The sequence below is a fragment of the Capricornis sumatraensis genome, chromosome 13, assembly GCF_032405125.1.
Source record: "Capricornis sumatraensis isolate serow.1 chromosome 13, serow.2, whole genome shotgun sequence".
Classification (NCBI taxonomy): Eukaryota; Metazoa; Chordata; class Mammalia; order Artiodactyla; family Bovidae; genus Capricornis; species Capricornis sumatraensis.
Window position 1 is genome coordinate 71889248 of NC_091081.1, and position 226123 is coordinate 72115370.

The window sequence follows — 226123 nt, forward strand, 5'->3', positions numbered from 1 at the left end:
CATAGTAACCACTACTTTTAACCATTCCAAGCCTCCATTTGCTTGCTGGGCTACTGTAGTAGCCTGTTAATTGTAGGCAGAATTGTGAGTATAAACTAAAAAGGGCAGTGAAAAATGGCTACAATATCTCCACATTCCTTTACATTTGGGGCAGGTTGTACCTAAATTTCTGTCCAGAATATTTGATTGCAAGAACCAGAAACCTATTAGAACTCATGAACACAAAGAAAGAAAGTATTGCCAGATTTCCCAAGGAATAAGGATTGGAAACTGGAAAGTCAGGAATGGAGACTTTCCACCTCACTAGAGTCACTTCTCTGGTATAGTTTGTGTGTCTGCTTGGTTCTCCTAGGTTCCATAGATGTCTGGGAACTCTCAGCTTTAATCCCAGTTCTACATGACTTCTTAGTTTGAGACTAATTGGCATCTTTATGACTCAATTCCAGATTCCCAGAAGAAGGTGATATTTTGGTTTGGCTTACTTCAGGTGTCTGCCTTTGAACCAATCAGTTTAGACCAAGACACATGGTCATGAGATCAAAACAGAGGTGCCCAGTTCTAGCATTTCAGCAGGGCCTAGGGGACCCATTCAGAAAAGGGGACGTGAACCAGGCAAACTAATTAACATCTCTACTGCAATTTACAGATAATTTAAATTCAATATTCTGTTAAATGGTGTAGTGAATCAATTATTGTCATGCACACATCCTTTGGGACTCAATAAATGAAAATTAAGTCAATACAAATGAATGCTTAGCAGGTGAGGTAAAGTTTGTCTACCTTCCAGAAAGCTTTTGCCAATAACATAATTTCTTTTTAAAATATTTATTGTCAGTTTCTACTTTATTCTTATCAATCAGTATCCAGCTGCCCGTGTGAGACCAATGACAGAGCCTTTGTTAGCCTGGTAGCCTTTAAACAAGATAATGAAGATGGGCAGATTCAGGAATGTTATGAATTCTTGGTCTTTGGCCTTTCATGACAAATAATTGAATAAGCTGCCTTTCCTCCTATGTATCAATTTTTTAACCTTTTAATTTCTATTGAATTAACTGAGTATTTCTTAGAGCTGTCCTAACTCAGCTAAATGTATTAATAATACAGCTATTTATAATTTGTCAGTGGTATATATTATTATGTCATCATCTCCTGGTCCCTTCTCCAATAAGCAGGTAAGAAAGAATTCCATTTGGGAGAACATCATAGAAAGCCACTGAATTCTCCCAAAGGCAGAAAGATATTCAATTGTTTGGAATTGATATACTGAGTCATTCAAGCAAACAAAACAAGAATAAATAAATAAAATTTTGTTGTGAGATTACTATGGGTAAAACTACCCCATGTGCTAAATTTTTAAGTGAATAATATAAACTATTGATTTTTAGTCATTTTTATTATAAACTTTAAATTTCTAATTAATTTTAATTTTAAAATAAAATCCTAATTTAAAACCAGTTGATTAGTTGAAACTGAGATGAAATATCATGCGTTTGAGGATCTCTTATTTTATCTTTGCCATCACAAAAGTAGATATTTGGGAGTGTTGTTGCTTTTTACCCAACAGAATTCTAGATATGTCTCTGAAACAGGAGAAGATAGATTGCAAGTGTACAAAGCTAACCTACAGTAGCAGATATGCTCAATATTCATCTTAAATTGTTTAAAGTCCTCTGGGAACCAAAGTTTTGTGAGTTTTGAGAATGTCAGGATGAGTTCATGATCTGATGAGAGGGATGAAGTGTAAAAATCAAAACAAAATTCCAAAAGTCCCCGCCCCTTAAATTGGTGGGGTACTGGCCTAAACTGGTGATTTGTTGAAGGTCTCCCCAAGGACCCTGATAGCAGTTTTTGCATTTTACTATGTATACCTCATGAGAAGAGTTAACTCATTGGAAAAGACTCTGATGCTGGGAGGGATTGGGGGCAGGAGGAGAAGGGGACGACAGAGGATGAGATGGCTGGATGGCATCACTGACTCCATGGACGTGAGTCTGAGTGAACTCTGGGAGTTGATGATGGACAGGGAGACCTGCCGTGCTGCAATTCATGGGGTCGCAAAGAGTCGGACACAACTGAGCGACTGAACTGAACTGAACTGAATGTGTACCTAATTAGTGCAAACTTTACATTTTTCTTCCCCAGTTTATCCTCCAAAACCCAGGGAAGAAGGTAGTATTAATCTCATTTTACACATGAGGAATCTGACCCTTAGGAAAAGTAAGGAATTTGTCCAAGGTTGCCCATGTTACCAAGGTCTGGATTGAAATCCATGTCTGGCAGACAATGGAGTCTAGGATTTTTCCACTATACCACAAAGCCTCTCAGCAAGAAATTGTCTCTTCTCCAAACAGTTTCATAATCCAGTGATGACAAATCATCCAACAGATATATTTTCAAACTAGGTGAAAAGGTGGATCATAAAATTCTGTGGGGAAGTGATCTCTCTTTTTCGCAATTTACAGAGGTTAAAGCGTCTGCCTCCAATGTGGGAGACCTGGGTTCAATCCCTGGGTCAGGAAGATCCCCTGGAGAAGGAAATGGTAACCCACTCCAGTATTCTCATCTGGAGAATCCCATGGACGGAGAAGCCTGGTAGGCTACAGTCCACGGGGTCACAAAGAGTCGGACACGACTGAGTGACTTCACCCTTCACCCTATGGAGATATACCTATTTTTTAAAAAGCTCTCCAGGTAATTCTGACCGTCTCCCAGCTGGCTTCTAATGCTTTTCTCCCTCCTCTTCACCTAGCCAACTCCTCCTCACCTGGACTCAACTATGATGAGTTCCCCATCTCCAGGCCTTCTCCTGCCTTCCCTTAACCCTCTTCAGTCCTTCTCTTGCATGATTCCCTCAATGAACTCATCACATTGTTTCACAATTATTTATTTACTTGAGGTTTGCTCCTATTTGACTGGCGAGCTCGTTGAAAGCTTTGAGTCTTCAGTACCTAGCAAAGTTCGACACTCAAAAAATGTAATCAGTAAACAAAATTTTCAGAGCCACTTAGAAATGGCCTGAAAAAAATCTTAAAACTTGTTTTTATCGCTGGTTACGCCTAGTGAATTAACTAGGTAATTCAATAAATATTAAATTCAATACATATTAAAACAATTTTAAAGGTTTCTAGTGTAAGACAGCGTTCTTGGATGCGGAAGCTCCAGAGTACTACATTTCCCGAAATTCCTGAGGCTCAGTCGCTACTGGTTTGTTGAGTGTTCTTGACAGCCTGTCATTTCAACCAATACCCTGACGAGAATTTCCCTGCACCGGGCGGGAGGCGACCAATCATAAGGAAGAGGGCGGGAACTTCTTATTTGGGCTCAGAAAACCCTCTGTAACTCAGAAGCGTCAGGGGCTGGGAGTTGCTAGCTTGGGGAGAGTATACTTCTTGCCACTTCCACCTCACTAATTAGAACTCGTCTTTATGGGTTTCCAACCTTTTCTTTACGTTTTTCCTAGTTTCCACTCCTTCCTAATCAGTACCTCTGCTTCCCATCTACCTTTCCGTGTTAAACTCACTCTCCGGAAAAGGTAACCGCAGCATAAATCTATCTTTTCAAACTTGAGCTAGACATCTGTCTGTGAGCATCCAAGTGAGACTGTGACAGTGAAGCAATGGAAAGATTCGAGCTTAAACTTCCTTCTTTCCCCCTTTCTCCTTGCAAGAGTGAAGAAGCTACTGGAGATTGCTTAGTGGACAACAGCATTACAGGACGGATTGAAGATTCTGAAATGAGTGCCCGCGCTCTTTACTTCTACCCTCTCTCCCACCCCCATCTCCACCACCTTAGCGTACGGACTGAATCCAGGGCTGGTGTGTCACTGGTTGGGGCAGACACCCAGCCCTGGAACCGGTTCCCTTTGGCAGCCTATCCCATTCTAGCAGCTACCTGCCAGGTCCACGCTTTCATCCTACCAATAGTAAGAGCTTCAGGAAAGAATTCATTTCCCCCGCTCTAGGTTCATCTCCTTTCCTAGTACCTTTGTAAGTCTGTCATACTCTTGCCACAGAAATAACCGTTGTCTAGACGCTCTTTTTCCAAAATCCAAATCCAAATCAACCCAAAACAAAGACCATCAATAAAGCAGCAACAATTATTTTGCAGCCAGCAGCCGGGAATGTGTGCCTCGTTAAAGGGTGAGAATATAAACCCTCGCTTTAATGACCGATTTTGAAATAAAGGTTTCCTGCTGCTTGGTAGTCATCAACATTTTTACTACCCCAGCTGCAGGAGAACCAGCTGCATCCACTGGCAGGGCGATTGAGATGGGAGAAATTTAGCCACGGTCTGGGATTTTCGCAGAGGATAATTTAAGCCCCAGCTCCACTCCGACGGCGGAGGGGGTGGGTACGCGCGGTGCGCATGCTCAGCAGCCCGGCTCCGCCGAGGCCCAGCTGCCGCCACCGCCGCGGCCAGCGCTGTAATCGCGGCTGCCGCTGCTGCTCGGAGCGGGCGTTGGTGCCCTGTGCCGAGGCGCCCTGTCAGACGGGAGGGAGCGGCCGGGCGGGACCGCGGGCGGCGGCGACGGCGGTGCCTGAGGAGGGCAGCCGGGGCTCTGAAGGAGCGAGCGAGGGCGGGCCGAACCAGCCGCGGAGAAGCGAGGCAGAGAGCGCGGGGACCCACCCCGGCGCCCTGCGTGCGATGCCCGGCGGGCAGCGGCGCTGAGCGGCAAGGAGGCCAAGCGGCGAACGCGGAGAGCCTGCGACCCCCGGGAGGAAGAGGAGGAGGAGGCGGCTGATCCGGAGCAGGAGGAAGCGCTGAGGGACTGCGGGGGCCCGGGCGGGCGAGCGGCGGAGCCGCTGGCCATGGACGCGGCGGCGGCGGGGGCGAGCCGGGGCGGCGGCGCGGCGCAGAGTCAGCCCGCCGCCAGGTGAGGCTGGGCGGCGCGGGCTCGGGGCGCCGCCGCCACTGCTGTGCCGCCGGGCCGCGGAGCGAGGCGGCGGCGGCGGCGGCGGCTGAAGCGGCGGCCTCAGAGCGAGAGGGGTCGCCGGCGGGGCTTCTGGTCGCCGCTGCGCTCTCTCGTCGTCGCAGCATTTCCTGTTCGGATTATCTCTCGCTTCTCCCCAGCTGCCTCCTTCCCCTCACACTCCCACTCGCGCCTGCTCCTCTGCGTCCTCGGTCGAAGCTGCTCTCGGCCCGGGCCGGTTCCCCCCCGCCTGGGGACGCCCCTTACCTCGGCTCCCGGGGTGCGGGGGAGCCCCGCCGCGACCATGAGGAAATTCAACATCAGGAAGGTGCTGGACGGCCTGACCGCCGGCTCGTCCTCGGCCTCGCAGCAGCAGCAGCAGCAGCAGCAGCACCCACCTGGGAACCGGGAGCCCGAGATCCAGGAAACGCTCCAGTCCGAGCACTTTCAGCTCTGCAAGGTGAACGGAGCGCGCAGCCCCGCGAAAATTGGGGTCGTTCTAGGGGCACCTCGGGCTTTAAGCCTGAGTGCCAGGGTTAGAACGCCAATAATACTCAATACCGCGAATAAAAGGGCTCGCTCCCCCAGCACACATTTGCTTGGTGGGCTATTTTGGAGATTGACATCATCTTACTCCTCTTTTCGTTGATTTTCACATGCGGCAATCATTTCAGGATTGCTTCCAGCATACTGACCTTTAATTCGTATTCTTAATCAACGACGTTTATATTCCAGCATTTTGATAGATCTTTCACCGACTTCCAAGTTTCCTTTGGGAACAGTGTCTAACGAATATTGTTTATGAAAAAGATAGACGTGTTCAACTGGATGTTGGCTCATTTTCACCTTAAAATGTGGTAGGAGACTTCACATATGAAATCACAGGGTCTTGTTAGCCTTGTGTTTGGTGGAAAAGTTAGAAGTGGAATTTTTGCCTGTTAATTGTACGGCAATTGCCATAGTGATGTGTAATTCAGAAAGAATGATGCAGCGAATTAATTCACCAGCTGCTCAGTGAGAAATACAAACTTGTGTCTGTATTAATACCTGCCTTCTTCATAAATACCAGGCGTTCGTAAGTCAGAGTTTAAGTGTGTATTATACTTTTTGCTTCAGTAGCCTAAAATTAAGGATTTAATACCAAGATGCAAAAATAGATGCTGTATTTATTTTCATTCTGTTACGGTTGCAACATGATGAGATAGATTTTTGCTAATTCCTTTGCTGAATCCTTAATTAATTATGACAGCGTTTCCGTAAACGTACTTGCATTTAACATAGAAATAAAGTAAGGCTGAAGTTATCACACTTGAAATAAGCATGAATTGCATTTTTAAATGAATTTATAGAATTTTTTACCACTGCCAACTTTAATAATTTATTCTCAGACATAAGAGTAAAAAGAATGTTAAATTTTTTTCTAGAGTACCTCTGTGATGAGAAAGTAGAAATGTAACACTGGGACCGATTTTTTTTTTTTTGGTTTCAGTTTTTACTTGCATAAGTTTTTATGTGATGTAGAATTCATAGTTTTCATAGTTTTTTTTTAAATAGCAGTGCATGTATGTGTGTTTTGTTTCAGTTATAATAGGTTCTTAATTGGTTCTAGGTTCTAATGTCTCTGTTGACTTTTCTGTTTTAAAACTTTGCTTCCTGCCCTGGCTGCTGTGATGTCACTTGCCCATGCCTAGACTGTTCGCCATGGATTTCCCTATCAACCCTCGGCCCTGGCCTTTGATCCTGTACAGAAGATCCTGGCAGTGGGAACTCAGACTGGTGCTTTAAGGCTGTATCCTTTCATTTAATTTAATTGAACTTTTCCCCAGTCATTCTCTTTGCTGATTAGTTGCTTTTCCTATGTAATTCCAAAGAAATGGTATGATCAGGTATTAATGTGAAATCCTGTGATTGTTTTTCCCCTTGATTATACATACGTTCAGGTTGTGTGTTGCCTTGTTGTGTCTTGACTCTCAATTTATACATAGCTAAAAACATGTGAAAAGAGTTCTAAAGGTTTGTAATAATAATTACTGTCTTTGCAAGGAGGTAGAAGTTTCTAAGGGGAAATATATCTGCTTATAGTAGTGGTCTATTGAACAGACTATGTTGAGGATGAAGCTTAAAGACAATTGCACGAGGCACATTTTATTTGCTTTTTAAAAATATTGTTCATAGTAGATGTTCCAGTTATGACCTATTTATTATTCTATTGAATTAGAGATTGAATTTGAATTTGTTTCTGACCTGATCATCTAAAAAAATTAGAAAACAAATGTAAATTTTATAAGTTACGAAGTGTTGCTGTTTTCTAGAAGTTTTAGAGCATTTTCTTAGTATAATGCAAATAGAGAAGTATACTATCTTGATATGTTTCCCCATCATGATCTACATTTGTGATGTATATGTAAATACTGTGAGGTTAACTGTACTCTGAAGTATAGACATTTTTCCTAGTTATGCATGAATTATAATTTTATCATAGCATGTTTTTCCAAATATCTACTCATTCTTCGAGATCATTTTTTCAGTCTGAACAATGGAGAATATTTAACAATTCCTCTCAAACTATTAAAACTTGAAGTAAAATTGTGTTTACTTTTACTGTGACATTTACCTACATTGCCCTTATTTTTAAACTTAAGCTTAAGATTTTAAAAAGAAAATGCTTTGTTCACCATCAATAGGGTATCTGCTTCCTATATATTAGTGAGGTAATGTGTTGGTAATAAATAGCAAAATACACCAGATAATAAACAGAGACCCAAGGAACGCTGCTCTCCACATTTTAGATTTATCTGCCTCCTGAGAAGGGGGAGGGGGTGGGAAGCTTGCGTTTGATTTAACATGTATTTTGCATTTCCTTACCTTTCAAAGTCTTCATTTCAAAGTAGGGCTATATATGGTATCAGGATATGCCTCGTTTCCTTTGTGATTAATGTGCTATGTTCAAAATGCTTACAAAAGTTTTCATTGAATTGTGTTACTAAGTGAAGACTATCATTCATAGTAAATATCAATAGTACTCTCATACCTAGTAAAATGGTAATATCTGACCAGGCTAGATCTCAGTTTGTGAGTTTCTAAGACGGTATGTCTAAATGGTTCTTGTCCAAATATCTAGTTGATTCTGAAATATTTTTTACTTCATTTGTTTAGATATTCCTATAGTGGAATAGGAAACCTTCTAGTGGAGGGTTCCTGTTTTAGTCTTGTGAAGATGGGATTTAAATTTTGGCAGTGTGGGTACTAGTTGTCCAGCACAGCTCTGTGTAGTGGCAAAAGCAGTGCGTTGTTGATCTAGATGGACTGTTCAGAATGAAAAGCCAATTTTTTTTGTTCACAAAGAGAGTATCGCCTGGACTCAAAGGGGGAAAAGTGTGGAACTAAATTAGTTATTTTTAGATTATTTTGGTTTTCTTTTCAGTGGGTTTAATTTTTACTGTTTTCCCAGTTGAGACCCAATGTGGTCTCAATTTTTTTATGTACATAACTGTTTTTAACAGCCAGTCTGCTTCTTTTATAACTTAATATAGTAAGTACTGCAAGCAAGGCTGACTTTATAAAACCAAATATTTTTCTTAAACAAGACTTTTTACCCCTAATGCATTTGAGTAATTAGCATATTATTAATACGCAAGGGGAGAGGTTAAAGTGTTAGGCCTAATGTTAATTGCCAAATGACAGCAGGGATCAGGTGTACAAACTCATCACTTAGGTCAGTCTTTTGCTATTGTACATGTTTAATAGTTAAATACTATATGAAAAGGAAACCTATAATTTACATTTACACTTAATTCTTTTTAGAACTTTTCTTACTATATTTAGAATGAAATTAAGGAAGGAATTTATCAAATATATTTCTGCTTTCCCTTTTATGAGATTTATATGAACATTCCAGAGTGATAAATTGGTTTGCCTACCAGTAATACCACCTAGTCATTCCTCCTGTCAAGTTTAGGTGGAAGATAAGCTCATGAGCTTTATTATGGCTTATATTTGTAGAAAGTGACTAAGATCTTTTTATTCTTATATAATTTCTACCATATGTGGTTTAAAATTTGTTCATTTCTCCATTTGTTTTGAAAACTGGGCAGCTATAGTTTATTTCCAAGCTCCATATTGATTTAATGTGCAGACTTATTCTAAGTCTGTTCTTTTGCCCTAGCTATGTTTTTCACTATTTTATTCAGTTTCTTTTAGTCCTTTGTTTTTTTCTCATATTAGACTCTTATAGCCTATAATACATTTGTTCTAAAAGATGTCTTTAGGACAGAAATATACTTGTAAATCAAAGTCTTTACTTTCATTTAACTGTGGAGCAGAGTAGGAGATTTTTAAAAGTGGGATTGGGCTGTTAGAATTTGAATTGGATATCTAATTTAACTAATAGAATATCTTCCTAAATGTTGAAGGACTATATTAAGTACTGTTTTGAGATTAGGAATAAAATATGGAATTTATATCTGATATCTAATGTTTGTAGATAAGAACTGTGGAAATCTGAATCCTTAAATAGTATCTAACCAATAATGATGCAAGATAAATTGAATGTATTTGCAGCATTAACGTATAGCGAATGACTAATCTAATTATATAAACGTGCTTTATGTTCAGCCTTCTTGGCTTCTGGAGAGTGAATATGAAGTTGGAGTGAACTTACTGATAGGAAGCAGGAGAGCATAATTTTATATGCCAAGTCATAGTAATGATTTAATTATCTTAATTCTCCTCTTGCCATGTAGAAGAGGGTGCAGTTTGCTTCTTCCAAGTAATCTAGGCATCAGAACTGTTGGGATAAAATAATCATCTGTCCCCAAATGGAACACCGAAAAGGGAGAAAAAAGGTTCTAACTGAAGAATGAAGGCATTGCTAGGAATGCTGCCATTGTCCTTATCTAGACTCCTGGTTTACTAGTATAATTTTGAATTGGATCATAGTCTGTTGTAACCATGGTCTACCCTGATCTTATTTTTAAGGTATTTTTTCCTAAACACAGTGAGGTCATTTTACATACGAATATTTCAAGGACTGTGCCAAAAAATGGAAAATTTACTGAAGTTTTGTAAAAACTCATGAGTTTTTTAAGTATCAAACTTATCAAAGGACCTCATTTTTGTCTTCCTGACTTGTGGAAAACATGGTCGGCAGTGTCTGCTTTGATAAGGTGTAGACCTGTCTTTCAAATTTCAGTGTAAAGTTATTGAATGCAGAGTTACAAAAGGCTTTCTGTACATTGGAGTTCATTTAATAAGCACTTACTAAGTGTTAACATTTGATTATGAATTGTGCCCTTATCTCTTGTTCATGTCTTGCCACTAAAGAATTATGTGTCCTTGAGTTAGGTTTTTTTCCTTACTTTTAAAATGAAGGTGCTGTATTAGATGATTTCTTCAAGAAGCAACTTTTTGATTCTAAGTAGTTATATATTGTCCTGAATGGGGAAAAGAAGTGAAAATGTTCCTTACTTTCAAGGATTAAAACTACACATAGTTGAAATTAGAATTATTTAGGGGTCTACTTCCCAGGTGGTGCTAGAGAAAGAACATCCCTGCCAATGTAGAAGACATAAGAGATGCAGGTTCATTCCCTAGGTGGGAAATATCCCTTGGAGGAGGACATGGCAACCCACTCCAGTATCCTTGCCTGGAGAATCCCATGGACGGAGGAGCCTGGTGGGCTATGGTCCATAGGGTTGCAAAGACACGGCTGAAGCATTTTAGCTGCAGCAGCAGCTACTGGCATAACACAAAGTGAAACTACAGTTGAATTTATTGCATTTGCTGACATTTCTGCACATTAGTAGATGAGGATTCAGAATGGTAGAAAAGAAGTTGGATAATTATTCTAGGCTAACAAGTCAAAAGTAGAGAAAAGAGAGTTATGGTAGTTTGGAAGGATACTAAAGAGACTGGTTGAAATTGTGATCCTAATTGAGTTGGGAGAAATAAGGAACCAATTGATGGAAAAACTTTAGTGTCAACCTGAGTTGCCTGGCTGTTACTCAGTAAGGAATCATTGTAGCTGTGTGAGAGAGATGCTGTCAGGTAGACTGTGACCTTTCGGATGATTAGCAGGGCAGTGTGTCATGGATGAAAAAAATAGAACCAAGGCAACCTTTGTATGTCACTATTAATCCGTATGGGTAGTAAAGTGGATCCAAAGCAGGGGAAGTAGAATGGGAACTGGAGAAGGACTTGAGGATTTCTTTGTATCAGATCTTAGAGGGAGTAGCTGCAGATAAAGTTCAAATACTGCCCCGAAGCAATTACAAGACAGAAAAGGAAAACTTGATAAAGAAGGTGGCAGAGTAGTATTGAGTTTGGAATTATGTCATCTTTTTTAGTTTATTCCTCTTGCCATTTTGAGAAGGTAGCCTAGACCTATTTTAGCTTAAGAAGTGGATACAGTTTTATATTTGATTGCCTTTGGGTTGGTCCCCAGTGATTTCTTGGATTTTGTTATTGAGCTAGTGTGAAGTCACTGTTAGCTGTTTGGCTTTGTCCGTTTATTCTCGGTCAGTGTCTCTCAGTAATGCTAGCATTTGAGGCTGGTAATTGTGTGGGTTTGTCCAGGATGTTGTAGTCTGTTTGGTATCCATGGTTCCTGCTTACTAAATGCTACGTTACCTCTGCTGTCAGTGTGCGACCAGATGCCCTCATGCTTCCAGATGCCCTTACACTTCCAGATGCTCCTGGTTGAGAGCCACTATACTCTGTCTTAGGTCTTCCACCAGTTAAGTTGGAATAACCCTCCTAGCTCATGAAGTGAGAATCAGAATTAAATGCAGTAATGTAAATGTATAGTTTTTAAGAGCATACCAGTGACTGTTTCAGTGACTGTTCAATATGATATTATTATAATTATGAGTTTCTCCTGTGGTTTTAATTTTCAGTTCTTTCATTTATTTCAGCAAATACTTGCTGAGAGGCAACTCGGTGCCAGGCACTGTGTAGGAAGGCCTTAATTTCATTTACTTTTATAGCTGACACAGTCTTCGAAGAAAAGATCTTAAAGTACTATTTTGTCTTTTTAAAGATGGTTGTGTTTCTTTCAACCACAGGTTTGCAAAATTGTTACTTAGATGTGATAAGATAATATGTGAAGATTTGTTATACACACTGGTTGATAAATGACTGCTTAAAGATTTTGTACAATAAGTTAGCATTGCAGTGTTTGACTTGCTGCTTATTTATTTTACAGAACATAATCACAATATTGGAAAAATTTGGAAATAAATTTTTGTTCAAAGTAGTTAAAAGTGAAACCGTTTAGCTAGAAACTGTTTTTTAAAAACCACATTTTTATTACTCTTCTTCCTCACCATCCTTTTTGTTCATAGAGGAATTCTAGTCATTTGAAATTCTAGCTATAGAGGAGAAACAAGGACTTTGAAACACTTTTATTCCTCAACTCTTAACTCATTAAAGAGGACTTTGTATAAAAGGAAGAATGAGTACTGTGTCAGCTATAGGTTGTGATTCTCAGCATGGATTTTGGCAGCAGGAAAAAAAGACACATTGACTTTAGAAACTACCAGAAAAGCTGTCTGCCTGAAAGCAGTTATTTTACAATGAATTTCTTGTGGAGGGGGAAAAAAAGTATGATAGAATGTGAATGGAACTGAAAAGGGATATGTTAGTTACTGGTGAATCAAATTTGTGGTTGGTAAGCACTTTAGGCTTTAAGTAAGATAGGCTTTTTTTTTTTTTTTTTTCTGTTAGGTATTCTCTTTGTTTTCCTTTTTTTTTTTTTTAGTATAATTTGTTTTTAAAATTATAACCTGACTTTGCCATTCTGGTGGAGAAAGGTAAAGGAATGTTGGAGGACTTACCTCATTAAAAGTTTATGCTCTGGTCTTCAGGCTAATTTTGGATAAACCAATTAAAATCTCTAGGCTTCTAGTTTCCTTCTCTGTAAAACTAGAAAATAGGGATTGGTGATTTCTAAGAGTCCTTCCAGCTCTATGATCTTGAATTTCTGCAGAGGATTTGGGAATGCTGTGGACCACCTCTGTCTAGAGTATCTTCTGATTGGTTGTTCTGAGTACCTGTTACAGAGGGTGAAGTGTTGGACTCACTTCCATTGTGGGTTCCTTTACTTTGTACCCATTGACTGCATTCATAAGTCAGCAGATACAGAGTTGTAATCTTTTGTTTACAAAAGGGAGCAAGGAATAACATTTTCTTTTATTGTTGAAACAACAGCTCACATTGAATAAGATGGTGAATTGTTGCTTTTCCTTGTATAATCAGTAAGTGCTCAAGATGACATGGGAAAGTTAGGGAATTTTTAATATTGTTAACAAAGTTTGCTTTCCTTTCTTGAGTGTTAGTGGTCAGGTTGTAAAATTAAAATGAGATTACTTAAAAATAATGCTGGGTTCCTAATTATATGATTTAATTAAATTTTATATAAGAAATTTAATAGAGACTAATTTCATTGACTTGCTAGCATGTAATTTGAATAGCAAATCTGGTAATTGTATAGTACTTGGAATAGTAATAACTAGCAATGTACATGTAAATAAGTGAACTATAGTGGTGATTATACTTTAAAAAAAAGATAAGCTTTGGTTGTCTTTCTTTGACTTTAACTTCATGCATTGGGAGTGACACCTTATTTACAAGAAGGAAATTAATAATCAGAGTGTCAGCATTGATTTGTAATGTTTAAATGAGAATATCCGTCCTGATTTGGCATTATCATCATTGGAAGGTATTTTAAGATTGTGGATCAATGAAATGTCTTTGGTTTGAACTAAACAGATGTCTGTTTAAGGATATAGCAAAATGATAACAGAGAAAAGGACCTTTGCCTGTATACTATCTTTTAAATTTGGGGCTTCCCTGGTAACTCAGCTAGTAAAGAATCCACCTACAATGCGGGAAACCCTGGTTTGATTACTGGGTCAGGAAGGTCCCCTGGAGAAGGGATTGTCTCACTCCACTCCAGTATTCCTGGGCTTCCCTGTGGCTCAGATGGTACAGAATCCACCTGCAGTGCGGGAGACCTGGATCCTACCCCTGGGTTGGGAAGATCCTCTGGAGGAGGGCATGGCAATCCACTCCAGTCAGTATTCTTGGCCTGGAGAATCCCCATAGACAAAGGAGCCTGGTGGGCTATAGTCCATGGGGTCCCAAAGACTGAGACACGACTGAGCAACTAAGCATACCTTTAATATTTGAATACCTTTTGTTAAACATAATATAGTAGTATAAAACTTTGGAGGAAGTAGAACAGAGTAGCTGACTTGATTTCTATTAAATAAACAGAGTTCATAAAACTATCATCGTCAAAAGACTACCAAAAGGTACTTGATATATCTCCCTTGCCTTAATCACTTGTGAGATAAGTCACTCTAAGAAGAAAATAGTACCTTCAGATTTAAATACTCAGACTTCTTACTATGAAAATGTTCAGGCTTCCATATAATGTCTTGTACTTTTAATTTGAACCCATTTCTGATTTTTATTTGTAACATCAAAGAGGAAAGACAAGTTAGTTATCTTCCATATATCATTATTACAACTTTTAACATTTTTGAAGAATTTAAAGAGTAGTCATCTACTTCTGGATTTGGTGATCCCAGTTGCTTTAATCTCTCACTCTTTTGCATTCATTTTAAAGAAATTTTGAATTTTGTTAATCGCTCCATTCAATGTGTTACTTTTGTTTCTTGGTCGGGGGGAGTGCGTGAGTGGAAGGAGGGTTAGGGGAAAGAATCATTGACACAGTGACTCCTTACTACTAGTGCTCCACAGTGGGCCATGTGTTTAATGATTCCTTAAGTCTAGAATCTTTTTTTTTTTCCCCCATTAAATAATTCTTTAAAGCTGAGTGCTTTTGTTTTTGTGATGTATTTTTGGTTTTAATTTCATGCCTACTTCTCATGTAGCCATCTTTTTCTTACTTCACCATTGAAAATCTAAATTTCTATATTACCATCCTTTTATATGTAATATGATATAGTCATTATCTAAAAATAGGCCTTTAGGAATTTATTAACTGTCAGAAATGTTATGAGAAGATGCAGTAGAGTCCAAAGCAGTGCAAATTAGAATCAACCAATATCCTCTGCCTTATGAAAAGTTCAGAAATTTGGACGGAGGTCAGTATACAATTATAAAATCAAAACAGAAGGAAGATGCAGATTCTTAAATGATTAGCTTAGTATGGTCTCTACTAAAGATCATATAAAAGATGAGTGTATGTGTACATGCAAATGAAGTAATGAAGATCTAAATCTTTAATTCAGGAGTCAGCAATTTTTTTTGGTAAAGTGCTAGGTAGTAAACATTTTGGCTTTATCATCTCTGACCCAGCAACTCAACTCTGCTTGTGTAGCACAAAAGCAGCATAGACAGTATTTGCAGGAAAGAATGTAGATACTTCACTATATAACTTTATTTATAAAATCAGGCAGTGGGCTAGATTCAGCCCGCAAGCTGAAGTTTGCCAACCCTTGCCCTAGTTTATTAGGCTTCCTTGCTCTTAAATTAGGGAGGAATGCTCAGGAAGGAATTATTGGGATTCCTGGGTGGCTCAGACAGTAAAGAATCTGTCTGCAATGCAGGAGATCCAAGTTCAGTCCCTGGGTTGGGAGGATCCTCTGGAGAAGGCAATAAACCCACTCCAGTTTATTCAGCTTCCTTGCTTTTAAATTACGGAGGAATGTTCAGGAAGGAATGACTACAGAGATTTTTATAGTTAAGTCTCATAAATTACACTTGGACACTCAAATTTAATCTTTTAGTCATAAATAGAAAAATACTGTGAAGAACCAATGATACATGGTACCATTATATACCAAGTTAATTTATTTTCATAAGTTTTTTTTGACCCTGTGAAAGATGCATTATTTTTCTGGTCAATTATAATTACTATGATAATGAAGATGACTTATCAGGCATCCTTTGGGGACAGTTCAGTCATCAGTTCTATTATTGAAGTATTCAGCTTGTTTGAGACCTTTTCTTCCTAATTTTAATTTAAAATATATTGATATTTGTAGTTTTTTCTTAATATTTTCATTAATCTTATATTGAGATAAGTAGGAGCATTTAGATACTTCTAAAAATAGAAATGAATGTAAACATTTTGTTAAGGTTTGTGATTTCTTCAGTTCAGTTGAGTCACTCAGTCGTGTCCGACTCTTTGCGACCCCATCAGTCGCAGCACGCCAGGCCTCCCTGCCCATCACCAACTCCCGGAGTTCACTCAGACTCATGTCCATCGAGTCCATGATGCCATCCAGCTATCTCATCCTCTTTTGTCTCCTTCTCCTCCTGCCCCCAATCCCTCCCAGCATCAGAGTCTTTTCCAATGAGTTAACTCTTCACATGAGGTGGCCAAAGTACTGGAGTTTCAGCGTTGGCATCATTCCTTCCAAAGAAATCCCAGGGCTGATCTCCTTCAGAATGGACTGGTTGGATCTCCTTGCAGTCCAAGGGACTTTCAAGAGTCTTCTCCAACACCACAGTTCAAAAACATCAATTCTTCGGCACTCAGCCTTCTTCACAGTCCAACTCTCACATCCATACATGACCACAGGAAAAACCATAGCCTTCACTAGACGGACCTTAGTCGACAAAGTAATGTCTCTGCTTTTGAATATGCTGTCTAGGTTGGTCATAACTTTTCTTCCAAGGAGTAAGCGTCTATTAATTTCATGGCTGCAGTCACCATCTGCAGTGATTTTGGAGCCCAAAAAAATAGTCTGACACTGTTTCCACTGTTTCCCCATCTATTTCCCATGGAGTGATGGGACCGGATGCCATGATCTTTGTTTTCTGAATGTTGAGCTTTAAGCCAACTTTTTCACTCTCCTCTTTCACTTTTATCAAGAGGCTTTTTAGTTTCTCTTCACTTTGTGCCATAAGGGTGGTGTCATCTGCATATCTGAGATTATTGATATTTCTCCCAGCAATCTTGATTCCAGCTTGTGTTTCTTCCAGCCCAGCATTTCTCATGATGTACTCTGCATACACGTTAAATAAGCAGGGTGACAATATATAGCCTTGACGTACTCCTTTTCCTATTTGGAACCAGTCTGTTGTTCCATGTCCAGTTCTAACTGCTGCTTCCTGACCTGCATACAGATTCCTCAAGAGGCAGGTTAGGTGGTCTGGTATTCCCATCTCTTTTAGAATTTTCCACAGTTTCTTGTGATCCACACAGTCAAAGGCTTTGGCATAGTCAATAAAGCAGAAATAGATATTTTTATGGAATTCTCTTGCTTTTTTGAGGATACATCGGATGTTGGCAATTTGATCTCTGGTACGTCTGCCTTTTCTAAAACAAGCTTGAGTATCTGGAAGTTCATGGTTCACGTATTGCTGAAGCCTGGCTTGGAGAATTTTGAGCATTACTTTACTAGCGTGTGAGATGAGTGCAATTGTGCAGTAGTTTGAGCATTCTTTGACATTGCCTTTCTTTGGGATTGGAATGAAAACTGACCTTTTCCAGTTCTGTGGCCACTGCTGAGTTTTCCAAATTTGCTGACATATTGAGTGCAGCATTTTCACAGCATCATCTTTCAGGATTTGAAACAGCTCAACTGGAATTCCATCACGTCCACTAGCTTTGTTCGTCATGATGCTTGATTTCTTAGATGTCTGCAAATTTTGATGAAAAATAAATCATTTTCATTTGTGGAAGAAAACCTGAAAAAATGTATTAACAACAAAAACCCATAAAGCTCTTAGACGTAAATTTATGTGCGTGGTTACCTTCTTTAAGAGTCAGATAGGTTCCTCGCCTTTTCTTGGAATGAATATACATGGTACTTAAATTGAAAAATTATATCTACTTTGAAAAATTTTTATCATTGTTCGCTGTCTATATAACTTTTTCCTAGCAGTAACTACAAACTTTATTCAGTAAATAAAGCTAATTTCTACTTAGTTTCACTTTTCCAACTGGTGTCTAAAGGTTATTATATAAAGACAAATGAAATGATGACATACTGAACATACTGTGTATTTTTACTGGTGCTGTGATGTAAAAACGAACATTGATCTAGATTACCATTCCCTTAATCTGGGCATGAATACAAAGAAAAAAAATTAGCTAATGCTTTTGACTTCAATACAGTCTTCATTGGGAAATAAGAATTTGCTAAGCACATGATGCTGTTTGCAAAATAATGTAGACTTAGAAATTATACATAGTTACTATTGAATAATGTTTATTTTTTTAACTAGGAATGTTTTTATAACAGTTTTTGGTTGTGTTTCCCTTTCAGTAAGGGCTGTCTAGAACTTTTGAAGCTTTTCCTGGTGAGGTTGTCTGTTGAAGAGTGATTAATCCTACCTTTTCTTGAAAGTACATAATCTTTTGTAGTAATAGCAGTTACCTCGGCTTTTTCACAACAGTACTCTGCCAAACGTGACTAAATCTAGTGGCATCAACTATTGCAGTACTTTCTGCCAAATTGCTTTCCTTTTGTGTGTGTGTGTGTATAATATATATATATTAATATATATATATTTTGTCTTTTGAAAGGGACAAAAAGTATTGAAACAGATTTTCCATATTTGTAGTCTTTGTACTCTATTTTTCATAATGTGTTTTGTTTTTATTCTAAAATTCACTTGGTCATACATACTTAAGAACTTAACCATTAAGCATCTGAGAATGAATGCTGGGTAAAGACTGTTACTTGATACGTGAGAATGTATGTTCCTTCTTGTTTCTTTAACCCAGACCACGATTATTTATGACTGTATTTCACAGATGACTGAACAAATGGTTCATTTGAAAGTATATTTATGTATCAAAAGCCATTCTAAAGAACTGCCTGTGATAGTAAATATCATTTATTTTGACCCCTTTAGAGATAGTCCTAACTCCAAAGCTGTAAATAATAAGTGGATATTTTTCAACCACTCTGTTCAAAAATAATAAATTCTCATTCAAAACAATAGTGGACGATGTAGCTCGAGACCTATTTCAACCAGTTAATGCTATAATTGGGGCTTCCCAGGTGGCACTAGTGGAAAAGAATCCCCCTGTCAGTGTAGGAGATGTGAGACACGGGTTAAATCCCTGGGGTCAGGAAGATCCCCGGAAGTAGGAAATGGTAACCCACTCCAGTATTCTTGCCTGGAATATTCCATGGTTAGCGGAGCCTGGCAGACTACAGTCCATGGGGTCACAGAGTCAGATGTGACTGAGCACAAGCACTATGCTGTAATTATACTTTAGTCTAGACGCTGCAGTCACTTTGAGTTAATGTGTCACTCACAAGAAAAGCAGTCAAACACATTGGACATTTACTATAAATTACTAAAAATTGTGTTAAGAGAGTTTTAAATGTTGACCTGTGTATCTTTCGTGGTTAATTTTAACATTTTGTTTTACTGTAGAAATAGTGCACAATATAGTTTTGCTTAGGTAGCAGACTAGCAGAATGTTAGCATTGTGAGTAAGAAGTAAAAATTACGTCCACCTTTATGAGAGTGTGGCTAGTTTCACTTCTTAACGTATTAATTTTTTTGGTAGACTTTACTCTTCAGAGCAGTTTTGGCTTCACAGCACAATTGAACAGACAGTACAGAGCTTTCCTATATATCTCTATTTCCATTTGGCACAGACTCCCCCATTGTCAGCATCCCCCCCAGAGCAATACATTTGTTACAGTTGATGAACCTAGACTGACACATTGTCACTCAAAGTCCATAGTTACGTAAGGGTTCCTTCTTGGTCTTATACATACAGTAGGTTTTGACAACTGGATATTGACACGTATCCACCTTTATAGCATCATACAGAATAGTTTCACTGCCCTAAACATTTTCTGCACTTTACCTATTCATCTCTCCCCTTCCCGTACCTCTTGGTAACCAGTGATCTTACTGTTTCCATAATTTTGCCTTTTTTTTCAGAATGTTATATAGTTGGTGTCATAGTCAGCAGCCTTTTTAGATCATCTTTCATTCAGTAATATGCATTTGAGTTTTCCTTATCTCTTAATAGTTGATAACTCATTTCTTTTTTTTTGTTAAATATTATTCCATTGGCCAAATGTACTGCAGTTTATTTATCCATTCACCTACTGAAGGACATCTTTAGTTGCTTCCAAGTTTTGAAAAAATAGGTATACACATCCATGCATGGTTTTATGTGTGGATATAAATTTTCACCTCCTTTGGGTAAATACCAAGGAATAAGACTACTAGATTGTATGAGTATGTTTAGTTTTATAAGAAACTGCCAAACTGTCTTCCACAGTGGCTGTACCATTTTGTATTCCCACCCAGCAGTGAACAAGAGCTATTTGACCGCATGTCATCATCATCATTCGGTGTTGTCGGTTCTGAATTTTGGCTCTTCCAATACATTTGTAGTAATATCTCCTTGTACTAATTTGCATTCCTCCAGTGACCTGTGTGTGGCATCTTTTCATATGCTTATACGCCGTCTGTATATCTTCTTTGGTGAAGTGTCTCTTAAGGTCTTTGGCTCATTTTTAATTGGGTTGTTTGTTTGCTTATTGTTGAATTTTAGAAGTTCTTTATATATTTTGGATAATGGTCCTTTATCAGTCATCTTTTGCAAATTTTTTCTTCAAGTCTGTGGTTTGTCTTGTTATTCTCTGATACTGTGTTTTACAGAGCAGAAGTTTTAAATTAAGTCCTGTTTATCATTATTTTTTTTTTCTTTAATGAATGGTGCCTTGGATGTATGTGAAGTCATCTAGGTTTTCTCCTATGTTATAAGAATTTGATAGTTTGACATTTTACATTTAGGTCTGCCATCCATTTTGAGTTCATTTTTATGAAGGATGTAAGGTCTGTGTCTAGATTAATTTTTGGTGGTAAGGGGAGGAGAAGCATTCTGTAGGCCTGTGTGTAGATCGTAGTCTTTTTATGAGCCTGTGCTTCTGGACTGTGAACGTCTCAACTGTTCTCAATTCCCTGCTCCTGCCATTTCTGCCAAAGGAGTTAGGGTGGCTGGAGAGGGCTGAAGGTGATTTCCCTTCCTTCAGGCCAGTTAGGCTCTGATAAACCCCGAGCAGTTTAGGCTCTGTTTATTGCTCCCAAGGGTAGACCTTGTTATGAACAGAACACTCCGGTATATTTTAAAATGGTTGCCTTTCCCTTTCCAAGAGGGCATTTTTCTCAGACAGAACATAGTAGAGCTCTTGGAGGTGAAACGCACAGAAGTGTGGGAAATCCCCTCTCCCCTTGACTGGGTCCACCTGGGGTTTCTCTCAAACTTGGCTACGTTAAGCCTCTAGCAGTTCATCATCAAGTGTAATCGAGGTTTCTGTGCCCCAGCACTGATTCCTGCAAATGTGTCTGCTGGTCGGTTTGTTTTGGTATGTTGTTCTTCTCTGTACTGGCCTGTCTCTGCAGTTTTGGGAGCAGTCATTTGCCTGTGAATTCTTTTAAATCTAAGATAAGTTGTTGATCTTTCATTTGTTCAGCTTTTTATTTGTTGTTAGGATGAAATGACAACTTGCAAGTGTCTTATGTGCTGGACCAGAAATCAGAAGTCTGTATTAATTTTCATAGGTGAAAAATACATGATCTTTAATTTTTAAAAAGGTGTTTAAATTGATGTTTGTCAAGTCAATGAAACTATAAAGTTAGAGGTACTGTACTATAAAAGTGGAAATAATTGCTATTTGACAAAAATTTTAGTATTGTAAATATATTCAAAGGTCATAAAATACAAAATGAAATATTCTTCCCTATCTTAAACCTATCAAGTTGATTAGAACTAGTTCAAATGGAAGTAGCAAATTTTTAGAAGTTTAAAAAGTAAGACCTACAATGAGATTAAGGGGATTCATAATTTTTCAGATTTTTTTTTCAAATGAAACAGTTTAATTTGTTGTTCTTTAATCACTAAGTTGTGTCTCACTCTTTGTGACCCTGTTGTCTGCAGCAGGTCAGGCTCCTCTGTCCTGCACTGTTTCCTGGGGTTTGCTCAGATTCATGTCTATTGAATTGGTGATGCTAACCATCTCATTCTCTGCCACGCCCTTCTCCTTTTGCCTTAAATGTTTCCCAGCATGAGGGTCTTTTCCAGTGAGTCAGCTCGTCGCATCAGATGGCCAGAGTAATTATTCATATATAAATAAATACCTTGTGTCTATGTGTGTGTGTATCTATATAAATTTCATAGAAGATAATGCTTAATTATGCTTTTGCCACAAGGTTTTCCAGTTTTTCTCAGCCATGGCTACACATTAGAATGATTTGTGGCACTGGAGGGAAAAAATGAAATAAAACAATGCCCAAACATGTGCTTAGATTTCCACTCTAGATAGAAAATTCTGATTTAGTGAGTCTGGCATGGAGTTTGACATTTGTAATTTCTTTTTTGTTGTAATTGTTCGTGGCTGCTTATGATGTAGAGCCAGAATTAAAGACTGGTTAAATGTTTGGTAGACAGGGTAATAGTACTCTTTGTGAGGCAAATGGTAGATAAGAAACACATTCAATACAGTGTATGTAGAGAGGATGTCATTTTAAAGCAGTCATAACATCTTGAGATTTGTGGTATAACCATGAGGAAACAAGCTGACACTTTGTTCTGTCATTGCCTTTGGAGACATTGCTGTGAAACTGAGGTACGGAGTATTTATGAAGGTGAAAAGGAACTGGAATTCTGGGTGTGCCTTACTCATCTTCCTAGCAGTGTATCACTGGACATGAGAAACGGTAGTGAAAGACCATGGAGTCTGATTAAGAGGTTGGAAAGTCTAATCTTAGATTTGCAGGTGATGCTTAAACCGATCAGATGAGGCAGGCAGGGGCACGGTTCACAGGTGAGAACGCTGCAGCCCACATAGGTTGTCTTAGTTATCACGGTTCAGTTTGCATATTTCCCATTTTTTTTTCTGGTTATCTGCTACCTTTTAGAACTTTCTTTGAGAACAGATTGTATGTATTGTTTGCCCTTTTATTTGTTGCCCCATTTATTCCTCATAACAGTACAGAATAACAGAATTGAAAGCTTTCACATGCAACATGATTTGTTTATGTTCACACAGAGTAAATGGTAGGCTAAAGCTCATTCTCTTTTCATTTTCGGAATCCTTTTGTCAATATTCTTTGACCACACTATGGCGGTATTTGGAATTTATCTTTGTTACTGAGAAATAATCACATTACAGTTGAAGACTTAGGCCATTAAAAGTAAAAAATCATCCACTGACCTTTTCTTCACAGAAGAGTATGCTGGTTCAGAGTAGACACCTTGAAGTCTTACTGGAATCCTTGAAGAAGTATGAATTACCCTGTTTGCTGAAAGTCTAAGGATGTACTAAAAGAAGTGGTAACAGAAGTTAGTGGAAATCTTCTGGCTTTTTGATGGATTCAAATGCTGCGCCTGGGCTTACTGTTTTTAATGGCATCAGGGAAGAACAGTTTACTCTTAAAAGTCTTTCTGGGTTTGTTGGCAGAATATCTGCTCAAAGTTACATTCACAGAATGTTACATAATTAAACATGGGATAATTTATTAGTTACTAATTTATGAGTTCATGAAAAATATGGTTATCTACACCCTCGTTTTAAACTTTGCAGCATATAAATGTATTTTCCGATACTGCACAGGATATCAAAGTCCTCCAGTTGCTTTCTACTGTATTAATACTTGAGTCTTCTGTTTCTGGTTGCAAAATTGAATATGTCACTTCTGTTGCTGTTGGAACAATACTGATACTTTCTTTGACCTTTTCTTGGTTGACAGGAATTGATGAACAGATTCTTTAAGAAGATAAATAATTAAAAGATCTTAATAGTTTACTAAGTACTTTATGTAGCACTGATCATTACCACACTCTTCATAAAAGCAGAGGTTGTCCAAGCATGTGTATAGCGCATAGTGGCAATGACGGTAGTGAAGTTTGCTGAGGAATTATTCTTTCAGAACGTGAGATTGGCTGAGGTCCCGTTGCCTGCTTCTTTTACCATTTTCTATTCTATTTTGCTGACAGTACAGTGGAAAAATCCCAGAAGAAAGAAGCAGCAATAAGAGGAGCTATTGCTATGATTGTAATACCGACCTAACAAATGACTGGAAGGTCAAATGAATAGGCTGGAAATATAGATTTCCTTGAATTTTGAGCTATAATTGCCCCTAAAGACAATCTAGTCTTGTCTCCTGATAGAAATAAGAACTTTGAACGTGTTTCTAGTATCCTGTACTTTTGGTTGACTTTCTGGAAAATGAGCTTAATTTTACCTAAGCAGATATGACAGGACGTAAACAGGTTTCTTAGATTTTATAAAGTCATTCATTCATAGATATTTATTAAATGCCTGCTATGTGCCAAACACTATTGCAGGTTCTGGGAGTGAAGAGAGAAGATCACCATATTCCTATTACCTGAAACTCTTAAAAGCCTAGGTAGGCTGTAAGGAGGGCTTTCAAACCTTTATTGGTTTTATGGTATTTACTTGCTACTAAAAGTTACATTTGGTCTGGTTTTATTGTTTCAGATTAGTCTGACTTTCCTAGTCTCAACTATAAGTGTTTCCTCTATATTCTCAGTTTTTAAATGACTTGAAATAAGTCAGGTGATGTTTAGATGTGAAAATTGGTCCTTTCTTTCTGGGAAGTGAGGTTTGATGATGGTGTGTTCGTGTTTGTGTCTCTGTGTATGTCCTGGAGTTATTAATAGACTGCATGAGTTCAAACCCCAGCTTCCTTACTAACTAGCTCTATGGCTTTGGGTAACTTATTTAACCTTGCGTATAAGTTTCCTCATTTGTAAAAATGTTGCTTATAATAGAGGGTGCTTTTTGTGAGGTGATACATGTATAGTGCTTGACACATTGTTTTCAACAAATGTTAGCTGCTATGATGATACTAATGATGCATTTACTTCTTTACTCCCTCCATTACCAACGACATATATGTGTTTGTGTGTGTGTGTGTGTGTGTATAAAACCGTTTAGGCAACTGAATGAATGCTTATTTTGAATTTAAATTTGGTACGGTAGTATAAAAGATTCTCCTAGATCTAGTAGATCTTTGTTTCTGCTTATGTGTCCTTGTCCTTACATATATCTTCCTGATTATTCTTCATTAATAGCTAGTTTTATTATATTACTTATTCCTGTAAATATTTCTCTCTCCCCCTCCCCCCCACCCATTGCTTTCTTAGAGAATTCCCTGTAGGACATCTGGGCCTATCTAAAACATTCATAAGATATTTGGTCCATGCCAAAAGCTTATTGAATTTGGTCCTGTCTAAAATATCTGTGAGCATACTTGATCTATGCAAAATGGCTTTGGACAGGACCAAATTTCAGGAACCTGATGGTATGGACCCAATGTCTTAATGGTCATTTGAGACAGGATTCAATGTCTACTCACCTTGAGGGTCACGTCTACTCACCTTGAGGGTCATGTCTACATTCAGAGATCATGTCTGTATTCAGAGACTCTGCTCCCAGTCAAACAGCCTCATCTTTTGAAGTTCCTCTTCAGGAGTCTTGCTGGTTGATACTTGTCTGGACAAGAACCACGAGTGTAGCTGTGCAGGAAGTGTCTGGCATATGTCATAGGTCAGGTATATTGTTGGTTTACTCCAGAAACAAAGATGACTGGTAGGATTAGGTAGATATTAAAGCCTTTGATGTTCAAGCTGGTTTTAGAAAAGGCAGAGGAACCAGAGATCAAATTGCCAACATCCACTGGATCATGGAAAAACCAAGAAAGTTCCAGAAAAACATCTATTTCTGCTTTATTGACTATGCCAAAGCCTTTGTGTGGATCACAATAAACTGTGGAAAATTTTGAGAGAGATGGGAATATCAGACCACCTGACCTGCCTCTTGAGAAACCTGTATGCAGCTCAGGAAGCAACAGTTAGAACTGGACATGGAACAACAGACTGGTTTTAAATAGGAAAAGGAGTTCGTCAAGGCTGTATTTTGTCACCCTGCTTATTTAACTTCTATGCAGAGTACATCATGAGAAACGCTGGACTGGAAAAAACACAAGCTGGAATCAAGATTGCTGGGAGAAATATCAATAACCTCAGATATGCAGATGACATCACCCTTATGGCAGAAAGTGAAGAGGAACTCAAAAGCCTCTTGATGAAAGTGAAAAAGGAGAGTGAAAAAGTTGGCTTAAAGCTCAACATTCAGAAAACGAAGATCATGGCATCCGGTCCCATCACTTCATGGGAAATAGATGGGGAAACAGTAGAAACAGTGTCAGACTTTATTTTTTTGGGCTCCAAAATCACTGCAGATGGTGATTGCAGCCATGAAATTAAAAGACGCTTACTCCTTGCAAGAAAAGTTATGACCAACCTAGATAGAGCATATTGAAAAGCAGAGACATTACTTTGCTGACTAAGGTCCATCTAGTCAAGGCTATGGTTTCTCCAGTAGTCATGTATGGATGTGAGAGTTGGACTGTGAAGAAGGCTGAGCGCCGAAGAATTGATGCTTTTGAACTGTTGTGTTGGAGAAGACTCTTGAGAGTCCCTTGGACTGCAAGGAGATCCAACCAGTCCATTCTAAAGGAGATCAGCCCTGGGATTTCTTTGGAAGGAATTATGCTGAAGCTGAAACTCCAGTACTTTGGCCACCTCATGTGAAGAGTTGACCCATTGGAAAAGACTCTGATGCTGGGAGGGATTGGGGGCAGGAGAAGGGGACAACAGAGGATGAGATGGCTGGATGGCATCACTGACTCGATGGACGTGAGCCTGAGTGAACTCCGGGAGTTGGTGATGGACAGGGAGGCCTGCCGTGCTGCAATTCATGGGGTCGCAAAGAGTTGGACACGACTGAGTGACTGAACTGAACTGAAGGGAAAGCCTTTGATAGGTAAGCTGTAGACAAATTGAGACTAAATGTATCTAAGGTACAAAGATTGCAACATTTTAAAAAGAATACATTGGAGTTCAGAATTAGAAGGTAAGATAAATTGACAAAAAAGGAATATCAGTGTAGCGTTATCTCAGCTATACTTTCTAGTTGTGACTTGAGAGAAGTCATTTTCTCTGTGCTTCAGTTTCCTTATCTGTATGTGTGCTATCACTTCAGTTGTGTCTGACTGTATGAGACCCTATGGTCTCTAACCTGCCAGGCTCCTCTGTCCGTGGGATTCTCCAGGCAAGAATACTAGATTAAGTTGCTGTGCCCTCCTCCAGGGGATCTTCCAGTCCAGGGATCGAACCCACATCTCATGTCTCTTGCATTGGCAGGAGGGTTCTTTACCACTAGCGTCACCTGGGAAGCCCCCTTATATGTTTATATGAGGGATGTTTTATATTCTTAATGGTTGTGAGGATTGAATGAATTAATATGTATACTAAGTTTAATATAATGCCCGACATACAGAAAATGCTCTCCGTTTCCTGTTATTACATGGAATTAATAGATATTTACATTTTAATCTGTATTCTAGTATATTGTAAGAGACTGATAGCATTCATTGGTGATATAACTTGCCACAGTTACAAACATATTTATGTGGTTCTTCATTATATTTTTAGCCTATGGTATTTAAAAATGACAGTACAGGAATAAAAATACTAGAGAAAAGATAGTTGTTTCTAAAAGCAGTATTCCAGAATGACATACGTCTACTTTTCAGATTTGTTTAGTGACTTGGGAAAAATTGGGTGCTCTATAGATCAACTACCTTTCACTTTAAATGAAAGAAAAAGACTAGGGCCAGAATAAAGCATATTAAATATATGTAGCTTGGTTCTGTATATTGCTGTTTTTAACTTTTTTTTCTAGAAGAGATAGCTGTCTTATTTCTTTTAGATCTGAAATCTCTGAGATTTCTGACTATCAACAGAAAGTAGCTGATTAGATCGATGCATAATCTAATTCTAAATCTCAGCCTAAGTAAATAGCTTGTATTGAATATCAGGCCAAGGAAATATTTGTCTGTTATATAACTTTATCAATTGCTATAAAAAGCCCACACATACCATAAACTCCTTAATGAAATTCATGACAGCTTTGGTCGTCCGGGAGTAGAATGTTACTGCCAACATGACAGTGGAGCTGCGGTAATTCAGCTTCAGTTCCTGATAAATGAGGTTAGTGAGTTGCTTTAATCTCTCTTTGCTTACCTATGAAATAGGGCCATATCCCATCTTTCAGAATTCTTGCATGCAATTATATTTTAATATTTGAGTAAAACCAAATTTCTTGTAGGCCAGTGCTAATAGTAATTCACTTTAAGGCATCATCGTGGACAATTACATAAATAATGTAAGATGTTTCTCTAAAGAGTGTTGAAAATAGAATGACATAAGGTAAGATCTTTTTGGTACAATGTGCTTGATTTAAATTTTATTCCACAGATATTGAAAGTTATGTAACTTATAAAAATCTGCATTAATTTTTTTCAAAGATTGATCTTATTATAAATAACAAAATGTACTTCTTGCCAATGAGTTGTTTTGACATACAACCAGGAAAGCAAAATCCATTAGACACTGGTTATTGTCCAGAGTTCTTGCTGTATCACTTATTGGGTGAAGTAATTGATATCTTTCTTTCCAATACAGTGTAAAGTTGGGAGGGAATTAGAGATACATCATTTTATTAACAGAATAAACAATGTGTTTGCAGATTTTAAACAAGTTTGAGCAGCTCTGACAATAGATGTTTTCAGATGTAGGGACAGGCAGGAAAAGTTCGTCATAGAACAAAAGCAAATTACTCTAGAAAAGATTCTGCTGTACTTGGATGTGAGGGTAGTTTGTGGGCATTCCTTTTGCCCCTGGGTCCTTGGGTTCCATGGAATGAATTTTTAGATGTAAATAAGAGAAAGAAAATATTTTCCTTCATATCAGAGGATTTAAGTGAGGCAGTAGGAATATACAGAGCTAAAGAGAGTAATATAAAGATTTTAGTAAAACTAAAAAGGGTAATATATTTTAATAAAACTGTGATCCAAATGATACACAGTTGTGTAGGTTTTTCAAGGTCAGAAGGAAAAACTTCAGTATTCAATTCAGTATTCTGTGTAAGATTGAGTAATAGGCCTTATAAAATGTTAAGATACACATAAAAAATCACTATGTAGAAAGGTGTTGAATCCATATGTGAGATTTTTTTCCTTTTTTAAAAAAATTATGAAATAATTAGAATGGTCACTAGCTTCAAGATAGAGACCCTATGTACGCTCTCCCCTTTCCCCCTTAGTAATGTTTTACATAACAATAGTAAAATATTAAGCCAGGAGAATGACATCAATACTATTAACTAGACTACAAGCCTTATTTTGATTTCACCACCAGTTTCTACACTCTATTGTGTGTATGCGTGTATGAAGTGAAGTGAAGTGAAGGTGTTCAGTCATGTCTGACTCTTTGCGACCCCGTGGACTGTAGCCCACCAGGCTCCTCTGTCCATGGCATTCTCCAGACAAGAATACTGGAGTGGGTTGCCATTTCCTCCTCCAGGGGATCTTCCCAACCCAGGGATTGAACCCAGGTCTCCCGCACTGCAGGCAGATGCTTTAACCTCTGAGCCACCAGGGAAGCCCTGTATGCGTGTATAGTTTCGTGCAATTTTATTGCATACATACATTTCATGTAATGACCAACAGGAACAAGGTACAGGTCAGTACCGGCACATAAAGGAATGCCCTCAGGCTACCTCTTTATACTTGCAGCCCTTACTGCTCTCAGTCCCTAATACTTGGCAACTGCTAACCTATTCTCCGTCTTTATATTTCTGTGAAGATCACTGTTTTTTACAGCAATATGAGCAATGTAAATAACATTGCAAATTGATTAACTATGCACCTAAATTTGGTGTACCCTGGTAGCTCAGGTAAAGAATCCACCTGCAATGCAGGAGACCCCGGTTCAATTCCTGAATCAGGAAGATCCCCTGGAGAAGGGACAGGCTACCCTCTCCTGTATTCTTGGGCTTCCTTTGTGACTCAGCTGGTAAAGAATCTGCCTGCAATGTGGGAGACCTGGGCTTGATCCCTGGATTAGAAAGATCCCCTGGAGGAGGGCATGGAAACCGACTCCAGTATTCTTGCCAGGGAAATTCCTGTGGACAGAGGAGCCTGGTGGGCTACAGTCTGTGGGGTCGCAAACAGTCAGGCACGAGTGAGCAACTAAACACAGCTCACCTAAATTTTAGAAGTCTTAACTAGTCGATTACAAATCTTATAATCTTATTAGTTGATTATATATCTGAATTGATCTTAACTAGGAAGGCGATGGCACCCCACTCCAGTACTCTTGCCTGGGAAATCCCACGGGCAGAGGAGACTGATTGGCTACAGTCTGTGGGGTCGCTAAGAGTCAGACACGACTGACCGACATCACTTTCACTTTTCACTTTTCACTTTCATGCATTGGAGAAGGAAATGGCAACCCACTCCAGTGTTCTTGCCTGGAAAATCCCAGGGACAGAGGAGCCTGGTGGGCTGCCATCTATGGGGTTGCACAGAGTCAGACATGACTGAAGTGACTTAGCAGCAGCAGCAGTCATTATTCATAATGCAGGATTGTTTTCTGTAGAATTTATCATAAAGTTCTTTGATATTTTACATGTTTAAATGTTACACTTTAAGTACTTCAAAATGACAGTTTTAAAACAAGCTTAGGAAATATGACTGTTTAAATGGGAGTGGCTATGGAAATGTGAAAATTGAGAGTAGCTGTTTGCTTTCAGTTTTGGAAAACCATTATGTAGGTACATGAGCCACCATAGACAGTCAGCTGTGTTTTGGCTCTACATTTTCTCTTCTTCCTTGAGATACTGACATGGGACAGACATCTTGAGAAAGAAGATAACCCGGTCTGAAACTATGGTGGAAGTAAGAAGGAAGAGTACAAATCTTGGATACTCTGAATCCTTTGAGTTTTCTGCTTCAGAGTGATGAAGATGCCTTCTAGTGAAAAGGAGAGTATATGGACTTCTGCTTTCCAATTAGTTATATTGGGGCAATAGGCGTAGTTTACCCAGTAGAGTAGCCCTCATCGAATTTCAAAGGTAGAAAGGACTTGGTGAGATCATTGAATGTAAATCATCTTCAGAGCTGTTTTAGTTCTCTTGGATAAATGATAAACTCTTCCTATTTTAAAAGAGATATTTTAAGATTTCTCATCATAACCTGAAGGATTGGAATTGCAAATCTTTTTTGAAATTAAAATAAGTTCTTCATGCTGCATCTATTATCTTCTTCTCTATGAGATGAAGAGTATCTTCTTCCTCTTTTGAGGAAAAACATTCATATGTTTTAATAAATCAGCCTTAGTCTATAGATTTTTAATCCAGTTTACACATCAAATCACTGCTGGCGATTGAAAAAATAAATCTGCAGTAGTTCTTGCTCTAAAAATTCTGATTTGTCAGGTTGGAGGTGAGACTGAGTCACCTGCATGATTCTCACACAGTGCCAAAGGTTTTCTTTTTCAGACCTGATAGAATAGCCAAAACTATTAAACACTAACTTTCTAAATTAGTCAGATTCTTCAAAAATCTAAGAGTACATTCATTTGTCTTAAGCCAAATCAAAGTTACCTCATACCATATATTTTAGTCAAGGGAGTATGTATGATAAGGACAAAATAACTTAAAATGGTCTGACTTCTAATTTTACATAACTAGTTGTTGATAGCTGTGTCCAACTAGATCCTAGTATCAGTTCAGTTCAGTTGCTCAATCATGTCTGATTCTTTGTTACCCCATGGACTTTAGCACACCAGGCTTCCCTGTCCATCACCAGCTTCCAGAACTTGCTCCAGTTCATGTCTATCGAGTCAGTGATGCCATCCAGCCATCTCATCCTCTGTCATCCCCTTCACTTCCTGCCTTCAGTCTTTCCCAGCATCACGGTCTTTTCTAATCAGTCAGCCGTTTGCATCAAGTGGCCAAAGTATTGGAGCTTCAGCATCAGTCCATCCCAATGAGTATTCAGGACTGATTTCCTTTAGGATTGACTGGTTTGATCTCCTTGCAGTCCAAGGGACTCTCAAGGGTCTTCTCCTACACCACAGTTCAAAAGTATTGATTGTTTGGGGCTCAGTTTTCTTTATAGTCCACCTCTCACATCCATACATGACCACTGGGAAAATCATGGCTTTGACTAAGCGGACCTTTGTCAGTAAAGATCCTAGTATACTTTTAGTTTATAAGATATTAAATTGTACTTTAATTAATTGTTGAAGTTTAAATGTAATTTTTATACATCCATATACACATAATACACTCTTCTACGTCTGAGGCTTAGAATTTGGGTGAGGCAAATGTTTCACAGAACTAAAGCTAATATTGGCAAAAAGCTTTGAAATTTGAGAAGAAGATTTTTTGGCAGCTCTTTTAGTAGCATTAATGTTTGTAAATATATTCTATATAAAGTATATTGCACTTTATTTTTAAGGGAGCTCTTGTGAGTGCCTTGGCTGATGACACCTTACATTTATGGAATTTACGTCAAAAGAGACCTGCCATACTACATTCACTTAAATTTTGCAGGGAAAGGTAAGAATTTCCTCAGTTATTTTATGTATATGCTATTTTTCACTTCTTGAAATTGTTTTTGAATATTATTCTTTAATTTTTTGTGCATGTGATGGATTTTGTATGCAATCTAAAAAATAATTCAAAAACTTAAGCTGCTATACAGTAAAAAGCAAATTTCCTTCCTTTTCATACCCATCTTCCTCTACAGAGGTACCCACAGAAATTTCTTTTGTGTCCCTCTAGAACTATATAAATACATAAGCAAAAGTCTCTGTATATAGCTTTTTTATTTGCATAAAGGTAAGGCATTACATATTCTCCGTGTAACTTGTGTTCATTTAATAAAGCTGATCGATTTTTTTCATGTTGCTATATTTAAATCTTTAGTCATTTTTATAACTGCATAATACTTCACTGTATGGAATTGCCATAATTTATTCAGACTGTCTTCATGAATTAACTGGAAGTTTGATATATCTAAGACTGGGTTTAATATGAATGAACATTTCTATCATGTTCAGTTTGTGGTTCATTATGCTCTGTGATGTTACATATTTCTGTGTCCACTTAGGCAAGTATATCTATAATATAAATTTGTAGAGGTGAAATGACTTAGTTATAAAAATCTCACATGACTTGTGAATTTTGTGGGTGATTAGAAAGGGCTTTTTCACTTCAATTTTGTTAAACATTCTCCCATGTTTTTTTTAAATGCTCTGAAAGCTGCATTTTTGTGCTTAAACTTTGATTCATGTGGAACTTCCTTTGGCATGAACTGTGCATAAGAAATGCAGTCTCCCCTCCCCATTGTTATGAGGTGTATTTTTTTGGTGTGTATATGTGTATTTGCTATGCTGTGCTTAGTCGCCCAGTTGTGTCATACTCTTTGTGACCCATGGTCTGTAGCCCACCAGGCTCCTCTGGTCCATGGGGATTCTCCAGGCAAGAATACTAGAGTGGGGTGCCATGCCCTACTCCAGGGACCTTCCCAACCCAGGGATCGAACCCAGGTCTCCCACATTGCAGGAGGATTCTTTACCATCTGAGCCCAGGAATATGGGAGTGGGTAGCCTGTCCCTTCTCCAAGGGATCTTCCCGACCCAAGAATCGAACCGGGGTCTCCTACGTTGCAGGTGAATTCTTTACCACTTGAGCTACCAGGGAAGCCCGTATATGTGTGTGTGTGTGTGTGTGTATATATGTATATCTGTGTGTATATATATATGTGCCTGTGTGTTAAGGTTAAGAAATCTGAATCTAGCTAGCATCTGAATGCAGTGGAGTTAGTGTCACGCCATGTCTATAAGAAGATAGGCATTAGACTCCCCAATCCATGTCCAAGAATCAGGCCATGTCCCTGCCTTGATAAATATCAATCCATTCAGATTATATAAACTGATCAGTCTGTTTGTGAATTTGGGCTTCTGCCCACAGTGGCCTTCCAAAGTAGACAAGCTAAAGAGGCTGCTGGGAATATAGCATAGACTTTTCTAGCCAACACCAGAGCATGTCTGCACTGTATGCCAGACCAGAGCTGGCAGGTGGTCAGTAGCATAGTTAGCTATTGGGCTACATCTCGTCTGGGAAGATAAATCCCTAAATGGATTGGAATCATGGTTCTACTACTAGAAGAGGGCAAATATGGTAGAGGAGTTTATGGAAGGAGGGAGCAGTGAGATAAGGGAGGAGGAGCAAGGAAAAAGTCAAGGTTCAGTTCTTCTCCACCCAACGGGAGTAGAGCCAGCCTATCAACTTGCTGGGCAGAGTGTCTTAGTCTGTTTGCCAGTGGGATCTCAGAAGAGGCTCTCCATCAGCCTCAAATGCCACTGGGCTGGTGAAAGTAGTTGTGGGCATCTTAGTACTCATCTTCTTGGTGTTGGTCTCAAAGCAACTACTGGCAATGGAAGTGTAGGTATATCAGAGTTGTTGTCAACCTGGTGCATTTTTACCCTCCAGAGGGCATTTGACACTGTCTGGAGACATTTTTTGTGCACTTGAATTGGGTTGGGTGAGCAGTGCTACTGTTATCTAGTGGATAAAACCACAGTTACTGTCAAACATATTAAAATGCACAAGACAGTCCCCCATAACAGAGAATTATCTGGTCCAAAACATCACTAGTGTCCTAGTTCATAAAAGCCTGCACTCTAGCACATCAAAGTGATATCATTTGATCACTGTGGGGTGCTGTGCAAGTTCTCTTAATCCACCACCCACTGAAGGGATTCTTCCAGGATGTAGAATTCTAGTAGAAGAATACCTCTGATAATTCATTTACCGGTGGCATGCCCATATTGCTCGCTGGGACACAGGAACGTGGCAGTATGTCATCCAAGTTCACAAACATACACTCCAGGTTATCATGGTAATCTTCATACAAGAAGGATCAGGCCTCAAGGAGTCCCACAGTGGTCAGAGTCCCATGATTGTCTGGTATGTAGCAAAGTCTCCTCTGTAGTACCCCTAAGGTTGGTTTCCAAAAAATTCTAATAAATGTGGATAAGGAGCTATAAGCTAGTCAGTAAGGTGCCTGTAGGCACATATATTGGCAAATGGATGGCACCTTTGTGTGAAATATGAAAAAGTAGCTCTTTTTGGTGGATACGACTTCAGAGTCCACCATTCTCCTCCTTAGTGGGGTGCCGTTGTGCAGGGTGCAGCCGATACAGTTGTATGAAGTGATCCTAAAAGTTACAAATCAAATCAGCTGATGGAGTTCCCCATTTTCAGTTCTGTAGTATACTCTACCCACCTCACCAGTAGAGACTTGTTGGTTCTGATCAGAGTTCAGCTTCCCCTCAGCCTTTATTGTGCTGTGCTTAATCACTCAGTCGTGTCTGACTCTGCGATCCCGTGGACTGTAGCTGGCCAGGCTTCTCTGTCCATGGGGATTCTCCAGGCAAGAATACTGGAGTGGGTCACCATGCCCTTCTCCAGGGGATCTTCCCGACCCAGGGCCTTTATTAGGACAACAAAAAGCAAGCCATGGTAGCATGGGTAACTTGGTTCTTGAGTATTCTCTCTGGATGAAATCCTCTAGGATGGCCACAAACCTCTATAGCAGCTGTTGTACCTCAGTGCTGAGGAATGGGCCCGATGCCTCATGGTAGAACTTTGTTGAGTTCTCTTGAGACTAAAGTTCAGATTTCCTCAAAAGGTAGGAAGGGGCGAGGTGCCCTTTGGGAGTTTGCTATTATGCAGCATTTGGTCTCAGGTGGGGAGGGGAAGGCATACTACTATGCCTACTACAGCTCTAGGAACCTGCCCTTGGTGGTAAGACTTATTCTGCCCCTCATCCTGAACTCTCTCATTTACGACTTTTGACTTTTCATCATGCCCTGTAATCTCTGGAAGCCTTCTGTAGGAGCAGCTGCCCCAGGCAGGAGGAGGGATGGAATCCTATCACTTCCTGCCCATCCTTCCATTTCCCTCATTTGCAGGTATCCGTTTTTATCTTTATACAACTGCTTTGCCTTCCGTTTTTATATCTGTATCAGTCAGAATAGTCTGGCATTATAAAATACTCTGAAAAATCTTAGAGTTAAAGGAACAACAGTTTATTTTTATTTATGCTATATGTTCTTTATGGATTTGCTGGAACACTCTTTATTATCATTATCATTTTTATTCCAGAATCTTGGCTGAGGAACAGCCAGTCTTTAGAGCATTACCAGTCAGTGTAGTAAAGAAAAAAAGAATATGGAGAAAAACGCTTGGCTCTTAAAACTTCTGCCTGGACGTGATATATATCTCTTCCATTCTCATTTCTTGGGCCAGAGCAAGGCACATGACCATCCCTAGTTTTACTCATCTCAATTAGAAGAAAAAAAGCTGGAATATTTATGAATACTTTTAACTAGTATGCTGCTGATTTTTATTATTGACATTGAAGTACAATAAACAGTAACCTAGTTAATTTTCCCCTCATTCCACAATGGATGTGGGCTAGCTTAATAGTTAAGTTACTCTGTTCAGTTCAGTTCAGTTGCTCAGTCGTGTCTGACTCTTTGCAACCCCGTGAATCGCAGCACCATCACCAACTCCCGGAGTTCACTCAGACTCACGTCCATCGAGTCCGTGATGCCATCCAGCCATCTCATCCTCGGTCGTCCCTTTCTCCTACTGCCCCCAATGCTTCCCAGCATCAGAGTCTTTTCTAATGAGTCAACTCTTCGCATGAGGTGGCCAAAGTACTGGAGTTTCAGCTTCAGCATCATTCCTTCCAAAGAAATCCCAGGGTTGATCTCCTTCAGAATGGACTGGTTGGATCTCCTTGCAGTCCAAGGGACTCTCAAGACTCTTCTCCAACACCACAGTTCAAAAGCATCAATTCTTCGGCACTCAGCCTTCTTCATAGTCCAACTCTCACATCCATACATGACCACTGGAAAAACCATAGCCTTGACTAGACGGACCTTAGTCGGCAAAGTAACGTCTCTGCTTTTGAATATGCTATCTAGGTTGGTCATAACTTTTCTTGCAAGGAGTAAGCGTCTTTTAATTTCATGGCTGCAGTCACCATCTGCGGTGATTTTGGAGCCCAAAAAAATAAAGTCTGACACTGTTTCCACTGTTTCCCCATCTATTTCCCATGGAGTGATGGGACTGGATGCCATGATCTTCGTTTTCTGAATGTTGAGCTTTAAGCCAACTTTTTCACTCTCCTCTTTCACTTTCATCAAGAGGCTTTTGAGTTCCTCTTCACTTTGTGCCATAAGGGTGATGTCATCTGCATATCTGAGGTTATTGATATTTCTCCCAGCAATCTTGATTCCAGCTTGTGTTTCTTCCAGTCCAGCGTTTCTCATGATGTACTCTGCATAGAAGTTAAATAAGCAGGGTGACAATATACAGCCTTGACGAACTCCTTTTCCTATTTGGAACCAGTCTGTTGTTCCATGTCCAGTTCTAACTGTTGCTTCCTGACCTGCATACAGATTTCTCAAGAGGCAGGTTAGGTGGTCTGTTATTCCCATCTCTTTCAGAATTTTCCACAGTTTCTTGTGATCCACACAGTCAAAGGCTTTGGCATAGTCAATAAAGCAGAAATAGATGTTTTTCTGGAACTCTCTTGCTTTTTCCATGATCCAGCAGATGTTGGCAATTTGATCTCTGGTTCTTCTGCCTTTTCTAAAACCAGCTTGAACATCAGGGAGTTCACGGTTCACGTATTGCTGAAGCCTGGCTTGGAGAATTTTGAGCATTGCTTTACTAGCATGTGAGATGAGTGCTATTTCATCTTTATTCTATGTATTTTTATTCTGAAACTAGGAAAGGCAGCAAAAGTATGAAAATTTTATAAATCTATTTTATTACATTCTGAACAATTGTTAAATGCATCAAAGTTTTTATTGTAATATAGTCTTATTTTAATAAATAGTTAAAATTTCTTATTTTAGTAGAAATTTACATAGGAATTACAATGATTTAATTGTAATTTTTCATAATGTGGATATTTTCTGGTTTTAACTTTTTGAAATTATGCTATAATATGTTTGGCCACTAAGTTGTGTCTGGCTCCTTTGCAACCCCAGAGACTGTGCTACAATATACATAACATAAAATTTACTATCTTAACCATTTTTAGATGCACAGTTCAGTTGTGTTAAGCAACCATATAATGTGGATATTTTGATAAGATTTCACTTCTATGATTAAGAAAAAAATGAAGAAATTGAAGTCTCAAATTTTGGTTTAACTATATGAATTTAGACATTACATCACTGCTTTGGTTTTTGGTTTTGGTAGAAACTTTGAATTTGACAAGTAAAATTCTATCTGGCAGTTGCCTTATCAGAATATGTTCAGTTTAGCTTCTGTGTTTCTTTTTTTCCTTTAAAGAAAGTTTAACTGGGAGAAAGTTGTGGTTTTATAATTACAACTATCTGCTAATCATTTTTCATCACCTTGAACTATCATGGCCAGGATTCTTTTTTTAAAAAGTTTCTATTGGAGTATAATTGATTTATAATGTTGTGTTAGTTTCTGCTGTACAACAAAGTAAATAGCCTGTATGTCTACATATATCCCTCCTTCTGAAACCTCCCTCCCATTTATCACTCCTCTAGGTCCTCACAGAGCACCAAGTTGAGTTCCCCTTGCTATAGAGCAGGTTCCCACTGTCTATTTCACACATGATAGTGTATATATGAGCATGACCAATATTCTTAACTACATTAAATTTTTTCATAATGGTTTTGAAGTAACAGTATATGAAACATTTCAAGATTAAAGAATAAATTTATATACCTATGCTTTCTTATGTAGGATCTGTTATTCTGTTAATGAAATTTCAAAGGCTAGAATTTTTCTCCATAAATATATTAGACACCTCAATAGCCAAGTCTTTATATTGAAACTAAAATATTTGTCTTAAAGGTACGTTTTCTTTTATTCTAACACTCTGATTTACAGTTTACTCTCTTATTTAAAGCTTTTCCATTTGATGATAGATATATATTTTTAGAGAATAAAATAAGCATGCATTCTAAACTAATGGTTAGGAAAATATATGGATTGATAGTCAATTAATAATCAAAATTTCATCTTAGCAATTATCAGTGGAGCATCAGTGACCAAAGTCCTCTAAAGAAAAAAAAAAAAGTAACCAATAATAAAGTAACCAATTCAGATACCAACATAGCAGTAGAGAGAGTTGATGCCTGTAATACTTTAGGAACTGACTGCTGCCATAGTGTCGGATTTTCTTAGTAGCATCAATAAAATAATGTAGGGACAAAAACTAATTTGTCTCATTATGTTCTTATTATAGTATTACCTAAATACTATTTTTGCATATTTATGAGGCTTAAAATTTGCTTAGTTTGCACAAGAACAAAGCATAGCTATAAAAGAAAATTTGGCTGGGTATCAGCCCTCAAAGTTTCTAGAGGTCTTCCAAATACTTTAAATTAATTCATTGCACATATTTAATGAGAAAAATATCATAATATTGGGACAGATTCTATACCTGGAATTACAGTTTTTGTGGTAATTGCAAAATATCAGCAAAATATTTTTCTTTGAAAGCAGCTTAATGAAAAGTATACATATGTTAGATTTGAAAGCAATTTGGTGAGAGGAAATTCAGAACTAGAACAAAGGAATGGAATGAAAGCCAGACCTGTTAGGGAGGCAGGCAGAGATCTACCGCTCTGGACAAATGCGTCCACAGAGAAAATTGCTTGCTCATATGGAAGTGATGAGTCACCTTGGGAATTCTCAGTGTAGAGAACCACACAATGAGACAAAATTTAAAAAGGGAACAGACATTCTCAGTGTTCAGAGAAAAAACAGTTGTGGACTGGTGACCTTGAGACTATAAAAGTCAGGAAGCGTTGGATAACTTCCTAGAGTAAATTTATAACTAAGGAATTCTGACAAGGAAATTGAGGCAGCCGAAGAGACCGATATACTTGCACCAGGGGTTTATAATGTACTCAGGTGACAGTGGTAAAGAATCCATTTGGCCAATGCAGAAGACACAAGAGACTCAGATGCAATCCTTGGGTCAGGAAGATCCCCTGGAGGAGGAAATAGTGACCCTCTCTAGTATTCTTGCCTGGGAAATGCCATGGACAGAGATGCCTGGTGGACTGCAGTCCATGGGGTCGCAGAAAAGTCAGACAAGACTGAGCATGCTTGCGCGCAGGTACAAAAAAGATGTAGAAGGAGAGGATCCCTGTAACGGATACCTAAAAATGTAGAAATCACTTTGGAGTCAAGCAGTAGGTAGAGTTGGAAGAATTGGGGGAAACATGATAGAAAAGCCTAAACTGCTTTGACTGGCTGTTTGTAGGACTCTGGACTCAGACTGCTGCCAGAGAGAGCTCAGAAAGAAGAGAGGAACATGACTTTGGAAACTGAAGGAAGAAGTTCCTTGTGCTATAGCAGCAGAAAGCTTAACAGAAGTGTCTCTTTGTACCATGTTTAAATGTTAACTTGTATATTTAGCTGAAGAGATTTCCAAGGAAAGGCTTAGAGGTGTGATCTGACTTTTTCTTGCTGCTTTATAGTAAAATTCAAGAGGAGAGGAATAAATTGAGAGAAAGCATTTTTAAATGAACTAGGACTTGATTTGGGAAATTCTTAACCTTGATCTATTTGGCACAAGACTGCTTCTGAAAGTGTGGCATAGGGAAAAACCTGAGGATGTGGCTGAACAACTTTTCGTTAAAAATCTTCAGCAGAACAAAAGGTCACAGTACTTAATTACATAAAGAGTTCTTTTAAGAGACTGAAAGTATGCCTTATAGACCTTCTCAACCAAACTAAACAGCTTGTAGGAAGTTTGAGTATCATTCTTCGGCCCTCTCAGCAGGAGCCTAGATAGAGAAGGTATTGCCTCCAGAAGATTTGTGGGTATGACTTTTTGTAACGCAAAAAACCCAGTGAAAGGTATTCAGGTCCACAACTTTCTTGAGAAAATTGTCTAAAAGAGCTATTGCCAGCTTGGACTTAAAGAGAGTATAGAATGAAAGGAGGCTACAGCAAAAGTACTTGGCTGTGAAAGTGAAGTTGCTCAGTCGTGTCCAACTCTTTGCAACCCCGTGGACTGTAGTCCACCAGGCTCCTCCGTCCATGGGATTCTCCAAGCAAGAATACTGGAGTGGGTTGCCATTCACTTCTTCAGGGGATCTTCCAACCCAGGGATCAAACCCAGGTCTCCCACAATGTGGGCAGAGGCTTTAACCTCTGAGCCACCAGCGAAGCCCTTTCATGAGAAAGGATGATTAAGAGGGCAGAACTGGGGTACATGGAGGCTTACTCCCAGGCCTTGAAGCCTTATTAAGAAAAATCCAACATTTGGCCAGTTGGACTTCAGAAATGTTATGGACTCATTTTCACCTTCCCCTTCCCCCTATCTTGCACAGGAATTCCTACAATTGCTACGCTATGCCTGTTCAACCATGAATCCTTGAGGTGCTGGGAGCAGATAATCGGTCTCTTTAGTTTCAGATGTGGAATTGTGCCCAAGATCAAGACTGAATAGTTACACTCAGGACCCTCATCTGCTACAAATTTAGATAATGAGATTTGAATTTTTGAGTTGATGTTTGGATGAGATTTTGAAGTTGAATTAATGCAGTAATTGGTTGAGACTTTGGGGATATTGAGATAGGTAAATGTATTGCATTTCGTGGGGATGAATCTTTGAAGGTTGAAGGACAGATGATTAGAGGCAAAATTCTAAGATGGCCTCCAAGATTTTCACTCTTTGGTAAACACACACCTTCTCCTAATTATTCAGTTCTAATCTAAGTATTCTGCCATGAAGGAATTTTGCAAATGTAGTTGAGATCCCAAATCAGTTGCCCTTCATACAGGAAATTTATCTGATTGGCTTGGATTATCTGACTTAAAATGGCAATAAGTGAGTGGAATTACCCACATTGATTTGGCCTATCTCTGGAATTGAGTTTGGTTTAAGTGTCTCCCAGAGTATGTGGGTAACTTGAGGAAGATATGGGCACACTGATGAACCTCTGACTAGTGTTAGAAAGGAATGTACTGAAGAGTGGATGGTAGATAGGTAAAAAACCGTGTCCACGATACTTTCCACTGCCTTCAAAATGAAGTTGAAACGTCTACTCAGCATGCCCTAAAAGGTCTTGCAAGATCTGCAACCCTTCTTTTTACTCACTGTAGTTTCATTTCACTACATTTGTCCCTCGCTTTATGCATTATAATCCAGCCACCCTGTTTTTTCAGCTTTTTAATGAATTATCCTCTCTTCTGCTTATTTGTATGAGCTGACCGCCCTGCTCAAAAATCACCTACGATTCTCTTTCCATGGCCCACCAATGCCTTTTTATCTTTAAAATCTTGTCATTTCCTTTACAGATTTTTCTGTAAGTTCCCAAGTCTGGATTTTGTATTGCCACATAGTATGGAAAAGGAAATGGCAACCCACTCCAGTGTTCTTGCCTGGAGAATCCCAGGGATGGGGGAGCCTGGTGGGCTGCCGTCTCTGGGGTCACACAGAGTCGGACACGACTGAAGTGCCTTAACAGCATGGTGGGTGCTCTTTCCCTAAAACAGCACAAACCATTGTTGTTGTCTAGTCATTCAGTCATGTTCAACTCTTTGTGACTCCATGGACAGTAGCCCACCAGTCTCCTCTGTCCATGGGGATTCTTCAGGCAAGAGTACGGGAGTATTTTGCTCTTTCCTTCTCCAGGGGTATTCCCGACCCAGGGACTGAACCCACGTCTCCTGCATGGGCAGGCTGATTCTTCACAGGGAGCCACCAGGGAACTCCAGACTTACTCCTGTGGCCTTGGTTTCTTAATTGTCTTCTCAATTAGAAAATAAACTGTATGTATTTTCCTTATTTTTTTCTCAGCAGCAGTCTCAATGCCTAATATTCAGTAAATACTCAAAAAAAGTTTGATTCTTACTTCATTGCCTTTGCAGAAACAGAGGAATCTCTTTTCTCTTGAAGGCATGACCCTCCACACTCTGTTACTGTGTGGGAGATAGGTTCCAACTCCAGGCTAATTAGATATAATCTTTATTCCTCCCACTAATCCAAAACTTGCTAGGTTGTTTGATTATCCTTCAAGTGCTATTTGGTCCATAGGTCCATAGCAAAGCTTTTACATTTTTTCCTTTTTTTGTAAAAAGAGTGAAATGGGAGAATAGAGCTTTGAGCATTATATTTCTTTTTCCTAAACCAGCATGCCTGGGAGTTAAAGCACACTTCAATCTGTAATAATCTGGCAGTGATTTTAAAAATGAAGATGGTTTTATTTTTCATTTTTTCTGCCTTATTGTATTAGCAAGAATTTTCAGGACAGTGTTCAATGATATTGTTGATAGCAAGTAGCTTTTTCTTTTTAATAATTATAATAGTACTGCTTCTAGAGTTTTATTGTTTGCATAATATAGGATCTTGATTTAAGATAAGAGTTTTTCCCCTTAAGAATTGGTTGTCAATTATGGAAGTTAAAAAATCCACCTTCAATGCAGGAGACGTGGGTTTAATCCATGGGTCAGGAAGATCCCCTGGAGAAGGGAATGGCAACCCACTCCAGTATTCTTGCCTGGAAAATCCCTTGGACAGAGAAGCCTGGTGGGCCACAGTCCATGGGATCACAAAGAGTTGGACACAGCTGAGCAACTAACACTTTTATGGAAGTTGCATTTTATTTTAATGCCTTTATAACATATTTTTAGATTACCATATGATTTTTCACCTCCGTTCTCCCTGTGGATTTAATCTGTGACATTAATAGATTTCCTAACACTAAGTTTTGGAGTTTTATGCTTTAGAAGACAGGAGAAAACAGAACAATGGGAAGAGAAGTAGTGATTGGAGGCATAAGTGAAGAAAATTTTGTGGAGTTAAAATACCTGTGTTAGGAGTTAGCCCTTTCAGCCTAACCAGTAGAATTAGAAATACCTTAGTGAGCTGTATTGTAATACTGTCAGCTTGGAAAGAACCAAAAAAATTTAATGCTTATCTGACACTAAACCCCTACAAATACTCAACCTTTTAGACTTTGTTGGAAAGCTATGAAGTTAAATGTCTTAGATGTGGAGTTACTGCTAAAATAGAAAATATATAGTATTAAAACCATTAGAGAAGGAAATGAAGAAAATAAATAGGGGTCAGGAAAAGAGATAAAACATTAGAAAAACAGATGTTTAAGAAAAAAATTGGTTCAACTAAATCAGTCATCAGAATCATTAAGTATTCAACTAAATCAACTACTAAAATCAACTACTGAAATTTGGGGGTTTTGAGACTGGATTTAAAAACAACAAAATATAGCTGTTAAAACTGTTTATACAAGATATACCTAAAACATAATTACACAAAGTTTGAAAGTAAATGGAAGGAAAAAGGGAAGAAAAGCACAGATCATGGAACAAAGGTTACAGTGTTTATAGAAATACCATTAGCAAAAGTAAAAACTTCATTCCAGGAATAAAAGACAAGTTTTAACAAATGGAAAGCTTCACACTAAGGAATACTCAAGTTTTAAAATGTCACTCATCTCCATGTGTATAAATTCAGTACTGTTTGAATCAGAATTTTAGCAGCATTGCTCATTGGACCTAATAAGGTGATCTGCAGTACATTTGGAAAAAAGAAAGTCTCAGAGAAACCAAGACAGTTTTGAAAAAGAAATATGAGACAATAGGGCTTATTTATTAAATATCAAAAATCATAAAAGTATAGATTAAAATGGCTCAGTAATTACAAGGGGAAGACAGAGGAATCAAAACACAGTAAATGGACTCCAGAAATTTGTATATGAAGAGAAAGAAAGATACATACGCGCTTGATATATGACAAAGGTGTCATTGCAGAAAGAAGATGCTGCAGTAAACAAAAGACGCTGTGACGGCTTTTATCTAAATGGGGAAAAGTGGTTCCTACTTCGTGACTAAAATAAATTGCATGCCAGTTAAAAACCTAAATGCAAAATGAACACAGAAAATGTAAAACTTAAAAGAAAATGACAGGGAGTATCTGTAAGACCTGAGCAAGGTGTGCTTAAGTAGCATGAATAAAAAACACAAGCTAAAAATGAAAGGATTAAAAGTTCTGTACAATACACTTACCATAAAGTTAAAAGACAAACCTCATTCACCAGGTACTGATGGATAAGAACAGGAAATTCAGAACGATTTGTACAGTACTCTTTTTAGAAACAATTACTCCCTCCCCAGTCCGAATTCATGTTGTCTTATGTGTATGTTATGAACACAGAGCAAAAATATGGAAGAGTATGCAGTTCCAGGCTATTACTATGACTTACAGACTAAATTTTAGAGAAGATGAACATAATAAAAAACTATTAAATGACTTCAGTTCAGTCCAGTCGCTCAGTCGTGTCCGACTCTTTGCAACCCCATGAATTGCAGCATGCCAGGCCTCCCTGTCCATCACCAACTCCCGGAGTTCACTCAAACTCACCTCCATCGAGTCAGTGATGCCATCCAGCCATCTCATCCTCTGTCATCCCCTTCTCCTCCTGCCCCCAATCCCTCCCAGCATCAGAGTCTTTTCCAATGTCAAAAAGTACTGGAGTTTCAGCTTTAGCATCAGTCCTTCCAATGAATATTCAGAACTTCTTTGCTTTAGAATGGACTGGTTGGATCTCCTTGCAGTCCAAGGGACTCGCAAGAGTCTTCTCCAACACCACAGTTCAAAAGCATCAATTCTTCGGCGCTCAGCTTTCTTCACAGTCCAACTCTCACATCCATACATGACTACTGGAAAAACCATAGCCTTGACTAGGTGGACCTTTGCTGGCAAATGATTTAAGTCTGCATAAATGTACAAATAGAATAATATTTATGCATGTGTGTATGCATATATATATATCTGTATAATATTTATGCACTCTTGTGTGTGTATATATATATAGAGAGAGAGAAAGAAACTTCTTCATTAATCAAGCCATAGACTCAAGATATTTAGAGTATGCCCTTTACTCTTTAAGTAATCTAATATAGAAATGGAAAAGTATAGTTAACAAGTCAGTTGCGCATGAGTTGTTCATTCACTATATTGTGTCCGACTTTTTGCTACCCTAAGGACTGCAGCATGCCATGCTTTCCTGACCTTTACTATCTCCCAGAGTTTCCTAAAAGTCTTGTCCATTGAGTTGGTGATGTCATCCAACCGTCTCATCCTCTGTCACCTCCTTCTCCTCCTGCCCCAATCTTTCCCAGCATGAAGGTCTTTTCCAGTGAGCCGGTTCTTCTCATGAGTACCAGATAGTTTTTGTTTATTGTACCATTTGTTATATAATAATACTTTGACACCTTCATTCCTAAAGGTGAGTAATACTAGTAAAAACAGAACTGTAAGAAACCCAGAAACCCTCCATACAACAAGGAACAGTGTTTTTCAGATGTTGGTTATTTCTGTAGTTGACATACACTGTTTTCCTATATGATAGTCACTGTTTTACTTACTGAAGCTCAGTTTTTTTACATCTATTGATGATGTTAAGGTCTCATTTCACAGGAAGGGTTATTAATAGCATGATTTATTTGGACATGTTTCCAAGTTCTTAAATGTTTTGTAAAAATTGAGATGCAATTGATAAAGAATATAGTAAATCAATGCAAATGTAAAATGACCTTCAAAGATCTCTGAGGCTTATTTTTTGAAACTTTTATTACATTTTACTTCTGTGTTACAGATATGATGAAGATTTTTCTAAAGTAGCTGTGACAGTTTATCAGAAAAGATATGTGGGACTACAAATAGAAAAGAAGTCCTTTGGACAGATTTATAAATTGCTTTCAGCTGACTCTGCTGTTTTGAGCATATTTGAACATTTCCATGTCATTAATGCAAACTTAAATTTTCATCTAATAACAGGACAGTATAAGGTACAATTGATTTAAGAAAAATATCAAATAACATTTGCTTTTTTATTTTCTTTTGCATTAATTCACTTGGTAAACAATGATTAAGATCCTGACTCATGCAAATACTATAATAAATTCTGGAGAGACATGGAAGTTATAATTGTCTAAGGGAGATGGAAAAGCTAATTACAATGCAATGGAAAATGTGATATAAATGTAGTGAAGTTTTCTTATGAAATTATAAAGATTAAAATTAACCAGAAAAGGGGTGTATCACCATGTTTGGGGAATTTTATATAAAGCATTACAAAGGAGCCCATATGAACAGATTTGTAGGGTTAGTAGGAATTTTCTACAATGGCACAGGGGAAAGGGAATTTCCATAATGTTCAGATGTTCTGATTTATAAAGCAATCTCACATGTTTCAGGAACTACATCTTGTTAGACATTGTTAGGTATATAATCCATAAAGGATAATTTTGGAAAGATGAACAGGGTCTACTTCCTGAAAAGCTGTATGCAATTATAAGAAAGTTATTTTCAACCTTTTTCCAACTTTTAATCATTAAATGAATAATGTTGTCTGAACAAGATATGTTATTAAGTAGGTATTTTTTGATTACTTTATATGATTATATGGTATGTCTATATGTATCATATATGATACTATGGTTATGTGTATCATGTACATGTATCATGTATGTGTACATATATGTATGTATCACTTTATCATATAGATAAGTAGCTGATTAGGTACATCTCTTTGTTGTGTTAGCCAGGGTTCAACATAAGAACAGAAAGCACTGTAGATATTTTTAGCATAAAGGAATTTAATTTAAGGATATAACTGTTAATAATATGTTTGGAAGTGTGCTGAAACTGTTAAGTTTTAGAACTTACTATTACTGACATACAGCTGCCTTTTGCCTTGTAAACCTAGGAGCAGATCTTGGAGTGCCGTGTTCAGTTTCCACTGCTTTTACACTCAGGTTTCCATGAACATTCTTGTCAGCAGAAACAGCAGCAGAAAAATGGTCTTCACCTCACTTCTACCTACAAATCTTAAGCACATTCAGTTACTAGAAACATAATATCATCTAGAATTCCAGCTATAGGAGAGTTTGGCAAATATAAGTTTTAGCTTTCTAGCATCTCAAAGACAAGAAAACCTATAGGAGGATATAGGTAGAAGGATATAGGAAGAGAATGCTGAGTAGCAGTTGACCAAATCCAGACTATAACCTCCTTTCTCAGACATTTATACCACAAAGTGTCAGTAAATATTGCCTAAGAAGCATCATGGTAGAAGATAGAAAGCCATTAGAGTCTTTCAAGCAAGTTAATGGTGTCTGTGACCTCTCTTAGTGTTGAAAAGATAACTCTTGGGGCAGCTTGGAATTGATTTAACAATCAGTGGTAATGGTTTAAATTAGGCCCAGGCCACAAGGCTAGAGAGAGATTAAGTCAAGAATATCTGATTGTTTTGTTAACTAACTTAATAAATTCTCACAACTTTTTATAGTTCATTTGTCCGTTTAATGACTATTTATTGAGTATTAGGTGCATGACAGTGTAATATTTGCAAAGACTGTAAAAATGATGACATATTTCTTGTCATGTTGGGCTGATCGAATGGTGGTCTAAGCATGTAGAGGAGTTTATTGGCTCATATTTCTTTTATGGATTAAATTGTAAAGTTGTAATCATCTGTGTATTATGCCCTTCTTTATGGGTGGTTAATTTCAGTATAGGAGGCTGTGTGTGTTCTCCTGTTAAAGAAAATTGGTAATAGTAAATCTTCCTTACAGTGCTTATTGACTACATAGTATTTGATAGATTGCTGCTAAGGATAGTGAATAGAATATTTGTATCACTCCCTAAACAGTTAACATATTGCACATTTTTTTAAAGTTCTTCAAGCAAATATAAAAATTGTTGTGTTCCCAGTAATACTTTGTGTACATTAAATATATTTATGTGTAAGTTCAGTATAGGGAGTTAGAATACAGCTCCATTTAGTGACACACTGAAGGAATTCAACTTTATTATCTGTGTATTTCTAATGTATTAGTTTCATTCACACTTTTTATTTTTTTGGCTCAACTTGTTCATTTTAAAGTTTCTTTTCAGCCTCAAGTTAATATTCCATTCTTATTTAACCTTATTAGTGTTTTCTGAGTTTTAATGTTTCCCATGTGGTCTCAACTATATGTAGTATTATAAATTATTTTTGGTATAACCTTTTCCCTTAATAATGTCAGCACATAAACTTAACTTGGTCTCCTGGTATTAGTAAAAATTGAAGTCATTGTCATTTATTATGATGTTTATCACCTGAAAATAAATCTTTTATGATAAAAGTACATGAAAAAAATAGTTAGGAATTTGATTTTAATCACAGGTAATGTTTTAGCTTCATGATAAATACACTTACATTCCTAACAAGTTTTCCTGAGGCCCTTTTAACATAACTCTAGCGCTTTAAGAATTGGTTTGCCCATGTTTTATGACTTCATTTTCAACTAAAACTTTTAGTTGAATAGATTATATTATGTAATAGATCAGTTATCTATTCCTGAATATCAAAACATCCCAAAATTTAAGAGGCTAAAATAATGATTATTTTGTTTGCTTACCATTCTCTGCATCAGCCACTTGAGTTGGGCCTAGCAGGAGTCGTTTCTCTTGTAGTCGATGTACCACACTCATGTGGTTGCTCTACAGACTTGGGTCATCTAGGCTTGTCTTCTCACATATCTGATGGTTGATGCTTGCTATGGACTGGGCCATTGTCTCCAAAAGTTTCTTCTGGGTTTCATCACATGGCATCTGGGTTCCAAAAGTGTAAGGAAGAGGGAAGGCCTAATGTGCAAGTTCTTTTCAGTCTCTGCTTGTGGCACAACAACTAATGTTCCATTGCTCAGTGCAAGTCACATTGCCAATCCTATCATTAGTGTTGGGGAGATTATGCAAGAGAGAGCGTGTGGTGGGTGGAGATGAGATCTTCTGGAGCTATCACTGTAGTATTTTCCGTATGTGATATTTGGTTCATTGTAGAAACCTTATTTCCACTATTTTTCACATCTTTTGATCAGAACTGTTTTTGAAATGATTGTTCAGTCCCCTTTGTTTCATGACTACTTTTCCTGAAAAAAATTAGATTCCATCATGAATTGTTTTCTTCAGTCCAGTCACTCAGTTGTATCCAACCCTTTGCAACCCCATGGACTGCAGCACACTATGCTTCCCTTGCTCAAACTCGTGTCGCTTGAGTTGGTGATGCCATCCAACAATCTCATCCTCTGTCATCCCCTTCTCCCATCTTCAATCTTTCTCAGCATTGGGGTCTTTTCCAATGAGTCAGTTCTTCACATCAGGTGGCCCAAGTATAGGAGCTTCAGCATCAGTCCTTCCAGTGAGTATTCAGGACTGATCTCCTTTAGGATGGACTGGTTGGATCTCCTTGCAGTCCTGGGGACTCTTCAAGAGTCTTCGCCAACACCACAGTTCAAAAACATCAATTCTTCAGCACTCAACTTTCTTCATGGTACAACACTCACGTCCGTCCATACATGACCACTGGAAAAACCATAGCTTTGACTAGTTGGACCTTTGTTGGCAAAGTAATGTCTCTGCTTTTTAATATGCTGTCTAGTTTGGTCATAGCTTTTCTTCCAAGGAATGAGCGTCTTTTAATTTCATGGCTTCAGTCACCATCTGCAGTGATTTTGGAGCCCCAAAAAATAAAGTCTGTCACTGTTTTCATTGTTTACCCATCTGTTTGCCATGAAGTGATGGGACCAGATGCCATGATCTTAGTTTTTGAACGTTGAGTTTTAAGCCAGCTTTTTCACTCTCCTCTTTCACTTTCATCAAGAGGCTCTTCAGTTCCTCTTCACTTTCTGCCATAAGGGTGGTGTCATCTGCGTATCTGAGGTTATTGATATTTCTCCCAGCAATCTTGATTCCAACTTGTGCTTCATCCAGCCTAGCATTTTGCATGATGTACTCAGCGTAGAAGTTAAATAAGCAGGGTGACAGTAAACAGCGTTGATGTACTCCTTTCCCAATTTGGAACCAGTCTGTTGTTCCATGTCCAGTTCTAACTGTTGCTTCTTGACCTGCATACAGATTTCTAGGAGGCAGGTAAGGTGGTCTGGTATTACCTTCTCTTGAATTTTCTGCAGTTTGTTGTGACCTACACAGTCAAAGGCTTTTGCATAATCAATAAAGCAAAAGTAGATGTTTTTCTGGAATTTTCTTTTTCGATGATCCAGCAGGTGTTGGCAGTTTGATCTCTTGTTCCTCTGCCCTTTCTAAATCCAGCTTGAACATCTGAAAGTTCATGGTTCATAGACTGTTGAAGCCTGGCTTGGAGAATTTTGAGCTTTATTTTGCTAGTGTGTGAAATGAGTGCAATTGTGTGTTAGTTTGAACATTGTTTGGCATTGCCCTTCTTTGGGATTGGAATGAAAACTGACCTTTCTCATTGCTTTCTTAGATTCATTAAATAGCAAAAATCTCTCTCTAAATGTACATATCAAACATGTACATAATATGTGCATATAGTTTTCAGTATGCCAATACATGTTATTCTTTTTAAGTAACCAATTAATATAATTTTTCACCAATTTAATTATCTAATAAAAAGCTTCCTTAGTTATATATCTTAATTTCCAACAGAGAAGACTAAGATTCTTATTTTGTAACAAGGAAATAAGGTCATGTTTGTATAACAAATTTAAAGGACACTAGCTCATTATAGTAAGTCAAGTCCAGTTTGTGTTAACCACCAGCTTCATATTTTGGTAACTGACATTAAATTGCCCCAAATTTTAGAATCTTGCATTTCTTCGTAAAGCATGTTGATTGACTTGCTTCATTTTAGTAGTGCATTTCGGGGAACCATATTTTCTTATTGGCCTGTCCCTAAAACACTGGCATGGTATTGTTTTATTTGATTGCAACATGGAATTTTATTTTTCTCATTATATTCCTAATCCAACATGTTCATGAAAATTTGCTAGTTAAGAAATTATCAAGTTAGTTGTGATGAAAAAAAAAAAAATTGACTTTCCTCCTTCTCAAATGACTTAAATAATCAAGATAGTTTTGGAACAGAGTAAATTTTAGATTTGGTGGGACATTGTACAAATATACCCCTATGGTTCATATTGTTTTTAAGTATACAAGACTCATTCTAGGGATAATATTAAAGTCTTTGTGCCAGATCAGTAAGTAAACACTTTAAGTTCCTTCTTAAATTGTTAGACATTACATAGGATAAAGATTAAAAGATAAAGATGCTTAAAATTTCCCAGCAATGTAAGTTGGTTTTATAGTTGACTGGAGGGAAAAAAAACCTTACTATAGTAACTAATATTGAAAAATTGAGTCTAGGGAAAAATTCTAGATTTCTTTCTGAACAGTAAAGAATTTGTTCTGACTTCACTTTAAATATTTGAGAAACAGCTGTAGTATGGTGTTGCTGTGCTAGGAACAGAATATATTCTATGATATATCCAAAATCTCTACCATTAAGGAGATAAGTTTAGACTTTGTAAACATATTACTTAAATAGTGTTGTTAGTATTAAAATCAATGGTGGATCATGTAATTGTATTAAGCCAGTAACTACTGCTTTTTTGAAGAATAATGGATAATTGCAAAAAAGCAGTACAGATCAGGAAGTTGGATATTTCTGTTTTTTTTTTTTTTTTTTAAGGTCCAACTCATGATTTTGGCTTATTTTGAAATTATTTTTTTTTAATTTGCTTGTTTATTTATGATTAATTTTCTCTTTTTTTTAATGTTTACTTTATTTTACTTTACAATACTGTATTGGTTGTGGCATACATTGACGTGAATCTGCCACAGGTGTCCATGAGCTCCCAAACATAAACCCCCCTCCCACCCCCACATCATCCCTCCGGATCATCCCCGTGTACCAGCCCCAAGCATCCTGCATCCTGCATCGAACATAGACTGGTGATTTGTTTCTTACGTGATAGTATACATGTTTCAATGCCATTCTCCCAAATCATCCCACCCTCTCCCTCAGAGTCCAAAAGTCCGCTCTACACATCTGTGTCTCTTGCTGTCTTGCATACAGGGTCATCATTACCATCTTTCTAAATTCCATATATATGTGTTAGTATACTCTATTGGTGTTTTTCTTTCTGGCTTACTTCACTCTGTATAATCGGCTCCAGTTTCATCCATCTCATTAGAACTGATTCAAATGTATTCTTTTTAATAGCTGAGCAATACTCTCTTGTGTATATGTACCACAGCTTTCTTATCCATTCATCTGCTGATGGACATCTAGGTTGTTTCCATGTTCTGGCTATTATAAACAGTGCTGTGATGAACGTTGGGGTACATGTGTCTCTTTCAATTCTGGTTTCCTCAGTGTGTATGCCCAGCAGTGGGAGTGCTGGGTCATAAGGCAGTTCTATTTGCAACTTTTTAAGGAATCTCCACACTGTTCTCCATAGTGGCTGTACTAGTTTGCATTCCCACCAACAGTGTAAGAGGGTTCCCTTTTCGCCACACCCTCTCCAGCATTTATTGCTTGTAGACTTTTGGATCACAGCCATTCTGACTGGTGTGAAGTGGTACCTCATTGTGGTCTTGATTTGCATTTCTCTAATAATGAGTGATGTTGAGCATCTTTTCATGTGTTTGTTAGCCATCCGTATGTCTTCTTTGGAGAAATGTCTATTTAGTTCTTTGGCCCATTTTTTGATTGGGTCGTTTATTTTTCTGGAATTGAGCTGCAGGAGTTTCTTGTATATTTCTGAGATTAGTTGTTTGTCAGTTGCTTCATTTGCTATTACTTTCTCCCATTCTGAAGGCTGTCTTTTCACCTTGCTTATATTTTCCTTTGTTGTGCAGAAGCTTTTAATTTTAATTCGGTCCCATTTGTTTATTTTTGCTTTTATTTCCAGTATTCTGGGAGGTGGATCATAGAGGATCCTGCTGTGATTTATGTCGGAGAGTGTTTTGCGTATGTTCTCCTCTAGGAGTTTTATAGTTTCTGGTCTTACATTTAGATCTTTAATCCATTTTGAGTTTATTTTTGTGTGTGGTGTTAGAAAGTGTTCTAGTTTCATTCTTTTACAAGTGGTTGACCAGTTTTCCCAGCACCACTTGTTAAAGAGATTGTCTTTACTCCATTGTATATTCTTGCCTCCTTGGTCGAAGATAAGGTGTCCAGAGGTGTGTGGATTTATCTCTGGGCTTTCTATTTTGTTCCATTGATCTATATTTCTGTCTTTGTGCCAGTACCATACTGTCTTGATGACTGTGGCTTTGTAGTAGAGCCTGAAGTCAGGCAGGTTGATTCCTCCAGTTCCATTCTTCTTTCTCAAGATTGCTTTGGCTATTCGAGGTCTTTTGTATTTCCATACAAACCTGAAATTATTTTTGAATTTTCAGAATGTTTAAGCTATACTCATGTTTCACTTCAGGGTACATTTCAGATGAGATAGTTTATGATGTTTATCACATTGCTCATTTTGTACCTGGCATGCTATTAGTGTAATTTACTTTCTTCATGTTGTTAAAATTTGCCTATAACTTAATTGGTAGAGTATCATTTAGTTTTTTATAATAATTAGCTAACATTTATTGAGCACTTACATATGTCAAGGCCCCATTTTAAGCATCTACCATGCTTTGTCTATTTGGTCCTGTCACTGAGGCTCTGCTGCTTAGACACTAAAGCTCTGAGAGGTTCAATGGGTTCCTGAAGGTCATGCTAGTGAGTGTTGGAGCTAGAAGTTAAACCAAGGCAGTTGTATTAGAGTCACAATCTTGTTTTCATAATTCCTAAACCACACAGCTCTGAAAAATTAATTTTAAAAAGTTTGATTTAAGTATAATGGACATACAGTAAACTGTACACATTCAACATGTGCAGTTTGATAAGTTTTGACACATACGTACACTCATGAAACTGCCACCATAATCCAAATAATGAACCTGCCCCTCATCCCAGAATGTTTCCTGTGGTAATCTCTCCTGTCTTCCGTTGCTGGTCCCTACCCCACAATTCCAGGCAAGCACTGACTTGTTTTCTGTTACAGTAGATTAGTTTGCATTTTTCTATTGCATATAAATTGTACGCAGAACCATGTAGTATATCTTTTTTGTTTGGTTTTCCCTCATCTTCAGTACTTTGAGATTAGTTGGTATTGTTGCATGTATGGTTTATTTTTGTTTACTTTGGCGTGCTGCGATTCATGGGGTCACAAAGAGTTGGACACGACTGAGCAACTGAACTGAACTGAATATTCTAAGTGTATAAGTTTGTTCATTTACCTGTTGAAGGACCTTTGGTTTATTTCCACTTTAGGGCTCTTGCAAAGTTGCAGTGACCATTTGTGTACAGGTCTTGTATAGACCTGTACGTATGCTTTCCTTCTTCTGGTTAAATACCTAGGAATGGCATGGGTGGTTCATATGCTGGGTGTACATTTAGCTTTTTAAGCAACCACCAGTGATTATAGGTAATAACGCAGTGTTATATATTTGAACTTTTCTGAGAGAGTAGGTGTTAAACGTCCTCATCACAGGAAAAAAATTCTTACTATACCTGTATCTATGGAGGATAACTAGATTTATTGTGGTGATCATTGTATAGTATTTACATATATTGAAGTATTATGTTGTACACCCAAAACTACTTTCATATGATGATTATGTCTCAAGTAAACACAATTGCCAGAAATTATTCCTCAAAAATAGTCAGTGCGTTCACCAGATGTTACCACATAAAGAAGCCACCTGCCAGAGCAGGATATGTAAGAGACATGGGTTCAATCCCTCGGTCAGGAAGATCCCCTGGAGAAGGGCATGGCAACTGACTCCAGTGTTCTTTTCTGGAGAATCCTATGAACAGATAAGCCTGGAAGGCTACAGTCTGTGGGGTCGCACAGAATCAGACACGGCTAAATGACTTACCACCCATGTACTACCATACTCAGGAAAATCCTCTGGAGAAGGAAACGCCAACCCACTCCAGTAATCTTGCCTGGAAAATACCTTGGATGGAGGAGCCTGGTGGGCTACACCCTATGGGGTCACAAATAGTTTGATACAGCTGAGCAACTAACACACCACCATACTGGGTAATACACAAAATACTCATTATGTACCTTTCTAAAATGTGGAAAATTCTGAAACCCATATAGCCCTAAGTTTTCGTAAAAGTACTGTGGACTTACTGCCTTGTGGAGTAATGTGTGTCTGCTTAGTTGCTAAGTCATGTCCAACTCTTTGAAACACTATGGACTGGAATCCACCAGGGTCCTCTGTTCATGGGATTCTCCAGGCAAGAATACTGGAGTGGGTTGCTAGACCCTCCTCCAGGGGATCTTTCCATTCCAGGGATCGAACCCAGGTCTCCCACATTGCAGGCAGATTGTGTACTGTCTGAGCCACCAAGGAAGCCCAAAAAGTAATAAGATAGTATAAGATTTTTTTTTTGATTCAGGAGTCATTTCTTTGCTTTGTTCAGTTTACACATAAATCCTTTGGAAAGATGACATGCTGACATATAACACACTTAACAAAAACTATAGATGATGAACCTTAAGTAATTATCTATTACCTTTGGGAAATAGTGAGACCATGAGTTGCATGTATTTGAAGTGTTTTCATCTTGAAATTTCTCTGTGATGAAATTATGTTAACAGGAATAACAAATGTTCGGTATGCTGTATCTTGTCTAATGCTTAGTGTCAGTTAAAGAGTTCAGCAGTGATTATCTTCATTGTATATTATTTGAAGGGCTATTCCATTAAAATCTTAAATAGTATATTTTGAAAGACACAACACGTCTGAAAAAAATGAGTTTATATGGTTTCATAACATACTATGTTTTACTAAGAATAAGTTCTACAAAAAGGACAAGGTAGGTTCCATTCTTTACCTTGTAATCAATTGAGCTTATTTAGAAAATGTTTGAAATTGTTTGAATGATATAAACTTTAATTCATGCCTGTAAATTTTTATAATGTGTCAATGAATATCTCTTACATCATCGGAAAGAGATCATTTGAGCATATTCCAGTATCATTATCTCAGCCTGAGTGCAGAGGATCTTTGCCCTCCAGAGGCTTACAAGTTAGTGAGAAAAGTAGACTGTTTCATAAGGCAAGCCAGAGAGAGATACAAAGTATTGGGGTATCGATTTAAATGAAGGTGGTATTTTAACTAGATCTTGAGCAGAAGAAAATTGAGCAGGAGGAGCATTTTGCATGGAAGGAATAGTCAGCACAGGTATTGAGATGGATTAGTGTGTTTAGTAACTTCTGAGAAATATGGTAGTGCCTAGGAGTGATGAGTGTTAACTCAGTTTGTGGCTTTACAGATTCAGTTTTTGATGAGCCTGAAGTGACACAATGGGTTTGAAATAGCCAGATATGAAACCACACAGTAATGTCAAAACTCGTCTTTTCTGTTTTGCTATTTATTTTCATAATGACTTATATTTGACATTAAAGTAGAATTAGCATAATTGAATATTAACTGCAGTGAGGTAAACATGATGGTTGTATCTTTTTTTGTTTCCTAAATTGTATATATCAGTATTACTCCTCTAATACAGTTAATAAAATTTGCCAGGTATTTATCTAATTTCCCTTGGATATATTTTGTTTTGCAGGGTTACATTTTGCCATCTGCCTTTCCAGAGTAAGTGGCTCTATGTGGGCACTGAACGAGGTAACATACATATTGTCAATGTGGAGTCCTTCACACTCTCAGGCTACGTCATTATGTGGAATAAAGCCATTGAATTGTGAGTTTGAGCAAATGTTGCATATCTGTTTCTACTCTGTAGGCCTCAGTTTAGCTGAATGACTAAACTGTGTGACTTCTTTTTCTCTGAGTAAATATTAGTAGAACTTTTTTTTTAAAAGCATAATGCAACTTTTATTTTTGACATGAGCTGTAGAATTGAATGACATACCCCAATTGAGGCTAGAATTGAGTAAAATAAAGATAGCAATCATTTACTGAAATGTTTTCAGCCTTTGTAAATATATCTTTATTTTCCAGTCATTATTTCTGTTGGAATGAATCTGTAGTTGTATTGCAATTTTTGGTTGAGAAAAAAAAAAAATCTTCACTTTTTTTCTTTCAGGTCATCTAAATCTCACCCAGGGCCTGTTGTCCATATAAGTGATAATCCAATGGATGAAGGAAAGGTAGATTGTTTCAAATAAATATATTTATTATTTAAATGCATTAATTCCATTATTTTACATATGCAAACTATTCTGGAATCACACTTACTCTATTGTAATCACACTTACAATTTGAGATTGCTAAGAAAGGTTGTCTATCATATAAACAATTGCTTATTTATAGATTATAAGGAACAAGTGAAAGAGTTAAAATCATTTACATTTTAAAGAAGAAAACCCTAAAACAAGTAAAATTTAATAAATACAATTAAAGCTCATTAACTTGGTTTTTGCTTATTTGTAATAATTCCCCCGATTCTCTGATAATCCTGACAAAACCCATTTTCTACTGGTTTTGAATTCTTTTTTATACTTTGTAGTTATAAAATTTTTATAATACTTACCACATAATCCCTCTCTCTCCTAAATTTTTCTTCATAAAATCTCAGGTTAATCAGTTCAGTTCAGTCACTCAGTTGTGTCCGACTCTTTGCAACCCCATGAACTGCAGCACGCCAGGCTTCCCTGTCCATCACCAACTCTTAGCACTTGCTCAAATTCATGTCCATCGAGTCAGTGATACCATCCAACCATCTCATCTTCTGTCCTCTCCTTCTGCTCCTGCCTTCAATCTTTCCCAGCATCAGGGTCTTTTCCAATGAGTCAGTTCTTTGCATCAGATGGCCAAAAGTATTGGAGCTTCAGCTTCAGCATCAGTCCTTCCCGAGAATACTCAGGACTGATCTCCTTTAGGATGGACTGGTTGGATCTCCTTGCAGTCCCAGGGACTCTCAAGAGTCTTCTCCAACAACACAGTTTAAAAGCATCAATTCTTCAGCACTCAACTTTCTCTATGGTCCAACTCTCACATCCATACATTACTACTGAAAAACCATAGCTTTGACTAGATGGACCTTTGTTGGCAAAGTAATGTCTCTGCTTTTTAATATGCTGTCTAAGTTTGTCATAGCTTTTCTTCCAAGGAGCAAGCGTCTTTTAATTTCATGGCTGCAGTCACCATCTGCAGTGATTTTGGAGGCCCCCAAAATAAAGTTTCTCACTGTTTCCCCATCTGTTTGCCATGAAGTGATGGGACCAGATGCCATGATCTTAGTCTTTTCAATGTTGAGTTCTAAGCCAACTTTTTCACTCTCCTCTTTCACTTTCATCAAGAGGCTCTTCAGTTCCTCTTCGCTTTCTGCTATAAGGGTGGTGTCATCTGCGTATCTGAGGTTATTGATATTTCTCCCGGTAATCTTGATTCCAGCTTGTGCTTTATCCAGCCAGCCATTTTGCATGGTATACTCTGCATATAAGTTAAATAAGTAGGGTGACAATATACAACCTTGACATACTCCTTTCCTGATTTGGAACCAGTCTATTGTTCTGTGTCCAGTTCTAAGTTCTACTTCTTGACCTGCATACAGATTTCTCAGGAGGCAGGTAAGGTGGTGTGCTATTCTCTTTAAGAATTTTCCAGTTTGTTGTGGTCCACACAGTCAAAGGCTTTGGCATTTTTATTTTATTAGCAAAAGTTAATATTAACCAAAGGCTCATGTTAAAAGGTATTTTTGAAAATAATACTTTTTTTATACTCAAAACCAGTTCCATACAGTCATTATCTAGCTGTTGTTAATTTAGGTTCTTTAATACCCTGAAAAGCAATAAAATTTAGTTTAGGTTCTTTAATACACTAAAAAAACAGTAAAATTTTCTTTTCGTGAATCTGTTTCATAATTTAAACCAGTCTCCATTCTTTTTAATTATGTTTTTTCTGCTTATAAAGTTTCATGATAATTAGTCTGCATAAATACCAGGAAGTTAATCACTATCAGAAATCAGTGAAATGAAACTTCTGGATTTTGTGAAGCAGTTTACTCAGGTTTTTCCTTTCCTTAATTACTGGAAGTGGTGATGCCTCTATGTTGTGTTAACACTGTTCTCTTATTTGACACTGGGAAAACAAAAGGATGGCTGTACTGTTTGGAGCTGACTTAATCATGCCATTGTATGTTTTGAGAGAAACTTTCCATGAAGCAAGTTACAGTAACCTGTATCTTCACTTATTTATTTTTGGTATAAGATAATTGTCTAAAAGCCAGCCTTTAGATAGGGGACCTGGTAGAAGAGTTGAAAACTTCCCTTTCTTTTACACTGAATCAGCCACTGAATCATTTCAGTCCTTCCACTGCAGTGTCTCTTGGCCATTCAGTCTCCTTCCCCCACTGCAGTTCAAGGCATTCCAACCCATTCTTGAGTCATCTCCAGACCAGTCTTCCTGGAGTGCCATTTTAATCTTCTTGTTCTCCTGTTCCAAAGCTTTCAGTGGTTCTGTATTATCAAACAAACAAAGCAGTGTTTCTGTAAAACATAACCTTAGATTTCATTATCTTTGAGAACATCATTACCTGAACACTGTGCTGAAGCAAATAGTTACTGTTGCCCAAATGTGAGCTGCTCATTACTGTCTCCATGACTTATTTATGTAAGACCTTTTGTTCAGAATTCCTTCTCATTGTTCTTTCTCTACTGAATTCCTACTCAAATCTTAAGGCTCAGATTAAAATAACATAACTTTCATGATACCTTTCTGGATAATCCTGACATAAAATGCTTTCTGTCACTTCCAAATTTATTAGCACCTTAGTTGTGCAAGTTTTACAGTATTTACTACATATTGCCTTGAATTAGAAATGTGTTAACTCCCCTGAACTTGAAGGACTCCTTGAGCACAAAGATAATATTTATGCAAGTTTATATTTCCTATAGCACTCAACATACAATAAAATAACAACTGTTCAACATGTTTGTGCTAAGTCACTTCAGTCACATATGACTTTTTACAACTCTGTGGATGATAACCCACCAGGCTCCTCTATCCATGGGATTCTCCAGGCAAGAAATCTGGAATGGGTTGCCATTTCCTTCTTGGGGCATCTTCTCAACCCAGGGATCAGACCCATATCTCTTCCGTCTCTTGCATTCACAGGCAGTTCTTTACCGCTAGCACCACCTGGGAATCCTGGTTCAATATGTACTTAATTGAAAAAATTTGTTTCATCCTCATTTTTTGAAAAGTGGCATTATATTATCCTCCTTAGTTCCCAGAATTAATCTTTCAAACATTTTTACATTTTAGGGTACTAGAATAGATGATATTATCTAACTTTTGGTTTCTAATAGAAAAATTTCCTTCACGCTACTGACTCCTATTTCTAAAGATCTCTTTGACATTGTGTCACTGAAAAAAGAGGTAAGGTGATAGGATGTGTCCTTTCAAAGCTAACCTTATGGTGGATGATGCTGCTACATTAAGCACAGGTCCTGGCCAAAGAAAGTTAAGTGTTCGTGTCAAATTCCTTACTTAACAGTAATAATAACTACCATTTATTGACCCCTACTATGTCGGGGTGTGTGGATCACAATAAACTGTGGAAAATTCTGAAAGAGGTGGGAATACCAGACCACCTAACCTGCCTCTTGAGAAACCTATATGCAGGTCAGGAAGCAACAGTTAGAACTGGACATGGAACAACAGACTGGTTCCAAATAGGAAAAGGAGTATGTCAAGGCTGTATATTGTCACCCTGCTTATTTAACTTATATGCAGAGTACATCATGAGAAACACTGGGCTGGAAGAAGCACAAGCTGGAATCAAGATTGCCGGGAGAAATATCAATCACCTTAGATATGCAGATGACACCACCCTTATGGCAGAAAGTGAAGAGGAACTAAAAAGCCTCTTGATGAAAGTGAAAAAGGAGAGTGAAAAAGTTGGCTTAAAGCTCAACATTCAGAAAACGCAGATCGTGGCATCCAGTCCCATCACTACATGGCAAATAGATGGGGAAACAGTGGAAACAGTGTCAGACTTTATTTTGGGGGGCTCCAAAATCATTGCAGATGGTGATTGCAGCCATGAAATTAAAAGACGCTTACTCCTTGCAGGAGAAGTTATGACCAACCTAGACAGCATATTCAAAAGCAGAGACATGACTTTGCTGACTAAGGTCCATCTAGTCAAGGCTATGGTTTTTCCACTGGTCATGTATGGATGTGAGAGTTGGACTGTGAAGAAAGCTGAGTGCCGAAGAATTGATGTTTTTGAACTGTGGTGTTGGAGAAGACTCTTGAGAGTCCCTTGGACTGCAAGGAGATCCAACCAGTCCATTCTAAAGGAGATCAGCCCTGGGAATTCTTTGGAAGGAATGATGCTAAAGCTGAAACTCCAGTACTTTGGCCACCTCATGGGAAGAGTTGACTCATTGTAAAAGACTCCGATGCTGGGAGGGATTGGGGGCAGGAGGAGAAGGGGACGACCGAGGATGAGATGGCTGGATGGCATCACTGACTCAATGGATGTGAGTCTGAGTGAACTCCGGGAGTTGGTGATGGACAGGGAGGCCTGGCATGCTGCGATTCATGGGGTCACAAAGAGTCGGACACGACTGAGCAACTGAACTGAACTTTGTCGGGCACTGCTTTCCACTTTATGTGCACTATTTTTATTTGATCCTCCCAACAAATCTCAAGTGAGCTGTTTTCCCTGTTTTATAGATAATCAGGCAGAGACTTGATCCAGTTATGTATTCCAGAGGTACAAAGCCAGATATTGGTGGAGCTGGGATTTTGAATAGTGATTTCTCTGATTTCAGCCTCAGAGTACTCTCCATCATGCTACATTTCTTCTGTAAGATGTATATCACGTATTAATGTGAAGAGCTGTATCAGTATACCTGATGAATGCTTTTTATGAGAGGAAAAATTCAAAGAAAATTCATTAACAGTACTGTTAAAATATTAACATTTCTGTGAGTTATAGAAGATGCTAGTGGGAATAAGCTTTCAATTTTCTGTTTATAAGTACCACATCCTTCAGTTCTTTTTTTTTTACTGTTTAGGAGATTATAGGGGTTAAATTCTAACTTGTTGGTACAGATTTCTGATATTTGTAGGAAGGTAGAGCTGGCTGGAAGTGTTAAAGTTTACTATAATCCTCTTATGTTGTTAACGTCTGGATGGGTAAAATATTTAAGTTGAATAGTTACTATTGGTAGATCTGGGCCTAGAGTGTAAGTTACCTGTGTCCTGAACAATCCAGTGTTGTTTTACACTATACATAAAATATACACTATACATTGATTCTTAAATGTTATCTGTTTCCATCTCTTTCCTTATTCCTGAAGTTCCTCTCTTACTTCCCCCATCAGAAAATGCCATACACATGTCCAGGATGCTTAGAAGAATTAAAAAGTGTAAAGGAAACAGATAACAGTTTTTTTCCCAGAAGGAGTATGTATTACAGATGGTCAAGGAAAGAAGAGTTTATGTTAGGAAAATTAGCTATACTTCCTACCAAGATGTAAATTTGTTTTGTTAGTTTCAGTGACTGGGTCTTCTAAGTGCCCCTATACACTGAAAATACGCTAAGTTACTATTTAGTGAAAATTACTGGGCTTCCCTCCAAATTTGGTCATATCTCCAGATTACGTGAATGATTATTGACTAGTTGCTGATTATTCATGTACTTATTAAACAAATATTTATTGAATATCTACTATGTGTTAGTATATTAGATACTAGAGACATCTATAGAGACTAGAGATGAAAATCCATGTATTAATATGGAGAAGGATCATCTTTGTCCAGAGGAACTGGGTAGACTTACCCCAGGAAGCAACATGAAAAGTGAAGAAAAAGGGAGGAGCTTACAAGCAGACAAACACTATTATTTATAAAATGCCAGTGTAGACAGTAGGCAGTTTGTGAGGCAAGAACATGGATTTCATTCTGGAACTTATTTATTCACAAAAAATGGATTAAGGACCTATATTAGACTGTATGTCTTATGTTAAAAGTATAGTAGCAAATAAGATAAAACCAATTCTTGCTTAAATAAACCAATGTTATAGTCTGCAAGAGAATTCAGATAAGGAAAAGGACATTACTAAATTGTATAGTGACCTTTCAGGCTAAAAAATGTACAAGTTGCTGTTGGAGCATATAAGAAGGGCACTGACTTACATTTGGTAGGTCAAGGAAGGCTTCCACGAGGAAGTGATAGCTAAAATGACCTGAAGGATTAGTAGGATTAGTCAGGCAAAAAGGATGACTTCAGATGAAGTGGTCCAGTTAGGACGACAGCATGTGCAGAGGCCTAAAGGTAAGAGAGAACATGACCTAAAAGATGTACTGGAATGCACTGGGTAATGGGAATGTGGAACAGCATGAAGCTGAGGGGTTAAGCAGAGGTCAGACCATGATATACCTTGTAGGTCCGATTATTCAGTTTGGACTTGATCCTAAAAATAAGCATAAAGCATTAGCAAGTTTTAAATAAAAGCGTACATTACATGATCAGACTAGCTACGATATGGAATGAAGTAAATAAGGAACAAGGCTAGCGAGTCAGAGAGACCAGAAACTGGAAAGGAGATCTTTTGTATTGAACCAGGAGAGATGTATTGAAAGTGGAAAAAAATAAATCATATATGAGTGTAATTTTTTAATTACTTGAGGATTTTACCTGGTGGGAGGATGATGCCAAAGTTTTTACTTGAGCCTCTTAAAGAATATTTTTAAAAATACTGAGAAAGCCTCTGTAACAGGAAATAACCAGATAAAGACAGTAGGGAAGAAAATAATGAATTCTCTTATGGATATATTTGCTTTGAGGTTCTTGTGGAATAAATATGTGAACATGTGACCATTAGAATTATAAGTCTGAATCTCACAAGAGAGGTCTAGGCTAGATATAATTTGGAACTAATCAGTAGATGGATAAATAATATTGCCTGATAGTGTGTTAAATTAGAGAAGTTTGTAAACTTTAAAGCACATGTAAATTTTAATTTTTATTAGTAAGTTAATGAATGAAAATGTACACTCTGGACTTCAAAGCGGTACTGTTTTCATTTTCAATAATCGGTTGTATGATGTATGTTGAAATCCTAATGATCAAAGGCGTATAAATATGCAGTGCAGTATTCCCATATGTCATCCATGTGATTAGCTATTAGCAATGCAGATGTTTAACGATGCTATAATTTTGTAGCCAAAGCATATGAATGATAATAGTTATCTTTATTGTCAGCAAGTAAATGTTTCACATGATTAATGTCAATCCTAGGTAATGTGGCATTTTCTTTTATTACAGCTTTTGATTGGCTTTGAATCTGGAACAGTAGTGTTATGGGACCTCAAGTCAAAGAAAGCAGACTATAGATACACCTACGATGAGGTAATAACATTATTTTGTCATTTCTCCAGTTCACAATGGCTTCTCTAAGAACTTCTTTAATTAATGACTTTAGGCAATCTTTGTAGTTAACTGTAACACACATTTTTGCATATGTATCATATAATATATTCACATAGCTCAAAAGACACAAAAATGATCTCTCCGGCTCCTGTCATTTGACCATCCAATTCCCTTACCTCATCCCAATGTTAGTTTCTCATGTATTCTTCCAGAGGTATTTTCTGCATTTATAAGCAAATTAAGAAATGTATGCTAGCTTTTTATTTTATACAAATGATAGTGAACTGGAAATAATTATAGCTTGCTTGCTTTAGAATCCAAATAAAGATTGTGATTAATAAAAAAAAAGACTTTTATTGCCTTCAGATTTCCTATAAATTGGATGGTTTACTGAGATGACCAAATTTAGGTTAATTTTTTTGTTTTGTTTTTAGCAAGACTATTTCTTAGATGATGTTGATGCTCTTCTCCCAGATTGAACAGTAGTGTCTGTGATATTAGCAGTCAGTTATGTTCAAGGCCTAAATCGATTACCACATAGTTGTTGCAAAGTAGAGAAGTTCTAATTTTATGATTCCTTCTCTATCGATTATCTGGGATACTTCTGTAAAGAGAAGCTTCTCACCTGCTCTTTTGATTATGTAGCTGTACAATTTGGATAGGAAAGGCAGGATAAATGCTTGTTTCTTTTATTTCAGTAAAAGGGGCTCTTCTCTAGTAATCTTAATGATAAGCAATTTGATCTTGTTTCCCATTTCACTGTGTACTAAAAGATTTAAACATTAGTTCATGTGCTTCAGTACACTACAGTTATTAGCCTTATTGATTTTCAAATTGTCCCATCTTTCATCAGTGAATCTCTTCCATTTGTTTCCTAAGTCCTTTGACAATAGTCTTGGATAGCTTCCTTGCCATCTGTTAGAACAAAGCATACCTATTACACTTGAATATTTCTGTCCCAAATTTAGAGCATCTTTCTCCATGAAACTGGGTTCTTTAGGTGAGAAATGGTGTCTGGTGACCATAATTTGGTTACCAGGAGTGTTCACAATTTCTAATTCCGAGAATAGATCTAGGAAATGGGGGGGGGGGGTTGTTTATTTTTAAGAAATGTCATGTGTTCATATTGATGCTTTCAGTTAGTCAAACAGATTACATTGAGTAACTATAGCAAAACTAGAAATACTTTGTAAATGTCTGCATGTTATCTTTATAAGTCTGACTGAAAGAGAATTTTGTTTTCATAACTGTATACTTTTTTTTTGTATTTTAAAGCCTTTTAGTTAGTAAATATTCTGTTGTTTACCAGTCAAGATCTTGAATTTATTTTAAAAGAGTATTTTTAATAAAGAGTTCTTGTCATTTCTCTGGAAGCTTTGGCCTGTAGAGATGTTTCTTGTGTCAAAATGAAAGCATATTTTAGGCATATTTGACTCTTTTATTTTGCTTTTGTAATTTAAATAGTTACCTTGCCTTTAGCCACTATTGAATCACAGGGAATTTACCCTCTCCGGTTAAACAAACACACGGGGAAAATATATGTAAGAACAGTTTATAGAAATTAACAGATAGTATAGAACAGGGATTCCTTAGGGGATAAAGGTGAGCCTTTCAGTTGCATTAGCTTATGGTCTGGAGGTATTTCCCTGGTGGCTCAGACAGTAAAGCACCTGTACAATGTGGGAGACCCAGGTTCGATCCCTGGGTCGGGAAGATCCTCTGGAGAAGGAAATGGCAATCCACTCCAGTACTATTCCCTGAAAAGTCCATGGGGTCACAAAGAGTCGGACACGACTGAGGCACTTCACTTCACTTAACTTCATGGTCTGGAGAGATTTTCCAGATCTCAATCCATGAAGGAAGGTGGGCAAGGGGGAATCTACATTAAACCCAGCAGTCTCCCTAAATTGAGGAAACAGAGTTGGGAAATTGGGAAAGATATTCATAACTTATAAAACACGGTAACAGAATGTAGGGACCTGCCTTGTGAGAGAGTTTTAAAAATCCACAAGGAGCCCTTAGTCTTAAGTTGAACTGAATTAGTGCACGAGTGTGAGGTTTAGAATAGATCCATTGGAAAGGAGTAGGTAAAACAATTCTTATAGCACACACAGGACTAAGAATAGGTCACATTCCCAACAGAACAGAGAATGCTTGTAATGGACAGGGCATCAAGAATACTCAAAAAGGTATTGCCTTGTCGTAGGGATAGACTAGCTCTGCATTAAAGACTGGCTTAGCTAGCCTAACAGAGCTTAAGCAAGCCTGTTTCCAGGCTGTTTCCGAGTAGTATTTTTAACTACATACCAGAAAAAAAGGTGAAAAGTATTTAAAAGAGTATAATTGGGCTTCCCTTGTGGCTCAGTGGTAAAGAATCTGCCTGCCAATGCAGGAGACACGGGTTTGGTCCCTGATCTGGGAAAATTCACACATGAGTGAAGCCATTAAGCCCTTGCCCCACAACTTCTGAGCTTGTGCTCTAGAGCCTGGGAGCTGTACCTACTGAAATCTGCACACCCTAGGAGCTCATGCTCTGCCACAAGAGAAGCCACTGCAATGAGAAGGCTGCTCACTGCAACTAGAGAAAAGCCTGCACAGCCACAAAGACCCAGCACAAGCAAAAATAAATACTTTTTTAAGCTAATGTCATGATTTATGAGACTGTTCTCCTATAATGAAACATTTGATAAAAAATAAGAGTAGAATTTATGTATACCTGCATATCTACCATTCTGGTATTCTTCATTCCTTTGAGTAGATCCAGATTTCCATCTTGTATCATTTACCTTCTGCATGAAGGACTTCTTGTAACATGTTTTATAATGAAAATCTGCAAATGATCTATTCTTTGAGTTCTTTATGTGTGTAAATGTGTTTATTTTATCTTTGTTTTTGAGAAGATATTTGTGATGGATGATATCCTAGGTTGACAGTTTTTTCTTTCAGAACTGTAAAGGTATTATTCAGCTGTGTTCTTGCATTGTTTCTAAGGAAATATCTGCTGTCATCTTTGCTTTTCTATATTTAATGTGTTCCCCTCCCGTCCCCACCCTCTGGTTGCTTTTAAGGATTTCTTATCACTAAAGTTCCAGTTTTAAGCATTTGAAATATGTACTTTTATGTAGTTTTCTTCCAGTTTCTTTTGCTTTGAGTTCATTGAATTTCTAAGATATCTGTGTATTCTAGAAGTTTATAAAGTTTAAAGTTCTCATCAGATTTGGGAAACTTTGCAATATATTTTCTGTCCATAGGCTCCCTTCTGAGACACCTATGACACACATATTAGTCTTCTTGAAGTTGTACCATAGTTTACTGATGTTCTGCTTATTCTTTGCCCATCTTCCACATTGAGCAGTTTCTGCTGCTGTGTGTCTTCAAGTTAATCAAGCTTTCTTTCTGCTGTATCAAATCTGTTGGCACACCCATTTGGAAACCATTTTTCATCTTAGACATTTTCATCTCTAGAAATTCCACTTGTGTTTTTGAAAGCTTGCATGTCTTTCCTCAACATTTTCATGTTTTCACTTACCTTTTAGAGCAGGTGGAGTCTGTTTAAAATATTTGTTTTAATATTCTTGTCTGCTAATTCTCCTATCAGTATCATTTCTGAGTCTGTTTCTATTGACTACATTTCTTCTCATTTTGCATTGTATTTCCTGGTTTCTTTGCATGCCTTATAGATTTTTGTCACCTGTCTTGAAGTTCAATATGAGGTATTTTCAATCAATCTTAATTCTAAATCTGCATTCTTGTCTTCTAGAATTTTAGTTAATTTATAAAATTTTTTCTGAACAGTCAATGCAACTAGTTTTTCCAGTGGCATATTGATCATAATTACTTGGTAATTTATGTTTGCTGCTAAGTCACTTCAGTCGTGTCCGACTCTGTGCGACCCCATAGACGGCAGCCCACCAGGCTCCCCCGTCCCTGGGATTCTCCAGGCAAGAACACTGGAACGAGTTGCCATTTCCTTCTCCAATGCATGAAAGGGAAAAGTGAAAGTGAAGTCGCTCAGTCATGTTCGACTCTTCGCGACCCCACAGACTCCAGCCCCCCCAGGCTCCTCCGTCCATGGGATTTTCCAGGCAAGAGTGCTGGAGTGGGTGCCATTGCCTTCTCCAATTTATGTTTAGTTATTGTTTATTCTAAGAAACGGAAGATCAGACCTGGGATTTCTCTGGAAAGAATGATGCTAAAGCTGAAACTCCAGTACTTTGGCCACCTCATGTGAAGAGTTGACTCATTGGAAAAGACTCTGATGCTGGGAGGGATTGGGGGCAGGAGGAGAAGGGGACGACAGAGGATGAGATGGCTGGATGCCATCACTGACTCGATGTATTTGAGTCTGAGTGAACTCCGGGAGTTGGTGATGGACAGGGAGGCCTGGCATGCTGCTGATTCATGGGGTCGCAAAGAGTCGGACACGACTGAGCGACTGAACTGAACTGAACTGAAGAAACTACAAGAACGCATTTTGTTTTCTTGAACTTGTCGATAATACATAATCACTATTATATTATTATCATGCTCCCTTGAGTAAATCAAATTTTGAAAGTTGAAAGAGTATTAGAACCAAATTAAATCTCATTTTTTTTGGCAGGACAATTAACTTATGGGAATTTAATATTAACATATGGACTTCAGCTTGGGAAATAAGAAAAAGGTTAATATGAAAAATTAATTCCAGTTCCAATTATGAATAACTTGGTGTTTAAATTAGTTTTTGTTTTTAAAGGTGGAATTCTTTACCCCTCATTTATAGGCTATCCACTCTGTTGCTTGGCATCATGAAGGAAAACAATTTATTTGCAGTCATTCAGATGGCACCTTGACTATATGGAATGTGAGATCCCCTGCGAAGCCTGTGCAGACCATAACTCCACATGGTAAGAACGGATCCCTTTTAAACACTACCTAAATTGTGATGGACAGAAAACTGTTTTTGAGTTTGCAGTTGGGTTTGTTTGTTTTTGATGACAAGGATGGGTTCTATTTTGAATTTAAAATTTTAGTTTAATTTGAAATTTCTATGTTTACACATAGAGAAATAATTTGTAGCAACTGGGTAAATGAAATCTCAAATAACTATTTGCAGTTGAGATTGCAAATTTGATCTTTCAGAAAATGAAAGTTACAAAATATTCTGAGTAATTTTTCTCTAATAGTCCAGAAAGTTGATAATTTTGTGAGTGATGTAGGACTTATTTTGAACTTTCGTCATCTTAATGTTATCAACTGCAGGTTGCTAGTCTACATATAATATGTATTAAAACACTTGGCACCCTACAGAAGGTAATTTTATACGTTAAAATATTGTCTTCAGAAACCCCTAAATGACCCCAAGTTTGATTCACTAGGAATACTCATAGGACTCAGCAAAAGGATACAAAGTGAAATCAGCAAAGGGAAAAGGCACAAGGGATGGAGTCTAGAGGAAGCCAGGCTCAAGCTTCCAGCAGCCTTCTTCCAGTGGAGCCACACAGGACATGCTTGTTTCCTCTTGCAAAGAGTTATTACCACGTGTATGAAATGTCCTGTACTAGGACAGCTCACCTGAACCTGATGTCCAGGGTTCGTATTGATGTCAGTCTATACATACCCTCTGCTTTAGTTAGCCGGAGAAGGCAATGGCACCCCACTCCAGTACTCTTGCCTGGAAAATCCCATGGACAGAGGAGCCTGGTAGACTGCAGTCCATGGGATTGTGAAGAGTCAGACACGACTGAGCGACTTCACTTTCACTTTTCACTTTCATGCATTGGAGAAGGAAATGGCAACCCACTCCAGTGTTCTTGCCTGGAGAATCCCAGGGATGGCAGAGCCTGGTGGGCTGCCATCTGTGGGGTCACACAGAGTCGGACACGACTGAAGCAACTTAGCAGCAGCAGCAGGAGCTTTAGTTAGCATGTATCAAAATTTCAGATGCTTAGAAGGAAAACAGAGATTGGTCGTAAACCATATTGTTTGTGCAAGTAGTACAGACATCGTGTGCCACCCTTTTCAGTCTGGGAGTGGTGGAAGCTGTCTTGAAAGTCAGGTTACCGGTTGTTAACCAAGAGAGCTAATCCTGCAAGCTGCCATTTCTAGGGATGATGATCTCAAGCTGTGTTAACGCTTAGTCTACAAGTAATGTATATAAAACCTCCTTGAAAGTTTTATTAGGGTGGCTTATCTGGTGGATCAGATGATAAAGAATCTGCCCTGCAATGTGGGAGACCCGTGTTTGATTGATCCCTGGGTCTGAAAGATCCCTTGGAGAAGGGAATGGATACTCCAGTATTCTTGCCTGGAGAATCCCATGGACTGAGAAGCCTGGCGGGATACAGTTCATGGGTTTGCAAAGAGTGGGATACAACTGAGTAACTAACAGTTTCACTTTTTATGAATAGATTATGAAGGACTTTGATTTCTGGATGAAGCCTGGAAATTTGCATTCCTTTACTAATCTGCATTCTCACGATTCTACGCTAAGAAATTCTTAACCAGCAAATTTAGGGAAATGAAAGGAACTGTTGTTTGCATTAGTAGCATACGAAAAGAGTATTTTTATAGTTATTGTGTTTCATTGTTCACTTTAAAATATGACTGCCCATTTTCTTTAAAAATTGGTACATTCTCAATTATTGCAATGTAAAAAATAAGCAGTCAAATTAAAAACTTATTTTGTCTGTCGTAGTACAAGTTTTTAGACTTGCTTGTTTCCTGGTAAAAATAACAATTCTTTTAGCCACATATTGTAATATATTTTACCACTGTTATTTGGTTGCAGTCAGAGACTTTTCTGGAAAGGCACTTATTTTAAATTTGCTACAGTTCTGTTTATGTGTGCCTCCAGAAGATAGCCCTTTTCATAATGGGTTCCAGTTTTCCCTAAGATATTTTTGTTCTTCCTTCTCTTAATGCCTACGTCCCTAATCTTTGTGGTATTCCTGAGTATTTCATACATTTTAGAATCTCCTATCGCCACTGGAATCTAGGAATTCAGAAAACCAAAAAAGTTGAAGATTAGTTTAGAAACCTTTAATTTCAAATCCAGAAGTATAAATATTGAAGTTAGTAGAAATATGTATATTGGTTTTAAAGTTTTAAGTTTATCTAAATTTTCATCTTTTTTTGTAAGTATAGTTCAAAGAGGTTTTTTTAACCACTTGAGAGTAAGTTGTCAGCATATTGCTTAATCACCCCGAAATATTTCAGTATTAGTATCTTACAGAGATTTTCTCCCATATCACCAGGTTTTGCCTTTTGTTGAAAGGGTCTATATGCAGATTAGATTTAGTTACCATACTTCCTCAGTCTCTTTCAAACTAGAACTCTTCTTGAGCCTTTCCTTGACTTTCCTAACAGATAAATTTTGAATGTTGCAGGTCAGTTATTTTATAGAATGTGCTTCCATTTGGTTTTGTCTGATGTTTTCATGATTAGATTCGTGTTGCGCATTTTCAGCAGGACCATCCCAAAAGGATTGCTGTGTTCTTTTAACAGCCTCGAGTGGAGCTTGTTTGATTTGTCATGGTGATGTCTCATACCCTGATTCCTTGATTAAGCTTCTGTCTACTAGGTCTCTCCAGTATAGCGTTATTTTTTCCTTTTGAAGTTAATAATTTTTTTTGATTTGTTATTGTAATCAATAAGTGTTTTGATTTGAAGGAAATAGTTGAGACTTTATAAACATACTGTTCCTCATCAAAATTTATACCCCCTGGTTTTAGCATCTGTTGATGTTTCTTTGAAGGATTACTTATTACTGTAATGGTTGCCAAATGGTGATTTTTCTGTTTTAATCTTGATTCTCTTTTAATACTAAAAATGTAAATTTTTGAGAGCAGGCTTTTAGAAGTAGCATAATTATATTTCTGCAGAATTTGTAGTATCTTAGTAAAAAAGGCAACCATACACATATTGGTGGTATGTAGTTTTCAGTATACTAAATATCTACTTTGATGGATTAAAATAGGGATTTTTTTTATTACTATCTGTGTTGTGGGCTCTCGCTCTTCCTTTCCTACCAGAAGGAAGGAAGGATTTATGGTAAATCATGGGGTTTTTTCATATCTAAATCCATGTAATGTAATGGTTAAGTATCCTATTCTTAAAAACATTCATAAGCATTACCTTGGTAATTGATTGGAACTGATTGTACTTTTATTCATTCAACAAATATTGGTTCTACCATGAGATAAACACCATTCTATACCTTGGATCAAGTAAGCAAAATTTAAGTAAAAGTATTTGAAAATCATGACATGCTATATACATATGTGATTATAATAAATGTAAATTTGGATATCTTATTTACTTGGTAGGATAGCACAAAAGATACTTAGATAAATTTTCCCCAAAATATATTTTATAATACTAATAGGGGCTTCCCTGGTGGCTCAGAGGTTAAAGCGTCTGCCTGCAATGCGGGAGGCCTGAGTTCGATCCCTGGGTCGGGAAGATCCCCTGGAGAAGGAAATGGCAACCCACTCCAGTATTCTTGCCTGGAAAATCCCATGGACAGAGAATCCCATGGAGGAGCCTGGTGGGCTATAGTTCATGGGGTCACAAAGAGTTGGACACGACTGAGTGACTTGACTTAACTTAATGTTTCCTATGTTAATGAGTTATTTGGTGAAAAGGCATGTTATGATCAAAGGGGTTCTAGAAATGCTGAAATAAAGTTGAACGTTTTCTTCACTGAAAGAAGTCTTAGTTTTCAATGTACACTATGAATTTCTAAAGGGAAAATATGTATAAGCATACATACATATATACATTTGACTCTTGAAAAGAGCAGAAAGTTAGCGGCCCTCATTGCTGCATATTAGAAAATCTGCACATAACATTAAATCAGCCCCCAGTATCTGTAGATACAAATCTGTGCATTCAACCAACCACAGACTGTGTAGTCATCTACAGTCTATAGTATTTACTACTGAAAAAATTTTGCCCTAAAGTGAACCCACGCAGCTCAAACTCCTGTTGTTCAGGGGTTAACAGTATATTAATTATTTGGGCCAGTTTATATATTTTATGTGGCTTTTTCAAAATTTACTTGACTTTAGCATCTTTTATTCACAGAGCGTCTTACAGTACTCAAGTGTTCCTCAAAATAGCACTTTGAGAAATGATGGCCTGGTGCTTGAACTATAATTGAATTATAGGTTCAATATTCAGTTTACCCTCAAATGGAATCATTCATTGCCAAAGTTGTTAGATAGTAGATTCTTATCCTGAGAGTCGTGACAGTTATCTAGACAATGATGATAAAATGGCCAGTAAAGGAGAATAATTTGAATTCACTTAAGATAATTTTCTCATATAATATTGGATAATTTTATATGTATCAAGATGGTTGACAGTCATATTTTTTCAGAAATTTTCTATTTGGGTGTCTAAAATTAATCAAATGGTGATTTTTTGACTAAAATAAAAAATGATACTTCCCTTTAATCTAGTTTTAATGATTATCAGAGAACACTTTCCCAGTAATCAGACAATCTGGTATGTAATTCTAGCTTTGCTGTTTGTGAAATACTTTGTAGAATTAATTACTGTTTTCTTGGACTTAGTTTCATCATATGTAAAATGGAAGGATTGAATAGGTGATTTTTAAGGTAAAAGTTTTTTGATTATGTAGAAATTAATGAACCAGGATTAGAGAACTTTTATTAAGGGCTGCTAAAGGGAAAAATATATTCATACTTCACATAAATAAAAGTGAATTTATAATATTTTAAGGATGTGACATATTAAAAATTAAATTAATCTACTTTTAAGATTTACTTGAAGCCTAAAACACTCAGTGAATCGTAAATCCATACTGCAATTACAAAAGTTTTTTCCCTAGTTTTTCTATTTGAAAGAACTTACCAGACTCCACAGAATATACTCAAATAAGGCTTTTGTTTAAAGGCAAAGGATACTAAGCAGCAAGAGAAAAAGAATGTGTGTAAGCATTCTAAGAGATACCCCGTATGAGTCTCCCACTCTGCACTTTTGCTCACAAGGACTCTGCTGAGTCACCAGCTCCAGTCCCCAAACTCTGGCTTCTGAGAAACTCTCAGAGTGATCCTTTAAATGAACAAGCCAGTATTGCCAGTTAGGCCAGTTGTCAGCCATCCAAAACTACTATACCGAGAGTCACCAAGGGGAGTTTGGGGAATTTTGGATCTTGAAGAAACACATCATAAATCCCACTGCTCTTGGCCATGATCCAAAAACTAGATATCCCACTGGTCATCTGTCCAGCTATAAATCAGCTCTCTCCACACTCATCAAGGAAAGAACACCTTCCCCATTTCAGACTAATGTTATTAACAATGTGATTCTCCGATTTAATCATCTTATTTTCTAGAGCATCATTGTTCAATAGAAATATGAGATCTGCATGTGTAATTTTAAATTTACTAGTAACCATATTAATAACAGTAAAAAACGTAAAATTAATTTTAGTAACAAATATTATTTACCCCAAATATGCAAAATATTACTACTTTAACGTGTAATCAGCATACAGAATTGAAGTGTTTTGCATTCTTTCTCTGTACTCTTTGAAATCTAGTGTATATTACAGCACGTCTTAATGTGGAGTAGCTACATTTCAAGGGGTCAATAGCCATGTGTGAGTGGTGGCTGTCATACTGTGCAGCCCACTCTTGAGTGAGCCCATAGCTGCTGTGTAGCAACAAATGTGTTCTACATTCTAAGTGGCATTCTACTTCCCTAATTAGAAACTAGGGAAGCACTTGTTTTTTGACAGCGATCCTCACTTATTTGTTAATACATCTCATTCATTCATTCATTTATTCTTTCAATAGACATTTATTGAGCACCTCCTCAGTACCAGAGATTAAATACTAGAAATATATTGCTCTTGGAAAACTCATAGTCCAGTGAGTGAAAATGATATATAAACTAAACACATACGCTGAGTGCTGATAAAGGCCTGCATAGTATGATGTAGAAACAAAAGTGATGAGTATGTTTTAGGTGAAGGCTATAGGAAGATTTCACAAATTCAGGCTGGATGAACTTGGTCTTAAAGGATCAGTGGGGAGTTAAAGAACAGAACAAGGTTATTTTAGTCAGAAGGTACAAAGACATAATCAAAAGCAGGGTATTTTTGGAAAACCGCTAGTTTAATATGACCAGTATTTAAAATTCCTTTGAGCGAGTAGCCAGAAACTAATAACTGCATACAGAGGCGAAAATATACATCATAGTATGCTAAAGAGTTTGGACTTCATGAAGGGAGACCTAGGAAATGATTTCACAGTGAGAAACATAAAATTTACATTTGGAAATACATTTGGTAGTGCATCAGATGAGCCAGGAGTAGAAAAGAGAAGCCAATTAGGATGCTAATATCAACAATAAATAAGAAGGACTTCAAATATGACTATAAATGGAAAAAAGTGGGCATAAAGGAATAAAATTCTGGAGTTAGAATCAACAGGACTTTGATTGTGTCTGAGTAGTTTTGGGGATGTGAGAAATAGGGAAGACATAAGAGACATGAAGAAATCACATGTTACATGGAGGTTTGTATGATTTATTAAGCCAAGTTTTATATTTAACCAGATGTTTTCAGTGATTTATCAAAGTCGTTCACAGGTAGTTGAAAGAGTAAATACAAGTTTTTCTACTGAGGTGACTTAGCAGTTAAGAAGTCAGATGACAGTTAGTGGTGAAATCCAGTGATCCTCTAAATGTCCTTTAGTTACATGAGCTTTGTAAAATCTTAGCTAGTGCCTTATTACTTGATTTGACTTAGAAAATGGTTAGTCTAGGATTATCAGTTCAGTCGTTCAGTCGTGTCCAACTCTTTGCAATCCCATGGACTGCAGCACACCAGGCTTCCCTGTCCCTCACCAGCTCCTGGAGCTTGCTCAAACTCATGTCCATCAAGTGGGTGATGCTATCCAACCATCTCATCCTCTGTCCTCCCCTTCTCCTGCCTTCAATCTTTCCCAGCATCAGGATTGTAGATGAATAATCTAGGACGTGAGCAACAAATAGTGACATAATTTTTAAAATCTGAGTTAAAAAAAAAGATCAGAGTATGCAAATCAAAAGGACTCACTAATTTCCAAGCAAGATTAATGAAGAAAGATCACTGTAAAAACAGCAGCATTTTTACTTTACAAAGATAATGAAACTACTGTTAACATCCATGCAGGGGGTGGACAGAAAGTATATAAAGAATTAAAAATCAGACTAGCTTTACATTTTATTGTAAGTATAAATATTGGACACAATAAAGCAGTAACAAAAGTCTATATTGAGCAAGACAAAAGTCAAGAATTTCGTACCTGGCTAGGTTTTATGCAAAATATATAAGCTGAAACTTAAGAAGGCTCACTAATTATTCCACCCAACGCCTGCCCTTTTTCAAGATTGTTCCAGCCACTGAAAGATTAGTGGTGAATATTAAAATAGATTAAATTGAGTGATACCTGAATAATTGTTTTGCTTCATAAAATAAAATGCATACAAAGTAATTTTTTAAAATAAATGTAAAAAATTTTACCTATAATCTCACATTATATCAATCTGCCACTCCTATTAGAACTTTGAGTGGTAGAGGAAGGCTGAAGGTCTGATGGTAGTCTTCTTCAGAACAGACTTTTAAATTCTTCACTGAAAGGTCATATATCTCTAAACAGATTGAAATAGAGGTTGAAATTCTTAGTTTGTTCCTTGTACAGCATGAGAGACTAGTTTTCAGATTTAAGACTCCTTTTTCCCACACCTTTTTTTTATTTCCTCATTCTCTCTCCCACCTCAAAAATCCAGTCTCCTGCCCTGGCAGTCCTTTCCAGCCTCTTGATCTGATGTTCTCTGCTTAACTCTCTCTCTAGTCACTTGTTGGTTCTAATAAATTAGGATGCAAGAGGCTCAGGGTTCCATTGCAATATTATTTTCTGCATAAAGAGGGGAAGAGATGTTTCTCTAGGATCTTAAGGCAGGAGTATATGCTCTAATACCAGTTGACTGGTGTGTATTTATGAAAACGTAATGTAATAAAGGTGAATTTCACATTAGTGGGGAAGGCTCTGGTGGTTCAGTGAGAATGCTGGCAGTTGTTTTTGTTGTTTAGTTGCTAAGTTGTGCCTGACTCTTCTGTAATCCCCATGGACTATAGCCCTCCAGGTTTCTCTGTCCATGCCATTTCTCAGGTAAGAATGCTGGAATGGGTTGGGATGCGTCCATCTTCCCGACCCAGGGACTGAACCCACATCTCCTGCATTGCAGATGGTTTCTTTACCACTGAGCCACCTGGGACACCAATGCTGGCAGACACATAACTGTATCACAGCTCATTACATTATACACTTTAAACACTTGGTCTTTATTGTCTGGCAATTATAGGTCAATAGAACTACACAAATAGTGCTGAAACTATTAGAGAAAAAAAATCTTACCTATACCAAAGTATACTTCAGAAAATTAATGTAATAAATGAAACTATAAAGCATTTACAAGAAAATGCTTCCCAAAGTTGTAATGATATTTGTGTAGGAAGAACTTCCTAACCATGAAACCACAGAAGTAGTGACAAAAAAAGACAGTTTTTTATACACATAAACATACATACATATGTCATTGTAGATAAACAGGATCGTATAATACCAGCCTCTTCTCCATAAACCTTCCTCTACATCAGCAGCCCCTTCCCCTTTCCTGCCTCACCTGATAAGCTATGTCAAAAATCTTGCAGATGTTCTTCCAAAACACATGTATTTCTAAAATCATACATATTTATAGGCATATATAAGAGCATATGAGATTTTTTTGGTCATTGTTTTACATAAAAATAGAATTATATTATTCTTTCTTGCATCTTTTCTTAATCCTCTGTACTTGAGGAAAATCCCTGCTTTCATCTGGCATAGCTCTTAATTCCTTTGTTTTAATGCTTGTGTATCAACCAGTTGTTTGTCTCACAATTCTTCATAATTTATTCAGCCATGCCTAATTGATGGATCACTACAAATTAGGCTGTAGTGATAAATTTGAAACTTTCAAATAAAGCTTCAAATTTGAAACTGTATTTTCAATTTCAGATCACTACAAATTATGCTGCCTTTACCTTTCTTGTACATATTCAGTAGGAATTGATCCTTTTATTCCTATGGAATAAATGCTTAAGAATAGAATTGCTGCTCCTGAAAATGGACTAGTTTTATATGTTTCTATTTTTCATAAATGCCCTCAGCCTGCTTTTCAAAGAAACTGTACCCTTTGCATTTTTACCAGCCAGTTTATCTCCGTTCCATTGTTCTTGCCAGCAGTGGTAGTACAGTTCATTTTACTTTTCTTACTTTTTTTTTTTTTAACTTCAAATTTGCTCAGGGTCTCAGAGTTGGCCAGAGATGAATGACAGGGGCCTTTTCCTTTCCCAGGTCTTTCCTGGGCATGCACACTGCCTTAAGTACAGCCTGGAGTATGTCTAGTTAAGGATTTTTTTTTTTTAATTCCTGTCCAGCCTCTTATTTGCCTCAACTAAAACCGCAGCCTTAGGCAGGCACCATATTGCCAGCAGATTACTGTTATTTCTGTGATGCCTGGAGATAGGGCTTTTGGTCTCCCTGAGCGGATGTCTGTTGTGTCAAATGAAATTGCCACAACATCTTGGGATTAGAGTTTTTCAGGAAGCTGCAATTGGGGATAATATACTGATTGGGCTCTAGGGAAACTGGTTTTAATGGAACTGCAAATAAACTTCAGTCCTATCTCTTGGCTGATGCTATTGCCTTTTTAATAGCACCATGCCACAGAGCTAAGGAGCATAGGGGATGGAAATAGCCCTTCATCAAAACATGTTGGGCCTGCCCCCCACCCCAGGTCTTAACAAGGTTCGGTCATTTCCATTGAGTAGGCTGTGTTGTGCTCATTTTGTGGCTTCCAGTTAGTTGGCAGAGTTCTGAAGTGATTACCCTTAGTTATTTTGCTAGTATTTCAATTTTACTAAGTGAGTGAGTTCACAGAGGTCTCACTTGATCACTCCAGAAATCATCTCCTTTTTAGTTTCTTTAGCAGTTCATAAGCATTGAGTCCACTGTGTGAACTTTAAGGTCATTTTGTCAAAATTCAAGTAAAGCTGTTGGAATTCTTAATTCCATTAAATTTATAATGTAGTTTTGGAAGAGTGCCATTTTAGGATTTTAAGTTTTCTTAAATGGAAGCATGATTAGGACTGACAGACTCGATTATTTAAATGTACACTTCTGTGCAATTTTTTTGGAATTCACAAGTGACACTAGGAAAAGTGGTTGCAACATATGGACACAGTGTTAATGAATTTTGAATGTTAAATTTATTTTTAAATATAAAGAAGATAGCGTATAACCATGGGTAAAAGATATAAGCTATTTTTAAAGAGGAAATACAGATGACTAGAAAGCCAAAGAATTTTCACAGAGATTAAACAATACAATTAGCAAATCAGAAAAAAATAATAGCATTGTTCAGGAAAGGTGGGACAAAGTACTCACATACTTTCTTCATCCTTTCTGGAATACAGTTCTACCTAAATATCTTTTTTTCTCGGAATTAATCCTAAAGAAAAATCATTAATTTATTCACTTATTAAATTGGTATTGAGTGTCCACTCTATGCCAAACAATGTCACCATGGATACATAAACAAAAAACACATACACACTTAAAAATCTTTACTTTCGTGGAGTTTACATTCTTGTTGGTGAGGCAAACAGCAAACAAAAGAAAATTAAAAATACGTTAGAATGAGCTACTTCCTGGGAGGAAAAAGCTGGGAAAGAGGATAAGAAGTGTTGGGTTAGGAGTGTGTGTTTGGGACCTTCACTAATAACATAATGGTGACACTGATTAATCTCTAAGAAACAGGAATTAGTATGTCTTATTTTCTTTTAACTTTTTCTGAATTATTAATACAGTGAACATTTAAAACTTGATAATAGAAATCAACCTTTTTAAAAATAATCAAAATTCTGTAACAGTATGAGTTTGACACATTTTACAGAGGTTGGTTTATTTTAGCAGTCTCTTGGACAATACAATGGATGGATTTTACTTTAAGAGAGTAAATATAATTGACTTTATTAGCAGAGGAATTAATTTTGCAGCCTGTCACTTTGGGTTAAAATATGATTTAGACCTATTTTCCTCAAATAAGCTATATTAAAACTTGAATTCATTTAGCAAATTGAAATCCTATTTTCCATATCTTTAAAACATTGCAAACACTGAATTTCTCTTACTAGAATTTTGTCACAAATATTGTTGACAAGTTATTCATTTTATTTACTTTTTAGCACTAGATTTCAGACACTAAATTGATCATTTAAAATATCTTATTTTGTATTAAATACTTCTTTCAAAATCACTTTAAAATATTTCATGATGGATTTCATTATATTTCATTTTATAAACTGTCAATGTATAAGAATTTAGAGTAACTTAGAATTTTAGAATTTAATGCAGAAAACTGTATTTTAGGAAAACAGTTAAAGGATGGGAAGAAGCCAGAACCATGCAAACCTATCCTCAAGGTGGAATTCAAAACGACTAGATCTGGGTAAGATTTTATTTCATTGACAATATTCATTGTATACAATTACTGAAATAGCACTGAAGACTATCATTACTTTTAAAAGCTTTTACAATGGTCCAGCGAGTTTTTAAATTTTATTCTTGCTTTATTTAACAAAATAACTAATATTGGCAATTTCAGGATAAAATATTTCATGTATTCTCTGTCTTTAGTAGTTTTACAATATATCTTGGAAAGCTTGAATTACTTTTCTTGTCAAACTTCATATGTTCTGTTAGTCTTCAATAACCGTTTATCCACTAGGAAAAATTGTGGAATAAGCAATGAAGAAAAAAACTTAAAATTTAACCTGTTAATGCAATATGTGTTAATTATGAAAATTATATGTATTCTTCACAAATTAAATATTATTTTAAGAATATTTGGCAATTTCAATAATAAGTACAGCTTAATATTAAAGGAAGAGTGTCAGTTGTATTTGAATAGATTAATTGACACTGTGACTCAGGGATAAGATTTATATGGTTTTTACAGTTTACATATCTTACACATAGTTTTTTGTATATCTGTGTATGTGCATGCTCAGTCTTTCTGACTCTTTGTGACCCCATGGACTGTAGGCCCACAGACTCCTCTGTCCATGGAATCTTCCAGGATACTGGAGTGGGATACTGCCACTTTTACAGGATACTGCCAGGGAATCGTCCTCCTGGAGATCTTCCCAACTCAGGGATCAAACCTGCCAAATGTTATATTTTAAAATATAATAATGAAAACAAATAAACATTTCTTTGAAAATTCTAACCTCTAAAGGAGACTCTTTATGTTCAGGTTTTCTAGGAAAAGTGTATGGTTTTATTTACTAGAACTGTGTAAGAGAGTGAATTTAGGTAGTGTATATAGTGCAGTGGTTCTCAAACTGTGACCCCTGGAGCAACAGGGGGCTGCAGTCTTGGATGCTGAGTCGCTTCGGTCGTGTCTGACTGTGTGACCCCATAGATGGCAGCCTACCGTCCCTAAGATTCTCCAGGCAAGAACACTGGAGTGGGTTGCCATTGCCTTCTCGCTTGGAAGAGAACTCATTAGAAATATACATTATCACAATTTACCCCAGACCTCTGAATCACAAAGTCTGTGTTGTGTGGGTGGAGCTCCACAGTTAGTGTGGGTGGAGCCCCGCAGTTGGTGTGGGTGGAAACTGGCAGGTGGTGTGGGTGGAGCCCAAACTGTGGTGTGGGTGGAGCCCCACAGTTGGTGTGGGTGGAACCCGGCAGGTGGTGTGGGTGGAGCCCCGCAGTGCTGTGGGTGGAGCCCAGCAGTTGGTTCTCACTAGACTGCAGGATCCACACTTAAGTTTAGAACCACTGGGACATTTTTTTCATATGCCAGTTTAGAACCACTGGTTATTATAACTGGCTTGCTTTTCTTTTTAATCTGTTCTTTTCTCAGTCTAATTCTAGTCAACCTTTTTTATCAAGAGTTCTGTTCAGTCACTCAGTCTTGTCCGACTCTTAGCAACCCCATGGACTGCAGCACGTGAGGCTTCCCTGTCCATCACCAACTCCCAGAGTTTACTCAAACTCATATTCATCTAGTCGTTGATGCCATCCAACCGTCTCATCCTCTGTCATCCCCTCTCCTCTCTCCTTCAATCTTTCCCAGCATCAAGGACTTTTCAAATGAGTCAGTTCTTCGCATCAGGTGGCCAAAGTATTGGAATTTCAGCTTCAACATTAGTCTTTCCAATGAATATTCAGGACTGATCTCCTTTAGGATGGACTGGTTGTATCTTCTTGCAGTCCAAGGGACTCTCAAGCATCTTCTCCAACACCACAGTTCAAAAGCATCAATTCTTCAGTGCTCACCTTTCTTTATAGTCCAACTCTCACATCCATACATGACTACTGGAAAAACCACAGCTTTGACTAGATGGACCTTTGTCGACAAAATGTCTCTGCTTTTTAAAATGCTGTGTAGGTTGGTCATAGCTTTCCTTCCAAGGAGCAAGTGTCTTTTAATTTCATGGCTGCAGTCACCATCTGTGGTGATTTTGGAGCCCAAAAAAGTAAAGTCTCTCACTGTTTCCATTGTTTCCCCATCTGTTTCCCATGAAGTGATCGAACTGGTTGCCATGATCTTAGTTTTCTGAACACTGAGTTTTAAGCCAGCTTTTTCACTCTCCTCTTTCACTTTCGTCAAGAGTCTCTTTAGTTCTTCTTCGCTTTCTGCCTTAAGGGTGGTGTCATCTGCGTATCTGAGGTTATTGATATTTCTCCTGGCAATCTTGATTCCAGCTTGTGCTTTATCCATCCTGGCATTTCTCATGATGTACTCTGCATAGAAGTTAAATAAGCAGAGTGACAATATATAGCCTTGACGTGCTCCTTTCCCAATTTGAAACAAGTTTGTTCTTCCATGTCCAGTTCTAACTGTAGCTTCTTGACCTGCATACAGATTTCTAGGTCACGTGGTCTGGTATTCCCATCTCCTGAAGAATGTTCCAGTTTGTTGTAATCCACACAGTCTAAGGCTTTGGTGTAGTCAATAAAGCAGAAGTAGATGTTTTTCTGGAACAATTGCTTTTTCGATGATCCAATGGATGTTGGCAATTTGATCTCTGGTTCCTCCTACTTTTCTAAATCCAGCTTGAACATCTGGAAGTTCATGGTTAATGTACTGTAGAGGCCTGGCCTAGAAAATTTTGAGCATTACTTTCCTAGTGTGTGAGATGAGTACATTTGTGTCGTAGTTTGAGCATTCTTTGACATAGCCTTTCTTTGGGATTGAAATGAAAACTGACCTTTTCCAGTCCTGTGATCACTGCTGAGTTTTCCAAATTTACTGGCATATTGAGTGTGGCACTTTCACAGCATTATCTTTTAGAATTTGAAATAGCTCAGCTGGAATTCCATCACCTCCACTAGCTTTGTTCATAGTGATGCTTCCTCAGGCCCACTTGACTTCACATTCCAGGATTCTAGGTGAGTGATCACACCATTGTGGTTATCCCAGTCATGAAGATCTTTTTTGTATAGTTTGCATATGTATTCTTGCCACCTCTTCTAAATATCTTCTTCTTATGTTAGGTCCATACTATTTCTGTCCTTTATTGTGCCTATGTTTGCATGAAATGTTCCTTTGATATCTCTGCTTTTCTTGAAGAGATCTCTAGTCTTTCCCATTCAATTGTTTTCCTCTATTTCTTTGCATTTTCTCGGAGTAGGATGAAGAATCTTAAGATTGCTGTTATTTCTCCTTGATCCTCTTTAGCCTTCCTCTGGGACCCAGAACATGTATTGTGCTCAGACAAAAGGTTGAGTGACCTCCAAGAGGAATAGCATCTGTTTAATTAACTCTGACATCCCTCACTGTGTGACCTTTGACACTGAGTTCTTTGACTTCTTTGTGCTGATTTCTTCATTTAGGACATAGATGAGATAATAGGTCAAAGGTTTGTTGTAATGAATTGAGTGAGATGATCATGTTTTCAAAACATTACACACAGTGCCTGGCACATCATAAATTTTCTATGAGGGGTTGCCCTTATTTTTATGGGAAACCTCCTACCACAGGTTGCCTTTTTTTTTTGCTGTATTTGTCTTGTGGCAAAAGTATGTGAATAGATAACATGACAGTGAAAGAGGATGGGGTGGGGAACCAGGAAAAAAAAAACAAACCCTCTGCTTGTAATACAACGTAAAATGAATTGTCTAAACATTTAAACTAACAGTTCTGCTTGTTCTCTGAATTATCTAATCATATTAACAGCTGTGGTTTGGCAACAGAGGCAGACATCCTGGGAAGCTTTTTCTCTTTGTGTGTTCTACCTGTTTTCATGTTCATTCCTATATATTGGGAGTATTTGTAAGTTCTTGGTTTCTTCAGGATGGCAGGGATAATTCTCCTTTCTTAGGATCAGAAACATAAAGCAGTCTGACTCTTTTATATGCATTCATGGTGGTGGTTTAGTTGCTAAGTCATGTCTAACTCTTTGCAACCCCATAGACTGTACCTCTTTAATCTTTTCTGTCCATGGGATTTCCCAGGCATGAATACTGGAGTGGTTGCCATTTCTTTCTCTGGGGAATCTTCCCAACCCAAGGATCAAGCTCAGGTGTCATGCATTACAGGTGCCACCAGTATGCATTTGTAAGTGCTGTTAATACAAGATAAATCGATAGGGTAGCCATCTGGTATCAGTTCTCTCCAGCTTTCCAGTGTCTTTTTCCACCTGGGATAAAATTTTCAGTAAATTAAATGAGCTCTTTCCTTAACTCCATGACTTGTTTCCTTGTGATAGCTCCCCAGAATTCCAGAATGTACCCAACACTGAGAACTGCTGCACGGAGAGAAGGCTCACCTCATTTAAGCAAGCTGGGCAGCACTCAGCCTTTCCTGTTCCTGGCGAGTGTCTTGGGCAGGTGCCCACAGAATATGTTCTGTCAGTTTATGTTGGAAAATCACCAGATTTTGTTAGAAGGGCTGTCCTCCCCTGCTCAGGATCTACCACATCATCTTCTCTTTACCTGGAAATAATTTGAGGCTGAAAGATTCCCTCACATCCTCTGTAACTCCGCATGATGTCACTGCTTTTCAGGCTGTCTTGGCCGTGCGGACTGGATCGTGTCTGCTAGTAATACTCTAAAATCATGCTGTATTTTTGTCATTAATAATGAACTTATTTACTTGATGCATGCCTTTCCCATTAAATATTCAGCTTGATGAAAACATGGGACATACCTGTCTCAATTTTAATTGTCCAGGCACAGCACTATTGAATATAAGGAAGTAGACAGGTGTATAGAAAAGTGCAGCCATGAAGAATTAGCTGTTACCTATTAACGATAAGAGCTAGCTGTTACTTTTAAAGATAAACTCTGACAGAAAAATGAGTGAAGATGTTGTATGCCTTTTATTTTCTAGTAAAGCGTATATTACTCCAGGAGAGACAAGATTTTTCCCTTACATAGAGAACAGTGACAATTTAATTAACATAACATTTTAATAGCACTTTTATTAAAGACATGCAGCTGTTCTTTACAGGGCTTCCCTGATGGCGGTAAAGCATCTGCCCGCAATGCAGGAGACCTGGGTTCGATTCCTGGGTCGGGAAAGTCCCCTGGAGAAGGAAATGGCAATCCACTCCAGCACTCTTCCCTGGAAAATCCCATGGACGGAGGAGCCTCATAGGCTACAGTCCATGGGGTCACAAAGAGTCAGACACGACTGAGCGACTTCACTTCACTTCACTTTATTAAAGACATGCAGCTGTTCTTTACATGTGCTTGCTTAGTTGCTCAGTTGTGTCCAACTCTTTGTGACCCTGTGGACTGTAGCTTTCCAGGCTCCTCTGTCCATGGGAATTCTCCAGCAGGAATACTGGAGTGGGTTGCCATGCCCACCTCCAAGGGACCTTCCCAACCTAGGGATCGAACCTAGGTCTTCCACATTGAGGTGGATTCTTTACTGTGAACCACTGCCCTTGACCATTCTTAATAAAATTTCAGAAATTAAATGGTAAGTCAATTCTGTTGAAGTTATTTCTTTGAAAATCTAATGTGACTCAGGTGTGAATTCATGCAGCCAGTGGTGCTTGACCAGTGAGTGTGAGTGAGCGAGCTCTTGAGCCAGACCTCCTGGGTCCGAATCTGGCCTCGGCTCCCCACTGGTGTGCAGTCATCAGCTAGGTTTCCTGTGCTTGTTCTTTCTCTGTAAGATGGGGATAATGGTAGTATGTATGTCAGAATTGTGAAGATTAGAGACTTCCCTGGCAGCAGAGTGGTTACTACTTGCCTGCCAAAGCAAGGCATGTGGATTCAACCCCTGGTCAAGGAGCTGACATCCTGCATGCATTGTGGCCAAAAAAGCAAAACATAAAACAGAAGCAATATTGTGACAAATCAATAAATAGTTTTAAAATAATTAAAATAAATTTTTAAAAAATTTATGAAGACTCAACAATATATATAAAGCACCATTCATAGTACCACCAGGTTGCGGGAAAGCCTCTCTTGTTAGGGAACCTAAAAGTGAATATTACCACAGTCAAATATGGCAGTTACATTTGGAAAAGCACATCTAAGAGATTCATTGAATCCCTTTTGTCATAACACATGCTATGACCAGCCTTTTGTGTACAGGGTCAGAGAGTAAATACTTTAGGCATTACAAATTGTTTGCGTCTCTTGCAGTTATTCAGCTCTGCCACCATAGTCCCAAAGAAGCTCTGGACACTCATAAATGAATGAATGAAGAAGTGTTACAGTAAAATTTCACAGACTTGAAAATTTAAACTTCCATAAAATAATTTTCACAAAATTAAAATTTTTCACATAATTTTCAAAAAATATCATTATTACTTTGTGTGATTTTTTTTCAACTTTTAAAAAACATAAAAACCATTCTTAGTTTGCAGGCCATACAAAAGCAGGCAGTGGGTCATGGTTTGATGACCCTTGATAAGCACACATACACACACATGATATATTTGTTAACCTTTAAGGAAAAGTTGGGATTTTGTGTTTGATTATTCCCTTACTCTATTCCTCATTCCCATGCCTGGTTCCAGAATGTGTTTTGTAGATATGGTGATTTAATTTACTGAGTGTGCTAAAACCTATAGGTCAATTACCTGTATAATATAAAAGACCAGATTATAATAAAAATTCAAGATACGCTGGTGATATTCTGGTTCTAAAATTATCTAAAGATCCTTTTTGGTAACTCCCACAAACTTGATGCCACTGAGTCCCACTACTAACAAGGCTGTCCTTCTAATGAGAGAATCCTAACTTTGAGAAGTCCCAAAACAAACTCCTTGTACATGACATAATTTCCCCAGAACATGGGCTCACTTTTTATGATTTTTAATCCTTCCAAACTTTTTTTTCTGCTGGAAATTCATTTTATTATTAATAAGTCACATGATACAAAAGGATAAGGATATTCAAGTGGAACTTAGGAAAAGGGCAGGCAGAAAAAGTAGAGGCATAGAAAACTGGAAAAAGAGGGTACAGAATCAAAACAAGCAATTTGTGCACACACACGCATACACCCCCCACACCCCTCAAGCCCTCAGCCCATCAGATAAGAAGTCACCTAGCATTAAAACAGTGCGTGGGACCAGATAACCCGAGGTCTGGGAGCCAGTGAGGACTCTAGGAGAGATTAGGTTGTTCTTAAATAACTACATCTATTAACACTCATACGGGGCTATGTATGTGCTGCCCAACACTGTTCTAAGTGCATTACACATATGTATTTAATCTCTGCAACTACCCTGTGAGGTAGGTATTATCTTACAGTTGATGAAACTAGAGCAGAGAGGTTGAGTAACTCGCTCAAAATTATAGCTGAAAAAACCCAGAATTAAGTCAGTACTCTTAACCATACTCGACTGCTGCCTACTCTGTTTGCATTAATGGCCAACCCCAACAATCATGCTTTACAGATAGACTGAACATTGAGAACAATGTTTTGGGATCCAGGTTTGGTAATAGTCTTTCAGTTTAGTACAGTCGCTCAGTTGTGTCCAATTCTTTGTGACCCCAGGAACTGCATCAGGCCAACACCACAGTTCAAAAGCATCAATTCCTCGGGGCTCAGCTGTCTTTATAGTCCAACTCTCAATCCATACATGACTACTGGAAAAACCATAGCCTTAACTAGACGGACCTTTGTTGACAAAGTAATGTCTCTGCTTTTTAATATGCTGTGTAGGTTGGTCATAACTTTCCTTCCAAGGAGTAAGCGTCTTTTAATTTCATGGCTGCAATCACCATCTGCAGTGATTTTGGAGCCCCAACAAATAAAGTCAGCCACTGTTTCCAATGATTCCCCATCTATTTACCATGAAGTGATGGGACCAGATGCCATGATCTTCGTTTTCTGAATGTTGAGCTTTAAGCCAACTTTTTTACTCGCCTCTTTCACTTTCATCAAGAGGCTCTTTAGTGCTTCTTCACTTTCTGACATAAGAATGGTGTCATCTGCACGTCTGAGGTTATTGATATTTCTCCCGGCAATCTTGATTGCAGCTTGTGCTTCTTCCAGGCCAGCGTTTCTCATAATGTGTCTGCACATAAGTTAAATAATCAGGGTGACAATATACAGCCTTGACGTACTCCTTTGGAACCAGTCTGAGTTCCATGTCCAGTTCTAACTGTTGCTTCCTGACCTGCATACAGGTTTCTCAAGAGGCAGGTCAGGTGACCTGGTATGTGCATCTCTTTCAGAATTTTCCACAGTTTATTGTGATCCACACAGACAAAGGCTTTGGCATAGTCAATAAAGATGTTTTTCTGGAACTCTCTTGCTTTTTCCATGATCCAGCGGATGTTGGCAATTTGATCTCTGGTTCCTCTGCCTTTTCTAAAACCAGCTTGAACATCAGGAAGTTCACAGTTCATGTATTGCTGAAGTCTGGCTTGGAGAATTTTGATCATTACTTTACTAGCATGTGAGATGAGTGCAATTGTGCGGTAGTTTGAGCATTCTTTGGCATTGCCTTTCTTTGGGATTACAATGAAAACTGACCTTTTCCAGTCCTGTGGCCACTGCTGAGTTTTCCAAATTTGCTGACATATTGAGTGCAACACTTTCACAGCATCGTCTTTCAGGATTTGAAGTAGCTCAACTGGAATTCCATCACTTCCACTAACTGTTCGTAGTGATGCTTCCTAAGGTCCACTTGACTTCACATTCCAGGATGCCTGGCTCTAGCTGAGTGATCACACCATCATGATTATCTGGGTCGTGAAGGTCTCTTTTGTACAGTTCTTCTGTGTTATCTTCCCTGGTGGCTCAGAAGCGTCTGCCTGCAATGTGGGAGACGTGGGTTCGATCCCTGCATCAGGGAGATCCCTGGAGAAGGAAATGGGAACCCACTGCACTATTCTTGCCTGGAAAATCCCATGGATGGAGGAGCCTGGTGGGCTACAGTCCATGGGGTCACAAAGAATCAGACTCTACTGAGCGACTTCACTTTCACTTTCTGTGTATTCTTGCCACCTCCTCTTAATATCTTCTGCTTCTTTTAGGTCCCTACCATTTCTGTCCTTTATTTAGCCCATCTTTGCATGAAATCTTCCCTTGTCATCTCTAATTTTCTTGAGATCTCTAGTCTTCCCCATTCTGTTGTTTTCCTCTATTTCTTTGCGTTGATCACTGAGAAAGGCTTTCTTCTCTCTCCTTGCTATTTTTTGGAACTCTGCGTTCGAATGGGTATATCTTTCCTTTTCTTCTTTGCTTTTCGCTTCCCTTCTTTTCACAGCTGTTTGTAAGGCCTCCTCAGACAGCCATTTTGCTTTTTTGCATTTCTTTTCCATGGGGATGGTCTTGATTCGTGTTTCCTGTACAGTGTCACTAACCTCCATCCATAGTTCATCAGGCACTCTGTCTATCAGATCTAGTTCCTTAAATCTATTTCTCACTTCCACTGTATAGTCACAAGGGATTTGATTTAGGTCATACCTGAATGGTCTAGTGGTTTCCTCCACTTTCTTCAATTTCAGTCTGACTTTGGCAACAAGGAGTTCATGATCTGAGCCACAGTCAGCTCCCGGTCTATTTTTTGCTAACTGTATAGAGCTTCTCCATCTTTGGCTGCAAAGGATATAATCAGTCTGATTTCGGCATCGTCCATCTGGTGGTGTCCATGTGTAGAGTCTTCTCTTGTGTTGTTGGAAGAGGGTGTTTACTATGACCAGTGCCTTCTCTTTGCAGAACTCTATTAGCGTTTGCCTCCTTCATTCTGTACTCCAAGGCCAAATTTGCCTGTTACTCCAGGTGTTTCTTGACTTCCTACTTTTGCGTTCCAGTCCCCTTTAATGAAAAGGACATCTTTTTTGGGTGTTAGTTCTAAAAGATCTTGTAGGTCTTTGTAAAACTGTTCAACTTCAGCTTCTTCAGCATTACTGCTCAGGGCATAGACTTTGATTACTGTAATATTGAATGGTTTGCCTTGGAAATGAACAGAGATCATTCTGTCATTTTTGAGATTGCATCCACGTACTGCATTTTGGACTCTTGTTGACTATGATGGCTACTCCATTTCTTCTGAGGGATTCCTGCCCGCAGTAATAGATATAATGGTCATCTGAGTTAAATTCACCCATTCCAGTCCATTTGAGTTCGCTGAACCCTAGAATGTCAATGTTCACTCTTGCCATCTCCTGTTTGACCACTTCCAATTTGCCTTGATTCATGGACCTGGCATTCCAGGTTCCTATGCAATATTGCTCTTTACAGAACCTTGCTTCTATCACCAGTCCCATCCACAACTGGGTGTTGTTTTTGCTTTGGCTCCATCCCTTCATTCTTTCTGGAGTTATTTCTCCACTGATCTCCAGTAGCATATTGTGCACCTACCGACCTGGGGCATTCATCTTTCAGTGTCCTGTCTTTTTGCCTTTTCATCCTGTTCAGTAGTCTTTACATTTTTTTTAAATATTTACATCAATGAATGCATCATCTTAGTTACTCATTCGTAGAGCCCCTGCTTTTCTCTGAACTCTTGCCACCCAAGCACTATTCAGCAGATGTTCCCTATTCATTCTCTCTCCTCCGCTTCAGTTCTTGCTAAGCCATAGCAACGAGAAGAGAAACTCATTTGAATAGCACACCCTCATTCCAAATCAAAAGGAGTTTCCTTTTGTCTTGTTCAGTCGCTCAGTTGTGTCCATCTCTTTGCGACCCCATGGACCATGGACTGCAGCATACCATGCTTCCCTGTCCTTCACCATCTCCTGGAGCTTGCTCAAACTCATGTCAGTTGAGTCAGTGATACCATCCAACCATGTCGTTCTCTGTCATCCCCTTCTCCTCCTGCCTTCAGGCTTTCCCTGCATCACAGTATTTTCTAATGAGTCGGCTCTTCACATCAGGTGACCAAAGTATTGGAGCTTCATCTTCAACATCAGTTCTTCTAATGAATATTCAGAACTGATTTCCTTTAGGATTGACTGGTTGGATCTCCTTGCAGTCCAAGGGGTGCTTAAGAGTCTTCTCCAACACACAGTTCAAAAGCACCAATTCTTCGGTACTCAGACTTCCTTATGGTCCAGCTCTCATATCCGTACATTACTGCTGGAAAAACCATAGCTTTGACTAGGTGGACCTTTGTCGGCAAAGTAATGTCTCTGCTTTTTAATATGCTATCTAAGTTTGTCATAGCTTTTCATCCCAGGAGCAAGTGTCTTTTAATTTCATGGCTGCAGTCACCATCTGCAGTGATTTTGGAGCCCAAGAAAATAGTCTGTCACTGTTTCCCCATCTATTTCCCATGAAGTGATGAGACCAGATGCCATGATCTTCATTTTTTGAATATTGAGTTTCAAGCCAGCTTTTTCAGTCTCCTCTTTAACCTTCATCAAGAGACCCTTTAGTTCCTCTTCACTTTCTGCTCTCAAGGTAGTATCATCTGTGTATATGACGTTATTGATATTTCTCCTGGCAGTCTTGATTCCAGTGTGTGCTTCATCCAGCCTGGCATTTCTCATCATGTACTCTGCATATAAGTTAAATAAGCAAGATTACAATATACACCCTTGATGTACTCCTCTCCCAGTTTGGAACCAGTTCATTGTTCCATGTCCGTTTCTAACTGTTTCTTCTTCACCTGCATCAGGTTTCACAGGAAGCAGGTAAGGTTGTCTGGTATTCCCATCTCTTTCAGAATTTTCCACAGTTTGTTTTGATCTACACAGTCAAAGGCTTTAGTGAAGTCAGTGAAGCAGAAGTCCTAACAATCCTTATATACTTACTTGAGATAAAAATAGCATCTTAGATCTTACTGTTCTCAATACCCTACTTAGATGGCTTGGCGTTAAAGCACCAAGAAGAAACGAATTAGTAGATACAGTGAACATTTGTTACTTACTTACTATGTGTCAGATATTCTCCTGTGCAATTTGAATGTATTATCTTTAATAATTCTCCTAGCAGCACTATGACTGGGGTACTTTTATTGTCTGCATTTAGGATTATAGATAATGAGCCATGGAAAGCTTAACTAGCTTGACCCATGAAGTAATAGAGCCAATTTTGAGCCCCGGTTGACCCCAGAGCTGGAGCTCTTAATCAGTTTACTGGACATGCTCACAGATAGCCTGGGTTAGGATTGGACTATCCTAATCACTCATAAGTCACTCAGTTCACCAAGAACTGCATTCTTTTTTATATTTGCTAGTTTATCAGATTGTCTTTTTAAATTTAGTGTTAAATCATACTTGGTACACATAATCACACTAATGTGAGCTGAGGAATCTGTCTGTGCCTCTTAGCCTAGATAACTTAATGCAGGTAACCCTAGCTACTCATGACCAGAGAGCTTTTTAGGTTGCTTCCAGGCTGCAGATTTAATTCTAACCTGATGATGCCCACTGTTTTTTATAGTATCCATGCATGATCATAGCACTTGGTCATATACCCATACTGTGGAAAATTCCCCAAGCAGATTTATATTTAATTGTACCTAATGGGAAAAGACCTTTCTGAATCCATGGACTCTTAAAATTTCAAGTGTCTCATCAGATAACCTTCCCTATATACTTGTTATTTTTACAAGTAAAGTTTCAATCAAGTCAGCAAGTTTTAATCTCAGATTGGCTGATTTTCATCTTATCACTGTCTTCAGAGACATTCTTATGACCCACTGCAGATTTATCTATATTATTTTCATTCTCTCAAAAGTAGAACATTCTTTCCCAGCCTTACTCTTTAAACCTCATACCTAACTAGTATAAGTTATTATTCACTTTCTTGATTATAAGATAACTTTTGACTTGCAGTGCCTTAACATTATTGTATAATCCCCTGTAGCTAGAACACTGAGACTACTGGATTGATAGCTGTTTCCTCTGACATCAGAACACTTCATTTAGTAGTTATATAAGGATATGCTCAAGATTGGGGTTTGTCCATGGCATCTATCAATTTAAAGTAGTAAGATTTTTCTATTTTTAAGCATCTTTATTAATATTTAATTTATTACAGCTAAATTAAAAATTATATCCATATTTAATTAAGTCTACTGATATCCAAATCCATTTTTCTATCATTAGCAAATTTTACTTGTTAACTTTTTTGGAAAGTAGATGTGTTATCAAGCCTTCAAAGTATATTTAACCAGTGGCAGTTGCTAAAATGGAGGTGATGTTGCTTCAGTATGAAACAGAGCAACATATGCAGGATGCTTCCCTGACAGCTCAGAACCCTGTAGCACCAACGCTCCCAGCACTGGTGTTTTACCTTGAAAGATGCTAAAATAAAATAGGAATGAAGACTAGCAGACTCCAAACAGGAAGAATGGAAATATAAGGTAATCATAATTTTGAACTGTTTCTAGGAAAGAGTAAGCAAGCATTATTTACTTCTGTAGAAAGATAACAGAAGAAAAATTAGGAGATATATATTGTAGGAAAGACTAACTTGTGAAAAGGTGCTTGAATAGTACATTTCAAAGATGAACCAGAATGTAGGGATGTTAAAAGAAAGAAAAAGAAATGAATGGATTCATAATGGAAAACCCTCATGTAGAACATGTATTTAGTGAATTCACCAGTAGATATAAGTAGCAATTATGTGTCATCAAGAAGAGTAAGGTACAGATTCTTTTTTTTTTTTTTTTTGAGAGTAGAAAGCAGTATTTATTTATTTTGGCCATAATGCATAACATGTGGGATGTTAGTTCCCCAACCAGTGATCAAACCCTTGCTGCCTGCGTCAGAAGCGAGGCGTCTTAACCGCTGGTACACCATGGAAGTCCCAAGATGCAGATTTTTATTTTCACTTTAAATTAGAGAAGACCTCCATATGACTAATGACAGAAAAGTAAGAGCCTTTGGAATAGGAGACACTGAAAATGAAACATGTTTAGAAAAAAGTTTTAGAGTGGATTTCTAATAATGATTCCAAAGTACAGATGGAGAAGATAACCTTTCTTAAATTTTGAAAGCATTTTTATATGATCATGTGATCTATTCTTTTAGAAAATTTTTTGGTGTCGGATGTGACTTAGCAACTAAACAGTGAACAAAACCAAAAATCTTAGAATTATATATATTTTAGATCCTGAAATGTAACACTGAAGTAGGTGAAGTAGATGATAACAATAAACAGTGTGGCAGAGGGGAGTGCACAAGTTGAAAAATGGAACAAAACTAGGGAAATTAAAGGATGGAAAAGCATTCTTAGCCCCTGCTACAGTGACTTCCACACATAAAGCTCTCAGTAAAATGATAGTTGAATGAATAAAACATAATAATATCATGACTTAATTTGCTTTTTCTTGAGTGATCTAGAAAGCAGAAAAATTTTCTGCATAAGCTACATTTTAGCAGGACCTTAATACAAAGTATAATAACAGATATGAACATGACATTAAAAATTGGCAAGCTCTTCAGATATTTCACAGGAAAAATGCACTTTTAAAAAGTTTAATTAGTCACGAAAACTTAACTTCATTTTAACCACTGTTATTATCTTATTCTCTGAAATGTTTTTGAAAGTATCTAGATTTTTTTTTAATTTGTGACATTAAATAAAATCCTAACAAGAGAAACATAGGACCTGTAATTCCACTATTCTAAAACAATTTTTTTTCATGGGTTCATTTTCCCTAAGTCTTTTTTCAAATGCATATCCATTTTCACTTTACTTTATTCTTTGAGGATATTCAGTTTGGTAATTTTTGTCCTCTTACTCTATCTAAAGTATCCTAGTTTTATCAGTGTTTAAAATTAAGTTTCAAAGGCTGTATAGTTTACTCAGACATGCCTCCCTTTTTTCAAACATTTAGTTTTTCACATTATAGATAATCAAATTTTAATATTACTAATATAGTAGTAAACATATTCTCTCATGATTCTATAGAGAATTCAACAGAAGATTTTTGCTATTATACTGTTTCTTTACAGTAAATTTCCAGTGATAAAATTTTGAAGATAAAATATTTTTAGGAACCTTAACAAATAGACAGATTTCTTTTTGAAATTATACTTTAAAGAAGTATAAAATATAATAATTTCATAGTCATATCAATGCATTATGACTTTGTTTTTTAATTTACTACCTTAAAATCAGCATTTATGCTTTAGAATTATCTTTAATTCTCTAACCATAATGTGAACTCCTAAATGAAAGCTGTTAATGGAAAGGCAGCGTGCTGCCATAATTGGGGGTTGAAGTTACATTTATTTCTATCTGCAGGCAAAGCAGCAATGATTCATAGAAACTTTCCACTTTAATTTTTTGTAAGCATTTGTCCAGCTAAGCTTTTACGTTTTGACAGGGACCAGAAATTATTCATAAACTTGTCTGTAGTTTTGTATATGTATTATTTATTAAAATACAAATTTTATTTCAAACCTAGTCATTTTCAAAATTGTTGCTTATTTGTTATGGCTATTAAGACATTCCCTTCTTATACTGCCTCTAGTTGATTTTTTCTACTTTTGCCTACTACTGAAGTTCATTCTGAGCTTTCCTACAGTTTCTTTTAGAGCCATGCTTACTTTTCATGTAAGTTGGTTCTCTGTGGGTAGTCGCTCATGTCCAACTCTTTCCAATCCCATGGGCTGTAGCCTGCCAGGCTCCTCTGTCCATGGAGATTCTCCAGATAAGAATTTTGGAGTGAGTTGCCATTTCCTTCTTTAGGAGATCTTCCCAACCCAAGGATCGAACCCAGATCTCCCACATTGCAGATGGATTCTTTACCTTCTGAGCCACCAGGGAAGCCAAAAAAAAAATTGGTTCTCTAGTGCATTCTTAAAGCCTTATGTATTATTCAAGCTAATCTAAGAGTATATTTCCCATCTTTATTCATCATCCTAATCTACAATTTTTCCTATCCCTAAGATGACTTCACTGTGATCTGTACATACACTCAATGTCTTAGTGATAGTTCACTGGTTGTTGTTTCTGTTCAGTTGCTAAGTCGTGTCCAACTCTTTGTGACTCCATGGCCTGCAGCAGCATGCCAAGCTTCCCCATCCTTCACTATCTCCCTGAGCTGGCTCAGATTCATGTCCATTGAGTCAGTAATGCTATCTAACCATCTCATCCTCTGCTGTCCTCTTTTCCTTTTGCCTTCAATCTTTCCCAGCATGAGGGTCTTTTCAAATGAGTTGACACAATGCATCAGGTGGCCAAAATATTGGAGTTTCAGCTTTAGTGTCAGTCCTTCCAGTGAATAATCAGGACTGATTTCCTTTAGGATGGACTGGTTTGATCTCCTTGCAGTCTAAGGGACTCTCAAGTCTTCTCTAGCACCACAATTCAGAAGCATCAATTATTCAACACTCAGCTTTCTTCATGGCCAACTCTCACATCCATACATGACTACTGGACCTTTGACTATATGGACCTGTGTCAGCAAAGTCATGTCTCTGCTTTCTAATACTCTGTCTAGGTTTGTCATAGCTTTTCTTCCAAGGAGCAAGTGTCTTTTAATTTCATGACTGCAGTTACCTTCCACAGTGATTTTGGAGCCCACTACTTGGATGTTTATAATATATATTGATACTAGCTTACATAATTTAGGTTATATTTTCCTAGATGACAACAATAAAATCCATGTAAGACTGTTTGCAGTAAATGACTTTTAAATGTTGTTTTATAAATAAGCTTTGAAATTATATTTGTGACACTGTGAACCACATATACAATTCATTTCATCTTAATTTAATTCCATATGGCAAAGACTACATTAAAATGTTTAGATTTCTTTTTGGGGAAAAAAGAAAGTCTAATTGTTACATAGTCAAATTTTTCTATGTATATTGATACAAGAAAAAACCAGAGTATTACACTGATATGTATTACTGTTATGTCCTTATAAATCTTATGTATCCTAACGAATCTGTATGTAAAAACTGTAAAATCCACAGCATACGTTTTGTAGAATTTGTATAGTTAGGATAGGTCTACTAAACTCTGTATCTTTATCTCACTGATTTACCATATGGTGCTTACTGTTTTGCTTTCTGTTTAACTTCACACTACAACTGATGCTCTGTCCTAAAAAGCACAGGTGGAGAAAAGTTATGTTGCCATTGCATGGCAACTTCATCATACTAGCTTTTATTATCATTATCAATCTTTATGGGCTACTAGAGAATTATTGTAATTCTTCTGAAGTTTTTATGGTTCATGAAATTTTCAGTTCACAGTAGCACTTAAGGAAGTTTTTGCCTCCAATGTAGGAATGGTGTTCTGAGATCCTATTTCCCTTTCATAATTAAGCAAGGAATTTAGAATTCATGGATTTTTCTGCCTTTATCTTTAAATTTGTGATTTGTGGGCAGTTATTTAAATGAAAGTTTCAGATATTAGAGGACCAATGCTAAATAACTCTTAAAAATTCTTAAATGATTAAGGAAGACTTTAAAATTTGACTAGTATAAAGAGAAGTCATTTTCCTTCGTTGCGTAGATCCCCTGGAGGAGGGCATGGCAAACCATACCAGTATTCTTGCCAGGAAAATCCCCATGGACAGAGGGGCCTGGCATTCTACAGTCTGTGGGGTCACAGAGAGTCTGACATGACTGAGTGACTAAGCACAGAAGTCATAGGACTTTGATAAGTATCACTATACTAATGGTCAAAAGAAGATAATTTAGAGAAGATGCCACTTTCATTTCTTTGTATTGTGCTAATAGAATCCGCTAATAAACCCAAGCCCACTACTAATACCTCTTTAATTATAATACCATTTATATAATTATATAATCTCTTAGTAATTATAATAACCCATTAACTGTTACTACCTTTATTAAAATGAAAACCTGTCATTGCTTATTTTCTTTTGTGTGGGCTTAATTTTTAGATGTATACTTACTATCTGCAAGCTAATCTCAGGATCCTTTACACTTTTAATTATGAAGAACCGAAAAGAACTTTTATTTTTGTGGGTTTTTATCTTTTGATATTTACCATATCAGAAATAAAGTTTAGAATTTTAAAAATATGTATTAATATATTTTAAAATAACTTTAACATTCTAAAAAAATTAGGGGAATTGTTTTATTTTGGACATCTTTAACGTGTAAAATAATAAACTACAGCTCTTATACTATTCCTTGGGAGGAAGGCTATAACAAACCTAGACAGCAGTTTAAAAAGAAGAGATATCACTTTGCCAACAAAGGTTCTTATAGTCAAAGCTGTGGTTTTTCCAGTAGTCATGTATGAATGTGAGAGTTGGACCATAGAGGCTGAGCACTGAAGAATTGATGCTTTTGAACTGTGATGTTGGAGAAGACTCTTGAGAGTCCCTTGGACAGCAAGGAAATCAAGCCAGTCAATCCTAAAGGAAATCAACCCTGAGTATTCATTGGAAGGACTGATGCTAAAGCTGAAGCTCTAATACATTGGCCATCTGATGCGAAGAGTCAGCTCATTGGAACTGATGCTGGGAAAGACTGAAGGCAGGAGAAGGGGGAGACAGAGGATGAGATGGTTGGATGGCGTCACCGACTCAATGGACGTGAGTTTGAGCAAATCCCAGGAGATGGTGAAGAACAAGGAAGACTGGAGTGTTGCAGTCCATGGCATCTCAAAGAGTCAGACACGACTTAGCAACTGAACGACAACAACTTACATACTACCACTCAGATACTACTCAGATCTGCTCCCATTTTCTCAGCACAGTGTTGGACATTTCTTTCCATGGTACTAATAGAACTCCTTTTAATAAACTAAAGCCCTAGGGTCAGGATGCAAAATTTAAAAGTAGTCATTTTACTGCTTCATCAAGGACACTTTAAAGTGAGGGGGAAAAACGTCCTCCTTGTCTTGTGGCAGTAAAGACTATAACTAGTAGAGTTTGGTGCCGCTGTTTTAATTCATGCTGATTCAGTTCAGTCTGAGGTACACGAGTTTTGTCCAATTACTGTTACTTTTTTGCTGTCAGTACAAATATCAACATAGTAAAAAAAGGCAAGTGATGTCTTAATGTCACAATGAAAATAGTTTCACCCATAATGATTTTTTGGAAAGAGTCTTGGGAACCCCTAGCAGTCACAGACCATAGTAAGAATCACTGTTGCATGTCACATAGGCATTTAGAGGACTTATCCAAAAGGAAATATTTTGAGATTCCATATTTTTATTACCTTAAAGGATGTGTATTAAATCCAATTATTCTTAACAACTTAACATAACAAAAATTATAAAAATATTTGACTCAAAGTTAAAATCTTGTATTTTATGCAAATACTGTAGTATAACAGACCCACTCTACCAAAACTGTATTATCATTGTTAAATTATTCATGTTAAATTCTGTTCATGAAATGAACAGAAACTTGCTTAAATGTTACCTTCTTTTATTTTTACTCCAAAATCATAACTTTTTATCTATATTAGCAAAAGATTCTTAGGGTTAGTCACTAGTGAAACATGGTCTGGAAGTGTCTCCCTTGGCTCCAAAGGGTCCTCTTAAAATTGGCAGATGTACAGATGTGAACTGGAAATATAATTGAACATCATCTTCATCATACTAGCAAATTATGTCATTATCATAGTGATTTATTCTTATGGTACCCAGGTATTTCTCTGTTCAGTCAAATGATACCCTGATGAAAACTTCTTATAACTAAGTAGTAGTTCTCTTTTTATCAAAGAATTGTTCTTGTGATGAGCCTCTCTATCCATCCAGGCCCAGCTAAAGAGTTCTATGGTTTCTGATTGAGGTCTGCAGAGTGTAAGGGGTGTGGGGTCTTATAGTGAGATCCTTAATGACGCTAAGTCAAGTAGTGCCAGTCATTAGGAGGCTCAGCTTTCAGTGCTCCACTACTCAAAGTGTGATGTATGAATGAGTCCACTCTGCTAACTGATCTGAGACAAAATTAGTATAGAAATCAAGAGTAGATCATAGAAACTTTCATCTCATTTGACATTGCCACAACATCTACACACACTTTAGTTGTTTTTCTTATAAAAAGCATAGATTTCCAGTGAATTTTATAATTTCTAAATAGTTCTTGACCACAGATAGTTTGAACAGCATTGTTTGAGACTGTAACATTATATGATTAGAAATTCATCTCCCAATGTTTTCTTCTTTTATTTTTATTTTGTATTATTTTTTGCCCATGCCAACCACATACCAGAATCTTAGTTCACCCACTAGGAATCAAACCCACATCTTCTTCATTGGAAGCCCCTGGACTGCCAAGGAAGTCCCATTTCCCTGTATTTTCAATTTTATTTTATTTTCTGCTTCCTGGACCTTACATTAAAATTCATATTTTTGAAACCTTTGTTTTTGCTTATTCCATTTTGATTTCTTGGCTCAAAAACTTTGCAGAAGGAATTCACTACTACTTATTGCGTATGTTTCACAATTTGTTTTCCACTCTAACCATGTGTGCAGGTGACTCTAACTTGACACCAAATAAGAGGTCATAACTGCACAAATTTCCCTTAGACTATTCAAATTACATAATACAAATTTACATTTGAAAGGTGAACTAAGAATGTGAAAAATATGACATAGGGCCTTATAAAAATTAATAATTCTTTATTAATTCAGTCAGTAATAAGTGTGTGTTTGGACTTCATGTTAAGCTCTGAGATTAGAGTGGTAAGGATAAGGTATTTGTTACCTGGTAGCTTTCAAGAGCTCAGGTACAATTCTGCTCACCAAATGCAAAGTGTTATACCAGTCCAGTATTCTTGCCTGGAAAATCCCATGGACTGAGGATCCTGGCTGACCCATGGGGTCACAAAGATCAGACACGACTGAGTGACTAAGCACAACACAGCACACACCTCTGAAATAGAATGGCATATCTTCATTTGGAAAAACTCAGGGAATTTGATAAGATTAGTAGTATAAATCAATGGCATATGAGATTACATATTTAGAACTTAAATTCCAATCTTAAAAATATATAGGAGTAGTGACTAATATAGTCGTGCTAATTATGCAGAAGGAGTATCAGAATAGCACAACAGTTGTATTTCAAGCTGCTTTAGACAGCATTTCTCAATGTTGTTGTTGTTGTTTAGTTGCTAAGTTGTGTCCGACTCTTTAGGACCTCATGGACTATTTCCCACCAGGCTCCTCTGTCCATGGAATTTCCCAGGCAAGATTACTGGAGTAGGTTACCATTTCCTTCTCCAATCTGACTAAGATTGTGGGGCTTCTACAGGAGTCAGTAAGCCTAGCACCATTGACCAGCTGAGCAGTAGGTTTAGTGATGTTTACAATGTATGTAACAAAAACATTTGGGGATACCTTGCCTAGCGCCTATGAGTACAGAGATTAAATACCATTCTGTGTCCTGAAGGAGCTCACAATACAAATGGAAAGTAGATAATGAAAATTCAGTGTGGAAATGCTGAGAAGAGGTATATGGAGGGTGCTTAGGAACACAGGAAGGGCATCCAACTCAGGAAGGATGGGTCAGGAAAAATATGGATTAGACTGAGTTTTAAAGGAGAAATAGATATTAGCCCAACACAAAATGAGGGACAAGTATATCTCAGGCAGTGAACAACCAAACGTATTGTAAGAATATAAGTTGGAGGTTATTAGGGCCAGAACTCATGTTGATTAAGAAGATGAAATAGAGAACGGTTAGGTTCTTGAGGTCATTATGATGTAAACAGGATGTGTTTGCAAGATTTGGAGTCATGTCATCTACCACGTGTTGCTTTACTCAATGTGTTGCAACCATGGTGGCCTTTTCGTTCCTCAGGTAGCCCACGCTCATTCTAGACTTGAGGTCTTTGCGGTGGTTATTCCTGCAGTCTAAACTGTATATCCTTCTCTTCCAACCCTGAGGCCTTTGATTAGCTGGCTCCTCTTCATTCTGATTCCAGTTCACCTGTCATTACTTTAGGGGCCTTTCCTGACTGCTCTATTTTACAGAAGCCCCTCTAGTCCCTCCCTCACATTCAGCACTCTACCTTGTTTTATTGTCTTCATACTTGTCACAGTGTGTTAACTGTCTGTCTAGAACAAGCATGAAAGCACCATTTTATTCTCAGGAGTTCAGTTCAGTTCAGTCGCTCAGTCGTGTCTGACTCTTTGCGACCCATGAATCGCAGCACGCCAGGCCTCCCTGTCCATCACCAACTCCCGGAGTTCAGTCAGATTCACGTCCATCAAGTCAGTGATGCCATCCAGCCATCTCATCCTCTGTCGTCCCCTTCTCCTCCTGCCTTCAATCCCTCCCAGCATCACAGTCTTTTCCAATGAGTCAACTCTTCGCATGAGGTGGCCAAAGTGCTGGAGTTTCTGCTTTAACATCATTCCTTCCAAAGAAATCCCAGGCTGATCCGGAGTACAGGTGCTCAAATGAATGGGTAGTATTATGGGACTGAGTTAAGCAAATTGGTTATACAAATGACTTCTTGAGTAGAGAAAATGAAGAATGCTTAACCTGGAAACACAACTTCAGCCAAATCTATTGTCAAGGCCAGCCTCGGGAGCTTAATCAGAGTCAGGAAACATGTTTACTTTCCTAAAGTGTCTAGCCTCTTAAAAATAACAATCAAAATTGTAAAAAGTTCAAACTAATACCTTCCTAACCTAGATGCCTTCAAAAGGCAGACTCTTGGATAAAACTTATATTACTTCTAGACCTTACTATGACATCAAAAAGGATAATTTATTTAAAAAAAGATTATCCATATTCACAATTCACATGTTATCTAGAAATTATCTAGATTCCTAGAACTTTGAATATAATTCCAAGTGTCAACAAAACTTTTGAATTTTTATAGTTTTATATGTCAAAAGTTAAAATATTTAACTCAATTTTACCATTGTATTTAAGACTGGTTTCTTCTGGTAAAATATTTATGCCTCAAGATTTGGGACATTAAGTTTGTAAGTCAAGTGATTGCTGCCTGGCAAACTGAGGTGATTTTTTTTTAAACATCCCATAAGATAAGAAAAAATATGCATACACATGCATTTATTGCTGAATTATGGAAACTTGTATTATTATGAAAAATATTATTACCTTGATATTCCTTTCAAACTATTTCTTATTCATTTATTTTTACCCATAATTTGTTGTTGTTTTTTCTCCTAAATTTACAAAAGAAGTATAGGCATTTACAAGGCCACTGAGCAAACATATATATATAGGACAAACTTAACAAAATGCCATGATGTTATTTAAACCATGTTAAGAGTTTGTCTAATAAACTGATTACCTACCTGTCAGTACCTACTTGGTATCTCCATGGGAATTTTATTCTGTAATGTACCTTAGCATGTTCCTGTTCATAGTTCTTAATAATGCGAGTTTTATATATATAAAAACAAACTTGTCAGACTTTTTTTAAAATATTGCATATCAAATACGTGGCCCATGCCTCTCATTCTATAAAAATGTAAGTTGTTCAACTCTTCACCCTTTTTAGTATTTTATATTCAGTTGTATGTTGTATTTCAGAATACAAGAGTTAGTTATATTGTTTATTCACTGTATGTAATGAAAAGTAGAAGAAAATTAAATATACTTTCCTGACTACAGTCAATAATCACAGTAAGTTAAGAATTGAGAATAGTGAAAGTATGGGTATAGGTCTATTACCCGAAACAGTTTAGTACTGAAAAATCTAAATGTTAGTAAGCTAGACAGTAGTTAACATAACATACATTTTTGTTAATGTACTTATTTACCAACAACACACTGTTTTGCATATAGCAGTGAACAAAACAGATAAATACCCTTGCCCTCATGGAGGTCATGTTTTCATGAGGAAAACAATAAGCAAAATAATTAGTTCTGTGAATGATGATTTGAAGATAATGATAATAATAATAATAGGTAATTCTTTACACCAGACACTGAACCCAGTGCTTTGCGTATATTAATTAATTCAGTAATTGTCTGAGGATAAATACACTTGTTCCTTCGAAGAAAAGCTATGACCAACATGGACAGCATATTAAAAAGCAGAGACATTACTTTGCCAACAAAGGTCCATCTAGTCAAGGGTATGGTTTTTCGAGTTGTCATATATGGATGTGAGAATTGGAACATAAAGAAAGCTGAGTCCCGAAGAATTGATGCTTTTGAACTGTGGTGCTGGAGACAACTTTTGAGAGTCCTTGGGCTGCAAGGAGATCCAGCCATTCAATGCTAAAGGAAATCAGTCCTGAATATTCATTGGAAGGACTGATGCTGAAGCTCCAATACTTTGGCCACCGGATGCAAAGAACTGACTCATTGGAAAAGACCCTGATGCTGGGAAAGATTAAAGGCAGGAGAAGTGAATGACAGGATGAGATGGTTGGATGGCATCACCAACTCGATGGATATGAGTTTGAGCAAGCTTTGGGAGTTGGTGACGGACAAGGAGGCCTGGCGTGCTGCAGTCCATGGAATTGCAAAGTCGGACACGACTGAGTGACTGAACTGAAATGCTTACCACTCTAGCTCCATGTTATATAGATGCAGAAACTTGGCAAGGAGAGATTAAGCACCTTATGCAATGTCATGGGGAAAGTAGAGCCAGAGCTGAGATTTAAACAGAGGCAGTGTTGTTCCAGAACTAGCTATGTTTAACATTGCATATTATCACATACTACTTGTATTAGGTCTGAGAGGAGGGGGATAGATACACTGGACCTCGAGGAAGCACTATGAAACTACCTCAAAAATTATAAATGAAGAGATTTAAGCAGATTATATAGGAACATTTTAAATCATCTGTGTGATACACCGTAAACAACTCCCCACCAACAAATGGGACGATATGTGTGGCAGATCAAGAGCTGATTTCCTTAGAATGCAAAGAACTCTTAGAAAACAGTTAGAAAAGATACTAATCCAACAAAAGATGGATGAAAAACGTGCAGGGAAGTCAAGAAATACACATAGATCAAAGCATATGAAAGGATATTTAGGTATTTTTCTCTTTTCATATTTAAATATGTAGCTTTTAAAAGTAAATCATTACACTTACTAATGACAAATAAGGAGACAAAGTTATAGGGCTTATTAGAAGTGTCAGTGGCACCCCACTCCAGTATTCTTGCCTGGAAAATCCCATGGGCAGAGAAGCCTGGTAGGCTGTAGTCCATGGGGTCGCGAAGAGTCTGACACAACTGAGCGACTTCACTTTGACTTTTCACTTTCATGCATTGAGATGGAAATGGCAACCCACTCCAGTATTCTTGCCTGGAGAATCCCAGGGATGGGGGAGCCTGGTGGGCTGCCATCTATGGAGTCGCACAGAGTCGGACACGACTGAAGCGACTTAGCAGCAGCAGCAGAAGTGTCAAAAGGGCAGTTGATAGATGTGCATGGGAGTTGTATTTCTGAGGATACCAGCCAAGCTTCCAGAAGAGAATTAAGCACTACAGAAAATGATTTGAGTGACCATTTTTTCAGTTTTCTCAGGGGTGATTTATAGCTAGTACATTCTTGATGCATCTTTGAGAAGTTAATTCATTGCATACAATGGGTGCCTTAGGATATTCACATTTCCTCTTAGAATGTCTGTTGAGAGGGTCTGTTTATTAGGATTGAAAATAATGACAGTACATTTAAGAGACTTAACAGGAGAAACCCAGAGATAATTTTTTGAAAATTCTATAAAGAAGATAAAGGAAAGAAAAATATAGGGACCAAAAGGAGATATGAAAGTAGAATGTGGTCAGTGTTCATATGCACTGTAGATTAATTTTTAAGAATTCACCTGGTTTTTACCTACTGCAATTTAAAAATCTATATGTGAATAATCAATTAGATGGTGCCTAAAAATGTTAAAATTTAAGATTTTATTATTTCACAAAGAATTTATGATATAGCAAGAAGATAGACTCCACTGTGTTGTTTATAATCCTAACTGTGTGTTTTATTTCCAGGGAACCTTTTATTATTTTATCAGGAGGCTTATCATATGATACTGTAGGAAGGAGACCTTGCTTAACAGTGATGCATGGGAAAAGTACCGCAGTGCTAGAGATGGACTACTCAATTGTTGACTTTCTGACGCTGTGTGAGACGCCATACCCAAATGGTAAGTGTTGTACCTTTAAAATTCAGTCTCTATATATGTCTATTACTCAGAGCAAGACCTCCTGGTTTTCTAAGCAGTTAACTTATCCCGTTGTGCTGATTTCTTCTGGGGAAGGAATGTTGCCTTCATAACTTTATAAATTTTATTTGAGAAATTTTATTTAATAAACTGTTATCTGTTTCATTCTAAATTTTGGTAGTAAGTGCCTCTGAAGGATAGACAAAACTGTCCACATTAAGAGCAACTTAAAAATCCTCTAAAAATCTAGGGTGTCAGTTACAGTTTTCCAGAATAACAGAACCAATAGGAGATTTTAGAAGGTGAATGAGAGCAGAAATATGAATTTATTTTAAAGGAATCGTGAAAATGTACTACCGATTTGAAAATTCAAGAAAGAGTTTGATTTGCAGTCTTGAACCTGAATTTTTAAAGCAAGAAACTCAGGCAGATTTCCAAGTTGCCATCTTGAGGCAAATTGCTTTTTTCAGAACACCTCCTGTCTTTGTTCTTCAGGCCTTCAACTTATTGAATGAGACCCACCCAAATTATCTACAATTTTCTACCTTACTTAGAGTCTACTAACTTAAATGTTAATCACGTCTAAAAATGCTTTCATAGCAACATCTGCACTGGTGTTTGACCAAACAAATGGGCACCATAGCAGAGATAAGCTAACACATGAAATTAATCACTATCATTGACATGTTATTATTTAAGGAGAAATTTAGCTGGATCTTTTTTACTTTTATTTAAAGCTAATTGAGATATAAATATGTAATACATTTTATAGTTGATATGCACATAGAAAATACCCAAGAAAGAGTTATAATATTATAGTGGTAATCTAGTGGATTTCTGTGAGATCCAGTTATGAGAGTTGTTCTTAAGGGTATTCAGATTTAAATTTGAGATATGTTATTCATGTACTGTCTTGGACTTTGCAATACAATGGAAGGTACTGAACTTGTCTAACTCATCTTTACAAAACAAATATTTATGGGGTATTATATAGATTTATCTCATTTAACACATACTGCCCTTACATTATATGAAGTACAATATCAGAATGTTAAATACTTGAGTGAATGGAACAAAATAAAATAAAAACCACGCCAACATGTTTTATTATCTAATCTGCAGCCCTCTTGCATATCTGTAACTATTGTTCATGCCTTGTTTTCCTGTTCCAGATTTTCAAGAACCATACGCTGTGGTGGTTCTACTAGAAAAGGATTTAGTACTAATAGACCTTGCACAAAATGGGTAAGAAATAAAATTTGGTCAACAGTTACTTTAGTATGTGGTGAAGAAAGAGTCTCTTTAGGATTGACTGTTTCATTTCTTTGAAAATGCTGCATTCATATTCATAACCTGGACCCCCTTTTGGAACCACAGATATATGTTTCTCATTACCTGCCAAATTTCTCCGTTATGGTACTCACATAGAAATCCAAGTTTAAATCAAAATTTGTTGAATTTCTGAGATTTTTTATGATTCAACCTAATACTTGAATACCCTGAAAGTGAAAATGAAAGTCGCTCAGTCGTGTCCAGTTCTTTGCGACCCCATGGACTTGTACTATATGGTCCATGGAATTCTCCAGGCTGGAATACTGGGGAGTGGGTAGCCTAACCCTTCTCCAGGGGATCTTCCCAACCCAGGGGTCGAACCCAGGGTGGATTCTTTACCAGCTGAACCACAACGGGAAGCCCAAGAATACTAGAATGGGTAGCCTATCCCTGTTCCTGAGTTTGGAAGATCTGCTGGAGAAAGGAGTAGGCTACCCACTCCAGTATTCTTGGGCTTTGCCTGTGCCTTAGCTGGTAAAGAATCCACCCCAGGTTCGGTCCCTGGGTTGGGATTATCTCCTGGAGAAGGGCAAGACTACCCACTCCAGTATTCTGGCCTGGAGAATTCCATGGACTTTAGGGGTCACAAAGAGTCAGACATACATGACTGAGCAACTTTCACTTCGCTTCACTTCACCAATCTTGTTACTCTTTTCTTTAAATCTCTTTGGATCTCTGTTTTTTATGTAAAAACAGTTTCTCAGCCTGCTACTCTATTCAGCGTACATTTCCAACCTGGCACCTGTTCTCTAGGAAGACTGGACAGCGTGTTAAACAAGCATCACCCCCCGCCCCCCATCTTTTCTTAAGTAGCTCCCAGCAGCTGAAATGTCCCACTTGTGTCACTGACACCAAAAATCCACATAACTTTCAAAGGCAGCTTTCTTTTCCTCTTCAAGTTTGTCCTATTTCAAAGCAGCCTTCTTTTCCTCTTCAAGCTTTTCCTATTCTCTCTTCACCAGATATCGCACAACTGACCTGTAAATTCTCACCATAGACCCTGTGCAACTTTTTGTGGTATTTCCAATATTCTGCTTGTTCTAGATTAGATGATAGTATGTTTACTTATAAATTTTTTGAATGGAAGAACATTGTGTTATATTAGTTGTATTTCCTGAGAGATAATCATTAAATACGGTTTTAAATAAGTTTACCCATTCAGTATTTCTGGACTGTGGGCAATTTTGCCCCTCAAGAGATGTTTGACAATGTCTGTGTGGACATCTGTGGTTGAGGGGAGGGGTGCTGCTGGCATCTAGTGGTAGAGGACAGGGGTGCTGCTAAACATCCACGGTGCACAGGACATAATAAGCTGTCTGATTAAAATGGAAATGGTACTGAGATAAGAAAACCCTAAAGTGTAAGTGAACGGTATTAGTTACCTTACTTTAAGGCATTCCAAAGTTCACGTCAACTTAGTGCGTGCTAGCTGCAATAATGATTTTTTTTTTCTTCTTGAAAATAACAAGACCATGTCGAACAAAGGAATTTAAAAACATTATCTCTAAATGATAGCCCTAGAATAACCTATTATTAAATAAGTTTAAATACGTTTTTCATTGTTTCATTAATCATAGGTAACCATTCATTAATAAATATTTTTTCTTTTCCTCTTCTTAAAGATATCCTATATTTGAAAATCCCTACCCTTTGAGTATACATGAATCCCCTGTTACATGTTGCGAATATTTCGCTGATTGTCCTGTGGACCTTATTCCTGCACTTTATTCTGTTGGAGCTAGACAGAAACGTCAAGGCTACAGCAAAAAGGTAATGAGCATTAATTTTACTCATTACTTTACCTTTCAGTATTTTATACTCTCACCTTGACGTGGTTGATAATGATACCTTTTCTAGAGAAATTAGTCATTTTTGGAAATGAAATGTGTTGTTTACTGTTGTCATAAATATATTATGAAGATACATGCTATGCTTGGAAATGGCTTTATACAATAATCTTTTCTTATAGGAATGGCCCATTAATGGAGGTAATTGGGGCTTGGGTGCTCAAAGCTACTCAGAAATAATTATTACAGGGTAAGTAAAAGTCTCATTTCTCCTTAAAAAAATCATTAATAACTAAATATGATTAGGACTACATAAATATTAATTAGTTGGGCAGGTAGTGCTTTTCTTTATACAGTAACATCATAAGTAATAAGTTATTGTATAGAACCTATAAATTTATCCTAAATTTTACCGTTTTCCTCATTTTGGTAACTGTGTTCAAGTAATAATATATTTAACTTCAAAGAGAAAAATAGTGTAAATTTTTTATTCAGCACATTCTTAATTCATTTGCTTTTCACAGGCACGCTGATGGGTCGATTAAGTTCTGGGATGCTTCTGCGAGTAAGTATTCTAAATATTATTTGTTACATGCTATACAAGTATTGCTTTTATATAATTTGTTTTGTAATAATTGCATAGCTAAAATTTAATTTGAAATTTAGAGGCTGTAAAGTTAATGCTTGATTTATCAAGTATTTGAGTAGAATTTATAATAGATGAAGATATTTGAAGGATGTTAATTAGTAAATCAAGAATAAGTCTCAGCAGAAATACTCAAATCCTTTCTTCAGTATTTTTTCAAACCTTCTCTTCCTAACTCAGAGATAAGAGAAGTGAGACTATGTTTCAAATCAACATAAATCTGTTCAATAATTTTAGTGTCTGATTCTATACTTATATCATGAAAGTTTATGCTATGTGAATTATATACAGTGGTTACTTTAGCAAAAAGGAAAGAATGCTTTCAATGAGTAATGTACAAACACTACTAATTACAAAATTAGAATCTAGTTAACTCAGGGTATATTATGTTTCATCATGAAGTGTGTTAGATAATAGTGGTACCTTTCAGAGAGAAAATAATTCTGTAAAGCAAAGTATGTGCTTTATTATTTATATTTATGCTTTTCTTTTTTATAAAGTCTTTTTGTTACTCATTTTTTTCAGATAATCTAAATTCATCGTGATGGTGATTTTTTCTTTTAATGAATACAATGAGTGTACCTTCTTTGGTCAATGAAGTATAATGAATACATTATATAAAAGAATGAGAGAAATATAGACATAGGAATAAAAATATGATTCAAAAAACAGGCTGTTTTTTTGATGTGGTATGACTGATTAAATATTCCCTTTTATTCTTTTGTACTAAGATATTTTATCCCTTTTTTTTTTTAGTAACTCTACAAGTATTATATAAACTAAAGACATCTAAAGTATTTGAAAAGTCAAGAAATAAAGATGAGAAGCCAAACACAGACATTGTAGATGAGGATCCGTATGCCATTCAGATCATCTCCTGGTGTCCCGAAAGTAGAATGCTGTGCATAGCTGGAGTTTCAGCTCATGTCATCATTTATAGATTCAGCAAACAAGAAGTGATTACAGAAGTCATTCCGGTAGTAGTCTCTTAATTATTTTCAGTGTCAAATGTCTGACATTTAAGTTTTCAAATCCCTTAGAAGACTATCTGTAGTCATTTTTAAAATACCTCAGTGGTATTTAATTTACAGTGATTTACAGTGCATTTATCTTTTGTGAAGAAAAGGCATACTTTTACTTATATCTTTTTACTGAACATTTATTTAAATCTTTAAATGCATTCTGTTTCATTTAAGGAAAGCTAATATAAGTATGAGCCTAATCTAATTTAGTATTAACAGGAGTGCCATAAATCCTAAAATCATAATGTATATGTGTGAACGTACTTGCACACAGCACACAATCATTTTTAAAAAGCTGAGTCAGAAACATTTTTTTCTTTGTGAAATCTTTACCTTTAGTAACCTCACTAAATTTTTCCTTTAAAAATGTTCTTTCCGCTGTAGTGTATATGTGTGTTTGTATAAACTAACAAAATGAACAGTAATTGTTGGGAGAGGGTAAACTGTCTTATTTTACAACAGATGCTTGAAGTTCGATTGTTGTATGAGATAAGTGATGTGGAAACCCCAGAGGGTGAACAGGCACCACCTTTGCCAACACCGGTTGGGAGTGCCAATCCACAGCCCATCCCTCCTCAGTCTCATCCTTCTACCAGTAGCAGTTCATCTGATGGGCTTCGGGACAATGTCCCTTGTTTGAAGTAAGTTAAAGAGAAATACAGATGGTTTGAACTTACCTTTTAATTTAGGTAAATTATAAGCATTAGTAAAGTTAAGTAATGTTTTCCTGTGACAGAGTAAAATGACATAACCACTTCTCTTTCTGCATTTCACTGTGGTTAATCCAGCTCACTTTTCTGTGGCACGAAGAGGAATATGATTGCATTCCGTGATTTTATCCTTAAAGTAATACGACTTGATCTCTAAACCTACTGATAGACCAGCATGGATTTTTCCTCTGTATCTAGCTCATTCTTCTCAATCCATCATCATTTTTTAGTCTGGGTTTATGTGTGGATCAAATGTACACGTTGACTGCTTTCTGCCACTCTGAAAATTCTGTTTTTTCAGCCTTTAGAGATATAGTTGTTTGGTAATCATTTTCTTTTTCTGAATCTTCTTTAATATCACAGCATTGTTATGTAAATGCATTTATTGTAGAAATCCATATTTAATGCATTTTGCTTTTCTATAGGAGTAAATTGGACAAAATTTATTTTTACTTTTATATTATTGAGTGGTTAAAATTTTTAAAGCATCAGTTCAGATCAGTCGCTCAGTCATGTCCAACTCTGTGACCGCATGGACTGTAGCACGCCAGACTTTCCTGTCCATCACCAGCTCCTGGAGCTTACTCAAAGTCGTGTCCATTGAGTTGGTGATAACATCCAACCATCTCATCCTCTGTCGTCCCCTTCTCCCGCCTTCAGTCTTTCCCAGCATCAGGGTCTTTTCCAATGAGTCAGTTCTTTACATCAGGTGGCAAAGTATTGAAGCTTCAGCTTCTGCATCAGTCTTTCCAGTGCATATTCAGGACTGATTTCCTTTAGAATTGACTGGTTGGATCTCCTTGCAGTCCAAGGGACTCTCAAGAGTCTTCTCCAACACCACAGTTCAAAAACATCAATTCTTCGGTGTTCAGCTTTCTTTATAGTCCAACTCTCACACCCATACATGACTACTGGAAAAACCATAGCTTTGACTAGACGGATCTTTGTTGGCAAAGTAATGTCTCTGCTTTTTAATATGCTGTCTAGGTTGGTCACTTTTAAAGTATATGAGCCTTAAAAATGGCATAGAAAGAAAACAGAGAGTTAAAATCACTGAATGATTTCATGAAGACTATGATTAAAAGTATTATATTTACAGAGAAGTCAACTAGGGTGTAAAGAGAAGTCAATTAGGATCATGACTGAAAGTGTGTGGAAAATGTCAGAGATTGAATACAAAAGTTGGGGGCATAAGGCAGACTGTAGTAGATTCAAGATAGGGAGGGTAGTCAGAAAAACAGTTCCATTTGTTAAAAGAACCAGGCTTTATACTCTGACTTTAGGTCTACTAGAACCATTATTGAATGGTTTAATAGTTGCTGAGGAGAATGTCTGCATAATCAAAAATGCATTCAACCAGAGATAAAGCAGATTTTTTAATATCACAATCACTCATGATACAGAACTATAGAAAAGTACAGCTTTTTTAATCTTCTTTATATGCTTACGTAAATTTGAGATTGTGTTCTATAACAGGGATGACTTTGCTCCTCAGAACGCTTGGCAATGTCTGGAGACAATATTTGTCACAACAGGAAGGAGTGCTACTGACATCTAGTGTGAAAAGTGAAAGTCGCTCAGTCATGTCCGACTCTTTGCAACCCCATGGCCTGTACAGTCCATGGAATTCTCCAGGCCAAAATACTAGAGTGGGTAGCCTTTCCCTTCTCCAGGGGATCTTCCCAACCCAAGAATCGAACCAGGAGCTCCTGCATTGCAGGTGGATTCTTGACCAGCTGAGCTACCAGGGAAGCCTGGACATAGAGACCAGGGTTGATGCAGAACATCCTGCGGTGCACAGGACAATGCCACACAACAGATTTAGCCAGCTCAGGATGCCAGCAGTGCCGAGGATGAAAACTGACCTGACCTTAGAATATAAGCATTGAGGTTAAGCAGCTGCTTTCTTAGGAAGGTCTTAGGTTTCTTCCCTCTTTCTCTCCCCCTTCCCCTCACTCTCTCCCTGCCCTCCCTACCTCCTCCCCTTTCCTTTCTATCCCATGTGTATACTTCCTTTCTGCTGCCATCTGGCATATGTTTAGATAGAATGAAACTTGGCAATAACATTATTCTACAGCTTTCCCTTTTGTTATTTACTCTGTAGTACTTTAAACTTAAATTTGTGAAATTTACATTAATGTCACTTCTTCTAATTTTCATGTATATTTCTGTTTTTTGTTTAATTTTTATAAGCATACAAAGTATTTTGTCTTTGAGGTTTGTTTTGGTAACAAGTTCAAGATTTTTGTCTAAAATCCACATATTTACTAGTGACTTCTAAATCACAGGCAATCTGAATTATATATATATATATATATATAATTTTTTTTTTACCATTTTAATAGTTTTCAGGTAAATGTAGTTAATGTTAACTGCACATCGTTTTAGTCCACAATCTCAAAAACCAATTTTAAAAGTCAAGATATAGCTAAATTGATGTGAAAATAACTAATACTTAGATTTTGTTTGTTTTTTTGTACAAATTATTTTTGTACTTAGTTTGGTTTTTTTTTCTTTTCCCCATTGAAGTATAGTTGATTTTTACAATGTTATATTTCTGCTCTACAGCAAAATGATTCAGTTATATATACTTTTTTAAATATTCTTTTCCAATATTCTTTATCATAGTATATTGAACATCGTTCCCTGTGCTATACAGTAGGACCTTGTTGTTTATTCATTCTGTATATAATAGCTTACATCCTCTAACCCCAGCCTCACATTCCATCCCTCCCTGTACATAATTGTCTTTTGAAGAAACTTTTTAAAAGTAACTGTTTGATTTTGTTTTCAAGTATTTTAAATGTGCTTTTTTCAGGGTATTAGTCAAATCAGACAAATTGTTTTGAAACTGCCAGGCCTCTAAACATTATTTTTAAATTTAAAATACATTTGTACAAATTATGGAGCTTTTCATAAAAATAAGTTCTACCCTTTGTCTTTAAAAAGTAAACAAATTAATATATTAAAAACATTAAAATGATAACTTGCATATAACCATTATAAACATTAAACGTAATGCCCACTCAGCCCTCATTTTGTATTTTTAAAATCTAACATATGTCATCATTTCTTGATTTGATTTCTAATTTTTTACTAGTTGAGGCTTTTTCAACATGTTTGACTATTTAAAGTTATTTTTGCCTAAGAATGTTTTTGTTTCATACTAAGTAAAATAAGGATTCCATGACTTCTGTGTGTCTTCATCACTTATATCTAAAATGTGCCCAAATATACCTATCTGAAATTATCCCTGAATGCCTGTTCCTGCTCTTGAAAATCTGAGTGTGAGTATATAAGTGTGAAAGTCACTCAGTCGTGTCCAACTCTTTTCGACCCCATGGACTATATAATATAAGTCCATGGATATCTCCAGGTCAGAACTCTGGAGTGGGTAGCCATTCTCTTCTCCAGAGTATCTTCCCAACCCAGGGATTGAACCCAGGTCTCCAGCATTGCAGGCAGACTTTTTACCAACTGAACCACGAGGGCAGCCCTGAGAATCTAAGGTGCACATAAGTATGCCAGAGGGAGAGTGGATACTTCCTTGAAGCTTATTTAATTCATACAGAGAGAAAATAGCACACTCAGACTCTGCAGGCTATGCTTGTATCAACAGAGGCTGTCTCTGGTGAAGATGAAATGCTACTCAGTGTTTATTTTTGTCTTTTGAGGTGGATGGCTGTAGCCGATCAGTGGGTGTTTCCCGGAGGAAAATTAGAACTTCTGCTTCAGCCAGTGTGTAGTTCTGAGTATATTAACTTGCAGACCTTGCACAGGCAGTTGTGACTGCAACTCAGTTCATTTTAAGAGTACTCTTGGTGATTCACATTTACTCCGAAACTTTGAAAACATCGTGACCCTTTTCTTACCTGGACTGAGTCTAGCAAATATGACAGCAAAAGGTCTGGTGTTGTGGTATTCTTCATGGAAGTACCAACTAAATGACCAAAGGGTTCTCTGAGTTTAGTGTCAGGAGGTTAAACATAGAATAGACTTCCAGCTGTCCTTCTTTATACATTTACTCCAAGGCAGAAGCCTCAAGAATCATTAGAATACCCAGGCTTTGTGTATGTTTTACAAGAACAGTTACTGGAGAGTCTGCAATCAAAATGTCCCCACCTTAAAGTAAAAGTAGATTTTTTTAATAGTAAAAGTAGTCACACAGATAGCTCATATTTTATAAAAATTTTATCTTCCAAATTCACTTGAAGTTTACAAGTAATAAAGGTATTAGCTTAGTAACTTTATTCCTTAGAAGTCTCACATTTATAGACAAACCCCTCCTTCCCTCCCTCTAACATGCTTATAACAAGTTTAACCAATATAAGTTTTGTGGGAACTCACTCAATATAAGTGAGTATAACTGTTTTGCTGAATAGTTCACTTGAAGACCCCTACCATCCTGTCAAAGTTACCACATCTTCTAAGACTGGCTCTTCATCTTGACATCTTTTTCTTTTTCAAAACTTAGAATCACTGTCTTCTTTTTCTCCCCTCCTCCGCCTCTAATCAGTCTGCAGCTCATTTATTCATTCAATAAATATTGAATACCTCATCTGCTGGAGTATTAAAAGTAACTGCAAGGTATCTACCTTAATGGAGTTTATGAACCTTTTTGAGACTTAGTTCATGGGTTTCAAATCTGTCTTATTATTTTGCATCACATGAATCACAGGAAGTTCCTCATGAGTCTTCTTATTCTACGTCATCTTGTGAAGTTCTACAGTTAATCTTCCCAAAATATTTCTCCTAAACCCTTCGCTGTCTTTTAATTCTTTAATAATGAAATTGTATGCCTTTTGCATAATTTGGCCATTGAAAAAATTCTCTCATAGGCACTCACAGTATCCTTATACCTTGATTAAGTAAAATATTCCCACTTTCAAACAGGAAGACGTTAAGTGGCAGAACCAAGACTCACACTCTAGCACTTCAGAGCCCTGAGTTCTTTCTACCAACATCAGACCTTTGCAACCAGACCTCACAGACCTCCAAAGTCTGGCCCTGGCCTATCTCGCTAAAGTGACTTTTTTTTTAAATTCTTACTATTACTACATATACCTTCTACTTGTGACCAAACATATACACTTGTTAATCTTTGTTTATGGCTTTCCTACTTCTTTATCTTGTTAGTATATTTTTTTGCAAAGGCAATTTTTTGACACTATCCAGCAGTTTTGGTGGAGAAGGCAATGGCAACTGACTCCAGTACTCTTGCCTGGCCAATCCCATGGAAAGAGGAGCCTGGTAGGCTACAGTCCATGGGGTCGCAAAGAGTTGTACACGAATGAGTGACTTCCCTTTCACTTTTCACTTTCATGCATTGGAGAAGGAAATGGCAACCCCCTCCAATGTTCTTGCCTGGAGAATCCCAGGGACGGGGGAGCCTGCTGGGCTGTCTTCTATGGGGTCACACAGAGTTGGACACGACTGAAGTGACTTAGCAGCAGCAGCAGTTTTGGGGGGAAGAGTCTATGCTATCAAGGGGCTTCCCTGATAGCTCAGTTGATAAAGAATCCTCCTGCAATGCAGGAGACCCCGGTTCGATTCCTGGGTCGGGAAGATCTGCTGGAGAAGGGAAAGGCTACCCACTCCAGTATTCTTGGGCTTCCCTTGTGGCTCAGCTGGTAAGAATTTGCCTGCAATGCAGGAGACCTGGGTTCGATCCCTGGATTGGGAGGATTTCCTGGAGAAGGGAAAGTCTACCCACTCCAGTGTTCTGGCCTGGAGAATTCCATGGACTGTATAGTCCATGGGGTCACAAAGAGTCGGACACAACTGAGCGAATTTCACTTCACTTGACTTTTGTGCTGTCAAAAATACTACCAACTCAAAGTCAAAATAGACTTTTTAGTAGTAAAAGTGGTTATGCAAACAAAAATAAATTGCTCACATTTTTTATACATTTTCCCTAATCCCTTATGTTTTAGGCCAGTTTTCATCTACTTATACTCCACCTTTATCAAAGTTTAAGTCTACTCTTCTGTCTTGGGTTTTTTCTGCAACTTGATTTTTTTTCCTCTTAAGACCTAGAGTGCAGCTTCTCATTGTTCTTCCCTCCGTCCTTCCCTGGTCTTCTGTCATTCCTCTCTACCCACTTCCTCCTTCTCCCCTTTCACTTCTCCCTCCCTCCTCAATTTATATGTGGAACTTAACTATGATTTGTTGCATCTCCGACTAGATTAAATGATTCTAGAGGACAGGATTCTGATTTTTGCATTTTATATCATATACTTTACATATCATATATAAAGTTATTTTTGTATAGTTATTGGTGGATGACTTTATAATTACATAGGCTAATAAGATAATTGAAGATGTGTTAAAAGGCAACACGTTTTCCTTTCTTTCAGAGTTAAAAGTTCTCCACTTAAACAGTCTCCAGGTTATCAGACAGAATTAGTTATACAGTTGGTGTGGGTGAGTGGAGAACCACCACAACAAATAACCAGTCTGGCAGTTAATTCTTCCTATGGATTGTAAGTATATTTATGTATTTCTGTGTGTCTTCATTGTATTCCATGCATTTTTATATTTTTAAAAACAGATTGGGTGATCATTATTATATCACTTAAAATGTTGTATAAGCTTCAATGTCAGAACAAATCCAGTGTTTATTTGGAACATACTTCTGTTCTGAATGTTCCAAATAAACACTGAATTTGATCTGACTTTGAAGCTTATACAACATGTAAAGAACATACTTCTGTTCTGAATGGCTTCTCTGGTGGCTCAGATGGTAAAGCGTCTGCCTGCAATGTGGGAGACCCGGGTTCAATCCCTGAGCTGGGAAGATCCCCTGGAGAAGGAAATGGCAACCCACTCCAGTACTCTTGCCTGGAAAATTCCATGGACTGAGGAGCCTGGTAGACTACAGTCCATGGGGTCACAAAGAGTCGGACACGACTGAGTGACTTCAATTTCACTTTCACTTTCACTTTCTGTTCTGAATAATTTACTCTAGATGTGCTTATTACTACTTCCTTATCTAAAGTTAAATATCTCACGGATCAATGAATCTGTCCTCCCCTTGATGTACTCTGAGAAATAATTTCCTTATTAATATTTGGTATAATAAAGGTCTAACATCAACCCAAAAGACTATGTTCTAAATTGATTCTGTAAATGTTGAACCAAAGCTGCATAATTTATTCTTTCTCCTTCCATAGTTAACTTGTAAAAACTGTAAAGACATAGTAATAGCTTAGTAAAGTATTCATCTGTACTTCAGGTGTGTTTTTATTTATCAATTCATGCCTTCACGTGTATGGTGTTCATAGTACATAGTTTTTATTATAATAGGATAGAGTCATAAAGTATTTACTTTTGTTTTAAAAATCAACACTGTCAGGCTTCCTGGTGGCTCAGTGGTATAGAGTCCACCTGCCAATGCAGGAGACACAGGTTCAGTCCCTAGTCCGGGAAGATCCCACCTCCCAAAGTAACTTATGCCCACACACCACGACTACTGAGCCTATGCTCTAGAACCGGGAGCCTCGGCTGCTGAGCCATGGACCTCAGCTACCGAAGCCTGCATGCCCTAGAGCCTATGCTCTGCAACAGGAGAAGCCGTTGCAATGAGAAGCCCACGCACTGTAACTAGACAGTAATCCCCGCTCACCTCAACTAGATCAAAGACCATGCCACAACAAAGACCCAGTGTAAGCAAAAATAAATCAATCAATAAAATTATTTTTTAAAAAAAATCAACATTGTGATAAAAGAGAAACCACATGCCAACTGTTTGGTCCAGAGCTGTTTATCTTGCGTAGGTCACGGTCTCCTTCCTTGATTCTAGCCCTAGGAACTCATTCCTCTTCCTTCTTCCTTCTAATAGCTACTACCACCTACCCTATTTCTTGCATTTGTACACGTAACTAAGACTGGCTACAGTCTGAAATAGTCTTCTCTAATGTCTTTTATTTGCTGTCCCACAATGTGAAAGTACAGATGTTTCTTTTTTTTTTAATATTTTGCTATACACAACCATAAGAGAAACAAACCAGAAATAAGAAGCAATAGAATGTTTCAGAGGAAGTTGCAAATCAGTTGCTCACAGTCCTGACTGGGTTCACAGCTATATTTTGTTTAGGCTTTTTTGTGTATTTTCAAAATTTGAACTAGTTGCCAAGACTTTTTAATGTGAAAATCCACAGTTAGAGCTCTAATTGAAAAGTTCGATTATCTAGCCCATGTCTCATTCCTGGTCGGCCATAGTTAGCAGGAGCTGAGGTGAAGCTTCCCCTGTTTAGATGAGTTGTTCCCTCTTCAGGTCCCTACAGTCCTTAGTTGGCGTGTTTTACTTACTTCTGTAGCCCCTCTATGTATGTTCGTTTTCGACACCTGGCTTACGGGATCTTAAATGAATAAAGTTCCTTCATTGATAGTCGTTTTTATTCATAGTTTGTTTGTACTTCCCGACTCACGATTGAGAAAGTATTTGGAATACTCCAAAGGGAGGCCTCCGAGATTTATGCTTTCTATGTTTTACCCTTGACTGTAGAAATTACCAAAACTTTTCCAAATGTATAATGTCCTATTCCCCAGTAGAAACAAATGTCTTCCCCTGAGGAATTCAAAATAGTCAGAAAAATGGATGTTACATTGTTTAGTGTGGGGGTTTATGTCTTTGGTTAAATTTCAACTCCTACATCAGATTTTTTATGTTGATTTGTACGCATTGATACAGAAGATCTGCACAGCTCCATCAGAAGGCATATGTAACCTGTATTTGCATGTCTGTAATAGTGTTTTGTTTCAAAAGGAGTTTTCTTAAAGACCCATCATGCTTTTTTAGCCCTGTAGACTACATTTTCTTCCAACTATTTAATTATGCTAAAATGTTTGTTCTTTTCCTATTCCTAGGGTAGTTTTTGGCAATTGTAATGGCATTGCGATGGTTGACTACCTCCAGAAAGCAGTACTCCTCAACCTGGGCACTATTGAATTGTATGGCTCCAATGATCCTTATCGGAGAGAACCCCGATCTCCTCGTAAATCTCGACAACCTTCAGGAGGTAAAAAGAAAGAAATCCTGAGCTTTAGGATTTCCATAAATGCCAAGTTACTTCTGTGAATATAAGTACTTCTGTTAGGTAAATAGCTTATCTGATTGTGTCTGTTTGTATAAACTGTCAAAAAAAATAGTGAAAGGTATCAACCTCCTTTTTTGTTTTCTATTGTTATTAGTTTATGCATTTGTTTTTAATATTCTAAGATTTTATTTAACATTGGGAAGGAACCACAGTTTCGGACTTCTTTAGCTAAATTACTATGACAGGAAAATTTATCATTACAGAACAAAAGTTAATTTTATAGTTCTGTCCCTTTTACTGTTTAATAGTGTGAGACCAGCAGTTTATTGTTTTGAGTATCAAAGGAATAATTTCCCACATGAAAAAAAAAATGTAGATGCAAAAGTGAATTTGAACTCTGTGAGATACAGCATTCTCAGACAGATTCAGTGCAAGCCCAGATCCATTAAGAATTCTCTCTATAGCATTCTTTTGTGTTTGCTAGATACTTAATCTTATTTTAAATGTTTCAATACTAATGCCTCATGGAACACATATATAGTTAGCTGTTTATACCAGTACTCCTCACCTTTTTTTTTTTTCCCCAAACCTCATGGCAGACACAGAAAATGACATTGGATCTCTGGCATGTAGACATATGTTAATGGGGCCTCCAGTGGTGGTGACTGATCTCTGAGCTCCAGACTCCCTAGGACCTGCCCAGGGGGACCAGGGATTCAAGAGAACTCCATCTGTGGCAGATGTAACCTAACCTGTTTGCAAAATGCCACTGGGAAGCCCTGATCTACATCTCCTAACTCTAGACTCTCTGAATTAAAATTCTTTCTGACATTCATTTCTCAGTTGCTTTCAAAACATTTTTTGACGATACTAAATACCTCTCATAATTCACGACAGAAGAAAAGAAAAAGGTGATGGATTGTAGATCTTACTGTCACTTTGGCAATAGTTGAATATTTTTTTCTGTTTTTGTCTATGTGATCATTTTGTCATGTGTTATCTTCAGAAATTGTTGTCCCAACCATACCATTCTAGTATCTTTGTCTCCTTTTTTTTTCTTTTGCTTTTCGTTGCTTCACTGAGGCATGCTGATTGTGACTTCTTGCATGTGCGGCGTTTCTAGCTTATATTCTGAATCTGTGAAAAAACTCCGTTCTTCTTTTTTAAGTAAGTTATTCATTCCACATCAGTAAAGTCATGACAGTGTATTTTGTCTGTAAAACTATTTTTTTCTCATTTATTTTTTAAAAAGCTTATTAAAGCATTGTATATCTAAAATAATATACTCATTATTTAAATTCATCTCATAATATATAAATGAAAACAGCTACTGAAATATTTGTGTTCCAATCCAGTTTCTTTATAAAGCAAAGAAATTAATAATTAATTAATAATTAATTAACAATAATTAATAGTGTCAGAAAGTTAAACATTGTCTTGATAGAAAAGGAGTGGTAAAAATTTCATTACTCACAAAATTAATTTCTTTTCTTGTTAGTACTCATCATAACTTACATAAAATTACTAGAAATTAAATACCTAAATTCATCCAAGGTTAAAGACCAATTCCACCATGTGATTTTAATTTTTTTTCTTGCATTCCATTGCATCCTATTTTATTCTTTAATAAGCATTATCATATTATTCATATTATATGCTTCAGTTTGTATTGAAGAGTTACACATTTAGGTATAAATGTGTAAGCAAGAGAACTTAAGCAGGAGAACTACTTAAATTTTTATCAGTTTAAGATGTTATTGTTATGCTCACTTGAACAATATTAAGGAGAAAGAAAAAGTTAAAAATTAAGAGAAAATTATTTTAAGACATACTTTAACATTTCAAGAATATTTGTGTCTTGCTTCTAAAATATATTTATATTTAAAATAAAATAAAATATAGAATAACTGTTAATAAAATTCTTTGATTACATTGATGCAAAAAAGATTTTTTGCTAAAGTGTATGTTTTAGCATATGTTCTTGAAGTGAAGCCCAAATACCATGAAACTGTTCTGTCTTTTATAATAGATCAGTATGAATGGAGAAACTTTTTTTTGCTACTACTTGGTGCTAGTAGGTTTTCATAAAGAATATGATGGCACTCATGAAATTATTTTGTGAGATAAAACATTGTCATTTAAGTGTTTTGTAGTTGTCTTAAAATACAGTTGAACTATTGAGTAAAATATCTACAGTATTTTCATAATAAAAATTATGAAACTGTCACAGGGTACAAGTAGTGGTGAAGTATTTCAGCTGCATATATGTATCTGCTGATTATCGTAATTCTGTTCGGTTGTTGAGCAGAAAGTTCAATTGGGTTTTTCTGTATCAGCTTACCAGGTAGTGCAGTGGTAAAGAATCCGCCTGCCAATGCAGGAGGCAAAAAGACGTGGGTTCCGTTCCTGGGTCGGGAAGATCCCCTGGAGTAGGAAATGGCAACCTACTCCAATGTCTTTGCCTGGAAAATTACATGGACAGAGAAGCCTGGCGGGGTACAGTCCATTCATGTCTCAAAGAGTCAGACACCCCCCAACACACACACATACCATCTTATGGAAAAGCCCAAACAAACTTTTCAGCCAGCACAGTATTAAAACAGACCAAATTCTCTACCCTCATGTAGCTCACATTATACTGGAAAAGACAGAGTTTGAAAAGATAAGTGGTATATAGTAAGTTACATAGTAGTGCCAAAGGAAAAAGTAATTAAATGAGGGGGGATTTGAAATAGTGACAAGGGTGTTACATTCTAAATAGAGCATCTTGAGCAAAGATTTAAAGGAGACAGCTGTTCTTCATGAGGGTGTCTGTAGAGAGAACATTTCAAGTTGAGAATAGCAAGTATAGTGCCTCAGAAGCAGTGTAACTAGTGAGTTCAAGGTTACAGTGAAGGATCAGTGTGGCTGATGAGAGAGTCAGGGAGATGGTGAAGTAGGTAGGAGAGGAAATAAAGTCAGAGAGGCAATGGGATACCCATAGTCACATAATGAATACCACAGTCACGTACCATAGGATCATATACATCAACCAGTCTTCTTGGACTTGACTTTAGCTTTTACCCTGAGTCAGATGGAAAGCATGGAAGGGATTTTTAGCTTATTCCAGAATTTAATAACTAAATTATTCCTATCACACTTGAATTTAGCTTCCTAAATGATTCCTCCTAGGCTGTTTTAAGAAGGAAAATTAACATCTCTTACTACATTTTTATAGAGTTTAGTTGTCATTCAGTCGCTCTTTGTGGATGTCATTCATCCAACTCTTTGTGACCCCATGGCTCTTCTGTCCTCCACTGTCTCCCAGAGTTTGCTCAAACAGTTGACAAAATGCCAAAGACTCAAAATTTCAAAATTGATTATTTTTATTCAGTACCAGGCTCATTGTAATACTGGAACATATTATCACTATTTATTTACTTAGTTGAGGAATATGAGATCACATGGTGTTTGTCGTTCTCTGCCTGATTTACTTCACTTAGCATAAGGTCCTCAAGGTCCATCCACATTGTCACAAATGGCAAAATTTCATTCATTTTTATGGCTGAATAATATTCCATTGTTTATTTATAACTCTTTTTCATCTATGCATCTACCAATAGACACTTGAATTGTTTCCATATATCTCTACTGTTTAAAGACCTGCCATCTTAAGGCTTTATCAAAGAAAAGTTTATTTATATATGTAGATATTATGTCAGAGATTAATACATGCATACCTATAATTAATCTATCATCTTAGAAAGACTAGTTTTTCTGTTTTCTAGAATCATTAGTTTGATGAAAGTTAAAAAGAAAAAAAAAACCTGTCATTCAAAAGCTCCCTATTCAGTGAAGACAGTAAGACACAGTTCAAAATAGAAGACACTCCTTATAAACTCAATTCAGTATTCCTGTGTGCTAAGTTGCTTCAGACATGTCTGATTCTTTGTGACCCTATGGACTGTAGCCCACCAGGCTCCTCCATCTGTGGAATTCTCCAGGCAAGAGTACTGGAGTGGGTTGCCATGCCCTCCTCCAGGGGAGCTTCCCGAGCTAGGGATTGAACATGTGCCCTTATGTCTCCCATGTTGTCAGGCGGGTTCCTTGCCACTAGCACCACCTGGGAAGCCCAGTCCAGTACTCAGCATTCTCTAGATGTTTCTGTAAGAGCTCTCTCAGGGACTGTAAAGATTGTGACGTTATGTCTTTTACCAGAGGAGTAGAAAGGCAGATACTGGTCATAATGTGCACATATGTTGATTTCACACCTGATAACTTCTGAGGCCTAGACATGCAGCTTTTGCCCATTGCCCAGCTATCCCAAGCTCCCTGGCTATGAGTGTCCTAGATGGCATCTTCCAGTAGAAGGCTGTTTGATCTACATTGGAAATCTGTTGACTGGTATAGCCACCTTCATTAATTATCTTACTAGATTTCCTGGATAACTTGCTGCTTCACTTTGTATTTCTGTATTGTGGAGATGGCTTCTGTTCTTAATGCTTATGAACCAGCCTCTTCCAGCTTCAGAGTTTTCTGCAGCTTCCATACCTCTCTCAGTCTTCATAAAATTAAAGAGAGTTAGGGCCTTGCTCTGGATTGGGTTTTGGGTTAAAGGGATGTTGTGACTGATGGAATCTTCTATCCAGACCACTGAAGCTTTCTGCCTATCAGAGTAAGGCCATTTCACTTGATCATTCATGTGTTGATTGGAGTAACACTTTGAACTTCCTTCAAGAACTTTTCCTTTACTGTCACAACTTGGATAACTGTTTGGCTTGAGGCCTAGGTTCTAGCCTTTCTGAGTTTTTGACATGCCTTCCTCACCAAGCTTAATTATTTCTGGTTTTGGATTTAAAGAGAACGGAGAGTGACTGACTGACTCATCCTTTCACCTGAACCCTTAGAGGCCATTGTAGGGTTATTAACTGATGTACTCTCAATTTTGTGTCTCAGGGAATAGGGAAGCCTGAGGAGAGAGAGAGAGAAAGATGGGAAGGGCAGGTCAATAGAGCAGTCAGAACACAGATGTTTCTTAGCTAAGTTTGCTATCTTATGTGAGTGTGGTGTGTGGTGCCCCAAAACAATTAAAAATAGTAACATTAAAGATCGTGATCACAGATCATCATAGAAAATGTAATATTTCAAACTGTTTTGTTATTGTTATGAGAATTAACCAAGATATGACATAGAAACATGAAGTGACAAATACTGTTAAAAAAAATGGTGTCTGTAGGCCATCTCCATGCAGGGTGCCCACAACCTTCCATTTGTTTTTCAAAAAAAGCAATTTCAGAAAAATGCAATAAAACACGGTATGATTGTATTTTAAATGTTGCATATTTGGTGGTACAAAATATTTTCTTAATTATTTGTCAGTAATATTTAAGGAAGTATATTTGAAATATACTTAGCAGAAACAACTTTGAGACATGAGTTGGGAGTCCCTATAATGTAAAAAAACAAATCACCAAAAAAGTCACCAAATTAATTTTTCCCTCAAGAGAAATTTAATAAGCAGTATATCATATGCCCTCAAATTGCTGACTTTGAACAAAATCCTATGTTATGTCTAATGTCCTTGAAGAACAGCAGATTGAAAATTGTTACTGATTTAACTGGTGACTTCTGTATTAGTTTTAATATCAGAATGCTGCTATATTCCTATCTCAAAGCTATTTATTGAACATAGTATCAATGTCGGCATAGTCTGATAACCTGCTTAGTTTTTAAAAATGGACTGTCATTAGAAATGTACTGTAAATAGGAGGTACAACTGCACTTACATAAACTTGTGTGTGGTATGACTTGGTCTGGGTTTTGTTTTTCAGCAGGTTTGTGCGACATTAGTGAAGGGGCAGTCGTCCCAGAAGATCGCTGCAAATCTCCAACTTCCGGTAATTTGCTTTTTATTTTATTAGTAGTTGTAGTGCTACAAAAAATAAAATGTGCAAAATTTTTATAGATAAACATTTAAAATACACCTACATGGAGCTTTTGTGTTACCTATTTATTCTTAAAATTATAACTATATTCTTTGCGTTCTAATTAAGTTAAAAGAAATGCATTAGATAAAAATCTACAAGTGTTACCTGTTGAAAGTAATGCAGGAGTTTATTTCACTTTCTAATATTTATACTTTTGGGGAGAAAATAGATCTTATTTCTTACCATTGGATCAGAGGTGTAGTTATCTGCAGTCTTGTCTTTGCTCTTGGTAGTCCTGGAGTCAGCTGGTAAAATAGTGCTCTAATCCTTGAATAATGTCTATTTAAATGTTATGAGAGATTTTGTTATGAGAGATTTTTAACACTTATTGTCTAATGGTGACTGTGGACAGTTAGAATAATTGTAGACTAATTATATTTGGTTTTGATTTAATCAAAGTAATATATAATTTTATAGCTATATTAAAGCATTTGTCCTTTGTTATCCATATATTGGCCTTATGTAACCTATGTATATGTTACTATTTCAGAGGAACATTGCTTTTAATTCTCCCTAATTAAAATTAAGAGGATCCTGAATTTATTGTTTTGGTTTTTTTTAGTGGATTGAAAATTTGCTAAAATGTAATAGTTTAACTTCATAATTTTAATAAATGTGTTTGAAGGCTGGGACTTTTCATCAGCTTTCTCGTGGAAAGACTGTTCTTAGCTTAAAGTAACACTGTTCATGGACAGATTTTGATCCTCCATACGTAGTTCTGCTATATCATAAATTATTAAAGAATAAGAAAAACTAAAGTGCATTTTACTTCCTCATATTTCAGTTGACCATTTTATTAGCTGTAGGACCATAAAAGCTTATGTGAGGTTTTCTTTTTAAAATTGCATTTTCCTGATATTGCTCAAGCTAATCGTTTCTTCTCTTAAAATATATACACCTTCTGGTTTTCTTATTAAAGTTTCACATTTAAGTTCAGTCATAACACTAATAAAACACATGCAACTATAATATATAATATTAGGGCTGAACATTGGTAGCATAACACTGAACAAATAATGTGGAGCAGTATGTACTTCCCATCTCACAGCATGAAAGCTATTTCTCAATATAATTTTGAATTATAATATCTCTCTTAATTATTGCTGTTTTTCCTCCAACTATATACAGTACTATTCCGATCCTCTCCCCTTACCTCAAAGCCATGTGAATGCAGTTATCAGTATGTTAAGTCTATAAACCAAACTGGAAAACATGGACATGTGATATATTGTCTTTTATTATATTAAATGACCATCAAATGTGTTTTAACAAGATTCAGCCAAAGTACATTAATACTCCTTTTAATCCTAAGGCATACTTTCAGTAGGTGTGTATAAATAACAATTTGAAATAACCCAACAAGAGGTAATTGTAGATAAACATGATCAGTTCAGTCTGTTCAGTCGCTTAGTCATGTCCGAGTGTTTGCGACCTCATGAACAGCAGCATGCCAGACCTCCCTGTTCATCACCAACTCCCAGAGTTCACCCAAACTCATGTCCATCGAGTAGGTGATGCCATCCTGCCATCTCATCCTCTCTCGTCCCCTTCTCCTCCTGCCCCCAATCCCTCCCAGCATCAGGGAGGGTCTTTTCCAATGAGTCAGCTCTTCACATGAGGTGGCCAAAGTATTGGAGTTTCAGCTTCAGCATATGTCCTTCCAGTGAACACCCAGGACTGATCTCCTTTAGGATGGACTGGTTGGATCTCCTTGCAGTCCAAGGGACTCTCAAGAGTCTTCACCACCACAGTTCAAAAGCATCAATTCTTCGATGCTCAGCTTTCTTCACAGTCCAAATCTCACATCCATACGTGACCACTGGAAAAACCATAACCTTGAATAAACGGACCTTTGTTGTCAAAGTAATGTCTCTGCTTTTGAATATGCTATATAGGTTGATTATAACTTTCCTTCCAAGGAGTAAGTGTCTTTTAATTTCATGGCTGCAGTCACCATCTGCAGTGAATTTGGAGCCCCCAAAATAAAGTCTGACACTGTTTACACTGTTTCCCCATCTATTTCCCATGAAGTGATGGGACCAGATGCCATGATCTTAGTTTTCTGAATGTTGAACTTTAAGCCAACTTTTTCACTCTCCTCTTTCACTTTCATCAAGAGGCTTTTTAGTTCCTCTTCACTTTCTGCCATAAGGGTGGTGTCATCTGCATATCTGAGGTTACTGATATTTCTCCCGGCAATCTTGATTCCAACTTGTGCTTCTTCCAGGCCAGCGTTTCTCATGATGTATCTGCATGTAAGTTAAATAAGCAGGGTGACAATATACAGACTTAATGTACTCCTTTTCCTATTTGAAACCAGTCTGTTGTTCCATGTCCAGTTCTAACTGTTGCTTCCTGACCTGCATACAGATTTCTCAAGAGGCAGGTCAGGTGGTCTGGTATTCCCCTCTTTCAGAATTTTCCACAGTTTATTGTGATCCACACAAAGGCTTTGACATAGTCACTAAAGCAGAAATAGATGTTTTTCTGGAACTCTCTTGCTTTTTCCATGATCCAGCGGATGTTGGCAATTTTATCTTTTGTTCCTCTGCCTTTTCTAAAACCAGCTTGAACATCAGGAAGTTCACGGTTCATGTATTGCTGAAGCCTGGCTTGGAGAATTTTGAGCATTACTTTACTAGCGTGTGAGATGAGTGCAATTGTGCAGTTCAGTTCAGTCCCTCAGTTGTGTCCAACTCTTTGCGACCCCATGAATTGTAGCACGCCAGGCCTCCCTGTCCATCACCAACTCCCGGAGTTCACCCAAACTCACGTCCATCGAGTTGGTGATGCCATCCAACCATCTCATCCTCTGGCGTCCCCTTCTCCTCCTGCCCCCAATCCCTCCCAGCATCAGAGTCTTTTCCAGTGAGTCAGCTCTTCACATGAGGTGGCCAAATATTGGAGTTTCAGCTTTAGCATCAGTCCTTCCAAAGTACACCCAGGACTGATCTCCTTTAGGATGGACTGGTTGGATCTCCTTGCAGTCCAAGGGACTCTCAAGAGTCTTCTCCAACACTGCAGTTCAGAAGCATAAATTCTTCGATGCTCAACTTTCTTCACAGTCCAACTCTCACATCCATACTTGATCACTGGAAAAAGCATAGCCTTGGCTAGACGGACCTTTATTGGCAAAGTAATGTCTCTGCTTTTGAATATGCTATCTAGGTTGGTCATAACTTTCCTTCCAGGGAGTAAGCATCTTTTAATTTCATGGCTGCAGTCACCATCTGCAGTGATTTTGGAGCCCAAAAAAATAAAGCCTGACACTGTTTCCACTGTTTCCCCATCTATTTCCCATGAAGTGATGGGACCAGATGCCATGATCTTAGTTTAGTTTGAGCATTCTTTGGCATTGCCTTTCTTTGAGATTGAAATGAAAACTGACCTTTTCCAGTCCTGTGGCCACTGCTGAGTTTTCCAAACTTGCTGGCATATTGAGTGCAGCTCTTTCACAGCATCATCTTTCAGGATTTGAAAGAGCTCAACTGGAATTCCATCACCTCCACTAGCTTTGTTCGTAGTGATGCTTTCTACGACCCACTTGACTTCATATTCCAGGATGTCTGGCTTTAGTTGAGTGATCGTACCATCATGATTATCTTGGTCATGAAGATCTTTTTTGTACAGTTCTTCTGTGTATTCTTGCCACCTCTTCTTAATATCTTCTGCTTCTGTTAGGTCCAGACCATTTCTGTCCTTTATCGAGCCCATCTTTGCATGAAATGTTCCCTTGGTATCTCTAATTTTCTTGAAGAGATCTCTAGTCCTTCCTGTTCTGTTGTTTTCCTCTATTTCTTTGCACTGATCGCTGAGGAAGGCTTTCTTACTCTCTCCTTGCTATTATTTGGAACTCTGCATTCAGATGCTTATATCTTTCCTTTTCTCCTTTGCTTTTCGCCTCTCTTCTTTTCACAGCTGTTTGTAAGGCCCCCTCACCCAGCCATTTTGCTTTTTTGCATTTCTTTTCCATGGGGATGGTCTTACTCCCTGTTTCCTGTACAATGTCAGGAACCTCCGTCCATAGTTCATCAGGTACTCTATCAGATCTAGTCCCTTAAATCGATTTCTCACTTCCACTGTGTAATCATAAGGGATTTAATTTAGGTCATACTGAATGATCTAGTGGTTTTCCCTACTTTCTTCAGTTTCAGTCTGAATTTGGCAATAAGAAGTTCATGATCTGAGCCACAGTCAGCTCCCAGTCTTGTTTTTGCTGACTGTATAGAGCTTCTCCACCTTTGGCTGCAAATAATATAATCAGTCTGATTTTGGCATTGACCATCTGGTGATGTCCATGTGTAGAGTATTTTCTTGTGTTGTTGGAAGAGAGAAATATGTAAGTATACTTCAATATAAGTAAATATAAAAAGTGCGTAGTGGTAAAAATTCCAGATTCTCTCTTTTGTACCAGAGCAACTCAAACATCATTCAGCATTTTCAAATATACTGTGCTCTTTGGTTCAGAGGAAAAGAGGATATAGTTGTAACATGCAGAAATTTATGACACTAGGCATTTTTCAGGTGTTTGAAATGCAAAGTAAAAATTGTGACCTCAGAAATTATTGATAAATCACAGATTCTCATCTTTAGACACAAACTTTTATTTAGTTTAGTCCCTGATTATGCTCTTAAGAGTTTTTGAAGACTCGTATCCATTCATGCATACCAGGAAAGACCACTTTTACAAAACAAACCAAACTAGTAGGCAATAATTGTACCTAAAACATGTTTTATATACCAGGAGATAGTTAGTCATGCATGAATACTATCATAGAAATAACTATCATAGAAATGAGAATAAACCTCTGGAAATAGTTATTAGAAAACAATGTTTGTATTTATGAAAGAAGAAGAAATGCATAAAAAGTGAGTTGGCGGTTCAACTGAATCATAAATACTAAGAAGAGTACCTCTGTTATAGAAATGAAAGGACATCATCTGCCCTTTATCACAACCAATATGTTCACTTGAAATAATACATATAAGAGAGGAGAAACTTTTTGAAAAGCATTTAAATCCCATAACCAAAATTTGTGATCTGAATAATTTAGCCAACTAATATCAAATCTCTATTCAAAACACATCCTGAGAAAATCCAAATTACAAGTATCATTTTCCCTTTCCGTTTATTTTTAAATAAACCAACAATAACTCTGAAATAGAAAATTCTTGCCATCCTGAATTGACATAGAAAATTATTTCTGCCATCTCTGTTTGATCTTTATTTCAGAGAACTCAGATTGCTTCACTGAGCACTTTAGTAATGTTGGGATATTTTTAGTACTGTATCCAAAATTTATGTGTATGTGTGTATATGTATGTATTTGTATATGTACATTTCAAATTGAAGAAAACACAAGGCCACATATCATGAGATGGTGACCTCAGGAGTTTCCATGTACCCTAGAGAAAAAAAAATTTTTAAGCTATATGTATTTTCTGTGCTTGTTTAATCATAGTAATTTGTAAAATATATTCAAGTAGGAAATGCTAAAAACATTTTTGGAACTTTTTCATAAGCTATCATGGAAGTTTTGACAACTAGTAGTAGGCATTTTCAGTTAGGGGAAAAAAGATCTTCTTTTACTTATGTTTATGGCTTATGTTGCCTACTTTTATGTTGGAGTTACTGAACATTTTTATAATTTTATATTCATGTTTAATATGCTATCTTGCTATTCTGATATAAAATATATAGAATAAAATAAGTATTACTTTTTGTACATTCATGTGGTTATATAGTGTCAGAAATGAATAGTATTTTAAATTATATATAATATCTTCTCATAACTATTATCTTCTTTAATGAATTATATTTATATGAGAAAGGAGGGTACTTATTTATATTCTTGAAAATGTTGCTGAGCTCAGTGTTTCCTGTGTGATATTTTTGGATATAGCATTTATGAGGCTCTCTAAATGCTATTTAGCAAATATAAAGTAGTTTTAGAAGAGTAATTTTTATGAGACTATTTTAGAAGTAATTGGCTCATGCCAATGTTGACAGGTTTTACTTGTTCTGAGAAGAGACTTCAAGGATATTTTCCACCTGGCCAAAAAAAGAAAGTATGATTTTGTGGGGAAAGGTCAAATTTTGACCTTGTTTATTAAGGCTCAGTACTTTCATTGGGATAAAAAAGAAATCAGCACAGAAAAACCGATTTACGTCCAGTTATATTCTAGACATTTACTTCTAGCAGAAAAGCTTTATTCATTCAGCAAATGTTTACCTAGAGATTCCTACATGCTAAGAACTCCACTGAGTCCTGAAGGGATAAAATGATCAATCAGATAAGGGTCCCAGCTTCTCATTTCAGTTCAGTGGGAAAGGTCAAGTGTGTGTAAACTCAAAATATAAGATGTTAAGTGATTAACATCATAAGAAAAATAACAAGTAAACTTTTACAGGAATTCAAAGGAGGGGAAGTGATTTATAAGCTGGAGAAATTTTGAAAATTTTAATGTCTATCATTTGAAATGTGTTATAAAGAATAGATAGTTTGTAGAATTTCCTTTATAAAAAAGATTTGTTAGAAGTTAAAGAAATACAATGAAAATTTAGAAACATCTTTTTAAGAAAAAAGGACAAAATCTCAATTATAAAAATATTAGATAAGCTTATTGAAAGTCACAGTTGAAATAAAATATCTTATACCTCATTAAAATAAATATTCGAACATACCTAAAATTGTAAGTATTATCCTCAGTATTTTAAAGACCTGTATGATAATAGTACAATTTATATAAAATTTTAAAGTTTGTATCTAGAAAGCTAACTCTAAAATTAGCCTTATCAGGATAGTACTTGTACAGGATTCTATGTGCCACTAGATAAACCTTATTCAGTTAATATCAAGAATTTTTACATTTTCTTTCACAAACAGTTAGCTCCTTATATTTTATTTATCTATTCTCCAACTTACAATATATATGAAGATTTTGCCAAATACTTGTATCTTATGGAAAAATTATTATAGGTTAGAGTTAATGTATATACTAGAGATTGGTCTACCCTGAAAGATAATGTATTACTGATTGCTATTGCTACTGTAATATTATATGAATTTTTAACTATATACACAATATTTTCTTGTGGCCAGTAGTGTGGGAACTTATCCTAGGGGTTACCAAATTACTTTGATTGTACTTTTCCCTGTGACAACTCAGTGTTTGTGACTGACTATATGCCTGTTCCTTCCATTGTCTTCATTTGTGTAGGTTCTTCATCACCCCACAATTCAGATGATGAACAAAAAATGAATAATTTTATAGAAAAGGGTATAGTATCTTTAAAGTATTTTCTTTTAATTACATTTAATTCATTTAGTTTACTTTGAATAGATTTTGACATTTTATATCAAAATATTATTTTCAGTGAAGATCAAAAGCAGAAAGTTTTCCAAGATGGTAGCCAGTGATATAGGTAGGAAATAGACATTTCTATTTTGTTTCTAATCCTTGCTATATGCAATGCTAACGCAGCATCAGAAAATTATCTAATGCATTGCATTTTGTATATATTAATTTGTTATTCCTATGCTAAATGATAACCTCTTGGGCTGTGTTTCTTCTAAACTCATTGGGACAATAATTATCAAAAATCAGTTAAATTGGAGTTGCAGTTCTTCCTCTGACTTCACTGTGTGAATTGCTCTATTAATTTTTATTTTTGCTTATTTTAAAATAAAGCAGGGTTCAATTTATGACACAAGTAGTGCAATTTTTTACTCCAAGGTTGTGAATTTTTTTAATGTATTTGTATTTTTCCTGCCTTTACTCTATCCTCCTCACATTATTAAGACTCCAGATTTCAAGGAAATGGTTTAGAAAAGATTGACATTTAGGCTATAATCTGTACTACCCTTGAGTTAAATAGGAATTTTCTAGGACTCTTGCCCCCCAAGTAAAAAAAAGAGTGGTACTTTGAAATTAATAACTCACTCCAAGATTTTCAAAATTTCAAGTTTGGGGATAAAAGGCATAGTTAAATTTAGGGATATAATCCAAATAGGATTTTTTAGTCATAAAAGTTTGAATTTTGTCTGAAGATTTTTAAAAGCCAGAGAGACCCCATTTTACTGAAAGAGAATACATTTAATCTTTGATTTAAATCCAAATTTTTAATTATATTATTAATATATTATTTATTTCCCCCCAAACATTGAATTGTATTAAATTAGATGAATTTCTAGGTAGCTGGAATAGATTTACTTTTTTTCAACTCAAAGTTTAGTATGTAGTAAAATTAAATTTCAAAAACTCTTAGAAATAGCACCATATTGTCTGTATGCTGTAAATTGAACCCTGTTTAGTCATATTAACATTGGCTGACTCTTAGCACCTCTGGTCATTTTTTGAATAAGGCGATTTATTCTTGGGCAAAGGGCTCTTCATTTATGGAGAATCAATTATTCACTTCTTTGTATTTGTGGTACCTTAGTGAATCATCTGGTAATATTTAAATCACTTTCATTAGCTATGAGCACTGTTGCATAATTCTTTTTCAACAAATTTCCTTTTTAGTATATACTTTCTTAATAGTACTTTAGAGGTTCTTTTACCTTCATATAATTTGAAAAATTTGAAGGGACTTTGTATGTACAATTTATCAAAGAACTTGCAGAGTTTAATTACTTAAGAATTTTGCCTCGTGTGAAAGTTACTTTGTATATAATTAAAATTTTTGAATAATTTATCTGTTTGATTTTTGATCCTAGGGTTATATTGTTTTGTTAAATATATTGACTCAATTTTCATTATTTTCTGTGTAATGAATATATAGCATTGAATATCTATCTAAGTGTGATTATTTGATTGACTTCAATTAATTTCTTAGAATTGAGAATATTATTGGAAGGATAGTTCTTTGCTAGCATAAAAAATAAGAAAAGCAAGAATGTTATCAAGTTTTTTGTCATGCTGGTTTCTATAGCTATATTTTTGGGGAGACATGTTAACTTTCTTCAACTTTTCAAACTTATGTTAGTTTTTCACTTCCAGAAACCACAGTTGCAGCTGTGGTTTATATATGTCTGTATTTGTTTTCAGTTGGAATCTTTTAGTATTTTCTGTTGACATGTAATTGACTTAAACTATTAGATTAGTTTCAGATAAACAGTGTTGAGTACAAGATTCAACATTTTTATACATTACCCACCATACAGAGTTATTACAGTATTTGTGAGTATGTTCCCTGTGCTATACATTACATCCTTGTGACTTACTTTGTAACTGATATTTTTATTATTCCAACATATATCCCAGGTGATATAGAAGGAAAAACGTACTTCTCCATTTCTTCATTTTCTTTTTTAATCCACTCAGTAACCTCAGTTAGCTCCTCATTTTTATTTCCCTGTTTTCCGTATGACAGCACTATCAAAGGGTATACAGAGTATCTATTGGTGACACAGCTAACACATGTCAGAGCCATGATTTACACTGAGGTAGTCCAACTCCACTGTTTGTCCTCTTCAACCCTGTACTGTACTACCTCTTAAGAAAATTTACTGAAGCTTGTAAGGATTCAAAGACAAATCTGTCATATGACTTATAACTAGATCATCTGGTTATGACTCTGTTCTATCTGCATGGTAACCTGGAAGAGTAAAAAGATGGTTCATATCAAACTCTGTCTAAGCTTTAGCTCGTGGGTGCCATCATGGTACCCATCACCCAACTATAGTATACAGTGCCTGGCAGTCTACCTTTCTCAAAGAGCAGATTCAAGTGAAAGTAACAGGAGTCAACAGTAGAGTTCCCTGACCTGTCTATCTGACGCCTGGCTTCATTGTTTCCTAACTGACAGTTAATTCAGGTAAATGACACTGACAGTGAGGTCATTGTTCATGCATAAGAATAACAGCCTAGAAAGACATAACTGTAGTATTGTGAATTAACAGTAAAAATATAGACGAGTGTACTGTATAATGCAACTGTAGCATCCCTATGCATATAGGGATTTGTTTTGCCTGTTCATACTTTATGATTAATTTTTGTTACTAAAAATCTTAATGGCCAGAATTTTAAAAATCAATAACTTTCCCATAGTTAGCAATTTCTGTAAATCATTTTGAAAATAATATTGGTTATCAATTTTTATTCATTATTTATATTTTATAAAATTTCAGAAATATATAAAGCTTTTTGTTATTCTAAGTTTATATAAAAATAGTCCTAAAATATGTATCTCTGTTAAAGTTTTAAACAAATTTTTCATGATATACTTGTGAATAAAATATGGTCCAGATGTTAGCATTCTTTGGTAGATTTTGATTAAACTTCTCTAAAGATTATTCTCTCTCAGTATGAGTACTTTATTCAGAAAGTAGATACCTAGCTCTATTCTGTAGTCTCTTATCCTGTCCATGTCCCATTTTATTACTAATATCCATATAGAAGGAATGAAAGTGTAAGGAGGAAGTAATATTGGAGATTAAAGAATAAAGAGTCAGGAAATAAGGTCACTTAATTAGTGCTGTGCCAAAACAAGCAGAAGTAATAGCGCTATGTAATGAGCACCCCTAAGTTCTACATATTACACTAGGCGTTTGTCATATGGTATTTGTTAGTTATAAGAAAAATAACACCTGCAGAGCCCTTTTTAATTTCTCAAATTTCTGAATCAGCTATTACTTTGGGAATGATTGGTTTTCTTGCTTAGCAAAAACTGAAGTAAGTTTTGAAGTCAATTTAAATGAGGATAATGCCTAGGTGCTGTTTTCATGAGTTCTCCCATACATGTGTACTTGCTCAGTTGCTCAGTCATGTCACTCCTAGCAACTCCATGGACTGTAGCCCCCAGGCTCCTCCTCTATGCATGGGATTCTCCAGGCAAGAACACTGGAGTGAGTGGCCATGTCCACCTCCAGGGGATCTTCCCAACCCAGGATCAAATCCATGTCTCTTGCGTCTGCTGCACTGGCAGATGGATTCTTTACCACTCTGTCACCACATGTGTCCCAGTTACTCCTTTTTTATGTTTAAGTGTTCTAACAGACTTAAATCTGTTCTGAATCATATTTTAAATCACTGACTCATTAAATCCTACATCTTAAAGCAACTCAGCCCTTTTATTTTTCAAGAAAAGAATTTGAGCTTCAAAGAAGTCAAATGCATATCCAAAGTAATAGCACATGGTAATGACTTAGTCAAGGTCAGAATCCCAGTTTCTTGATCCTATACTACATCATGTATCTGCTTTCATAATATGTGGCCTCGTCTTGTACTCTCTTCCCAATTCATTTATGTTTACAGTTTGAAAAACAATTTCTCAGAGGTTTGTTTGGAATGTTCTATATGAATTTGAAAGATATGTATGTAATTAAGGTTTGTTTTTTGTTTACAATTTTAATTTGATTTTTTAATTTTGTTCTAAGAATTTTAAGTTTTAAAATTATTCTAATTTATTATAAAACAAAGTAGTACTGATATTTCTAGTTTATATTCCCCAATATTCATCCCAAAATACGGCTGCTACATCTATAGAAGTTCATCTTTATATTTAATCCTCAATATGGCCATTGAAAGAACAGAAGCTTGTCTTGAAAGAGAAGATGAGTCAAGTATTCATTAAACCCCTTTTACAGGTAACTTGAATATTTTCTACTTTGAAAATAGATTATTATGTAATATTAATACTTACCCTTACTTGGTCAAGAACTAAATTTCACAGACAGGTACTTTAAAATCACTGTATAAGTCAGAGTTCCTCTAAATGAATTTCTTTTTCTTTTTCAGGATGACTAAAGTCTGAGGATTTTGGCATATCATGTGTTCAAACTCTAATTCTGTTTCTGACTGTATTTTCTGTCAAATTGCATAATAAAATATGCTCAGCAAAGTCTGTGTCTTATATTACCACTACTTACTGTATATGCGTCTCTATAGAATCATCTTTTTCTAACATTCAAAGGCTATACAGTGATCTTTATAGAAATAACTTGGTGTTTGCTTCCTAACATAAAGAAAATTAGTCCAAACTAAAGTTACATTACTGAAATATTTTTTGTCAACTATTGTTTGACCAGAACTATTAATATTAATGAGGTGATCTATTTTACGTCATTACTTATTATATTTATTTGGTAGAGTTGCCATAGGAAAATACTACAAACTGAGTGGCTTAAATAATAGAAATTTACTTTCTCTAGAATGGTTCTGGAGGCTAGAATTCCAAGATCAAAGGAGTGACAGGTGTTTGTTTTTTGTGTTTTTGTTTTCTCCTCTGAGGCCTCTGTCCTTGACTGCCTTCTTGCTGTGTTTTCACATAGTCTGTCTTCTAGGCACATGCACCCCTGGTGTGTCTGTGTGTCCGGATTTCTTCTTATATGTGCCAATCAGATTGGATTGGTCTACGCACTTAGTGGCCTTATTTCAACTTAATCACCTCTTTAAACGTCCTGTCTCCACATAGGTCACATTCTGAAGCCCTAAGTGATGCTTAAGGCTTCGGCATACCAATTTGGGGGAACAGTTCAGTCTGTGACACTTAACTATGTTAAGTTTGTTTAATGCCTTCTCTAGGAAATGCCTATGAGATGTCTTTAATTATGATGATATCTTAGATGTTATATTTCATGAATTTGTGAAAAGTACATAGAGATGGGAAAAATATTGAAGACAAAAGCTCTAGGAGTTCAAGAATTAAGAGAGCTTGTAGTAGCCAGCTCTTTACCTGGCAGGTTAATTAGTATCTCTTTAAAATTTCTCCTTCATTTTAGGTAATGGATAAGTGTCTTGTATTTCCAAAAGATGTCTTTTTGATTAACAAGCTCATATTTAATTTGTCCTCTTTTTCTCTTTATTTGATTTCACTTGTGAAGAAATTCAGCTTCTTTCTAAAAATCCCAATGACAGCTTTTGTTTATTTATATTTATATTTTGTTTATATTTATATTATAAACATTGTCATGTTTATTAAACATGCACACTAAGAGCTAGACACATATACATGGATGCAGTATTTTGCAAAATAAATTGCTCCCAAATTAACAGAATTTATATTCTAGCATGGGAGGTAGAAATTGATATTATTAGTTCCAATAGCTATTAAAATAATGTGTGATAGGAGTTTCTACTTCTTGGTCCCACTTTCCCCCTGGGATCACTTGCCCTAACCTACAAGCTGATTTTTAGTCTTTTTTTTTTAAGTTCTGATTGCTCTTATTTTATATGCATACATTTTAACATTATCCTTGAAAAGAATTGCATTGGATCTCTGCCGGTGAGAAAAGTTACCTTGCCACTGTATTCTAACTTTTGAACCTTTCTCAATAATAAAGATCCATTTGCTTTTTTTGGCATCTTCTCCATAGTGTCATAAGAAGAAGTCATTTTACCTTGTATTATGGGTACATTGTTTAATATAAAAGCCACATTCTAAAAAGCGAAGTTATAGTTCTGTTTTCCTTTAAAAAATCGTCCTTAGAAAAATAAGATGTGAAACACAGTGGGTAGAGAAGCTAAAGGAAAATTATAAAGCATCTGTTTAAATTCAGAGAAACAGTAAGAATCTCTGTAACAGAGAAACTTTTCCTTGCAAAAAACTAAAAAGCATCAACCATGACTGATCTGTCATCTCTAGTATAATGGTTCAGCCAGTTCCCTTACCTCAAGATTTGCTTTTCTTAAACATCGCGCATCTTTCATTGGTATTGAAACCACTATTGCAGACTTGATTATTGTGATCAACTATAACTTCATTATTCTTTCCAAGCAAATGCAGCTCTTTACTGCTTATTCAGCCAGCCAGCTTGATATTCTCATTCAGATTTATAAAAAGAGCAGAGACTTGGGTTAGCAGCCTGCTGAGATATATCTCTGACTGCAGTTTTCTCCAAATTGAATAAACTTCTTTACCGTCATTCCATTGTTTCTACTGTGGACAAAGGCATAGAAAATGAGAGCTATTTTATAGCTTTGAGTGACAAAGGATTTCAAAACAAGAAAGGTACGGGGTTACAGGGGGAAGAGTTGAAGAATAAACAAATGAAGAAGAGAAAAACAGACAGTTTGCCTTCCAGGAACTCATTCAGATGATAATGTTTTCAGTTTGAAGACCTCATTGGAAGCTGGATAACTTCAAAGCATGGACAGAATTTTCTTTTCCAGGGTGATGAAATCAACTGACAAGATTAACTGTGTTGGCAAGTGCTTCTGAGACTCCTGAGAAGTAAAAATATAATCTTCAGGAAGTGCTGGATTAAGTCTACAGCTACTTTCTGCCCCACCTCTCTCTGACTGGAGAGTACTTTCCTGTTGCACTGCAGAGTGATTCGAACCCAAGTGGAATTGTAGCCTCATTAAGCTAAGGAGGAAGAAATGGAAGTTCTGGGTGGCTAAAGTGACTTGAACTTGTGAGGGTGGGCACCGGGGAGAAAGGAACTGCTCCAAGGGGCATTCCTAGAAGTCTTGTGTGTAGGTTCAGTGAAGGTCCTTGCCTTCGGCCTGGGGCACATATGAGCTGGTCAAGACTCCACCACCAGGCCTCAGGCACCTGCTCTGAGGCTGAGAGCTGCCCAGTGACACGAGAAGTCACGTGGTGCTAGGAGTAGATGCAGTGAAACCTTGCTGAGCACCTGTCATTCTGATGAAATCCCAGAAAGGCCACTTATTAAGAGTAAGGATCACTTCTTAGCTTGGAAGCCATACCCTAAAACAAAGTTCTAACTGATATAGACCCACCCTAATAAAGAATAAAACCAAGAGTGATCAGAAGGATCCACCAGGAATTTAACTGCATGACAGACTAAAACTCAACACCTGTTAAGGTTGATGATATAATCCATACTCAACTTCAACATATTGTCCACTATTCAGTCAAAACTTATGTCCACATTCAATCAAAAGGTCCTAGGCATGTGAAACAAAAATTCAGAATCAAGAAATATTGGGTTGGCCAAAAAGTTCAGGTTTCTGTAGGTGCTTATGAGAAAATCCAAGAATTTTTTGGCCAACCCAATATGACCCATAATCAAGAATTTTAAAAATCATTCAGTAGAAACAGACCACAAGGTGGCCTAAATGTTGAAATTAGCAACCAAAAGTTTTAAAGCAGCTGCTGTAATATGTTCAAGTACTAAAGTGGGAAAATGGCCATAGTGAGTGAACAGATGGAGAATATCAGCAGATAAAATTAAACTTTATAAAAAATTGAAATACTACTGTGGAAAAATTCAGTATCTGAAATGATATGATCAGTTCATCAGATGAGTTTAGATGGAGACTACAAAAGAAAGGGCTATGGAGCCTGAAGACGTAAATGCAAATTATACAAGAAATGCTGAGGAATTAAATCTTTCGCCCCTCCACCACTTCCCCTCTCCCCTTCCTCATAAAAATATCTTACAGGTTACTCAGATTGTTTCTCTTCCTACAATTAGATATATATTGAATTTACCTTTTGAAATGAACTCAAAAAAGGTTGAACTTGTAGTTGTACATGCCATTCTATATTTATGTCCTAAAAATTGTTTTCCTTTTTTTTTTTAGTTAATTGGGGTAGAATTGGGGTTTAATAACTGTAGAAATAAAGAAATATTGGGCTGTTTACAAGTATATTAATGGCTCATCTGTATAACATTTTACAGCTTATGAAAATTATTTCACTTGTTTAGTATTACTAGTAACTAATGTTTATCAGCTCTATACTGTGTCAGATATTGCACTTAACATTTTGCTTATGTCTTCTTTTATAATCTTCAAAACTATGAAATTGGCATTATTATCCATCTCTGTTTTCCAGGTGAAATTTGAGGTTTAGAGAGGCAAAGTGGTTGGCCTGCGGTCACACACCTACTAGTTCATTGAATTAGATACACGGTAATATCTGGTCTGATTCCAAATCCAATCCTCACCACCATACTTGACATTTCATGTTTTACAAACAAGATTTTGAAGCTTATTCAAGAATTTTTTGCTGTGGACTTACTGTGTCTACATATGGATTTGATGAATTAGTCTTGTTTCCTATCTTGAAGTTACTTGTAGTCTCGGGACCTTGATGCTCCACAGACCAGGAGCATCAGCATCTCCTGGGAGCCTGTTAGAAGTGCAGGAATCTGATTTAACAAGTTCCCCAGATGATGTATATGTACATTCAATATTTATAAGCACTGGTCCTAAAGATATAGAATAACTTAAATCAGAGTAGTCAGGTCTAGAGAGGTATACACATCTGATTGTGAAAGGGTATCTTTAGACTGTACTAGGCTAGTTTTTCTCCTTCTGTTACTATATAGATATTATTTATCAGTCTGTGTACATTGTACCTATGATATGTAATAAAAACTTCTAAGTTCTTTCAAAAGTTAAATGTTACATTTTAGAAAATGTTTTGAGTTGAGGAGACTTCAGTTTAGTCGCTCAGTCATGTCCAACTCTTTGCAACCCCATGGACTGCAGCACCCCAGGCCTCCCTGTCCATCACCAGCTCCTGGAGTTTACTCAAACTCATGTCCATTGAGTCAGTGATGCCATCCAACCATCTCATCTTCTGTCCTCCCCTTCTCCTGCCATCAATCTTTCCCAGCATCAGGGTGTTTTCAATGAGTCAATTCTTTGCATCAGGAGGCCAAAGTACTGGAGTTCCAGCTTCAGCATCAGTCCTTCCAGTGAATATTCAGGGCTGATCTCCTTTAGGATGGACTGGTTGGATCTCCTTGCAGTCCAAGGGACTCTCAAGAGTCTTCTCCAACAACACAGTCCAAAAGCATCAATAATTCAGTGCTCAGCTTTCTTTATAGTCTGACTCTCACATCCATACATGACTACTGGAAAAACCGTAGCTTTGACTAGGTGAACCTTTGTTGCCAAAGTAATGTCTCTACTTTTTAACATGCTGTCTAGGTTGGTCATAACTTTTCTTCCAAGGAGCAAGCATCTTTTAATTTCATGGCTGCAGTCACCATCTGCAGTGATTTTGGAGCCCAAAAAACTAAAGTCTGTCACTGTTTCTCCATATATTTGCCATGCAGTGATGAGACCAGATGCTATTTATATGAGATCAACCATGATAGATTTCATTTGGCTATTTCCGTTTTCTATTACTTTTTCTGCTTTAACTGAGGTTAACTCTGTCAAAATGGGATAAGACTGATTCATATATTTGATGCTTTGTTGTTGTTTTTTGAAAGGATGCTAATTAGATTAATGAAACTTAGAAATAAAAACCTGATTTCCCCCTATCCCTTCCCACTTAGCCTAATGCCTCTTCCCTAACAATGAATTTGTCATTTTTTTAGATGTGGAAGTTGTGTGCTATGACTGGATTTCTCTTTGTTTACATGGCGCCCTTATGGACTAGCAGGGTCTGTTTTTTAAATATCTCCTAACCATCCAAAATTTAACAACATATACACATTCATGTATTAACACGCAAATGTGTATTCAAAATTTCACTTAGGAAGCACTGTTCCGTTACGCATGCATTGCCACTAACATAATAGATGTAGTAAAACACCTCCTAACTGTACAGCACTTCGTAGATTTAGGCAATAACTGAGGATGGAAAGTGAATTCCAGTAAGATTTTTACATAGACTTTTTAAATATTGTAATCCAAAATAGAAATATCTGTAGTTTATATTTTTGTAAATATGCTAGACTGAGCATGACTTTGTTTTGGGTTTTTTTTTGTTTTCTTTTTTACTAAAATGTAAATAGAGATGTTAACATATATGAAGAAATGGATGAGCCAGCTATTTTTGTGATGTAATCAAATGCTTCAGCTTGATGTAGGTTCATCCTATATTCAAGATACTAACTTTAAAAGGAATGTGAAGATGAGGAGCTGGAAAGTTTGTATTATATCACATACCCAGACTGTCTTATGCCTCTGTTGTCCTTATCTGCAACATCTTTCTAAGAAATGACTACTTCTCTTAAAAAAGCCTAACCCTTTCCTATGAGCCTAAGAAATAATTAACAGAATTTAAAAGGCTTCCTTGAAGTGAGAGCTTCAAGCACTCAAAGATATTATATCAAGTAAGTACGAACTTTTTAAAAAGCTGAAAATAAGATTTACTTTCCAACCATAACATTATTAATCATATTTTAATTATCTTAGTCTCTAGATTTAGTAATAAAAACATTCACTCCTATCTTGAAGAACAATTGATAGAAATAAGAATGAATCAGATATTCTTCAGAACTTTAAAAGTGCATTTTATTTTTCAGCAAAAATGTCAAGGAAGTTAAGCTTGCCTACTGACCTAAAGCCTGACTTAGGTAAGTAAAATAAATGAAAATATGCAGTAGTTAAAATCTCTTTAATGGGAAAACAAAAAAGTCAGGAAATTTAAAATGACCATAAAATAGATTTTCACTGAAAATTAAGTTTAAAATGACTGTTTAAGGAATAATAGCCTTTGGATGCCATCCATATATGATAAGATAATTATAAATTTAAGCAAACCAAAATAATCTATTTACTCAATCCTCTCATACTTTATATGTAAACAAAATTCAGTGTAAGATTAAAATTTCTGTGATTTTAGATTAATTTCTATTAGCCATCTGAAAACTCATCTTGAGCACTATGATTTATTAACTTATTTTTATGAGAATATTATTTTCAAAATATATGACTGGTTTTCTGTATTACAATGAATCTCATGTCAAGAATCAGTATTACTTTTTGATGATAATAAGTTGTTGATAATAAGTTGATGATAATAAGTATTTGTTTCTCTGTAGTACTTTATATACAACCTATCCATTAGGAAAGCAGAGTGAATATATCTCACATATTCCTTTTGCTTTATATCCAGCTCCAAAACAGCTTCCTGATATTTCCAGAATAGGGAAAAATGACGTTTCAATAAAGATTTAAAGATTTCACATAGTACATATAAAGCAGATTTCTTTTAGAAATTTCTACTGCTTTTATTTAACTGGACGTGGATGATTCCACCCATGTTTGTCTTAGAAACTAGATTTGCTGCTTTGTATTTGCTCACCCACCTCATCTTCTCACTTGTAATTCTCTAGATTGCCTGACTATCTTTTTATGTATAATAGAGACTTAGATATTGGTCCATTTCACCTTACTGATTTTAGCATTTCCAAACCATAGTCTTATCTCAGTTGTGATAGAAAATGGGTTATTATGAGTAGGCATAATATCATCCACTGTCATCAGAAAGTTTCCGTTCCTGAACATAGGAAAGATAGTATGGTAGACCCCTGTAGTAAGTAACGCTGGTGTTAAGGGACCCAGAAAAAGTTCTAGAATGTAGTATAACGTGTTTTGAGAAGAGGGTAATTCCCTTCACTATAAAAATGAAATACGCAATTTGAACACAAGTGTATCTGAAGTTAACCTTATGCATTTTCCCTCCCAACAAGAGTATCCAGAGTTTTCAATCTCTGAGAGTCCCAGAATTTCAGTAATATTAAATACTATTAGTTTAATTTTTGTGACACTATGATTTTGTGTCATTTAGTATCTACAAATCTGAGAAAACACATGTAGGAGTACTTTTTAAAAATCAATAAAATATGATATCAATTTAAAAAGACTATTCACACTTAGGTACTATTTAAGTATTTTAATCAAAGTGTGTGCTCCGTACTTTTATAGATTTATCTTTCTTTATTCAGCTTATCTTTTACTGTGTGCCCATGTATTTCAATGCCCTAAGCTAATTGCAACTTCATTTAATACATGCATTGAAACAATACTTATATCGCCTAAATAATTTCCCTTTAAGGTCATCATGCTACTGAACTATTTTTTGGTAGAGATTCTTAACTGGTAATTATTTTACACTGGGCAGAGGCTTCCCTTGTGGCTCAGCTGGTAAAGAATCCATCCACAATGCAGGAGACCTGAATTTGATCTCTGGGTTGGGTAGATCCCCTGGAGAAGGGAAAGGCTACCCACTCCAGTATTCTGGCCTCAAGAATTCCATGGACTATAGTCCATGGGGTCACAAAGAGTCTGATGACTGAGCGACTTTCACTTTCCGAGTCACTGGGGGAAAACAAATATTATCAGTAGGCTCAAACTGCCCAATGTTGCCGTGTAGTGGTAGTTACAGTTCCTGAACTGCTAAGATTCTAACTTGTTTTCAAACAGTTCCAGACACATAAAATAAGCAACTTAGTTCTGTAAGTTTAAAGTTGATTCTGATTCAGTTCATTTTCCCGTATTGATCTAGCTATAGGAGTTTCTTTGATAACCTAATTTTTATAGAGGTCATATAATAAAAATGCAGTTGTGTTTATAAACTTTATATCATTAAATTAGTGTATTAAATTAAAATGTTTTATTGGCCTGTGAATTAACATTTGAATTATAGATTGTTGTGAATCACCTATTGTAATTTTAATAGATAACAGTAAAAAGCTTTTATGCAGCTTAATTTTTATTGAAATTTACAATATCAGGTTTTCTTATATCACTGATTTACATGTATATCACTAAGTCCCAACTGATAATATAGGTCAGTATGTATGTTCACCTTGTATGTGTCTGTTTTATTAAAATAACAAATATTTTAATCAAAAGAAAATTTTAAATTTCTGTTATTTTATTGTAATAACTGTAGAAATATGAAGAGTTAAGATCTGGCATCACTACCATATTACACTTACCCAATAGTGAGCTATCGCTTATAGAAGGTTGTTTTATTTATATTAACTAGTTCTTTTCTCCTGTGTCATAATCTGTAACAGGACACACAATCTCAGGCAAAAGAAGAGCATTTTTAGAAACTACAGTTAAAAATAATCTATGCTGCTGTCATAACTAGTGGCTTTATTGTTTTTGAGGCTAACTGTAGTCAAAATTATGTTGTATATAATTATTTGGGGGGAGAATTTTTTTTTAACTTATGAATCTAAGTTTGACCATAAGAAGCTTTTGCGGAGGTGTACATAGGATTCAGTAATACCTTTTTTAATTCATGAAATACAGTTTAGAAGACTTGAACGTGTTTTTCATTTTTCACAATATTATGAAGTCATTTCTTTCACAATAGCATTGAAAACATACAATTTGAGGAATGACTTATTAGATGTGAACAGTAGAAGCTACTGGAAAGTTTAATATATCCCAGTGGTGTAGCAGAAACACATTGCTCTAGATACTTTGAACTATAGGTCTGTCTTCAGCAAGTATCAGTTGACTACTTTCATATGCAAGGCACTATGCTGAATTCTGCAGGGAGTCAAAAGCCCTTGTTCTCAAGAAATTTTCAGTCACGTTAGAACAAGGCCCAAGACAAGTCAGAAATAAGTACAGAACAAATGTGCTACTAGTGCCATGGAGGAGATAAAAAGCTATCAAGATTCAAAAGGGAAAAACTACTGATGGTTTTAGCAATCAGGATAAACTTCATGAGGACCACAGCACCTGAGATGGAGAATAAACACCATCTAAGTAGGTAGAGAAAAGGCAAGGATAGCAATCAGAAAGAAGAGCATAGGCAAGTGCCAAGTATGTATGGAGAACACTGAATAGCTTGGTTTATTTCCCACAGTGAACTGAAGCAAGGCAGCACTGGCAGAAGGGGCCAGGATGGTAGGCTGAAGATGTTTTGTGGAGAATTTTGTAAACCTGAGTAAAGGAACCATTGTGGATTTTTAAGGTAGAGGTGATAGAATTAAAAGTGTACGTTGTAAAATTTGAGTTGTGATAGAACAATGACAGGGTGAAGGTGGGGCGGTCTCTTGGGAATTGTAGATGAATGGTGATAAATGCCTGAAATAGGATCATGGAACTTGATCGATAATGGAAAGAAGAAGATAGAAATATTAGAATAATGTAGGACTTGTCATCCCATCAGAGACATGCAGTTAAAGTGAAAGGGAAGAACCAAAAATGCGACTCATGTCAAATGTTATTCCCGAGGAGAATGGGGTTGTTGTCAATATAAATAGTGCCATTAGAAGAATTTAGAGACTTGGGGAAATGGTGTGTTTTGATTTAATAGGAAAAAATTTCATGAAGCATTTGGAAATGCATTCCAAGAGAGAAGAGGCCAGAGCTTGAAACAAACTTTAAGATTGGTCACAGAGAAGAAAGTAACTGTAGACAAGAGAGGGTTTATTAGTAGAATTTATAAGTATCCCTGAATATACCTGGGATTGAGTTAAGAATGAGCCAGGTCCAGGTTAATGAAAAATGCCTAAGTTGAATGTTGATTCCAGTTAAAATAGCATTTAAGGAAAATAAAAGCTAAATTTTTATGGATTAAGGCTTTCATATGGACAGATTTGAAGAAGAAAGTCCATCATACGGTAAATTTGAAGGTAGAATCAGAGTACTTATAAATGCATTTTTTTAATCTAGGAAATTGAAAATACCCACTCTGCTGGTACTGCCTAATCGTGAACTATATTATACCAAAGGAAGAGGCAGCACATGAGAAAAGGTGGTGGTGGTGGTGTAGTCGCTAAGTCATATCCAACTTTTGCGACCCCAAGGACTGTAGCCTACCAGGCTCCTCTGTCCATGGGATTCTCCAGGCAAGAATAGTGGAGTGGGTTACCATTTGCTTCTCCAGGTTTCCATTTCCTTCTTCATGAGAAAAGGTAGTAATGACTAAAGTTGGAAAAGCAGCCAAGATACCTGCAGAGAGCTACACCGAAACTGCAGAGATCATGCATCCAAAAACCCCCTGGCTGCCCCCAGCTTAGTTCTCACAAGTGTGGATTTTTCCCTTTGTGTTTCATTTATGAGCAATGGGCAAAATTGTTAGCATAAAAGTACATTGTTTTTCTTTTCAGTTAAAATTAAAAATGCTTTAGATTTTTCTCTTTTTGCAGATTAACTATTTGATAAAATTTAAAACAAACTAAATGGACTGCCCTGGTGGTTCAGATGGTAAAGAATCCACCTGCAATGCGAGAGACTTGGGTTCAATGCCTGGGTTGAAAAGTATTCTGACCTGGAGAATTCCATGTACCATATGGTCCATGGGGTCGCAAAGAGTCGGATACAACTGAGTGACTTTCACTCACTCTTAGCAAACTAAAAACATGATTATTTTATAATTTGAGTAATCTCACAACATTTGAAATCATTTCAGACATAAAAGATAATTCCTTCAGCCGATCACGGAGCTCAAGTGTAACCAGCATTGATAAAGAATCCCGGGAAGCAATCTCTGCTCTTCATTTCTGTGAAACTTTTACTCGAAAGACAGATTCAGCCCCTTCCCCGTGTTTGTGGGTTGGTACTACACTGGGAACAGTGCTTGTCATCGCACTGAACCTTCCCCCGGGAGGAGAGCAAAGACTTCTTCAGCCAGTGATTGTGTCTCCAAGTGGTATGTATGCTCTGCTGCTGGACTACCCTTGAAAGTTTGCTTTACTATAATTTAATTGAAGCCTTTGCTTTTCATCTTTGAATCAGTCTAAGAATTCTGAATGGAGATAGTTACAGTCCTTTGCTTTTAACTGAAGGAATTCATGGATTAAGATTCCAGAATATCATTTACTTATACAGCCATTCAAGTTTTGCATTTTTTTAAGCATTAGGATCATGTCTAAAATGATTACTACATAGAAAAGGAAAACAAAATACTGTTGTTCTGTCTCATTCTAGGATACCTTGAAATAGTATGTTCTGTAAGCAAAAGGATAGTACATATGTAGGGAAAAAACTGAAAAGTTTTTTAAATATTGCACACTTAGCTATTTTTAATCTCTAAGTGTGAAGTCTTAAGATTGTCTTTCTTCTTTGAAGAATTAGAAAAGGTAATTTAACAAAAAATTTTAAGAAGAAGAAATTTATACTCTTCCTATATTAAAAATGAGAGGGAAAAAAAGCATGATTTTGCTCTCTAGCATATTCCTTGTTTATATATTATACATGTAGTATTTTAAATTTTCTAGTAGCCATATTAAAATGTAAAAGAAACAAGTGAAATTAATTTTAGTATAACAAATTTCATTTAGCCCAGTCTATGCAAAATGCTAAATCATTTTAGCATGTAATCAGTATTTTAATATTATTGAGTTATTTTATTATAATTTTACTGTGCTAAGCCTTCAAATCCAGCCTATATTTCACTCTTACAGCATGCCACAGTGTGGACGAGCCACAGTTCACATGGCTAGGCACTGGGCTGCCATATTGGACCTTGCAGCCCTAGATGCCGTCTACTTACATTCAACGATAGTACACTTGGCAGGTGTGGGTATGAGACCTAGTTCTAGACATCCCAGCATTTATCAGTCTTGTAACACTTATTGAGATCTTTTTCCAGATTCAGATACCATGCTTGAGGTTTGAATCCTGTCAGCGAGCCAGTATATAGTTTTGGTTCAGTATATATTCTACATATTTTTGAGTGTCTAGTGTGTGTCAGAGTTGGAATAAACATATTTACTGTCTGGAGTAAAATACTTTTTATTTACTGAAATGGCAATTTTAGGTACTATATTGCGGTTAAAAGGGGCGATCCTGAGAATGGCGTTCCTGGATTCCACAGGCTGCTTAGTGCCCCCTGCACATGAACCCTGGAAAGAACACAATGTTCCTGAAGAAAAGGATGAGAAAGAGAAATTGAAGAAAAGAAGACCTGTCTCTGTATCTCCCTCCTCCTCTCAGGAAATCAGTGAAAACCAGTATGCAGTAATATGTTCTGAAAAGCAAGCAAAAGTGATCTCATTGCCAAGCCAGAACTGTGCTTACAAGCAGAACATCACAGAGACCTCATTTGTGCTTCGTGGGGACATTGTATCATTAAGTAACGGCATCTGCCTTGCCTGCTTCTGTGCCAATGGACACATCATGACTTTCAGGTAAGAGGTTTTTGTTTGTTGTTTTTTAAACACAAATATAGCATTTCCTCCCGTCAGAACGTAATATTGCAGAATTGTATTCAGTTTGGAGAAGTGCTTTTAATTTGCTTACAGTCATATACACTGAGAATTTATTTTCATTCAGTTACTTGTGAACAAGTACGTGAGGAGAAGAAATCAGTTTTATCTCCCACTCAGGTATACAAAATCATGAGGTTTAGAAGGTCCCTGCCATTTTTACTTCCTGTAGTATTTGTTCAGACCAGAGCCTTCCTGTCTGTTAATAAGTTTTTCATTGTATTCTCAAGTTTGCCGAGTTTAAGGCCTCTGCTGGATGTGTATTACTTGCCCCTTACCAACATGCGGATAGCCAGAACGTTCTGCTTCACCAACAACGGACAAGCCTTGTACCTTGTCTCACCTACAGAAATCCAGAGACTCACTTACAGTCAAGAAACCTGTGAGAATCTTCAGGTAAGTAACAAAACTATCACTGTCATTTGTTCAGAGGTAAAATATTTTCTAAGGTCCCTTACATTGTCCATCCCTTCTACTCCATGAGAAAATTCAAAGCTTTTCTTGAGAACTTGAGAGCATATGCTTTGATACTGGTAATAAAGTGTCTTCATCAGATTCCCGTTATAAAAGGGACTCCATCTCATCAATCCGTATTTTTTCTCACCAGTGATGTCAAAGAAATACAAAATACTACATCTGTTTTATACCACTCTCCACACAGAATAAATATCTATTATATAGAAACAAAAGAAAAATCCTTTTTAAAGGCATATGTTGATGTGAAAATAATTATATCTATTTTAGGACAAATTGTGTCATTCCTTTTAATATACTCTGTATTCAAAGGATATATACAGATTATCAGAAAAAATAAGATTTGATAATTTTCTTCTAAATATTTTTGTTGATCTATTTGTGAGAGATTATGAAATCTTTATAAAACTGTATCTTTAAAAGTATTGAGTGCTTTATGTGCTTGTATATTTGTGAGAAATGATCAGTTTAGCTTGAACTTTTTAAACAAAACTGCTCTTTAAATATTAGAGCTAAAATATTCATTGATATTTAGAGAAACCATTATCTAAGGGAACTTTATTGTGAAAGTTTTTAGTTAATTAGCCATATTTTACTGGTTTATAAATTTAAACTTGTGACTTATTTTTAGAATATGAGCTTTGGAGTCAAGAAGAATGAATTTAAGTCCTAGCTTTGCTAGTTACACAGTTATGTGACCTTAGACAAGTTAGTATGTCTGAACTTCATTATATTTAAAATGAGGATAGAAATAATATCTAATGTCATAGGATCTGTTATAAATTAAAGGAGACAATACACATAAAGTTCTTACTAGCACAGTGCTCAGTAGAAAGTACGTGCTCTCACATGTTAGTAGTATTATTTCAGTAAGCTAGACTATACTAAAAACATACTCCTGATATTATAGACCTTGAGAGTGAAACAAAATTACAGTTACAACTGTATTACAATTAGAACTATATTCTGGTAGCTCAGCTGATAAAGAATCCACCTACAATGCAGGAGACCCCGGGTCAATTTCTGGGTCGGAGAGAGCCCCAGGAGAAGGAATAGGGTGTCTACTCCAGTATTCTTGGGCTTCCCTGGTGGCTCCGGAATCCACCTGCAATGCAGGAGACCTGGGTTCAATCCCTGGGTTGGGAAGATCCCCTGGAGGAGGGCATGGCAACCCACTCCAATATTCTTGCCTGGATAATCCCCAGGAACAGGGGAGCCTGGTAGGCTCCAGTCCATGGGGTTGCAAAGAGTTGGACACAACTGAGTGCCTAAGCATGTATACTTAAAAGTTAAGTAGGAACATACAAGATATAAAGACCAAAATTGAACTTCTAGAGATAAAAATCTACAGTGTTAGAGATGAAAAATATACTGGATGGAATTAACATCAGATTAGACATTAGAGAAGAAAAGATTAAGTAACTTGAAAGCATAGCAATAGAGAAAAGCAATTGAGTGTTTATACTTGAAAAAATTATAGCACTAAAATATCTGTATTCAAAAAGACATGACATGTATGCTCTGTCATGTCCGACTCTGCGAAAAGAAGTTGTCCTCAAATCAGTGACTTCAGCTTCCACCTTAGAAACTGAAAAAGAAGAGCAAGTTAAACCCAAAGTAAACAGAAGAAAGAAAATAGTGAATATCCAAGTGGAAATCGATGAGACAGAAAACGTCAATGAAGTCAAAAACTTGACCTCTGAAACCAATAAAATTGATCTCAAGCCAAACTGATTGCAAAGAAAGAAGTATATCAAGAATGAGAGAAGTGACTTCTGTAGATTCTACAAATGCTAATTAAAATGGATAATAAGGAAATACTATGAACAGCTTTAGGCCAGTAAATTTAAAAAAACTTAGGAAATGGGCAAATGTAGTGTGAGACACATATTACCAAAGTTCACGCAAGAAAAAAATAGATAACCCAGAGAATACTATAGGAAAACTGAAGTTAGAAACCTTGGACAAAGAAAGTTGAGGCCTCAGTGGCTTCATTTGTGAATTCTATCAACATTTCAGGAAGAAATAGTACCAGTTCTATTTAAAACTCTCAAAAGTTAAAGAGCGGAAATGCTTCCCAACTTGTTAATGATATGTTCATAGAACATGTTACTAAAACCAATGATTTTAAAGTAAAGAAAATTACATATAGATCAATATTCTTTACAAATACAGGTGTTAAAATTCTAAGCAAAATTTTAGCAAATTGAACCTAACAGTAAATCAGATGGATAATTCTGGTCATGATAATTTATCATAACCAAATAAGATTTATCCCAGGAATGTAGAGTTGACTTCACATTTATAAATCTATCTATGGAATTCACATTAGTAAATTTAAAAAACAAGAAGCAGTTGATAAAATTCAACATCCATTCCTGATTAAAGAAAAGTCACACAAGGTATAAATGGGAACTTAAAAGGCATCTAGGAAAATCTACACCTGACATAATACTTAGTGTTGAGACAGTCCTGTGAATATTGGTGTTTTCATTTTCTTCAGCTATATACCCCGAAGTGGAATTGCTGGATCGTAAGGTAGTTCTAATTTTTTGGAGAACTTCTGTGCAGTTTTCCATAGTGGCTGCACCAGTTCACACTCCTGCCAGCTGTGTGCTAAATTCCCATCAGCAGTTTCCTTCCCTCCACATCATTACCAGCATTTGTTATTTGTGGACTTTTTGATGGTAGCCAAGATAAGGAAGAACCTAAGTGTCCCATCAGCAGATGAATGGATAAAGAAAATGTGATAGATAGATAGATAGATATACACACACATATACATACATATGATGGAATACTACTTAGCCAAAATAAGAATGAAATTTTACCAGTTACCTATGTAGACATGGAAGGTATTATGCTTAGTGAAATAAGTCAGAGAAAGGCATACAGTGTATTATCACTTATATATGAAATCTAAAAAATAAATATATATAATAAAACAGAAACAGACTCACACATGTAGAAAACTAACTAGGTGTTACCAGCGGGTAGAGGGCAGGAAAGAACAGCAATATAAGGGTAAGGGATTACGACTATGTATAAAATAAATAAGCTATAAGGATATATTGTACAGCATGGGGATTACAGCCCATATTTTATCATAACTTTATTTTTTTTTAACTTTTATTTATTTATTTGGCTGCTTCAGGTCTTAGTTCTATCTTCATTGTAGTATGCAGGATCTTTAACTGCAGCATGTGGGATCTAGTTCCCTGACCAGGAATCAAACCCAGGCCCCCTGCATTGAGAGTACAGTCTTAGCTACTGGACCACCAGGAAAGGCCCAATTTCATAATAACTTTAAATGGAGTATGATCTATACAAATATTGAATCAATATGTTGTACATCTTAAGGTAATAAAAATAAGTCAACTAATAAAATATTACAGTTCAGTTTAAGAAAAAAGTGATAAAGCATATGCATTGACTCATTTGTGAAATTAGTTTCCTGTATTTTATCACTTGTTTATTAACACAAAGGAGATACAGTTGTCTAACATCAGACAAATATATTTGTTTCTGTACCTTCATATTTTAGACTAGTTTAGAAGTTCCAGACATTGTTTCAGATGTATTACTATTACTAGATGTAGAGAAATATCACAGGTAATAAAAATCTATTTAGATTTCACCATTGTTTATTAGTCATTAGTTAATTATCCTAAAGAATGTGTTTATCATAATTAAAATTTTTATTTAAATACAAATGAAAAGTATTTAAGATACTATTCAATGGTATTGAAATACATACCTTTTTAACATCAGTATTCCTCACCAAATCCTAATACTAACCATAGACTGTGCAGACTCTAAAAATGCCTAATTTTAAACTTCCTTTAAAAATATATGTTCACACTGGTAATCTAAAGATAAATTACTTCATATTTTCTAATTTGTTTCATCTCCATGTAAAAGGAGGTTTTTCTATTTAATGTATACATCATTCAGTATCTAATATTGGCATTTTGTGCTATCTTTAACTCATTAAAGATAATCTTCATTATCTTTAATCCTGGTAGCATTCCTGAGAGGTAAGTATTAATATTACTTGTTTATCATATAGTTAAGGAAACCAGTTCTCTGAGAGACCGATTTGCCAAAGATCCCTCTGCATGTAGAAGCCAGAGGTGAGAATCAAACCCAGGTCCATGTGGTTCCAGTTTATACTCCTCCCAGTACACTACAGTGACTCTTTTTTTTTAATTTTTTTTCTTTTTTTTTTTAACTTTGCAATACTGTGTTGGTTTTGCCATACATTGACATGAATCCACCACAGGTGTACATGAGTTCCCAACCCTGAACCCCCCTCCCACCACCCTCCCCATATCATCATTCTGGGTCATCCCAGTGCACCAGCCCCAAGCATCCTGTATCCTGTATCGAACCTAGACTAGCGATTCGTTTCTTACATGGTAGTATACATGTTTCAATGCCATTCTCCCAAATCATCCCACCCTCTCCCTCTCCCACAGAGTCCAAAAGTCTGTTCTTTACATCTATGTCTCTTTTGCTGTCTTGCATACAGGGTTATCATTACCATCTTTCTAAATTCCCTATATATGTGTTAGTATACTGTATTGGTGTTTTTCTTTCTGGCTTACTTCACTCTGTATAATCGGTTCCAGTTTCATCCACCTCGTTAGAACTGGTTCAGATGTATTCTTTTTAATGGCTGAGTAATACTCCATTGGGTATATGTACCACAGCTTTCTTATCCATTCGTCTGCTGATGGACATCTAGGTTGCTTCCATGTCCTGGCTATTATAAACAGTGCTGTGATGAACATTGGGGTACATGTGTCTCTTTCAGTTCTGGTTTCCTCAGTGTGTATGCCCAGCAGTGGGATTGCTGGGTCATAAGGCAGTTCTATTTCCAGTTTTTTAAGGAATCTCCACACTGTTCTCCATAGTGGCTGTACTAGTTTGCATTCCCACCAGCAGTGTAAGAGGGTTCCCTTTTCGCCACACCCTCTCCAGCATTTATTGCTTGTAGACTTTTTGATAGCAGCCATTCTGACTGGTGTGAAATGGTACCTAATTGTGGTCTTGATTTGCATTTCTCTGATAATGAGTGACGTTGAGCATCTTTTCATGTGTTTGTTAGCCATCCATATGTCTTTGGAGAAATGTCTATTTAGTTCTTTGGCCCATTTTTTGATTGGGTCTTTTATTTTTCTGGACTTGATCTGCATAAGTTGCTTGTATATTTTTGAGATCAGTTGTTTGTCAGTTGCTTCATTTGCTATTACTTTCTCCCATTCCGAAGGCTGTCTTTTCACCTTGCTTAGAGTTTCCTTTGTTGTGCAAAGGTTTTAATTTTAATTAGATCCCATTTGTTTATTTTTGCTTTTATTTCCAGTATTCTGGGAGGTGGATCATAGAGGATCCTGCTGTGATTTATGTCGGAGAGTGTTTTGCCTATGTTCTCCTCTAGGAGTTTTATAGTTTCTGGTCTTACATTTAGATCTTTAATCCATTTTGAGTTTATTTTTGTGTGTGGTGTTAGAAAGTGTTCTAGTTTCATTCTTTTACAAGTGGTTGACCAGTTTTCCCAGCACCACTTGTTAAAGAGATTGTCTTTTCTCCATTGTATATTCTTGCCTCCTTGGTCGAAGATAAGGTGTCCAGAGGTGTGTGGATTTATCTCTGGGCTTTCTATTTTGTTCCATTGATCTATATGTCTGTCTTTGTGCCAGTACCATACTGTCTTGATGACTGTGGCTTTGTAGTAGAGCCTGAAGTCAGGCAAGTTGATTCCTCCAGTTCCATTCTTCTTTCTCAAGATTGCTTTGGCTATTCGAGGTCTTTTGTATTTCCATACAAATTGTGAAATTATTTGTTCTAGCTATGTGAAAAATACCTCTGGTAGCTTGATAGGGATTGCATTGAATCTGTAGATTGCTCTGGCTAGTATACTCATTTTCACTATATTGATTCTTCCGATCCATGAACATGGTGTATTTCTCCATCTATTAGTGTCCTCTTTGATTTCTTTCATCAGTGTTTTATAGTTTTCTATATATAGGTCTTTAGTTCCTTTAGGTAGATATATTCCCAAGTATTTCATTCTTTTCGTTGCAATGGTGAATGGAATTGTTTCCTTAATTTCTTTTTCTACTTTATCATTATTAGTGTATAGGAATGCAAGGGATTTCTGTGTGTTGATTTTATATCCTGCAACTTTACTATATTCATTGATTAGCTCTAATAATTTTCTGGTGGAGTCTTTAGGGTTTTCTATGTAGAGGATCAGGTCATCTGCAAACAGTGAGAGTTTTACTTCTTCTTTTCCAATCTGGATTCCTTTTATTTCTTTTTCTGCTCTGATTGCTGTGGCCAAAACTTCCAGAACTATGTTGAATAGTAGCGGTGAAAGTGGGCATCCTTGTCTTGTTCCTGACTTTAGGGGAAATGCTTTCAATTTTTCACCATTGAGGATAATGTTTGCTGTGGGTTTGTCATATATTTACAACTATAATCTCTGCATTTTAAATATCCTACTTTATACTTATAAAATTATGTGATCATTAAACAATAAGTAAATTAAGAAGAGTAAACCACAATTCTAAAGTGAGGTAAATTTGAAAGAGCATATATTTATGCTGTGACTCTATATATGTCTTATTACTCTATGCTGTGACTCTATATATGTCCATATATGTCTTATTATTGATTTATCATAAAAGACACTCAAATGGTAGCTGTTTGCAGTTTGTTGTATCGACTTAATAAATGCAGTTTAAATTATAATCTGCAGAGTATTGTATAAAAAAGATTGGAAATATGTCTAAAATCACCTTTGTTATACAGGCAAATGTAAACTTGAATTAAATAATAGGTATTAGTATATTCCCTGGTGGATTTTAACAGGTTTGATTTATTGACTTTAGGGAGTTTTTCGTTCTAGTTTTACTCCCCTTTATAGAAATCCAAAGGAAAGAAAATTTAAATGTAAAGCCTTCAATCCACTTCAGCCTTATAAGTGAAACTCTGTGTTGTATACTGTTAACGTTATCTCCTTTCATTTATAATCTGGTTGGGGAGACAACATTAATATGGGTGTATCTTGGAATTCACTGGCAGTCAGTGGTTAAGACTCCATGCTCTCACTGCTGAGGGCCTGGCCTCAATCTCTGGTCAGGGAATTAAGATCCCACAAAACAAAAAATGAAAAAAAGGAATATGGATATATCTAAAAGTAAAATCTTGGGACATCCTTTATTAACTTGCTTAGCCCAGCCCTAAGAAAGAAACTCTAAAAAATACATATTTTTAGCTCGAACTATAATGTAATATCAGACAGAACTACCTGGAACCGATTATGTACTCGTCATTTCTGTCATAGCTACTTCTATTTACTGGGCAGAAATGCAATCCCAAGTCTCACTATACTTTTATTTTGCTTTTAAAGCTTCCCAGAGTTGCCTTGTAAATAATATTGCTACCATCCTTCTTTTATAGAAACTTCTCTTCCCTCTTTATGTCTCATCTACAAAGTCAGTAAAATGTCAGCAGTTTTTCTTGTCTGCTGACTTACCTTTACCGTTTCTGTGCTCTGAAGAATATTGACAAAAATTTCTGGAAAATCTGACAGTATAGAAAGAAGCCTTTCCATCTCTCAGCCAGATTTCTGGAATTCCAGGTGTATGTTGGCATAATTCTGTTCCCAGCATATGTTTATGAAAAAAGATGTGTGTCTTTCTAAACTACTAATTTTCTGACTCAGTTATCATTACACTAGACTTCAATTTGCTAATATATTTTCTTATTTCTAATGTAAGAAGACCTAGTTATTAATACAGTTACCAATTCTTAATAATAAGAGTTATAGTTATATGAACATTTTATCATAAAGATTGGAATCTCCTTACAGTTTAAGCTTAAATCATCTTTGCTAAAAATGTGAAGAAAGTAATCTAGCCAAAGTAGCAAACAACAAGTTACTCTTAGTCAAGTTCATCTTAATTTACTGTTTGACCAAATCAGACTGTTCTAGATCTGATCATTTGAAATGTGCTCATTAGTTGTGAACCTCAACAGCTAATGTTATAAGTCTTAGTTAAAGAGTTTACAGTGCTGGTTTTGTGATTATAGTTTCGTGTCCCTGAAACTTTAACAGTTACAATTTGCTTTGATTTTAAAGGAAATGTTGGGTGAACTCTTCACTCCTGTAGAAACACCTGAAGCACCAAACAGGGGATTCTTTAAAGGCTTGTTTGGAGGTGGTGCACAATCTCTCGATAGAGAAGAACTATGTAAGTTGATTTATTTAATTTGGATAATATATCTATAAAACAAACATTCAAGCCATGTAAATTTTTCTTACGTGTATAAATTTATGTTCACCTTTTTCCTCTCTGTCACGACAACTGATGGATCCATCTTTTAGCAAAATGCATAAAATTGTTTTCTGCCATATTCTAACTCAAATCAGGGGAATAGTTTACTCAGCAAATCAAAATCAGCATGGCTTCAGGCTAAAAAGGAATAAGCTTTAAGTGAGTAATTTGAAAACATTTTCTAACTTTCATTAAATATGATCTTTATTATTATTTTAATTCTGTAATGGACTTTAGTTGATAACTTTGAAAAAATTTTTATGTAAACATTGATTTTATCTTATAAAACTTCCAGAACTACTCTCATTGCACTTAGAAGATTATTTAAAATGTAAAGTCTAGTTCGTGTACCATCTTCCATAGAATTGGCACAGATTGGAAGTTGGTCCTTGAATGAACTAGTAAATTGATGAATGTTTCACCTTTCTTTCAAATAGGAGCTATTAGCTATTCTTGAATTTTTATTTTCTTTTATTCTTTGTATTTTACTAGAATATTCTAAAATTTTCTTTTTCTGTTCAGTTTACTAGAAAAACTGTAAGATTAAATATTAGCAAGTAAGAGTGTAGTAGTTTCATTTTAAAAATTTATCCTAATGATTGGTCAGTCATCTGGGTAATGAGGATTGTCAGTTTTAATTCATTTAAAAAATGAGGACTGCTCTTCAAGTCATGGGGGACTGATTATTTAGAATAACATTCTTACCAAAATTAATTGATCAAGCTGTACAAAATTCAATTTTTATAAACATCAGTGAGCTAATGATATAATGAAGACAATATACATGGGGAAAGGTGGTAAGCATTGCAACCTGAGGCCACTTTTGCCCTGGAGTACTTTGCTACAGCAAGCTGCAGTTCTGAACTGTGTTAAGACCAGCCAGGTAGGCTCCCAGAATTGGCTAAGGTGGCAACCCTGATAAATAACACTTCCTCTTTGAAAGGACCCCAAGGACCAAGGGCCATAGCTTAAGAGTAAAACTGATGTGAGCATATACACAAATAAATATTTAATGAAGCCCTTATCAACTCGCTGCCCCAAACTTTGTAACTTATTCTAAATTTTATTTGGGAATTCAAAAGGTCTCACCTTCTCTGTTTAACACTGTACTAGAGTCTTTAACCAGGGCATTTAGGCAAAAAGAGAGTATAGTTGGCATGCAGTTGGAATGGAAGGAATGAAACTGTCTCTCTTTGCAGATGACATCCCTGCCTATAGAAAATCTTAAGGAAACCACACACACAGTGGTTCTAACTACTGGTGGTTAGGACTCAGCGCTTTCACTGCCATGGCCCTGGGCTCTCAATCCCTGGTTGGGGAACTAAGATCCTGCAAGCTGCACTGTGCAGCCAAAATAAATTTTTAATTAAAAAATAAAACACATTCTAGGCAATAAACAAGTTCAGCAAGATTTTAGGATACAAGGTCCATATAAAGAGTCAATTGCATTTCTATACACTAGCAATAGACAAACCAAAAATTAAATTAAGAAAGGAGTTTTGTTTATCAAAAAGATGAAATACCAGAACATACACTAAAAAATATGCTAAAAAATTCAAACATCATTTAAAGAATTAAGACATAAATAAATGGATTAATATCTACGTTCATGGATTGGAAAATTTAATATTGCTAAGACGGCAGTGCTCCCCATATTGATCTATATCTTCAACACAATCCTTGTCAAAGTCCAAGCCAGTTTTTTGAAGAAAGAAATAAGCTGTTTCTAAGATTCATATGGAAATGGAAAGGATTCAAAATAGCCACACACATACACACACACAAAAAAAATTTTTTTTAAGAAAAAAGATCTGAGTTACATTTTGATTTCCAGTGTTGTTGCAAATCGGGAATCAATCAAGATAGTGTGGTACAGGCATTAGGATGGATACATAGACCAATGGGAAAGAATTGAGAGTCCAGAAATAAGCCCATTCATGTATGGTCAGTTGATTTTCTACATGGATGCCAAGAAACTCCAATGCTGAAAGATTGGTCTTTTAACAGATGGTGTTGGGACAGTGGATATCCACATGCAAGAGAATCTGACTCACACCATACACAAAAATTAATAACTCAAAATGAATCAAAGACCTTAATGTAAGAGATAAAACTATAAAACTCTTAGAAGAAAACCTAAGTATAAATCTTTGCGACCTTAGATTACACAGTGGTTTCTCAGATATGACACCTAAATCAAAACCAACCAAAGAAAACAATAAATTATGTTCTAAAATTAGAAGTCAGAAAACATAATGATATCTGTTGAGTCTAATAGCCAGAGTGTTAAAAAAAAATTCTTAAATTTTTTTATTCTTACTCAACAGTAAAAAGCCAAATAGTACAATTTTAAATGGGCAAAGGGTTTGAATAGACTTTTCTCCAAAGAAAACATACAAATTGCCAATAAACACATGCAAAGATCCTCAATATCATTTGTCATTAGAGAAATGCAAGTCAAAACCACAATGAAATACCACTTCACAGGATGGTTGTATTCAGAAAGATGATCTTCTTAAGAATATGGAGAAATTGGAACCCTTACAAGTTGCTGGTGGAAATATAAAATAGTGTAACCTCTTTGGAATACTCCAGCAATTTCTCAAGAAGTTAAACATGAAATTACGTGACCCAACAATTCCATTACTAAGTATACACCCAAGAGAATTGAAAACATGTGTTCACACAAAAACTTGTGCAGATGTTCATAGCAGCATTATTCATAACAGCCAAAAAGTGGCAACAACTCAAATGCTCATCAACTGATGAATATATAAACAAAATGTTATATATCCATATCCATGCAATAGAATATTACTCGGTTATTAAAAAGGATGAAGTACTGCCACATGCTACCATATGATTGAATCTTGACATTAAGTGAAAGAAGCCAGACACCAAGGCCACACAGTGTGTGAATCATCTGTATGAAATGTTCAGAAGAGGAAAATTTATGGAGACAGAGGAGATTCTTGATTGCCAAGGACTGAGATGAGGGGGAAACGGAAAGTGGCTGCTAATAATCATGCAGTTGTTTGGGTGGTTTGTTTTGAGAATGAAAATCCTTGAGAATTAGTAGTTGTACAACCTTCTGAATAAACTTCAAGTTAGTGAATTGTTTAGGAGCAAATTTTATGGTATGAATTACATTTCTAAAGAAAGAAATGTATCCTAAAGTAAGAAGGAATCTGACATCAGTTTTTAACAGAATTTTAAAGACTTGTAGTCATGAGGTTGTTAGGTCATGAGGGTCTAGGTTGCGAAGGGAAAGGAAGCAATAAATTCCTGAGATCTGTTGAAGACAAACGTGGTCTATTTGGTAAGCAACAAGATAAATGGATAGAAAGAAAGGAATGTGGTTATGTACACCTTTTGGAGACTGAAAAGAAATACTGAATAAATTCTACATTTTTCTTCTAAGCCAAAGCATAGTATTTCAAGTGTGAGGAAAGTACAGAGTGAATAAAACAAATACGTATATTTAAATCTGTCTCTTTGAATTTAAATATATTTAATTTATCTTTAATTTTTGGACACTTAAGAGTGATTTTTTTTTACTGTTTTTAAAGTTGTATCAGTATACCCATCATCCATTCCAACAAATAATTGTCACTTTTTTTGCTCAAGTTCTAGTATATGAACTAGAATGAAATATTTATTAATATATGTTATATTTCTATATACTTGAAAAGTATCTAAAAGTTCATTGTTAAAACAATCATAATAAAATACATAATAATTACAAAGTAAAATATAAAAATACTTCAGTTACATTGTCAGTCAAGTGTGTTTTAATGTTATCAGGAGATAGAATTTTCTATTAATTAAAGTTTTCATTTTCTGGGTTACTCTTTCATGTATCAAATCATTCAGTTGGAGAATCGTCCTCAGGAAAGGCTTCAAGGAGTCTTGCTCAGCACATCCCTGGCCCTGGTGGCATTGAAGGCGTAAAAGGAGCGGCCTCTGGGGTTGTTGGTGAACTCGCACGAGCGAGGCTGGCACTGGACGAGAGAGGGCAGAAACTTAGTGACCTGGAAGAAAGAACGGCAGCTATGTTATCCAGTGCAGATTCATTCTCTAAACATGCTCATGAGGTATGTCTGTCAAACAGATACTTAAGCCAAAAAGCCTAGATAAAGCAAGTATGAAAATTATTGTATTTTTATATCTGTTGTATTTTGACACATAAATTTTCTTCTCATATCCTCAGTATGGTTGCAGATTCCTAAATTTTGCCACTAGAGGGAACCATTACAAGACTCTCAGTAGCCTTTGATCTCTTAACTGAAGTTTATGAATTTTGAAGGAAGCTGCTCCCCCTTCAGGCTTTTTTTTAAACAAAACCAGTGGCTTTGCAGTAGTTACTTAGGGAATACAATAAAAACAAAGTTAATTTTCCTAAATTCCTCAGATTCTACTACTAACTTCTCCTAGAAAAGAAAATAATTTGTCTCTTGATTCTTTAGGTAGATTTAATCCAGTGAAGCGATACTAAATGTGTCTGTAGACCAGTTCATGCAGAGGAGTAGTGTGCATTTTTGCAGTGAATTCATCTTGATGAGTGAGGAAGCTCTGGTGGAGGTTAGAAACAGACTGTGAAGTAAGGGAGCCCTAATTGGCCTCTTACAAATGCACTTTGTTAGCCAGAATAACACCCTTGAAAAACTGAATTTAAAGTCTGTTAGGTGGAATGGCGGAGAACGCAATGGCACCCCACTCCAGTACTCTTGCCTGGAAGATCCCATGGGCAGAGGAGCCTGGTAGGCTGCAGTCCATTGGGTCTCGAGTCAGACACGACTGAGCGACTTTACTTTCACTTTTCACTTTCATGCATTGGAGAAGGAAATGGCAACCCACTCCAGTGTTCTCGCCCAGAGAATCCCAGGGACGGGGGAGCCTGGGCAGGCTGCCGTCTCTGGGGTCACACAGAGTCGGACACGACTGAAGCGACTTAGCAGCAGCAGCAGCAGCAGCAGGTGGAATGGGGTACATGTTTCTCATTTTGACAGCTCTGCCACTCCCTGATACTTCATACTGGGTTACTTCTCACATTTAGCTCCTAGCCTAGCCCTCAAAGACATTTTGCTTTTATTACCTGAAGACACCAAATTAAGGTTGTTTTTACATTTGAGTACCCAGTCTGTCAGTAATAGCTCTTCTTTAAATTTTAGGTCAAAAGCCATCTCTTCCTTGCTCAATAATGTTAACAGCTAGCATGTATGAAAGAGGTAACTTGGCCTAAGAGAGATTTTTCCAGGTTTTCAAAGAGATTTTTGTGAGTCCTTGTATTAGGCCCACACACCTCAGATAAAGAAAGGCCAGTGCCTTCAAATCTAAGTCAAGACTTATGTTCACATAACAATGAACCTGACTGATCTCTAAGGCATGTAACATTTCAGCCAGCCTCAGAATCTATCTACAGTCTAAATATTTAGCCAAGAGCTCAATACCTAGCTGTTAGCTTTTCCCTTCTATCAAATGTTCCTCAGCCATATTTGAGAGTATAGAAAAGACAGTACATTGAGTTGGTTAAATCATGGGTTTTTGGATTAGACTACATGGGTTCAAATCCCAGTTTCACCACTGTGTTATCTTGACTAACCTCTTTAAGCCTTAGTTTCTTCATTTGTAAAACAGGAAGATTAACAATGCCCAGCACATAGAGTTGTTGTGAGGATCAAGTGAATCCATGCAGGGAAAGTGCATGGCTCAGAGTCAGCTACTCAGCAAACTGTAGATGGCAGCAGGACTAGTCTCAGCCTTTCCTTCTCCATGTTTTTTAAGCTTTATTTTTAATTCAGTTAAGAGAACTGAAAGTTACTTATTTTTTAAGTTACTAGCTTATGTCACCAAAGAATGCACTGAGCTAAAACTTACTTATATCATGTCTTTTAAGGAATATGAGGACCTTCTAGGCTCGTTCTTCATAGTTATAGTCTTTCTTTCCTTGAAACAGAACAGTTCTTATTTCTTGCGTTCAGTATGAATACTGAATATTAAAAACTGAAGAATGCTTCAGAATAATTTAATGTTTTAGAAAACTGTAGAAACCAGTTTATAAATGTTGTTATTCTGTTATTAATCTGTTGTTATTCTGTTGTTATTCTTAAACATTTTTTAAACATGTTTTTTTTCTTACTTTCTCCCCTTTAGATGATGTTGAAATACAAAGATAAGAAGTGGTACCAGTTCTGATAACCAGAAACCCAGCTAAAGTTCAACGTCAGCCAGAAGGAAAAAGAATTTTCCTTTTTTATGTTATTGATTTCACTTTAGGAAAGTTAACAAGAAAGGGATGTTTGTCACTGGATACTGCTCTTTCCTAGCACAATCACGCCCTGTCTTACCTCAGTCACGTGGCTTTAACTGAGGCGTGCTCACACACACTCAACGAGGAGTAGATGGTGCGGGCCAGCTATGAGCTGACAGTCTGGGAATTAGGATGGTGGTCACACGTTACAAATGAAGAAACAGAGGGATCTGAGGAGACGTGGCAGGGACTATTCCTGGATCATTCCTGGATTAAACTTTCATATGCCAACAGACTCCATGCTGTCCTGTTTGCCATCAGTGTTTGACCTCTTTGAGGGAGAGGCAGTAAGTCAGAAGTCTCGAAGCCAAAAGAGTTATGTTTGTGTCATTGACTGAAGTATAAACTGCTGTCTTGGACTTTCCCTCCCTTCAACTGACTGGTCATCAGTATCAATAGTGAAAAAAAAAAAAAAACAACAAACCGTTTGTTACCATATCTTTAGACAGATAAGCTGAATGGTGGGCTTTAAATAATAAAAACATACACATAGTTGACTTGTGTATGGCTACTCTTGGATTCTTGTTATTGTATACTTGTGTTTAGTCCATATTTTGTCAAAAGCAAAACAAGGCGATACATCACTTTTCATTGAAAAGAAAAGTGTAGAGCATGACTGAACTGCTCATCATTCTGGGAGTTTCCATGTAGTGACTGTGCGATGTGGAAAGAGAGAAACCTCCATTGTGCCGAGGAGAATACTTCAGTGTCTCTTGCCATTGTGCTCATTAATTCAGCTAAAGGTGGATTTGACCAAAATACTTACTGGTTAAATTTGTGGAGATGTTGAAATCGGCTAAGTTTTTAATTTTGCTTGAATTTTTATAAAATGTTTAACCCAATGTACCTTTGCATTGTTTGATTAAAATTGCTTTAAAAAAATGTTTCATCATTCCAGTGAAATGTTCAGCTCCCTTTAAAATAAGAAAATAAATACCCCTTTATTTGCTAACAGTTCCAGTACACTCAGGTGATGAGGCAATTTACTCTTAGCACACATGCTGTCGCATGGAAAAACTCAAAAGCATCCATTGTCAATAATTATCTAAGAGTCTAGTCTGACCTACAAAGTATTTTCTGTAGAAATATACTATAAATCTGTACGTGTCCTTTCAAGGTTTTGAAAAACCAAAAAGGAAAATATGTGCATTTTGGTAACTAAATTATGTCTGTATTGGAGTATAAAGGAAATGAGACCATCAGTGGACAATAAATGACTGGTACTAAAACAGCACACACGGACAGAAAAGAGATAATGGAATAGACCTGGAAGTAGGTAAGCCCATTCTGCAGGCTCATCTGAGATTATTACCAATCGTTCTGAAAGCGACAAAGGATGAATAATCTAGAAGCATTATACTTAATGAAATTTAAAATATTTTCTTCTACAAAAAAATAGTTTAAAACCATTTTCTTTTGTCGTTAAGAAATAATCAGAGCACAAATTGATGGTTGTTTTTCTATTCCATACAATCATTAAAGGTATATATAGAACACATTAATTTCACAAGTCTGTTTTGCATTTTTCCTCTTTACCATTTTCATTGATAAAGCTCTTATGTTTACATTTTATGACGTGCACTACGGGATATGAAAGTTTACATTAAAATTTACTTTGTCATTAGGGAGGGATTGAATATATGTGATAGAGATGATTGATCAAGCCAAAAGAAATATTTTTAAAATACAGTCATTTTCAAAAGTTTTTGAATTTGTAGGAAGACCTATGAGTAACATTTCTGTTTAGTTAATGCCAGCTTCATAATGAACATGTAGCAGTTTACAAATTGCTTAATTTGTATCATATATTATCTAATAAACCCATTGTTCCATAATATGTCACAGGAAGTTTTCAAAGGCCATTTTTTAAAGGTACAGTTTTGCGTCATCAGTAAAATCAGTAGTTAATGGACTTGAAGTTGAGAAGCACTAAGTAAAGTAATATACATGAATGGTTGGTTCCCCATTCATGTGTAAGGGCATATTAGCTCCAATTATTTGATTTGCTATGTTGTTTTGTGTTAATTGTATATCAACTTAATTTTTATATCAACTGTCATTTTTCCTGTTGTATATAAAATGAACCAATCTTGTAATTATTTTCAAATAGAGAAGTAAATACATTTACCTGAGGTGGGTTTTATAAGAAAACCTTGAATCAATATTTCGAGTTATTTTATTTCATTTTTAAATTAATCTACAGATTATGCACAGCAAACTAGAAACTCACGTAGGATAGGAAAGCTTGAAGTATTTTTGAAAATAGGAAATAAGCTTCTCAGAGTTATACTTGATTCAGTCTGTAGATAAGAGACAGTCTGCAGTAATAACTAACCCAGGGAATTTATTGTAATTTGAGAGGTAACATCTCTATTTTTTTTCTAACACAAAAAGTTATAGTCACCAGCAAGCCAAGATTTCAGGAAAACAAACCAAAAAAAAAGTCAAAATAGAAAATATTAGAAAAATGAAAGATTTTTATGTGCTTCCTCCATATCCTCAAACATTATTTTTTGTTGCATTTGTCCTTGACTCTCAAATCATTGAAGTATTCATTGATAAGCAGTCTGTCAGTAGGAAGTGGTTTCCCTTTATGTACCACATATCTGGTTCATTTCACTTTTCAAACCAAAATCCCTATGTATTTGCTTTAGAAGTTTATTTGAAACTTTCTGATAACTTCTGTATATTACATCATTTGAAGTTTTGCATCATCTTAATTCCCTTGGTTTGCATTTCAATTGTACTGTTTCCAAAAATGGTTATAGGTATAACTGAGCTATTGCTAACTTCTTAATTTGATTTTCTTATGGATGTGAAAAAATGCTGCTAATTGTCTGTTGTTATGTGTAGTATATGACAATTTAAGTACAGAACTTTAAAGAAAGACATATCTCTTTTCCTTATAACTTTTTAATTGTAGGTTTGTCTGAAGTTATTTTGTGTAGATATGTGTTTTAAACAAGTCTGAAAGTGTTACATAGTTTTTGATTACAGGAGTGGTGGGAAAACAACTGAGGAAAGGAAAAATAGGTGAAAGACACCATGGACTTCAAAGTTTTACCCTGAGTTCTATATTCCATATATGTTTTGCTTAAGGCATTTTCTCATGTGACATTAGAAAAGCTATATCCAAAGGTAAATTTTGTGTGGCAAAGATTTATTTTACATTTTAACTTTTAGGATTTTGTTTGTTTTTGCAAAATAAAGAGCACTGAACTTTAAACTTGAATTTTTTCTGCACTTTTTTAGGTGAAGACTTTTTATTGTCATTGAATTCACATTTCTCCATTCAAATCAACTGATACATATGTATAAAACATACCAGAATCATGAATATGCTGCTAGTTTAAACAATTAAACTGATCATAGTTTTAAAACCTTCAATAGGGTTTTATATAGTTTTCAAGGATAAAAAATAGTAAAATTATTTGCTGTTTGTTTCAGTGTTCTAGCTCTTAAATTATTGCAACACTTTCAGATTTGTTTTAAGATCATACAGTAACATGTTATATTTATACATACTGCTAGAGAATATACTTTTAGTTTTAAAATGGAATTTTTATAAATGTATTCTTTAATTTTAAAAATGGTGAACTTGTTAAGTTTAAGTCGAAGTACTTAAAAAGTATGTATATTATCCATACAAAAAGTTATGTTTTACGCTTATAATAAGAAATACTGGTATCTCATATCGAGATACAATTAATTTTAAAGAATCATACATCATTCAAAAGTCTACACACATGACAGGAAAGATACCATTCCTATGGTTAAAAGAAACCCTCTATTGAGCATTTTCAAATATTAATTTTATTTTGGGGAAAATGCCCACAACAGTAATTACAAGGTCTTTCTCAATACCTGCAGCTTGCTGTTGGATGCCTACCTTAACTATTGTTTTAAAATATATATATATATATATTTAAAATAGTTTTCCAGATATTTTCTTCTACCTTTTTTAAAAATAAATTTCCAAAAATGAAAACAGAGTTTATGTATTTTTGTCAATGAAGGTTTTTATTTTGTAGTTTATAGAATATGTTCCTTATCAGTTTGATACTTGATCAATATTCCTAGACTTTTTAATCTGTATTTACTTTGAAAAAGAGCACTTGTCTATCTTTAAGTGTCCTCTTTTTGTTCTTTTCCCTTTCAGGGTGTTTGTTTTCTTGAATTGAAATTTATGCCCATACATTTTTTTTTCTTCATTTGAAAATGAATGTGAAGATACTGTTTACAGTTTTTGTTAATTATACTTTTCATCACTGATCAGTTTCTTGTAAAGTGCTATGGGGATTATTTTTCCTGTGAATATTAATGATCTTACTATACCACAGAAGTTTTAAAGGTTCTGTGCACAGAAAATAGTGGTAACAACAACAAAATTAAAGGGAAAACTTTCGCTTACCTTTCTCAGCTGAATTAAATGGTTTTAATAACTTCCCAGTTATCAAGGTTATAACATTGCTTTCTTCAGTTTCTAATACAGTCTTAAATTATTAGACACAGCTCATTTACAAATGGAGTAAGTAGTCCAGGACTATGTGTAATTGCTCTTTTTATTGCACTCTTTACATCAGAAAAATCATGAATGTCAGTTTTGCCAGTATTTCACAATGAGGCTTATAGGTTAAATTAAAATTTCATAGTGTATGTGATGTAAATAAACCAATATTAATTTATTGTAGGTTGTTTGGCTCGGGCATTTAAAATGGATATAGGCTAATGACAATGGAATCCTGTTTATTTGGGAGTTTGGGGTTTTTTTTTATGCAATGCATTTTGTGTTGTTTTGCTTCCACTGAAGACAATGTAAGGAAATGGAAACAGATTCAACATACCAATAGACAGTAATGCAAAAAGGGTAAATCATGTTTTAAATTTTTAATTTATTTTATTTTTTTTGTAAATAAATGGTACTGTGATCCTTAGGTGTGACCTCTGCTTAACATGATAGAACTGGAAAAACATCTTGCTTTCTAGTTATACTATTGGTTCATTGTAAATGCAACACCAAAAACAATGTTAAAAAGAGCAAGATTAAGTTTTGCTAACACTGTCCACTTCAGGGGCAAGCATGCTTGGTACAGAGCTCGAGCTTGTGTCCACCTTGAAATGTACATGCGGATAGTTTTCAGTTGCTGCACTAATTTTTTTTTTAAATCTTGCTCAGTCCAGTAACTATCTCAAAGGTGATTGCTGGAATATGCATTTTCAATATGATTAAAAAACCCATCTCTGTGTACTGTTTCATTTAAAAAAAAAAAAAGCACTATTGCAAACATGGAAAAATGTGTTAAACTTTGTAGTTATTTTGCATTCCTGTACTTTACAAACTGTCATCACAGCAAAAGGTTTAAAAGTAGGTAATGAAATATTTTTGTAAATAAATACCGTTAAGCTGGTATTTTAAAAAATGTATTATAAATTAATGTTTCTGGAATATGTTCATATATATGTATATGAATGTCTCTTTATGCTGAAGGGCTCTGATTGGGCAAAATAAAATAATCTCTCTGAAAACTAAGCCCTTTTTTTCTGAAAAACTTGTTTTAATTTTTTCTCTAAATTGTGGAATTAATCCAGTAGTTTAACCTCAGCAAATAATGAAGTAGATTTCTACATCTGCAAAGGAAAAGTCAAGTTAATCAGATAATTCAAGTAAAACAAGCAGTACTTTCTTAACTGTCTGAACATTTTGGTGAAAGTTACCTGCCCCTTCACTGGGTGGGAAGTATAGGTGAGGGCGAGCGTCCAGCTGCAGGTGAAAGCATCTTGACCTTGAGCATGTAGGACAATCCTCAGCATCTTGTCAAAATGCAGATTAGGATTCCAGGTTTCTAAGGTAGGGCGTGACTTTGCATCTCCAACAGGCTCCCAAGTAATAACATGCTGTGGGCCTGTGGAACACACAAAGTAGTGAGACTAGATAATTTCCATAAATGGCATTTTGCTAGTTAATATTGTCAGTGTCCCACCTACTTGTACCAAAAATGAACATCACATTAATGGATATAGAACATGGAGCTCACAGAGGACTGACCGTTCTTATCATTGTTTCCACTGCATTTTCAGAATAAAGAATATGGTCATTCTCTTATTAAATTGAAGGTTTATTTGATTTTGAAATCTGTATCATCTTATTGCCCACATGGTGGCAGTCATGTCTCATCTTATTATCTGAGCCTTCACGAAGCGTTTTCAGTATGGTGTAACAATGGAAAGGTGCAGACTTTGCAAAGGTTAATTTTTATGATTGATACTTTTCTTCCAGAAAATTATTAGATATGGAACAGGTGAAATATCTAAGTTATTATAAAGTGATTAGATCATTTGATAGTGATCCTCTATGTAATCAAAAGAAATAGTATTTTTTCCAGAAAATATAGGTGTAAAGTGATAAAATTTTAAAAAGTAAAGAGACTGTCTTCATGTCTCTGTTCATGGCTTTTTAAAGAACTTTAAGGTGTGTCCTGCTTAAATGGTACAGTGCTTTTCACTGTTTTAGACAGAAGTATTCTTGTCATTGTCAGTCTTCATAGGCCTATATAAGACGATTCTGATTTTCTTCCATTATTTTAAAAGATAATGTGACTGCTTGTGTAATAATAATTTTTTTTAGTTTTTGTACAAATGTTATCCTGTAAAGAAGAAAAAACCTCTCAAAGTCATCATACATTTTCAAATTTTAATTAACATCGACATATATTCACTCAAAACTTAAGAAAATATTCTGACCTTTAATTTTGGTCACATTCTCTCATTGTATACTGTTTTAAAAATGAAACCTTATAGTTTTTTATCACTGTTTAAAACAACATATAAGTAAGGTCCACAATTAATAAAAGCATTTTCAGAGAATACAGACTGTGCTGTTACAGTATAGAAGTCTGAGAGCTTCGTTTAAACGTCAAACTCAAGTATTTAACTTGTCTGTTGCATATTTGTCCTCCATGGAAGACCGAGTACAGCTCTCAACAGGTATCCTAAGGGACAGCTAACCAGCAGTGTTACTATCCCACAGTGAGTGTGGGAGCGCGCACGCGTGTGTGTGTGAGTGTGTGTGTGTCTGCTCCCAAATAGAAGACCTTTGTGCATCGCCCTGGTTGAATTTATCTCTGAGTATTTCTCTCCCCCTTCCTTCCTCCCTCCCTTTTTCTCTATTTCTCTTCCCTATCTCTCTCTCTCCAGTGCCTCTCACCCCAAATCTCTTTATTCTTCATTAATGTTTATTTTAACCAAGCACATTTCTTTGCCAATTTGGGTCCAAAATACTGTTGGGTTGGCCAAAAATTCCATAAGATAGTATGGAAAAACCCAAAGGAACTTTTTGGCTAATGCAATATTATTCCTTATATTTCTCAAGATCCCCCACACTCAATATTGGGTGAATTTGCAAATAATTTTCATAAGCAATAATGCCATTCCTATTCCTTATGGTTATTTCCAGACATGCAAAATCTCAACAGATAAAGTAAAAACAGTTTAGTTCACAGAAGACCTGTGCTGAGGCAGAAATTTTTAAAGCATAAGCACTAGAGAGGTGTGAAGTGACAGAAACCGTGCTGACAGCCCTCAGGTCCAGCCCCGCCCTCTTTGCTAGAATGATTAACCAAGGAAGCATTGGCTTTGCATAGGTCTAAAAGCCAGAAAACTGCAGTTAGAAAAGGTAGTCACCTCTGTGTTCCTTTAACAATAATGTGACTGCAGGTACCATTAGTCCAAGCAGCTGTGCTCAAACTTGAGCATCAGTATCTCCTGGAAACCTTGATAAAACACAGTATGCTGGGCCACATCCCCAGAATTTCTTGTTCAGTAAGTCTGGAGTAATAAGAATTTCTATTGTCACCAAGTTCCCAGGTGATACTGCTGACTCACTCACCACACTTGGAGACATCTAATCTAGAGCATGCCCTAGAACCAGTTTCCCATTTACATCACAGATATTTTGGATGTTTCATTTACTATACTCTAATGACATTCATAGATAATTGTTATTGTTCAGTCACTAAGTTGTGTCTGACTCTGTGACCCCATGAATTGCAACACGCCAGGCCTCCCTGTCCCTCACTACCTCCTGGAGCTTGCCCAAGTTCATGTCCATTGAGTCAGTGATGCCATTCAACCATCTCATCTTCTGCCACCCTTTTCTCCTTTTGCTCTCAATCTTTATTAGCATCAAGGTCTTTTCCAATTCGTCGGCTGTAGATGATATACTTCCTATATACGTAAATTTCTTTTTAATTGACATAATACAACATTGTAAATCAACTGTACTCCAATAAATCTTTTTAATTGATAAAATAGCCTAATACACTACAGAGGTATGAAATGAATGTGATTTTAATTTAAAAGTTGTTTTTCAATATGTAAATCTTAAGGTTGTACACTACCAGAACAGCAATAATAAAAGGCCCCACAAATTTCCAAAACACTCCCAGTAGGGTAGTCCCTCTTTCTGGCCCTCTTCTCCTTCTAACTAGGACTCACTCCCACCCTCATAAGAACCACTGGCCCAGAGAGTAAGACCAGTAGTAGGACACATTCCAAGGGGCTGTCAAAAATGTGTTCCTAAATGGCTCTGCCATGGTGTATATAAGAAAGCGTAGAGAAGAAGTCCAGGCTACTTAAGTGCTAGTTTAGATCTTAGTGTATTTGCATTAATTTCTCTTAGAAGTTTGCTTTCTCTTTTACATTTAATCCATGCTTTTGAACCAGTCAGAGTGGGTGAGCAAGCCAGGTAAATTTGTGGCTGAAGCTCACAAATCTTGATACCTGATGTGGTTCTCTGAACAAAAAACTCCCCTTGATAAGATGAGCAGTGAATCCATTTATAAGGTTCTATTATACAACTTTTCTAACAGTTAGTGGGGTGAGAATCTGTCAAGTCCTACTCTTTGAGACCCCATGGACTGTAGCCCGGCAGGCTCCTCTCTCTATGGAATTCTCCAGGCAAGGATACTGAAGTGGGTAGCTGTTCCCTTTTCCAGGGGATCTTCCCAACCCGGGGATCGAACCCAAGTCTCCTGCATCACAAGAGGATTCTTTACCATCTGAATCACCAGGGAAGCTCAAGAATACTGGAGTGGGTAGCCTATCCCTTCTCCAGGGGATCTTCCCAACCCAGGAATCGAACTGGGGTCTCTTGCATTGCAGGTGAATTATTTACCAGCTGAGCTACCAGGGATACCCCTCTAATGGTTAGCCTACTGGAAAATTTTATCCCTCTTGATCAATCATGGAAACTCAAGGAGTGGTTATTGGTTAAATATCAGGCAAGTGGATTTATCTTGTATTTAGTGCCAAGTTTATTTAAAATGGGCCTTATATATAGCTCCTTTCAGAAGTGCAGGTTGACCTGAGTATGAAAGCCAGTCTTCCATTCCTAAGTTTAATACTATGCCAGTGACCTTTCCAAGTCTTTCCAATAGACTTGACCTCTATTTGCCTGTTTCCTCATGTGTAAAACTAGGATGCAAATACTAGCTTTACCTACCTCACAGAGTACTTGTAGAAATAAAATAATCCCTGAAAATGGTTAGAAAACAAAACTACCACACAAACACAAGGCTTTGTGACCTTAAAAATATTAATCCCTTAGAAGATCTGTGAATCAGAAAAACATTGAATAGGACCGAGCAAGTAGCAGACCTGGTTCCAGCATCAGCAAGTCAGGTAATATTAAAACCGCTACAATCAGGATGAAAACAAAGTGACACGTTGTCTTTAACACGGTACCTAATGGAGAATCAATTAATTTAATCATGTTTGAATTTAATAAGCCCCTTTGGTTCAACCGAATTTCATGTTTGCAGTGTGAGGCTCCAGAAAGCCAAACCAGGATGCGTTTATGGCCAACTATCATCAAGATATAGGATCAGATTAAAATTAAGATGTAGTTGCCTTTAAAATAAAAACAGCCAGTATCCCAGTGCCTGGCACGTTTTTGTAGTAAATACAAATTTATAAATGTTATTTTGTTTCTGCCTGGTATAGAGAATAAATTCTTTGGAGGGTTTAGTCATAGCAGATTTAACATATATTTTCACAGAACATTTATAAAATATCTCTAAATAAAAATTGTCTGAACTTAGGATGTTGCTTTCCTGTTCCTTTATTGTGCAGATTACCTTTCAAAGTCTTTGTTTCCATTTAGCTGGTAAAAGAGAGACTGGATCAGGTCAAGGTCCGAGTCCTTTTTTGCTGTTTACCAACAATATGACCTTATGTTACTTAACCTTTTTTAAACACTTTCCTCAGATATTAAATAGGAATGAAAGCAGCACCAATTTATGATTGTTTTAATGACTCCATGTGATAATGTGTAAGGTAACAGCAGAGAAACCTAGCTGTTGGGGTACCCTCTGTAGCTGTAGAGACATAGTGTACAGATAAGCATGGGCTCTGAAGAAAGCTGTTTTAATTTATTATTATTATTTTTTTTACTTTACAATATTGTATTGGCTTTGCCACACATCAACATGAATCCACCACGGTGTAAACGTGTTCCCAATCCCGAACCCCCCACCCACTTCCCCCCTCCCATCATCCCTCCGGGTCATCCCAGTGCACAGCCCCAAGCATCCTGCACCCTGCATCGAGCCTAGACTGGCGATTCGTTTCTTATATGATATTATACATGTTTCAATGCCATTCTCCCAAATCATCCCACCCTCTCCCTCTCCCACAGAGACCAAAAGACTGTTCTATACACCTGTGTCTCTTTTGCTGTCTCGCATACCCCTTCTGCATGATACACATGGCTTTTAGCAAGTTATGAAACTTATCCATGCCTCAGTTTCCTTGTCTGTATGATGGTAGTGATTATTAATACAAGTGTTCAGGACAGTATCTGATGCACATAGTATTGCATTAAACTAAGATGCCACTGAAAATTAGGCACCAGTATTTGTACCACTAATAACAGTGCTAATAATTATATTTGCATAACCTATCCTGATTTCCAAGATGTGAGCTCTGTGAAAAAGGATCTAAGAATTGATGAAATACAGTAATAAGCTTTCAAAGGTTTACTATTTTTTAGAGAACTAGGAAATGAGACTCCTTCCGCTTATATACAATTCTAGACTATCACCTGGGGGTGCAGGAAAGAACTTCTAATAATTTCTCTCTTCAGTGTGTTCCTATGCATAGATCTTGTTCTCATGAACCTACTGAAGCAAGAACTCCCAAGGCTTTGTCTCAGGCGAGGTGGTGTTCCAGAAAACACATGACAGATAAAAAATAATTTTAGAAGAATCCAACACTTAATTCAACTTTCTCAAAAGATGCTAAGAGGAACCCAACTCATAACACTGAAACTCTTCTCAAAGCCTTTTTTTTTTTTTTTGCCTTTAGAATTTTTCATAGCTGCTTGCTCTCCAAAGACTTTCAGATGCTAAAACCTTCTTACGTTTCCTCCCTCCCTCCCCTTAGACTCTGGCTCCCAGATGTGCCTGAAGAAGAATGATCTAAGCTCGCCTCTCTCCTCCTGAGCCTCAGGTCAGACGCTGTCCTATATATCACTCTGGTTGCTGGACTCGAGCGGAAGCTCTCCCAGTCTCTCTGCCTGGGGGTGCCATCCCAGAATCTCAGCTGTCAGGCCAGCATGGTGTGGAGCACTCCTCTGAATTCCAAAGGGAAATAGGGTCTCAGTTCTCCTTCCTCTTAGACCCTCAAACTTTTCAGCCAGTTCCACCTTTCCTCTGTCCTCCTTGGAGCTAATCCCTGAAGGGTGTCAGGCTCAGAGCTCTGCCTTCTCTCCCCATCCCAACATCTAAGATTCTCATCTAATCTGGACAGACAGGAGAAAATCATAGTCTGCTTCCTGCTTAAGCCAGGACCTCAGTTCTTGACATGGAAATCCAAGTAACCATTTACTCAAACCCCTTCCCCCTGCCTTTTTTTTTTTTTTTTTTTTTGCCTAAAAGCTGTTGTCTATACCATGAGCTCCAAAATTCCATTTTGACATTCAAAATATTGGCTTTCTTTTTAATTCAACAAATGTTTATTGGACACCAGGATGTGTTAGATTCTGTTCTACATATTAGATATGGAAAAGTGAGCAAGATAGAACCCTTCCCTGGAGTTACATCCAGAGACACTGCCATTAGTCTTTCTGTTTGTTCAGTAATAACAGTGACTTGAGGACACAGATGGTAACACACCTTTGCCACCTGAGTGAGAGGCAACAGGAATTTTGTGTGTGGGGTGAGGGAATGCATCATTTGAAACATCACCATGCTATCACACCAGAAATACTTACTGAGCACCTATTCTCCCTACCTCAGCATCTAACCCGTCATCATTGCTTCCTTTTTAACCTCACAAATGATTTCCAAATTTATCCTCTTTCTTTCCTGCTCAGTGACTGCCTCTACTTCCGCATCTTACTGATTCTATCCCTATCCACTCTTCCTTTCACAACCTCCTCTTTCTCTGGTATATTCTATCCCAGCTCCGGTAAAGCTGTTGTCTTTTTAAATTTCCCAGACTCCTCTGGTGACCGACCGTGAAGTCCAGAGTTTTCATTGTCAGCATGGCCCCTTAACAGTCTCCCTTCTATGTCCCATGATTCTGGTGTCATATGCCACTCCAAACACATTTCCTGCCATTTCCTCCTGCCCTTACAACCCACGCTGTTAATCTTCCATGCTCTTGTTCATGCTTGGAATACCCTTCATTTCTTTCTTATCTTGGAAAAATCCCGCTAATCCTTTATGGCTAAACTACAATGTCATTTTCCACTGGAAGCTTTCCATGCCCCAGGAGCGACGACTGTCTCTCTCCTCTCTGCTACAAGAACCATTCCTCATACTACCAGTTGGGTTCTTATCACAATGTGGTCCAGCTATTTGTTCACACATCCATCTCCTCTCTAGATTATGGGATCCTTGAGAAAAGACTGTTTCATCCATTTTTGTAACTCCTCTAATATCTGGCATAATACCTGTCAAGTACAAGGTGCTAATTAATATTTGTTGCTAAACTCCAAACCTCAAGAGCTTTGTCACATGTAACATGTTTACACATATGCATAAGCTTTCAGATATACTCACATGCACATATATTTTAATATATTTTGTATTTCATCTAATTTTTAATAGCTCTGTATTTCTGTTGTGAATGTTCAGTAGCTGCTATTTCTGTGGAAATTTCTCATTAAATATAAAATATAAAATTGTCCTTTATTTTAAATGGACTAATATTCCATTCTTTTCACAGCTATTTGTAAGGCCTCCCCAGACAGCCATTTTGCTTTTTTGCATTTCTTTTCCATGGGAATGGTCTTGATCCCTGTCTCCTGTACAATGTCACGAACCTCATTCCATAGTTCATCAGGCACTCTATCTATCAGATCTAGGCATGACCCAGATAATCATGATGATGTGATCACTAATCTAGAGCCAGACATCCTGGAATGTGAAGTCAAGTGGGCCTTAGAAAGCATCACTACAAACAAAGCTAGTGGAGGTGATGGAATTCCAGTTGAGCTATTTCAAATCCTGAAAGATGATGCTGTGAAAGAGCTGCACTCAATATGCCAACAAGTTTGGAAAACTCAGCAGTGGCCACAGGACTGGAAAAGGTCAGTTTTCATTCCAATCCCAAAGAAAGACAATGCAAAAGAATGCTCAAACTACCACACAATTGCACTCATCTCACATGCTAGCAAAGTAATGCTCTAAATTCTCCAAGCCAGGCTTCAGCAATACGTGAACCATGAACTCCCTGATGTTCAAGCTGGTTTTAGAAAAGGCAGAGGAACCAGAGATCAAATTGCCAACATCCGCTGGATCATCAAAAAAGCAAGAGAGTTCCAGAAAAACATCTATTTCTGCTTTATTGACTATGCCAAAGCCTTTGACTGTGTGGATCACAATAAACTGTGGAAAATTCTGAAAGAGATGGAAATACCAGACCACCTAACCTGCCTCTTGAGGAATCTGTACGCAGGTCAGGAAGCAGCAGTTAGAACTGGACATGGAACAACAGACTGGTTCCAAATAGGAAAAGGAGTACGTCAAGGCTGTATATTGTCACCCTGCTTATTTAACTCCTATGCAGAGTACATCATGAGAAACGCTGGGCTGGAAGAAAAACAAGTTGGAATCAAGATTGCCGGGACAAATATCAATAACCTCAGATATGCAGATGACACCACCCTTATGGCAGAAAGTGAAGAGGAACTAAAAAGCCTCTTGATGAAAGTGAAAGAGGAGAGCGAAAAAGTTGGCTTAAAGCTCAACATTCAGAAAACGAAGATCCTGGCATCCGGTCCCGTCACTTCATGGGAAATAGATGGAGAAACAGTAGAAACAGTGTCAGACTTAATTTTTGGGGGCTCCAAAATCACTGCAGATGGTGATTGCAGCCATGAAATTAAAAAACACTTACTCCTTGGAAGAAAAGTTATGACCAACCTAGATAGTATATTCAAAAGCAGAGACATTACTTTGCCGACTAAGGTGCGTCTAGTCAAGGCTACGGTTTTCCTGTGGTCATGTATGGATGTGAGAGTTGGACTGTGAAGGAGGCTGAGTGCCGAAGAATTGATGCTTTTGAACTGTGGTGTTGGAGAAGACTCTTGAGAGTCCCTTGGACTGCAAGGAGATCCAACCAGTCCATTCTGAAGGAGATCAGCCCTGGGATTTCTTTGGAAGGACTGATGCTGAAGCTGAAACTCCAGTACTTTGGCCACCTCATGCGAAGAATTGACTCATTGGAAAAGACTCTGATGCTGGGAGAGATTGAGGGCAGGAGAAGAAGGGGATGACCGAGGATGAGATGGCTGGATGGCATCACGGACTCGATGGACGTGAATCTGCGTGAACTCCGGGAGATGGTGATGGACAGGCAGGCCTGGCATACTGTGATTCATGGGGTTGCAAAGAGTCGGACATGACTGAGCGACTGAACTGAACTGAATATTCCATTCAAAGGCCTTTATAGTTCTGACAGTTATGAAAACTTGACTGGTTCCTGAAAGCTTATTATTAATTCCATAACACTTTATATTCTGTACTATGCATTTTATTTAGTACTCTGTTTAATTTTAAAAAGATTGCCTACCTGGTCAATAAGTTACTAGTGAAATGCATAAGTTAGCGGCAGGAATCTAGCAATGCCAAATTAAGTGATATGATGGTCTAAATTAAGTAATCAGATTCTTAAGTCTATTTCATGATCACTATATAACTACTCAGAGAAGAACAATTAAATTTAGCTTTTTAGCTGAGAAACTAGAATGCTGTAATACCCAGGAGATTATTCTAATTTCTCTTTTTTTTTTTGCATTAGTCTGTCAAATAGTTTCACATGGAAAGACTTGAGACCCTCATTTGAAAGTTATAGTCTAAAGAAAGGTAGAAACTACAATGGAGTAAACTAATAAGTGGTTTCATGTGCTGGGTTAAAACCCTGACTCATCCCTCCCCATCACCGCATTTTCTCTCCGATAGCTGTAAGTTTCCTCTCACTGTCTGTAAGTCTATATCCGAACAGTCATTTTTTGAAGTGTGGAAATTCAAGCAAGTGTCAGCTTTGGATATTGTTGGAAGAATGATAAGGACTTGTGAACTGCCTGAGGAGAGGACGACTGTGGCCAATGAGACAAAATGGTGTGCAAAAACACTAACGGAAAGGAGGCCCAGAGGCAAGAAATGGACTCTTGTCATTAAAACAGGAGGTCTCCATGAGAGGTTGGGAAAGTGGACCGTGAGAGGCAATGGCCAGGAAGTCATTGCGTTGGTGAAGAGGTCAGGACATTTGTACAGCAGCATCCTAAACTCTCTTCTTCCCACCTATGACTGTCCTGCCTATCTTCCTGTTTTCATTTCATTGCCTGGAATCCCTTTTCTCTTACCATTTCAAGTAGTCCAAATTGAATTTGGGTCTTACTTCCTATTTAGCTATATTTTTCCTATTTGAAGACTCATAAACTGAGCAACTTTCAAAAACAATTGGGTGACTTTCAAAGACCCATAGAAAATTCAGTCTAGTATCTGAAGGTGTCTGAAGGAAAAGTGTTAGTAGTCGCTCAGCTGTGTCTGACTCTTTGTGACCCTATGGACTGTAGCCCGCCAGGCTCCTGTGTCCCTGAAATTCTCCAGGCAAGAATACTGGAGTGGGTAGCCATTTCCTTCTCCAGGGGACTTCCTGACCCAGGGATTGAACCTGTGCCTCCTGCATCACAGGCATATTCTTTACAATCTGAGCCACCAGGGGATGTTATGCTACATAGATCTGAAGATAAATAAAATGTCTATTTTGTTGTAAAGGACAAGGAGGCCTGGCATGCTGAGATTCATGGGGTCGCAGAGTTGGACACGACTGAGCGACTGAACTGAACTGATGTACAACACAGTGCATTCCCAAGAGAGCTGACTTTAAACTAAGTCCTCACACTGAATATTTCATATACATTCTGCAGCTTACATTGATTAAAGTATGTATTTACTTACATATTCATTCAACAAATACTTGTGCATATAATATATACCAAGCAATACATTTAACCATCCACCTCTGAAGATGGTTAATTAGACAGAGCTCCTGATCTCAGAGACTTGGAATCAGCCACTAAAATGCTCCAGCAAACATCAAGAAACCTCTTCTAAGAGAGTTCTTTTTTTAAAATAGCAAAAAAAAAAAGATATAAGAAACAAGAACTGATAAAGGACTGAAAGATATAAAAGAAAACTCATGGAACAGAATCATAGGGCAAAGGTAAAAATCAGAGAAGTTGAACACAGGTCAAGAGAAATAATCCAATGTGACCAACAGAGAGAAAAATGATTGCTAGAAAGGAGCAGAGCCTTGGTGATATCAGAAGGATATCAAAACAAATTTCAGATGGGGACTTCTCTGTCGGTCCAGTGGTTAAGACTGTTCACTTCCAACGCGGGGAGTATAAGTTCGATCCCTGGTCAGGGAACTAAAATCTCACCAGCTACTAGGCCAAAACAAACAAATCACCACTACCAACAACAACAGTAACAACAAAAGATAGGTCTTAGATCTGAATCAGGAGAGTCACAGAATTGTGGTCACAATGGATCTTTCCCTCCCCAGGTGCAGCCCTGAGGTGGAGGTACCTGCATGTTCTTCGGGCCTGGAAGAAGGTCAGTTTTTGAATTAGAAGTTTCATCAGCTTCCCCACCCCCACCCTTGCCTTCTTCTCTTTGCGTACATTTCTCTTCTTCCACTGAAATCTGACTCATTTCCTTCCTGTTATCCACCTGCCCCAGAATCTCATAATCAAATGTTTGGCACAATGTTTGCACTTCATGTTAAAGGTATCCCTGCATGCCTGCTAAGTCACTTCAATTGGATCTGACTCTTTTGTGACCCTATGGACCATAGCCTGCCAGAATCCTCTGTCCATGGGATTCTCCAGGCCAGAATACTGGAATGGGTTGTCATGCCTTCCTTCAAGGGATCTTCCCGACCAAGGAATCAAACTCAAGTCTCTTATGTCTCCTGCACTGGGAGGAAGGTCTTTACCACTAGCGCCACCAAGGAAGCCTGAAGGTATCCCTAAAGAGGTGCAAAAGTCCTGATTTTTTTTCCACGAAGTCTGAAACCCAGAATGGAGCTAGGAGTATCCTGGTGGCCTCCCACTGTGCAGGAGGTGGGTTAGTGATCTTTCCTCTGAAGCTCTTTTATGAAATGCATGTGATTCCACCATACATCTTCCCAGCAAGAATCCCCACTGGAGATTCCCATGGAAACCCCTGGGTTTCTCCAGGGACTGATGCCAGCTCCCTTGGTAGGTCACATCCTAGTTCTAGAAGTTCTTTCCCAATAGCTGATGGTGAACTGTCTTCTCTCCCGGGGGCTCCTGTGTTGTGCATCTCTGGGGTGCATGAATGTGGCAAGCTTTGGAGGTTTGCTCTACTTCAGGCCTTACAATGGCCATATGGAGCAAAGCCCCCATGAGGTTTGAACTCACTTGTGATCTCCCAGACTATGACAGCAACAGCTGAACCATCTAACTATCTTGTAGTGACTGGGAACAATCCAGAGCCATGGTGATCAGGGTTTATCTGTCATTTTTAAAAAATAAACTAGAAATTATACTCTGATCCTAATCCTAAAGGAAATAAACACTGAACATTTATTGGAAGGACTGATGCTGAAGCTGAAGCTCCAATACTTTGGACCAACCTGATGTGAAGAACTGACTTACTGGAAAAGACCCTGATGCTGGAAAAGATTGAGGGCAAAAGGAGAAGAGGGCAACAGAGGGTGAGATGGTTGGATGGCATCACTGACTCAACAGACATGAATTTAGCAAACTCTGGGAGATAGTAGAGGGGAGAGGAGCCTGGCGTGCTGTAGTCCACGAGGTCACAAAGAATCAGACACAACTTAGCGACTGAACAACAACCTAAAACTTAGATTGGGCTTCCCAGATGGCGCTTAGTGGTAAAGAACCTGCCTGCCAACACAGCAGACACAACATGTAGGTTCAGTCCCTGGATTTGGAAGATCCCCTGGAGAAGGAAATGGCAACCCACTCCAGTATTCTTGCCTAGAGAATTCCATGGACAGAGGAGCCTGGCGGGCTACAGTCCATAGGGTGGCAAGGAGTCGGACATGACTGAAGAGACTTAGCAAGCACATAATACTCATATCAGTTACTAACACATTTACTTAGACTTAGACAACATCATTCAAAGCACCCAAATCATTACAGCAATTGCACAAGAACCCACCTCAAGCCGCCCAGCCTTCTCACTAACACATCTGGGAATCTGACTCTTAGCCTCCCTCCTAGTACTCCCCCCACCTTGTAGGGGTCAGTCTGACTTTGAACTGAAGAATGTATCCTCCCCTTCTCGCCTCCTTCACTCCAGCCTTAATATCTTGTATGGGCCCTCCTTCAATTGCACGTTCCCAAATGAATTGCCATGGTCTGAAATATATGTGTACATTTAGCTTCCTCTGCACAATTACCTCTTCAGTGCCTCTTCCTTCATGCTTTCCTGGGCCTATTACTCATCCTCCTACCTCTGTCCTGCCAGCCGCCCTGAGAGCTCTACTTTCCCCCCTTTCAGGTCATTTCAGAACATTCCAACCGCTTTTTCTTGTAAGTCATTCCTTCTGACAACCTGTTCTTTATTTCTTTCGTGTTTTTGCAAATGACTCTTTAGACATTCAGAACAGAGAGGAAAAGCCAACTCACCTTCATAATGTGCCAGGTGCTTTCCAATGTCCTCAGGCAATGCTCTCAACTCTTTTACAAGAGAGAAAGGACTGAATGCATGAGGAGGCCTGAGGCCCAAGGAAGGAGATTCCATAATTGTCCTGGGTTGCATGCTGGTAAGGGACAGAACTTAGATTTCAACACAGAATCTGTATGATTCCAAGAATGATGATTCCAGAATCTGTATGATTCCAAAACTCCGGTGGTCTTTCCATCCTACGGCACTGGATCCATAACTTTTTTTTTTTTTTTTTTAGTATTATCACATGTGAATTTTTAAAATTTTATTTATTTATTATTGGCTGTATGTGGGATCTTTGTTGGGGCTCGGGCTTAGTTATCCTGAGCACGTGCAATCCCCAACCAGGATCGAACTCACATCCACTGTCTGTGGGAAAGGCATATTCTTAACCAGGGGACCGCCAGGGAAGTCCTAACACAATTGAATTTTAAGTAAAAGTATCCAAAGATACATTCAAATTCTATCAATAGCCCTCTGAAAGACTCGGCGTGGTACTGTTTCAAACTACACGTAGGTGATCCCTTAGTAAACAGTCTCTTAGAATCAGGAATTCTGGAAATGGGAAGAACCTGAGTAAGTACTCTTTATATTTGAGGCACTCAGAAACACACACAAATTTATTATACAATAAAAGACACAGTAAAACAAAATCAAATCTAAAATTAAGAAAATAGAGAAAAGAATTTGCAACATATATGACAAGATAAAGTGATATTTCCAATGTACAAGCAGCTCGTATTAAAAAAATAATAACCCAAACAAGCAAATAAATGAATAGGCATTTCATAGAAGAGTTAATTCAAGTGGCCAATAACCATATAAGCTGATGTTCATCTTCATCTATACTTGTGAAAACACAAAAGAAATTATGAACAGCCAGTTATCTGTCAAATTGACACAACTTTTAAAGAACAAGATCCAGGCTGGGAAAGACTTAGGAATAAGTACTCTGTTTACTTGGATTTCTCTGATAGCTCAGTTGGTAAAGAATCTGCCTGTAGTGCAGGAGACCCCAGTTTGATTCCTGGGTTGGGAAGATCTGCTGGAGAAGGGATGGGCTACCCAGTTCAGTATTCTGGCCTGGAGAATTCCATGTACTGTAGAGTCCATGGGGTCACAAAGAGTCGGACATGACTGAGCAACTTTCACTCTGTTCACTGGCTATGAGATTTGTCGCTGATCTATTCCTTCTCTGCTTGAATCTGGGCTGGCCTTCAGTGACTTGCTTGACAAATAGAATACAGAAGAAGTGACTAAAAGAACTTGCAAATGATAGGTTGTAAAAAGACCTGCAACTCTCACCTGAGCCCTAAGACTGCCATATTGGCAACACCTCTATTTTCGAGATGACATTTTGGAGAAGAGGCTCTGAGAATACGTGGAGAGTGAGAGATGTCTGGCCAACCCCCAACTGTGTATCCCCAGCTATGCAAGTCATCCCAGCTCTGGGTCCAAACACATGAGGAGCAAAAACTAAATCATGCCCCCTAAATGCCACTCAAATTGCAGCTTCATTAATAGGGTAATCAATTGGTGGTGTTGTTAGCCATTAAAAGTTGAAGTGGTTTGTAATACAGCAATGGATAACCAGAACAGGAATGAATTGCTACTACCATTCAGTAAAGTAACCTGGTAATACAACTGAAATAAAAATATAATTCCCTTCAAACCAGAAATATCACTCCTTGGAATCTATCCCAGGAAATCAAAGCACCAGTACATAGAATATATGAATAATATTGCTTATACAGCATTTTTGTTGCAGAATTAAAAACAAACAAGAACTAATGAAAAAAATGAAGGCCCATTGCTAGTGGAATAGTGAGTATATTATAATACATGCTTAAAAAGGATTAGAGTTTTATCACTTTTCTTAGAGGGATTTCCACAAATTAAAAGAGAAAGGAAAATGCAGAAAAATAGGTAAAACATGATCAGATTTTTTTTGTAACACAAAGAGTGAAGGGAAAGGCTCCTATATATATATATATATATATATATATATATATATATATATGTATATCCATACCATATTTCATTAAATCTAAAATTGCAAGACATATAGCAATTTCAGCAATGTTAAAATTTGAAAAAGGTACAAGGTGCATCTCAGATCTGATGTGATACAGTGTGTGTGTTTGTGTGGGTATGCACACACATGTTACACAGCCTGAATAAAAGTGGAAAGAGACATCCCAATTTGTGAACACAGCTTGGAGGCCTGTGTTTGGGGTAAAGAATGAGAAAAGGAGTAGGGTCACAAACAAGAAAAAAAGGCTTAATTTTAAAAAAAAATGAAAACATTTATAACAAATATGTGTGTTTACAAAGAAACTAAACTGAAAAAAGTGGTTTATGTCTAAGATTAACTTGTGGGAATGCCCATGAAAATGTCAGATTTAAAAAAGCAAATTATGGAGTGATAAACATAGTATGTTTACACTTGGGCAAAAACAAAACACTTGCATATGATCATATCTTTGTGAACATTGTAGAAAATCCAGTTTGGGCATGATTATTCTTTACATTGTTCCACTGTGACAAGCATTATTATTTTATGATTTTAAAAATAAAATAAGGACTTCCCTGGTGGTCCAGTGGTTAAGAACCTCCCTTCCAATGCAGGGGGCTTGTGGGTTCAATCCCTCGTCAGGAAACTAAGATCCCACATGCCATGGGGACTGTGTGCCATAGCTACTGAGCCTGTGAGGAAAGATCCTGCGTCCCTCAACTAAGACCCAGTGCAGCCAAATAAACAAATAAAAGTAAATGAACATTTTTAAAAAAACTAGATAAAATTAAAGTGGATAAAAACTGATGGGGCGAAAATGACAAGTTACTCTAAAGCTAAAATAAATGTAATACTTTTATTTATGTTTCAAGCATCCTTTTCAAAACTACCATTATTATTTCTGGTCCATAATGCTAATTCCCCAGTGACTGATTACAAAATTTAGCCAAGCAGTCCATGTGATTTGTGTATCTTATTGTAACCATTCCAGTCACCATAATCACCTGGTTCAAATACTCTTTAAAACTACCACTAATCATTCAAAAATTAACGGTTTTATTCACATTCTAGCACTGAAAAAAATTAATGTAATATTACAGTTAAGAAGAGATAAAGTAGAACTAAAGCAGTCCCCAAGCACATCTTAATTTGGGTAGGTTTTTTTCTCCACCCCTGAGAGGTAACTAAAAGACCACCAGAACCAGCATCAAGAGAACCCCATCACACACGTGGTGTGATTTCTAGCTCTGTGTACCCATGAGGGTATCATTTCTCTCTCTGAGGCTCAGTTTTCTCATTTATAAAAGAAGGGTGAAAATCCTCAAGGACTGTTAGGAAACCTAAATGAGAGAATGTGGTTGAAAAAATCTAAATTATGACTGCCATGTAAGAATACGTGCTACATTCCAAGCGTCGTAATAAAGATGCAATGGAAAGAAAAAAGGAGTAAGGATCAGAAACTAAAGGCTTTTTCTCTCCATCACCGTAGCTGAGTGCTTATGGCCGCTCCAGATCACCACTCATGGCCTTAATTTTTTCAGCTGTCCAATAAGCTGATGACAAGGTCTAATGACCTTTTCTAGCATTTTATTTCTAACATTTAAAGAAAAAAAACTCAATAGTTAATATTAGAAATCTTTTTATAAATTTATTAATTTGTATTTCTTTTGGGGAAGAGAAGAATTCTTAAATTCTTTACTCAGCCCCCTAAAGCTAAATGGGTTTACCTGGTGGCTCAGGTGGTAAAGAATTTGCCTGCAATGTGGGACACCTGGGTTTGATCCCCAGGCTGGGAAGATCCCCTGAAGTAGGGAATGGCTACCCACTCCAATATTCTTGCCTGGAGAATTCAATGGACAGAGGAGCCTGGCAGGCTATAGTCCATGGTGTCGAAAGGAGTCAGACATGACTGACCGATGAACACTTTCACAGAAGCTAAATATTATCTGAACTGAATGTACTTCAGGTATATTTAGTCACCAAAACCATTTCTGTAGTACTCAATGATAATGAAAAGGATTTCACAAGGTTCAGATAACAAATGAAGACAAATGTTTCTATAATCCTCTTTCCATAGAAGTACACAATCTTCATTTATCTTCAGGGATGACATCTGTTCCTTTAAAAATATTTCCTGTATTAGATGCGCTTTAGTGTCTGACTGTGCCTCTTCACGACTCTCACATCTATTACAGACTGTCCAGCCCTCAAACCTCTCAGCTGAGACTCGGATCTGCTGACTCCCTGCATTCTTCCAGCTGACTGATGGACTTCTTTCTAATGGAGCTGCCGAAAGAACAAAATGCACAAATTGTGCTTTGCCCCTATTATGACTCTGGTCCAGTAGAATTCTTGCCAACTACCGTATTTTACTTCTGCCCCTGCTCTCTGAAATGCGTGATTTATTTTATAATTAATGGTGCTTCTACATGAATATAAATAAAGTATAACTGATTCAAGCTAATTTTCGAGTCTTTTTGCCTCATGTTTAACTCATTCAACATCTCTCTTGCCAGTTTTAAAGATAGCATTCATCTGCCAAAAATAGCCCATGTCTCAGACTAGATACAGCTGTGATGGTTAATTTGATACGTCAACTTGATTGGGCCAGAAGGTGCCCAGGTATTTGGTCAAATAAGCTGAGTGTATCAGTGAGGAGGTTTCAACTTGAGATTAATATTTGTATTGGCAGACTAAATGAAGTGGCTTTTTTTTTTTTAATTTTGAAAGTCACTCAGTCATGTCTGACCCTTTGTGACCCCATGAACTATACAGTTCATGGAATTCTCCAGGCCAGAATACTGGAGTGTGTAGCCATTCCCTTCTTCAGGGGATCTTCCCAACCCATGACTGAACCCAGGTGTCCCACGTTGCAGGCAGATTGTTTACCAGCTGAGCCACAAGTGAAGCCTCTTGCCCGCCAAGCGGGTGGGACCTTCCAATCCACAGATCCCAGAGAAAAACAAACAAGCTGGGTATGAGTGAATTTCAGAGCCCGACTGTCAAAACCTGGCTTGTTGGAAGCTGAGGCTGAGTACCGATCAAACTCACATGGGTACTTAAACCACATATTTAATACTGAAGAGTATTTTTTAAGCAAAGGAAAATTCCTATTCCTCATAGCGCACACCTTTTGCTACTTGGGTTAGGCCCGCAATGCCTAAAACAGTGTTAAAACACTGTCATCTCCTAACACATCCCTAGTCTATCCCCCCAGCAACCTCCCCAGCACCTTTCCTGACTGCCTCCCCACCCGCACCCCCACCCCCATACTTTGCACTTTGCCACCCTTTCCCCTCTTCCAAGACCAGCTGCAAAGCTTTTGCTTTATGAACCCGGCTTTTCTGCCCGCCCACCCACCCATGGTAAATTATTCCGGCTTGTTGGCTGTAGATTTTTCTATCTTTGCATCAGGAATTGCCAAAGGGGAGTTTAGGGGCTGCTTCTGTCGCCTGGAGCCTATCCATCCCGACCCCTGTCCCCATTGCAACCACTCAAAGTGCTCCTGCCAAGAACAAGCCGGCCAAGCCTGCGCAGTGGCCTCTCTGTCCCTCCCGAGGCACCCGGAGACTGCTCCTACTGGTCCCAGGCTGCGGGGGCATTCCTCCCAAACCCCATTCCCACCCCTACTCTCAGCCCCACTCCTGTCCCCCACCCTATGATGATCAGCTAGCCAGGAGCCTCTCCTCTCTCACTTTACCACTGCCTTCTCTGGGGCTTCCCTTGACACGTTGTGTCCATCTGGCTTCAGTCACGTCTTTATGACCCCATGGACTGTAGCCCGCCAGGCTCCTCTGGTCATGAGATTTTTATTTTGTAGTTAAAAGAAATTACTTCCCTGGTGGCTCAGACAAAAAAAAAAAAATCTGCCTACAATGCAGGAGACCCAGGTTTGATCCCTGGGTAGGAAAGATCCCCTGGAGAAGGGGATACTTGTAATCCACTCCAGTATTGCCTGGAAAATCCTATGGACATAGGAACCTGTTTGGCTACAGTCCTTGGGGTCGCAAAGAGTAAGACACAACTGAACGACTAACACACACACACACAAACACAGAAAGAAATTTAAAATAGTTTTGCATTAATCTTATCAACACAGTTCAGTCCAGATTGTGTGTGTATACATAGGGTGCACACACAGACAGATATGTATACAGTATACCCAGTAGCCAAGAGATTAGTGTTTATTATCCCTATTAACAGTAGACAGAATGTGGTCATTCTTTTTTTCAAGTTGAATTGGATTTGCTTAACTTCTGAACTTCCTTCCTTTGCATCATCTTTCTTTAAAAAAAAAAAAAAATTATTTGTCTACCCTGGTTTCCAATTGTAGCATTCAGGATCTTCAGTTTTCGCTGGGGGCATGTGGGATCTTTAGCCAAAGCATGCAAACTCTTAGTTGTGGCATGCGGGATCCAGTTCCCTGACCAGGGATCCAACCAGGGCCCCTTATATGGAGAGTGCTGAGTCTCAGACACTGGAATTTCAGGGAAGCCCTTGCATCATCCTTCTGGACACAACTATTACCATTTTCTTCCTGGGCTAATCATATCCAGTCATTAGACTTAAGTTGCGTCTTTTTCGGTTTTCTTTCCTGCTTTATTATCTAGCTTTGGAGTCTTTTCAGATTTTAGATCTTTCTTTGCTTTGTAATTATTTCCAACTCAGTTTAACTATTTGCAAAATAACTCAAAACCTAAAAAGCCCTCTGTGTTCAGGACTCTAAACTTGTTCCCTAAAATTTACCAAAGAAGACTTAGAAGCATCCAGGAAGTTATTTATTTTTCTTTACCCTCATTCCACTTGACTGTGTCAAAGATGGAATGAAGAATGACAGCGAATCTACTCATAAACCGAGTTGAAAATTCAGAGCCTGTGAATTCTGTATCTGGCTTTGACGTTCACATATTTATAACCCCAAGAAAGTTATTTAAGCTTTTTCTCTGGTGTATGACACCTTTGTCAAATCATATAGGATTTATGATAAATGTCATGTGTGATATATGATAGATACTGAAAACTAAGCCTATGCTTATTTGTTGAGCAAGATAGAACAATTAGCAAATTCACTTATTACAGCAGTAGTTTGCAAATCCCAAACATGAACAGAATCATCTTTTTGACCTTTAAAAAATTCACATAGCTACGGTTCATCTCAAACTAGCTGTAGTTGTTGTTGTTTTCTGTTTTTAAAGGTGTATTAGATTCTATTTTCTGGCTGTGGTGGGTCTTCTTTGCTGCCTGTGGGCTCTCTCTAGTTGCAGTGAGAGGGGCTACTCTTTGTCAAGGAGCACAGGCTCTAGGTGCGTCGGCTTTGGCAATTATGCTTCATGAGCTCTAGAGCCTGGGTTCAGTAGCTGTGGTGCATGGGGTTACTTGCTCCACGGCAAGTGTTATCTTCCCCGGCCAGAGATCGAACCAGTGTCCCCTGCGTTGCAAGGCAGATTCCTAACCACTGGGCAACAAGGGAAGCCCCGCATTTGTTTTTAAGGAGGTCTCCTCACGTACAGGCAGGTGGGAAGAGCCTAGAATTGTAGGACAGGCTTGAGAGCTGTTCCTGCAGTGGATACTTATCATCCATCTTTCAGAGAAATTAATTCAAACTTTTATCATCCTGCCTAATTTATCAGTAACTAATGAAAGATGACCATGTTTGGATAATTGCAGACGTGTCAAATTTGGAACCCATGCTGTTCACAGCAAGCCCCAGGCTGTCAGATTGCTCATGTGCACTTTCCTGCGACCGGACATGGAAATTTTTACTTACGCCAATTAATGATTTTATTTAAAGTAAAACTATAAATAAATGGTAGTGGGAGAACAGGGCTTCCCTGGTGGCTCAACAGTAAAGAATTTGCCTGCAATGCAAGAGTTGCAGGGGATGTGAGTTCGATCCGAGGGTCAGGAAGATCCCCTGGAGGGTGGCATGGCAACCTACTCCAATATTCTTGGATCTCATGGACAGAGGAGCCTGCCGGGCTACAGTCCATAGGGTCACAAAAAGTCAGACTCAGCTGAAGAGACTAAGAATGCAAGAAAACAGGGTTGATGCTTTCCATCATACATATAAGTTCCTGTTGTATATTTCAAAACCTCAAAAAAAAGTTGAGTGAAGTGAAATTTAGGCAATTTATTACATTACCTAAAGGAATCTTTAAAGAAGAAGCTCAGATATGAAAATGTGCCTTTGGGTATTAGGACATAAAGAGGTTAATCTCCAATCAACCATTTCTTAAATAACTTTGTGCCAGGAAAAAAAAAAAAAGATCACCCTGCCCCCACAAAGCAAAAATTTTCCTGCAAAAGATGAGTTCTTTAATTTTTTTTCACCAGAAAATATCCCCCCTCATGCTTCTTTGTATACTTTTTTCCTGCCATTTCAAAATAATAATGAGTTAGTGGCTTAAAGGGCACCAGGATTTTAATCTCTTCTGATACAACAGAATCATGGATTGTAGAGCATATTTATGATAGGCAAGGTTAGCTGAGTCAAATCTCTCAGGCTCTCTAATCCCCCATCCCAAGTCAAGGGTTTACCTTGCAGAAACTGTGCACCTCTAATAACTATGCCTGTTAAAACTGGGACTTCAATCCATCTCTTGACTTATGGACATAACTGTTTCTTACAGTCACAGGAATCTTAATGTGGTGTTTCTTTGGGCTCTGTTTTACAGGTTACTTCCTAAACATCCCTAGAAATCACCGCTTCAATCTGAATTGCCTTCATGGGACTTGAGGGTAAGAGGAATTGATGCAAGTATACTGACTCATGCTGCTTATCTCCTGAGTAATAACATCCTTTGTTTCTGACCCAGGAGTTCTGTCTTCCCTCAGCAGTGGCACCCTGACTTGTTAATTGGCAAGTAGTAAAATCTCAGAACGTTTACAGACCTTGACATCTGTCAAAACGTCAGAAAATAATACAGTGAGTAATGAAAACTGGAATAGTGGGGAAGAGAGGTCAATGGAAGTATAAATGTCAATCTCATTTTTTTTTTTGGTAGAGTAACAATAAATGCTATCTAAAATTGAAATATGTAGTTTAGAAAGGGAATAACTGTATTTTAGTGATTTTCATTATCTTATTTCTTATCTTTTTAAAAAGAAATATTTCTTTTTTTTACTGTTAAGCTTTTTCCTTTCAGTTTTGGTGAGATATAACTGACATACAGCACAGTTTAAATTTAAGGTATACAGCATAATGACTTGATTCACCTTCATCATGATTATCACAGTAAGTTTAGTGAACATTCATCTTTTCAAAATTAAAGACATAGAAAAGAAAATTTTTCTTGTGATCAGAACTCCTAGGATTGATGCTCTTAAAAACTCTCATATAAGCAAACAACAATGTTAATTATAATTATCATGTTATACATTACATTCTTAGTACTCATCTGTCTTATAATTGGAGTTTGTATTTATTGACTCCCTTCATCCAGTTTCCTCTACCTTCAGCCCCCACCTCACCCCCACCTCGAGTAACCACAAATTGTATCTCTTTTTCTGTGATTTTGCTTGTTTTTGAAGTATAATTGACCCACAACACTATGATAATTCCCATTGCACAACATAGTGATTGGATATTTCTATACATTTCAAAATGATCATCACAATAAGTCCATATCATTCCCCTACTGATAACTCTTAGGAAGAAAGCAAATCAAAGTAAGTGTAAAAGAGAGACCCCCTGCTGAGTCTGGGAATTTTTTTTTTTTTTCTTTTTGAGAGACTGATCCACGAGACTTGTCTTTCAAATCATGCAGCTCATTATGATAATATACAAACCTGGTTCTGTACACAGAGTTGCAGAGCCAGGATCCCACTGTGGTCATGTGTTTTACTGGCCTCAGAAAATTTAAGCTTCTGACGAGAAGTTTTCCTGATGTAGAAGGCATTGGGAATCATGAGAAGACCACTAGGGCTCAGAGAACATTTGTCCCACCCACTGTGGAATCTGTGGATCTGGAGAAAGCCACATGGACCGGGGGAAGTCTGCACACACATCTCCCCCTTTCAACAAACGACGTGCATATTCCTTCCTGGTGCTGGTCCATTTCCATATTCACAGCTGGACTCATGTCATAAGACATCTGAGGCAATAGCCTCCAAAATGGGCCATCTACTCTCTGGGAAATGTGTATGACAGAACAAGGAGGAGCAAAAAGAAAATGTAAGGTAGTTTGTTTGTATTTGCTTTTAAAGTTTCCATTTTTGTGATATTTATAAATGTAAAAATCAAAATATACTTTCACAGAGCACTGGGTGCTCAAAAGCTCTTTATTAATAAAGATGAATAGGGACTTGTCTGGTGTTCCAGTGGTTAAGAATCCACCATGCAATGCAGGGCACACGGGTTCAATCCCTAGCCAGGGAACTGAGATCCCACATGCTGCAAGACAACTAAGCCCGAGCACGGCAACCACTGAGCCCATGCGCTCTGGAGCATAAAAGCTAGAGAGAAGGCCATGTGCCGCAGTGAGGATCCCGCATGCCAGAGCGAAGACCCGATGAAGCCAGTAAATAAACAGAGTGGCGACGATAGAGCTATGGGCTCCAAAGACATTGAAATAAGATGCGTTTGCTGTTTCAAAAACCTGGTCACATTCAACTCAATTACACTTTTGGATGCCTCAGCTTTGGGGGGTTCCTGGACTGTCTGTGCCCTCTACACAAACCCCTAATCCCTTCCCCACCAAAAAAAAACCACACATACTGAGATGCGTCCAGTACAGAGTAGATGAAGGCCCCAAGGATGAGAATCCACCCTAAAGCACTGACACAGCCTTGTGGCTTCAGGATCATTAAGAAATCATTAGCAGGGAGGGATTGCTGGTTTAAATTAGAATGACACTGATAGACTTACAATTAATAGAAATAAAAATTGTAAATTAAAATTGCATCTTATTTCCCCCAGGCATGATCTCTAGTTGCCACTTGGTTGAATAAAAATAGTCTCTTGATACAATTTGTCAACCCCAAAGAAACATTGGGAAAGTAGAAAAACATTTTAAAAACCTCAGTTTTTAAGGATGACAAACTACCTCCCTCAGAGCTCATGTTTAAATTAGACTGTGTTTTGATTAACAAAAAAACAAATTTAACTTTTTTGTTGTAAATTGTTACGGGCTGAATTTTGTCCACTCAAAATCCATGTGTTGGAGTCTTCAATATAAGGACTCAGAATATGACTGTTCATGGTGATGGGTCTTTAAAGAGGTGAAGTGAGCTACCCATGGACTATAGCCCACCAAATTCCTCTGTCCATGGGATTCTCCAGGCAAGAATACTGGAGTGGGTTGCCATTTCCTTCTCCAGGGGATCTTCCCGACCCAGGGATCGAACCCAGGTCTCCCAAATTGCAGGCAAACACTTTAACCTCTGCACCACCTGTAATTGAGGTTAAATGCTGTCACTGGAGTGGATCCTAATCAAGTCTGACTGGTGTCCTAATAAGACGAGGAGACTAGGGCATAGATAAGCGCGGAGAGAAAACCATGGAAAATACAGAGGAAGATGACCATCTGTTAATATTTACAAGCCAGGTAGAGATCCTTCCTTGATGACCCTCAGAGGAAACTAACCCTGCTGACACCGTGGTCTCAAACTTCAAGCCTCCAGAAACGCGAGAAAATAAATTTCTGTTGTTTAAGCCGCTTAGTCAATTTAGGAACACCCAGTACATTTTAGGGACAATAATTTAACCTCTTACTGAATTAACTTTCAGAAGTATCAGAATTCAATAGTCCGTAGATTAATCCTGCCTGTAAAAATTTCCTCTCTATTATCAGTAGTTAGCATATGACTTAGCCTATTGAATGTATTAATAGATATGGAACAGCATGTTATTTGTTGAAAATTTTTATGCATCAAATTATCATCTGTGGTTCCAAGAGTGTACATCTTATCATAAATGTCATCTTCCTTTTAAAAATGATTCAGAACAATCTCTTTTTGCTACAGTTGAGAAAATGTTCAAATATGAAAGGGAAATGCCCATTACAAATGGTGTATACTCCAAAGTTATGTGTTCTTTGAGAGATCTGAATGCTTTCACATATACAGTCAAGACTTTAGATGTAAACGCACTGACAAAATGAATTTCATTTTCCCATGACTATAAATATAACTTTTGAAATACAAAGTTATTAATTGCCCTCCACTTTCTCTTGCAATTATAGAAGTTTTCCACAAGTAGGTATAGATCAAAATGAATTGTTGCTGATGTCTACCATGAACACACTGAAGATGGTATCTTTATTTATTTATTTATATTTGGCTGCCCTGGGTCTTCTCAGCTATGCACGGGCTCGCTCTAGTTCCAGCAAGCGGGGGCTACCCTCTAGTTGCAGTGGGTAGGCGTCTCATTGCAGTGGCTTCTCTTATGGAAGGGCACAGGCTCTAGAGTGTTTGGGCTTCGGTAATTGTGGTGCTATGGGCTCAGGAGTTGTGGTTCCTGGGCTCTAGAGCACAGGCTTGATTCTTGTGGCGGACAAGCTTAGCTGCTCTGCAGCACATGGTATCTTCCCGGATGGGGGATCAAGCCCACGTCTCCTGCATTGGCGGCTGGATTCTCTACCGGTGAGCCACCAGGGAAGCCCCTCAGATGGTAAGTTTATAAGAAGGAAACACATAATACGTGAGTTAAAACCACAATAGGTGTCTGCTGTTATGGGCTACATGCTGATGGCTGGGCTACATAGATGTTTCATTGTCACAGCCAAGAGAAAAACAAGCACAAGAGCGCTTGTTTATAGACCTCAGGAATGACAATCCCTTTGTGCATAAGTCATATTCTAAAACAAATGATTCAACTCCCTGCTGTTTTTAAATTTTTGTGAACACTCAGCACTCCTCCCAGGCAATATCCCTCTCCATCTTGTATATGTTGCTGCTGCTGAGTTGCTTCAGTCATGTCTAACTCTGTGCGACGCTATGGACTGCAGCCTGCCAGGCTCCTCTGTCCATTGCATTCTCTAGGCAAGAATACTGGAATGGGTTACCATGCCCTTCTCCAGGGGATCTGCCTGACCCAGGGATCAAACCCTGGTCTCCTGCAATGCAGGCAGATTCTTTACCGCTGAGCCACGCGGGAAGCCCACATCTCGTATATTCTGATATCTAAACTCACACGTATTGAGTTTAGATACAGGTGATTAGTTAACATAATTTTATATTCTATAGATACTTAGTCAAACATCTGTTAACATTTATTAATTTGATTCTGCAGTATTCCTTTAAGATATGAAATCTCTCTTTTTTAAAATCACAAATATTTCAAGGTACCATGAAAAGGTCATAGGCTCCAGTGTTGTGTTTATGGTGTCCAGTGGATTAAAGAGTCCTGCCATGTTGTAGGACCTTGCAGACCAATGGTTTACTACCGTAACTGACTAGTTGGCTGTGTCTTATAGACTAATTCTCAAATTTTCAGTTTCAGAAATGGCTTAGTCAGTTCACCTAAAAGCAACTGGACAAATACTGACAAGCAGTGGAATGGCAAACCAGAAACATGATGGGATAATTTATAATGAAAAACACAATAATTCATAATGTTCACATCATCAGTATGGAATATAATTATCTCTGGAGGGAAAATGACTTAAGTAAATTAAGTTTGGAAGTCAGATTGTGAGTCATTCCTGTACATCTAAGATTGAAGCGGATTTGTCTCTTTGGTTACCTCTCTTTACTAAGGAGTATCTGGCCATATTTGTTGTCTAGGATACTTATCAACATTTCACTTGGTTATTCTGGTTTGAATAATGAATGTATGGCTAACTGTGTACAAACCTAACAAAACCTTCCAAAGTGGCTGCAGATTCTTGCATTTCTCTCAGCAGTGTATGACAGTTCCAGTTATTCCAAATCCTTTCAACCCTTGGTATTGTCAGTTTTGTGTTTTTTTTTTAATTGTAGCCATTCTAGTAGGTGTATGATGGAATCTCATTTTTATTTTGATTTGCATGCCCTTAATCATTAGTGAGATTGAATATATTTTCAAACTTATTTGCTGTTTTCATCTCTTTTATGGTCAAGTCAAATATTTGCTTATATTTGCCCAGTATTTCGTTGTGGTCAACAAGCAGATTCTGTATAAGTTTTGCTAGATCTATGCCTAAATTTATCTGTTTTTGTTTTGGGAGTTATTGTAAATGGTACTGTAAAAAAAAAAAAGTTTTCATACATTTCTACATACTGAAGATGATTCAGTTGTATGTGTTGACCTGGTATCTTATACTATGACTTCGCATATGAGTATTAGAGTGTTTTTGTTTATTCCTTGAGATTTTTATTGTAGATAATCATACCATCTGCAAATAGGGCAGTTTTATTTCTTACTTTTCAGTTGGTATGCTACCTTCCTATCTATCATCTCTCTCTCCATCCATATAAAATCTGTCTTGCCTTATTGTACTACCTAAGATGTACTATGGTCAATAGTAATGGTAAGAGTGGCCACTCTTGCCTTGTTCTTGATCATTTTATTTTTTCAGTTTCAAAATTTCAGCTTGGTTTATCTTTATATCTTCAATTTCTTTGCTGAGGCTATTTTTCCACTAGTTTCTAGAATGTTCACAATTGCTGGCTGGAATATTTGTATGGCTACTGCTTTCAAGTCTTCCTCAGATCCTTCCAATATCTGTGTCATATCAGCATTGGCATCTGTTGATTGTCCTTCCCTGTGAAAACTGTCCTGATTGTTCATCATCCCCCAAAGAAATCCCACACCCATTAGCAGGTATTTCCCATTTCCTCTGTTTTCAGGCCTGGTCCTAGGAAATCTACTTTTGACTTCTGTAAATTTTCCTATTATGAATATTTTATATAAATATAATCATTCAATATAGTCTTTTGTTATTGGCCTCTTTCATCATTATACTATTTTCAAGAGTCATGCGTGTTGTAGCATGTATCAGCACATCATTCTTTTATTGCTGAATAATTGGAAGGACTGATGTTGAAGCTGAAACTCCAATACTCTGGCCACCTGATGCAAAGTGCTGACTCATTTGAAAAGACCCTGATGCTGGGAACGATTGAGTGCAGGAGGAGAAGGGGATGACAGAGGATGAGATGGTTGGATGGCATCACCGACTCAATGCACATGAGTCTGGGTAAACTCCAGGAGTTGGTGATGGACAGGGAGGCCTGGAGTGCTGCACTTCATGGGGTCGCACAGAGTCAGACACGACTGAGTGACTGAACTGAACTGAATTTTCCATTATATGGATAGAAGATATTTTATGCATTCATCACTTGATGGAAATTTAGGTTCAAATAATGCTGCTATGAATATTCCTGTACAATTATTCATGTAAACATATGTTTAAATTTATCTTGGGTAGGTACTTAATAGTGGAACTGTTGGATCATATGGTAAATCTATGTTAATATTTTGAGAAACTTCCAAAATCATTTCCAAAGTAAGTGTATTATTTTGCAATTTCATTAGCATTGTATAAGTGTTCCAAATTCTGCACATCATCACTGTCATTCTAGATATAAAGTCATTTATCATTGTTGCTTTAATGTTCATTTCCCTGATGGCCAGTGGTTTTTTTGCTGAGGACTGAGGAAATGTCTGTTCAAATCTTTTACCCATTGTCACTTGTCTTTTTATTATTATGAGTGTTCTTTATATATGCAGAATACAAATCCTTTATCAAATGAATGATCAGGAAATTTTTCTCAATTTATAGGTTGTATTTCATTTTTGTAATGTCCTTTGAAACATAAAAATTAAAATTTTGATGAACTTATCTTTTTCTTCAGTTCCTTGTACTTTTAATGTCATATCTATGTTTCATTCTAAGACTTTAAAGTTTTACATCATATACGGAGGTATCTGAACCATTCTGAGTTAATTTTTGTAAGTGGCATAAAGTAGGAGTCCAGTTTTATTCATTTGCATTGTCTATCCATTTGTTGCACCCCTATTTGTTGAAAAGACTATTTTTATCTTGTTGATTGGACTTGGCATCCTTGCCAAAGAGCTGCTAAGTTGCTTCAGTCATGTCCGACTCTGTGCGACCCCATAGATGGCAGCCCACCAGGCTCCCCCGTCCCTGGGATTCTCCAGGCAAGAACACAGAAGTGGGTTGCCATTTTCTTCTCCAATGCATGAAAATGAAAAGCGAAAGTGAAGTCGCTCAGTCGTGTCCAACTGTTAGCGACCCCATAGACTGCAGCCCACCAGGCTCCTCTGTCCATGGGATTTTCCAGGCAAGAGTACTGGAGTGGGGTGCCATTGCCTTCTTCATGCCAAAGAGCAGTTGATTGTAAATATGAGGGATTTATTTGTGTACTTTTGATTCTATTCCACTGATCTATTCTACCCTCTGCATTTACTCTTATGCTGGTACCACCTTGTCTTATTCCTGTAAATTTGTAAATTCTGAAATTAATAAATAAGAGTTCTCCAATGTTGTTCTTTTTCAATACTTTTTTTTTTGCCTAACTCTATTTCATGTACCTTAAATTGACATCTAAATTTTAGGATCATCTTGTTAATTTTTTCCAAAAAAGCCAACAATACTCTGGGTTGCATAAAATCTGTAGATCAATTTGAGAAATATTGCCATTTCAACAATATTAATTCTTCTGAACCAAGAACTTGGGACATCTTTCCACTTCTTTAGGTCTTCTTTAATTTCTTTAAGCAATGTTTTATAATTTTCAGAGTGTAAGTTCTATACTTCTTTCATGAAATTTATTCCTAAGTATTTTGTGTACAATTGTAAATGGTACTTTTCTCCTTGCTTTCATTTTGCATGGTTCCACTGAGTTTTAAGTTCAACACTATATTTTTAATTCCTGAAAGTCCCATTTGTACCTTTTTCCATAGTGGCCTAATAATTCAAGCTTTAACATATATTCTTTTAAAGTAAAATGTGATCAGACTTGATATTTGAATATATGAAATCTCTGCAAGTAGATTTTGCTCACCTGTTTTCATCTATGTCTCTATTGTAGAGATTTCTTTCCTCCTTTGTTTTCTCCCTTTAATTGCAGGAATGATGTAAGATTTAGCTTGAAAGTGTTCAGAGATCCTTTGGAATTGCTTCTGCCAGATCTTTGGGGACACTGACAACCCTTGATCACTTGGAATTAACTTTACTACCGGGGGAAGTATGCATTTCTGTACCAAACCTACCTGAATGGTAGGAATCTTCTAGGGAAACCTGTGTTTCCTCTGACACTCAGAGCCAGATTTGAGATGTTTGCCAATGCTATCCCTTCACATGGTGATACTTCTCTAGCTTACCTTATTACTGAGGTTATCATTCTTTGTAAGTTGTATTTTTATGTGAAGGGATCAACTATACAAACCTCTACTCTGCTCAAAGTGCCAGGTTTTGTACGTGGCTCTTTTTTTTTTTTTAAGGCCTCATATGTTATTTATTTTTCATATACTTATTTATTTATTTGACTGTGCCACATCTTAGTTCTGGCATGGGGTATCATTAGTTGTAGCATGTGATATCAACTGGATCTCTAGTTGACCACAATTCAACCCAGACCCCTGAATTGGGAGCGTAGAGTCTTAGTCACTGGACCACCAGAAAAGCCCTTGTATGGTTCTTTAAATCCCAAATTCTTGTCCCCCAGAGATTGCCAAATACCATAGACAAACACCTGATTCCAGCACTTACATGCCACTCCAAATTCGCACTTTATTATCATTTTTGCTCTTATTATTATTTGTACTTTTCTATCAGATCAACCATGCATTATAAAATACTTAAAATTATATAGTAATTTTCCTTTCTTGTGAACATTTAGTCTGCAATATTAACTGCAGTGGATTTTAATTAATGTCTTTTTAATTTCACTCCAGCGAAGGTGGGGAATTTGATTCCAGTTCTAGCAACATGACCTTTGGTTAGTCTTTCTTTCTCTCTGTGTCTTAGCAACTCCACCTATGAAAAATGAAGAGGTTGGGCTAAATTATCCTTATGGACCCTTTCAGCTGTAAATGTTCATGACTTGCAGATGCAATAATTTTTAATTGTGCAGACTTCAATAGTTATTAATCACGTAGTGGGAGTTTTGTTTTGTTTTACATAGCAGGGATGAGATTGTTTTACTCAAAACTATAGTTTTTCTCTGACCTGAATGGCTCATTCATTTTCTCTTCTATAGTGGGAGTTCTTGTATTGGGGCCTGTACACCTGATTGATGACTATTATAATTCCACTTTAAAATATTAGAAGAGTAAAACAAAATGCACCAAAATAAAAAATTGTTTTTTTCCTTCACTTTGATTTTAATAGTACCCAGAAGAGGTAAAATAGCAATGACATATCCTTAAAAGCAAGATGTTCCATAATTACTATTAATGACTTTAAAATTTTATTTTATTTTGGCAGCATCACGTGGTTTGTGGGATCCTGGTTCCCTGACCAGGGATCAAACCCAGACCCCTGGCAGTGAGAGCATGAAGTCCTAACCACTGGACAACCAGTGAATTCTTCTAAAATTTTTTGAGATATGGTTTGGCTTTCTTTAGAAGAGTTATTGGTTATAGAAATTCTCCTAAAATTTCAGATAGCATTCAGAGATAACTATATAGTTAGCCAATTCAACACTTTCAAAGCCATTCAAAAAACAAGCCATAAATCGGCAGCAGGCATTGAAAAGGAAAAATCCTCTTGGAGCAAGTGCTATTTACTACCAAGAACCTATGAATGATAGAGAACAATATAAACCAAAAGGGTGTTTTCCTTCTGTCATTTGAAGTTGCAGAAGCAAGTCTATATCCTTGAAGAAATGAAATGCACTGAGACAGCGTGAAATACATTATTCAGTTGCTTGCTACATAATGTGATTTAAATTGTTTTTCCTTCCATTATCCTCAGCTCGTGGGCATTTAAGCTGAGGCAGATTTATGAGCAGTTCATAATTAACAAGTGTTTCTCTCCAACAAAGATAGTAGCCTAATTTGGGGGGAGATGGGGTCTTTCTCTCTGACCCCACTGAGCTTCTCCATCAGCACCTTTGCTTCCCTCCAGTCTATGACTCCATTAATTTCAAAAGCAAATTAGAATCTAGTCTTTTTAACTGTAGTTACTCCATTCAAATCAAAAGATACTTCATTAGTTTGCATCTAGGATATAGGTGGGGAAACAGTGGAAACAGTGTCAGACTTTATTTTGGGGGGCTCCAAAATCACTGCAGATGGTGACTGCAGCCATGAAATTAAAAGACACTTACTGCTTGGAAGAAAAGTTATGACCAACCTAGATAGCATATTCAAAAGCAGAGACATTACTTTGCCAACAAAGGTCCATCTAGTCAAGGCTATGGTTTTTTCAGTGGTCATGTATGGATGTGAGAGTTGGACTCTGAAGAAGGCTGAGCGCCGAAGAATTGATGCTTTTGAACTGTGGTGTTGGAGAAGACTCTTGAGAGACCCTTGGACTGCAAGGAGATCCAACCAGTCCATTCTAAAGGAGATCAACCCTGGGATTTCTTTGGAAGGAATGATGCTAAAGCTGAAACCCCAGTACTTTGGCCACCTCACGCGAAGAGTTGACTCATTGGAAAAGACTCTGATGCTGGGAGGGATTGAGGGCAGGAGGAGAAGGGGACGACAGAGGATGAGATGGCTGGATGGCATCACCGACTCGATGGACGTGAGTTTGAGTGAACTCCAGGAGTTGGTGATGGACAGGGAGGCCTGGTGTGCTGCAGTTCATGGGGTCGCAAAGAGTCGGACATGACTGAGCAACTGAACTGAACGGAGGATATATTAGTGTAATAACAGCATCTAGTATAAATAGTATAACAGGATGGTCTAAAACGAAGCGGGTTCAGAAAAGATTTTGAACCTGAATTATGACCAATGCCTAAAGGACAGCCTGGACACCATCTGTGATTCTAGCCTACATTCGTTAGACTGTCACCCATTCATAAACTCTTAAAAGACCCATTTGGCCATTTTTGGTGGGTCATGAGTCCGTCCTGTGACACAAGTTAAAGTTGGAAAGTTGTCTTCTCCAAGATGATTTTGGCAAAGTCTATTTTCAGCAAATATGAGGAGCTCCAGAAGGAAGTGACTTATCTAGTTTTCTTCGGCTGCCTCCAGTTTGCCCACACCTGGTACTCCAGGCCCCGAGAACCCCTTGTTGTGCTGGCAGAGCCACAGCTGCAAAACGTAAGGAGAGGAAGGAGAGGAAGGAGGCTTCTGACTGTCGTGATGTTGCTTTTCTCTCCGTCTATACCTCGTGATCACCTGGGAGGAAGTCCCTGGGCATTTCTTAAATTCCATCTCGCTTTGCCCAGCTTTAGAAAGTGTGATATACATCCTGCTGTGTGTTTCACAGGATGGTTTAGTGATACAGAAGCCAAGAAAAGAAGTATTTGCAGAGAAGGGAGTAGGTAACTGCATTGAATGCTGCTGAAAGAACAGAGAAGAGCTCTTTAAATTTGACAGCATGGGGGGAGTCATGAGTGATCTTTGAAGATGGGAAAGACATTGACTGGGAGGAGCTGAGACATTGCCTGGGAGGAGCTAAGGAGAAACAAGAGATAAAGATAACTCTGGTACTTCTGGTACTCTGGTACTTCTGGTACTTCTTCTATAAAGAATAATAGGACTTAGGACTGGGAGGAGCTAAGGAGAAAAAAGAGATAAAGATAACTCTGGTACTTTTTCTATAAAGAATAATAGGAATTAGGGATGTCCCGCACGAGGATCATGGGAGTCAAGGAAGTGCTCCTTAGAAGGAAAATATCAGAGAAGTTTCTGTGCAGATGACAACAATCCAGAGGACATTAATAATGCATTTCCTCATCTAGAAACTTATGAATATAATCAGAAATGTGAACAAAAAGAAATGTATAAAAATGTTCGTTTTATGTCCATTTAAATTAGTGAAAAAATGTATAAAAGTGGAAAAGAAATGTGCCAAAATGCCAACAGCAGTTATCCTTGGTTGATGGAATTATGAATAAGTAGTGATAAAAGTAAAAAATAAGAAATTATTTTCTCCTTCATTGTTTATTTTCTAAATTTTCAATGTGAGTATATATTTCTCTTAAAATAAATGTACGAAAAACATTTTCTTTTTAAATATGTGAATGTATCAAATCCTCATTAAATATGTTTAGATATTATTCCTCATGATAACATCTAACACAGTCTGATTAAGGAGAAGGAAATTCTTATTTGTAGAGAAAGCCAGAAAAGACATATGTCTATAAGAATCTCAAATTTTTTTATATTCTCCATTTTAAGATGAGAATATTTATTTCCAAACCTAGCCTATAACTTTAAAGATGGAAAAATAAAATTTGCAGGTAATATTTATTTTTACAAAAAGAGAGCTGCTTACTTTCTACTAGACCTGCAAGCATTTCGTATGAACATGCAATACAACCAAATGGATTTAGATGCATTTACAAAAATTGCATTAGGTGTATGAATTATGATTGAATAAAATGCCTCATGGTAAGTTAAGTGTGTAAACCAAATGTTTAAGAAATGCTTCTGTTAATATCTTAAGTATATAATTCTACCATGTGCAGGTTGTCCAGTTTAAAACTCATAATTAGAATCTAGTGAAGCAGATGACAAAACAGATGCCTAGAATACAAATGTGTAATTTATCCTTGTATATGATTAATTTATGATCTGCTCTGCTTTGAAAATTTTGAAATAAGCCCATATATATTTCAAAAACTCATTTTTATTAAAAGTGGCTTGTTTTACAGACAACACAATTTTATATTTAATTTAATTTTCATTATTATCTTTTGGAACAACTGTTTTTTCCCTGAAATATTAAAGAAGAAAAATGTTTTATTAGGTATACAATTTACAACAACAGCAGGATCTGCTGCTTTATTTTTTATGAGATTTATTTTCTGGTATTTTTAAAAATTCACAAGACACATTCACATTCCTTAGTGAACTATTTTTCCCATCTTCAAAGCACTCATTTTATTTTTGAAATTCTGGTTATGTCCAAGTTTATAACACATGTCCCTTACTTTTATGAGCATCAATTTCAAGTATCATAGCTAAAAATCAAGCAAATATCTTTATAAAGAAAAGTAAAATCTGAAACATTTCAAAAGAAATACAAAATAGACTGTGACCTTATTAAGACTTATTGACTACCAAGCACACAGAAGATCTTGTTAAACTTTAAGGTCCTTCTTATACCTTTAATAATAATCACAATAATTTTTTGAGTGTTAGGAGGTACACTGTGGCTCCACAGAAACGCTGTCGGCACCTGGAGAGGCCATTTATCTCCACTGTTACTACCCTTCTTTCTTTCTGTGAAGTCTCTAATTTTACTTTATTTTGACATCTCTTCTGATTTTGACACTGACAGTTGGTTTACTGCCTGCTTCTCAACCTCTTTCTTCCATTATGGAAGATCTATTCTTCACAAGGTTTTTTGCCATTGCTTTTACATAGGTGCCTCTGGAAAGTTTTTAAAAATCAGATTATTTCAGGTGCTTTGATAAGTGTTGATCAAGGATCAACAAGGATATGTTAATGTAATGCAATGAAAAGAACATACAATTTGGAGCTGTGAGACCTGGGGTTGATAATCCTTTGTCTGTCACTTAATAGTTATGTAACTATAAATGACCAAGAGCCTTTCTGAGCCCTGGTTTCCACATCTTAAAGCGATAAAAATACTTATATCAGGGCTTATAGTGAATGAGGTGCACAAAAGATAAAGTTCTCAAAAGTGCTTTGTACAGTGAAATACTAATGCTATTGTCGTTTTAAAACTGTAATGGTTCTGACTTTGTCTTCCTTTACTCCTAGTTGTCTCTGAGGCTTTCCACATCTATAATTGAATCTGCTATTTTCTCTTTGTTAAAATTAAAGTGTATGCTAAAACCTAAATGCAACCATGCTCTGGAGCCCACAAATTAGCACATTATTCTTTCCCAGTTTATCTATAGGACACATGCATGGTTCTAGGCAGAGGAGCGTGCAATGCGGCACGCTTAACTTTAAACAATGAAACGACAGAGATAAATTAGAAAAGTCCTAGGAAGAGCTACTAAGAATAAGACCAATTTTCTTTTTATTTCAAAGTTCTTTGAGGCTGCTCTAATCATTCTGCTACAAATCTAAACACAATAGACAATCAATGTTTCAAAATAAAATCATCTGAAGAAATAGGCCAAGAGGTCCAGATAACTTAGAGGGCTTTAAAAATCCTAATAACTAAGTGTCTTTGAATTCTACAAATGGTTTCCAAATAACTGGAGTCATGTATATATACATTAATACAGTAACATACATTATTCCAACTATTCATATAATGAAAGTATTCTCTTTACCAAGAAATTACAGAAATTATGCACACTCTTTAACGCAAGCTTGCTAGGTCTAGAAGTGCCATATGGATTTTTCCACCATGTAGATCTTTCTTGATCTTTTAAAGAACTGCTCATCATTTCTGCATTCATTCCAAAAATAGTCATTAAACACCTATCATATATTAGGAAATAACTATAAACAGTACACAAAACAGCCACTATCCCACCCCCAATCTCTGTTCTGATTGAACCTCATTAAATATTGTGTTAGATGATAATAAGTTCCAGGGAGAAAAATAAAATCAGGGAGGAGAGTGAACTGCGCAGTAGTGGGGGAGAATTTTTGCTTATTTATTTGCTTGTTTGTTTGGCCCTTTAATTAGGGTAGCCAGAAAAAGCCCATTTGAATAAAGATGAAGGAAGAAGTGAGGGAGCAGGCCTGGCAGGTCAGGTGGGGAAGCTTCTTCGGGCGTAGGCAGCAGCCAGGGTTAAGGTTCCAAGGGTCAGCGTGTGCATCTGGCATACTTGACCATCAGCAAGGAGACGACTGCCCTGGAGCAGAGTAAGGCGGTGGGAAGGTTGCTGGAGCTGTCGATGTATCCTGTAGGGCTTTACAGAACATCATGAAACCATTGGTTTCTCTTCTGAGAGAAAAGATGGGCAAACATGGAGGGCACCAAACAGAGGCCTGACTAAATCTGAACAATCTGACTAAATTGCTCCAGCCACTGTGCGTGGATACACGGGACAGGGCAGGGGCAGGAACCAGGAGAAAGGGTTAGGATGCTGCTGTGAGAGGTGATGGAAAGCCTGAACCAGGCTAGCGATGCTAAGATTACCTGAAAGTGTCATTGCAAGCATCCAAAATGGTGGTCAGAGAAGACAGGAGATAATTCAATTTAGAAACACGTGTATTTGTAAGGGCCTCCCTGGTGGCTCAGATGGTAAAGTGTTTGCATTCAATGCGGGAGACCCGGGTTCAATCCCTGGGTTGGGAAGATCCCCTGGAGAAGGAAATGGCAACCCACTCCAGTACTCTTGCCTGGAAAATTCCATGGATGAAGGAGCCTGGTGGGCTACCGTCCACAGGGTCGCATAGAGTCAGACACGACTGGGTTACTACCCTGGGGGTATTTGTAAGATAGGAAAAAGAAGAAGAGGAAACCAGATAGTCTCAGAGTTCCCAGAGTTCAGGTCAGGTCTCTGCTAGACCCTCCACCTAAATTTTAGTTCAGATGTCAAGACTGATAATGCCACACACACCCTGAGAGGTTATGAAAAAGTTAATTGCTTAAATAATTGAGGTTTCTGGGCAGCAGAAATTAGAGGGGAGGGGATTGGAGGGGAGGCTCGTCTCGCGGGTCAAAATGGCCTGAGAGCAGAAGGAAAGGAAACTGACTCAGGGTTTTTATTGTGGTTGAGTGTTGGGATGGTGGTGAGAATTCTAGTGGATGTGCAGAGGTCTGTGTGGTTTGAATTTCCCATTGGATCCACTTGCTGTTTCTTATCCACTTGCCAGTTCGTGACACACCAGGGAGAGAAGGGTAAGGATTGAAAGCTGTGGGCAGTCAAACATCAAAATTGGGGTCTGACTCTTTATTGTAGCCCTGAGCGACTTCACTTTCACTTTTGACTTTCATGCATTGGAGAAGGAAATGGCAACCCACTCCAGTGTTCTTGCCTGGAGAATCCCAGTGATAGGGGAGCCTGGTGGGCTGCCGTCTATGGGGTCACACAGAATCAGACATGACTGAAGTGACTTAGCAGCAGCAGCAGCAGCAACCCAGTTTTAAAGGAGTCAGGTCCTCTAAAAGGTACTTCTCCTCCTGAAGAAGTAATGCCAGAGATAATATAAATATTAGAAAACAATATTTATTGACTCATTCACTATTTCTTGTTTGTGCTTGTAAATATATTGTAATTGTAAAAATAAAAAAATACAGAAAAGTATAAAACAGAAGTTAAAATTCCCTCATAACCTCATCATCCTAAAATAAATAATTACAGTGACCCTTTTTGTGTATTACCTTCCTGTATAGATTAGTTTGATTATCAGAAAAATGAATTAAAAAAATAATGACATGAATTTTTTCTGGTGTACATTTCTGTACATTGACCCCTTTCCTCAATGAAATCCCTATATAACTGCTGTTCTCAAACCTTTTTTAACTTATAGAAGAGTTAACGCTACTGTTCAATTTTGCTTACTGTCTCTGGTGATGCTTTCAGCCTATTCTCTTGTTTTTTTTGAACATGGCAGAATTGAATCTACTGTATTTTTTAAAAGTCAGCAAATCTATGTTTCTTTGTCAGAGAAGTGTTATTTTTACCAGATGTATTTTTATTTTGCTGTCAAGAATCGGCGGGAATTCGAACTTGACCTTTACTATTCAATGCCTCTTGGAAAGTTAAGAATCACCACAGGACCACACAGTTCTACACCACTCCACAAACAATACATTGTATATTTGAAAATCCACAGTTTCTTACCACTTTCTTCTTTCAGGTGCTTATAGAACTTGTCAGATTCAAAGGCAGAACCAGGAACCTTTATGTTTAAAAGATTTCATGGAAGTTTGGCAATGGTGCTTCTGAAGTCAACTAGAACAGGCACTGCTTACCCCCACTACGCTCATCTTTTCATATTCCTTACTGCTGTTCCGCAGAGTACTTTTCATTGCCACCGCTGAGGGACAAATAGGAAAAAGAATCCTGTGTCATGTGTTGCTTGTCATCTACTCCTTCTTGGTCACTTTTTGTTTGTTTGTTTGCTCTGTTCCGTTTAGTGAATATCAACCTACATAGTCAGTTCCACGATAAAGTGAGTGGAGTTAGCTCTGTCATAAGGCGAAGGTGGCACGGCCTTGGGCTTTGCAAAGAAAATCCTCAAAGGTGCGAGGACCTTCAAAGATTTTGGTTCTCAGGGACTTCCCTGGTGGTCCAGAGTGAAGACTGCACCTTTCAATGTAGGGATTGTGGGTTCAGTCTCTGGTTAGGGAGTTAAGATTCCACATGCCTTGAAGCCAAAAAGCCAAAACGTAAAACAGAAACAAGATTGTAACAAATTCAGTAAAGACTTTCAAAATGGTCTATATCAAAGACATCTTAAAAGAAAAAAAAAGGACCTTGGTTCTCAAGGTGGTCCCAGAAAATCCCCCTGCGTCCATGCCCTGTCACTTCAGTCATATCCGACTCTTTGCAACCCCGTGGACAATAGCCCGCCAGGCTGCTCTGTCCATGGAATTTTCCAGACAAGTGGAGTGGGTTGCCGTACCCTCCTCCAGGAGATCTTTCTGACCCAGGAATTGAACCTGTGTCTCCTGCATTGCAGACAGATTCTTTACTGCTGAGCCACTTGGGAAAGCCCCAGGAAAACACCTTATGGCTTTTCAAAAGAAGGTTGACCTTGGATCATAGAAATATGTGAATGTGTTTCCACTTCACTTATACAATATAAGTATATGTAGATAACAAACTTTTTAAGGGAGAAATGCATTTCGGGCTCTTTGTGGAATGATCGAGAAGAGTGTTTTCTGATACTTATGCAGAACACAAAGCCTAGAACATTTACTGTTGGCCCTTTATAGGAAAGCAAATCCCTGCCCTGGTCATCCATGTTCACACAGAGAGGACTGTTTATGTCAAAGTTTGTTAAAAATTGGTAGTTAATTTGGCATTATAACTACACACATTAATTATAGAAAATAAATTATTGTCAGGTACTGACTCATAAATAGTGAGATTATATTTATTGCAAAAATGTCTAGAAATGGGGAATATCATTCTCGGGTAGGACATTGGAATCACATAGTAAAAAGAAAGAAAGCAAGTGACTTTGGAAGAAAGCTTGTGGTCTTTTGTTTAACTTATTCTTTGTCACTGCTTTTGTTCAGTCACTCAGTCATGTATTGGAGCTTCAAGGCCTCGTTGGTTCCTGCACTTCAACTACATTGTGATAAAAACCAGCGTAAGACCTACTTTAACTTTACGAACAGTATTTGGTGAACTTAGCTTGGTGTGATATATACAAAGCTATAAAAATCTAATTGTTCTCTCAAGAAGTTAATATTAACATTATTATTAATAATCATACTAAGCAAGGGCTGCTGGATCTGAGAATTCATCTTTCACTAGTGTCTTTAAAGCCCATTAATTTGTAATGATATTAAGAAGCAGAAGATTTTTGTTTTCTTATATACAAAGAATATTTTGAATTTCCTCTTGTCTTAACTTGATGTAGGCACACGAAAAATCTATACGAAAGGGAAATTCAGATTGGGATTTTATTACAGAAAAATGGAATTTTACAAAAAGAAGTTATGTTAAAATATTTTACTTATAAATTACTCTGTACTGTGTGAGACACTTAAAAAAACTATTAGGTGATTTCTGTGACATATAATATCACATATTTGTGCTCTGTTGCTCAGTCACATCCAATTCTTTGCAAGCCCATGGACTGTAGCCAACCAGACTCCTCTACCCATGGAATTTCCTAGGCAAGCATACTGCAGTGGGTTGCCATTTCCTACTCCAGGTTATCTTCCCAGCCCGGGGATCAGACTTGCCTCTCTTCTGTCTCCTGCACTGGCAGGTGGAATCTTTACCACTACTGCCACCTTGGAAGCCCACAGCGTTCTTTAAAAGTGTAGGAGCTATGTGTATCTTAAAGAGAGGCACAACTCTATCTTTCTACTACATACTAACATCTATGACATTTATTTCAAATAATTCTGCCCTTATCCAGAAACTCCGTAAGGAATTAGAAAATGCACAGACATAAGTTCCTGTAATATTGCATATTTATCATTTTATTCATATTTATCGGGCTTCCCAGGTAGCTCAAAGTGTAAAGAATCTGTGATGCTGGAGACCTGGGTTTGATCCCTGGGTTGGGAAGATCCCCTGGAGAAGGGCATAGCAACCCACTCCAGTATTCTTGCCTGGAGAATCCCATGGACAGAGAAACCTGGCGGGCTCCATTCCATGGACTCATAAAGAGTTGGACATGATTGAACGATTTTCCCTTCACTTCACTTCATATTTATCATTTAGTATTTGCTTCATAGAATTTCTATTTTAGTGGACACCCTAAGTTTTTGTCAAGAAACTTTTAAACACTTTTTCCCATTAATCTTATAAAATTTCTTGAAAAACATAGTTTTTCTAAAGATCTTCTTTTTTGATGTCTTCAGGAAAAGTCTACTTTATAGATTTTATATTTTATAAATCTTTCACGATATAAATTATTCCCACCTTCCCTTTACCTTTGGCAGCACAATCTTTCAGAATTTTCTGGAAAGAAAAAGCTTAAGTCATTTCCCATCATTTCTAGGTATAGGATTAAATTAATCCAACAACATTTAGAGAAGAAACTCTTCCTTTCATGCAGCATTTGTGCTCTTTTCTTTCCTTTGCACCTGAAATTTATGTGCTCAAAGGGATTTGTAAATCATTTTCACCACCTACACCACTGATCTCAGACACTGGAAAAACATTTTTGAGTCTTGATTTCCTTTCCTGCAGCATTTTCAGGATGACAGATTATACTAAGATAATTTCGATTAGAATGTAAATTGGATTATCTGGAATTCTATCAAGTATAGTCATTGTCTCCTCTTCGCTCTAATATCAAGATTAGTACAGTAATGAGGTACTGATTAGTACTGTACTGTACTCATGTACTGATATACTGTAATGAGTAACGGATGCTCCTATTTATTACCCCAACATACCACACTGTCCTCTGAATCAAGAAGGTTGCCAGTATGGTTTCAGTAGTTATTTTATTTATACTAATCCTTTAAATATGTACAATCTTATTTGACAAAGTTCTGTTAGCCAGATTATTCAATTAACTAGATCAATTCTTTCTTTGCTTTATGTTGGATAACAGAAAGACTGTCATGGTTTAAGTTTGTTGGATTATTCCACTTTTTCATTTCCTATATATAAATCCTCTCTTGCATCTTATTCTTTTTTTTTTTCTAAGTCAAAGTGTGTTTAAAGTGAATTTTCCAGCAGCTCTGCACTTGCACCAGAGCAGCTCAGTGCCACTGAAGAACACACAATGCTGGCAACCGGTCTCATTCAATTTATGGCCATAGGCGCAAATATGACCCTGGGATTCCTGGCATCCCTGCTATATTTCTCTGGTCAATTCACTCTCCCACTCTCTAGGATGACTGTTCCTACACTATCTCCTATCTCCCTTGCCTTCTTCTTTCTCATCAGATGACTTTGCCTTTAGTCATCAAGCAGAACAGAACTTCCACATCCTCCCATCCCCACATCTACTCAGCTACCCGTGTCTGTCCCTACAGACTTGCTTTCTCACCTGTTACCAATGAAACGCACCAGCTGGGCTCCTACCCAAGGCCAGAGCACCCACGCCTGCCTTGGATTCCATTTACATCCCCTCACAGCCACCCAGGTGCTCTTGTATCACCCTTCCCTCCCCCACCCCCCACCCCCCCGCCCCCAGCTTCCCGAATCCTTCTCTTTGGCAGCCCCACATGCAGAAATTTCTCATTACTGAAAAAGACCCTTCCATACTGCATAACATTCTCTAGCCCCCACCCATTTTTCTGGTCCCTTATGGTTACAGTCCCTATATTGTCATAGCCACTTGCTCCCCTCAGTGTCTCTTGAGCCCACCCCCATGGATGAGACTGCTCTGGGCAAGGCCAGAAACTAGCCTTCCTGTTGCCAATCCAGGTCCGTTTCAGTCCTTACACCTCTGGATCCCTCGGCAGCAATGGATGCGGTTGCTCATCTTGAAATGGCTTTTTTCGCAGGTCCCATGCTGAGCTCACGGCTGATCCTTCTCCTCTCCTGTGGCTCCTCGGAGTCCCTCGCAGAGTCTCCATGTTGAGGTACATGTTCATTGCTTGCCTTCTTTAATCTAATCTCACTTTATCCTGTGATTTTATGTACCAACTACATGCTGAAATGGCCAAGGTGGCTCAGTGGCAGAAGAATCTGCCGACAATGCAGGAGACTTGGGTTTGATCTCTGGGTTGGGAAGACCAGGAGGAGGAGGAGGGTATGGACCAAGCTGGAGGAGGATATGGAAACCCACTCCAATATTCTTGCCTAGGAAATCCCATGGAGAGAGGAGCCTGGTGGGTTACAGTCCATGAGGTCACAAAGAATCTGACACAACTGAGCAACTAAACAACAACACAACAATGATATTTCTACCTCCTGTTCTCCCCTGGCTGCTGACACCCCTTGAATAACTCCACTTAGATGACTGTCAAGTGCCTGAAACTTGGTATGTCAGAATGAGGACTCTTGCTTCTTCTCCCTCCCCACTGCCAAACTCACTCCTGTCTCTTCCATTTTAGAAGATGGCAGCTGGTCCCGTACTTGCTCATGTCAAATATTTATAGGAGTCCACAGCCCACATCTAGTAAGCATTCCTACTGCAGGCAGCTTTTGGAGATATTGTAGGTTCAATTCCAGACTGCTGCAATAAAGTGAATATCACAATAAAGCAAGTCATAAGAATTTTTTTTTTGTTTCCCAGTGCATATAAAAGTTATGTGTACACTATATTGAAGTCTATTAAGTGTGTGATGGCATTGTGTCTTTAAAAACAATGTACATACCTTAATTAAAAGATAACGCTGTTGGGGAAAAAAATGATGCTGATAGAATTGTGCAACTCAGGGTTGCCACAAACCTCCAATATATGAAAAATGCAATATCTTCAAAGTCTAGTAAAGTGAAGCACAATAAAATGAGGTATGTCTGTGTCATAAATTCTGAACATTTCTCATCCCAGATTTGCCTCTGTAGGGACCAAGTCCAAGGCTTTGCTAGACCTATTGAACACTGCTTCTGCCCTTGATCCCTCTGGTCTCTATTCCATGAAGTAGATAGAACAGTCCTGTTAAATTATGAATCAGCTCAAGTTCTCCTGGCCCAGAACCCTCCAGTGACTTTTCATCATATTAGTGTGCTGTGTGTCAAATCGCTTCAGTTGTGTCTGACTCTTTGAGATGCTATGAACCGTAGCCCGCCAGTCTCCTCTGTCCATGGGATTCTCTGGGCAAGAATACTGGAGTGGGTCCCGATCCAGGAATCGAACCTGTATCCCTTATGTCTCCTGATCTGGCAGAAGACTTCTTTACCACTATCGCCACCCAGTTTAAAACAGGGCCAAATACCTCTTACAGCAATTTGGTCTTACCTCGCCTCTCTGATTCCTCTTGCTTCCACTCTCCTGTGCTTTTCCTTTTCCCTCCACAATTCATAAACCTTCTCTTTTCTCCCCAAATGCACCACATTTGATCCTGCCTCAGTACCTTTCCATTAGGTGTGCCGGCTACCCAGAACACTCCTTCCTCCAGGTATTTCATGACATGTTCCCTTCCCTTTATTTTTCTTTATATTTTTATCTGCATCTGAAATGATATAGTGTTTTATTTGAACCTTTCAAGGACAGAAACGTTGTCCCTCTTTGGGCATTGCTTTATCTCCACACTTACAAGAGTGCGAGAAACATGACAGGCACTCAATGAATATTAAATGATAAAAACTAATCAATGAAATAAGGTATTTAAAATTTTTTTTAGTTCTAGTTCCACCTACTTGTGTACTGGACATTGATTATACTCTTTGAAATGGAGCTTTTGTCACAGGTATGGTTCTAGTTGTCCGCAACTCTGGACTTTTACATAATCTCTCTGATCTCTGCCAATGTCAATATCACCTCTTGAGACTGGCGTGAGTGCCCCGTTGGTTCAGTTGTGTCTGACTCTTTGCAACCCCATGGACTATAGCCTGCTAAGCTGCTCTGTCCATGGCTTTCCCAGGCAAGAATACTGGAGTGGGTTGCCATTTCCTTCTCCAGGGGATCTTCCCAACCCAGGAATCGAACCTGTGTTTCTTGCATTGCAGATGGATTGTTTACCATTGAGCCACCAGGGGAAGCCCCTTTGAGAGTGATAAGGATTGTAATTACAACAAACCACCTTGTGTTCATCTAAGAGTTTCAAGTCACCCACAGAATAATGTGGAATTTGGGTTGCCTGTATATTTGTTTACCTTTTATTATGAAAATCAGAAAATGTAAAATCATAAAGAAAATAATATAATGAACCCAATTTAATATCACGCAGCTTCAACAATTAATTCATGGTTGAGCTTGTTTCATGTATTGAGTTTTTCAAAAAGTCTGTTTGGGTTTGTAAGCCAAAAATTTTTGGTCAGCTTGGTATCTCCACTTCTTACTTCTCCAGGTTAACTCTGAAACAAATCTAGGCATTATCTCATTTCACCTGCAAAATTTGCCTCTCTATCAGGTGGCTACATTAAAAAAAAAGAAGACACACTTAACCATAATACTGGTATCACACCTTAAAATGATCAATTTCTTAATATCAACAACTATTTAGTCAATATTCACATTTTACTCATTTTCTTATAAAAATATTTTAAAATGTTTGAGTCAGGTTCCAGAAAAAGTCTGTATTTTTTAATTGTTTGATCTGCCCTTTGTTCCTCATCAAAGTCCCTGTCTCCTAATTCCCCTCCCCACCCACTCTCTATTTTGCCACTTTTGTGGAAGAAACAAGGTCTTTTTTCCCCTGCAATCTCCTTTCATTCTGGATTTTGCTGACTGTACCTTCCACATGTTTATTCTCACATTTTTGCAAGTGTGGATATATAGTGTTTCCTATAAATTGCTAATTATTTGTAGAGCTTTGATCAGAATCAAGTCAACATAACTTTTAGCAAAACTTCTTCATAGGTAGTGTCTATTTCCAATCAAAATAATAGTAATATCTGGATGTTTCTCTTTTAGTGATGCTGTCAGCTGTTAACATACTACTTAGATTAGCAGTTATCGAATTTTTTGCCTTATGAGTACATTCAGTTCAGTTCAGTCGCTCAGTCATGTCCGACTCTTTGCGACCCCATGAATCGCAGCATGCCAGGCCTCCCTGTCCATCACCAACTCCCGGAGTTCACTCAGACTCACGTCCATCAAGTCAGTGATATCATCCAGCCATCTCATCCTCTGTCTCCCCTTCTCCTCCTGCCCCCAATCCCTCCCAGCATCAGAGTCTTTTCCAATGAGTCAACTCTTCGCATGAGGTGGCCAAAGTACTGGGGTTTCAGCTTTAGCATCATTCCTTCCAAAGAAATCCCAGAGCTGATCTCCTTCAGAATGGACTGGTTGGATCTCCTTGCAGTCCAAGGGACTCTCAAGAGTCTTCTCCAACACCACAGTTCAAAAGCATCAATTCTTCGGCGCTCAGCCTTCTTCACAGTCCAACTCTCACATCCATACATGACCACAGGAAAAACCATAGCCTTGACTAGATGGACCTTAGTCAGCAAAGTAATGTCTCTGCTTTTGAATATACTATCTAGGTTGGTTGCCGGGGTCCAGCCCCAGTGGATCCAGGGTGATTCGAAGGTGGGGGGATGGTGTCGGCATCTTTGGAAAAATACATATTTAATTACAGATATATAGAGAGATTAGAAACGGATAGTGTAGTAGGAGATAGTGTAGAAAAGGAGGCTGAATAACCTGGTGTAGAAGAAGAGGCTGAATAACTTGGTCTACGTGGAATAGCATCCATGCTCCAGATGGGAATTCAGCCAGAAAAACAGGGAGCAAGAAAGAAATGACATGGGGGAATCAGTCTTTCCGGAAACTGATCCATTTTCTTTATTTTTAGGTTTGCTTATATACCTTTTGTTACACATAGGGATGAATACAGAGTCACGGGGCGGGGGGGGGGTCAGCAGTCCTGACCTTTATCAATATCAGGTGCTTCACATAAAAAGGTCTTAGGGATTTTATGATCCTTTCTTTCTGATAACCAAAAAACTTATTTTTTCCAAGGGTGTTTTTTCTTAAACCAGGCACCACCCTCCAAATAAAGTTACATTCCTATAGGGTGAGGGTGTAGTGAGTTACAATCAAGAAAGGAATTTATTTAACCCAAGATTAACATGATTAATCTTAAAAGTTAATACTTATTTCTCCTATATGTTAGTTATATTCATTATAAGGGCAGGGAATATGGAGATTTAGCAGCAAACATCACCCCAACAAGTGAAAATCCTTTCACCAATGTTCCCCTTAAGATCTATTTAGTCTTAAGATAGTGATAAAGTTACATTTTTACATAACAAGGACACAGTGATTTATAACAAAGCACAGTGATCTATTACAAAAGAGAAAATCCATTAACTCAAAAAGTCTAGTATTGCTAACATCAAAAACTACTATATTTCCTTTTCTGTAGTCCAAATATATTGATTAATATATTCCCAGGTGCCTAAGGATATGGAGGTCTGGCAGCAATCATTGACTCAACAAGAAGAAAAAGCCCTATGCTAATTGAGACTCTCAAAATACTCCAAAACTCTCTGTGCCGTTTATGGTTAAGAGGTAATAAACATTCATGTGTGTAGTGGCAGGAGTATGGATAAACCTGTCACACAAGCTAGTCTGTTAGCAGAGAGGTTTGACATGAGACATCCTTGTCCCACCCAGAGGAGGGAATTAGCAGCAATTATTGACACAACAAATGAAAAACCCTTCGCCAATATAATTCCTAACCAACCCACTATACTAATAATTTCCAACTCCCCAAAAGAATTTGCCTTTAGTAAGTCTAAAACATCTCATGCCTCTCAGATTGGGAGGCTGTAAACAATCACATGTGGCCGGAAGAACCTATACAGGTGGGCTAGATAACCTTCAGAGGAGCCCGTAAGCTGAAACACTCTTGTCATGCCCAGGAATTTTTATTGCCTTGGAGCTGCACGTTTACTCCTTCTCCGAGAGAAACGGTTATGGGGGAGAGCCCCCTGTAAAGTCAGAGCATAAAACAGACTCTGGTTTTGGGGTTAGATGCTCAGGAACAGGGGGTTTCCTGAGGCTTGATCACGCCTTTGCATATGCCAAGCCTCCTTCCTCATGACCTTTGCCATGGGCGAAGTTCCTCACGCTGGCTTCGGGCAGTTGGTCATAAATTTTCTTCCAAGGAGTAAGCGTCTTTTAATTTCATGGCTGCAATCACCATCTGCAGTGATTTTGGAGCCCAAAAAAATAAAGTCTGACACTGTTTCCACTGTTTCCCCATCTATTTCCCATGAAGTGATGGGACCGGACGCCATGATCTTTGTTTTCTGAATGTTGAGCTTTAAGCCAAATTTTCACTCTCCTCTTTCACTTTCATCAAGAGGATTTTTGGCTCCTCTTCACTTTCTGCCATAAGGGTGGTGTCATCTGCATATCTGAGGTGATTGATATTTCTCCCGGCAATCTTGATTCCAGCTTGTGTTTCTTCCAGTCCAGCATTTCTCATGATGTACTCTGCATATAAGTTAAATAAGCAGAGTGACAATATACAGCCTTGATGTACTCCTTTTCCTATTTGGAAACAGTCTGTTGTTCCATGTCCAGTTCGAACTGTTGCTTCTTGACCGGCATACAGATTTCTCAAGAGGCAGGTCAGGTGGTCTGGTATTCCCATCTGTCTCAGAATTTTCCACAGTTTATTGTGATCCACACAGTCAAAGGCTTTGGCATAATCACTAAAGCAGAAATAGATATTTTTCTGGAACTCTCTGGCTTTTTTGATGATCCAGTGGATGTTGGCAATTTGATCTCTGGTTCCTCTGCCTTTTCTAAAACCAGCTTGAACATCAGGGAGTTCATGGTTCACGTATTGCTGAAGCCTGGCTTGGAGAATTTAGAGCATTACTTTACTAGCATGTGAGATGAGTGCAATTGTGCAGTAGTTTGAGCATTCTTTGGCATTTCCTTTCTTTGGGATTGGAATGAAAACTGACCTTTTCCAGTCCTGTGGCCACTGCTGAGTTTTCCAAATTTGCTGGCAACTTGAGTGCAGCACTTTCACAGCATCATCTTTAGGATTTGAAATAGCTCAACTGGAATTCCATCACCTCCACTAGCCCTGCTCATAGTGATGTTCTCTAAGGCCCACTTGACTTCACATTCCAGGATGTCTGGCTCTAGATGAGTGATCACACCATCATGATTATCTGGGTCGTAAAGATCTTTTTTGTACAGTTCTTCTGTGTATTCTTGCCACCTCTTCTTAATATCTTCTGCTTCTGTTAGGTCCATACCATTTCTGTTCTTTATCGAGCCCATCTTTGCATGAAATGTTCCGTTGGTATCTCTGATTTTCTTGAACAGATCTCTAGTCTTTCCCATTCTGTTCTTCTCTGTTTCTTTGCACTGATCGCTGAAGAAGACTTTCTTATCTCTCCTTGCTATTCTTTGGAACTCTGCATTCAGATGTTATATCTTTCCTTTTCTCTTTTGCTTTTTGTGTCTCTTCTTTTCACAGCTATTTGTAAGGCCTCCCCAGACAGCCATTTTGCTTTTTTGCATTTCTTTTCCATGGGGATGGTCTTGATCCCTGTCTCCTGTACAGTGTCACGAACCTCCATCCATAGTTCATCAGGCACTCTATCTATCAGATCTAGGCCCTTAAATCTATTTCTCACTTCCACTGTATAATCATAAGGGATTTGATTTAGGTCATACCTGAATGGTCTAGCGGTTTTCCCTACTTTCTTCAATTTAAGTCTGAATTTGGTAATAAGGACTTCATGATCTGAGCCACAATCAGCTCCTGGTCTTGTTTTTGTTGACTGTATAGAGCCTCTCCATCATTGGCTGCAAAGAATATAATCAATCTGATTTCGGTGTTGACCATCTGGTGATGTACATGTGTAGAGTCTTCTCTTGTGTTGTTGGAAGAAGGTGTTTGCTATGACCAGCGCATTTTCTTGGCAAAACTTGCCCTGCTTCGTTCTGCATTCCAAGGCCAAATACATTACAGTCTTAAAAATTATCAAGGACCATCCAGAGTTTTTGCTTTGTGGATTCTATCTACTGGTGTTTACTATTTCAGAAAGTAAAACAGAGAAAACTTTAAAATATTTCTTTGTTTGAGAATTAACTGGCAGTGCAATGGTTAGCACTCCACACTCTCACAGCCGAGGGCCCTGGTTTGATCCCTGGTCAGGGAACTAAAGCCCACTAACTTAAAATAGTTATTTGTTTAAAATAACAATAATCAAACATTCTATGTCAACATAAATAGCTTTTATGTGGAAAACTCTATTTTCCAAAAGAAAAAATTAGCAAGAAGAGCACTGTTTAACATATTTATTAATCTCTTTTATTAATCTCTTACGCAAGACTGCTGGCTTCTTCCTTTTGTTTCTGTATTTAACCTGTTGCAATATGTTGCTTTACTTGAAGTACATTAAAAAAAAAAATCCATCATCAGAAAGATGTGTTGTTAGAAGTGGAAGGATTGTTTTAACACCCTTTTCAGACAATTGTAGATATTTCTCTCGGTACTATATGAAACCTTGATGAAAACCTTTAGTTTTCTAAAGGTTAGTTGCAATGTGAGATCTAAAACCACATCAATGAACTTTTCCTATTCAGTTACAGATAAGTTTATCTTCCTTTTTTTAGTGGATCTCTTAGCAGGCATGAATTTGTGACAATATTTTGAAAATATACTGATATAGGTAGAACTTCCAAATGTGGGCGTATTTCTTTATTCAATATCAAAGAATCACATTGATTAATAACCACTGGCTATTTTTTAAAAATCTATGTTAGAAGCTTTCAAGCTCATGGTGACAAACTAAGGTTTCCATAGGGGCCCCGATTACACGCAGGTTTCCTTTAAATCAAAGGTTCAAAAGTGTTCAATAATTTTAGAGTATATATCCCAACAGCAAACTTAAACCAAGTAGGAAGAAAGAGGTGAAAACAAATATATAAAATTAGTCTGTCTCAAAAAAGAACATCTACAACCTCTCAGTCAATAGGGAGCCTAACAGACCTCAGGAAGTAGCCTCACCATATCATTTGTCCTAAGACCGGATTGGAAATCAACTGTTAGGTGGGAACAACTAATATTTGTTCAGTTTTTGACACCTGTTCATAAACTGAGTGATTGCACAGTTGTGATTAGGTAAATAACTTGCACTTGTCAGAGATAGCTTTCATCAATATCATTTCACTTGTATTGAGATTTTTTTGATTATATCAGTATAACCTAATTTTCAGGTGGTAAGTTAACTTTGCTGATTTAAATGAGAGAAAAAAAAAAAAAGCTACTCCTAAGAGCTGCCTATCATTTAACAAAATAGCTTCACCTATCATCTCTACCTTGCTGCTGCTACTGCTGCTAAGTCGCTTCAGTCGTGTCTGACCCTGTGCGACCCCATAGATGGCAGCCCGTCAGGCTCCCCCGTCCCTGGGATTCTCCAGGCAAGAACACTGGAGTGGGTTGTTATTTCCTTCTCCAATGCATGTAAGTGAAAAGTGAAAGTGAAGTCACTCAGTCGTGTCCAACTCTTAGCGACACCATGGACTGCAGCCCACCAGGCTCCTCCATCCATGGGATTTTCCA

The 226123-nt window shown here is 37.2% G+C and overlaps 1 protein-coding gene across 3 annotated transcripts; it reads left to right on the top strand.

Annotated features, from left to right (window-relative positions):
* Positions 1-5213: 5213 nt before the first annotated feature.
* STXBP5 (syntaxin binding protein 5) lies at positions 5214-168965 on the top strand. 3 transcript variants are annotated; one of them, XM_068984863.1, is made up of 28 exons: positions 5214-5369; positions 6601-6698; positions 27863-27944; positions 32261-32361; positions 57354-57488; positions 57834-57897; positions 65034-65117; positions 69901-70024; positions 81608-81686; positions 107499-107653; positions 108844-108916; positions 110626-110773; positions 110973-111040; positions 111315-111355; positions 112193-112413; positions 112921-113099; positions 119525-119650; positions 122037-122188; positions 128017-128082; positions 135394-135453; positions 135551-135598; positions 146352-146402; positions 151211-151450; positions 152561-152930; positions 153239-153404; positions 161632-161743; positions 165701-165921; positions 167981-168965. In XM_068984863.1, exons 1-28 carry the CDS (start codon positions 5214-5216, stop codon positions 168020-168022), a joined length of 3462 nt encoding a protein of 1153 aa, XP_068840964.1. In that variant the 3' UTR covers positions 168023-168965. The 3 variants fall into 3 exon arrangements, with proteins under 3 accessions (XP_068840964.1, XP_068840965.1, XP_068840966.1); XM_068984864.1 differs by lacking the exon at positions 135551-135598; XM_068984865.1 differs by lacking the exons at positions 135394-135453; positions 135551-135598.
* Positions 168966-226123: the final 57158 nt, after the last annotated feature.

What these genes read in the sequence shown, in the direction of transcription:
- STXBP5 (XM_068984863.1), top strand. Translation starts at nt 5,214, where the DNA reads ATGAGGAAATTCAACATCAGGAAGGTGCTGGACGGCCTGACCGCCGGC. An exon ending in ATAGATACACCTACGATGAG is followed by an intron (nt 65,118 to 69,900) that starts GTAATAACATTA and finishes CCTCATTTATAG; the next exon opens with GCTATCCACTCTGTTGCTTG. An exon ending in TCTCGATAGAGAAGAACTAT is followed by an intron (nt 161,744 to 165,700) that starts GTAAGTTGATTT and finishes CAAATCATTCAG; the next exon opens with TTGGAGAATCGTCCTCAGGA.